The 224,878-nt window shown below is 41.9% G+C and overlaps 6 protein-coding genes, 1 long non-coding RNA gene and 1 other non-coding gene across 29 annotated transcripts; 4 read left to right on the top strand and 4 right to left on the bottom strand.

Moving 5' to 3' along the window:
• Positions 1-20,508: 20,508 nt before the first annotated feature.
• On the top strand, positions 20,509-29,450 carry LOC134420127 (uncharacterized). The gene is made up of 2 exons (XR_010028251.1): positions 20,509-21,054; positions 24,664-29,450. It is a non-coding gene; the product is annotated as an uncharacterized LOC134420127 (long non-coding RNA).
• A 27,071-nt stretch (positions 29,451-56,521) lies between these two features.
• Positions 56,522-57,749, top strand: ANKRD9 (ankyrin repeat domain 9). Its single transcript, XM_063159926.1, has one exon. It carries the CDS (start codon positions 56,561-56,563, stop codon positions 57,434-57,436), a length of 876 nt encoding a protein of 291 aa, XP_063015996.1. The 5' UTR covers positions 56,522-56,560; the 3' UTR covers positions 57,437-57,749.
• A 15,531-nt stretch (positions 57,750-73,280) lies between these two features.
• TECPR2 (tectonin beta-propeller repeat containing 2) lies at positions 73,281-116,479 on the bottom strand. Of its 7 annotated transcripts, none has more exons than XR_010028256.1 (23): positions 116,400-116,479; positions 113,637-113,782; positions 110,258-110,542; positions 110,016-110,144; positions 109,485-109,616; positions 108,415-108,572; positions 107,014-107,326; positions 106,077-106,209; positions 104,339-104,803; positions 102,736-103,733; positions 101,219-101,402; positions 99,251-99,424; positions 96,938-97,118; positions 95,302-95,443; positions 93,850-94,090; positions 93,012-93,101; positions 91,927-92,160; positions 88,260-88,408; positions 76,942-77,083; positions 75,782-75,931; positions 75,308-75,520; positions 73,955-74,003; positions 73,281-73,788 (listed from the first exon to the last, which is right to left on the bottom strand). XR_010028256.1 is itself a non-coding variant. In XM_063159929.1 (21 exons), the coding sequence occupies exons 3-21, from the start codon at positions 110,489-110,491 to the stop codon at positions 75,363-75,365; spliced, it is 4,374 nt and encodes a 1,457-aa protein (XP_063015999.1). In that variant the 5' UTR covers positions 110,492-110,542; positions 113,637-113,782; positions 116,400-116,479; the 3' UTR covers positions 74,997-75,362. The 7 variants fall into 7 exon arrangements, 3 of the variants coding, with proteins under 3 accessions (XP_063015999.1, XP_063015997.1, XP_063015998.1); XR_010028254.1 differs by having other exon boundaries at positions 75,213-75,520; XR_010028253.1 differs by having other exon boundaries at positions 73,281-74,003.
• A 42-nt stretch (positions 116,480-116,521) lies between these two features.
• Positions 116,522-134,875, top strand: CINP (cyclin dependent kinase 2 interacting protein). Of its 4 annotated transcripts, XR_010028257.1 has the most exons (7): positions 116,522-116,565; positions 117,810-117,978; positions 119,176-119,302; positions 120,827-120,956; positions 122,418-122,695; positions 126,415-126,740; positions 134,395-134,875. XR_010028257.1 is itself a non-coding variant. In XM_063159932.1 (5 exons), exons 1-5 carry the CDS (start codon positions 116,559-116,561, stop codon positions 122,618-122,620), a joined length of 636 nt encoding a protein of 211 aa, XP_063016002.1. In that variant the 5' UTR covers positions 116,522-116,558; the 3' UTR covers positions 122,621-123,408. The 4 variants fall into 4 exon arrangements, 1 of the variants encoding a protein (XP_063016002.1); XR_010028258.1 differs by lacking the exon at positions 126,415-126,740; XR_010028259.1 differs by lacking the exons at positions 126,415-126,740; positions 134,395-134,875 and adding an exon at positions 123,358-123,408.
• Positions 125,464-136,258, bottom strand: ZNF839 (zinc finger protein 839). Of its 2 annotated transcripts, none has more exons than XM_063159930.1 (8): positions 135,713-136,258; positions 133,888-134,793; positions 131,923-132,174; positions 131,106-131,198; positions 130,603-130,755; positions 129,346-129,486; positions 128,556-128,694; positions 125,464-126,842 (listed from the first exon to the last, which is right to left on the bottom strand). In XM_063159930.1, exons 1-8 carry the CDS (start codon positions 136,256-136,258, stop codon positions 125,851-125,853), a joined length of 3,222 nt encoding a protein of 1,073 aa, XP_063016000.1. In that variant the 3' UTR covers positions 125,464-125,850. The 2 variants fall into 2 exon arrangements, with proteins under 2 accessions (XP_063016000.1, XP_063016001.1); XM_063159931.1 differs by having other exon boundaries at positions 133,888-134,790; positions 135,713-135,826.
• A 1,080-nt stretch (positions 136,259-137,338) lies between these two features.
• Positions 137,339-137,412, bottom strand: TRNAI-AAU (transfer RNA isoleucine (anticodon AAU)). Its single transcript has one exon. It is a non-coding gene; the product is annotated as a tRNA-Ile (tRNA).
• Positions 137,413-138,884: 1,472 nt separating this feature from the next.
• Positions 138,885-158,724, top strand: MOK (MOK protein kinase). The gene is given in 10 exon segments (XM_063159361.1): positions 138,885-138,997; positions 143,573-143,676; positions 147,023-147,093; positions 149,964-150,022; positions 150,393-150,446; positions 151,321-151,364; positions 151,366-151,470; positions 153,777-153,876; positions 154,311-154,496; positions 157,976-158,724. Coding segments are annotated over 8 exon segments (630 nt in total). The 5' UTR covers positions 138,885-138,997; positions 143,573-143,656; the 3' UTR covers positions 154,488-154,496; positions 157,976-158,724.
• Positions 158,725-161,187: 2,463 nt separating this feature from the next.
• WDR20 (WD repeat domain 20) lies at positions 161,188-207,585 on the bottom strand. Of its 12 annotated transcripts, XR_010028261.1 has the most exons (6): positions 207,285-207,585; positions 179,297-179,479; positions 173,282-174,559; positions 168,255-168,385; positions 166,924-167,007; positions 161,188-163,966 (listed from the first exon to the last, which is right to left on the bottom strand). XR_010028261.1 is itself a non-coding variant. In XM_063159937.1 (5 exons), the coding sequence occupies exons 1-4, from the start codon at positions 207,531-207,533 to the stop codon at positions 168,296-168,298; spliced, it is 1,800 nt and encodes a 599-aa protein (XP_063016007.1). In that variant the 5' UTR covers positions 207,534-207,585; the 3' UTR covers positions 161,188-162,177; positions 168,255-168,295. The 12 variants fall into 12 exon arrangements, 6 of the variants coding, with proteins under 6 accessions (XP_063016007.1, XP_063016006.1, XP_063016004.1 ...); XR_010028260.1 differs by having other exon boundaries at positions 166,924-168,385; XR_010028263.1 differs by having other exon boundaries at positions 161,188-162,177; positions 163,819-168,385.
• Positions 207,586-224,878: the final 17,293 nt, after the last annotated feature.

The following is a 224,878-nucleotide window of genomic DNA, read 5'->3' on the forward strand; positions in this document are numbered from 1 at the left end:
CGAGAAGTCCAGCTGAGAGGCAGCTGCTTACTCCTGAAATCATACCAAAAATGCCCCCATTGGCTTTCTGCCAACACAGCCCCCTTTACTCCACCACTCAGCCAATCTCTTCCCATGACACAGGGGATTTTAGGGAAATGCAGCCAGGGCTGTCCTACAGGGCCTCTGAGCACTGGCATTCCCAGGGGAAAGGGAACTATTAGAATTAATCTGAAACTCCCTTCAGAACTCATAGTTGTCATAGGTCCAAGCAAACTGTTGTAACAGAGTAAAAATGTACAGGTTGGTATGTCCATACATGCATATGAACGTGAAGAAAATCATTATTCATTGCTGTGCTGAAATCTCTGGAAATTCCCTTTGTTGTAAAACCAGCAGAAGGATCAGGCCCAGCTTCTGTGAACACATCCCTAAGGCAGCACAGCTCAACAGGACTCTAGTGCCAGCTTTTGATTGTGCACTTTCTCTTCATTCAGCCTAAATATAATCTGGAAATGTCAAATGCTAGTGATCTCAGAGGAAGGAGAGAAAAATACAGGTTAGTTCCTTACTGGTATTTGTCTAAAGAAAACCCTCAACACATGAAAACCCAGAAAAGAAATTTTTAAAAATCAGTGGAACCTCTGCTTGGTGTCGAGTGAGGCACTAATCATGAACCAAAAGAAACAATTTTATAAAAAGCCATGACCTAGTACCTCTGAAAATCACGTTAAAAAAAAAAAAAAAAAAGCTACATTCCTATCTGCCCCAAGCTTTCCCCTTATTAAGCATGGAACACACCAAATACAGATTCATTTCCCCTGCCCGGCAGCACTGAGCACAGGAGATGGATGGTTTTTCATTGGTACCCTCTTACAGCCACTGCCCCTCTGGGATTCCTCTGATGACACCAGAAATGTTGCACCAAACTCAGATATCAGACCAAATCTTTATTCTGTGGTCTTCTTCTTCTCAGTTACATGGGTGTAAATCAAAGGTTTAAACTGATCCCAACCTGTTCAGTGGCACTGGAAGACTCTGGATTAATATCAAGCAAAGGCATCTGTCTCCTGCTGTTTCTGTGCCTGTGGTATCAATAGTGATTTTGAAAATTATTATTTCTATACAGTCTGTAATGACTTAGAAGGAACAGTTACAGCCTGTTGTGCAAATGTGAATAATACTTGCTTTTTAAAAATGTGGATTTTTCATACGACAAGAACTAATGGCCCTTTCAGAGCAGTTATGGTCTATCTTGTCAATTTGGTTTCTATTCATGCATGCTAAGTGAATTTTTATAGCTAAACTAGGAGTCCTTAAAAAGGGGCCTTATACTGGAAATGCAGATGTGACTTACTGTGAGTTGTGTGAGGAGATCATCCCTGCCCCTGGGGAGCCAGAGCCAGTAATCAGAATTCCCTTTTCCTGTGCACATAACACGACTTGCAGGCACTCTTTCATCTGCACTGAGGCAGGAAGGAGAGGCAGAATTAGCCCCTCATTACAATAATGTTTCTCACACTTTCTCCAGCTACTCTCTGCAGGCATTAGTAAGGGGGGCCTGGCTGCCAGAAATGCTGAAAACCTACATCTCCAGTTAAAAGAAACCAGAGAGCAGGGTGCTCAGTGGCTCTGAAAAATCAGAGCCACAGAGCTTTAAACAAATGCTTTTATGCTCTTAAAAATATAAATATACGGACTCACCTTAACTTTACTCTCTACTGTGAGTGCTTTGTGGAAAGGAAATAGTGTATTTTCCAGACTGATTTCTCTTACAGCTTCACTGTAAACTGTACTGCATCCATACATCAATATATTTACCTGTCTGCTTCACAGCTGGAAAGAAAATGAAGCCATCTCAATCACCTTCACATTCAGCAACAGAGAAACCTGATTTTTTTTTTCCTCACTCAATGCCAATTAAAATGCAAAATGTGGGTAATCTGATCTCCACTAAATATTCCAATCCCCTCCATAGCACAGAGTGGATATACCTCTATCCTCAGTGGCAACCTGAACCTTTTCTAAGACTGGGAAAAGCAAAAGAACAGAGGCTGTACAGTCTTATTACTTATTTATTTAAAATGTTGTAGCCGTGCCTCCCTTCATCTCTTGGCTCCTTACCCAAAACCTGTGTAATGAGCAACATCACAGGGCCTGACTCCAGCAGACACGACACCTCCACTAAAATGAATGCATTTATACTGATTTATGGCAGCCAAGGAGCACATCCAGGCAATACCCACCTCTCCAGAAAAAGGCACACCTCTGGCAATGTCTTCCCAAGGTATTTCTCACAGATCCCATGCCTTGTGGAGTGGGAGCCATCCCCAGCCCTGCTTCCAATCCTGTCTCCACTGCTGCGCCGAGGGCTGAACCACCTTGTCCTGCTGGTGGAGGCTCTCCCCTGGAAAGGCACGGAGCCAAAGCTGGCATGAACTGATCCGATATGTACAAAGGGAAATCTTGACAGCATCTGTGAACAGAGTTTAAGAGAAAGGAACAAAATAATACCACATATGTTAACAGATTGAAATGGTAGCTATGGTGACCACGGACAGACAAAGAACAAACCATTTTGACTGAATTCAGCCAATTCTTTCTGACAACAAACTGCAAGTATAAAGCAAACTTTTAAAAATCCCTAATGAAATCATTATACCAAATCCATTCAGCTCTGTTTGGCTTGTTTGCTTTCTAAATTTCCATTGCAGCTATTACATTAAACCTATTAATCATTGATGTAGTCAAATAATTTCCACGGACTAAAAATGGGAATTTTCTCACCGTAAAAAAAAAAAAAAAAATAAAGGTAAAAAAAATTTAATTGATTGCATTTTCAAGGAAAAAATTGTAAAATGGCAGACATTCATAATTCAGGGCATTTTCTTGTGCATGAGAGAGTGTCTGGGTTTTGTAGAATATGGGCTTGTTTATGAAAGTTGGATTACTTTGCCTATCCTGATATGCATCGTAGCTATGAAAAATGACCGTCCTGTTTATTGTGTATCACAGTGTCAAACCTCTCCGTGTCTCTTTCCCCCAGTGTGCCACGGAGCTGGAGCTCTCCCATTGAGGGCTGGCCAGTTGTGCCTAAGGGAACTGAGCTGAGCACAACGTGGGAGAGCCAGAGCTGAGCTATGGAGGAGCAGAAGAGCTCCCTGCTAAGAGCCAGCAGCAAACAGGCAGGCAGGAGATGGGGAGGGTTACTCCAGAGCCAGCACATCATGAGGCTGCTCCAATGCTGTGCAGCTGCTCTCTTGCTTGCAAACTCCCCCCGGGAGGCTGGCAGGGACCAGAGGAGCCCCCTCAGCGAATGTCAGGGTGGAGGCTCCAGCACATGGCCTGCTGTGGAGCATCCAGGCACACCTCCATGGAGACCCCAGTGCCTGCTTGGTTTCAGTCTGGAGACTGCTCCAGCACCCCTGAAACAGGAGGTGCTGCCCCTCTGCCCTGTCCCTGCCCCCAGCTGCGCTCACTGGGGAAAATCTCAGAGCACAACACAAAATCTTACTTCTAACCTGTGGCAAAGCTGCTGTTATTTCCCTGGCTGAGGGCTTAATATTTAACTGTGTGCTTGGTCCCTTTATGGACTGCACAGTTCCTAACAATATGAATTTGCACTGTAGCTGTGCTTTTGATGTTCCAGGAGCAGTAACTTCAGCTTTCTGCAGTGCACAGACACTCTCAACTCCACTCTCACATTTCCATCTGCACAAGCTCATAGATTTTAAAGAACAAAACAAACCTAAAAAGCAAACTCACACAAAGTGCCCACCATTCTAACGTTGCTCTCTTTTATCTGTGTGCTGACAGAGGCTCTGGCTCAGCCTTCTGCCAATTAAATTAAGCTCCCAGCTATGCCATCGCTGCCTGCGTGACCACGGGCACTTTCCCCAGCTGCCTCTGCAGCAGGACTGGGTTTATGGCCTTTCCTTTCTGCTGAGCCTGGCCCTTCCCTGTGCTCTCCACCCACACTCTTGGCTTTCGCTCCTGCCAGCACCCAGGGCAGGTCCCTGGGGACTGTGCTGGCTCTGTTGAGTCCCCAGAGAGCAGGGCTGAACCAGGGTGAGCACATGTGGGATAGCAGAGCTGAACCAGGGTGAGCACATGAGGGATAGCAGGGATGAGCCAGGGTGAGCACATGTGGGATAGCAGGGATGAGCCAGGGTGAGCACATGTGGGATAGCAGGGCTGAACAGGGTGAGCACATGTGGGATAGCAGAGCTGAACAGGGTGAGCACATGTGGGAGAGCAGGGCTGAACCAGGGTGAGCACATGAGGGAGAGCAGAGCTGAACCAGGGTGAGCACATGTGGGTCAGCAGAGCTGAACCAGGGTGAGCACATGTGGGATGGCAGAGCTGAACCAGGGTGAGCACATGAGGGATAGCAGGGATGAGCCAGGGTGAGCACATGTGGGATAGCAGGGCTGAACCAGGGTGAGCACATGAGGGATAGCAGGGCTGAACAGGGTGAGCACATGTGGGATAGCAGGGCTGAACAGGGTGAGCACATGTGGGAGAGCAGGGCTGAACCAGGGTGAGCACATGTGGGATAGCAGGGATGAGCCAGGGTGAGCACATGTGGGATAGCAGGGATGAGCCAGGGTGAGCACATGTGCTCCTGGGCTTTGTGCAGGGACACAGGGCAATCTGCACAGCCTCACCTGCTCAAGACATTTGCTTTTGCTGCACCTTAAGAGTGACAAGGAGAACATGGAGGGAGGGGAAGAGGGGAAGAAATAATCAGTTTTCTTTCGGTATTGCCGGCAAACAGTAAAGAAACAGTTACTTTAATTTTATGTGCAGTAAACCCTCACTAGATGGCTCCTTACAGCAAGTAAATATATTCCCCACAGAAGGAACGCTGGTGTGGCAGTCTGTGTGAGAGCAGAGACAGCGTGCTGCTGGCTGGCAGAGTGCTTTGCATGGATATAACACGGGGGTGTGGGTGAGCAAGGGAGCGCTCACACGAATTACGAATGACACCACTCTGCCAGTCGTGAACTGTGAGTCACATGGGCACCGGTGTCTCAGGCGCATCAAAAATGCAACTTGCCCTTTTCTGTAGGTTTTTCTGTGAATTTGTTTCACATTCAACTTTCTAATTCAGAACGCAGAACTGGGCTGTGGTCAAGGATACCAGCAGTGGAGATCCTGCAGCAGAAACGGCTGATCCCAGCGGCCGAGGTAACAGATGGTATTAAAGCTGAACCCCCTAATGTCATGTAATCACTCCTAAAAAAAATAAGCAATGCTTGCTTCTGAAATGCCCCCCCATTACCATCACGAGAACATGTTATTTATAATGTGTGTATTGGCAGGATGTTCTGGGCAGAAGAGCAAAAAGAAATGAGCTGTCATCTGCAGTTAACCTCTCATTCATACATCACTGTGTGCATTCAGTGGTTCAAGGTTATGCAAGTTGATTGTGCCCTCATTAACGAGCAGTGTTAATTGGTGTCTATCCTGCTTTGAGATAAACATGTATATTATGTGTTAAAAGTACTGCAGGCTGTGAAGGAGCTGCATGGTACACAAATGTATAGGTCCCTACACAGGGAGCTGCAGGGAGAGGCTGTGAAACGCTAGGACTGATTTAAATCCACCAGCGATTCCAGTCTGCGCAGCCCACGTCCCTGCAAGACAGCCTGGTGCTGGCTCGAGGGCTGAGTGACTTCTGCTGGCAGAACTCTGTCACTGTGTGTGCCCCCAGCTCCCCTCTCTGGCCCTTGCTGCAGCCCTGAGCACGCTGCCTGCAGCCCACTTTTCAAGGTGAATTAGCAGTGATTTTAGCTTCCCTTAAGCCCCCAGGCTGTAACCTCTGGCCATCAGCAGCTCATAGGTGGTTTGACCACCAGTGCACCAGGGCAAACAGACACAGAGGAAGGTGCTGCCCACCTCCACATAAACTGCCCCTGCTCAGGAGTCAGATGCAGCGGAGCCAGGTCAGCTCCTGGTCTCTGTGTCAGCAGCCCTTAGGGCTTTATCTGGCCTCTTTTTTCTCACATTTCCCTCTGCTCATGTGCTGGCATGGTGCAAACTCAAACTGAGCTCATGTACACCTGTCCCGATGAGGGACAAAAACAAGGTTTGGCACTGTGTCAATCTTGCACATCATGAAAAGACCTTTTATTTTTTCCCTGAGAACTGCTGAAAATCAGCACAGATAAACATCCTGGTCCAGGTCATAATCAACACACAACATTGATGAAAATATTACTTAAATTAGAGAATTATGGCAATTACATTAAATAATCGATATTATATTATAGAATATTATAAATGCTCAAAAGAATTGAGTTACATGTCTCATAAGCAAGCACAAGCCATTCCAGGCCAATGCAAGAATTTACCAATAAAGTAATATTTGATCACCTAATTAATGGAGCTGTTATCTGCCCAGAACAAGCAGGGCTTAGAGCTTTTAGGGTGTTAAACACTTTGTCTCAATGCTTAAAAGCAGCAGCACCCACCAGACCTTTCCTTTTCTCAGTAGCAGGCAGTTGTTTACTTCAGGCCTTGAAGGCTGGATTAAGAGTGGAGATTGTTTGCTTTAAATTATACACACAAATTTTATTGCCATTCCTCCTGCCACTAACAAGCTATTTAATAAATGTCAAAGTGGCAGAGCTCACCGACTGCAAAAGTGAGAGGGTCAAATCTGTGAATCCAGAAATAATACTGAGATTTTCCTCTCCTTTCATGAAATGTACTTGCAGCACACAGCATTGAAGTGCTTCCAACTTTCATAGCAACAAGGAGAAGCAGCTCATGAGTCAGCCCAAAGAGGAAATATGTCATTAGCCAGGGAGTTCTCAACATATGCAAAACCATCGACACGTCTGTGGCATCCAGGGAGGAATTTTTATAATATTCCTTGTAGTCAGCATTTTATTGCCAGAGCTGTGGGTGTGGCTAGGTATCTCAGTGGCTGAGGCTGTGATTGCTCCCAAACTCACTGAGCATTTCACTCCACAGCACTCATGCTCTTCCTTTTCAAGGCAGGAAACAGATGAGACATATTTGTTTTTGATAACTGCTGGAAAAACCCAGCTAAGTCCTGCTGGTTGTACCTTGAGTTCCTCTTCATCCTTCACCTCGTGCTCACCACACCAAGGAAGGGGTAGGGCTCTTATCTCAGCTCTCTGCAGTTCCAACCCTTCTGGAACTGAAGGAAAATAAACACAAAGAAAAAAGTAATCAGCTTCCTACATTTCCTTGCCTGTGTAAATTATGCATCACACTCATTATCGGAAAAAGGAATACGCAGATTTGGAAATCAGTCGTGAGTTTCTCCATATTTCTTAAAATTATGCAAGTGTTACAGCTGCATACACAGGGGATTTTCTTTTTTCATGCAGCTTTACACCAAAATAAAGGACTCAGTTGTTCTAGTTGGTGATTAGGCTCAATATTATGCCTCTGGGAATGGGAAGCACAGGGACTCAGAGGAACAGAAAACTTAATGAATTCTTTATTTGAAGAAGAAAAAAATTTTCAAAATGTTTTCCAGAGCTCACAGGAGAGATTCAGAGGCTCCTCCCTCTTCAGGAAAATGCATCTCTTCCAGGTGAAAAAATTACCCTTGTCTGCTCTCAGCTGCCCCTCACCAAAGGTTCCTTGCCCTCAGAGCCCAAGCTGGGCTGTGCAAATTCCCCCACTGGCTGAAATGAAGTCACCGACCCCTTTACTGGATCTTTTCAGTACTGTGCCTCACACTGGCACATCTTCCTGCGGGACTTGAGACTCACAGCAGGATGACTCAGAAACCAATCTTGAGTTGCACAACAAGCTCCAGGAAGACAAGGAATACAATCAGTGGATTTGCATCTACTCACTTTGTAGGGGGCTTGCAAGTGGTCCATGAGCCAGGCTTAGCAGGACAGGCTGATTTGGACAGGCTCCTGCATCCAGGTCTGAGCCAAGAGCATCAGACCTCAAAATGGAAAGCACTGCACCACGGGACAAAGGGACAGCAGCCCTGCCCAGCAGGAGCAAATGGGAAATATCCTTCTCTGGAAACACCTTTGGGTAATGGGGGCTTTCCTGATATTGGCATGGGTTGTTTTTGGATTTTTTTTTCCCCAATTTGAATTTTTTATGTAATGGAATAAATAAAAGCATACCCCAATCTCAGGACTGCTTGCAAAGCAAACTGGGCAGCTGGCAGAGCATCAGTGAGGCAGGGCAGCAAATCCCCACTGTGACCCTGAGGCAGAGCCTCCTGGTGCTGCTGGGTCTGTGACACCTGCCTGGGGACAACACCAGAGAGGCCACAAACCGTGACAGTGAGACACCACTGGAGCTGTGGGCCAGCATCAGCTCCCAGCAGTCCAGCTGAGGAATGTCCTGCATCCAGGGACTGCCACTGCTGCTGCTGGGACACAGCACGGCAGCACTGAGGGGTTCTGTTTGACAGCAGCACCCATGGGCTGAAGGTAACCCTGCCTCCAGCCCTGTCTACAGCAGGAGGTGAAGACACAATGGTAAAAGCTGCCCACTGTCTTATTTTATCCCAGATCAGATGACCCTAAATCAAGGAGCTGTGCCTGATGCTTCTGAGTGCACTCAAGCCTGCACATAAAAGAGGACTGGCAAAATAATCGTGTTGCAAAATGCTGAGAATAGTAGAAGTGGTCACCCAGTGTATCCAGGCTGCTAAGAAAGCTCTTTTGATTAAATCAAACACAGAGCACAAGAAAAATGCTCACATCATACATGATGGTGTCTCCTGGGCTGCCTTATACTGAGATGAAAAAGAAGAAATTACCCATGCAAAACCCACATCATCCATAATCTGCAATGCATTTGGACAGAGGGAGGCCAGCCTTAATTCAAACCATGTGTGTTTGGCTTTAAAACCAGCATCAGCAGGACTCAGCCAGCCTGTGTGCCATCCTGCCTGCCCTGGATTCCCTGCTTCTCTCTCATATTCAGCATTTCTCTCCATGTTCACAGCTGAATCACTCCTGCATCAGCAGCATCACCATGGGCAGTGTTCCTTCTCCAGGGCAGGCAAGTGGCAGGACCCCCAATCCAATCCTGCTCTGCTGAGCCCTCAGCAGCACAGGATCTCTTCTAGGATACTGTCAGATTCCTGCAGGGCCCTGTGCAACTCTTTTTTTTTTTAATCCTAAATTAAAACTTAAGCTTCAAAGGCAGAGATCTAGGGGGGGTCTCTTCATGCAGACACTGTATTTCCTGGAACAGATCCTTTAATTTTGTGGTGAGCTGGAGTTGAAGACATTTGTATTCAAATCCTTATTTAGGCTCTAATGCTCTTTAGTATTGGATATAGGGATTTTAGACTGGAAATGGCACTTTTGACTTTACTATCACCCCAAACAGACAATCACGTTTCAAGCTGCTATTTTTTTTTCCAGCCTTCTTACACTGTTCTCCACACTCTCCCAGAAACTGTAATTATTCTGCCACATCTACTCAACTAATAAAATTTATTCTGTTCTATGTTCTTCCCTAATTTTCTTCACAAGTCTTACACCATCAAATAAAATCAAGGTTTTCATTTGTATAAGGTGGTTATCAGCAGCTCAGCTTTTACTTACAGTTCTTTGAACAGGCTACAGGGATGGTAGATGGGTAGAAATGTAATGCAGTAGCATGTACTGTGGTGTATCCTCCAAGCATCACTTTCTATGGGGTGTCCCACAATACCTTCTCCTTTTTAGGGGGGTTTAGCCCTAGAGATGATAACTGGTTCCAATAGTTTTGCTGGATGTTAAAAATAGTCATGATCTAGTTGGTGTTGATGTCACTCGTGCCAGCTCACCTCAGCGTTTGCAATCCTGCCTGAACACAACAGGATTTGTAATCTCCATGGGTCCCTGCAGAACAGCCCTCACTCAGGGATCTCTCAGGGCTTTGCAAGCTCACATTGTGCTTTGTATGCTGCCTAAAATCCACAGGGATGGAGAGCACTGGGCTACTGCTGAGGCAGGCTAGGTGCAAGACCACATCCCTCTAAAACCACAGTGACTGAAACTCCCTCTGAAGGATTGAAAGCATTTAAAATCTCACCTATGCCCCCAAAAAAATATGAATATTTTGTGAATATAAACAAAATATTTGTTTGAATCTCCCAGTTTATTCCAAGATTTGCTCATTTTTTTGCATTGGTGTCTTTAGGAGCAGCAGCTTTTATAGCTGTCCAGCAAAGGATTCATTCTCAAGTGTCCCTTATATGCAGCTGAGCCTGTGGTGTCCATAGAGAGCCATGCACCTCCTCCACTCTCAAATGTGCAGGTTTTTTCCTCAAATGTTCACACCTAAGCTGGGATGCATGGGTAGAGCCTCCCACCCACCAACTCTTAATTCCCAGGCCTGGGGCCTGGGAGAGTTTTGTTTCATAGGCTGGTATTGCTCCTGCTCTTAAAAAACAAAACAAAACACCAACAAATCCGACATTAAGGATGAGCTTGAAATTTTCTGTACATTCCCTTTACAGAAAACAGAGACTCCAAAAACATTGGGGAAAGGGGGTGGAAATCAAATGTCATTCCCAAAAGGCAACAAGACAACATCCATTTATATAGTCTCACATTCCCTCATCTAAAATCAATAACACCCCCAAATAAATAAAAGAGGCATACCCATTCAGTAGATCTGGGGAATACTGCTAAAAAGGAGTTAGGAATATTATTTCATATCCTCAGCATATGGATGCACATTGCTCTGGGAGCAGCTCTCCATGAGCACTCCAGCTAACAAGCCTGCTGCAGAGCAATCTGAGCAGCAAATTTTGAAAGAAGGCTCGGAAAATATTCCCCAGAAGACAGCTTGGAATAACTAATCATCAAAAAATTCACACTGGCCAGCTAATTTAGGAGCTCTGATCATCCTTTCAGTAGCTGGAAATATAACACTGGATGTGCTTGTCCAGTCAGAGCAGATGTGTGTGACTCAGAGCCGCCCGCTCGGGAAGTGTCGCTCACCCTGCACTCAGAAAAGTCCTGAGTGAGAGCAAGAATGAGTGAGTGTGTGTGTGTGTGTGTGTCAGGGGCTTCCCTCCAGCACATTATTTACTGTGAATTACTTAGGCAGCCCCAGATTTTATTTGATAATTTTTCCCTTGATGTGCTCCACAGAAAGGCAGTGTTAGCATTAACCAAAGCTAATCCACGGCGCTGTTGGGAAGGGGATTATTTTGCCAATGATTGGTTTCTTTAAACATGGACTTGTGATCAAAGCAATATGGTTCTGATTTTTTCCTCTATTTTTTAGCTTTGTAGTGTGGTTCTTCTAAATGGTAAGTTACTGCTATAAGCACGCTGTGAATTTCCAATATAGCAAAGCTTTAATAATTTGCAGCCATAATTGTTCCTGCTTCAGTCTCCAATTCAATTTGGTGTGGAATTCCCATCTCCCAACACAAAGCTTAACTCAATGGTATCTGTGTGAGACAGACTATGAAACTAGTCTGGTATAATGGATTTCATTAAGGGATAGGCAAATTATTTTCATCTGTAATCTATTTTAAATGGAAAAAGGGGCTTTGAATAAATATTTTTCCTTCAAAAGTTATTAATTTCTGTGGGAAAAAAGAGGCACGGTTATTGTTGCTTATTTTTTCCTTTGTTTTCATAAAGGGTTTGAAAATTATTTTCTGGTTGAATTATTTATTTGGTTGAAATAACAAATATTTAAACCAGGGGTGGAAACAACATATTTTTATTTATTGTAGAGTCAAACTCTGCAAGGAGCTTTCACTTCTTTGCCTGCCCATCTGTAACCTCTCCTGATGCTAAAATCCCAGCTCAAGGAGTGACATAATAAGCATCACCCATCTCCAGACCTCAGCAGCTATTTATCTGCCTGTGTGTAGATTTAGTAGCCTCAAATCATTTTTTTAGTCCAGCCTGAAAGTAGAAAAGTGTGAAATTTTAGCACAGATATCTGTTTTTAAGAGGGAGCCTGTGTTGGCACAAGACCATTAACCCTAACCTGAACACACACAGACTAATTCCACAGGTAAGTGGAAAGTCTTATTCAAGCCCTGCACATGGCAGTAAATTACTCCCTTGATGAATAAAAGCCATTACTTAGTATTTAGCATCATAGCAAGAAGCCTCTTCGGCCTGCTCCTAACAGAGATGTTACAGTTAATTTAGTGTAAAATTATCACCTGCTGTACAATAAAACAACAAACTGCAGTCAAATAATCTCTTAATAAATGAAAATGTGTAATAAACTGTGTCAGCACCACAGAGACTTGGCAAGGCTGAATACCCTAAAGGTACCAATCCAAACAAATTCACCATACAATATATGGCCTATGTCATTTCTGGTTCTTATCAGAGATGATTCATCTGGGAATCCCTGGCACTAAGTTTTACCTCTAAAGGCCAGGCAGTTATTACAATGATATAATTTCTGCCACATTAATTAAATATAATGCATGTTAGCCCCTTTATAGGGGTCTATAAATTTGCTGTAAACATATGCTGTAGATGGGCAAATGTAATCTACAAATGTAATAAACGTTCAGTCAGCTTCCTCTCCTTGCAGAGCTGGGAGAGGTCAAATTATCACAGTGCCAGAAAAACCACAGATACCCAGAGGTAAACCTAAGCTTGCTTCTGTCACACATTATGATAAGTATATATGATAAGTGTGTGTGTATGTGTATATATATATATATATATATATACACATATATATGTATATATTCACACACATCTTCATATACAGAGACCTGTGTCTGCCAGAAAGGGAGGCAGCATGAGCACAGGAAGCATGAGCTGGTGGGAGTCATGGTTTGTGGGATCTCAGCACCTCAGGACTGATGTGCAGAGTGGCCGAGACCACCCTTGGGGGTCTCGGAGGTCCTGGAATGTTGCCAGAAGTGTCTGGTGGCTGGACTTTGATCCTACACAGGAGACGACACCTGTGTGAGGATGGGAGGATTTCACTGGGGTAAATGGTGAAGGGATAAGTTAATTAGAGTGAAACACAGGGTTTAAGATTTCTGTACAGGGGGGTCTAAAGAAGTAAGATGGAGGAATTGGGGTGTGTCCTGTCCTTCTTCTTCTTCTTGGCCTCCATCTTCTGTGGCGATGTTGGCACTTTGGGATTGGTTATTACTAAGAGTGCACTGGTTAATAAGGGTAAAAGGTATTGGGGAAAATTGATAAATATTGTATACATAATTTTGAGTATAAAGATAGGTGACCGCCCCGGGGGCTCTCAGTGTGCTCATGGCTGGCTGCTGTGCAGACCTCTGTCGGACGAGAGAAAATCTTTTAGATAAACAACTAATAAACACCGGAGAACGAGAAAAAACCTGAAGCCTCTTCTCGTCCTTTGAAGCGCGGGCTGTCCAAGGCCACCCCGGGCCTTTCCAGGTCATTAAAACAGCTGAGAAACCGACAATGGTTCTGTTAAATTGCCTAAAGTCTGTGTTTGCTGGAGATTCAAATGCTCACTTTACCCAGTAGGAGAAAGAAATAAGAGGGGAGGACAAAGAGGAAAGCCAAGCCAAGGGAACAAAAGCTGGGTAACACTTTTTGCAGTTCGCCAGACCCAGACTTTGAGCAGCATCAACAGACTTTCTGAGGCACCACATGATCCCAGAAGGACTTCTCTGTCTGTAAGGCTTGTGACTGTACAATCTGACTGTACAATTTGACTGTGTGATCTTACTCTGTCAATGAAAGGGACAGACCACTGCCTGCACTTGTGTTCCTGCTGCTGTCACCAGGGCAGCCACTGAGTCCCCCATTCCAAACAAGATCTCCAGCCTCAGCATGTCCCTTTCTCTGTATTTTAAAACTGCTGTTTATATGATTACTGTTGCCACTGGCACTTCAGTTTGATGTGAAATTAAATGCTTGGTCTGGTACTGAACCGTGATTTTCAGGTTTTTATTAAAATTAATAAAGACTGAGTAAAAACAGAAGAAAAGTTTGAAGTTTGAAAGTCTGAAATTTTTAGAAAAACAGGGAACTGTTCAGCTTTTCTTAGCTTTACCTTTCAGCTGCTTCAATGTCATTAAATTTTGCATTTTTTTGTGGAGGAAACCCAGCCACTCCAGTAATGAGTTGTAAAGCTCAGAAAAATAAACAAGAAGAGTTTCACTTAGCTTTTATCTTTTGCCAAATCAGATGTGCCTTTTGCCTGAAGTGCAGTTACATTATGGCAGAGATGCCCATTGAAGGAGGATTTTCTCATAACACCCATGGCCACTGCCATCACTTATGTCCTCAGACAGGGTTCATTCCACTCACCGGGGATCACCTTGCTTTCAGTTTTGCCCTGTCCTGGATTTTGCCTTCCCCCATCAAAGGCAAAGCCCTGCTTGCACAATGGTTCCTTTTGCAGCAAGGGCAAGCAGCATGGGCAGCAGACCAGCTCCCCTGTGCTGCAGGACAGCTGCAGAGGTGGGGGGATCCCCCCAAAGAGGGGACACATGACTCCACCAGAGTGATTCCCCCCACCGTGGCTCTGGAGTCCTGCCCTGGGGGCTGGAATGTGCAGGAGCACACCATGCTCACATCCCTCACCTCACAGCACTTGCTGTGCCTTCCCCATGCAGGAGACAAGCAGAAAGGTGATGCTTTGACTTTTTGGGGTCACTCCTGACTTACACCGCCACCACAGCTGATTTAGAGATTGCCACAGGAGTGGCACTTGCCTTTGGTTCCACAGGATTACTTGGGTGGTGACAAGAGGCAGCATTTGGGTCTGTATTATGGTGTCATCATTTTGATAAAAGATTTTTGCTTAACAGACATTTTCCCCCTCTCTGCTGGGTGCAAACCTCACACAGAACCAAAATCTGTCCAGAAGGGCATTAAAATGCAAAACTATTTCTGCTTCACATAAGGACCCTTTCCATTGGCACCTCTGATAGACCCCAAGGGTAATTCTCATTCCATTTTACAAAACCCCTCATTACAGTAAGGGGAAGAGAGGCAGGGGGACGTTTCAAGTGATGTGGAAGCTGTTAAACATTTTCATCAGGTCTGTCAGAAATTCACATCAAGAATACAAAGTTGCAAAAAAACCCCACACACACACACCAAAGAATTCCTGCAATTGATTTTCCAGGCCAAAAAGAACTGCTCTGCACATGCCCAGCCATCAGCTATGAGCAGAGCCTGCGCTGCCAAGGCAGTTTCTTCAATCATACCCAGGTTCCTGTGCCTGTAGTACTGCTGTACAAACTGGGGAAGAAGAGCTGCTGAGCCCTCTAGACATGATTTCACCCATGTTACTGGAATTATAGAGGGTCAATATTGCAGAAAGAAGGAAACAAATGAGAAACCTGCCTGCTCCCTGGTCTTAGCTGTGCCCAGCAGCAGAGATGGTCCCACCACAGCCATGTCTCCATGGTCGGGGCTGTTCAAGGTGTGTGTTTCTCTCCTGGCTGTGTGCTCTGGGCATGGCAGATGCACACAGGGGCTCAGCATCCTGAGCAATGCACACCAGCATAGTTCAACAGCAGTGGCTCCAAAGGGAGAGTGAAAAATGTTATTGCTCAGTAATTAAAACAGTTCTCACCTGGCACACAGCTGGGACATGGAGCAAGGGAGGCTGCAGCCAAGGTTTAGCTTCCTTGGGGTGCAGCTGTGAAGGGAGAGCATCCCATCACAAAATGGCTTTCTGAGCCCAGTGTTGGGGCTGCAGACCCAGGCACAGCCAGTGGCCACAGCCAGCCCTGCAGCAGAAACCCCCAGGGAAGGCCTGGAAATAGGAGACAGCTCTGTGGACAAGCTCTGCTCAATGTGCACAGCATGGATGTAACCCAATACATCCAACTGCTCACACCTTCCTCCTGTTCCTTTGTTCTTTTATTGGTCACCATGGACCTTGGTCTTTTTCTTGCTCTGGGTTTTCCTCTCAGTGTAACCAAGCACACAGCTATCCTGAAACCCTTTTCTTCTCTTCCTGGAGAAGAGACATATTAAAGCACAGGTTTTCCTCCCTCAGTTCAACTCACCTCTCTACTTTTCACAGATGCTATTTCCCTTAACCTTATACTTCTGCTGAAAAAGTCCCTCAAAATAACTAATCCTCCTGCCTTCCTTCTCTGCCTCCCACCTCTTGTTTCCCCATCCCTGCTCCTCTCCTGTTTCTGGTTTCTTCCCTTTCATCTGGTTTCTCTCCACCAGCTGGTCTCTACATACACACAGCTCTCCCCTCCCTTCCCAGTCTCTCTTCACCCTATTAGCATTTTTTCACTTGTGCTAATTAGGCCCTCGGTTAACATCTTTTCTGCCTCCCTTCCCATGACTTCCTAGCCCCCCTGTCCTGTCATTTTCCCTTCCAGGGCTGCCTTTAATGCCCTCCTGGGATGCAGAGGCTGCTCAGTGCATACAGAGGTCTGTGTGGGCTCTGGAAACCCCTTGCTCAGAAAGTTGCCCAGTCTGCAGCCCTACACTGCTGCTCTGCACAGCTCAGCACCAGCAAGGAGCCACTGTGGTGATGATCACCCCAACCAGGGCTCCCTCCCTTAATTAAGAGAGGTCAGATAATTACCAGCAGGTCAGGCCAGTGCCAGCTCTGAGCACAGCCAGGCTGGGTGCCCTCCTCCCCCAGAGTCCCCAGCTCCACATGAAAACTCCTCCACTGCAGCCCCAAACCACGACCAGCACTGGTCCAGGAAGGGCTGGGCACCTCTCCCTGTCTGGGGAACAGGGGAGCTTTCACCTCAGAGCTGGAGTCCCTGAGACCTGCCCTCCGGGACATGTTACAGCAGCAGCATGACTTATAAACAGAGCCTTGCTCAGCATCCTGGTGGCACATTCCCAAGCCTCCAAATAGCACAGGTCACTGACAAATTGTATGATTCAGATGCCAAGCCCTTGGTATCTGGGATGGTTCTAGTTAAGAATTGGAGAAAGGAAGGCTTGTGGCTTCTGAGGAGTCCAGCCCATTGCTGGGAGAGGTCAGAGGGGTTTTGGTCTGTGTGTGCTTTTGTCAAGGCTGGACTGGGAGAAAGCTGCTTCTCCCAAAAATGCCTTTGAACTGCTTTTCCCAAGGGTGTTTTTCTGAGCATGGGATCCTCAGGCAAAGAGTTCTGCAGCTGCCAGAAAACAAAATGCCTGCAAAGAAAACCAGTCCAGCTCAGTGTATTTTGTTTCACATCACTGTCATTCTTCCTCCTGATCATCACTGTTTGCCAGAGCAACCAAAGCCCTACTACTGGACTAGACCCTGTGCTGAACACGGGAAGATTAACTCTCTGGTACAAGGGGAATAATCTAGACAATCAGCTCCTGATTGGAAATCATTTAGAACAAAAAAAGTAGATTTTTTTAAATGCTGAAAACATCGAGCTGTCAATTATCTGGCAGTAGCAGTGTGGCTCATACACATAATCACCTGAGGACACCGAAAGGGAACACAAACACTGGGTTTTGACCAGCACTGCTTGTGGCACTTTCCAGGCTTGACACTTTCCAGGCTGTCCTAAAGGCTGCAGGGAAGAGCAGGTATCCTCTTACAGGAGTAACTGAGGGTGTTGAGACACAAACACACGGCAAACTCTACCCAAGCATCACCCAAAGCCCACAGAGAACAGCCCTGGCAGAAAGATTTCCCCCAGGTCATCACAGCCCCTCCTCAAACCACAAGGAGCCCACAGGGAGCCAGTGGGACCAAAACCCAGGGAAGGGCTCTGCTGAACACCCATGGGAGCTGGCACAGGAACGCTGCTGTCCCTCCCCAGCCCTGCAGGGCCTTTCCAAGGAGAAGGAGCCACCGCAGCTGCATCTCTGCACTGCAGCTCTCCCCGCTTGGAGGAGCACCCGTTTGGGATGAGTCTGACCCCACATGAACCCTCTCCCTCCTTCCCCTGCCAACTGCGAATGCGTCACTGAGGGATATTGCCAGAGCCAGCCCCGGTGAGAAGTCGAGTGCTTTTTATTGCAAAACGGATGAAAATGAGGCAGTCTGCACACCAAACTGTATCCAAAAGTATTTTGACAGGGAGGAAGTTATTCCCATTTTTTGTATCTAACAGATTTTATTTTATATTAAACTAAAAATTTCAGTTTATTTTGAACTTTCTTTCTCTCTCTCCCCCCCTTGGATTTAGAAGCTGTGTTAGCAAATGCCACAATGCAGCAGCAGTGCCATAAGCTCCCAAACAGCCTCCTTGCTGACCTCAAGCACAGGCAGTGAATGAAGGACTCCTTTAAATTGCTCTCTGTTTTTCCCTTTGCCTCCCACTCTCTACTCCCCAGGACACAGCTTCCCCTGGGTCTGCTGAGCAAACACAATCCATCTCCTCTTCCACAAATACTGAACTCCTCATTCTGACAGGGACAGATCCTCCAGGCTTGGGCTGCACCCCTTCAGCTGCCTCTGGGTTTGTGAGGGCTGAGGATCACACCAGCTCCTCCCCAGGTCAGGCTCAGTGATCTGTGCCCCAGCAAAGCTTTGCCTGGGCTGGGTTACCCAGCACATTGGCAGTCCCCTGGGATCTGCCTGCCCCCCTAAAATATTGCTCCTTTGCAGTATTTGCCAGCTGCAGGGTGGAACAGGCCTTGCTCACTCCAGCCATGGCATCACCCTCACCAGGAGTGAACACCAGCAGCTCCCCACAGTCCAGAACTGGTCCTGGTCAGGTCCAAGCACAGGGGGCCTGGATTCCCCTGAGCACTGCAGCTGGCTGGGAGCTACGTGCCAGGGCCATGCCAGCTGGGGGAAGATGGGTAATTTCCAATGAACCATGAGGCTGGAGCAGCCCTGACAAACTCTATCTGATCCTGCATCAAGCCAGCCCATAGAGTTTACCTGTCAGAATGTTTTAAGCCCCTGTGGATGTGTGTAGTAGGAGTCCTTGTAAAATCTATGTATTGTATAAGTGGCCTTGCCCCAGTCCTAGTTGTTCTAAATGGGCTACAGCTGTGAAGTCCTTAACTGGGCAGCAGCTGTGGCTCATGAAGGCAACTGGGATAAAAGGGGGTGGGCTTTCTGGTCAGGGAGAGCCTTGGAGGAGTTCTGATGAAGCAGTGGGAACAACACTGCTGAGAAGAACTGCTCATAAGGTACAGGATTCTAGAAATAATATAGCAGCTACATGAATACAATAGATGTGCAGCAGGAGCTCCTGCTGTACCATTGCTCTGTAGCAAGGGGGTTGTGACAGCAGTGATCCAGGCTCCAGGAGCAGCTATTCACTGCTCTGGCAAGCCAAGCTCCTGGTGCTGGGGTTAGAAAAATCTGCATCACGGCACAAAGCAAAAAGCAGCAGCATATTTTAACTCTGCTTGTTAATAAACAGTAGCAGCAACCCTGTCCAGCCAAAAAGGGAGAATTCTAAGGCAGCAACAAGCTCCAGATAGGATGAACAGCACATATTCTGGAGATGAGGTGCAAGAGGATGCAGTAGAGACCAGACCAGCAGTGCTTTCCTGCTAACAGCAGTGATTCATCCAAGAGAGCTAACCAAGTAAAGTTTTCCCAGACAAACAGGGCAAAGTTTGTTTCTGTAAGTCATTCTAAAACAGTTGGCTTTTAGTTTTCCATTAAGCACCAGCCATTTCCTTGTCCATTCTTTCCAGGAAAACCTTTAGAAAGGTTGAAGGGGAAGAAGGAGGGATGACAAGAGAAGGCTGTTCAAGAATGCCTGCAAGTTAATAAAAAGACAGCATGGAATGCTCTTCTGTGACAAAATGGGAGCATCTGATTTTCTAAAGATTCCACATCACTTTCTTACTTTATTGATTTTTAAGAGGTTTGGGTATATTCCCATTTGGCCAGATTTCCAGACAGCTGTAGTGTGAGTTTTACACACCCTCTCCCTGAGCCAGGCCTGAACTTACCCCCAGCTCTGCATGGAAATTGCTCTCAGGGAGACACAGGAAAGGCACAGCTTCCCTTCCCATCCCTGCCCTCAGGGCTGGTGAGGGGCTGGCAGCACTTTCAGAGCTCCAAGGGCCAGAGCTGACCTTGGGCAGGCGTCACCCAGAAGGGTTTAAGGGACGGAAGCTCCAAAGCTCAGCTCAGCAATACAAGATCCAGGCATCATAAGACAACCTATCCCAGCCCTGGTGAAAAAAGGACAAACCCTGGCCACCCCACCACCAGTCCTACAGTGGAAGTGAACATTTAAAAGTGCTTGCTTGCAGCACCCTAAATAGAAAAAAATATATATTTGCCCCCATCATAGGCTTTGCTTTGTGAAGGGAAGGAAATGGGTTTTCAGGGGCTTTTTATACCTTTGTGAACTTCCACTACAAAACAAAAGGAGGATACAAGAGCCCTGTTTCCACCATCAGCAATAAAATGTTACACAGCTATGAAGCCGAACCTGAGATTATAAAGTAAAACTCAGTTGAAATTTAGTACTTTTGCCTTAGGTCAAGAAGTTGCATTTTTAGTGGAACCTTAATTACTTCTGTTGAGATCCATAAAATCAGAGGGTTTTGAGAAAGTGGTAAAGAAGACAGGCCTCAGACAGCAGATTTGTGAACAGTGCTAATGCAGCAGAAAAAGTTTTCTAAGCTGTAGAGCAGATGTGAGAAATAGAATAACATAGAAGAATAATAGAATAACAATAAGCCTCTGTGATTTGCCCTTTATAGGTTGCAACAAGTTTATTTAATGTATATCTTTAGAAGGTTAATATGAATGAGTCTCTGGGCTTTGTCTCTCATAAACGAGCCATTGTGTTAAAGAATAAGTCTCTATTGTGTTAACTACAGTTACGTGTGTTTCATACGATTGGATAGAATTATTGTCAATATGTTGTTGCTCTATGTGGGATTGGCTGAAACTTGGACTGAGATGGCTTTATGCTATGCTGTAATGTGACGTTTTCTTGGCATTCCATTTGAATCAGGGAGCTGTTCACATCTGTTCTCTCCATTGTCCTAACAATGTACTGATGTTTGAAATAAACAGCTCACGGCACTGATTTTGGGTGTCCTGTCCCTGTTCGTGGCTGTATATAATGTGCTGATGGCAAAATGGTGCCTATCCTCTGTGAGGAAGATAACTAGACTAGGATAAAAAAGAAAATTGTGGAAAAACCCGGCTGTCGGAGACCCAGGTGTTAATCAGGAGAAATATTTAATCCCCTCATCATTTGCATCTTCTGTGTTTGTAAGTAATTTTTTCTCGGGGCTCCTGGGTTACGGAAATGGGAAGTCATTTATCTAAAACAGAATGGGACATTTTTTACCAGCTTGAGAAAATTTACAGGATAAAGGACGTTCAGATATCTCAAAAACTGAACCTAAAGATTTACTCATTTGGGTGAAAGCGAACACTCAAAATATAAATATACAGTCTGCTTTTACCTTTGATTTTTGGGATCAAATAAGCTGGAAAATCTATAATTTGTTCCCTCTCAAAAAAGATGAGAGTCTAAGTAGACTTATCCCTACCTCCAGGGCTTTGCTGGAGTGTTTCAAACAAACTGACAGTAACCAAGACAGTTCTGAACCACAAAACAAAATATCTAGCTCAGACTCTTTAAATCCAAGTAAAATTGAGCCTGCGTCCCTCTCGGGGAACTTTTCGGGTATGGGTCGGGATGATTCCCTCCCTCCTGATTCGTCCGGTGCCTCTCCCAGAAATGCTGGCTGTGTCCCGTCCTCCGGAAACTGGGAACCAGAGCGGCTTTCAGATTGGGTCGGATCGTCTGTTTCCCCCAAGTCTCTCTGTGTCCCTGTGGCAGAAAATAATCTCTCTAGCACCCCTCCGGGAAATGATTAACTCTTTCCATGCCGGGAAAAGTGTTTGGGATTTTTGTTGTGTTCCGGGAATGTAAGAGTTCGTGAAATTTGTTTGGGGGCGGGTGCAAGCCACGCGGAGGGGGGAGATGTGAATTTGCACAGGTTTTGTGATAAAGGAATTATGTGTTCTGAAATTGTAAAAGCAGTGGCAGCCGAAACTGGTTTAGTCTGCTGTGTCTGGCCGGGGGGCTGCGGGGGTCGCTTCTGTCACTCTTTTCCCTTTTCGGGAAGGCAACCCCTCGGATTCGGTTCAAGTGGGTAGGGTGCGTTGTGATTCGAGGAGTTCTTTTTTGGTAAATTGTTCAAATAAGCCTCTGCCAGGTTTTTCTGTTGTTCGCCAGCCTTTTGATGTATAGGATGAAATAGCAGTGAGTGGGGCTCGTCCACAGGACAGGGCAGGGGGGAGGACAAATGCGGCAGGCAGCAGCCAAGAACTGAGCCAAACTAGGGGGACTCTGCCCGGGCAGAGGCTTGAGGAAAGAGCAGGAGATTTTCGAAGGGTTTCTGGGGAGAAACAAGCTGAGATTTTGAAGAATTCGAAATCTATTTCTTTTGCTGTTGAGAGAAGGGATAGGGTGTTAAATTCTCAGTCTGATATTGGCTGTTCTCCAGCTGAACCTTCGCAGGCAAAGGGACTTTGTGAAACATGCCATTATTCTTTAGAGATTCTCAAAAGTACAAACCCAAGGTTGCTTTCCCAGGGGAGTTCGAATCTTGGCTTTCCTCCAGGGTCCAGAGAACACGCCCTTGGCTCGGCCCCTTTTGGCAGGGCTTCGGAGGGGGCGTGTTGTTTGGCTGAGCCCTCCTCTGTCCCTCATGGCAGGGCTCCAAGGGGGGCGTGTTGTTTGGATGTCTCTGCCAAAAATTCGGGGGCGTGTTCTTCTGTCCGTATTGGCAGAGTTCCCAGGAAACTTTGTTGCTACAGCAACATCCCTGCCAAGAATTCGGACACTGGCAGGGTTCTCGGAACAGCTGCTGTCAGTGAAACTGTCAGCTCCAGTTCTGACTTCCCATTAAGGTTGCCTAATTGGTCTTACCTTAACCAAAAATTAGAAAAAGATTTAGACTCAAAGAAACAACTCCTTGCATTACCTGTAAGATATGGTCATAACGATCGTAACCCACAATACGAAAGACTCACCATGACATAAAGGCATTACGTCAAGCTTTGAAAGAAAGTGGGTTCTCTTCTCCCTGTTTTAACAATGTGCTGAAAAGTACATTTAATTCTTATGATTTAGTCCCTGCTGACTGTCGAAATGTGGCTTCTCTGGTTTTAACCAATTCACAGTACCTACTATGGGAATTACAATGGAAAAAACTTCTTAATAAGTTGGTTGAAAAATATGCAGATACTGATGATGCAGATTTAGATGTTGTTCAATTAGCAGGTGATGCACCTTACCATAGAGCAGAAAATCAAGCAGTAGACTTGCCTTGCTCTGTGTTAGCAGACATTAAAGATGCTGCTAGGAAGGCTTTGTTTTCAGTAGAGCCAGCTAGCACACATGTAAATTCTTATCTGCTGATTAAACAAGGGGAAGCAGAATCCTATGGTTCGTTTTTGGATAGATTAACTCAAGCAGTTGAAAGGCAATATCCAGATGAACAGGCTCGTTCCTATATTGTTCAAAACCTTGCTTTTGTAAATGCTAATGATGAATGAAGAAAAATTATTTTAACTTTGCCTGATCAGCCTCCAGCTGTCACGCAAATGCTAACAGCTTGCAGCAGACTTATGGGTCCACAAAATCTTGCGAATTTACAGGTCAATGCTTTAGGGAAAACATTGGAAGATAATTTGACACAATGAATGCATAAAATTGAAAAGCTTTTAGAAAAACAAGGAAAAAAATGGGAAAATTCTGTTAGCACTGTGCAGTTGGACTCTGACAAAAGGCCTCATTGCTTTGCTTGTTGTAAACCTGGTCGTGTTAAAAAAGGATTGTCTTGTGTAAACATTCCAACCAAAACAACTTTCTATCTGTCCTAAGATATGGTTGTCATGATGTATATGATTTGCTAATATATTTTTGTACAAGTTTTGTCCTCAGTTCACAGAAGTTTCCAAGATCCAAGATTCTACACTACATGGATGATTTGCTCATCGCAGCTTCAACCCAAACAGAGATGCAGCGAACCCGTGCTAGTGTTGGGACTGAAATCCAGAGTGCTGGACTTGGCATTTCTATGACAAAAATCCAAGGCTGCAAAATCAACTCTTCAAAGACGACAAGCTCATTGCTGCATTCTGGACACATCTTTTTTGCAGTTTTAGGACAGAAGATGCAACTTTGTGGTCTCATTTTTCAGTGGGACCCTTCTGAGCTAGATCCTTTGTTGATAATAGAGTGGATTTTTCCTCCCTACAGGTTTCCAAAGACTATTTTCACAGTTTTAGAAATGGTTGCACACATTGTCATTAAGGCCAGAACCAGATTGCTAACTTTAGCAGGCCAAGAATTTTCAGTTATCTGTTTACCATTGAAAAAGATTACCTCCATTGGGCAATGCAAAATTCTGATGATTTACAATATGCATTCTTGGGTTTCCCAGGAATTTGGTCTATTCACTACCCAACTCACAAACTATTGCAGGCAAAATTGAGTTTCAGAGAAAAACCTAAATTAAGTGAAGAACCTTTAAATGCAGTGACCCTCTTCACTGATGGCTCTAGTAAAAGTCACAAATCAGTCGTAACTTGGTTGAATCAAAAAACTACTACTTGGGAGTCCGACATTGAAGTAGTAGAAGGGTGTACTCAAATTGTTGAACTTGCTGCTGTGGTTCGGCATTTCAGCTTTTCCCTCAACCTTTTAATTTATTCACAGATTCTGCTTATGTTGCTAATGTGGTTAAGAGATTAGAAAGGTCAATTTTAAAGAATGTTAGTAATGAAACTATATAATTGGCTTTCATGTCTTTTTACGACTTTGCAATATAGAACTAATCCATATTTTGTTTCTCACATCAGGGCTCATTCTTCACTTCCTGGATGTTTAGTGGAAGGAAACACAAGAGCGGCCAAACTAACAACGGTTATTTCAAACACTTCGCCAAACATTTTGAACAAGCAAAATTCAGTCATGCTTTTTTCCACCAAAACACACAAACACTTCTGTGAATGTTTCAAATCTCTAAAAGTCAAGCTAAAGGTATCATCAATACCTGCCCTGTCAGCTTGTGCAATCTCCTGTTTCTACAGGAGTTGTCAACCCGCGAAGTTTGCAAAGTCTACAGTTTTGGCAAACAGACATCATTAAATACCCTTCCTTTGGTAAATTTAAAAATATTCATGTCTCAGTGGGCACGTTCTCTGGTGCAATTTTTGCTTCTCTTCACACAGATGAAACAGGCAATCATGCCCGTCATAATTTTCTGCAAGCCTTTGCTTAATTGGGTGTACCCCAAGAAGTAAAAACTGACAATGGTCCCGCACATGTATCTCAAAAATTGGCAAGGTTTCTAAATGAAAGGGGTGTTTGTCACATCTTTAGCATTCCTAACTCTCCCACAAGCCAAGGAGATCTTGAAAGGGCACATAAAGCATTAAAACGCATTTTAGATCAACAGAGGAGGAGTTGAGATCACACCACAGATGAGGATGAACAAGGCTTTGCATGTTACTATTTTCTAAACAGTTCGTGTACAGACCCTGATCCACACACCTTTAGGAAATTTTAAAATAACACAAAGGAAAAACTGCAAGAAATTCCTCCTGTTTTCTAAATAAAACCTGAATCTGAACAAATTGAAGGTCCTTTTCAACTAATAACCTGGGTAAAAAGGGCATGCTTCTGTCGTTATAGGTGCTGGAATTAAGTGGGCCCCTACCAAAATGATGAAACAATATTGCAGCCCAGAACGAGCTGAGGAGTCCAGAACTAAGACAGCAAGTACACAGTTTCTTTCTGGGACGAGAAAAGGAATCTTGGGAACTTGAAAAGAAAGGCTTACAAAGACACTGGAAAGGACATACGATCAAAGGAACTGCAATTAAAAATCAAAAAAAAAGCAGAAAATAGGCCGTTTTAGTGACTTCACAAACAAGGCTGTGAGGAAGTCAGCTGCATTGCAGAGCACCAAAACATGGCAAAACTAACCTCACAGATGTTTCAAAAGCAGGGGAAAAAGTCAAGGAGGAAGACACAACTTAGGGGGGAAGATATGAGGGACATAGCACAGATCCTTAAAAAAAAACAAAAAAAGAAAACAAATCTTTCCCAAAGTCAAAGCCATCAAAAGGCACGGCATGCCATCAAGGGCAGGGACATGCACCAAACATTCCTCTATTTGTGCCCATTGAAATCGCAAGATTCCTTTTCCCTTCCCGAAAGGAAATTTCATTTCCTTTCGGGAAGAGAAAAGGAATCTTGTGAATCCCAAAAGAAAGGCTCACAAACACTCTGGAAAGGAGATAGGTTCAAATGAAATGCAATTGAAAAAACCAGAAAATCGAGAATTTTAGTGTCTTCAAAAACTAGGCTGTGAGGACATCAGCTGCATTGCAGAGGACCAAAACATGGCAAAACTGAGCTCACGGATGTTGCAAAAGCAGGGGAAAAAGTCAAGGAGGAAGACACAACTTAGGGGTAAGATATGAGGGACATGGCATGGACACTTCATAAAAAAAAAAAAAAAAAAAGGAAAAATCTTTCCCAAAGTCAAAGCCATCAAAATGCAGGCAGGCCATATGCCATCAAGTGCAGGTACATGCAGCAAAGCTTGCCAAAATTGATCCCCACTGAAGGCCAAACAGAAAAGAAGGACTTACAAACACGTTGGAATGGAGATACCATGAAAGGAACTGCAATTGGAGGAGAAAAATACAAAATTTGGGAAATTCAGTGACTCTAAGAAAATGGGGTGGGATTATATCAGGTGCAGTGCAAAGGACCAAAACATGCCAAAACTAAGCTCACAGATGTTACAAAAGCAGGGGAAAAACTCAAGGAGGAAGACAAAATATGGAGGGGGAGATATGAGGGACATGGCATGGACAATTCATAAAAAAAACCAAAAAAAGAAAAAATCTTTCCCAAAGTCAAAGCCATCAAAAGGCATGGCATGCCATCAAGGGCAGGGACATGCACCAAACATTCCTCTATTGGTGCCCATTGAAATCACAAGGTTTCCTTTCCCTTCCTGAAAGGTAGGCTGAACAAGGCTTTTGATGTTTTTAATTTTCTAAACAGTTCGGTTGCAGAACCTTATCCACCAATCTTTGGGCGGTTTTCAAATAACCCACAGGCAAAACTGAATGAAGATCCTTCTGTTTTAATTAGAATTTCTGAATCTGGACAAATTGAAGGTAGTTTTTGATTTATAACCTGCGGCAAAGTGTATGGTTCTGTCTCTACCGGTGCTGGAATTAAATGGGTCCCTGCCAAAACATCAAACCATATCACATCCCAGTACATGTTGATGAGTCCAGAGCCGAGGAAGCAAGTACGCAGATGTGAGCCGAGCAGAGGGATTCCGGGTCACGCCTGACATTCCTTGTGCCTGACGTTCTTTTTGCATCGGTGGAACCTGCAAACTCTGATTTTGCGTTAATGTTATTTATGAGCGTGTCGATGTATGTTAAATGTTTGTTTAACAGAGCTGAGTTTAGGCAAAAGTTTAGGTTTTCGTTTTTGTGGAGAACAAAATTTAAAAATTGATATATATGTAAGGATTCTGCCAAAACTTAGCTAATGAAAATGATGGAGCAATTGCAAGTTTTATGTTGGTATTGGTGGATTTTAATTGTTTTTTGTCATGCAGATTTGCCTGTGGAACTACCAAAAACAAATGTTTGGGTGACGTTAGCCAAGGCAGCCGGCTCGGATACTATATGTTTGTCTAATTCGAAACCAGAAAAACCTTTTTCAACCTGTCTGGTTGGTGTGCCAGTAAAAGAGTCGCCTTTGGTCAAAAAACAATCCAATGATAAGCCAGGTGAAATTGACAATGGAAACAATCCCTCATTGAATTGGAACGTTTGGTCCAAAAAACTTCCCAGGGCAGCATCTGAACCCCAAGAATTAGAAATCCTTGGCTCTTTAACAATGGATTTTTGCTTTACCTTCATAGCTAGTGCATGGCAAAAAGGTGATCCTCCAAAGTACAATGCTACTCCTCATTATTTTGCATACAGAAATTTGAGTTTTTGGTGTAATTTTTCAAATAGTTGGGATGTACTTTCTGAGGCTGACCAATATCCACGGCAATTGCCGAAGGGGCATTGGTTCATTTGTGGAGACAGAGCTTGGCAAGGCATTCCAGCACACCTTGAAGGTGGCCCTTGTAGCATTGGGATGCTCAGTACAATTGCACCCACTGCTAACGCGGTCATGAAAAATAAACAAAGGAGAACAAGAGCTGTTTCTCATTATGAGGAGAACTGTCAGAGTGATTTCAGGCCTTGGAAAGCGGCAAGAAGGGTTTCAGCAGGTATATTTTTACCCCAATTGGCTTCAGCAGTGGCACTGAAACAATTAGATTGAGTTGGATGCTGGCTGAGCAAACAAGCTAATGCCACATCCTCTGCAATTAGTGATATGTTAACCGACGTTTACAGTGTTAGACATGATACCCTACAAAATAGAGCAGCAATTGATTTTCTTTTACTGGCACAAGGGCATGGTTGTGAAGAATTTGAAGGATTGTGTTGTATGAATTTGTCTGATCATTCAGAATCCATTCACAAAAGCATACAAAAACTGAAAGATTTGACAGCTCAAATTAAAGAAGATGGTGGTTCCTGGCTGGATGATTTGTTTCAAGAATGGAGCTTTGCACCTTGGCTAAGGCAACTTTACAAATAGGTCTTTATGTATTGGGTGTTCTGGTAGTGATATTGATAGTAATGCCCTGCATACTTCAGTGTGTGCGGTGAATGATGAATAAAATGGTCCAAGAAGTTTTTGTCATACAAGAGAGAGAGTTAGGAAGTAGAAGCACAGAGAGTGTTTGAAATCTCATGGAAATGCTAGGCGACGGTGCAGAAATGGAGGAGGGTTTTGAATTAAGACCCTGGAATCGACAAGAGTTTTTCGAACAATGACTTGTAACTATTGTCAGACGTGATTCATATCTCTTTCACTGACTGGGCCTTCACAGAATCAAGTTGCTGTGCTGTAACATAGCAATGCTTAGGATCAGCAAGAATAGGCCTCCAGCAGATAGTAAGCAGAAATTTTATAGTAGGGCCATGAAACGCAAGTAGTAAATGACATGAGTATGGAGGTTTCTTTTTGGGTCAACAGAGAGGGGGAGTTGTTGGGATCCATAAAATTAGAGGGTTTTGAGAAAGTGGTAAAAAAGACAGGCCTCAGACAGCAGATTTGTGAACAGTGCTAATGCAGCAGAAAAAGTTTTCTAAGCTGTAGAGCAGATGTGAGAAATAGAACAATAAGCCTCTGTGATTTGCCCTTTATAGGTTGCAACAAGTTTATTTAATGTATATCTTTAGAAGGTTAATATGAATGAGTCTCTGGGCTTTGTCTCTCATAAACGAGCCATTGTGTTAAAGAATAAGTCTCTATTGTGTTAACTACAGTTACGTGTGTTTCATATGATTGGATAGAATTATTGTCAATATGTTGTTGCTCTATGTGGGATTGGCTGAAACTTGGACTGAGATGGCTTTATGCTATGCTGTAACGTTACATTTCCTTGGCATTCCATTTGAATCAGGGAGCTGTTCACATCTGCTGTCTCCATTGTCCTAACAATGTACTGATACTGATGTTTGAAATAAACAGCTCACGGCACTGATTTTGGGTGTCCTGTCCCTGTTTGTGGCTGTATATAATCTGCCGACGGCAAAAACTTCTTCTAGCTGTAGGTCTTAAATAAGCCTGTCTGTCAAAAGCTCACAGATTGGGTTGAAGTGGAAATTTCTGTGTAACCAAATTTGGAGCAGATGAAATTAAAGAAAAATAAACCACAAAAGAAAAACAAAATGACATGATGTACTGAGCTGGAATTAATTTTGCTTTCTTGACAGCCTTCTGGAAGGGGTCACCAAGTCCCACAGGCCCAAGCCCAAGGTGTTTGGCAGGAGGAGAGGATAGCCACAACAGTGTTAGTGCAGTGCAAACAGCTACCAAAAGCTGAAGAAAGCCTAGAATAACTAAAGTCAAATTTCATTAGGTCACTCCTCAGTACAGCTGCATTTTATCATCTCCCAAGGTCAGTTTTCATGCGTGGGAGTGTCAGAGTCAGCAATTCACATTTTTTATTGACATGCCACCTTGCAGCAGGTTCCATGCTAAATTTAACAGGTACAATTTCCAGCAGGGCAGGCGGCTGCTGTGGTGTTGTCTCCCCCATGGGGAGCCTGTAGTCCTGGCTGTGCCTACTCCAGAAGCCAGCTCAGGGCAGAGCCAGGGCCACCCTAGGCTCAAGAGCTTTTTGGCCACCAAGAGCCATGGTAAGGTCCCACAGCCCCTCCAGCATGGCTCATGCTGCTCCAGAGCCTTCCCTGGGGACAATGACCAGCCCAGCATGGGCAGCCGAAAGCAGGGTGGGCAGAGCAGCAAGAATGCCAAGAGTCACTGTTGGGGCATTAGTCTGCTGACAAAGCACATCCCCCTGAACCTTCTAAGAAGGCTTGGCCTTAAACCCCAAATCCACATTTAGAGTAGGTCTAGACTCCCTCAGGTCATCTTCTTCCTCTCTTTTTCGCTAAAGACAAGGAATGTGTTGTTCAGCCACTGTAGCAGTTGGATCAGCATTTGGCCTGGAGGAGAATGACCCTCTGCAGAGGAAGGGCCACGGGAGCAATCAGCTTGGATCCAACAACCCATATCCAAAGGTGTGTGCACTTCATAGCTACACCTCACAGCTGCTGGCCAGCTGCCACAGCTGCTTGCCAACGCTGACCACACTTCTGGCAAAGCCTGGAGCTTTTCCTCAGTGAAGGAACCCAGCCACCCACCCCTCCCCAGCCAGCTCTCTACCCCACACTCAGTCTGGTCACTGGTCTGCAGCTTTCCCTTGCCTCCACTTCAGTCTGGGCCCACTCCTGCTCGTTCTGTTGTGCCTGATCATGTGTGAGGAAGCACAGATAATCATATAACCACCACATTCAAAAAACAAAAATGAAAAAAAGAAACTCAGGACTCCCAGGAGAAGCCACACTGCATCACACACTGTCTCAAAACAGAGTGATATTATAACAAACCTTACCCGGACCAGGAAAGGAAACTGATCCCCTATTATCTTCAATATATTGAATAAATACAATCTCCCAGACCCTATGAAAACAAAGGGCTCCCTGCACCCACCTCCCCCCACCCCAGGGAGTACAGACAATTTGCGACAGCCTCACCTCCCACCACGCTGGCCTTTGCTCCAAGCACAGAACAATCATCCCTGACATCTCCTCAAGGCGATGTGTCCAGGGCAGGCTCCTCCGCCCGCAGCAGGAACGTGCTCGTACGTGTCATCCCTCCCCCGCCCACGCCTTGGCTTTGCCATCTCAGCAGTGCCCGGCAGTCCCTGGGGCTTTACCCCCTTTTCGGTGGCATTCACTGACTGTCAGGCCCGTCCCGTCTCTGCCCTGGGCTGGCAGCGAACAGGAGATGCTCAGGCCCCAGCACTGGGGTCCCGTTCAGGGGTGACCGAGCCCTCACTCGGCCCCCGGCCGGGCCATCGCACCCCGAGGTGCAGCCGCGCCGCTCCCGGCCCCCACACAGATCACATTGCCCTCTAGTGGAGCTGGAGACACAAAAAGCCTTCAGCAGCGGCTGCGAGGACTGGGGAAATTAACATTAAAAAAAAAAAAAAATCCAGCCGATCAGCCCCCAGCCAGGCTCCTCCCTGGCATGCGGAGGCGCTCTCTGGGTCTCTGGGAACAGCCGGGCCCAGCAGCGGGGCCCACAGCGCGGGGCCGCGGGAGGCCGAAGCCCCCGGCCGTGCAGTGAAAAATACACAGCCAAGTGCTCGCTGCCCTGAAAAGCAGCGAGCCATGGTGCAGCTCCCAGCCATCCCACAGGACAAAGCCAGGACACTCCACAAAGCGTTTGGTTCCCCTCACACTCAGGGCTGGAGTCTCGGCTATCAAAGGCTGCTGCACTTCGGGTGAAAAAGCAGCAGGAGATGTCCCTCTGCCCAGGAGGGATTTTAAGCTGGCAGTTACTGAACTCTAAAGTGCAGGTGCTTTTTGAGAGGGGAATACTCCAACTATTTAGCCGGGGTGGTGGGTTCAAAGCGATGGGAACAAAGCAATGGCTCCAAGCTGCCCCAGCCTCCCAGCCTGCCACGGCATTACTGAGGAGAGAGGGATGGATTATCCCCCTTAGAACAGGATTTCAGAGCATCTTGCAGGACCTGTGAACTATCAGGACAGCAGTTCATCCCTTCCAAAGGAGGGCAGCACAGCGGGGAGGTGGCAAAGAGGCCATGGTTCAGTCCTCGGGCACAGGCACCCACAAAGCCTGCGGGAGGCTGGAGCAGCCCTTTTTCCCAGCAGTGATTTCAGCGTGAATCCTTATCAGCTCCTACAGGACAGAGCCACAAGAGAAGTTTCCCAGGAAGACACAAAAATCCAAGAGGCATCACTAACTGCTATGAAAACTGCCCAACTTCCCAAGGGGTTGGTTTTCCTTGGCAACCTGACTTCAAATCCAGTAAGGGAGGATCAGTGCAAGACCTGGCCTGCTCATTACATCAGCTCCAAGGAACAAGCAAGACTCTTGACTGGGCTCGATAGAAAACCAGCACAAATGAGAGGAGAATTGAACTTTCAAACCACTCCTCCACCTAAAAATAGTTAAAGGTAAAAAAATGGCTATTTTTGGTTTACAGGTCAGCACAGACAGTCCTGCACCTCTACTCCATAGAAGCATTCACCTACCCCAGGATGCCAACAGTCACACCGGGAGCTCGAGGCCACTCTGGGCCAGAATATTGTCCCAGTTATCCTTGGAAAGATGGCCCAACCATACTACTTTGGGCCTCTTGCAGCCCCTCCTCAAGTGCTATCCAGCAACTTGTGTCTAAAGTTTCTGTTGCTCTGTGGTTTGCAGGGTTGGACAGCTGCCACTGCATGACTGCACCGCCGCCGAGTCATCCAGCTGGAGCATTTGCTGAGGAGAAGCTCATCCAGGCTCGGATGCTGCAGGGACTGTGTCACTCTTGGACACTCACAAACCCACTCCCAATAAAGGCATCCTCCACACTCTTCCTGGGGTGATTCTGGGCACCACCAGCCACTAGGCAAGGAAAGGTTTGTGGGTGGGAGCATGTGGATCCTCATGTCTCCCGGCAGCATCACCTGGTTGGGATACAGGTCACACTGCTGCACCCCAGCACGGCATGAAGGCAGGGACCCATATACAAAGCAAAGTCTTCTCCCTCTCTTGATGCACCTCAACCAGGAAGGTTCATACCCTCCCCTTAGCTGACAGCCCTCCATGAAGGAGTTTCACTAACAATCAATGAGAGTCAGGCACATAGCTGCTTTTTGGGTTTCTCTGTCTGTATTCCTTGCATCCATGATTCAGGTATAAAAGCCATGCAGATGAGATCCTGGTGCATTTTCTATTTGAGACCAAGCAAGAAAGAAAAGGAAAAGGAGGTCAGTGCACAAGAGGTTCTTTTCCTCCAAGCCCGGGTCAGTGGGTAACACCCAGTCCCTGGTGAGAGAAGAATCATGGAGGCAAACAGCACTCAGGTTTCCCCTGAAAACTAGGGTCAGATGCTGTGCAAGACACTGGACTGAAATGCACAATGCCCTTTAGCTGGGCAGTGGGATGCAGCTGATCACTCACCTTTGGTGAGGATATACTCTTGGGCTCTACAGGACATTTCACATGCCTCTCACACACAGGCCCATTAGTCAGATCTTTCTCTTCCCCACTCTTTCAGTTTTATTCCTATCCTTTACTCACACATCCACCCAGATCCTCCCATCACCCAGCAAACACCCACCCAGCAATAGCTTGTTTCAGTCACACGATGGTCCCCACTGCTGGGCCAGAACTGCTCTTGCTGAGTGAGGGGGAAAGCAAAGAACCTTCTTCCCCCTCAGGCAAGTCCATCCAGGGGAGGAACAGCACCAACCTCTCCCCATCTGCACCCTTCCTCCCCCAGTCCTTTCTTTCCAACTCCTTCACTTAACTCAGGTCAGAGCTGCTGTGCTCTGCATGCTCCTCCATTGCCCAGGGCCGAACACATTGAAAAATTACTATATTTTACAACATATGCAAATAATAAAGGATAAATAATCCCTGATCTGCTCAGCCATTCTGCTAGAGCCAAATGAGGACAGAACTTACCTTCAAAAGTCCTGAGACACAGCATCTCAAGCGCAAGATTTTTAAAAGTCCTGAATAGACAGAGATGAAATTCAGCAGATTTATGTTTTTTGGGACATTGAATCTAAATTTGGAAGCAGGCAGTTGCCTTCCTGTTAGCCCTTAGCTATCCACTTTCCCAGAAGTAGCTGCCTGTGTTTCCAAGACATTTGGCAACTTCTCTACCTCTCACGTCATAACAACTTCCATTGGTTTTTGTAAAAGGGCTTTAAATAAAAGGAAAACACCATAGAAAGGTAGAGCATCCCCTTTGATATGGGTTTCAGAGGACATGATCGTTTACTCACCTCACAGGCTGAGAAGAACAGAGGTTTTAGTTCTAAGTGCACTTTCAGTGAAAAAAAATGCACTTTCAATGAAAAAGTTTCAAACAATTTTTTTTTCATTATGACTGATGACAAATTCCATATGCATTCAACTGGTGCCAAGTTAGGTCTTCTAAGCCTCTGACAGAGCCTTATTTAATATGATCATTAGTTACAAAATTAGTTCTTTGGGAATACCATCTCCTTGGAGAATCAGACAAGTTGAGAAAATTTCCCTCTGGGGAATCACGGATTTAATAATCAGATTCAATTCTCTTCTAAATTTCTGGTGTGTGTCTCTAATATATTGAGTAGAGAGCTGAAGACATTTAGTCGACTATATCATCAATTTGAAATTCATGTTTTTTCTGGGAATGTGAAGGCTGAGCTGCTAGAAGTAGAAGCATATTCATTTCCAACTTGCCCTGAGCTGGTTCCCCCTTACTGAAGCTCTTTGCACCCAGCATTATTACATGTAAAGCTAATTTTGCCATGCACAGGTGCTTTGCAGCACTGCTCCCCATGTGAGCACAGCTGCTCAGGTGCCAAGGGCTGTGCCCCAAGTCCCACTTCAGAAGTGGCCTCAGATAGATCCTGTTTCCCAGCCAGGATGAAGAAACTCAGTGATGGCCATCCAGCTCAAAGGGCAGAAACCCACATCAGAGGAGTCCCTGATGCAACCTGCACCAGGAGTGAAGAGTGGTAGGAACAGGAAAAGATGTCTATTTACACCTAAAGGCAGGCTGGACATAACAGTGAAGTGTGGAACACACAGCTTCTGGAGGAGGGGAAGCCTCACCCACTGGTGCCAGGGCACTCACTGGTGCTCTGCAGAGGAAGGATTCCAGTCCCCAGGGCTCTTAATCAGGCATTTAATAAAATTGATCTTATTACACTAAGCATATTACTGTTAAGCCTTCAGCTGTTAATGTTCAGTTGCTGTTGGAAGGGTCAGTCCCAGCCACAAATCAGCCTAAAAGCGACACATCTGAAGCAGCAAGATGAGACTTCTGAGAGTAATAATTACTTTGTCCAGGGAGTCTCTGAATCAGCACAGCAACAACTCCTAAAAGCACTGACCAGTCATTGTGAGAGACCTCTGGGACACATCCCCAAGGGCATCTGTCTGCAGAAGTGCCTTCCTCACACTGCCAGCTGCCCACCCTGGGCTCTCCTGCTCCTTAAACCCCAGCTCTGAGCAACTTGGACAGGTCTGTTCTCCCATGTCAGAGAGCATCCCACACTGAACTTGCTAGCATCAGGTTACCAGGGCTTTCCAACCCCTATGCACTGTACAGGCTCTGCAATTCTCCATCCTGCAAAACACACAGAACCTTAATTGGCCTCCAGCCCAGCTCTTACATCCTCCAGAGAAGCCAGAGCCCACCTTCATCTTCCAAGGCAGAGAAAGGTTCCTGGAGGCACTGCTCAGACCCCAGCAGAAAGCTTAACAAAACAAGCTTCCCTCCAGCCCAAATCCCAGGACTGGTGCTGAACATACCAGCAAAGATTGACACCCAAAACCAACATCTCCTCTTTGGGATTGCCAATCCAAACTTTCCAGCTTCTAAGTGCCTTCTATATCCAGCATGAGTTGCTAACAGCAACCACCTGAAGGCCAGTCCTTAGAAGCTGTAGGTTGTTGGGGCTTTTTGACGTCTAAATGAAAGCTTTGACCACCCACCTAGTGAGGAGTTCATCACCCAAGGGGGGTTTTGTGGGTATTTGGGCAGCCATGGTGAACCAAGGGGTCAGGGGCAAGTGAGATGCTCTGGGCTTCAGTCTCTCTGCCCAGCATCAGGTGGAACCAGGCAGAAACCATGCTGGGTATGTATTCACACCATCTACTTTTCTTTGTGTCACAGGGTTTTTTTCAAGAGGTTTTAATATTGGTCAGCTCTTTACATACTATTTGTTTAAAAGGGACCTTATCTTGAATACCTTTTTTGACATTATCAACTGTGATTTCACAAATTATAGAGGCTCAAATTATCTAATGTAAAAATCACCAATGATCTCAAAAGCTATGTATTTGAGAGTGTCTTCCAATTTCTTAATTTTCCTCAGCCTTTCTAGGGCAAAATTATAACCTTGAAGTTGAGAGATGGAATAGAATTTAAGAAAGAAAGAGTCAAACATTAGTTTTCAAATACCAGGAATGAGGACCCACGGCTCTAAAAGGATCCTTGAATATTTGGAACCAGAACCGTATTACAAGAGCCATCTGCTAAAATTATTAATCTCATTGTTTTTACACATGCGGTGGAAATCCATATTTGCAAAGTATTGCATGGGATTTAAGCACCCAAGAGAAACTGAAAAATTCAGCCCTGAAGATTTGGTCTATCAAAAATAAATAACTGAAAACTGCATGTTTGCTGATTCATTCAGTTTGTGATCAGCTCTGTCATTGTCACTTACTTGATTTCCTTCTCTGTCATACCTGTTTCACAATGGACAGAGAAGGCTGCATGGAAGAGTCCCTGGAAGTTGTAATCAGTTATCAGCACACTCAGATCTGTGACTGAAGGTTGAGGAAAATTCAAAGACTTCAAGCAAGAGTTCAGTGTAAGACACAGCTGGCTTGAGCTGCTGGTAGGCAGGAAAAAAGCAGGTAAATCAAGATCTGTGTCACAGGGGGAAAAAACCAGATTGGATTTCACAACACGGCCCACAGGATGCCTCTGTCAGAGGAACACACTGGGAAGTCCTCGTTGCTACCACCTATCCCAAACCCTGCTGGTGGAAACCGGGGGCAAGGAAAGGCAAACCCCACAAACCCCATAGCAAAAGATTCCCAAAAAAGTCCCCCTAATGCTCTCATGCCTTTCTCCCACCACGGGAAGAAGGTGCTCTTGGACTGAGGCAGGTAAGGGAGGCTGTGGCCCCTGAGCCTGCTGCCCTCCCCCAGGAGCTCCCTCCAGCCCCACTGAGGATGGGGCTGTGCATGGACTGCCCACCATGGCAGCTCTCCTGGCCAGCCTTTCCCAGGCCATCTGGGCCAGCAACATCAACAAAAGCAGTTTAAGGCCATGGAGTATGAGTCATGCATCCTGTGACAGCCTTTGCACACAGGACTAAACACTAGGGTACACCATCTCCCAGTGTTTCTGTGTACCAGCAGCCTCCAGACCAGTGCCTCTCAGTTCAGCACAGTGCACACTGTGCCCTGTAGATTGCTCTGGCTCTTTATTGGAGGTTCCTGTCCCTTGAAGCAGAGCCCAGGCATGCAGTAATGTCACTGCTGGCTTGTTTCCTACAGCCTCAGTCCTGCTGGGGAAAACCAGTGCTGGAATGGGAAGCCTGATGTTGGATAGCCCAGGGGCTTTGCAGCCTGGGTTTGAGGCACAGCCTCTGCTTTCTGGGATGCTCTCTGAAACATTATCCACAGCTTGTTAATATGACCTGCTCTGAGCAGCCTGCAGAGCACAAAGATATTCTATTGGAAAGTCCTTGGCTACTCAAAACAAACAAGGAAATAAAATGGGATTAAATATAACAGCTCCAATAAAGGCAGCATTCTGCTGCATTATCCCATTTGGAAAGGCTAAACTAAATCCAGTAGTGAGAAAAATCTTGATTTCACTCCTGATTTAGCATTTTCAAGGCTAACATGGGAGTACACTACACAAACAGGCTGCTACCAAGTTAGTTGACTTCAGGCCCTCCCCAGCTCAATAAGCAGTTGGATCACTATGGCCACATTTTGCTCTGCACTTTTTGCTCTGCACTGCAGTAGGTTTTTGAGTGACTCCCTGTGAGCAGCAAAAAAGCAAAATATCACCCTCCTATTTCTGCATTTTTAGGGCCCAAACTGCTGTTCTTTCCCCTTCTGTGCCCAGGCATGGAGATCTAGAAAAGGACAGTTCACCATCACTGGTAAAGACCATCTCCACACAGGGAAGACATGACCTTCACTTTCCAGTTTCCTTCTCTGCTTTCCTTTTTTCTTTTTTTTTTTTTCTCCTCATCATTTCTTTCTCCAGAAAGTCCCCCCAGCAACAAGACCAAATTAATACTTGTGAGGAGTGTCTCACCAGACTGCAAATGCCTCTGCTCTTTATCCTAAAATAATTCTCATGTGAGTGACTAGAATTGCAAATTGTTTTACCTTAGCCAAATGTGGGACTTTAAATTATTAGGACTTTTAAAAGAGGCCAGAGGGTGCCCAGAAATGCCATTTCCACCTGGAGTGAAGCATGACCTCTGCAGGGCATAGCTGTGTCCTCTGTCACTCCTGAGGTGGGTCTCCTGCCGAGGGCAGGGGGCACAGAGTTAAAGCTCTGGATGAGTCCTTTTCAATGCAGGTGGCTTTCTTTGATCCCAGGAATAGCTGCATTTGTATCAGATAATGGCTCAGGGTGATATCTGAAGCTGGCAGGTTCATGAGGCAGCAGCTCACCCTGGGTGATTTTCATGTTGCCAGAGGATGGAGAGGCAGTGCTGGGCACAGGGACATCGTCCCACCAGCTGTGGATGGTTCAGGGTGGCTCTTGTCTAGCAGAATGAATTTGTCATCACAAGAAAATATCTTCTTGATAGACATTTCACTGTACTTGGTCTTAAACACACCTGTGCACACGTGTTCCCATCAGTGGGGTCACTGATGTCCCTCCTGAGCTGCCACGAGGTTGAACACTTCAATTTAGTCACTCAACAGTGAAAAAAGATGCTACAAAGTGACCTTTTGGGAAGGTGGAAATGCTGATCTCCAATCTGTGGGGAGCCCTGCCAACATACCCATGTATCCCAAAACCAGCAGCTCAGCTAGTCCAGAGCCCAGAGAGACTTTCGGGTTCAGAGAGGGAACCATGTGACAAAGCTCAGAACACAAATCACCCAAGAAACTGTCAGCAGCCAGCATTGAGCATCTCAGCAGTACAGTGTGACAAAATCTCCACTCCAAAATTACTGAATCTGGAGGAAGTCTAAATTCAGAAACAAAACACTTATGCTTGAATCAGCCAGTATTTAGAGTGTGTGTTCATGGGTGGGAGTTTATGTGCTTGCATCCCATGCACACACATTTGTATGCACTCATTAACTACTGGAATATCTAAAAAAAAGTTAAAATCTAAGATGACAAGAAGTAAGAATAGCTTGTATTAGTTACATTTTTCATAGGCAAAGTCGCAGCTGAGGCTGGCACCACAATTTGCTTTTGCTCAGCTCTTTTCCCACGGACAGCATTTTGGGTCAAAACCAACTGGTTTAGTGAAGCTGCAGAGAGCCAGCCCATGCCAGGGGCAAATTCCAGGCCTGGCCTAAAAGAGTGTAATTCACATTCAAATCAGCTGAAGTTATGCTAGCCTGCTGCAGGACTGACCCAGCTCCTGCAGCTTTCCTGCTCAGATTGTTCCCAGCCTGTCACTGTGATGAGCACAGGCTCCCAGGATTTTGGCACAGGAGTGAGGCGAGGACGGCTCAGGACATGCTGATCAATCACAGAGCCTTACATTGGACAGATCTGAAATCAGTCACCAATTTACCAACTTCCAGGCATGTGACAATCAGGAGCATTTGGGGATACATATTTATGTTTCCAGAAGTGAAAACACAGGGAGCTATTAATAGATGAATCTAAAAGCATCCCTGGGACCGTGTGAGGTGTCATCATCTGGCAGCACTTCAGTGTACCCGCTGCTGGGAATGTAATCATGTGGGTTGTCATCTGCACCCACCCGGAGCAGCAGCACAGGCTCAGCCCCTCTGGGGCCAGCTCAGTCTCCACCAAAGCAGCAGAAATGTTTTAACTCCCCTCCAAAGCACTTAGAGAGGGAGTCACTGCTGGAGCCCAGGCACAGATAGGACAGGGATGTATTTTCTTCTTACCAACTCAGCTGTTTCCACCTTCCCTTAGGAGACAGAATCCCATTTCCTCTCTCCTCAGGCAGAGTGAGGAAAGCCTGGAGTCATCCTCTGGTTTCATGACAAAGGTACGCTTGGGAGCAGCACCTGTGAAGGATGTTCCTCAGCTGGGGGCAGTGCTGAAGGAGGATGCAGAACTTAACCTTGCTCTTATTTTCTTGGAATAGGACTTGGCTAGGGTTGGGAAATTGCTGGCCTTGATGCCCAGACCTTGTCTGCATGTGACCCAGCAGACTGGGAAGCACTTCTCATCCCCTGCATCCAGGCCCAGGGGATCAGGTGGGATTTGGCTGCACAGGCCAGGTGTTCAATGCACTGTGCATCAATATCCAGCACGAGGAACAGAAACACAATGTGTGTGTCTATTTGTTTTCATGTCTACTCCTCTGTTTCTCCTGCCATGTGTTCCCCTTGGAACTGCAGGCACATTAGACTGTTTTCCAGCTCTGAGATAGCTCTTATACAAATAGGCAAGGCAGTACAAGGAGATACTGTCCTTTCCCAATAACCTCTCTCTGTCTGTGCTGTTGCCCTGTAGAGGTGGAGGTGATGGCAGAAAGCAGGCTGAGCACCCACTGCTAAAAAGTGACAGCAGGAGAGGAAGGTGGCCTGACCAGCTGATTCCTGGTTAAGTCCTCAGTTCCTAGGTATGGCAGGGTGCTGACCTCCTAGGGAGAAAATATTCTTATTACTTAAAGCCAAAAACATTAAATAAATGAACAGTTTTGCCTCTTTTTTAACCTGTAATTTTTTTGGGAAAAATTTTTCAAATACATTAAAACAGAGGTATTTCACATCTAATCTGTTCTTGTCCTTTAGTGCAGTCATCTGGCACCCCCTTCAATTTCTAGAAGGTCATTCTACTATAAGGCTGTTTCAAATAGCTTAAAATTAGTTACAGCTTTATAAACAATTACATATTTATGTAAGATGAGGGATTTTCCTTAATATACATTTAATGACATACTCAGAATATGAACTAGCTATGGTTTGGGATTTTGTTCATTTTTATGGTGTTTCTACCCATTTATTTTATGGGCTCTGGGGAGTGGAGGCTAAAATTGAGAACTTGTAAGAGGTTATAAAAGAAAAGAACTGACATATTTTTCATGGCAGTTTGAATAGCCAGGTTGAAGAAAAAAAAAAAAAAAACCAGCAATGCCTTTTATTCACATCTTAGGCAATTGCTTTTTCCCAGTGCTGGACTCAGACATGGGGACCTGTATTTTTTCTCATGGGCTTTTTTCCACCACACCTCACCAATGCAACCCAGTGCTCACCAAGGTGAGAGCATCTCCATCTGCAGCCCGAGGAGGGAGGGGCTGTCATTGTCCCCTCCTTAGGGACTGGGCCAGGCAAAGGAGAGGTTGCAAACAGCCAGGGCCCCAAGCAGAAAGCCCCAAGAGTCCAGTCATGGGGGTGCTTGGCACTGTGCCCCTCTCTGTGTGTTTAAAGCATCACTCCTACCAACATCTGTCAAAGCTGCAGGCACCTGGCACTTCTGTAAATCAGATTTTCAGGTCTTCAGCAGGCATTCAGAGAAAAAGAAAACACATTTATGGGCCACCTGCAGTCAAACATCATGGAGGTCCAGACACAGATTTGCACAAACCAGTTCCTTGTGACGGATGGTCTGAGTACCCAGCAAGGCAATAGCTCAAACTCCCTCCGTGTTGTTCATTGCATATCTCACATGCACCACTTCCAGTCCCTGTTTTTACAGAAAATGTCTTGAAAGGAGAGGAAACAGCTGGTGAATAATTCATTGTGTACCCTCCCAGTTGCATTGCAGCCTCTCCTCAACAGGCAGGGTTATCTGTACCACCACGAGCCATTCCCCCAGCGCTTCTGGAAACAAAGGCTCCCTTTCTGCAGCTGTTTATCCAAAGGACACGGAGAGAACTGCAGGAGGAGTTGGGGAAACAGCAGGAGTGTGAGATCCCACCCAGTGTAATCCCTTCTCACGGAGCAGAGGTGGACAAGGAGGGCTTGGGACTCACAGTCACATTCCAGGTGTATCTGCCAGCTCTGGTCCCCTCACCACTAAGTCTTTTCCCAACTTATAAAGACCCATTCTCCCATATCAGAGACTGCTTCTGGACTTGGTAACAAACCAGAAGTTGTGAAGATTGAAGAATTACGAAAATTAAAGAAACAAGCAATGGGACAAAAGAAAACATCTTCAGGTTGTGCCAGGAGGTTTAGATTGGATGTGAGGAAAAATTTCTTCACTGAAATGGTGATCAAGCTGCCCAGGGAAGGTGCTGCACAGAACAGGCTGCCCAGGGAAGTGGTGGAGTCACTGTTCCTGGAGGTATTTAAAATATGTGCAGATGTGGCACCTGGGATGTGGTTTAGTGCTGGGTTAACAGACTCTGGAACTGGGTGGCACAGGGCAGCCCTGGGGAATGAGACAAAAAGTGCACTGACTCCAGGGAATGCATTTTGGGGAAAGTGGCCATTCCCTGGGACAGGGCTACCAACCAGGATAACCACACTGCTCATCTTACGCTGAAGACCCCAGTTATCATCTCACTTCCAGCTCATCCTGAACTGGTGGAAAGTTGCTATTTCACCTCCCAGCCCATAACTCACACATCTATTAGTCACTGACAACCGATTATATTTTCTGCCATCACATGCAGTGCTGTAGATGTTGCCAGAGTCCAGCTTTGGGAATATTTCTCCAATTTGTCTTTAAATGTAATTTTACAAAAAGACTCTAATCAGCTAGCTGCCCCAATTGGCCTGCTGCATGGAGGGAGTCTGGGGAGAGGTTTGCAAGTTGTTTTTTCAGGGTTGCAGTATACCCATCTCCAGGCTCTCACCACCAGCCAACACTGCCCTTTGTGAGCTGCACAGATGCAGTGGGAGGGAGAATGTTGGTTGAAATCCTGACAGACTTTATGCTAATTCACCAAAGAGCATTTTAGACCATACACGGACACTTAATCGAGTGGGAAAGACAGCAGCAAACACGACATTTAATTATGGGAAAGAAAAACGAAGTCTTTTACCCTGCATTTGGCCTTCTCCCAACACACAGAGTTAATTGTTAGGAGGGTATATTAGAAGGCAATGAAGGAGAAGATTGAAAACCCTGATTATACTGAGGTCCTGAAAATGCTGAATTTATTGAATTTCACATGAGAAAACACAGTCTGTGCTACACTGAGGGCTGTGCCAGCAGCCAGCTAAGAGCTCAGGGGGTCTGTGTGTGCATGTAGGAGGGGAACAAAGCACCCCAACTGCTTTATGAGCCTCTGCCAACTGCTGGCCAAGCCCCACTGCATCCCTAAAATGGGGCAGGTCAATATATACTCATGTGGATGCTCTTGGTATAGGTGATGCACAAGGCCAGCACGTTTTTCAGGAGTTGTTTTCCTTTAGAAAAGGATCTAACCAGGTAAAGTTGGAAAGTGCATTTCATCTGTGACCTCTGTGTAGTACATTCAGTTGCATTTGCCTAAATTTGGCTAGAGCCTGAAGCAACAGCAAGCCCAAAAGCTTTGGCAAGCACAGGCACAGATGCCCATGAGACAAGAGTGGTGGGGCTGGATCATGGGAAGGTCCATCAGTCCCTGGTGCACCCAGAAGAGGAGGTATTACCAGAACAGAGAATCAACCAAAATTCTCCTCCAGGAAACCCCATCACCTCCAACAGTTTGATTCTTAGCCCTGTCATTGGGCTGTGGTGTTGCCTCAGTGTCCCTCAGCACATTTCCCTATGAATTTTTTCAGTTGTCCTTGAACCACATAAAGTTTTAGCCCATTTTTTTCTTCATGCCTTATCATGGGTGAGGAGCAAAATTATGTCCCGAGGATATAGTCATTATATCATGACCCATGGCCCAACATATCTCCCTGGGAAACTCCCCAGATCAGGTCCCACAAAGGAAAAGTGTCAATAATTGCCAATTCCATCATGGCATTAACAATCCCATCTGCTTTTGCTGAAGTCAGTAGAATTTTCTCTGGGTTTTAGCAGCGCAAGATGCCTTTTTTTTTTTTTTCCCCTTCCATTTTTTTTAAAACAGGAAAAGTCCTCGTGGATAAATGAGCTCCAGCTGATGGGGCACCTGCAGTAGCTGTCACTGTGCTGCAGGGGGGAACCTTTGGCTGCTGATGCACTCGCGGCTGCCGCAAGTTGGAACAGGCACCGCGAGTCAACTTTGGCCAAAATGCCCGTGGGAAGAGCCCTGGTGATTCGTATCGTGGTCCCGATTTTATTACAGTTTCTGGGGGTTTTTTTCCTAGCTTTAAACAGTTTAGGAAAAAGAGTCGTAAAAATTAAAATAATTTGTAAAAAGACAGAAAGAATCTGACATTTGGCGTAAGATAGCCAAAAATTATTCCTTCAGATCACAGGATTTTTGTGTCTGACCAATGTCACTGGAAATACCCAAAGGGAAAACTTGAACCCCCTCACAGACACAGAGTCAGGCTGTCACTGCAGAGGGGGAAGTCCAGCAGAACATATAAAATTCTGGCTCCTTATGAAGTGCAGCAAACCAGAGGAAACCCCAAAGGCTTATGTAACAGGGACACACCCCTGTCACGGCAGCCAGGTGTGTCCCAGGCCGGGAGGGCCAGCCTGGGGACACACAGCTCCCAGGACGAGGAGCTGAGGCAGGACAGGGCGACACCCAGCATCGATTTGTTGGTGGAGATCTCAGGGGAAACTGCTGAGCCGAGAAAAACAAATTGACAGCAGCTCCATCCTCAGCAGCCAAAGGCACTCCAGTCTGGTTTAGATTTCTCAGGTGCCTGACCCAGCTTGTGCTAAGCTTGAGCACAAGGCAGGCGTGTTTAGCAGGCTGGTGGCAGGCAGGAGGGAGCACTGTGCCTGTGCCAGCCCAAAGCCTGTGGATAGAGCAGGAACACTGGGATCTGGAGCTCTGGCTCAGCCCTGCAGGCTGGCAGCATCCACCCCTCGTGATACAGCTTTTAGGCAAATAATTACGTTTGGATTTTTTGTTTTAATGAGACAAGAATAAGTCTCTCAATTAAAATGTCCACTATGCTATTTAAAATTTGATTTAAACACTTCCCACTGCTTTTTGATTATTTATCCCTCTCTCTGAGATTTTTTTGAAAAACAATTTTCCACTTTAGACAAACATTTTCCTATAAGGTCCTCTTTGAGGAAGGGGCTGGCTGATCATTTGCAAGAGTGTTGATCCCTGGGGCCATTTCCAGCACTGCTGGGTAATGCTCTAGGAGACTTGGCAATAATTCACCTCCAAACTGTGCATTCCCTCAGTCACATTGGATTTTCAGGAACCACGTTAGTGTGGAACTGCACAGCAGGCGCACAATGCCCTGCCTGGGTCAGCAGGAGGAAAGTGTGAGCACACACCTATGGGCAGGTCACAAGAGGAAATGAAGGTTAGAAAAGTGCAGAAATCAGGCAGCAGTTAAACATGGGTGAGCAGCTTCCTCTTTTTTTCAAGGATTGAGGAGAATTGTTTGACTTTAGTTTGCAGCAACAACCACACCTCAGATCTCCATTGCACTGCCAATGCGAATGTCCTCAGAGGAACCCAGGAAGATCTCTGCATATAAAGAAGAAGTCTCAAGACAGATTAAAACAAATCTCAGAACAAAGCCACCTCAACTACAACACTTTAAATGGAAGTCAACTTGATGATTGAAAGTCTGGTCTGCTCCAGAAGCACATTTTCCTGTTTCCTGTATGTTTCAGTTCAGTGGTGGCTGAGCTGCTGGGCAGTAAAACTCACTGGTGAATGAACTACTTTAAAAGCAACAGAACTTTGTCCTCTTGGTGGCTCAATTTCTCTGGTGTCTCCAAAATGTTTGTTTATAAGTGGGAAATGACTAACTGGCCTGTGCAGAAACGAAGGCAGTTGCGGTTCCAGCTTTGGGAAGCTGCCCATGGTGTCAGGCAGATGGAGCTGGGGAATGAGAGCAGGAGGCTGAAGGCAGCAGAGGGAATGCAGCTCCATCCTCACCACTGCAGGTGACTCAAGGAGTTCAGCTTCTGACATCTGCTTCAGCTCCCTGGAGCCCTGAGAGAAAACCTGAATGTCATATCCTACTGCTCTGACCTCGCCTCACCTCTCCACCCACCACCATCCTCACACTTCTGCTAAAATAACCTGCCCTCAAACACACTTAAGTCTTTCAGAGCACAAACCAAGCATCAGAGAACCAGTCCCTTCTTCCCCAGACAGCAAAACACTGGGAGTGGCAGTGCCAAGGAGGCTCCCCTTGCCTTTACATCCCCATGTGCTGTCAACTCTGAAACCTAATGACTGTGCTAACACAGCAGCTTCCTTTGCCTTGCTTCCAGGGACATTGCAGCAGGCTGCCAGCTGCAGGGGACTTGTGCCACCATCCATACTCCTTCCACAAAGCCCCAACCCCTCAGAGGGAGCATCCAGCTCACTGCAAATGTTTACCATGACCCAGCCACTGCTGCATGCCAGACTGAAAGGGCACCTCTGACACAAGACAAACTACAACCCACACAACATGACATTGTCTCACTCACCAAGAACAGCCCAGACACTGGGAACAGCAGATCAGCACCCTCTGGAAGACCATGGATGCCAGCAGTAACTTAAGCAAAGCTGCTTTTATTCTATACAAGCAAGCAAAGACCTTGAACTTTTATCAGGCACTTATCACCAAGACAACCAAGAAAGGTGCTTGAACCCTGGCCAATATGTTTTTCTTTCTGCTTCACAGAATACATGAATTGCAAGAGCAGGCTGTCTCCAGGAGCATTTGTGCCTCAGAGACAGCAGCTAGGTTTCCAGGGTAAACTCAAATGAACTCTTATTTTCTTGTGGGCTTAACCAAAACACAGGTCTAAGGGATCTCAAATGCTGACATCACTTAAAAAACCCCAGCCCCACAGTATTTCCTCTTCCAAGCACAGACCTTACTCCAAGGCTTACCTCCTTTTATCATACTGCTATATTATCCCAGGCCCACTTTCCTCAGTGGTTTAAGCTGAAACACCTGGCTGTAAACTGGGACACAGGTACTTCTTATTGTGCCATCTCCAGTGTGGGGGCAGGATAGGGGGGCTAGAGGTTACCAGCAACAGAGCAGAGATGTGAAGAGGTGAGCCTGAGTAATTTTGTCTGTCTCCTACAAAGCTTCTCAGCATGACTGAAATTCCCACTGGCACTGTTGGGTGCTTCAGCAGGTGATGCTGTGCCCAGCTCTGAGTGAGCTGCTGACCAGCAGCACTCCCAGAGCCACAGAACAGCCCCCATTGGTGACAGACCACGTTGGCAAGTGTGGGGTATGCAGATGGGATGGGTGGCCAGGATGGGCTCTGTCCACAGCGCTGCAAAAAAGTCTGAGGGAGCCCAAGACCTTTGTCCAAGCGTGCTTCACACCTTTCTGCAGTAAAAAACCCTGCATGTGCTCCAGACACTCTGTGCACCACAACAGTGGCTGCTCCACTGTGGGCAACCCTGCAATGGTGAGCCCAGTCAGCCTGTCCTGGTCCCAGTATCCAAGCAAGGCTACAGGAGAGGTCCAGGGAGCAGAGCCAAAGGGGGGGAGAGCGCTGGGGCCCCTGCAGGTGGTGGCAGGGAGCAAGCTGACCTTTGTGTAGTGCTTAGCAGCTGAGTTCACTTGCTTCTCAGCTTCCCTATTTACATGTTTTTGTCATGTATCTCATCTCCCAATTACTTTACATCATCTTTTTACACCTTTTTTTTTTTCCTGTTTTCTGCAGTGGAGGCATCATGAAACACTTGCAGTACTTTGGAAACATCTGTTCTCCCATTTCCCTAAACTGCACGTGGAGGAGTAGAGGAAAATCCTGGCAGAGGAAGGCTGGACCCTAATGCCCCAGCCACTTAATAAGCCATGAGTAGACATACTAATGGACAAATCTGATCAGGCAGTTACAGCAATTTCTATGCAAAAGCAGTGCTTCCAAATGGAGAGTGCATGAAATTATGCTAGTGCTGAATCCATCAGGTAAAAAGCATTGCTACCCTGATTTTAAGCACCTTTATATTCACGAAATTATCTATCACCTCTACATAGGGGATAGCTATTGACTTAGAAAAAGCAAATTCAAAGACCCTACTATGAACTTGCCATGGCTTAACCTCCTGATTGTACTTGGATTTGAAAATTTAATTAGAAAGTAATTACAGAGAAACCGGAAATATTGAGAGGCCTCATCCAGGCCCAGGAGGCTTTCTTGGCAGCAGAGCAGCTGCATGCAGCACTAGAAGATTTCTGACCACTTTTTTACAAAGCAAAAGACAGACTCTTTCTAAACACCACTCTGCAGCAGAAAGGCTTCTGACTGATAATCCAATCTTTCCTCAGAAAAGCAGGACGGGTTTCCCGTTGGGCTGCTGGAGCGCTGCAGGGCTGCAGTCGCTGTTGGAGTTAACTGCTGCACCACAGCTCCCCACTGGAGGAAGCTCACCACAGAGCTGCCCTCTTTCTTCATCCCTGTTTGTTATTTCAACAGACCCAGCAGCAGCCAAGAGCAGAGAGAATGAACAAATGGGAATAAAAATAAGTCCTCTAAGACACGCAGAGCATTAGCCAGTTCTTTTTTTAATCTTTCTGCTTGGCCATATATCTATTGTGTTTTAGAGCTGAAATAGCAGAGGGGTTTCTTACAGCAAAGCCACATCAAATGCAACTCTTGGGTGAGCATTATACTGTAGGTACCAGCCTCTAAACAGAAGTGAGGGGGCTGCTTTGCTTTATCTTAGACAGGAGTTTGTCCTGCAATGAGCCACAAGGTCAGAACAGTTCCATGCTGAACAGCAGGGTCTGAACAGCCACACATGCCACCAAAATTAAATATACACTAATCACAGGTGAACTCAAACCATTTAGGCCCAATGGTTGGATAGGTAATTTCTGTGTCACAGAGCCCTACTCACATGGCAGCTACAAATGCCTTAGGAAAAAAAAAAAAAAGGATGGTTAGGGTAATGCTCCCCATGGCAACCCAAGCATCTACACAGTGAAGCTGCTGCAAAAAGAGGATATCTCTGCTTTGCTCCAAGGAGGCTCCATCCCCCCAAACCTCTTCTAGAGAAGGGGATCTACACAGCCCTGACAAGTACAGCCTGCTCCAGAAACAGGAGCTTGTGAACATACCACTAACACTATGTACCTACACATCCCTCAGCTTTATGCAAAGCCATTTTGGCATTTCCAGCAGCATTGCTTGGAATGAGGGTGCTGCTGCATCAGCAGTCCTGGGCCCTACAGCCTGAACCACAGGTTTCATTCAGGCCAATTACAGAACATTATAAACAGAGGATCCTGCTTGTCTTGGAAGCGGCACACAGCGAGCGAGAGGTTCTGCTGCCACAAATAGCCCAGGAGCTGGTGAGGACAGGCTGACATCCACCAGCCTGAAAAGTGCTGGGGTTAAAATGACACCAACAGGGAGCAAGGAGGTGTCCCCAGCCTGACCATAAACTGGAGTGAATAAGTCTGGGTACCCATCCCCTATGGGGCCAGGCTCTGCTTTAGCAAAACCTTTATCCTCCTTATCTACAGAAAAACTGGGCTTTCACCCTGAACCTTCCTTGAACGTTTGAAGTAGCAAAATTTAATAATCACAGGTATACTTTTACAGACAAACAGATGATTTTGTAAGGGTTTTAAGGCATGGTCATGATATACAATACAAAAGGCAGGCAATTCATTGGTTCTTAGGAAACCAGGGCAACAAATTCACATTGAATTCAATCAGGCGTCTGCTCAGAGCAATTCCCACTGGGGAAGCCATCCTAGTCTCTAATTATAAAACACTGCATCATTTTTCTAACTTTTGAATATTATTGCTTTTTTTTTAGGTGGAGAGAGAAATGCCAAGTGTGATGTCAGCAGGCAGCAGTACCTGGCACAGTTGCTCTTTCCCAGAGCAGAGCACTGAATGCCAAGTGAAGCATGGCTGGATATTGCACAATAAGAGACAAGCTATGCTGTGCATATTTGGGGCAATGGACACAAGGGTATGACCCCCTGTGCCCTTGGGGGTTGCTCTGCCAAGGCCAGGTTGCTATATCATTATGATAAGGGTAATCCTGTTAGGCAAACACATCAAACAAATAGTCACTCCTGATTGCAGACCTTGTCTAGGCAGATCTAAGCCTGGGTTAAAAATGTGCTGAGTGTTCAATCCTCTGGCACAGCACACCAGGGGCTGAGAGAGGAATATGTGGGGTCTTCTGTGCCTCAGGACCCCATGCAAGCACTCTCTGAGGCTCAGGCTAATTCCTGGAAGTATCTAAAAACTGCAACAGAATAAGTTCCCTCTCTTTCCCCTTCACTTCTTGTGTAGAAGAGGACAGATGACTCTTATGTCAGCCTGTTTTGCTTCTATATTTATGTCCTGCCTCAGGCTCACAATGTTCAGCTCAGATGCAATCCAGTCTGGTCATATTAATACATCTGGGAAAATATTTTTAACAACCAACATCAAGCTGAAGGCCAAGATCGTCCACAGGCACCGGGAGCTCTCTGACCCCTCTTGACCGCTTGCTTACGAAACAGAAAGGCTCCCCAAAAGGGGCTCTGTAGACTTTTAAGGGCCAAGCACACTTTTCAGCTTCCCTCTGTAATATGCTGGATGAAATTTAATCTCTGCTGTAACTCTGGGAATTTCCCTAAATTTCCAAAAGGCTGAATGTGGCTCTTTTATTAGGGGTGCCAAAATCAAGGCCTAATGAGACATGGGCTGTGAACCCAGCCAAGGTGAAGAGGACACTGATGACAGCCTGTGAGCATCCCTGAGGGCCTGCAAAACACCTGCAGCAGAAGGAGCTCATCACCTTGCTACCCACCTCACTGTGCCACACCACTTTATCAAGGAACCAGAATAAAAAATAAGTTTCAAAGCCTTAAAAATTGGGTAATCCCACTGGTGGGCAACATCAACAAATCCGTGACACCGGCTGAGACATTTATTCAGCTTCTCATCAGCTGGGACTGATGTCTGACAGCAGTCACCCTTAAATTAAAGAGTGACTTAATTAAACCCTCCTACACAGCCACTGGGGAGATTTCCTTTCCAAAACAAAATGTATCAGAGCTTCACTTGGGCTCTCAAGAATCAAAAATGGTTAAGGTTGGAAGGAACCACTGGAGGTCATCTAGTCCTACCCCCTGCTCAAGCAGAGTCCCTGGGAGCACATTAATCTGGATTGTGTCCAGGCAGCTTTTTAATATCTTCAGGGAAGGAGACTCCTCGAGGTCTCTGGGAACCTACTCCACCAAGAACCATTTTGGATGCAGATTTTGGAATTTGCTCAGCAGCAGCCAGGAAACAAGAATAACATGAAAAGGCTTGCTCACTTTGTTGTTTCCAAAGCAGATTTTTCTTTCATGCCGTGGATCAGGATGGAGCTGACCCTATAACACAGCAGAGAAAGCAGAGCAGCCAAGGTTATGGTTAGCTCTGGCTCAGTGTGAAATGGTGATTCACACAAAGTCAAGCAAGCAGAGATTGAGTGTAATACAAATGAAGACCGAGGAGGAAGAAGATGTGGATGCAAGACAGTGCAATGGTGAGTCATGAGAACAGGGCATGGTTCAAGGCCATGCCTCCTGCCCTGGACAGGGCAATGTTGTCTGATGATTCCAGCAAGGGAGTCAGGAGCATTGCCCCAGCCCAGATCACTGCTGACTCCCTAATCAGCTGTCTTGTTTATCAAATGAAAATAGCTTTGCACTTTCCAGGAAAACTTCTGTATCTTTTTCAAACTGATTTGATATTCTGAAATGAAAGGACAGCACTAGTGAAAATGCTCCCCTAAAAATTGGAGATGGGCAAAGAGACACACAAAAGGCATGTGCATGACCCAGGTGTTACAGACCCAGGTGGATATAGGAGGGAGGTGCTCCCATCTCTGCATCTGATGTGCAACAGCCATCCATGGTGAGCAGCCCTCACTCACCACCATGCAGGAAGATGTGCACTCCTCCTTATCAGGCAGCCCCAGGCAGCTTCCCTTGCTGCCTTCCCATCCCTGATGTTGCAGGCAGCCAAGGGCCCTGAGACGACAGAAACAAAGGACAAGCTCATCGGGGAACCAGCAGCAGCAGAAGAAATGAAACCGAAAGGTTTCTGAGAAAATGTTTGTGTGAGGCTTCCACGAGGTGTCAGCAACAGCTATTCTTCATCAGAGCTGAACAGAGTGCCTGGGGCTGCCATCCACCTCCTCACATGGCATGTCCTCACCAAAGGAGAACAAATCCTGTCTAGTGACTGCCAGCAGCTCTGTCCCGTGTCTCTGCACAGCATGACCAGTCCCTGTCCCCTGTCTAACACAGCAGAGCACAGGGTTCCCCACGCCGAGCCCAGGCCCCAAGGACCAGAACAATATATTTTCATATTATCCCTCAAGATCAGTGATGTACCTGTGGTGAGAGGGGGACACACAGAGTGTCTATTCCACCCCAGCACCCCTACCACAAAACCCCTGACTCTCCTCATTCCTTCCTTCACTCTGAAGATGTGCAGTTTTAGCTAAACAGGACATTAGGCATTTCTCTCTGACTTGTTGATGAAGATCCCAGAGGCTAAAAGTGAAGTGGCAGCTGTGCTGCTCCAGCCCACCAGGGATCTGAAGCTGTTGTCCAAACTCTGCTGACCTTTGGTGCTGAGCCTGCCTTTTTCCAGAGGGGACTGGTAAGTGTTCAGAGTTAAACCCATGCATGAATTCTTTGCAAGGACTGGAGTAAACCCTGTATCCTTCATCTCTGTTCAAGAATGAGGGATGTACTCTTTGCCCATCTTCAATCTCATGCTCAAACCCAGCACTAGACTTTGTTCAGTGTACTCCCTGATAGTGCCTATTTTTATTTTGCTTTTAATTACACAGTCAGGTCCATTATGTCAAAATTATCCTGCCCTCAATTTGATGAAAGCCTTAGGAAGCAAATGACGTCTGCCACAAGAAATGGCAGAGCTTTTCCCTCCGTCCCATTACGTAGTTGGGGTTTCCGTAGTATTAAGAAGGTTTTAGTTGGTCACTGGCTGGAGAAACCAAAGGATCAAGGTCCCAGAGTAGGGTGAAGATGAAAATAGCTCTGAGAGAATACGTCACGTTACTTGGATGTGGCTGCACAGATAGAGTAATCCCTGTCATGTGCCAAGGAACCTGTGATAAGCCCTCTCATAGTCAGATTGGTAATAAGATCAGCTACTTAATTCAAAGTGATTAAAACCAGGCTGGACTGCAAACAAACACATCATGTTCATGGGTCTCTGCAAAAAAATATACATATAGAAAAGTAAATTTTTTCTGGGTTGTCCTGTCACATCACTAGTACTAAGCACTGTACCCTATGAACAATTTTGGGGCCAAATGTAATGCAGTGCAGCCCACAGGCAGGCTGCCTTTCCTACAGGCAGGCTCCCACTTCAAATGTATGTGACAAATACAATTTGCAAAGGGTTACTCACCAGCTGCAAGGCTGAAAGGACTTGGCATGCTCTGGCCTATTTTTAAGCCAGTCCTGGGGCCAAAGAACACTATGGTTGTAACCGTTCCCACCACCTCCATAGGAGAGCTTGGCCTGTGAACAATGCTCCCACTTCTACACCAAAGACATTAATTTCCCATGAAAAAGCCAGTTTGGCTTTGCTACTGTGCTAAAATGCCTTGCCTTTTGGGCTCTGACTTGCCCAGGTATATGTGCAGGATGAGTAGAAAGGGCTGGGCAACCTGACATCACCACACTGGACATCCAAATCAAAGGCAAAGTCCTAGCAACAGCTGGAAAAGGATTTGGGATTCTCATCAGGGCATCCCCCAGAGCAGGACGCACACGGAGATGTGGTGGGTACCACTACCATCAGCAATGGGCAGCAAGGCACGGGCAGACAGAAAGGAAGGGCTGCAGAAGGGTTTTAAACCATTTCTTTCAGTCCTGCATTTTGGTAGAAATTATCAATCCATGGCTGCAGTGACAGGACGTGACTGACAGGTCAGTGCCCTGGTGGCAGCAGGGAGCGGTGGAGCAGCTGCCTTTAATGGGTTTTCAGCTGGAATCGGAAGCAAGCAGTGAAAGAGGATTTTCTGTGCCGTGGCTGACATCCAGGAGCTGCGGTGGATCCGCAGGGATCCTCCGATGACGAATTGTGCTGACAAACGCTGGACGTAATTCTCCCCAGCAAAGCAGATCAGTGGATGTTATCCTTCTTCTATTCTCTTCCCTCAGATGTGGTCAGCAAGAGTTTTTAAGTGTGACAGTGTCCTGCCCAGCTCCCCCACGTACCTGCACCCCCTCACAGATCCCCGGGGTTTGCTGTGAACATTTCTTGGCAGGGAAGAAGTTACAAAGCAAAGCAAGCACAGTTTAGGCTTTGTTTCCCTGGCTGAATGGGCGTTCAGAAGAGGCACAACAAAGGGGATGGCTGTTCCTCGCCAGCTTCTTACTCATCATGGTCATCAGGACAGTTTGGTAGCATGATGTGGTCCCCCTTCCTGCCTCCCCAGTCAGCTTCCCAGAGGGAGCTGCGGGGAAGCAGAGCATTTCAGCCCCTGTCTGGTGACCCCCCTCAGTGTGCACAAGTGTTTCCATTCCAGCAGCAAAGAGCAGCAGTGGGACAACTCCAAGGACACAGAAATCAGAGCTGTGGCCTGTAAACCCATCAGCAAATGGCATTGCCCACCTGCAGATGCCAGAGTCTGATCTTCCTGATTGAGAGGACAATGGCTGCAAGAGGGGGAGACACTGGGGCCAAACACACAGAGGAAGAGGGAAATGGTCTCAGGGGGTCAAGGATGGAGCAGATCCCAGTATTTGCTATCAGTAAGGAGGCCTTATGAGAGAGCAGATCCCAGCAAAGCAGCACTTGCTTTCCCAGTGTGTGACTGTACACGTGCATTTCAGGGCCAAGTGACTGCAGGTGCCCAAGGGGAGCCCCTGGTGCAGGGCTGTGGGCAGTGCTGGACTCACCCCCCACCATGATCATCTCCCTGCTCTTCTGTAGCCTAAAACCTGAAAGGTGTCTGTCAGAGGGAACGGCTGCAGGCAAATGTCACTCTCTGGAGACGTCCCAGAGACACAAGTTTAGCAACAAGCACGTGTGCACACACGTGTGCTGGCCGAAGGGCAGGGCCAGGTCCCCGCCCGAGCCACCCACAGGGGCCAAGAACTGGCACAGGCCAGGCTGGGCCCTGCCAGGGCGGGCACGGGGGTGTGACACCGCCTGCCCCGGCACACGTGTAGCCGGGCACTGCCCGTCTGCAGAGGCCGGGTGTCCCACAGCCGCCGGGCACGGTTCCTCTGTGGCCCAGACACCGTGTGCCCTTGACCCATGAGTGTGTCCCGGATCCCGCAGGCTCAGGATCCCATGGCCCCGGGATTCTGCGCCCTCTGCATCCCTTAGTCCCAGGGCCCCACACCCCAGGACACCATGTACCTGGGCTCCATCCCTTTGGGACCCCAGAGCCCGGCACTGCTGGGACCTCATACCCCCGGGAACCCCGATCCCTACGCCCCTGGGACCCCACACGCCCGTACTTCAGGAACCCCATGTCCCTGTGCTCTCCCGCTCCTGGAAGCCCCGGTTCCTACGCCGGGACCCCGCTGCCCGCGGCCCCCGCCCCGCGGCATTCCCGCCCCGCCCCCGCGGGACTCCGAGCCCTCAGCCAAGTTTCTTGGAACTTTGCCTCCCGTGACGCACGCGCCGGCGCCGGGCCCCGTCCTCCCGGCGCAGCCAATGGGCGGCCGGGGCGCCGGGGCGGCGGCCAATCGGCGTTGGCCGGACAGTTCCCCGGTCCTGACCGACCTTCACCGCCCGGGCGGGGGGGCCATAAAAGGGCCCCGCGGCGGCGCGCGGCGCTCCCGCCTCCCGCCCCTCCACTGCGGCGGACACCGCACGGGCGGCACCGCGGGACCGGCGGGGAGGTGAGCCGGGAGCGGGGGCAGGGAGACAGGCCGTTCCCGTGTACCGAGCCCTGTTCGCCAGGGATATGGGTGTGCTGTGCACTGCCGGGAGGCCGTTCCCTTGTAGCGGGTCTCCGTGCACGGGAAGGAGGGTGTCCAGTGCACCGCGGGGAGGCCGTTTCCCCGTACCGGGTTCCCGTGCGCCAGGGACATGGGCGTCCTGTGCGCTGAGGAGAGGCCATTTCCTTGTACCGGGGACACGGGTGTCCCGTGCAGCGGGAGCGGGGACGGACAGAGGGAGGGAGGGAGGGATGGCGATGCCGTGCTCCGGGTGTCTCCTGCACCAGGGTGTCGCGCCGGCTCGCTGTCCCCTGCACCGGCAGGGAGGCGGGCGGGCCAACCCTGCGAGCCCCGGAAGGAGCGCGGGGAGCCCCGGCCGCCCGGCACTGACCGCCCGTCCGCTCCCGCAGGTCCGGGCCGATGGTGGGAGGCAGCCCCCGGCGGAGCCCGGCCGCACGCCATGCCCTGGAGCGTCCGCTGGGTCGGCGGCTGCGGCGCCCAGTCCCAGAAGCAGTGCAAGAAATCCTCCTTCGCCTTCTACCAGGCGGTGCGGGACCTGCTGCCCGTCTGGTTCCTGGAGGACATGCGGACCATGGAGGTGTTCCACTGGGAGGACGGGGGCAAGGTGAGCGTCTACTCGCCCTCGGAGGCGCTGCTCTACGCGCTGGTGCACGACCACCAGCCCTACGCCCGGCACCTGCTCACTAAGTTCCCCCAGAGCGCCCTGGCCGTGCCCAGCCAGAGCTTCAGCTGCTGCCAGTCGGCCCCGCACCTGGCCATGGCCGTGCGCTACAACCGCGTCCGGGTGCTCTTCCGAATCCTCAAGGCCATCCAGACCTTGCCGCCGGCGGACAGAGCCGCCCACCTGGACCGGCAGGGCTGCAGCCGCGTGGAGGGCGGCAAGACAGCGCTGCACACGGCCTGCGAACTGGTGCGGCCCGAGTGCCTGCTGCTGCTGCTGGGGCACGGCGCGGCGCCCTGCCTGCGGGACAGCGCCGGGAACACCCCCCTGGACACCCTGCTGCAGCAGATCTCCCACACGCCCGCCGCCAACATGCGTGCCAAGCTCCTCTGCCTCGACTGCCTCTTCTTCTTCGTGCCTCAGGACCTCGAGTTTGCAATGAAACAGCAACTGTTGGACAACCGGCGGCAGTGGCAGGAGCTCCTGGGAGAGAGCAGGTTCCAGTGCCTGGTGGGCTTAGCTCCCCCGTCGCTGTTTGTCGGAGCCATGCGTGTCTTGATCAGGACCATTGCACCTGAGCACTTCCCAGAGGCTCTGGATAATCTGCCTCTGCCTCATTTTCTAAAGCCTTTGGACTTGAAACTGGAGAGCTAGAGGGGTGGTACGAGAGCCTCCTGCTCACCTGACAGAAATAGACTTGTGCTAAAAATGTATCATTATACAAAGCTGCTAATGCAGTGGCCAAGTATCTGTTTTACTGAGAACAGTATTTTTTAAAAGAATTGTATCTGGCACTTTAAAATATATTTTATTTAAAGATCCTTGTGGTGAGGTGAGGGCCATGCTGCATTTTATAAAGATGTTCTATGGCATGTACAAATGAGGGTTTGGGGAAGGATATATTTGTAAATACATCCGAATAAACCGGTGGCAGATGTGATCAAAATACAAAACAAGCAACTGAAAACCCTGGAGTGGCATGTGCCTTGGAAAAGGGTGTGCAGGGTGGGGGAGTATCTTTTTGTTAGGATTTCCCTGTTACATAAGCCTTGTCCTGGAACAGGATGACTCCTTTTTTTACAGCTCTCCTAATACATCTTGGCAGAGATGCTGGGTTTTTTTAAAGGCACAGATGAAAACTTCCTCGTCTTGTACACAAGACCAAAGAGAAGCCAGATACTGTTACAACTTCCCTAAACAAGGCTGCCAAGGATGTGCATGTGAACAAAATGTATTTTAAAATATGCATAAATAACAGTTGGCTTCCTTGTAAAGTTGTCTCTTTTCTCCCTGGAGGGCCAAGGTGTTTGTTGTCAGGCAGAGAGAGATGGAGCACACGTGTTGCTGTGGCCAGAAATGTACCTGCCCTGGCCAGGCTGGCTCCTGCAGCCCCTCTGTGTGCTTGCTGCAGGGTGAGGAGGTAGCACAGGGCAGGAGGGGCAGCTGCTGGTCCCAGGGCATGTAAGGAGGTGTGACAATGGCCCAGGATCCTAGACCATGGCTTTTTCTATGGATTCCGGCCACTCCACTGCCACTCCCATCAGTGTGTGATGGCTCAGGTTCAGCTGAGAGCACCATGACAGTCTTGGTGTTCATTCTAGGTGCCAGAGCAGTAGCTTAGATACCCAAACTTTCCCCAGCTATCCCTTCTGAGATGCTTCAAGGTAGAAACCACATCCTCACATCAAAAAGCCCTTTAGGGGTAATGTCCTGCTTCCAACACTTTCTACCAAGCAAAGGGTACAGCTTCAGTTCCTTGCCCTGCAGCCTTTCCTCTTCAGCGAATGCCCTGTGTGACTGGCACTGCCCCTGTGTGCTCTGCAGGGAGCTGTGCTGGCTCCCTCAGCCCTGCAGTGATAGTGATCTCCTAGGACACAGCACTGAGCCTTGGCTCTGTTCTTGGAAGTTGTCATTGAAACTGGAGGGTTTTGTTTCAAGGCTTAAATTCATAGCCAGGGAGCTGTTTGCCACTTGAACTATTTCAGGACTGCTGTTCACTCCAGGGTCATCAAGGAATTGGTGTGCTTAGGAGAGAAGAGCTATGGTCAAGGCACAAATTTCTTTATTCAGTAATTAATTTTGGTTAAGGATCAAAAAAGCCACAGAATTAAGCACTGTAAGCTGTTCATGTTTCAGCAGAACAAAGTGGCATTTAATCTAAAATAATCTCCATACTGCATGCACAATAAAAGATAAGCCATGCTTCTGAAAATGGAGAAGAAACAGAAAGAAGATTGCTATTCTTAGCCTGATAGCACTGAAAATGTTTCCTAGAAGAGAAAATGTTCCTTTTTCCTAAGAAACGAAGCTGATAGCTCAAACCTATTACCATGGGAAATTCAAATCCCTTGCTGGAAAACATGGAAAAATTCTAACTGTTCTCTTCAGCTTCCTTGTTGGTTATAAAAATACAGAAATCGAGAGAACTAATCCTCATCTTCCAAATCTAGCCATTTAAAAAAAAAATCTATTTTGCTACACTATTCATTGGAGTATCTGTTCCCCATTGCTTCTGTAACAATGGTGTGGAAGAAACATCTTTCCAAACAGACAAGTAGTAAAGGAGTCAGGTCCAACTTGCACATGGCAAAGTTTCCAAGGTGAGGTGGGGGAAGAGACGGAGCAGGGGGTGGGACAGAATGTTTATCAGCTCTGCTGACAAAGACATAACGAGATTCAGCAGTAGGGGGGAGTTGGTTGGTTGGTTGAACTGGAAAACACTCCTGCTCCCAAGCTGTGAGGGTAATTACACCCTGGAACAGCACAACAGGCTGGGCAGGATACCCCACACCTTCAGATGAGCCCTTTGACAAAACACCAATGCAAAGGCTGTCCTGTGACCCTCTGGAGCCTTCCCACCACTCTGTAATTAACTTCAACAAACAGAACTGATCCCCTCAGCCTGCTGGGATGGGTGCAGAGCCAGCTGCCTGCTGTGCCCTTCCTGTTATTCTGGGACAGGATCACACTTGGGGCTCAGCCCACGCTGGGGTGGCTCTGCCCAGGGTCCCCACCAGCCCTGGCTGTGTGTGGCTTGGTGAGGTCTGCCATGCTTCATCTGGAGAGGAACTGGGGGCAAAACAACCAGTGAGCACATGGATCATTTCCCCAGCTGGGTCCAGGCTTGTTTTTCAGAGAGAGTCACAGCTTGCAAAAAAGGTTGGGGCTTCTTGGCATAGGAAACAAAAGTCTTTTGTTTGTAGACCAAGCAATAGCATCATCATCTTTCCTTAGACTGACCTGCCAGCACATCTCTGTCTTCTGCCATCTTTAGGGCACAGTGGAGTGCAGACTCCACAGCCCATTCAGTTTTCCATCTCTTGGAGAAGGCTACCAACAAGAATACCAAGAAGTGCCAGCTGCATCATCACTGACAAGCTTAAAAAAGCAAACATGGGCAGTGATTATGTCACTGCAGAAGAGAACTGTGGTGCTAGAGCCAGGAAGCTGCCACAAAGGTGTGAGAAAGAAGATTCACAAAGTCCTAACACCATGGGAGCAGAGAGGTAAGGAGATAAAACTTAAAAGCTTCTGTCTTACCTGCATATGTTACTGTTGTCACACATGGAAATTACTCATCCATAGGAAATGCTTTCCAAAAGCAGGCAAGACAGTAGATAGAACCAGCATTCCTGAAAAGCTTGGTTAGAGTCAGTCCCCTAAAAAACTACCTTCTGCCAGGAGACAGTGATGAAATCTGATAAATATGTCCCATGGGTTGCTCAAGCACTTTCAAACCAAAATATTCAGATACTACCCACCTTGTGGTTTTATTTGCAGTGACAGTGAATGAAGCATTTTCATTCAGAAAGCAAGGGGAGGGAGGAAGTACTGAGTTAGTTTTGACTCTGCAACTGACTCCTCTGTGCAGTTCCCTAAGTTTAGCTTGCCTAGAGTCTGCTGAAGGAGATGAAGTCTACTGTAATTTTGGGTAACTTGTTTAAAAGATGGGTTTGTGCTCTTTAACAGTCTTCTTTCATCCTGGCACAGAGGCAAGGAAAGAGAGAGACTAGAAAGGGGCCAGGGTGCCAGGTTTGTTTCCTAATTTCCTATTTGTCCTATGTCTGGTGTCCAAGCCATATGGGTTTTTGATTTGCAGTATAAGAAATCTACTGACATCAGCAGATCCTTGTGCATTGCATCATCCCATCCAGGCAAACAAGGCACTTGTGCCATGTGCTTAATATTTAAAGAGCACTGTAAATCCTTGCAAACCAAGTTTCATAAGATTTAAGTTAATAACAGGACTTCCATCCCTGCCTGGTGTGAGCACATGTCTGAGGCTACATAAACATTAATTCCCAGGCTGGTTTCAGTGGTCTCTCCTCCTCCACCTGTAATGTGTGAAAAGGAGGTTCTGCTTTTGACTTGCTCAGACCACATAAAATTGTCCTCTATTACCAGGAATCTCCCCTGTGGTGCTGCAAGGCTGCTGCTTGCACTGATTTACTCCTGCCCTTCCCACCACCCAGGAACAGGAGCACGTGGAGCACAAGAGTGGAAGGAGCTGAGCTCCCCCACAAAACCCAACTCAGCAGGAAACACAAATACAGTTTGCAAAAACATCAGAGATCCCTCCCTGCTGCTACAAGAAATGGAACCAAGTTCAGCTGGGGTACCAAGATTGCCCCCACTTGCCCTGATGACCTCTGAATTGACCAGTATCTGTTTGCCCAGTGGTTTAGTTGATAAATGAAAAAAAAAAAAAAATCACATAAATCAACAAAGCTAATTTCAGAAGCCTCAAACAAAGAGACTCTCATCATGTTTAGGAATTACTGCTAAAGCCAGGAGAGCCTGGTTATCTAATGACCCAGGCCAGCAGTTCTTAACATTGAACTTATCACATCTGATTGATTTACAGTATCTGTTATAAATCCAACTTTACTTTATTGATTTTTAAACTATGGTGCATCTAAGGCTCTCTGAAGAACCTGTAGCTAAGTCAAACAAGGGTCCCATCCAGCAAACCTTGATTTCTCATCTCTCCCTAAACCCCAAAACATCCCCTGCCATCAATTCGATAAGAAAAATATTCTTTTCCTAATACAAATGTGAGAGTTGACCAAAATGGATCTGAATCAGCAAAGAGAAAGGCAGAGACAATTCAGAGAAGCAAGGAAGGCAGAGAAGGATTTTGATCTGTCCCACACTTGAGCTTTCTGAGCAAGGTTTTAGCAAGTCTGAGCCAGTAATTCAGGATCCTGTGTGAGCTCCAGACCCTCCAGCCATTGCAAGGTTACATCCCCTGTACTGCCAATCTACTGGGAAGCAGAACAAATCAACACTTCTCCTTCAGGAAAGCAAATGAGGCCTGAAAAGGTCAATTCCCCAGTTCAGGAGCCATGGCAAGACACCTGCATGCCTGGGATGTGAGGGGTGACCATGGACCAGTCTCCCCTTCCCTGTGCTCCCCAGCTGAGGCAAACACTGGGACAGTGCATTCCATGGGCCTCAACAGGGAGATGAACAATTAATGCTGGACAAGTCCTTCCCAGGAAAGGGGAAAGCAGTGGAAAGAGGCCAAGGAGAGAGAGACTTCCAGGCAGAAAGGACCTAGCTCAGCCAGGACAGGGAGCAGCTTCCAGCACCTTCCCTGCACAGTGTTGAGTGCCACAGCTGCCCTGGCCCAGTCTCATGGCTCTGAGGGCACATGGGCTGATGGGCTCTGCTCCCAGCACTGGCCAGGCTGGGGACACAGACCTTGACTCTCTTTGGAAAACTGGGCAGCCCCATCTTCTCTCTCAGCCAGCAAAGCAACTTTGCCCAAAATCGTCCCTCTGCTCCTTTGTTCCAGTCCCAGCGGTAATTACTGTTTTGATGTAAGGGGTGGTTTTTGTCATCATGCTCTTAATATTCAGGCTTTATTTTATAATCATTAGGGGATTTTTCTTTTTAGCCATGCAAGTAAATTGTAATAAACATGTACTACATCACATTCCTATTTTTAATGTGATGTCACTTTCCTGACAATGTTTGAGGCAGCATTTTAGAACAAAGGCTAAAAGGATAAGTAATTTCTAACTCACAGCAAGAGAGAGAATGAAATCCCTTGAGGAGCTCAGTTTCTGAACATGCTTTCCTCAAAACCATCTGCTAGTGCTCTCCTGCTCTCTCCCACTCCTGCAATAGGGACAGCTATTGATGGTTAGTGACTCAAAGTGACAAGGCAGAGGGATGCAGACTCTCACACTGATTTCAGTCCCTTGCTAATGCCATGCCCAGCCAGGGCTGTGGCCAAAGGCAGGCTGGATAAAATTCCCCAGCTGGTAAAGGACAATCTGAACAATGCCTTGTCCACTTTTTCTGTGAGGAGAGGGGCACATCACTTCTGGTAACATCTGCAGGCTCTCCCAGCAGGAGCAGGACTGGGACCTTAAGGGCCCCAGAGCTCAGGAAAACTGCTGGAAGCACTGTAGAGCCAGAGAACCATGGCAGAGCTCTCAGTGCTCTGGGAAAAACACTCTCATGCCACTGGGAAGAACGTGGCACTCCCTTGGGTTTGCCTGCTCGTTCAGATGCCCAAGGTTTGACTCAGCTTTGCTGCTGCCTCATTTTCCCCATCAACATCTGTGGTTAGACCAGAAATGCCCTGGCAGAAAAACACCTTCTGAGACAGCCCTGAGCTAAGAGCTACTGGGACAGCAGAGCAGGTGAGTCACTCACTGAGTCACTCAGCAGGTAGAATATTTTGAAGGATAAAACCAGGTAATTTCCTTCAAAGTGAAATGCCAGCTACCTATCACCCAGGCTGCCTTCACTGTGGAGAACATCAGGTGAGGTGTTGGAGCTCTGTACAACACCCTGGCCAGCGACAAGCAATTCACATCCAGCATCATCCTCCCAACCTTCATGACAGGTCAGCTAGCTACCATCCCATCAGCCAGGGCTGTGGTATCAAGCTCTAGGTGAAAGACTCAAGGTGTAATTCCTCATAATCCTTTGCTCCAGTCACTCTGGTCTGTATGAGACCATAATTCCTCCTGAGAGTCACCACCCCAGACTGGGTGTGCAGAGGGAGGCACTCCACCCTCCACTCTTTCTGTCAGCAACAAACTCCTCCCTCCAGCACAGGCTGTCCCCACACTCCTGTCTGCCACTGAGCCCTCCCAGCACTTCCAGCCCTGCTCTCAGGAAGCACAGGAAGCTCACTACTGTAGGGGCCTGAGTAAATATATGTATTGTAAATATATGAATGGCAGTAAAAGATCTCTGTATTGTATTAGTGACCCTGCCCTGATTCTAGTTATTGTAAATGGGCTGCAGCTGTGATGTCCTTGATTGGGCAGCAGCTGTAGCCCATGGAGGTAACTGAGATAAAAGGGGGCGGGGTGGTCAGGGAGAGCCTTGGAGAGGAGCCCTGACTGAGAAGCAACAACACCACTGCTGTGAAGATCTGCTGTGAGAAAACTGCCCAGAAGGTATGAGACTCTGGAAATATGATACACAACAATATGAATACAACACACTACCAGCATGGCAGTGGGCAAAGAGCATCCAGGCTGTCCTGCACCGTTCAGGACACTGGGTGTGCCCCAGCTCCCCAGTGAGGTCAGGCCCCTGTGGAAGCACAGGGCAGGAGGCACCTGGGGCTTTGGGAACACAGCACTGGGGCCAAGCACCACAACACTGCACCATGAATGCAGTGAGAACCTGAGTCCCTTTGGTCCCACATGGCACCAGCTGTGCTTACACACAGGCTTAGACAAGCCTGTGGTACTGAGCCCCTGCCCACATGATGAACAGCCAGCCCACAGCACATCTCCTTTTGCCAGTTCAGAGAGATATAGGGCAGTTAAATTCCAGCTTCTGAGGTCAAACTTTTCCAGAGTAACATCAGCAAACATCCTTATCAGTAATATCTGCAAATATTCTTATCACCAGAGGTCTCTGGCTAAGTATTGCCTTTAACTCTTTAACTCCTAAAGTCTCCCAGGCCCCCACAACACAAGGCAGACAGCAGCAGACCTTGCCCTGCAGCAGGCAGCTGCAAACAGCATTTTTGCTGGTACCAGCCCAGGGCTGTCAGGCAGGTGTTTCTATTGCACAGCTGAGCCCCATGGGGCTAAAGAAGAACCACAATGCTCTGCTCTAACAGCACCACTCTCACGTGTTCCCATCCTCTTTCCACTTCAGCTGAATGATGGGGGAGGAAAAATGGGGAACAAATTACTCTGCTAGCCCTGACAGTGAGGGAGTAATTTTCCAAGCTAGAGCCAAACAGAAGAGGGAAGAACTGACACAGAGCTTGGCTCTGCCCACCTCCAGCTCAGAAAGAAAAGCTCTGCTGAGCAAATGCTGTGCCTTTCAGAGGGTGCTAAGCAGCACTGAGTGCTCACTCTGGGAGGTAATAAGTCCCAGCTGGTACACTGGATCTGCATCTATTCACCTTTTCAGCATTTGCAGTTCATGCATGGGAAGTGGCACTGTGCTGTACCAAACCAAGGACACAGAGCTGAGAGGGTATTCGGAAGTCTTTTGTTCCAGAATCAAAAGAAGCCTTTCCTGCCTCCTACTTGGGATTTGATGCTTTAGAAACTGGTTGCTCAGATACCAAACAAATCTTGTGTAGATTCCCTATTAAAACAAAAGCATAGAAATTTATGTAACCAAATCCCTGCTTTGGACTGTGACCTTACCAGGCCCTATTCATTAATTAGACTACACTGAAGCTTTACTCAGATCCAAACCTGACACAGGTGCAGCTCACTCCACAGGACACACCCTTGCTCATGGGACACATACCAAACATGCTGCTTCAATCCCATGTTGACCACAGGTGACCTTGACATTAAATACAGTGTGGCAGAAAGAGATGTCCTGCTTCTCTCTGTTAGATGCTGTCTGTGAAGAAAAAAGCAAGTTTGGCTATCCAAGCCAATGAATTTCAGCTCAGCTGGCAGAAGGGCTGCATCCCCTGTGACAGCAAGTCTTGAGCTCTGACCCTGAAGAAAACCCATGTCCTTTGTGATATGAAAACATGAAACTAGCACAGTGCTCCTGGCGTTTCCACCTGCCTTCCCAGCTCCCAAGCCTCTGCAAGAGAGCTCTTTATGGGTTAATGGGAAAACACAGCTCTCCTGGTCTGTGGCTCACTTACCTGCTGCTGTAGGATGCATCATGGTACTCTCAAGCCCACAGCCTCAGTGTAAGCTCAGTGCCTGACATCCTGCTGAACTGGGTAGTGAGGCTCACCTCACTCACCTCACTCTGGTTTGCTCCTTTCTGAGAGGCCTCTGGGAACTGCCTGACCTGTCAGTCTGTCAGCAGCAAACCTTCAATTCCTCTTTCCTGTCTGCCTGCTCTCCTTCTCAATCTGCCTTTAGGTAAAGATAAGTTTACTGCAGATTTACCACAATAAATACATGAGATGTCTGGGTTTGGGGAACATTACCAGGTAATAAATAAAAGGGACAGCTCAGGCCTGCTGAAGTCAAAGACTGACACTACCCATGAGTATCCTCTTGTGGAGGGATCACCTCTGTGGAGAAAGACTATTGGAAACCAGCACCTAGAGCCTAACTAAAATATATTTACTACACAAGTCTAACCATTTGGCTTTTACAAGTCCCCCATATTGTTGTAATGTCAAATCATCAGTGGTCAAAGGAATCTTTCTTATTTTTGTTCATGACATACTGATTCTGAAAATAAAAAGACCAACCCAACCCCCAGATATGTCACATCTCTTACAGGTGATGTCACATGTTATGAGCCTGCTGGTGGCATTGCTTTTTTGCCTCTGCTACAATAAACAGCACTGTTTTCACACAGGCCATCAATAAGCCCTGAATGTTCTCGTGGATAAGAGAAGTGCTGGAGGACTGATGTGCAAAACTGCTGTGTGTTCACAGCACCAAATGACTGTACAGGCCATTCACTGATGAGCTGGACTCAGTGATCCTTGTGGGTCTCTTCCAACTCATATTATTATTCTGTGATTCTGTGAAAATGACATCAAGGAAGATGCACTCATCCTTCACCTTCAGAATTCCTGACTTTCTGCTAACATCATTCAGATCTAGCAAGCAGAACATGAGGGACATAAAAGTACTTTAAGAAGTGAAAACAAGGTGATACCACCTACATAGAAGAATCAAGCAAAGCAACAGAACATTAAAAGGCTCTGACAGACAGATGTTCTTATTCTTTTATCTAATTACAGAGTTTGGTCCCTTTGTCCAATGTTAAATGCTTTATGGAATGGAACTGCAACCATTTCCTGACAACAGCACACCCTAATAAGTCTTATGATAAGGAAATGCTTCCTGACATTAAGCCTGTTTCTTCTTTCCTCATTCATCTTCCACAGGTCAGAATTACTCTCCTCAACATTCCCTGAAATCATCATTTTACTTCCACTTACCCTAGCAACCACAGATTAAGGCAGGTGTTCTTTCACGGCTCTTCCACTCCCATCCCTGCCCCCCTTCCCAAGGAGGAGCATTATCTCTGCTCATACTGGCTTGTCAGAATGTCCCTTCTGAAATCCAGGTGTTTCCAGCTGTTTGCAGTAACCTTGATGTGAACACATCAATATCAGAGGGAAACAAGTCACATTAGCACTGTGCAATGCAATGCAAAAGACTTCCCCCCACACCAGGAACAAAGCTGCAAATATTACCCAGAACTACTACCACAGGCCTCCTGTGACTTGGCTATCTTTTGAAAAGATATGCTCCTATTTCCCAATCAGTGGCATAAAATGGCTTCCAAAGATATTACTTTTCTGTGTGGACTGCAGCAGAGGCATTGGGATAAAGAGAGGGGAAAAAATGGTTCCTTCCCCAAGTGTCATCCGTATTAAAATTTTACGAGTCACTGCCAAAGAAGAAAGACTATCACATTATAGAAAGAAGATCCACTTGTTTTGCAAAATCACTTGCTTGGGATGGCTTCCAAAAACATCTTACTTGGCTGAACATAAGCAGAGTTGCCTCTGGAGATGTTATATGGCAAAGCCTTACAGGCAAAGCCTATTAATAATATTCCTGAAGCCTTTCCAGGGTCCATTGTAGTGAAAGCTTTACCATGAATAAGGACTAAAAACGAAAGACAAACACTCCAGTATTCCCTACTTGCCTGGCTGTGCTTTCACAAAATATTTTTTTTCAAAATAGTAAAAAAAAAGGTTTTGTTTTTTCCCTAGTCAGCGTGGGTTATAACTGTGGCCAGTATTTCCTGGGCTTTACATGAGAACTGAATTCAGATAATCTTAATTGGGAAAACAGCTGAATATAAGTCAAGAGATCAACAATATCAGTGCTAATAAAAATAAACTCACATTTCTTTTATTTTTTGGGGAGAAAGCAATGTTCATATTCCCACTGCAGCAGTGTTTCTGGAGCAGTGATTCTCCAAGATGCTTCATCAGGCACTGCCAAGTGGATGGACCACATTTGTTTACAGAAGCATACAACTTCTGTGGTGCTTTCTATTAAAAACTAGATGGAAAAAATGCAGGAAAATCTACAAGAAAGTTTAAGTGGTGACCCAGGTCAACTTACTCAAGAATTTGGGAATAGCTATTTTAAATCTACTCACTCTGAACAAGCTGTACTTGTAAAACTGAGAGTAACAAAAAGTGAGAATCTTGACTGCAAAATGCAAACAGGGTAAGAATTTGCAAATCATCTGGGTGAGAGGCCTAATTGTTGAGTCCATTAGACACTGAATTTTAAAAGTACCCATCTCAAGGTCAGAGATGGGTGCTTGTGGAAAATTACTGTCACTTAATATCCTAAAATAATCATAGATGGTAAATACAACACAGGCTGCACTGCTCCCCTCAATATTTAACTTTTAAAACTAAAAACTGCATGAAATATGATGAAATTCACCCTGAGAGAGCATGAACAAAGTTGTATTTGTAATAACAACTTATCAGGGATGCAATTTGTGTCTCTTGTGCTGATGTGTTCCACCCTGGCTGACTTGGGAACTCTAGCAGGGAACACTAGACTTAAAGCAAGAATCCTTAGAGACAGACCTAAAAACCCACCCATTTGTCCAGATCTGCAAAAGATTCCTCTTATCCCCCACAGAGGCTGGCAAGACTCACCAGGGAGGGAATCCTGTGAGGGGATGAGCCTGCCCATGCTGCCCAGAACAAATGTGCTGAGGGAGACTCGGAAGTCTGAGCTCTTGGCTGTACAGTTCTGCAGAAACATTGTTATTCTTAAGGTCCCTGAAGCTGACAGCAAGATAGATGCCAACCTGCTTCTAAAAGTGGCTCTGAGAAATCACTGGCTGCATGATTGTGACACTCAGGGATTGAATGAAGCATGGCCTTTTAAGTGGAAGATGAGCTCACCTTGCTTGGTATGCTTTGAAAATTCACCTGGGAAAATATGGCATCTTTCACCCATTTAAGAAAAAACCCCAAACATCTGTTCCCTTCCACCTCAGAAGTCTTCTATTAAAATCAGGTTTAAGAAGTCACTACACTGTAAGCAGCCAGCAATGGTGAAAAACATACTGCAGAGGACTAAGGACAAGGTTAAAGCTGACACAAAACCCAGCTGGTTTAAACTCTGTGTTTTTATTAAAATTGAAGCTAAAGTAGGAGGAGCTGCTTCACTACATCCCTGGACCTCAGCTCCCACCCTACAGCAATTAGAAACGGCAAGATGGGGGGAAGGAAAGAAGGTGCCATACACAACACTGTTTACTTCAAAGGATTGGCTCTATATGGGCATCATGTAGACACATGAAAGGACAGGAGAAAGATCTCCCCACTAAGCAAAGAACAGTATGAAAAGCCATCAGCAGGCCTTAAAAGCAGGGAGATTCAGCTCCCCAGTGCATCCATTCCAAGCAGAGACAAACACAGGTTTCAGATTTTTTTGTAGCTGTTTTAAACATGCCCCATGTTGGCCGTATTTTAAGTAACCAGCTAATGAGACCTGAAGCCCAACAGATCTCCTACACAGGTACCTATGGCATCAATGTTAATATTTAACAAGGGCACCATTATTATTACAGCAATTACAAAGAGAACCAACAGTGCTAAACATGTTATTGCAAAGTGTTACACTGATCATTTACCAGGCTCTCCTAAACTTAAAAGGTCTGACTTTCCCCACAGCACCATGGAACAAAGTGCAGGTCCATTGCTTCACATGTTTTTGTCCCCAATTTGGAGTGCTGGGTGTGGCTCACAGAGGGAACAGACCCTCGACCATCTGTTGAGGCACAAAACGGATTTAGCAAGACAAGCGTGGGAGCTGAGCAAGTAAAATCTCAGTCATTCTAGCAATTACCCTCCTTACTTTGCACTTCCCATGATCAGCTGGCTGGTCTGTTCCCTAGAACAACCAGGGATTGTGGGGTTTCTTGCTGGCAGCTGCAGTTTTTTCCCTGCAGCCCAAGCAAATTCAATCTCTGTGGTACATCCCCCTGCTCTGCAGCGAGGCACACGTGCCAGGAATTCTGCTGGGGGCTTCCCTGGAACTTTCCTCCCAGCCTTATTTTTTTTTTCTGGGAGAGATCTAGTTAGCTTGATCTTTCATCTGACCCAACAGAGCTTAGCTAAATTCATCCAGCCCACATTTAGAGAAAAATACAGCAGCATGGAGTCATCTGTTGAGTATTCTCGTGACTCCTCAGCAAGGAGTCATCTGTTGAGTATTCTCATTTCATGCTTCAAGAGATGTTAACACCTGTGTCACTTCTCCATCCCATACACCAGATACCTCTGCACACCTTTAACAGCAGAGAGCTCTCAGCAAAGGCTCCCACACTGATTAGACAGCAGGTCCACTGAATACAAATAAAGCACTGTCACTTGTGCAAACCCAAGATGGTAAGCACAGGATGGTAATAAAATTCTGTACACATCTTTAGGTACATTTTCCCTGGATATGAGATTCAAAACACAAGTGTTGTAAATGGAAGTCTCCTTCCTTTATCTGCTCTAAGTGTATCTCAGCTGAGGTTATGAGAAAAGTATATTAAAATGGAAAAAACAAGTCACTGGTTTCTTCAGTATCAGAAATAGTGAATAATGTTTGAAAGATTAATTCATAACTGCAGCTCCACTCAGTGAAATTCAGCTGTGTACTATTCAATTCCTCTATCAGAATCACAGGCTATAAAAATCCCTGTATTTAAAAGTAATTTCTGAGGGCCAAAATGGAAAAGGCATTTTCCCCTTAAAATACATTTTTCATATTTTATTATCATTGTTATCATCTTTTACAGAACAAAAATCAAAGCTTTTATATATGTACATATACATATATAAAAAGTCCACCATCCATAAGAACACAAAGATTCTCAAACAGATCTTTACTTTTTCTATGCTTTTTTTCTTCCACTAGCACCAAGAAGGATTTTAACCTTATGGCTAATACAACAATTTGATAGATATATTTAAATAGATTTCAAGTCAGGTAGACTCAAAGACCAAAGGAGCCACCATGGTAATTTCACTCAGCTTTTTGTGTGATACCAGCCACAGAACATTCTAAAACATTTCCTGCACTAAACCCAAATCTCACTTCCCATCTCAATTTCAAGCAATGAGAAATCCATAACTGATAAACCAAGATATTGCTATAGCAGACTAGGGAGATAATTTCATTCATCCAGACATTTTAATCTTTATTGGTAGAGCTCTGGTTGTAGTAATTCACAAAAGATAATGACTGCAACTCAACTTTCGCTTTCCAGTAATTAAAATACAGTCCTATATATTACAAGTTCTCTTCTGTCCTGATGTGAGAGTGGTAAACTACAATAACTCATTATCAAAAATCAGGGTGATCTACCTTGTTTGGCACAGGATCCATCAGTCTTTCCCAGCTTGCCACCATAATACTGTTTCCAACATGTAACCTTGGCTTTCAGGAAGGCTGCAAGAGGAATAACAGCTGGAAATACAGCTGGAAATCTCAATCCAGTCTTACCTTTCTACTCCTGACAGCAGGGATGGGATGTAGACAGGGCCAGTTAGTGTAAAATCTGGACATCTGAGAATTTACACCAAAGTAATGAGGAGAACTCCATACCTTCATAAACAATTTATGCTTCACTAATTGCTAATTGACCAGGATAAGCCATAGGCATACAAGCACTTGAATTTCAAGCCTTTATACTCAGAACAGCATTTATTGAAAAGGTGTATCAAGCTTGTTCCTTGAAATCTACCCAGAACTGGCTGAAACAATAGCAAAAGCTCCCTCAGTATATGGAGTTTCAAGAGAAAAGCAAAAAAATAAATCAATGTCACACAAGTCTGAAACAATCCATAAGTGCTTTTGAAATGCCTGGCAGAACCCATCTATTGAAAAGTAATGCAGGGGAGTTATGGGGTTCTGATGTTCACAGGTGTGTGGGAAGAAGGGGGGATGATCCTGGTCTATTCCATCAGACACTCTTGGAACAGGTAATGGAGGCTGAAGACTTGTGAAACTTTGTACTGCACAAATAAAGTATGTTTAGACAATGACCCAAGTTCATAATTAAATGCTTCTCATTGTAATGTTCCTCATAGTAGCACTGTTTCACATCAACACTTCTACTACCTTACCTAAGGAATTAGAATATTTTCTTTGACACTTGTTAGTGAAAGACTTTCTCTGTACCATTTAACATGATCCTATCGATTTTTATCGCTGTGAGACAAAGAAAACCGTGAGTTTCTCATCTGTCTACAATAGCTGGTTTCACAACAACTCATCACAAACATCTTCCTTAAGCTGTGACATCAGGATTACTCCTGCACAATAGCAAGGAGCCAGTGCTGTAAGGAGAATACCATTTCCCTGCAGGGGTCAGAGAAGCAGCTGAACCAGTTTGTCAAGATAAAAGCCATGATAATTAGCAAGGACACTGCCATCTGAATCTGAACAGGATTCCTGGGGCTGGAAGTGTGTTTAAGAGTCAGAAGCCTCATTAATCACGGTTACATTCTCTTGTGTGAAGTTACCCAGGTCCCCACTCAGCCAGGAAACAGCTCTCTCTTTTGGGAAGCAAAGCCAAGGTGCTCTCTCTTAAACCCCAGCTGCAGTTCCAGTAAAATGCCAGAAACACAGGAAGTCCTCAGATAATGAATAATTCAAGGAAGGGTGCAGTTACAGCACACGTGGTACAATCACCATTTTCTGCTGCACCATTTTCTAGCTGGAACCACAAATGTATATTTTTCACTGACAGCTAAAATATTCCAGATGCAATTTTTGTTCAGCATGCAAGGAAAGAAATTTGTTTCCTTCTATTACAGCAAGACTATCTTAATATGGATGCAACAAGCTTAACATTCAAATGAGAGACATGTTTAATTGTCCTTGCTTAATGATGAACATTTTGCTGGCTTCACACCTCCGTCACAATTTTAAAAAATAGATAAAATAAACTTCACAGTATTCAGGTCCTTACATTGTCATTACCATGTTGTCTGGGGCAACATTAGGGCACAGTCTTTCACAACAGAAAGACTGTCAGACATAGAGAATTCTCTTGTACATCACACAAAAGATGAGTCTTACCACAGTAATTTATTTCTTAAAAATCTAATTTATTGCACTTTGTCTTAAAGCACAAACAAAACCAAAAACCTAAATACAGAAATAAAAGTAAAAAAACCCATCCTAATTTTGTTGAAACTACCCTGAAAAGTAGTCTGTAAGAGCTCTTGACACCAATAGAATATTAACGACCATAGCAAGGAACAGTATTATACAGTAAATAAACAACTAGCAAGCTCAAACCATTACTAAGATGACTTTGAAAAATGTAATACAAAAGTGTCACTATTAAATAATGCCATTGTACTTGAGCATCTGGTGCTTGGAGGGCACAGAGAAGTTGTTCTTTCTCATGTCCTTTCTCCAAAGTGATTGACTCAGGAGTTGCCACAAGATACTTTTAAGCTGAATTTCAGCTTCCTTGGGGTCCTCAAGACACCAAGCTAGGCTTGCATAAAACAGACTGGGTTACTTCACAAGCTGATTCCATTACCATCCACTTCCAGACAGGCTAAAAGAATCCCTCTGGGGTGATCTCTGTATAGAGATGAGACAGCAAAGAAGCAAACAATCTGTAAAAGGGAATTAAATCTGTCCTTCCTGTAGGACTGAGATTCAACTGAGAACTGTAAGCCAATGCCACAAGTGCTACTAAAAAAAAAAAACCAAGATAACTTTTCTCTCCCCCAATTCACATTCTCACCTTGCACCATGTTTGTTCCAAGTTTAGTGCAGTACACGCATGAACTATTCTGAAAGAGAACAGAGGTTAAAAAGAAAACACATCCTTCGCCATTTGTGTTATGTTCTGAAAACAGAAACATCCCCACTTTTCAACTCTTGGCCTTTCCTGAAGCTGGCTCTTTTACAGTATTGGTTAGCAGCTGCTTAAAACATTCTGATGATTTATAAGCTTTGAACAAACACAAAATAACTCCTCCGCCTACATACTGAACTCAGGTTCTCTCATCTATAGTTCTATTGCTTAAAAAAGATGAGGTATCTTTCCAAGAAGATTTAGTATAAAGAAAAATAAACTGCAATGATTAACTTAGGTTACTTCCCAGTTCATCACATACTCCTGTTGCAACATCTGTTAAGTATAAGACACTTCAAAATTTAGCTAACATAGCTAAAAATCAGAATATTGTTAAGTATTTTCTCACAATATCACAATTTTAAATGGGATAGGTAGGTAATTCTATCAATTACCATTTTATTCTTAACAAATTTAAGTTTGGCACTCAAAACAATATGAGTCCAAATGTTAAAGCACTGGCTGGAGGCACAAATACAGCACAACAGGAATTATGAAAGCTGCCTTGTACATTCCTGCTTTGTACTACAAACTCAACAAGCAACCTCTTCTTATTCCAAACTGGGACTCACCCCCAAAACTCTTGTCAGCTTCCTGATGGTTATGGAAATGGGCAAAAGTCCCCCTGATATTAGATGTAATCCAAACCTCTACCTCGTGAATGAAGCCAAATTATGAACAAAATTTCTGGAAATGGAAGGTTAGTATAGCCTCACAATTATTTATATGGAAATGGATCAAATTAAATTCATTCTAACAATACTGAGTAATCATTATATTCTCAGATCTTACTAAGAAATACTTCACCATATTTTCTTCCATGCTGCAATGAAAAATAATTCTAAATATATGTACAAGAGTCAAGGAGTAATCCCATCAGTATGGTATGGAGTTCCAAATACAAGAAGAAATTGAGAAATGCTTGATGTTTCCACTGTAGAGAAATATTTAATGCAACATAATTCCTTCTCAAAATCAGTACATTAGTTGCATGCTGTTGTGAAGTATTCACTTTCATTGCTAGTAAGGTTAACTGAAAAGTTATATTTCCAAAGGAGCTTTTACAGTAGTATGGTATAACAACTGCAGTATGCCACACCTAAAGAGTCTCCCAAAAGATTATGTAACAAACATTAGAACTCACAGCTTGGGGCTATTTAACAGGTCAGTTTTCCAATACAAAAGTGCTAATATCACAGGTCCAATGAGTGGCTTTTAGATCCAATATTCTGTACATACATTACAGAAATTCTGTCCTCCTGTTTTTTTCACTGCTTCACAAGCTTGACAGACTTCATATCACTTCCCATTCATCTTCCAGATCATCAGGGTGAAGCAGAACAGAAGTGTCATTATTTTTCTGCAAACTATGGGAATGGCTAAAGGTCTTAGTCAGGCGCTGGAGCAGAGATCCAGAAGTACTGACCGCCCACAGTTCATCTAGAGGGGTCACTGCAAAGCACAAATTATCCATCTTTTAATTACAGTAGTAGCTTCCAATTCTAAAGACTGAATAAATAATATTTGGATCTGTTTTCACAATTATAGCCCGAGAAGGTTTTTACTAATGTGATAAAAACGCCCTTGGTGAAACACAGTGCGTGTGGCTCTCCCTGCACATGGCCAGCTTGAGCACCATCAGGTAGAGCTCAAAGCCGACTCAAAGCAGACATCCCAACGTTTTGGACACACTGCCATGCAGAACCAACTTGCCTGTTAAACGTGAGACATTCCCAGGAATCTTTTTCCAGTAGTCTCCTGCGGGGTTCTTGTCGGTGACGCCGTAGCGGCGAGCGACGTCTCCGTTGGGGCAGCGCGCCCACACCGTCCTGGCACTCAGAGCCAGCTGGCAGGCCTGCAAACCTGCAGGGATTGCACATGAGCAGGGAAGAACCAGGCTGTCCTGCACTCCAAATACACTTGCAGGAAGTACTCTAAGAGCAGACTATAATACTTTTTATATGTTCTTACTATCAAGACTATAATAGTTTTTATATACTCTTACATGAAGCATCGATGAACAAAAAAAGGTTTTTAACTGCAGACTTGGCACTTCCTGCATCTATTGGCCATAAGGGTTATCCCAACATGGAAATAATTTGTTGTGTGGCCAGAGTCACAAGCAACATCCAATTAGAGGACCTTCATAACATGCTTTTGGAGCCCCCACTGCATGTGACTACCACATGGGGAACAAGCCAACAATTACAATCTTAATTTGTCTAAAAATGGTTAATATTACAGACATTGTGGACTCTTGCCCTCTCTTCACAAGAGTACTCTGCAACTAAGTGCCATGAGTTAATGCAGTGACAAGTCTTTAAAAAGCAGATAGTGTCAATGCACAGTTATTCAGAAGGAAACAAAATTTAGTTTTATTTAAAGGCAAGGCAAAAGTGTAATCCACAACATTTCCAAACCTAATCCACAACATATCCAGCACACAGGATTAGTAGAAAGATGTGAGAAATAGTGTAAGGTTTTTGTTACCCACATCTAGGTAAGAAACCTCATGTGATATCACAATTAAATATAAAACCCCCCCAGCACAACAGTCTCCCTACTGCTTAGGAATTCTGCTTTAGTTTTAATTGAAAGGGAACTGTACCACTTACTAATTGAGTGGCAGCAGCCTGAAATAACACATCATAAATTCATTTAAAAAATCGTATTTCTCCCAGTTAACTACTCAGTGTTTTTAAGTAAAACCAAGGTCCTCTTCAAAAAATAACCCTTATCAATCACTTGATTGAAAAAAAAAATAAGCATTACTATCTAATTTAAAAAGCAACAAGAAAAAAAGAAAACCTGAATGAAACAAAACCACTGAGAAAATGGCAGAAGCAACAAGGAACTGATGCATTAATTTTTACCTGGTACATGTTCCCAGTCAGTGCCTACAGGCATTTCATCTGTAATTCCAACTCGTACATGGACATTCCATTTGCTATCAATTGCCCACAACATCTGATCATTTGGACTTGAATGAATGCTGACCAAGTTGATTCCTACTGGCTATAAAAATTAAGCATAGTATTTAAACTTTGCACTACTGTATCTTTGTACTATTGTAGCATTTGTTTTTCACAGAAGTACACAAGAGCAGTAAAATATTTACCAGATACTAAAAACAGGGGGACATGTATCTGATATTTTATGTGTTATTGTACACAATTATCCATTTTCCAAGAACTTTAGCCCTTTGTAAGTGCAAAAGGAACATGAATGAATGTATCATTACTCATAGTGATATTAATATTTAAAGTTCAGTATTCAAGTCTAATAGTGTTAGTATTTACTTAACCACTGCTATTCCAATCAAATACAGTTTGAACTACAAGCTGGAAAAAGGAGCTCTTCCAATGAAATGCACAAAATGCAGTATGTTCCTCTTGCCTGACAGAAAGTTTTCCTAACATTAATAAACCTGCACTTTATTTCTAAGCATATTCTAAAGCAGTACATTTCTACAGTCTGAATGTCTCCTCTTTGCAATTAAATGATGATCTGCCTTCTTTCCTGTACTCCATTCCACAGGAATACCCCCATGGAACTCGCTGCAGAGCGCTGCAGTACTGGAGCACCTCACCTGCAGGAGAGGATCCACACCACTACCCACTGGCAATCACAAGTGAAACACACTTCCCATTCTGCTCCCAGGCATGTCCTCACTCCACCTGCTTCTACAGAGATTTGCCTTAACTACTGTTCAAAATCAGTGGCACTGATGTAACATCATGACTTTGTAGCAAAACCTACCATCCAATCAGGTTGGATGATTGCAAATATCCTGCAAAACATGGACTTTGAATAAAACATGGTTATTAAAGAAAAAAAAAGTTTTTCTCCACACCAGCCTAGTAAAGGCACTGCAGAAGACAGTATGATGTCTGAAGTACATCATCTCCTCACAAAGCAGCACTGCATTCTCTGCTTTAGCCTCATGGGCGTAAGCTGAAATTCCAGAGTACTAAATAGAAGAGCAAGTAGCTGTCTGTATGTATAAACCAAGGGATACAGAAGCATGATCTGCATGTATACACAAGCACACAGCCCAGTCCCAGATGGGCTTTCTGTGTACATAACAGTTACCTGCTTTGGTTCTGCTTTTAAAACTTTGGTGCTGACTTGGGCCTGACCAAGCTACAGCCAAGTCTGACTTGCATCACCAAATCAATCCTGTCTATTCAGGTTTCAAGGCCCCTGACAGACAATCTTCTCATGTTTTTCCTCTCATTAGGTATTTGCCCTTTGTTGGAAGCCTGAGGCTGGTAGAGCCTTGATCAAGTGTTTACTTGTGGTCACAGTAAATTCACAAGTGGCTGCAGTTTGAACACTTAAAAGTAAAGCCACTAATTGTCTTGAAAAGCACTGACTTCATAGAACACCACCTGCTTAACAACTTTCAGATTGGTATTAAGCTACTGTCTCGAACAAAAATCTCAATCAACAACAAAAAAAACAAACAAACAAAAAAAAAAACACCCCAAAAAAACCCACCAAACCAAAAAGAAAACAAACCAAAAAAAAACCAACCCAACAAAACCCCCCCAACCCCACAACAATAAACCACACCAAAAAAACTCCAAATATCCAAAATTAACCCATCAAATGCCCAAACCACATTAAAAACAAAACACCCCAAAACCCCACACGATTCTCCCATTTGGACTTCTGCCCCTTTGCTGGAAGTGATCCTTACTCCTGAGCCAGTTTCCATTTCTCCCCTCCATTTTCCATTTGCTTCTTTCTGCAGCCCCCTTGGCTCTCACTCCCCCTGTCCCTGCCACGGGCAGTGCCTCCCTCCAGGGCAGCTCCCTGCTCCATCACATCCCTCCCCACACTCCTGCTCCTGCAGTCCCAAGTTTTCACACAAGGGAGCTGGGCAGTTATCAGCTTGTGCAGGCTGGAGTACTGCATGAACAGGAGACCTTTGCCTTTCACCTTTCTCTTTCCATTTCATTTTTTAAAATCCACTTATCTCCTTCTTACCACATTCTTCTAAATAGCCGCCTCTTTCCCAGATTTAGGACTTTCTGTCACCTTTCCCCCACGGCCTTCACACCACAGACTGGCAGTGTGTCTGTCTGTGCTCTGCAATACACTTCATGTTCCAGCCAGGGTCTGTCCCAGGGTCTGTGCCTGACACCTTGGTGGAATTTTGTTGCTGAGCTGTTGAGGTTTGTGCACCTTGCTCCCCACTCTCATGTGGCAGGATCCCAAGCCTCTCTTCTACTGTCATTTGTCTAGAAGAGAATCCTCTGAGAAAGAGCTGGAGCAGGATTTCCATCCAAAAACACTTACTGTTTAAACCTGCTACCTAAGCCTCTGCATTATTACAGATTTAGAGGTAGTGGAAACTAAGAAAAGCAGAGGAAACACCCAAAAGGAGAGCCACAAAAGGAGCTGTATGAATCCCAGCTAAATTGCTCCTGACACCACTGCAGGCTCCAGTGTAATCAAAGCAATTACTTCTGCTCTATTCTGCACCACCAACACATCTAAGGCACAAATGCCAATCATCAAATTCAAAATGTGTTTAAAAGCTTGGCCAAATAGTCCTCTCATTCTTTGCTTTTCTAAGTGAGCTCACTTCATCGTTCAGCTTCCCTCCCTCTCTGGGTTCCACTTCCAGCTGCTCTTCCTTCTTCAGGCTGCTCAGCTCTTTCTGAAAACCTCACATCAATAAAACAATCTTCTGACTACTGCTGCAAAGGATCCAGGCAATTCCTCTACCCTCAGCTTCCTGCTGTGGAACAGCCAGGAAAGGACTCAACTGACAGGACACAGAGTGACATCATTATATACAGCAGCTTTTGGCACAAACCAGGAAATTTCTTTGGAAACAAATACAGGCAATTCTTAGAGCCTGTTGCAAAGGTTTGACTTCTGGATTATTTTTTACGCATCTACAACAAGAAGCCACTCTCATGGCCACCACAGTAAGGTGGATAAAATGAATTTTAAATTTTCTTGACATAATGAACTATTTTCTTAGAACAATCTTGCTGTTATTATCTCAGATATATCCAATTTTCACTAAGTTTTAATTACCATAAGTATGCTTTAAGTATTTTATAAGTTATATAACAAGAAAATCTCTACAGCTGCAGCTAAAGGTTAAATAGAGTTCTCTCACAGCACTAAAGAGAGATATCTCTGCAAATTCATAAATCTGCTGATAACATTTTAGAGACTGATAACCATGAAAATTGATAAATTATTTCAGCGTAGCCTTTACTTAGCTGGTTTAACTTCCAACAGCATTCATGAGATTTATATACCTTGACTGTGAAACATGTCCTATTTGCAATTTACTGGAGAATCTGGAATTTTAAAGAACCTGGCAGCAGTCTCTCAGCCTTCCTGCTCTGATACACCAAACTCTGTTTATACACTTATCCACAATATGATCAGCACTGTGAGAGATCAACCTGTGATGGATTATTCAAGGATCCAGCACTGTTTGATAAAAAAATGCAGAACATTGTTTTTCTATTACTTGGGGTGCCAAACATTTCTAAACTCTAAAAATCTCACAAGTCTGTTTTAGCCAGTCAGATCTGAATGCAGATTCCCCATCCTGCAAACACCCCAGTCACTCCCTGTCTTTTGATATGAAGAATTTCCACCAGGAAAATGGACTGCAACACTATCAACTATGTACTTTTCAACATAAAAGCAATATACTGAGAGCTATGGATATATCTGTTCTCCAACACAAATAAAAACAAAGAAAACCAGCTTGCTCCATGTCTGTTGTGAAAACAGGGTTGATAAAATGAACTAAACTTGAAGGAATCACATAACTGGCAAATGGTTAAATGATATCAGGAAATAATGTCTATGCTAAACATATTTAAGTTACCAAGTTGTCCATTAGCTTTATAATTCTGTGCAAGTTACTTCCTCTCTTTTGCAAACCACAGAGAAGTAAATTTCAGTGTAAGAATTTAACTTATTGGTAATAGTATCAAACAAAATCCAAAGTAAAAACTAACACATTTCTCCATCCAGTCTCCCCTACATACTATTCAAAAGTTCTCTTATTGGTCACAGCTGAACCCAAATGGTTAAAGTTCCCTGTCAAGGAAGAAAGGACAAGCACACGCACACGAAAAAGGCACCAGAACATTTTCCACGTCACTTTTCAGGAGCACAGAGTCCATGTACCAGCAAACCTCCATTATCTCTGTTCTGCTGCAAATATGCAGGATAAGGAAGACTAAACAGTACATTATCAGTCTGGCCAAGCCCAATCCTTTTTGTAACAGGTTGGTGGCTCCATTCAGCACCAATGTTTCTCCTCTCCTTCCAAAGACAAAGCAGAAACACCTTCAGCTGGTCCAGGCCAGGCTGTCTCAGAAGGTCACATCAGGGATACTTCTCACACTCTTGAGTATTATGAGTGCATCAGACTAATCTATTCTCATGACTAACAGCATTCAGACCCTCCTAATGAGGATAACAAACAAAGAATGCAACTTAGAGAGACTCTCTCCCAATAAAGGCTTATTTACACATTATTTTCTGAGGTCCATTTGAATGAAGGTTATAAAGCTCTTTCAGCATTAGCTTGCTAAATTAAGTGCTGGTTTTTTCTCTGCAGAGAAATTCAAGGCATTACACAGGAGCAGGGAAGATGAATCTATGTTTGGCCTTCCTTGATGCCACATGTTCTTCAGGAAAGCTGGCATTAAATTGCCAGAAAGCCATAACTATTTATTGTCTGTAAAACTGGAGCATTACTTTCCTCAGAAGCCTCAGAACAGCAATAGGACCCTTTGCCCCACTTTCTGCCCTCACTGGATAAAAGGAAAAGGCCTTAGCTGGGTATTTCCAACAAAGCAGGTATCTACTGTGCTGCCTATGACTAGCACAATCTGGAAGATAAAGCAAAGCCAAGGAGGAAATCCCTTGACCTCTCCCCTTCTGTTAGCTCTAAATTTTTTATTCCAACATTTTTCCTTGCAGAAACATGAAAAAGGCAACACATGGTATCAATTCATAGAAAAGATCAAACCAAACCCATGCAACTACTCAAAATGTTCTCAACAGAACCATAAAATACTTTAAAAATACTTAATACAACTGTTCCTTAGAAGCAATTAAATAAATAAATAATTTAAATTTCATGTAACCACTTTAGAGACCATACAAACTCCAGGCCTACTCAGGTTTGCCCAACTGTATTCTGGTCACACTGTTTTGTAACTAAGATTATAAACTGCAATGTAGGAGATAAGCCCTCTGTAATTACCCCTACAGGTATTTTTAATAACATATTGAAGAAGTGAACTGTTAGGAAAATAAGAATTAATTATTTACAGAAATGTGGGTTAAGTAAACACTAAGTGCAAATTCCCAGGAAACAGAACATAATTTAACACTAGGTAATAAAAACCTTGTATAAGCAAACCTGAGTAACCAAGGTTTTATTTTCTTATAAATACACTTTTAATGAGCATCAGTGAAACACCCTCTGATGCAGCCTATGCCTATGAAGTGTCCCTCTTTAGTTTTTGAAACTTAAATACCTTATCAAGGACAGAAAGCATTTTTGGGGGATTACAGGGAAGGGCCTTCAAGCTCCTAATTCAAGGTCAAAGGGTCTGATGTCCAGCAGATACCCCAGGGTGTCTCCTTACTCTGTGCTACCACAGCTCATACCTGCTAAATCATGATGATCATCCTCTACCCATGAATTTTTACACCATGGTGCTTTTATTTTTGAATAGAATAACTCTGAAAAATGGCCAAAACTTAATGATAGTTGCGGTTAGTTTATTTGCCCAACTGAATGTTAAATATAATTCTTCATCTCTCTGAAGAATAATTAAATATCTAATTCTGTGTTAACTAACAAAAATATGGGAATATTGGAAGAGTTTGCAGGTATGGGGAAGTTCCAAATAATAAACAAATTGAAGTATGAAAACTGAAGGTTCTCTCAACTGAAGGTTCTTCTCTCAATTGATGTTTTAAATGTAAGTCAGTCTTGTCAAAAAGCAAATGCACCACCTGGAGATCACATTTTAGAAGGACACAGGAGGACTGCCCACTGAATTTTCTGGCTGTACTGATTGTTGGGCACTTTCTGTGACCTGAAGCTTCTGGTGCTGATAACAATTGTTATCTCCCAGGCCAGGCCACGCGCCGCTTTTCTGAACACAGTGATAGCTGGGCCCTAAAACAACATCAGAGGGCTAAAACTCCAAAGCAGCAAACTACACTGAAATACAGAGACTGCAGTTTTCTTAACTAGCAACAAGGAGGGAGATAATAAGCACTACACTCAGCAATGGAATCAGCATGAGGCAACTCCAGAACAAATGCTGAAATTGTATTTTTTTCAGCCTCTAAAAGCACCTTTTATGTAACTTACAATTACTTAAGATAGGCATGCCTGTGAAGAATAGCACAGACTTAAACATTATGGCATTCTAAATCAGCTAAACAAAAGGCACAGCTGCAGAAGCTTTGATCTCCTGTACTTATTTGCAACCCACCTTGAGACAGCTGCTCTTACTACTGCCAAACAACTTTTCTCTACATCATCTTGAAAAGTGCAGTCCTCCAGGAAAATCATCTCCCTATTAATGTCTTCAGAGGCCTCACATGAGTGCAGATATACAGAACAACAGACTACAGTTAGTCTGGTCTAGAGAGAACCAGGCCTAATGACTGTATTACTTCTCCAACCTATGCAGACTTTGGTTAATTAAAGATACTTCCTCTGAATCTTATCTTAGCACTCCAAAGCAGAACTCATGGTAACTCAGAAGATGTCTGTGCAATGGCTGAGAAACACAAACTGGTCTGTGCTAGTGAAAACTACTGCACCTGGAAAAAACAAGCATGTGAATACTGCATTGGAAAGAACAGAGACTTCCATGACAAGGATGGTTCAGAAGTAGATGATGATTCTGAAGTAAAAACTATAAAGCATTTTCAACAGAAAAATTTCCTTCCCCTCAAAATATTCAGTTCTTGAAGATCATTTCAAACAAACCCTTCCTGCATTTCAGCTTAATGGCAAAATCTGATCTTGAGGACTGCTCACCACTTCCTCCTCTAAGTACCACTTAATGCAGAACTGGCCTTAATAACAACAGAAATCTCACTCAGAAATGCAAAAGCAAGGCAGATGCAGAACAAAGTCCCCAGATCCAAAATAAGTGTTCTGTAAGGTAAGCAGAATTTTATCTAAATAAAGGAAACAAAAGAAAGATGATGACAACCATTTCTAACAAGTCAACACTCATCTGTAAGGCACAACCAACTCTTTACCTTTTCTAGACATATGTTCAGTGTGAGGTATTGAAAAGAACTTAAATCTATCATGTAGTGATTTTTCAGAATTACAGATAATTTGCCTAGATTTAAATGGCATTTTTACACTACCATTTCCTTCATAGTTTTAATAATTTTTGAATGACTGTGAAAGCATGAAAAGCCTTAATTTATTTTTTGAAGTCTCTGTGCAAGAAAAAAAGAGCTCCTCCTACCTACATCAATAAGAATTTCTACTACCTATAAGAATTTCTCTTGCCTATGACATCAAGTTTAAAGTACAGTGACACAATTACCAGGCTGTTTATGGGAAGAGCAGTAGATCAAAAGCTTCTCTAACTTGAAGCACACAAAATGCAGGTGACACTTTTATGGCAAACTAAGTCAAGCAGTGCTCGTCTGCTGAGAACTACATGATCATCTAAAGCTTTATCCAGCAACCAAATGTTTCCCTAAACAAATCTCTTGTACTTTGTAGCTCAGACAAGCTATGAGAATATTTAAACAGACCTCTGGATTTAATAGTATCACTTTTCCAATTCTATTCTCTATGAAATGTGGTTACAAATTAACAAAGAGCAGCAATTAAAGAAGTGACAATAAAATGTCTCAATCTATTTTTAGAGTAAGACTGATTATTTACAATGACTAGATGATCAGTCACTCATTACAAATATTTGTTCTGTTTCCTTTAATTTGGTCAGATAAAGTTGTTTATCTGATAGATGCCTTGATGTAAATCTGAGGTTTTAAGGGCAGTTTTTAAACTGTGGGAAGCAAGAGATTCTCAAGATCAGATTTTGTCTCCACATCTTTTTCAGAAGGTACCAGAAATCAAAGCTGAAATGTTCAAAGAATTATTTTCAAAGAGTTCAACTTGGTGGGACCTTTGAAAGCAATTTAAAGACTTTCACCTTTTGATCAAGCTCTACCCTTTAATAATCTAAATTAGTCTTACAGTCTGTACTAATTTTCTATTTTATTTTTAGTTATTTTTCCTTTAGATATTGGAAAGGCATTAAATCATAATAAAGCTACAAACAAATAAAAAGATACTCTATATTATTTATATTTCCTGCCTTTTTTTAAATTAAATTTTTATGTATGTAAAAATATAGGTGTATTTTGAGACATGTTGCAACAGATGATAGTTTTGTCCTCCATGTTAACAACAGAGTGGAAAAACATTTTCTATTTCCTGGTCTAAATTTCATCAAAGCATTTTGATTTGTTTTGTCAATGTCCTTGAAACAGCTTTCAAAAAGCAGCTTAACTACATAATTATTTTACTTCTAAGACTGCAGAACCAAATTGATGAATCACAGAAACCAGCTATATATAAACTACTACTGCTCAAGATACTCTAATGATGTTATCAACCACTTCTGAAGTACTGGATAAAATAAAAAAGAAGCAGGGCAGAGAACAAATAATGTTTTCTTCATCTCAAGAGATGCTTCAGTAAGGAGGTACAGAGAGAAGAGGTACAAATGAGAATGGGTTTAGCCTTGATTTAAGAAAAAAAAACAGCATCACAAAGTCAAAGACTGAAATTATATTCAGTCATTTTAGCATGAGCAAAATCTCATCAAAACTGCAGTTTCTGAATACCTTTGTGAAGTTCTGCAAAGATGAATACTGTGCAACTGCAGCACTGCTTTAAGGAGAAGTGACACCATAAAAGCAGAATCTGCAGCTGCTCCCAAGCTGCTCCTGAGTCATGAGATCTGGGACAGCCAAGTCATATTGGCTCTGACATTTACTAGGGAATGAAATATCCATAGCTGGTTTTAAATTACGTTATTTGAGAGTGTTCCTGTACTTGAAGCAAGTGAAAAGCAGTTTTGATTTCCTTCTTCAAACAGAAAATGGCTGAATCATTCACAAATACTTCTTACAGTATTCCTGTTGTTCTGAACATAAGAGCAAAGCAGCATGAACTGTGTCAAAGTCAATTAAGAGGCAGAACAGTAAGGTGTTCCTAATAAGCAAATATTGTTCACTTAATAGTTCACTCTTCAGACATCATGATGTATTTGGAAATACTTTTAAAGTTCACATATTTTCTCATTTTGCATTAAGCCTCTGCAAAAGCATGAATGGCTGCTCATTTAATTACTTGTTTTAACATGCTGGAATTGTCTCAAAACAAGTACGTAACCCATGAGCGTTCATCATCTCTGCAAGCAATGTCTGAATTCTTGCCTCTTTATATTGACCCATTAAATCTGCCATGTCAGGAGTTGGCAAGATAAGAGGAAAGGGAATGACACTGCTCTGGGTATCAGAAGGTTATAATTTTTGGAAGGCAACATCATCCAGCTTTGTTGATAAGATTATGGGAAATAATCTGATTTTCAACCTTGTCCACTTTCTACTTAAGGAAGTCACTGCCAAATCCTGAGCCACAGCAAATCCCAATTCTTGTAAACACCTTTGTATTGAGTAATTTAATCTACTTCAGTGGAGAAGCAGAGAACCACTTAGTACAGAGAAAATAGTATCAGCACAGAGAAACAGCTTTTTGGGCTATTCTCCTGGATAGACCTTTGGTAAGAAGATAGTACACAAGTTTAATTCTCTGTCTCTTGGCAAAGTCAGTTTAAATGGAATGTTTCTTCCTCTATTTTTTTAAGAATACTGCCTTTGTGGGAGACATCATCACTGACACCTTCAGTCTCATCTTGTTCCTGCCCTACTCCCTTGCTAGCAGGGACAAGGTGTTACATCAGAAAGATCCACTTGCAGCACACCAAGAATCAGCTCTGGAACCAAGTCCTTTCTGCAACTGATACTGGCACCTATTTATCAGTCTGCCTTGCTATCCTGCAAAACAAGGTACCATTTCTCCAGAACCACATTACAAAATGTAGAGAATTAGTCATCTAACCAATGCTGTGCTAATTGATGGGATGCATATCTGCAGTTTTCATTTCCCTGTTCCCCTGCCCTTCTTTGCTGTTACACCCAGAGATACACATGAGCCAACAACTGGCTGATGAGAGATAAGCAGAACTAAAAGCAAATGATGTAAAAACCAAATAAATGATTGCAACTCCACTGCCACAGATTTACTTCTATTTCTTAATGTGTACTTTTGAAAGTATCACACATTTCAAAATCTTTAAGAGAAATGCTGCAACATCACAGAATGTCCATCAAGTATGCAAACACATCCAGTATTACTGGGCTAGACCAGCAGACAGTTCAGTTCAAGCAATTTTGTGCCAAGGAGTAAAGAATGAAATCAGTAGTCAGAGGTCAGCGCCATTACAGCAGTCCCAACCCACAAGAGAAATTACTCCCATTTCACAGATTAACTTGCAAAGTATTAGAGCAGCAATGAAAGCAAGCACTGTGGTTAAAGAGGGATTTAAAAAGAAAACAACCAACAACCAAACAACAAACAGACACTGGAGAAACAGATTTTGTCAGTTTTCTGTATTTTTCAAATGTGCTTCCAGGTGACTTTAGGTGGCTTCTTTCAGCGCTGACCCTCCCAGCTGGCAGGTAGAAAGGATATAAACTTTTCCCATTCTAGTAACAAGGGAAAAGAGCTGCAATTGTACTGCATGCTTACAAAGCACTGCATGACCAGCAAAGTCATGAATTCAGGCCCAGCACCCTAACAAGCATCCCAGACTCACAAGGGTGAGGATAAAGGAAGAGGGAGGCAGGCATTCAGCCCCATGCCACTTGAGCAGAGCCTTCCCACACCCACTGCTCTGTGCTGTTTGTCCATCCAGCCCTGCTTAGCACACAGAGGGTTCTCAGCACAGCTCAATTCTATACTATAAAACCTGGCTCTGCTGTTTCCCATGAATTCTAAAATGACTGTTTTATTGTTTAGCATAGAGCTAAACCACTGGGTTACAAAGAATTGCAATCAACATTTTACCTGTATGGGTGGCTCAATCATTATCCAGGCAGGAAGCATCAAACTTGGGTTAAGAGGTTGAGTTCCCACACGGAAATAAATGCCACCATTGGTGTCACAGGCCCAAACATGCTGATTTCCACAGGTCAAGCTGATCAGCTTTACACCACCTAATAACAAAGAGATTATCAGCAACCTGGCATTTTCCCTTCAAATTCAGCTAACAATCACAACTTGTATTTAGACTTCATTGTATTAAACAAGCTTTAGTCACATAAAAATGATTAGAAGTTAATACAACTTGTGGGAGAATAAAAAAAATTGCTGGATACAATGAACAAAACCAACAGGTAGTACATATGTGAGAAATTTCTCCTCTAACCTAAATGTTTTAGTCATAGGAGAGTGCAATTTCTAAAGCACATTATAAATACTCTATTCCAATAACCAAATTCAAGCAGGGAACCATTCCATGACAAATGTTATCAGTGCCTAGACAAACTTTCACATGACCTAATGTGAACTCTTCTCTGTAGCTGGCCATGCTTGGAGACTTTTAAAGGTGTCAATCTGATAATACACTCAGCAAAGAACATTCCTAACAGCAGCAGCATTTCAAAAATATGAGAGCATATGGGTTATGCATTTCAGTGTTAACATACCAGTGTCACATCTGTAAATAAAGGAACTCATTTTCAAATGGATTTATATTCACCACTGTACATATTTATTACACCAATCTCAAATGTGCAGCAGTATTTTAACCCTGTCAGCACCATCAAAACAAAGCTGCCAAATAAGTGTGTGTTGGAATTTTGATGTGGTCTGTGTTTGGGTTTAGTCTAAATTCCTGCAAAGACAGTAGAGATGCAAACCTGGTATTTTAGACTAAAAAGAACTGCTAGTTAACTGTCTACTGAAACTCTTACTCTTTCAAAATAACTTTAAAATAGCCACACGACGTAATGTATCTAACATTTGATTTCCTTTTTTCACCCCATGTTGGAGAAAACAAAGCTAAGTCATGGAAAACAAGTTCCAAAGAAAGTGGGACCCAAGCAGTACAGATCCAGTACAGAAGGAATGCTCTGGTCAGACTCCAAACTAAAGGCTCTAAAAATAGGCCTTGCTGGTTGACTGAACATGCCAGTGCTGCTTGGGATATCCCATTCTTGGTAACAGCTCTGTTTTCAGGGATGTGAAATTTGGCAACAAATCCTTGTAAAGTGCATCACACACAGCATTCCTTAAAGAGAGGCTTGGAATTTTATCCCACAGAGTGCAAGTTCAAAGTATTTATTGCTGCAGAATGCAATATTCCCAATTGTAAGGGCTTGCTGGGGAAAAGAACAGAAAACAACAGCACAACAGAGCTTTATCTTTTAATTATCTGTGGTGAACAGATCTCATTAACCAGAATTATTTAATTTTTTGGATCACAGGAATAGAAATCAATCTATCTCACCCAAAAATTTATTTTAACAGACAGCTTCATATAAAAACCAAAATGACAAACAAAAACTCCAACTGCTTGGGATGAGAACATCTATAGTAATTTTCTTATGTAGGCAGAGACTTGACTTTGAGCTGCAAAGCCAAAATCTTACTTAAAACCTTGTTATTCCTTCTAATAAAGTATGCCTCAAAGGCTTTGTCACATGATACCTCAGCTGTCCAAGTGTTCTGATCCAGACAAGCATCAGGCACTCAAAGCTGGAATCACATATCACCTACCCAGCAGAGCTGGTATTATTTACGTCTACAGTACAATTTGATATTCAAAAACACAGCCCTTATGTAAATGTTTTGGGGTTTCTCCCTCCTCCCACCTACCATTTGTATCTTGGGACAAGGTCATGTTAACCACACTCACCAACTGTTTTAGAGCAAGTAGCATGAACCAGCAGCATTGTTTATTGTTCAAACCTAAAGGTCATTCTACTGTGTTTAGAAACCTTGATAGTGATAGTGGAATGCTAATCAAAATAATCTACTGGGTGCTACTCCCAGAACATACTGCAAAAGGCAAGATACTACCAACATCATAAGAATATTTCAACCTAATGCTGGTAAACCCCATCACTTCCATACAGAATTCTGAACTGCACTTTACAGAAAGTTGCTCCCACCCTGCCTGCCCTCTGTAGTCACAGTCCTCATGTTTCTGGAGTAAACTTAAACATACACTTGACACAATAACAATAGCTGTCCCATTGCTTCAGCCCCATTAGAACAAATAAAGGCTTTTCTATTATAGCCATGGATATGCACTTGTCAAGCTGTGATGTACCACATGCAATTAAATGGAGAAAAAATGCCTAAAACATTTTCACATTTCAGTGCTAACCCACAGTGACAGGTACAGAGGAGTGTTTGAGTATTTCCTGACCTCAAATCTCTACTATGCCACCACCATGTGCCAGAGCTGACAGAACAGCTGAATGTAAAGGCTGAATTTCAGAACTGCTGAAGTTCACAGGCCAGGTATTACAGGCAGCTAACACCAATTACACTGATTTCCTATATGAATTCTTCTGAGATTTTCAAACAATGACTAGAAGTTACTTATTTTTTCAGTTAAACAATTACTGTCTAAACTGCTAGAAAGCAGTGGTTCATGAGAAGAGTTTCAAACCACACTAAGGATCATGAGAAGGACAAAGTGGCCAAATTTATCCTGTAGGTCAGTAAAAAAGCATCAGTGTGTAAAGTATGGTGATTTGGAACCAAATAATCAGGTCTGAAAAATAACTGGTGTACAACTGAAAAACAAGTTAATTTTAAAAGACACAGTTTATAATTTTTCCATTAATTATTATAAACTATACACTAAAATTGTACATGAAGCTTAAACTCTGTCAGCTGTCTGCCTTTCCTTAAACCTTAAGTTAAAACTGCTTGTCTGTTATCAGACCAGTCATGAACACTGCCATCAAAAATGGAAATATTGCAAACCAGTCGAATTATTTTTAAAATGGTGAGAGAATGGTGCACAGTCTCAATTTCCTTTCTCTTCACCTGAAAGAGGTGTGCAGATTAGCACAAATATAAGAATGTTCTAACAGTCAGACTATTAAACAAATAAATCTGATGAGAGTACTACTTATGAAGGTGGCAAATAACTTGATTACCCCAGAACCACACTCCAAACTGTGATTACATTTCAATGATCAAATCATGGTCAAGCACCTGAGCAAATGAAAAGAGCAGTTAACCACCATCACATTCTGAGCATTATGCTGAATGTTTACATCACTATAAATCTCAACATGAGTGCTATCAGCTGCATCACTCATGAATGATTCAACTCTTGGAGCATAATTCTTCCTTGGCAGGAGTTAAAAATGTGTTTTACCATAAAATTAAGAAGTTTGTGCCCTAGATCAGGTGACTGTGGCTGCACTGAGGTACAAGAGCCAGCCTAGATAGAGCTGCTGGAGCCCCTGCACCGTGTCAGGCCGAGCCACTTCAGACTGACCAACACAAGATGCACTAAAGTACCTTGCAAACAGCAATCTTTTTGTCTCCAGGAAAGGAGACTAAACAGAACATTCTTTGAAAGTCACATCTGTTCCTGATATTTTACAATCACCTGCCAGTAAATGTTATATTCCACATCAGTAAACTGAGTGATTTGTGGAAAATATGGTGTGCTTAAGAGACAATCTACTCACTAAAAATGTCCTACCTAGTTGGGAGAGATCCAGTTTTGTCCAGTGCATCCCTGTTGGGCAGCTGGAGGAAAGTGTTCTGATAAATATCTGCCCGAGACTATCCAAGGCCCAGATGGCATCCTGGCAGGCAGAGTAGTGCACCATTTCAGCCTCCGGTGGCAGCTGCACCGTAGAAGGACGAAAATGAGGATTCTGATCACTGACACAAAACAGATCCTTGTTGCTCTGGCACAGCCACAGAAAGCTTCCTATGGAAAGGACACTTCTGTTATTAAAATAATTCCTAATCCACTCTGAGAAAGCTTACACATCTACTTTTTCTGAAAAAAAAAAAAATTATCAGTACATTTGAAGGCAAAACTAAAGCTTCTTGGCTATGCTCACAGGGTAAGGCTTTGAAGTACAAATACACATCCTAAGCCCTTATTTAGGCACTTAAATACTCCATTTCTCAAATAAAGGAAGTAGTAAGTGATCTTATTTAAAGAAATGTTTCATTTGAAGGAACAAATAGAGAGAAGACATGTAACAGTGCACTATCACCTCTCTTTATTCTTTTGCTCTTTTATATCCTCAATAATAGCCTTTGAAAAGCAGCATTCTTTTTCAGCTCTAAACCACATTTTTGCCACTAAAGCCAGTGTACTTAGATAATGCAATTGCTAACTGCTGTAACCAGCAGTTCAATTCCCTGACAGGGTCTCACTTTTACCAATAATGGGCAATTTTGCTGCAGTAACTGCTCTGACAGGAGAAGAACTACGTTACTACAGGCATTTCAGCAAAGCATGCTCTGAAACTTCCAACCACAAATTCTGGCAATTCATGCTTTGGCAGTTTAGGAAGTTGCTGCTCCTGAGGACCACCCATTTCCCTGTCGGGTGCCCCTCCATACCAAAGGTCAGAGTGAGTAATACATACTTTTAATCTCCAGAAGTTTTACAGATATACTTCCACCCTACTTCAACTACTTTAGATCCCTGCAAACAGAAAAGACAACCAATACCTGAAGTAGTTCAGGATATTTAATTACTTACACCATCAATTCCACTCTGTTTAAAAATCAGATATTATACATCTGCAGTGTTGATTTACCAACCTTCTTTAGATGAAGCAGGGGAAGCCAACACAAAAATCCATTTTGTGGCAGAAGCAGTACCACGAGGCACAATATTATTCCAATACGTGCCTTGAAAAAAGAATGAGTGGCATTAATAGGAAACACAGTTTTCTGTTAAAGTTTGTTATTTCAAATTTAGAAGAAATTCTATTGCAATCAATTATTAAATATATTTTAGACAAGATTTTCTATGAAAATCTTCCAAGATACTGTAGGGGGAGGGGGAATTCTCCTCCCAACACCTGTGTAAACACACAGAGAAAACTGGGAATGCAGAAGAGGATAAAGAAGAGTATTAATGGTCTTCAACAGGGGACCAATTTGGTGATGAGGTTAAACAATATCCCAGATGCATTGTTAGAGTTTACCTAAACAACGAAATGTAGCAAATAAGTATTGTATTTTGAGAACTGTAGCAAGAAAAATAAAGCAAACCCTCCATTAGCACTATAAAACCATAACATTATGTCTTGCACAGTCACACTGATTATGAGCCAGACTCCATTGTGCAAGACAAAACAGCTTCAGCAGCTTAAGATTGCCTTATCCCAGAGAAGAGACAAATGTAGGTGTTAAAAGCAGTAACTTGTGCACAGTTCACTGGTTGGCAATGACTTTTCCATGAAAAATATTTCCCTTTAAATGAGAAAGTATTTAAGACCAAATGCTAATGAATAATTTAATTTAATTTTTAAACAAGTTAAAGCTGCTCTGATTTGCCATGGGTAATTTCTGTGGTGACAGAGTTGTAGTTAGTTATTTCCTTCTACTTAATACTCTTAACTTAAAAAAACTAAAGAAGCAAAAGCACACCAACCTACTAAGTTCCCCTTTGCTACATGGAATTCATTTTTGCCTGAAGAGATCCAGACTCCACTGCCATTGACTCCAAGGAGGCTGGGCTGACACTGAAGCTGCTGTGACCAAAATGCCATTCTTAGCTTGTCAGCCACCTTCTCCACAGGTGCCTGAGCTGCTGTTGCCACCGTGTGAGTTGCCTGGATTATGGTCTGGAACAGGCTGCACTGGTCAAACACTACATAATCAGTGATGCTTACCTGGGGGAAAAAGAAAAAAAAGTGCTCTTGATAATTAATTAAGCTCTGGGGTGAACTGCACAATCTTTCACCAGAAGATTTCTTAGATTTCAAAGTGTAGGAAGAGAAAAGTAAAAATGGTACGTTTTGAGTGATTCTCTTGCTAATAAGCCAAAATCAGTACTAAACCAGCTTACAACTCTTTTCTATCCAACAATCAATTTAGAAATCTGCATTTTAAGATAGGCCTTTGTTTTAGGACGTGTCCCTCTAAAAACATGCCAAACTAAGAGGTAAATTTTCAATTTCCCAAAGGAAGAGAAATTTGCACAGTGTAGCAATTCAAATCACATGACAAAAACTTGAATGCAATACTCCTTTGCAACTACCTCATGGACATTTTAATTCATAGTGCAGAAGGAGGTCTAAATAAGCAATTGCCCATGTTTTGTCATGGACAACTAGGCTGGCAACACTCTGGGATACTCCTAGAAAGGAATGAAATTTCTAAGAGCACAAAGAGAGCAGCAGTTTGCCAATAACCTCAAAGCCAAGCTACTCATCATGACGCTCACATGCAAAAAGGGATTATACATACACATAGAACAAAATTCTTGTAACTAAGGTAGCATGTTGACAAATTTTCTGTAAGACTGTTTTTGTACTCCCTTCTTCCCCATCCCTGTCTCTGGAGGAAACAAGAAAAGCTGGAGGAACCAGAGTCATGAATCCCAAATGAACACCAGACAATAATTGCAGTAACTGAGATAGTTTCACCCACATGAACTGTGGCTGAAGCAAGCTGCTCCACATGGCTCGAAGAAACCTCAACTGAATGGAAAAATGTGAAACACATTCTTTTGTATGGTGACTTATTATTTATTTTCTCTAGCTAAGGAAAAGGATGGGCACTAAAAGACAAGAGAAAAGGCTGCATTCAGCAGCCAGATTTGATGCTCTGCCTCAACAGCATGTCCTATGACCTGGCAGAGCATTTCTTGTGTTCTTGAAAGCTTCTGCAGTGCTGCTCTGAATGAGCACAGGATGGTTTTCCTTCCCTCTTTACAGAAGACACAGAAAGGAGATTTCAGCCACAGCCACACAGAAGTTTTAACATACTGAATAAAGTGTACTATTAATTGGAATTTTCTTTAGAATCTTGTGAGAAAACAACACAAATAATCAACTCAAGGTAAAAGACTAAACTGAAAGCAAAACAAAAAAATGCCTACTTGCCACCAATGGTTATCATCTCCTTGTGGTTTCTTTGAAACTATACCAGTCCTGAACCAGAGATTGCCATGGATATCCAGAGCCCATAATGTCTGCTGATCACCAAGGGTTATGCACACTGGTTCCAAAGCTTGCATTTCACTGGAAATGCAAACAAGCAAAAATGTTAAAAACCTTAATACAAATTTGTGTTAATGGCATTTTAAGGAAGCTGTTACAATGCTAATAGTTTAACACGATTGAAATTCAGTGGGACCAAGCTAAAAAACACATTTGGCATTAAATTTTCAGTTAATCAGTACTTTATATTTTATTTAAGTAAAAAACATTCAACAACTACAACAAAAATGAGTCCTTCAAAGATCATTCAAGATTTGAAACTTGAATACATAACAGTAAAACTAAACAAGCCCTCTTTTGTTCAATAAATAAGCAATCAAGAGCTGTGTTCTTTAAGGTTTTGATAAGACAGCTTCATAAATTTATCTCCTCAACTTCCTTGACCTATTCTGAGAAAAATACCTGCAGTTCAGGGACTACAAAGAGAAAACTCAACTTAACTATGTGACAGAGATAAATGCTAAATTTAGGACTGAAATTTCCTGCATAAGTAAACGATTTTCAAGCTCAGAAAGTCAACAGGGTGAGGTGATCATATCAGACACTGAAAAGGTAGCAAACAACGCCAGCTCTTTCAGATAACCTTTCTTGATAATTTAAGAACAAATAGCGACTGCCTTCTGCAATTTTAACACAAAGTCCAAGAACATGAAATGTACCTAAGGTGTAGATCAGCAGGTATTTTCATTAAACAAACTCATTAGAGTACGAGCAAATTTCACATTTGAACAAAGACACAGTAGTTTCTCAGACTGTTCAAGAGCCAAATACCAGGCTGGGAGGTAGCAGAAGTCAAGGTTTCACAATAGGATATTCAGTAGATAAAATCTCCTGATAACAAGAACTTGAATTTCTTCCTAAACTTGCACCAGGCTGATGTCACAAGAGACACTAAATTCAACATTCTCAGAGCCAGCAGCAGAGACTCAGTGCTTTTAACTTTATCACAGATGAACTACTGTGGGCATAGAATCACCTACAAAGTTAAATACCAACTACACAAAGTATTTATAAAAATCTGGGGCTAAGGAGTGCAGAAGCTGTGTGGATGACCAAGAAAATACATACATTGAATCTCAGGTAAAAAGAAAAAAAAAAAAAAGAAAAAAAAAACTCTCAAAAAACTGGAGAGCTCCTTAAAACCATTAAGCCACAGATTAAAGAAGGAATATTTAATAGAAAATCACATTGACAGACATCATAAAGATATTTTAAAATTTTTTCTCACTCTTTAAACCTGCTTCTGTTTGTGACAATTCCTTTCATTACATAGCAGCGATGGATGGATGGATGGATGGATGGATGGATGGATGGATGGATGGATGGATGGATGGATGGATGGATGGATGGATGGATGGAAAGAAGTATACACAGACAGACAGCTAAAATAATTATATCCACACACAGTGGTATATAGACACAGGAGCTCAGGCAATACTTTTCCAACCATCAGGGAGCTCCAGCACAATCATTTGTGTCACTCAGGCTACGGGCAGCACTCCCAGCAGCGATTACCTGACAATGTCGCTCTTCCAGTGCTCGCCCTCGGGGCAGAAGCTGCGCACTCCCTCGCGGTAGAGCAGGGCGCGCTGCTCGCTCAGAGCCCACACCACGTTGTTCCTGGACGTGACCTGTGACAGTGGATAAGGGCAGTCAACCTTTACTGCTCGGGCACAAGGACGATCCACACTCAGGCCTAGAAATCAGAAAATGAGGATTGCTTTATAAACTTCGGCTATTTGCAACAAAAAGGAAAGAGAGAAAGCAACTCAATCAAAGAAAATGAGGAAGGCAATCTCCTTGAAATGCTAACATTTGTCATTTGATCACAATTTCCTTGAGTGACCGCTCTTTCTGTAAACTACTAATAATTTCCTCTAAAAAATAAGACACTATACATCCTTCAACACCCTGCACAGTGCATGTCCAGTGCTGTCATTTCTGTTCCTTTTCTCCCTCTAGTGTCAGCACCAGGAATCTCCATTTATAAAACCTCTACTAGAGGTGACAGAAGAGTCAAAGAAAAAGCCAGTAATGGAAGAACTTTTGCCCAAAACATGCCAGGGAGAGAAGCAACCTGATGTGAGTAGTGACAGCAGAGCAATTATAAAAGAGCATGCCACAGTGTGTAGTACTGAAAGGAACAGAGAGGTTCTGGTAGATTTACAGGCAGTTTGCACACATTTCTACAGCTAATCTACAGGAACATGTCTTCTTTACAATTACACTGAAGCTTGATTTACACACACGAAACTACATGTGAAACATCTCAGGAGACACAGCTTTTGTTTCATCTCCTCACACTGCCAAAATCAGTATGAACAGACTCGTGTATAATATATTCTAGACTAACAAGAACACTCATTTCTAAACCTCTGAGCACACACTTTTGTTATAAATGTTACACAAGACAGTGAAGGGGATGAAAAGCTCCTGGAGCAATAATTTTCACTGGCTGCCTCTCATTAGGAAGACTGATATACTGAGAATTTATTTTTTGCATCAAAAGACAAATCTGGAAGCCTAAGAACAGCAGAATGTAAGCTGATGTAATCAAACCAATCTCTCAAAGGGAAGAAAAATATTGATTTAAACCTCCACAGGGCCCTGTATGATTAGCATCCAAAATTTACTCTCCATCACCCCTATCCATGCCTGTTGGCAGTATGCATGTGACCACAGGCAGACCACTTGATTAGTCTGGGACTACTACACTTAACTAAAAAAAAAAAAAAAAAAATTAATACAGTGTCTTTGAAACGGTGATGTGTACTTAAAAAGTTTTCTTAATCATAAAGAATTTTTGCGTTGTGCTACAGTAACTAAACATAAAAGGGAAATTACCAGAGTGCCAAAACTAAAGGAAAGGTAAATAAGAGTTTTGGTAGCCACTCAGACATGGTGCCCTGTCTGTGTATGTCTTATACAGCTTGTCCTTAACCCAGGCCTCCTCTTCATTCACCAGTAATTCCTTCATCATGTTATTGTAATTTTTCCTTAGTAACTCTGTGTAAGCCTCACATGCCCGAGAGTCCTTGGTACTTTTCTCCCTTAATTCTAAAACTAACACTACCATCCTTCATCCAAGCTGCTTGCATTTAGCCTGAATACTGTTTGCATAACACCTTCCAAATACATCCTCTTCTATTCACTGAAGAACTTAAAACTAAGGCCACCACTTCAAAGTTGCCACTACAAAACCCCTTTGTCCAGTTTGTGCCTCACTGACATGCAGGAAGAAGGCAGCTGCAATTCCTGCTCCACAGCCCATTCTGTTCCCCCATGGCTTTGCTTTCTTGTCACACAGAACACATACCACTTGGCTATATTCCCAAAGCACCTCACCATCTTCTGTCTCAGAATACCTTCCTGCCATTATCAGGTGGTAACTCTTACCTTCTAGAGATCTGTGCTTTCCAAAACACAAACCATCTACTTTTCCCTATTCTGCCCACTTAAGGCTGAGTTGTTTCAGTGCACCATACCACTTTCAAAGCAAGGGTACTATTTTGATATTTTCCATAGTCCCCTTCCATCTCATATCCATCCATCCCTCCATCCATCTCATATCTTCCCCATGCCATAAATTCCCCGTACTGTATGTACTCTACTTGGCATACACAAAACAAGTGGCCATGAACTGGCTTTTCCACTCTCCTAATTACACCAAATCTCACATCTGTTTCCAAGTGTTTCTCAAGATAAAAAGGTTTCCTTATGTCCTGGCTGTGGATAAAAGTTTATAGCAAATTGCCATCATCCCACAGACTTGAAATCTAATAATCTCAGCCCACAAAAATTCAAAGAGCCTGCAATTAATTCAGGTACCTGTTTGCAGATACAGATCTCCATTTGTTCTGATAATCCAGGCAGTGTCATCACTTAGAGCTACAAATACAGCCTGGGGTAAAGCCTCATACCAGTGCCTTTTTCCTTTTATAGTTACTTTTCCACAAGCAAAAGCTTTGTTAGTCTTCTGTTCAATTTTCCAGAGAAGAGTCCCTGCAAGAGAAGCAAAGAAAGAACATAATAGCACTCAGCAATTACTGCAGCAGCCACAGGTGATGTGTCCCAGCTACACCTAAACTAACAGGAGGGGAAAAGCAAATCAAAAGCACTAAACAAAAATGCAAGTTCAAAAAGCCCTTACAATTTTTTTTTTAAAGCAAGACCAGACCAGTAACTGACTTCTAATATATAATAATATCTTAAAAAAAGAAAACCAAATGTAGCTCCAAACTTAACTGCTGGCTTTACCAGAAGAGTACACTGTCATAATAATTTCCTTTGAATGATTCCACAAAGTTGCATTTAATTCCATTTTGACATGCTGTGGTTAACCTGCTCCTGGCATTAACACATCCATGGCAAACTGGGGATGCTAGAAACTTCCACAGATTCCATGAAAAGCTGAGTGAATTGAAGGATAAGAAATGCAGAGGAACAACCTTTTTGCCCAGGCAGCCTGAGCCACCATCAACTGCACCCTGAAACTACCACAGTCAAATCTGACACATGCCCAAGCCTTTCACTTTTCTGCAGGGACCCTGCAGGACCACTTTTAAGGGAAAGACACTGAGCTGGATGAGGCCACACTCTCACCTACTACAAGTACTCCCAAATTGTTTTGGCTATAGCTAAGCTCAGCGACAGATCAAACAGAATTTCTTTCTTAAAACAGATAGCAAGTCTTCCCCTACAGACAGAAGGGAAGACTGGCATGTGCTTTTAGAGATGACAGGGAAGAAAAGTAGTGGCAAGGCAGGACACAAGGAAATTAAAATGGCTGAGAAACTTTGTATTTTCACGCCAGTCCTGGAACAATCTGGAATGCCAAAAGTGACGCAAGTTTATAACCAAAACCTGCTTAATTTTAATCCAACATAATCCTCATTCACAACCATCCAGAACAAATGCATATGCAAATGTACTAAAACTTCAAAGTTTTTTTTCTTCAGCATTTAAAAAGAAATCAAATCAACCAACCCACACATACACAAAGCCAGTTCTACACTTACAAGAAAAAGAACTTTAAAATTGTGAATCACAGAATGGTTTGGGTGGGAAGGGATCTTAAAGATCATCTAGTTCCAACCCCTCTGCCAGAGCAGGGACACCTCTCACTTGACCAGATTGCTGAAGGCCTCATCCAGCCTGGCCTTGAACACTTCCAGGGATGGGGCATCCACAGTTTCTCTGGGCAACCTCTTCCTCTGCCTCACCACCCTCACAGTCAAGAACTTCTATAGCTCTGCAACAAAAATCAAGGTTTTGTATAGACAAGGAGCTCTTTCTTCTCTGCCTACCACTAAACTGCTACTTCTGAAGTTCACTTTAACCAGGCAAATAAATGCACGTTGAAAATCTCCCAAAATGCAATGTGAACCTGCTAGAAAGAGCCATTCAAACTAGAACATGGGATGCAGAGGTAGTGAAGATGCAGCCATATAATTGTGACTATTTAAAAAACAAACAAACAAAAAGAAATCCAAACCAACACACTACTTTTACATGAAACAACTAAGTTTCTGGAAGTAATTATTTGGAAAAAAAAACAAACAATAAATTCCTATGTGGAAATAACATATGCACTCAACTATACATGTAATCTCATAAAGATGACAAGTTACATATAATTAAATAATAAGTGATACTAAAAAACATCACCAAAAGCCAACAAAAAAAAAAAAAAAAAAAAAAAAACCACCAAAAAAAAAACCAAAAAAACAAAGAAAGTGCCCAAGTCTATCCAAGTTTTATATTTACAAGACAACAGTGCAGCAGCAGCCAACCTACCTGAGGGGGAAACTGCCACCTGCTGGACCCCATCCTCAAACTTCTGCCAGCGCAGGCCGGCCGCAGGAAGGGCGCTGCAGTACAGGCTGCCCCGGTAGTCCAGGCACCAAATGTATTTTTCTGAGACAACCAGGCTCAGGATGCCATAGCCAGGGCCAGAGTATCCCATCCAGCTCTCTGCAAACTAAAAACTGTAGAGTCAGAACAGTGTCAGGTGTCTTCCAAGTGCATAAGAAAATGAGTATATAAGAAGAGCGGCTCCCATGTTTTGATTTTAAAACATGGGAGTACTAAAGTACTTTAATCAATGAAGAAATTTGCCTTGTGTAAAATAAAACTACATCTGTCACAGCTCTCTAAGGCTGTATGTGCACAGTGAGACTGCTTAAACAACAGATTTAGAAAAAAAATAAACCCCTCCACCCTGTCATCCAGCTCCAAAGAAGGAACACATAGAAATGTACAGTCTGCCTGTAGTTCAGGAAATTATTCATTGTCTAGGAAGTGATGAGCAAAGGGAACAAAGCTGAAGGGCAGAGACAGCTGAATATCCAGCTCTGGTACTCTCTGTATGGTAGAGGAGCCACGTCTTGCACAAATCTGGTTTACAGCCTGCTCTCCTAAATTTTGATTGCCTGCATGAGGTGAACTCAAGAACTGCATACATCACCAGGGGAGGTTTCTGAACGTGACAGAGTGTAAGAATACCATAACCTGAAACAAAATCTTCTGCACTTTGGGCTGCAGTTGTTAGCAGATAGGACACCAACAACTTATAACTCAACCTTTATGAATTACTATTTGGTTGATCTCAATACAAGGCTGTTACAGATCTAAAAGAAACAATTCCCCCACCCTACAAAAACTGCATTTCCTTCTTAAGACTTCTGCTAAAAGTCACAGTGATTCTTTTGCAGATTTTACAATTAACTTTAGTACTTCTTTTCTACAGTATCTATGAGGATTACCCACAAATAACTATGAAAGAAAGAGGGATAACAGAAGAAGGAAACTGTCTACATTTTAAACAGTACTAACTACTGCTGGCTAGGGGGCAAAGACTAATCCTTATTCTGAGTATTTAGAGGTAAAATAATCCTTAGGCAGAAGCCAGCCATGTGAGATCATTAGCATTAATTCTTCATGAAGTCAGCTGAATTTGGGAACAGCATCATGCAGAATTTGGACTGCTGGAGAACCAAACAAGCAGCAGCCTTTGAGTGTGACTGAGTTTTACTGTTCACTCTAATGGATGGGTTTCTAACAGCATTTTTGTTGAGCTGGGAATAATACAGCCAGAACAGATTCTTTGCATTGCAAGCACACATCACCCATTTTGAAGTCAGATACATCACATTTTTTAGGAGTTATAACACATACTGTTGTATTTTACTTGTGTATTGAATCAACTTTAAAAAATTGCTCTTCTAGAGATATAAAGGACAGTAACTGCAGGAATGATTCTTTTTGCTTCTTTTTAAGGTTAAAGGTACTTTAATTAAACCAAAAAGAAATACCTGATCAGATTTTAACAGCACCATTTCATCTAGGCTTATCTTTGCTGCATCCTGTGCACCAGGCACAGCACCAACTTCAGGCATGCTGGTCTCTGAAGATGAATATGGTAATCCATGTCCATAAATATCCTCTTCATCACTTGAGGCAGATTTTTCAGTCCTACATTCATGAGTGTCTGCTACCCTTTCAGCAGTGCTAGTACTACATTTAGCTTTGATTGCACTTTCAAAATTCCACCCAGAAATGGAACAGTTATCTGAATGAACCTTGTCAGAGATGTCACACTGGAGTGCAGAAGGGTCTGACAGAGCACTGTGGATTAGAGAGAGAGGCTGTTGGTCTTCCTCACCAGTTTCATCACTTTCCTTTGGTGTCAGAGATGTCTGGACACCAAGTATACTGTCACATTCCAAAAACATCTGGTCTGTAAGGTCTGCATCTTCAGAAGATTTTTCAGTATCCCGCACCTTCATTTTATCCAAGTCTTCATCTATTTTGCACAATGTAGGAAAATCCTGCTCCTCCTCCTCCTGGCTCAGCTTTCCAGGAGAGCATTCACTGCTTGCAGAAACCACAGCACCACTACATTCACCACCAACACTGCTTGTCAAGTCTTTTGTGAGCATCAGAGGAGATGCAGATGTTAAAGGATCTATAACAGCTGAAGTACCCATGCCACTGTCACTGTTTGGAAGTTTCTGTAAATCAGCCACATCTCCATTTTCTTCATTAATTAGTGCATTTGCTAACTCAGGAGACTGCAGGACACTGAAAGTTTCTGAACCATTATCTTCTTGCAAGATTGTATGGGACTCCATGCTGAACATGCTTTCCTGATCTGGAGATCCAGTACTCAAATGATCAATGCTGCCACTCATTATGCTGGAAGTCATGGAAAAGGAGTCTGCATTCAAGGAATGTGGACTGTCACCAGAAAGCTGACGCTCATAAATGGGTGTGCCTTCCAGAGAGCTGTGGTTTCTCCTTGTCCCACTTTCTGTTATCACACACACACACATGAAAAAGAAGGAGAAAAGTAGTATTAATAAAATCTATTAAATCCCAGCGCCAAGCAAAAAATTAAAATATTTTCAGAACTGGAGGAAGAACAAAGCTAAATCTAAATTTTAACCATACTGATTTTTTTTCAACTTTAACATTAAATGATACATATAAAGCCAAAAAAAGTCTTAATACAGTAAACAAAATAACTGAATACTCACACTACTTCATGAAATAAAGAGGATGGCTAAGAAAGACACTGCCAAATATTCTGAATAGGATGAACACACATTACACAATTCCAACATAAAACTGGACACAGAGTCCACTGTGTGGTCCCATTAACAAATACATTAGAACTCAAAGCATGCTTACATAAAGCAAAACAAAAGAAATAAACTCCAAACAGATCGAAAAAGACTTCATCAATTTATCACTTTTAAAGGAGATTTTCATCTTAAACAGAAATGGCCCACCACAACCCCTCAGCCATTTCAGAGGCACAGCACCACAGTACACAGGAAGCCTGCTCAACACAGACTCTTCCATGAAATGGGCTCTCACAACGTGCAGTGTCAGGCAAAGTTCTGCTCCACCTACCCTGTTTCTTCTTTTTTTTCTTTTTCACCTTAATTGGCTTTACAATCAGTTCTTGGTCAAAATCTTCAGAGCTGATGGTGCTGAAGCGTTGTGAGGAAAGCTGACCTTCCCTCTGAGCTTCTGGAAGTTGCTCTGCACACAGCAGGAAGCTCGAGCCGCTGTCCACGGAGTTGAGAGAGCTGCTCCTGCTCCGGGATTCACTCACCACAGAGCAGCCCCTTCTCCTGCCTTCACTGCTCAAGTCTCCCACTCTTTCAAAGCTTTTCTCTGATAGTGTTGGAGTTTCCAGATCATCTTTCACTGAAGAAGTGGTGCCATTTTTATCACCAGTCACTGAAGGAGAAGTAACCATTTTTCTTTCTGTTTCCACTGAAGGGCTGGATGATACAGATGAAACTACTGATGATGGGGTCAGCAATTTAGGACTTGTATCTGTTAAAGGATTTGACAATTTTGAATTCACATCTGAAATTGTCCAAGAGAAAAATAAAAGTATAAATACTAGTTCAAGTATAAATACTAGCATCATGTGAGTATGGGCATAATTTCAGAGAGTATTGAATGAAAAGAATATTTATGAAAAAAAATTTCTAAGCTAACAACATTTAAAAATAAATACCTGTGCACAAACACACTATAAACTCCCTGCAAATTAATCTATGAGAAAGCACCTCCCCCGAGCCCTGTATCAAACTTCTATTAGCAAAATTCTGAATTTATGTTCCTGTCAAAAGAACAGTACAGGTCTGCAGCTTGGAAGATCCAATTCTATCACACACTGAAGTGCCATCCTATATCTTTAACCTCTTCATTCAAACATTCAGTGGCTTGAAAAAAAATCGAGGAAAATTACCAGATAAATCACTGCAGTGATTAGCAGAAAACACACTTCTAAAGGCTCCTTTCAAACTATACTTGAAAGCTCAAAATAAAATAATAAACAGTCTCTAGAAGTTTGTGAGTAAAGACCTGCCTAAATGACTAAAGCTATTGCCAATATGCAATGACAAGAAAGTTAAGTTCTCCAGCATTGAAAGAGACTCCATAGCACATTTATTAGTATTTTGCTAAAACAAAGCTAAGATGGAGTATTCAAATGCATTAGTAGTCCCTTTTAAAGAGTTCTAGTAACATAAATGTTTAACTCAGATGGCAACAAGTATGAAACAGCCAAATTATTTTGGGAATTTTAGTGAGCATTCTTTGGATTTATTTGCCAATTCTTTCTTTCTTTTTCATTGCTGGGAATGCTGAGATTTCCCCTGGAACGTGGTTGGTGACAGGTGGCACAGAATCAACGCATTCAGCTGTTGAGACTGATCTAAACCATGATCAGGAATCCAGACTGCTTCAGCATCATGGTTCAGAATGAGCTCCCAAATGCACAGATTAGAGATGCCTCGTTAGGCTAATGCTGATCCACTCTCCAAAAAGGCAAGCATATTTAATTTCTTAATGCCCCCATTCTCACTGCAGCCAAAAGAGAAGCTCAGATAAGCAGATAAAGCAGATCTCTAAATATAACCTATCAGAACAGATGAGTAACTCTACAGGACCTGCCAGGTTTTTGTAACAATCTGAAGGGATTTGCCTGAGGTTTGATGTGTTTCAGTTTTGTTGGTCTTGGGTTTTTGTTATTAAAAATGTACAATAGGCACCATGTTCCATGAGGTACACACTAATTTATGCATACTAAACTTACTGATTTCTACATAGTAAGCTTACTAATTATACAAACCTATTGATGACACTCCTTCAGGTCTATTTGAAATTCTTATAATGTCTCTATCTCCCTTTAAGAGAAAAATCTCATTGTTGGTACAGGACACAGACACAATATCACCATATCCTTCCAAGCCACCAATCAAAGCCTGTAAAGAGTCAGCAGAGAAAGAAATAATTGGCATTAGATTAAGAGAGTGTTTGCACAACATGGTACTCTTAACAAAAGCATTCTCTGGATTTTAATCAACATAAATAATAGAGGCTAAAGATTTTTGTCTTATCAAAAAAAAAGAAAACAGAAAAAAGAAACAGAAAAGAACTCTCTAATCATGATGCAGCTACATTTTTATACTATTTTAAATTCCACAGATCCATTCTTTGTCCAACTAAAGGCAACTAAATATAACAACTTAAGCAATATACAATTTGGTGGCAGAAGAGTGCCACAGTATGAATATTTAATATCATTTAGACAAAAATATACTAGCTTGTATCCACATTCATATGCGTTTTTAAGACAATAAAATAGCTAACACTACACTGTATACCAAATAAAAGGTAATACATCTTTTTTTCAGACACCAGCCGTGGTAGAAGAGAAGAATAAATAGTTCCAGGCACATTTTATAGGCCTAAAATATCTTTTTGCACTAATTCCTAGACTGTAGGTTTCTATATGTTTCACTAAGCATCAGAATTAATTATGATGTTAAAACCTTAACTGAAAGCTTTACATATATGCAATTTTCATAAACAACATACTGAGCTATTTGGCGAGTATATCATTGCAATGACAACTTGAGAAGGGACACAATAAATATTCTTTTTTTTTTGTTTTAAATAGGGATTTAAATCACAGCCATAGAATGTATAAGCAAAACAGATTCTCATGGCATAACATGAACAAAAACATGGAAGAAACAAAATATGCAACCACAAGATTTATCTACCTGGTTTACAGTGTCCAGTAAATAGATGCTGTATTCATTCCAGGTCAGCACCCATCCTTCTTGGAAAAAGCATGAGACAAGCCCGAGGTGTTTCTCTGGAGAGTTGTAACTTCCTCTGTCAGGTGGTTCTAAACGAGGATACAGTTCAAAAGTTTTTATTCCTCCAGCAAATACATCTTTCAATATGAATGTGGCCTGAACAGTCCCATGAACATCAGACTTCCACAGACGAAGCCCAGGTCTGGCAGCAAATAGTGTCAAGTCACTCTGTTTACACAGGCCAGGTATAAAACATGCTCCAAATTTGCCAGTGCTAAAATGCAAAAGAATTTATTTTAAAAGCTATATACTCAATTTTGAAACAATTTAAAAACTAAAGGCACAAATTCACAAATTATCAAAAGTCTTTGATTAAAATATCCAGTCAAACATCTGAAGTACAAATTTAGTTACAGTAAGACAAGAGCAGTAATTCCAAATAACAAGTCTCCCCTCAGCTTTGGATGTTAGACACTACATCAACAAAGCAAGTTCAATGACTCCTCCTAATAAGCTTCATAGCCTTAATGCCACTCTGTCCATCTCAAAAAGATCCTACTATGCACTCTTCCCTCCACCAGAATTTACAAAAAACAAGCAAAACACTACAAACTAATGCTGAGGAACTGGCAGCCTTTGCTTGCAAGAAGCACAGAACAGACCCCAGCTGTTAGACCCTTCATTTCACAGAAACACCATTGCTATCATCCAAGAAAACCCTTCCATATAAGATGGACCTTGGTATTCCTCCTACTATTCATAGCCCTGAAAGATACATCATAAACCATCTTTCAAGGGTAAATTTCCTCTCCTTAAGAGAAACAGTCAGTCACGCTGTTCCATGACCGGGTTCCCTCTTCCTTACTTGAGAGGGATTACATAAGAGGAGATGTCAAAGCCACAAAAGAGGTTCCCAGTCTTCAACTCAAATTTAAGTGCTTACTATACATTCTCCCTGTTAACTCACTTCAGTGTATAAGAAAAACAGGGATGATGACTTGGTTTTTGCATTAAATATTACATCACCCATTAGACAGATTTGATTACAATTGCTGCAAGTCACAGCGAACAAAGAGGGATTGCAGAGGAAGTTTGGCAGTGTTTCCAGTTTAAAAAATGAGAAAACATCTTAAATATTTTTGCCTAACAGTGCCTTGAGAACATGATCGTGACATACTTGCAACCACACACTTTCTAAATAGGTATAATTGTCATTGATGTTCGATCCCACACAGCTATGGTAACTAGCTTTTTATGAGCAGACTGCTGTGTTGTATTAATTTTACTGCCTAGATGACTCTGTCTGTAATTCACTTCCAAGAATTAATAGATAAGCCTGCATCAGGATTTTATGAGGGTTACTTTTTTCTGGGCTGTGTTCCAACTTGGTTGACGGATTTCTCTTCTGTGTAAAAAAGCAGAGTCCGCTGTAAAGTGGAGACAAGCAGCACCTTCTGGTTGTAATCCAACTGCACAATCGATGAGGGCTCTTCCAACACAAGGCTGGAGTTGCAAATACCCTGTCAAAGACAAACACACAATTCACAAGAGTCAAACCTTCCTAAAAATGCAAGGTGGTAACTAACAAAAAGCTTTTGAACAAGAAAACCAACAAAAAGCTTTTGAGCTGTTGTTCCATGAAACTCACTTAATGAATATAGACTTAACTTATGTAGGCAAGAGGAGAGTTAGATTGTGTGTGACACACAAATGTAGTTTCTCTTGGAATACTAGCTAATACATTGCTCTTGAAATCAACAGAAACTTTAGGAACTTTAGGACACATTTTTTTCCTTCTTCCCCACAGCCAGCTCATGCCTTGCTGAGACAATCATTACTTTTGGTGGTTTCTGTCAAACCAAATTGAGGGACAGCCACAGATAAATCAGGACAGATGCTGTTTAAACTTTTCTCCCGTTTAAAAATTCAAGTTAGCATTAATTTTGTTGACATTTCAGGTCTGTATTAACTAACAAGATGTGAGAAAAATTCCATTTACTGGTAACATGCCACTCAGCCAGCAGCACCCAAATGTTACTTTCATTGTACACTTTAGACTAAGATGCTGAACAACTCTGGGAGAAATACTTCACCAACAGAGCCACATCAGTCAAAAATACCCCTTCCAAACAAAAGAGAAAGTACTGACTGAAAGCTGAAGAAAGATTTGATAGTTATTTCATGAAAAATGAGAAGGATCACTACTTCTTTTAAAATGCATTACTTTTTTAAAATGATAAGACAGTTCTGAAAGATATCCAATGGTTGCCTTGCTGGGTGTGCACACACTGGGCCAAGTGTAGACATACCAATAAAGCCATCCAACTAAAGACATAACACTGAGCAATTAAGTAACTGCTGAATATTTAAACACACAAGAATCCTTTCAGAAACTACAAATGTGAATTAAGATCCCTATAACAAATGCTTACCTGGTCTAGGTCTAGTGCAGAGTAGACAATCTTTCCTTTGTCATCTCCAGAGAATAATTTCATTCCATTGGGACTCCAAGCTAAAGCTGTAATGCTACTTTTGTGGATGCCAGCAACATCAAATCTGCGAAGCTGTGAAACAATAACAAAGCAGTAGAAGAATGAGCTGAAGAGAAAATGGATGCACAAAGCCTATTCAGTGACTCCTGACTGGTTTAACTGGAGATCAAGTACAAAAGTGCAGGTTCTTCTAAAGTTTATTTAGCACAGAAAACCCCCCTCCACCAAAGAGATCAGCCAAACATGAAAAATCTCTCAGAAACATATTTGATTAAATACAGCTTTTGTAATGCAAAGCATGCTTTAATATTATTGTTTTATAAGCTTAACATATGAAGCCTAAAACTTATTCACAGCTTTTTCATCAGGCAAGGCTGGCTGGGTGTAACTCTTACATAGGATCACAGTAACACTGTACTAGAACTGGCCATCCTAGAGCTCACAGAGATTTAAGCAAATGAAAATATTTACCTGTTTGTTCCTTCCAGGTAATGAAGACACAAGCTGGAAAACTGCAACCCGGCCCGAGGCTGTGCCAACAGCAACCAGATCATCAAAACAACTCAACAGCTTTACAAAAGTTATAGATTCACACCTCCCCTGTTGAAACAAACCATACAAAGAACTCAAAGTTAATGAGACACCAACAGAGAGCTCAATTCAGAGCAATCAGCTTCACTGGAAGAGACAACAGTAAAAGTTAAAGTGTTTACCTCAAAATTATATTTTTTCATCTGGTTTATGTGTCTGCAGTAGAGATAAAGCATTCCAATGCTGCTCCCCACAGCAATGTAGTCTCCATTGGTATCAAGTGCTGTCAGGTAAACCACGATGGAGCGAAAGCCTTTCTGGATCTTTGTAGGAATGGCATTGAGGAGATAATACAAGGGACAAAATTCCTTAAATATAACTGGTGAAGCCACAGATGCCATAGCAAGGATTTGCATCAGCAATTTTAAGGCTGAAATAAATACTTCTACATGACCACATAAGGAAATCTGAAAGACAAAAGCAAAAGATGTGTCATTGACTTGTGTGGAGAGAGTAAAAGGGTAACAGCCACAATCTAGCAAAAAAAGAAGAAAAAAATCTCATATTTTGCTTTGCATAAGAAAAAGCAAGTTAAACTCTTGAAGTGAATGTAACCTATTTTTAGAAAAAACTTTTTTTTTTTTACACCAAAATGTGTATTCCTTAAGTTCAGCTAACATATAAGGGTGTATGGTAACCACTAAATATGGGATAACCACTTTTCCTTGCATCTGTAAATTTGTCAAAGCTGAGTTGGAATGCAGTGTTTCTTTTCATCTGCCTAGTGAAAAAGCCATAAGGACTCTGACACTGAACAATCCATGTGATGTGTTTCTTCATCTTTCTGCAGCCTCTACCCTCAATCCAACCAGTGCCCAAGAGCCTGGGCTATTACAGGGTTGCAAGATCAAAACAACATTCCAGCATTTGTGCTCCACTCCTTAATGCCCCTCAGCCCAAGAAAAAACACAGCTGAGAAGCACTTCAGCTAGAGCTACATCTGCTATACATTCAAACAGCAACCAAAAAATTAGAATAATGTGGGAAGAAAGGGGTGAGTAAAAACTTAAAATCTCCTATTTTGACAGACACAGGAAAATATCCATGTAGCAACTGAATTTAGAAAGATAAGGAGCAAACAGGAAAAAAGTACCATATGTCCAGGTTTCCTTTTATGGATAAGAAAATAATTTCATGCTTGTGAGCAGTACTGTAAATATACTTAGGGAAGAATATCTATGAATAACAACAACAAAGAGTCTGTTTGCCTTCTCCAAGAAAAACAACATAGTCAGAGCTCATCACAGCAACAGCATACTGGCACCTTCAGAAAAAGCTGATCAGGAGGAACGACAAAATATTCAAAAAATTTAATTAAACCAAGCAATTTTTCTCAGCACTACAGCCTTGACAAGAACATTTTGCAGCAGTAGCTGCTGTTTCTCCTCATGGGTGACTTTGAAACATGGAAAAGAAAAGAAGCCTTCACTCCTCGAGTTTTATTTTGCTATGAACAAGTGCAGTTAACAGAATGGTAGAGAGTCTTGCAGTTTTCCAACACAAGAATTTTGAGGAAAGTTTTTGATGGTTGTTTAAGATCTTAACACTGAAGATTTTTTTTAGCTTCAGCACAGTTAGAACTTCCTTAGAGAAATAAAAAAAGGAGATCTGCCAACTGAAGTTAGAAATGCTTCCAAATGCTCACAATTATTCTGTGAACTACTCCCACTGCAATTTGTGATATATCCTATTGTGCCCTGTTTTTAATTCTCCAAGGATGGAAAATGTTTTTTGTTTGGCAGCTCATAAGCAATACATTGCTTGCAGTGTGTACCAACTAAACTAGACCAAAAAAAAAAAAAAAAAAAAAAAAAGCTGTTCTAGTTTAATAGTTTAATATCTCCATTACTGTGAAAGACTCTGGTGCCTCAGCTTTCCAACAATTTCAGTTACTGTGCAAGAGCATTCAGCACATGCACTGTGGGCCCTGCAACACTTGCTGTCAATATAAAATTGCACTAAGGCCACTGGGACTGCTTGCAGGACATTGCCCATGCATGTCATACACAAGACCACAAGAATAAAAACTGGGTTTTGGGCTTATATTTTATCTGCTACAAAAACTGCCAATAGCTACACTAGCACCAACTGTTAAGAAGTTCCTAATTGTGGTAAATTTTACTGCTTGCTAGAGTTTAGAAATTAATTCCACTCTGCTCCAATGTTTACAACCTGTCATGATGTATTTCATGAAATATCAAGACCAGCTGATACACATGTCCAAACGATTTCTGAATGAAGAGTTCCTTTCAGAGATGTTTACAAAGTTATCTGTTAACTTTAGCACATCATGACACTTCCACAATATTTTCACAAACCATTCATTTCCTATCCTGTATTTTAAGTCTCCTACCCTTTCCTTCATCATTTTCTGCTATCTACAGTCAACTAAATATAAAAATAATCCACTGTTAAAGTGTCATTTGCTGCTCTAAATGTGCTGTTTTGCCACTTTAGTAATTTTACTAGTCAATGGTCTTTCTTTTCCCTAATAAAATAAAAAATAAAATCCAGTTTTTGTCCTGAGTCTCACATTTTCTAATCTTCCTCTGTCTAACCTCAACTTCTACCCCTACCCAGCCACTGCCTCATGAACTCCACATATTTTATTTTGGGTTTTAAGTCCTCTTTGTGACTCTTGCAATTTACATCTCTCAGCATCCAAAGCTGCTCCTGTAGCTGGAACCATCTCACACTCCTCAGTAACCAGAGGACTTTCCAAGCCCTCAGAATTCACCCTCTTTCTTATTTCCACCACTTATTCTTCCAGCTCAACTAAACCATTAAAAACAGAGTAACTGATTACCAGCTGTGGAAATGTGGAAATTTTTATTATCTGGAAAAAGACTTGTCCTCATTTCTCCACAATAACCCTTCCTGCTACCTGATGTATATTTTGGAAATTTACATTTAATTTTAAAAAAGAGAAAAAAAAGAAAGCTTGACAGGGGTTTTTCTTACTACACACAAAAAAAATATAGGAGGAATTACTTCTTGTCACATACTAAGTTAAATTTGAAAACTCTGCTGTTAGGTAAGGGCTAAAATAAGATTCAGAAAATTTATATACCATCTCTAATAGCAAAGTAGTCAACAAAAAAAATTAATATTTTGTTCTCTATAATCCATTTACCCTGTACAATCAAAAAAAAAGAAAAATTTATCAATGAACTATGATTTCTTGACATTGCACACAAATTAGTTTCATCTTGAGCTGTTTACACACTAACAAAACACTTCTACTGATTGTGTAAAAACTTAAAAGTGAAAACTCAAAATTTTTATTAAAAGTACTACTAATATTAGGGAATTTTATCTACACTAACCAAATGTATAAGGGACTAAAACATCTCCCATATGGCCTATACATTCAAAACATCTGCACAAATGCCACAATTCTCTGCTTTTGAGCCTGAAGTCTTTAATATCCCTCTAACAACAGCTGTGTATCACATGTAGTCTGTAACAGCTTTAGGATTAATTGTTATCTGTTTTTCCTACCTCATTAATCAAAGGCAAACAGCAGATCTAATCTATTTTCTCAGGCAGATTTTGGAAGTGGATGCATGTGTTCAGTCTGTGTCAGCCCCAGTTACTCTGAAGTACACAACCATACAGGGCAAAGCAGCTGGTGCTAAGCAGCTGTCCTGCAGAGACAAGAGTGGAGAAAAACCACATCAAAAACAATCACCACAGTCCTTCCTTCTCAACTCTCAGACTTCACAGTTTCTTCAATACTGCATTCAGCGTCATGCTTTGAAAAATAGCTTTTTTAATTTTTTTTTTCCCCTGGTCTTAGAAACAGGAATAAGGCTCAATGCTGCCTAACAGAGACAACTAAAGTGAGAGATAATCCTGTGCTTCAGCAGACAGCAGTGCCCAAAGGTTCAGTGCCAGGATATGCCACAGACTGACTGCAGGAAACTGAAGCTGTCACTGCATCTCTCTGAGCCCAAGGGTCCTGTTTGTACAGGACAACAGCCCCATTTAAAAAAAAAAAAAATCTTTGACATTAAAACTTAAATGTAAGTTCTTCAGAGCACAGACAAACTCCCATATGACCGCAGCTGAACACAAGAGTCTCTGTTCTCAGCTAGATCCTGCCTACTAAAGAGAAAAGCAGTTTTCTTTTCTCATACTTCTCCCACACGCAGCCCCAGGGCAGGCTACCCCTCTGTCACATCTCCAGAGCTTTTCACAGCACAGTGCTGCAGAGCAGAGCACACAAACACACACCCTGCCAAAGCACCTCTGCTGCACGTGCCCTGCACACAGGTCAGGGTTACCTGATTAACTCACACTTGGCTTTACACAATTCATTACATGTTGCATTTTCACCTTGTGAGAAACTCACTCTCTGAAATTTTAAAAGTTTAATAAGGGATAAAAGGGACAATATCCAGCACTGGAGTGTTTGGGAATATGCCAAAAACACACAATTAGCTTAACACAGTGTTCTTACATACTGTTACATTACAGGGGATAAATAAATACTCATAAGAGTTTACACATATTCAAACATTCCTGTGAGTTTAGGAACTCTTTTGCTCGGCTTTAACCTTTAACTTGTCTGCATGCCATCTTGTAGATTAAATCAATATATTTTATTTCTTCTTGAGGCTCCATTCTGTTGTTTTGACACTTCCTAATAACTAGAGAGTCAGTAGCAAACTTCTTCTCTTGCTGTCCTGGTTCTTGTCACTGTTATCTTATCATTCAGGTAAGATGGTTCACAAATGTGAGAAACCACCTAGCTATTTCACACCATTATCTGAGCTAGTTACACAAAAAAAAACATTTTAACATTACATAGTTTTTATTTTAATATTATGCAAAGACCTAAGATATATATTGATCACACTATTATTTATATAAGCTATAGGGTACATACATAAACTGACAGGTTATATTATATCAAAAAAGCAGTTAAAAGGAATTACCAATTGTACTATATCAAAATCTTTGTGATCAATAACTTGCAAAAGCAAATATATAAATGCAAAAGCCAATAACTACATTTGTCATTTATAACATGGCTCAAACTAGGTTTGTTTTTCTTCCTCTGTGACATAATAAAAAATAAATAACAAAACAAAGAATCTAGATGAATGATGTGGAAAGGGTAGAAAAGGGGAACCTACAATCACTGCACATCCTTATAGAGATGGGAAAATTCAGCTGATGGTCTTGTGACACCCTATGAAACCTTCACAGAATCCTGGAATGGTTTGGATTAGAAGGGACCCTAAACACCATCCAGCTCCAAGGTCCCTGCCATGGGCAGGGACACCTTCCACCAGCCCAGGCTGCCCTGCGCTCCCTCCAAGCTCGCCATGAACACTTCCAAGGATGGAGCACCACAGCTTCTCTGGGCAACCCGTTTCAGCGCCTCGCTACTGTCACAGTGAAGAATTTATTCCTAGTACCTAACATAAACCTGCTCTTCTTTCACTGTGAAGCCGTTCCCGCTTGTCTTAACCCCCCCCCCCCCCTCAACTTAAACATATTTTATTGAAACACACACATATGTTTCAAACCTCTCCTTCCCACCAGGTGCCTTCCCGCACCTGTGTGGCTGCAGCCTCTGCCAGAGGGGGACAGAGCCCGTGGCTCCCGGCCGGACACCCATGGGGCTGCCTCGCCTCCCCCCCGGCTTTACCTCGGCTTATGCCGGATTTACCGCCCAGACACAGAGCCCCGGCAAGGGGAGGGCGACGCAGCCGCCCCGGGTAACGCAGCCCCTCCGGGTAACGCAGCCCCTCCGGGTAACGCAGCCGCCCCGGGTAAAGCAGCCGCCCCGGGTAGCGCAGCCGCCCCGGGTAGCGCAGCCGCCCCGGGTAGCGCAGCCGCCCCGGGTAGCGCAGCCCCTCCGGGTAACGCAGCCCCTCCGGGTAACGCAGCCCCTCCGGGTAACGCAGCCCCTCCGGGTAACGCAGCCCCTCCGGGTAACGCAGCCGCCCCGGGTAACGCAGCCGCCCCGGGTAACGCAGCCGCCCCGGGTAACGCAGCCGCCCCGGGTAACGCAGCCGCCCCGGGTAACGCAGCCCCTCCGGGTAACGCAGCCGCCCCGGGTAACGCAGCCCCTCCGGGTAACGCAGCCGCCGGAGCCCGCCCCGAGTCTCCTCACCGAGCGCTGCCCGGGAGCGCCGCCCGCAACAGGCGCCCGCAGGCGGCAGGCCCCGCTGGCGGCGCTCGGGGAGGGGAGCGGGACCGGGCCGGCCCTGAGGGGTCCCCCCGGCTCCGCGGGGACGCGGCTGCACTCACCGCTCCGGGGCGCGGGCTGCGGCTCAGGGAGGGCGGCAGGGAGCGGCGGCGCCGGGCCCCGAGGCGGCGGAGCGGCGGCGGCCCCGGTGCCTGCGCCGCTCGGGGGCCGGGCTGGGCGGGGCCGGACGTGAGGAAACTTCCGCGGGCGGAGGGGTCGCCATGGCGGGTGAGTGAGGGGGGAGCTGCAGGGAGCGAACGAACGCGGGAGTAGCAGGGGGCAGCCAGAGGCGGGGTCCCGGAATTTCTCAGCAAACTAACGAGGTTTAAAGGGCCCGTGGTGGTCTGCCCGCCCGCCGGGCTGCTGCTGTCACACCCCGGGGTGCACCGTGTCCAGCACCTCGCTCGTGTGGAACGGGGGACCTCATTTGTTTTACCACGTCTCTGTATAAATATCTAAAGAGTGAGTGAGTGGGTGGGAGGGTGTTAAAAGAATTGAACCGGGCTCTTCTCAGTGGTGCCAGCGAACAGGATAAGAGGTAATAATGGGCAGAAATTGATGCACAGGAACGATAAACATGAGGAAGAACTTCACTGTGCAGTGACCGAGCCCTGGAACAGATGAGCCAGAGAGGTTGTGGAGTCTCCTTCCATGGAGATATCCGAATATCCCTGCAGAACCGTCTGGACACGATCCTGTGCCGTGTGCTCTGGGATGGCCCTGCTTGAGCGGGGAGGTTGGACCGACTGACCCACTGGGGCCACTCACAACCTGACCCATTCTGTGATTTTGTGTGGACTTTTTCGATGTGATGAACTCTTTTCAGGCATCTCTGTGGATAAAAGTTGAAGCCAGCGAACATTCAGGCAGGGCCTTGGCTTTGAGCCCTGCTTTGGCTGCTAGGGCGGGGCGTGATGTGCAAAGGTGGGGCTGCTTTGTGTGATCAGAGGAGGAGCAGAGGGTTCTTACAGCTGTCTGCTCTCCAAGGAGATACCATGAAATGAGGGCTTTGTGCCCAGCAGTAAAGCACCCACCACCTTCAGCAGGACTCAGCCTTTCCCCAGACTCTTGCAGCTCACATGTTGCTGTGAATTAATTCTGACATTCATGGCATGAGCACTGCACACATGCCATTGCTGCCATGATTTCTCTCTGTCGGGCGCTGCATTAGCATCTGACTGTCATTTGATGTCAGAAGACTGCTAGATCTGCCAGCACTACAAAGCCACTGCTGTCTGTGCTGCAACTGCACAGCTCAGGATGTGCTTCACTTGCTTAATAATGTGGTTTTCTTGCAAATAGCAAGAGATGAGGAATTAGATTTCATGACCAAAGACAGTTAGTGTAAATTCCATTTTACTTTAATCAATATTTACCAGTAAAGCAGGAAATCCTTCACACAAATAGCTGCTGGACGCTGATTTGTTTCTGTATGCTTTAAATGGCTTCAATATCTTAATTTTCTCATACAGCAAAAAGTCCTCCTGATAGTACTCCAAGAAGGCCTGTTTTATCTGTCAGTGCAAGAAAAATTAAAGATAATGCAGCAGACTGGCATAATTTAATGATGAAATGGGAGAGACTGAATGATAATGGATTTACTACAGCAAACAAAATAGTCAACATGAGGATCAGTGAGCAGTAAGTATGCTAATGCACACGAATAAAGATAGCATAAAGATTGCTTTTATTGAGAGATTAATGTTCTTTCTTCACTAGAAAGTTCTTTTGGGGGGATGGGAAAAGAACATGTCACAGTGGATAAGCTAGCTCTTAGATCAAACTCTGCAGTTGCAATTCTTTGGTTACATAAACTATTTACATTCAAATAATGTCTCATAGTAATGATATTTGCAAGAAATGGGAAATGTTTATTTTACATAGTCAAATGTAACATATTTTAAATACTTACATAATGTAACAAGTTAAAAATGAGTTCTATAAATCTCAGCCCATGTGAGTTCCTTTATTCTTTTGCATGTTTTACAGTGAGACATAAAAAGCTAAAGTCAAAAGTTGAGAATATTTTAAAGAAGTATCAGTGATTTGTACAGATAAAAAGTTTTAATGGTGACAACTTAAAACCAAGAAGGAATCCACAAAAATACCACACCACAACCACCATTAAAAAAAAAAAAAAAAAAAAAAAAAAACCCAGAAAAACTGAAAAAACTCCACTTTGGTACAGCTTTTATTTTCATGCTGTAATGAGAAACCTTAACTAACAGGGCTGTGAGCAGCTTCTCCAGATCCCTGACAGCTGAAGAGGGTTTGTCTGACAGGGTTCTGACAGGTACAAGCTGAGCAATATTTTGCTGTAATGGTGCCAGATGTTGCTTTTGCTCTTTATCAGCTCTCTCTCCCCAGTCTGAGTTTCCAGCTGGTGTGAGTCTGCCAGACTGGGCAGGTGTCTGCACACTGGCTGCTCTGGGGTCACACATAAATGTCTTGGCTCAAACTTGCACAAAGATGAGTTTGTGGTGAGGCTCCAGATTGTCCTGTGGAGCAGCTGAAGCCTGGGCATACCTTGTTGGTGATGGGAGAACAACCTCCAGCACAGGGGCGAGGTAAAGAGGGAAAAGGTGTTATCTTAACACCTGCAAATGTTTGTTCAAGCACATGTTCTAAGGTAGAGTGGTTCTGTTTTTCTCTGAAGATTATGGTACTAACCCCATTTGCCCACATGGCCAGCTATGCTTTGTGCTATTTTTATGTAGGAATTCTCATGAACAGCCTGTGAGTGAGAGAATTTCTAGGATCAGACCACAAGGATTTTAAATCTGCACTGCTCAAGTAAACCTATGTGTAGTTCTTTATGCTGCCTCATGTTTGTTTTAGATTTCAGGACAACAAACTGGAGATAGCATGTGATAACAGTGCCACAGAACCTGAAAAGCCAACCCCAAAATACAATGAAGAGCTGGACAATTGCTGTGCAGAATTACTTGAGACCTTAAAGCAAATGGTAATACTCATTTTTCAGACTTAGTAAATATGAATCAATTCCAAGCATGCTCAAATAACAAGGAAAGGTCCTGAAGTATTTATTGTAGGCAGAAAATTGGGATTTTCATTCATAGTTCTTTGGCTTCAAATCTAAATGACTAAAATCCAGAGTGCACCATGTATTTGGTTGATGGGTAAATTTCAAAGTTGGTTTTACATCATCTGTCGGCTTATAGTTCTACTCCCCCCTTTATAAAGTGATGTGGAAACAAATCATACCCAGAATGCATTCCAAAGCTGCACCTGTTTTCTGTTTCTCATCCTGGATATTCCCTCTGTTTAGAACAAAAGAAACAGCAAAGCATAAAGCAGTGCTCTACCTGCCATCAAATCCTTGCAGCTGTCTTTGATCAGACATAATGCAGTCATATTTTAGCCTTCCTGCCTTCATTTGCTCTGCAGATCTCCTTCTCTGGAGAGTGGAGTAAGATAATTATGTAACCCAACATTTTTTCTGGATACCTTGCTAGGAATTAATGTCACCTGTCAGTTTGACAGGAAGCAAGCATTTTTTTCTGCCAGATACTGTAATTTAAAATTCCTGTTAAAAATAACTTTTACAGCCTTTTGCCAAAGTGGAGGCCCATTAAAAGAATGGTAGATCTAGGGGTTTTTTTATAGACAGGATACAGACCTGCAGTGTTTAGAAAAAGCAGGAAACTGGCTAGATTTCCCTCAGATTTTTTTCTGTGGGGAAAATGTTTGGGGATTTTTTTTTCCCTTCATGTACTCTTGTATTCAGACTGCAAATGCATTAATAAAGTTTTTACTCTTCCTGAGGAACGGGAGTCAAAGCAGTCAGTGTTAGATTGGATACTAAAGATAGCTACTATGATCTAATTTATTTTTCATTCCTTAGGAGTTTATACAAGCTTACAGGTTCATAGATGTATCTGTGTTTTAGCTGCTTGATGTAAAGATACTGCCTGCAAGCTTCATTTTGGTGTAAATATTCATACCCAAATGCACAAAGTCAGATGAACATGAAGGAAGTGGATGGAATTACCTATTTTTGAAGCAAGCTGTTAGATCACCCTAGATATATTGTCAGTAGTAGCTTGAGCTGCTTTTCTCACCTGCTGCTGATCTTTTGAAGTTAAAGTCATCTTGATATGGTAATGTACAAAAAGATTTTGAGAGGGCTTGTGCTGTTCAGGTGTGATGTTTTTCCCCACTGCTAAATTGCTATAGGAAAACTACAGAGGTGAAAAAGTGAGAGAGCTTTAGTATATTTCTACATGTGGGAAACAAAAGAATGTCCAAAAGAGAGTCATTATCTACAGTGTTCAAAATTTCTGTGTATCTCATATTAAGTCTTTATATAGATTCCAGTTTTGATTCCTGTCTGGAGTTAAAAAATGCAAGTTGGAAATGTCAATATTAAATAGCCTTCATAAATAGTGTGTTTTCAAAAAATGCTTAAGATCATGGTAGCCTAATGTTCCTGAGATATTCATTAATGTTCCATGTTCATCATTTTCAGACAAAAATACAGATGAAAATGGAAAAGCTTACTTCAACTACTAAAGCAATCTGTGACTTGGAAACATTCCACCATGGAGCTGGGAATTGCAAGGCTCCCTTCTTTCATACATGGCCCACATCATACTTCTGTAAGTAAAATATTGATTATCTTAGCTAATTACATTGTGTCATCAGTGTCATCCAATTTATGCATGACTGAAAAATAAGCCCTCTTATCTGGATGTCTTGCCTGAGAGGGAGAGAGTGCTGTCTCCTTTACAACTGACTAATCAATAAACACAGGAATGCATCACTTGGTTTAGGGTTACTGCTGATGACTGCCAAGCATTGTCTGACATGCAACAATTACAGCATAGAACCAAATTTGTCAGCAGCTGGCAGTGTCCAAGCTGCAACAGCCACATCCTCTGCAGGCAGAGATGAATTTGCAGCTTGCTGGTGTTAAGCTGCAGGCTTAACTACTTGACTTGTTTCTTGACATTGAAATTAAACCCTTGAATGCAAGAGCAAGCTATACCTCAGTTAATTCTCAAGCAGCCAAAGAAAAATACCTCTGATCTCAGTGTCAATCAAGACAAGTAAAGAAATGTTACACTCTACTGTTAATATTAATTCTTTTAGCATTCACTTGATGGCAAAAGGTACTGCCTCCTAGCTGGTATTACCCCAGTTTTAAAACTGTCTGAATTCAAGAGAAGCCTGATTGCATGCAAACCAACTGCCTTCTTTGTGAAAATCGTACTTCTGTGAAGCTCTGCCTCTTAATTCACTACCACAGTTTAGCAGGAATCTTAATGTATCAGTTTCTGCCAGCCTCAAAGAATAAGAATGACAAAGACAACTGCTGTCAAAACACCCATTGTGACTGAATCATTTAGTGATGCTGTCTACTCCATGAAAGACTAAATCCTTCTGAAGGCACTGATAGTTCAGGCTAAGGTAGAAGCATAAGATCAGTCTCTCTTTAAAAATACTTTGTGTGATTATTTTTTAGGAATTCAAACAATGAAAGATTACAGATGAATTTTAATCTCCCTACCAGTTTTACTAACATAACTAGTGACAGTTTTTACAATAAATGCTTCAGTTTTGGTCTCTTGGGGTTTTTTTACTGTTGTTTTTCACTATTGGTATTACTTATTGGTGATCATGCATTGCTGAAGTGCTTCACAGCATGTTAGGGCATCCTTAAGATTAGCTAAAATCAAGAACAACTCTAAATGTGAAGCTTGTACTACAGAATAGCATTATCAAATTTTAAAATCAAATTTCAGTTATATGAGGAATAAACTGATTATATTACAGGGGGTCCTGAGAACCAATACCACTGCTTATTCTATAATTAAATGTGGGCTCATGTAAAAATCAGCAGTGTGTAAAATACATCCCAAAGCTGAGGAGATTGTTTAGCATTTTATATTCTAATGTAAAAACATCATTAATGCTGTAATAAAATATGGCTAAATTTGGGGCATAGCTTATGTAAGGTAGGTTTTTTTAATGATCCACGTATTACAAGTATAATTTAGCTTTTAGAGACTTGCTGGAATGTTCTGGTCAATGTGCTTGGGTTTGTCAATCCATTTCAGATGAGGTTTGTCTGAAGCTGTCTGAAATGTACAAGAAGGAGCTACAACTCAAACAAACAATTGTACAAGACATTGCTCATTCTGCTGACCAGGATCTGATGATGGTGTATTTATCCTCGTGGCTGTACCAGCCTTACATTGACAACAGCAGCACGCTGCTGCTCGAAGCCATGCTGCTGGAAACAGGACACAGGCAGTGCTAGAATTCCAGAGCTTACATGGCTGCCTTCTAGGGGTGCTAATATGAAACTGAACTGGCATGTTGCAAGGCTTACCAAGTAAGTTGATTTTTTTGTAAAACTTATTAAAAATATTTTTCTCTATTCATATTCCTTACTTTGTCTCAGCTGATACACCTTTTTCTGTGTTGGACAAGCTAGTTTTGGTTGTTTTTATCTATTTTAAGGGCAACACTGAGGTTACAAGTAGGAGGCTAAGTCCTCTATACTCAGAAAGAGGTAATCACTGCCTGGCAATCTGGGGGATTCAATGCATTTAGAATCTACAGCAAAAGATGTTACTTCCTGCCAAGTCTGGACAGCCTGAAATACCTACATGGTCCCTTTTGCCACAGAAATTCAGCAATTCTTGATCTTCCATGGTTTTGGGGTTTTTTTTTGGTTTTTTTTTTTGCAAGAATTAACAGGGCAAATGTTTTTGCAATTCATTTATAAGTGGAGGAAAGGAAAGCACAAAAAGAATCCAAAAGGATCCACATAGTTTGGTGTGTGATTTTGAAATGCTGCTGCAGACAATAGTACAAATTCTGGTTTGGTTTTGACTCTGGTGTTGTTGAGTACTTCACCCTCAAAGAGTGATCCAAGCTTGAACCAGCACCCAGGGAAGGTTTAGTACAACTCAGCATTTTACAGTCATTATATAATAAGGTCTTGTCTCTTTTAATTAATTTTAACTTTTTTTTTTTTTTTTTTTTTGGTAGGAGATGTTTCATGAAAGCATCTGTGAATAAAACAAAACCTGCTTTAGTCAAGGCTGTATCCCATCTTGTTTGCTCCCTGTCATAGGGCTCAGTGAGTTTTTCCTTGGGTTACTGATACTGATGTCAAGTGGTTTTGGTTTGAAGGTGTCTGTCCTTCTGTACTGATAGGAAAAGCAAGGTCACTTAACTCATTAGCCCCAAGCTGAAACCTCATAAGCTTAGTAAGGGAAATTCATCAGTTTCCTGCAGTAACAGGACAGACAGACATGAATTGATAAGTTTTCTTTAAATGTTGTTCTGTTAACAATGAGGTTGTTTCTGGCAGCTAATGAGAGTTCTATTCTTAACCCACAATTCCAGCATCTAAAAAGAAATTCTGCTGTAGCTCAAGGAGAATAAAGTTAGGAACAGCTTTGTTGGGTTTTGTTATTTTTTCAGTGGAAGTGTTCCACTTAGTTTAACAGCCACCTTAATTCATCTGAGTTGGGCCAGACCTGTGTCACTATGGAAACATCTCAGTACTTCAGAAATATTTTCCAAGGAGAAAAGATTGATTCACATATAGAACTGTTCTTTTAAGATGAGAGTAGGTGTATTATATTTCCCAGCATGTGCAAATTGATAGGGAAGGCAAAATTGAAGCAAATTTTCATTTTCTCCACAGGTGGAAATTGTGGTTTGCTCTCATTTCTTAAGAGGAAAAAAGCTCTTCAGGAAGGGGTTTTCATATTCACAGACCCTCTTGCTTATTGACTGTTGTTGGGCATTGGAAGATTACTGCAAAATCATTGCAGAGATGTTTTGTCATTCTAGCTCTAAGCAGTTGATTGTTATATTTGTAGCTCTCAAATATAATTATTAGACAGTCAGTACAAAAGAGTATCATAAGGAATTGCTCACTGCAATGAAAGACTTTGAAAGACCAGCAGAACTTTGCTTTGTATGTTACCTTCACTTACAAGGTAGGTGTGTATCCTCTGGCAATTACCACCTCCTAAAAAAAGAGGGGAAAAATCCCAAAACAAACAGTAACTCATTAATAACTCATTAATGTATCTTTCACAGCTACTCATAAAAGGCAAGATTTTGGATAATCAAATTCATATTCTACTTAAACAACCACAAAAAAACACCACCAAACAAAAAAGCCTAACCCAACTATGTTTAAAGAGACATAGTAGAACAGTTTATTTAATCTGTAATTTGTCTTCTGTTTAGATTCAATTTTAATGTTTTTCTTTGTGGTAACAATACCATGAAAAAAAAAAAAAAGTCAGTGTTCATATTCAATTTAAGAACAATTCTCCCGTCCTTGGCAGATTTGTCTGATTGTCCCAGTAGTTGCATCTATTCAGCAATGAGGTGACAAACACATTTTAAGGATGTTACCACTTTTCAGTAATGTCTGCTCATTTAATGTTGTTCTTTTTCACCTGCTAAACTTCTTGAAAGAAAAGACAGTGCCCTGGACAAGATGCTGGTAGGAGGTCTCTACAAAATATACTCTGATCCAAGGATCATATTGAAAGTATGACAGAAATTCAAGTAATTTGCCAAGTTTTCTCCCTGCCTAGAGCAACAGTCCCTTTGTATTATGATTAAACAGTAAAAGGTAGTGTGGAGTTACTGCAAAGGTTGAAGTGTAGAACTCATAAAGGATGCATCATCTGAAAGGGGGAAAAAAAAGTGTAATACCACTCTAACAAAAATAGGCCATGACAGACTAAAGCAAAAAAAGAATTTGGTACCTCATTAAGGAAACTTATATCACTACTTATGCATTTTCCCATTTATGTCTATGTAACAGCAATTTTTAAAGGTGTGGCTGAACATTAGACAAGCAACTTAAAACACATTTCCAACTGTTCAGTACAAATCAGATCTTTTGAGGCTATTTTTGTCTCAACTCAGTGAGTGCTTATTTCAGTAAGGATCAGCTAGGCTGTCACATTGTTCCCAGAATGCACAAGTTTGTGGATTATACTTAAACCTGCTCATTTTTCCAGGCAGATTTATGTGCATCAAGTCTAGATGCTAATGAAAATTCAAGATAGCTTTTAAAAAGCACAATAACAGCGTTTTGTAATCTCAGTGGCACAGAAAATGCACATTTTTAATATAGCTTTTATTTTACCCATATACAGCTTGCCAGTACACAGCACATCACTGCTGCACAGCAGTACAACTTACTGCATTTTGAGATGGCTAGAGAGAAAAGGAATTACGTAACAAAAGGGAACAGTGCAAGTTTTAGGGTTGACAAGATTTCCACTTTCCACCCATCCCCAACATATAAAGCAAATAGAACAATGTTAATTCTAGAATTTTTGGTTGCAATGCTGCTAAATTTATATAAACATAAGTTATAAAAAGTACAGGGCATAGAAACAGTTTACAAATAAGTTAAATTTCAATTATCTCAGTATTCACATTAGAAAAATATACATTTTATAATCAGTCTTTTCCAGAAGAAAGCTTATAGGGTTTTCTAATTTATGGCTCCAATTCACTTTGAGAGAGCAAAATATCTTCACTTTGGCCACCTGCTTCCATTGCCAGTAGTGCTTCCACTGTTTCCAAAGGTATCCCTTGGGGTGTGCGGATGTGCATTGTAGTACCATTGGAATCAGTCACAATGACGATGCCTTCTGCCTGAGACAAAACAGCAGTGTCTGGATGAGACAAGAGAAGCCCATCTGAAGTCTGAATAAAAATCTGTTCGTGTCCCTGAGACAAAAAATCATGGCTCTCATCAGAAATCTCAAAAGCTACAGTTTCATCTACAGTAACTGTATTTGCCAGCTCGTGTGCTTCCTCTGTCCCACAAGAATATTCACTGTGGTGATTGAAAGCGTTTTCCTGGTTCCCTTGAGCAGACAGGGAAGCTCCCTGGCCAGGGTTCTGGTGTGACTCAGCCTGAGCACTCTGAGGGTAGTTTATTGGCACAACGTTTGTTGACAAAACCTTCTCAAGTTCCTGTATCTCATCAGTCACATCAGCATTATGGAGCTGCTCAGAATGTTCTTTAATTGCAAAATTCGGGTTTTCTTCTTGCAGCTGATGATATTTTGGACTGTGGCCATTTTCTGCACTCGTCGTTAGGCCAGTGCTCTGCCTGGCCCCTGCCTGCTCCATCAGGGAGCTGTGGAGCTCAGGAGCTGCCGGTGCCCCCGCTGTGCTCCCGCTCACAAAGCGCGCCTGGACCGGCCCGGCCGAGCCTCCTTCTGCCACAGGCAGCACCACTCCGGGGTGCAGCAGGGACCCTTCACCTGCCAGGCCTGCTCCCTGCATCCCTGCAGGCTGGGGATACTCCATCCTCATTTCCACAGTCTGGGAGAAGGTACCTGAATTTGCACCATCGATTCCAACTCCTGAATCAGCAAGTGAGTTATGTTCCTCTGCTGTCTGTAATGTACTTCCAGTTGTACAGCAGGTGATATGCCTGTCTTCTGAAAGCAGGATTTCTCCATTTAATGGATTAAAACCTGAAAAGGGGGAAGAAGTATCATTTTGTTGGGCAATCTAATAAAAAAACCTATATTTCAGGCATGCCAAAAAACCTATATTTCAGCAATAGTTTTGGAGGAAAAGCTAGACTACTTCCCTGCTTTGCTTCCCCCAGATTAGCAAACCTGAAGCACCTTACAGGAGTTTCACAGAACTTCCTCATGAGAAAGTCATTATAAAATATAAATATACAAATATTAAAAATATAAATATAAATTTATAAATATAAAAATATAAATAATATTTTTAAATTCCTTCTTTTTGAATAGTGATAGTTTATCAAGTATTTCTATATTAAGAGACCTTACATTTAGAGGCAGCATTTTTCCATTTTTCTGTTCGTCCTGAAAACAACCTGAGCTCAAAGGCAAACTCAATTTTGTTCCATCTGTCATGCAGTCAGTAATATTAAAAGATAAAGACAGTCTTTTTTATCAGGCACAAACTTGTCAGCTGCTCACCCTCATCACTTCTAGTAAATTGATGGAAGCATTTAAACTTCTGTTTAAATTTCTATTCCTAATCAATCTCATCCTGAACTCGGACATGTCATCAGGTTGCTACATATTAATTAGCTGTGCTAAGAGCCCCAGCAGCACTTTTGTCCTGTACCAGAAAAGGTAAAAACCACAAGGAATGCAGTGTTCTACCAGTTACTTGACCTGGACCTGACCAGGGTGCCAAATCCTGAAAGTAGTTGGACAATAACTACTAAGCTGCAGTAGTATGAGCTGTCAGACTTTATTATTAAAGCTCAAAATGAACAAGTAAGTTGGTTTGGTTTTGGATTTTTTTTGTTATGAAAGATACCACTGCACAAAGAAGGAGACTTAACACTGCAGAGAGGACTATTTTTAACATTTTGCACTGTAGACTAGCAAACACCCTACTAGCAGGTGCAAGCAAAATGTAATTTTAAAAACTCCTAGCCCAGAAGAAAATCATAGTGCAGCAAGAAGTAAGCATGGTCATGCAGAGAGCCTTTCAGAGAAAGAAAATGTAATGGAGGGAAACAAAAATAACCATTGACTGAAAGGCATACAAAGGGCAAAGGCACTTAGAGCAGCACCAAAACAAGGTATTTACAAAGTGGATGGTACTGACAGACATATCTTACTAGAGATTTACTTTCTTTTCACTGTTACCCTGCTAATCTGAAGGGCAGCAGGATGAAACATGACAAAGGAATAAAAAGAAAGGCAACCACCTGAAGACTGTGGTGGCAAATGGTGCCTCAATTCCAGTACAAGATGTATTCCAGTGATTGATACAGGACAGCCTATACCTGCTCTCCCTTTCCCCAAAGTTCCACAAAGCTCTGGTAATTGTGCTGCTGTAGCTGGCTGGGGCCAGAGGAAGGATGTGCATTGTGCATCCTCTGCTCTCCCACAGCTGACACAAAGGTTGTGCACTCAGGGGGACAGGACAGACAGGGAGCACACAGCAGAGAGCACTACTATGCTCATAAACAGTATCAATCACTGATTATCATGCATCCAGCACTGAGCTACTGCTGTCTGCATCATCTGTAACTTTTCCCTCCTCATGAGGCCTTTCCAGTTAAACAGCTGCTTTTGAAGGACCTGGGAAGCAAGTTAAGAGTTGAAACTGGAAGACAAAAACCACAGTAGCTTGAAGAACAAAGATTTGTTCAGCTCCTCCATGAACAGAACTGGGAAATCTGAAGTTACCATCTTTTCCAAACAGTGTACACAAATTCCCACTCCTTTCTTTCACTTCATCTTGACTGGCATAAGCACTGTTCACATTTTCTGTTACATCTTCTAACTTGGTCCTTTTGGCTGGTGGCAGCAGTTCTTCCCCTGAGCTCTGTCAATACAAGAGATGATTAGCTGCAGCCTGTAACAGCTGACAATATTGAAAAAGATAACTGTGGGAACATCATGGCAGTGAACTAATGATCCTCGAAAACAGGATTTACATTAAAGGTCTTCCTAAGAGGTAAGGATTTAAACACAGCCCTCACACTTTGCCAAAACTCCAAGGCAAAACACAGCTCTCTGCTACAATTATAAACAGACTGAAGCTCATCAACTGACTTGTCAAAAAAAAATAACCTGTTTTCATGCCCCTCTCTCCAATTAGCACAGCAATGAGCAGTGTCTGAACCTGCTGTAGGTTAGGTCATGTCCTCTAACACAGGCTGGAATCTGTGGAGCCCCCAGTTATCAGCACCTCAATTAAGTTCTTTTGTCCTCATATCAAAGACCTGTAAGTCTTTGATACTCTGTCCTGAATGCCACCAAGTGTCTTCCCAAAGCCCACACTTACTGTGCTCGTTCGTATGCCCTGCTATGGTAAGACAGCAGAGAGTATTTTCAGTATTTCTGAACACCACAAAAGCTTTACTATAACATGACTCAGATAATATAGCATGATTTTCTAAGGAATAATTATGTATTTTTAAAAGTTTTAATTGGTCTTAGATTCACTGTTAATTTTCACAAAGCTGTTCCATACCTCAGCTGACCGTTTTTGTCCCAGTACATCCACAGGCACTTGCTCACTGACCATTTTAATGACACATTGTGAATAAGGGTCTGCACCTTGCATCTTCTGTTCTCCACTGAGTATTTCTGTGATGCCTAAAGATTCAGCAACCTTCAGAAACAGATATAAGGAATAAAGTAAAAGTTAGCCTCTCAGATCTGAATACATACATGCTGAAATACAGATTAGTTTTCTTAAAACTGAACTAGAACTACATCATGTCTAGCCTGACAATCACCTCAGCTCAATGCAAGTATTTAGACTCCCATGTTTTCTACCAGCCTTCACACTGACACATGAACATCACCTTCATCTGAAGGTGACTGTTAACAGGCAAACTTGAAAGAATTATGGTTATATATAGAATCCAGGGACAGTTACTCAGAGCAGTGTTTAATAAAGATTATTGAGGCACTCCATCATATAAAAAACATTTAAATTTTCTGTTTAGAGTATCTCTGTGTAGTTAAGGATTTTCCCCTCTCCTCGTGTTCCATTCCTGTGCTTAGTCCTTACACAGATGTGCTACCATCCAGCTTCTCAAGGCCAGGTTGTTTTGGGGTTTGGTTTGGTCTTCTTTTTTAAAGAGCATCATTCTATATTCAGAATGCACATGAACACAGAAGAGAGCCAAGAAAGAGGTTTCATCTGTCTTTCTAGATACAGCTCCATAAACAATGGATCTGCAGTCACTGAAATAATAGTTTTCATTTTATAATGTAGTCACTACCTTTAATGTTTGTTAATGTGACTGTGAACTGCATAGATGCATTCAGTTTGCCCCCATTTTGCAATGAAATTACCTCTTTAAATCAAGGTCACTCATTTTAAATATAGACACACCCCCCCCATTCCTGATCAAACATCAGGATGTACTTTGATTAGTGGTTAATGCTAAATAAACCTTGCAGTAACATGCAGCTTCCTACTACTCTAGATATGCAAGGCAGGCATCAGCACTGCTAGAATTGGTTTTTATCTTTCTAGTTGTATCCACTGACATAAACTAGAATTGAAGTTTTATTATGGATTTCTTTTTCTTCTTGCTAAGTTGTTGGACTTTCCACAATAATGCCTATTTTTGCTAATTAAAAATCTTGTTGTTTTCAAATAAATTTACCTGCACGAGAAAATTAATTATCACAGAAAATTAAAAATGCAAGGCATCTCACATAAAACAAGCAAACAAACCAACCAAACATAGTTCCAAACAGAGTGCTTTATTACCTTAGCATCTTTTATTTCAACAGGCTGTTGGCAATTCACAGAATCAGAATTACTGAGGTGATCATAAGCCATTTTCTTTACCATGTTATGCAAATCTTCAAACTCCCTGTACACATCTGGAAAGTAAGCTTTGGCTGGATGTCCTTTTTCCACCTGGGAATAAGAGGGGAATAAAAAGGGCTTGTTTCTCCCTCCCCTATACTTTAAAAAAAGATTAAATTAAGATCTGTCAATTTTGTTCTGTTCAACATTTTAAAATAGAAACGTTTAAGTCAAAAGACTGTGGAATATTCAAAACGCCACTGAACCAGGCAGCAAAAAACAAGGCTTTGAGTTGAGACCTACCAGAGTTTTGCCTGTGGAAGACTGAAGTGATGTGTGGAACATCTACATGCTGCACAACATTGATTTAGGAAATTCAATTATGTCTCTAAAGGAATCTTTTTACGTGTACTAATGGACATATCCCTAAAATAATTTAATATTTTTACATAAAAACTCACCTTCATCAAGAGGAATTCATACACTGTAACAAGCTTTGTAAGACGTGGGAGAGCCAGCTCCATTAAATCTTCATTATCACATTGTTGTATTAGCTGTCAAAAGCCAGAATGAGATTATTAGGAAAAAGCAGCCCACACATTATGCACCCCATTTTCAGAACATAAAATATCACTACTTTTTTTTTGAAAGATATGCTGTATGTTTAGGCAGCTTTAAGAATAGATGTAAACTAACTCCAAAATGGGGTAAGTTACAAAACCTCAGAATAGGTTTTACTATTCATGTACAGCCAAAACTCAGTCCCACAAATGTTGCCAATTCATAGAAAGAACAGCAACCTCAGTAGCTTTAGTGGCCATAAAGGATCTATAACACACAGAAACCAAAGAACAAGTTGTGTTACTTGGATTTTAACCCCCATTCTATCCTCCCCCAAGACCTTTGTGGGTTTGTTTTGCTGGTTTTGGGTTCTTTTCATTTTTATTTCTTTTACTGTGTTGGAGGAGATACTAGTAGTAGCTAGTAACTTTCCTTCCCCAGAAAAAGGGTAGCAAGAATATATCTACATGTCAGAAGTCTCTTTCCAAACCCAGTTCCCATTTTCCTTTTTCCAGTTTTCTGCTGGAAGTATTTTTTTCTTAAAAGACAATGTTTTCTTCTTAGAAGCCATCTAAGGCTTTCATCTTGTCCATACATAAGGATGTAAAAAAAAAAAATTTTTTTATTTATTCATTGAAAATAAACGATAAAAAAAAGGTGTGGGAAATTCAGGTGGGGTAAAAATACTTGCAAAGTAATTGCAGAAGAGAACCATACCTCTTTTAACCTAGCTTTTCTTCTGAATACATTGTGTTCTGCTGACACACTACTAAGTGACTTTGAAGGGGACTGACCAGGTCTGCTAAGCCTTCCAGAACACCTGGACCTTCCACCCATCCTGGGCCGACCGCGTCGCTTTGCTCGTCGGGGTCTTGCAGGTCCTTGTGGGGTTACAGGTCCCCGGCATCCTGAACTGCTTTCATTTGCTTGTTCTGCCAGCAAGTGGCTGCTTTCCTCACACTCTGGTGCCTTAATTAAAAGGAAAAGTCGTTATTCACCATTTTAAACAGTTTTGAGGAAGACCGTTTTAAAATTAAAACAATAAATAGCATATTAAAAAAAATGCATCGCTGGATACAAGCATAACTTGCAAAGAAAGTTGTGGAATAAATTCAACACATGAGCAAGACTGCTACTTCTGCATCACATATATGCCATTATATGCAAAGTTAGCATTTTTGAACCACAAGATGTCATACAAAATAAAAAGATTAAATAAACATAATGAAAGAGGTGGTTTAAGTGGGTTAAATACATTTAATATTTTTGAAGTAAAATATATCCTCTTTAGATAGAGGTTGTAGAAATAAAACTTAATTAGCAGTAAAACATAATTTGGGTTTCATTGTAACTATGTCAAAGCATGAAGACTTTATAAGAAAGGCAAAAACTCTGACACCATGAACAGTGACAAGCCCAGTAATTAAATTCCAAATGTACTGCCCAGTTACTACACTTCAAAATCCTGTCTTCCCTAGGAACACAGCTAGGAAGCAGCTTCTGTTATAAGATCATACAGAAAGTCAAAGTGCCTTTTATATGTTTAAGTTATGATGATCATTTCAGTGTAAAACTCTTTAACTGTTCAAAGCAGTGACTTCTTACTTAAGCATCTTCCCCTTCCAAGATAGAATTTCTAAGAATGTTCCAGCATCTTTCAAGAAATTAGTTTATAATAGTACTGAGTTACATCAGGCTTCTTTGCATAATCTGTGCATTTGCATCCCAGTGTTCAGTAACTCCCTACTATTCTACTGATTAGGAAAGCTCTATAAATGGCAAATTTATGTCAGTTCTATCCAGGGATTAAATTACTAAATTAGTTCTAAATTTGACACAGGATTAGGGGTTGAGCATGGGGATCTTGATTGGCTTCCTGTCTGTATCAAACTACAATAATTCAGATAGCAGACTTCAGTAGTCTGCAATTCTCTTTTTCCAGAGATGATAACTGAGTGCAGAGGATGAGGGAAGGTTTGTTTGCTGTAAATTTTCACTTTCCTGAGAACAACTTCACTATTACAAAGACAAGTAATAAACATGACACCCCTACTTCTAAACAAGTACTTTATCCTAACCAGCAGCTGCATCAGCTGCAAAATGTTGAGAGTGATTTCAATATTAAAAGAGAAACTTTTCTTTGAAGTGACCAGCCTAGAACATCACAGGAAAAAATTTGCAGCTGAGGCAGCTTCTACCCTAGAGGGTGGAATTTCACCAGTGTTTGGTGTGCAGGGTTTCAAAGCCTCACTTTGAAAACCTGCTCTAGGAAAAGCTGCAGTTCACTGTTGTGTTCCAAATAAGAGATTTTTCTGTGATGACATTATTTCAGCAGCAGAAAATGAGAGCAGATGATGTGTTGCTGTCATGCTAAAGGCTGTAACTGAACAACAGTGTTCTTATCCAAATGCAGAGAAGAATGTCATTTATGCAGACAAGGTGAAAACCATATGTCAGAAACACAGTAAGAAATGATCACTCAGTGAAAATTTAGTTGTGTCTGTGCAAGAGTGCTATTGCTGCAGCACTGCAAGAGACAATTTGATTTTTAAAGGACTTCAATGGGAAATTTGCCTAATGTAGTCTATCAGCGGATATTTCTGAGCAGTACAAGACTGTGCAGCTACAGAAGTGCCATTCTACTTTCCACAGAATTGACAGATTTTCTAAGTCACACTTTACCTGTTCTCCAGCCTTTGAATGAACAGTTTCTTCCAGACTGGTAGCCAGTGCTTTTTCATGACTTAAAGTGACAGCAATTGAATCCAAATGTGCTGGACTCATCATTTCCTCTTCCACAACTATACTTCCATTAGGCTTATTTAGAGGTATTTTCTGAGGTGAAGGCTCCAGCTGTCCATGGTCTGGGTTTAGTTTATAATGTCTTGCTAATCCTCCTTTTCCTATGTAAGATTTTTCACAAGTCTGACATTTAAATGTCTTGGGTTTCAGATTATAATTTGAAGAACTGAATAATGCATCCTTTCCCTTCACCTTTCCTTCTTCATCATCTTCTATACTCAGCTCAGAGTAGTCATCAGAATCAGACTGATGACCATCAGCCAAATCCTCCATTTTAATGAATTTATAATCTTTAGCTTTGTATTTGGGGGGGCGTGAAATCCGTCCAGAACGAGTTTTCACCTTCAAGGATTTCTTTAACTTGTCATCCTTTTGCTTTTTTTCAAGGCTTGGTGTACTTGCTGAACTGGCTGCAGCCACGGTAGGTTTTGGAGACCTTGAAGCTGATGCTGTGGCACAAGAAGCCCTCTGTCCATTCACCATCTTGGATGGGGGAATCTTGTCCCCAGACCCTGCCCCGTGAGATGGGAAAGGCCTCTGCATAAGCAGCTGAACCGGAGACTCAGAAGAACTATGCAGGAGTAGCTGCTGCTGCTCAGTTCCTGAAACAGGCTGTATCCTAATTATCTGGGGATTAATAATGCCAACTCCTGGTATGCTGGATTTCCTACCAACTGGCTGACTCAGCGTTATAGTTTTGGACTGGATTGGTGCCAATGATGTCATTGGCCCTTCAGTTTCCTTCATCTGTCCTGGCTGAACTTGGACACAAATGGCTTCCAGCTGCTTTTGTGGAAAAAAAGGAAGAGTTGCAATTACACAAATGTATTTATTTATTAATAAATAAATACAGTATTTATTGAGATAATACACACATTCCCTTAAAGCAAAGCATGAAGAAACCACTGCACATCATTAACTTTCCATCTTAATGCATCAAAGCAGATTCCCTTCCTTCAAGCTATGGGTTTTCCTGCACATTTTCTGCTGTGACTGCGGTTCAACTAAAGCATGTAAAGTTTGCTCTGAGGCCATGTCACAGCTTTGTTTCCTGCTAGCAGGCCTGTCTGGAGTAGCAGAGTCAATGCCATCACTAAGGCACGTTCATAACCTTCAGCAAACCCCACACGGGAAAACTACGGTCTGCTACAAGATACAGGCCAAATACCCAGTCCAGCACATCCTATAATGTGTGTTCAGTTCACAAAAACTTCGTGGTGATGATTCACAGAATCAGATGCTACTGTTTATCTCCCTCACAGTTTCCCTGCCTCATCCAAATTTCTGCTTCAGTTCAATCACTTCACAACCTACACCCCAAAGGTGGGTTGAAAGCCCAGGGACCTGCAAGAGGCATGCAGTAACTTCCTGTGCATCACCACTTAACCACTAGGAAACAGCTCTTCTAAGCTGTTCTTGGCTGCACGTGTTGTCAGACTGAAATACTGACCACAGCAGCTATTAGCTACATTCAAACACGGATTTTCCTAAACCACATTGAAAGCTGTGCCTTTGAGCTGCGGGAGCGGAGTCTACACCCGAGGGCAGGTGTGACTAACGAGAACGACAAAAAAAAAAAAAAAAAAAAAAAAAAAAAAAAAAAAAAAAAAAAAAAAAATTATTAGAAAGAATTAAACCCGCGAGAGCCGTGGCTTTCATCACCAACGGAGCGCCGCAGCCTCCCTCCCCCCAGCCCCGGGGTTACCTTGTGCGGGAGGAGGCGGGCGGCGGCCGCGGCCCTGCCCTGCTGCAGGGCGACCTGCTGGGCCACGCTCTGCAGCTGCCGGGCGGCGTTCTGCATGATGCCGCCCGCGGGGCAGGGCTGCGGCGGGGGCGCCGCCGGCTTCAGCTGCTCCTGGGCCTTGCTCACTTGCTCGATGACCCGCCGGAGCTCCGCGGGGGCCAGCGGCGCGGCGGCGGGACGGGCCGGCGGGGTTGGCCCCGGGCTCTCCAGCAGCCGCTCCAGCAGCCGCCGCTGCTCGCCGGCACTCAGCCCCGCGCCCTCCGCCGCGCTCCCGTCCGCCCGCAGGTACAGCACGGGGCCGCTCGCCGCCGCCCCCACGCCGGCTTCCAGGGCGGCCAAGCTCTGCACCAGCTCCTCCGTCACCGCCAGCAGCTCCGCGCCGCCGCCGCCGCCCTCCTCTCGCCCCGCCGCCCCGCCGGGGGCTGCCCCGCGGGTCCCGGGGGGCTCGTCCTCAGCGGGCGGAGGGGGCGGCAGTGCCCCGGCGCCCCCCGCCCCGGGAGCCGCCATCTTGGCAGGCGCGGGCGGGCGGGCGCCGCATCGGCGGCTGCCCCCGGCGGTGTCGGCAGCGCGGGCGATGCGCGGGGCACCGGCGGCGGGGCCAATGGCGCCCCCGGCAGCGCCCGCCGCGCCCCCCGGGGCGGGGCCGCCCGGCGCCGACGGCGGCTCGCGCGGGCTAAACCGGCGGAGGTGCGCCCGCAGCTCCTGGCCCCGGTGGGGCTGGACACGGGACCCGCGGGCGGAGTTACCGTGAGTTGGGTTTGCCCGCGGTTCGCGCTGAGTCTGTACCGAGTCGCGGTACAAGAGGGACATGGAGCTCCTAGAGCGGGTACAGCGGAGAGCAGTGGGAGATAGCTGACATACCGGAGCGCCTGTGCGTCTGTCTCACGAGGAAAGGATGAGGGGGATAGCGCCTTTCCAGTCTCGAGCAGAGACGGCTCAGAGGTCACCTTGTGTCTGTGTACAAGTATCTAAAGGGCCTTGTGCCAAAAGAATGGATCCACGCTCTTCTCGGAGGTGCCAACCTCTGGCATACGAGACGACTGATGCACAGAAAGTTCCACCTGAACATGCGGAAGAACTGAACTGTGCGGGTTACCGAGCACTGGAACAGGTTGCTCAGAGATCGTGAAGTCTCCCTCAACTGGAGATATCCCAGAACGGTCTGGACGCAATCCTGTGCCGTGTGCTCTAGGACAAGTCTGCTTTAGCAGTGACGTTTGGACGAGTTGCGGTCTCCTCCTAAGTGACCCATTCCGTGAATGTGTGCTCCGTTTCGGGCGGCGGAGCGGGTGCCACGCGGGAAGGACAGCCCACACGGCAGAAAAGAGCCCGAAGGGTCACCCGAGCCCGCTGTAGCCAACCCAGAATTCTGCCGGGGCCGGCCGGGCTCCATCAGGCGCGCAATGAAGCTCGGTCCGTGCCCTGGGCGCTCGACCCCACACAGAGAGACAGCCAGACACACACACACCCCCCAAGTTCCCGGCCGTGCCCTTGTGCAAAGATCACGCCGCGTCTCAGCGCAACCGCGTGAGGTGGGTGGGAATCGCTGGGACGAAAAAAACACGGGAAAGAAAAAGGCAATCCCTGTGGCCCGTACGGGGATCGAACCCGCGACCTTGGCGTTATTAGCACCACGCTCTAACCAACTGAGCTAACCGGCCACTTGGTTAAGCGGCCGCCGCAGGGAGTAATAAAGACAATCCTGTGCCAATGTCCTACCTTTCACTCGAAGTGGCGAAGGCGACGGACTGGGCGAGGAATCTCCTCGTCCCCAGGAGCACCGGACCTGGGCCCGTGCATATGGAAACACACGCTTATCTCCTCAGCAACACCAAAAGCAAATCGGAAAACTTTTCCCTGCCTACAGAGAGATGCAGCGCCTGGTAGGGAACAACCGTAACGCGGAATCGGGGACAACTTCACCTGTGAGTCAATAGACTAATACTTCTTCAAGTTTACTAAGATATGATTACAGTTTCTTTTAATTAAAATATTTGAACATTCTTAAAAAGCATCTACTATTCTGTTCAACACGCTACAAGGATTTTGTTTTGCACGGACAAAAAATTCACTGTTTCCTGGTGTTTTGATTTTTAGTACATATGCTGTACAGAAAAGAACTTTTCTGCCCACCCTTGAAGCCTGCGTTAAAGCACAGGATGTCTGTTTAGCAAGAGGCAAACACCGGGAGGCGGAGACAGGGAGGGGATGACACAGATCTCCAAAATGCAGGTTTTTGGAGACAGCTCGGTGAGAACACAGCCCCTGCTCTCTCCCCGGGCTCTTCTCTGTGCCGGGCTGGCGGTACGGCGGCTCTCCCCATCCCGCAGTGGCGCGCAGGATCCGCCAGGGATCAGGCCATCACCGGGGATGAATCTGAGCCTGCCGGGGCGCTGCTCCGGCCACGGGAGCCTTGGCAGCAGACAGGGCCCGCCGCTGGATTTATGGAGCACGTCTCTTGTCCTAAGGGCTCCCCTCCTTAACCCCTCACCCGCGGGCGGCTCAGCCCCGCCATCCCCGGGGAGTCGGGACGCCAATTGACACCTCGAGGCGAGGTATTTCGAGTTTTATTCTAGTTTGCGCAAAGCAGAGAGCTGGCTGGTATCACACAAAAGTCTAGCCCAGTGATCATCAAAACTTTACACTTGCTATATACCTTTTAACAAACAAAGGCATCAGCATTCCTCGGTTACCAACTATGTAAGTTTTCTATTAATTAGTATTCAAACCACTATTTGGTAGTAACATCTCGTGCTAATTAGTCTGCAGGCGCAGTTCTTTTTTTCCGATTGAGTCTGGGGTCCCTTCTGGGTAGGTGGCCAGTGGGTTGCGACCTCACACTGCCGAAATTACGTTTCCCCCAGTTACTGCTCCATTCTCCTGACTTCAGTCCTGATGGCTCTCGTCCAGACAGCCCATTCACCTTGGGATTTTCTTTCCTTTTCCTAAAAAAAAAAAAAAAAAATTACCCGAGGGTGCGACATGCACAATTCTGCCGCACCTGGGCGCGCACCTGCCGGGCAGGGACGGGGCGCTGGCACGCCGTGCACACTGCGCATGCGCTATCCCCGGCCGTGCCGTGTGCAGCGGGCCGCGGCGCGGGGCCAGCGCGTGCGCGGTTGCCGGGGCGACTGGAACACAACATGGCGGCTTGAGGGGAGCGCCGGCAGCGGGGCCGGGTCGGGCCCGGCCGCTGATCCGCCAGCCCCGGCAGCGGCGGGACGGCGCGGGAGGCACAGTAAGAGGGTACGGGGACAGGCCTCGGGCCCTTTCTGAGGGGTGATGTGGGCCCGGGCCCTCCATGGAGGCTGGCGGGCACGGAGGGGGCCGTGGTCTTAGGGAGCCCCGCGCCGAGGGGGCTGTGGGTGCTTCTGCCGGCCCTGGGAACGCCGAACCCGCGGCCCCTGGGCAGCTCCCGGGGCTCGCATGGCCACCCTGGTCTCTGCGTCCCACTCCTCCGCAGCAGGGAAAAAACGGGTCTGTGTCTGGGCTCCTGCGGGGCATCACCCCGGCCGCCGGTCTGCGAGTGCTTTCTCAGAACTGCTGAGTTCTCCTGGTTCGGCACGCCTTGCTTTCCATCGCTTGGCATCCTTCACGTCTGCCGTGTTGCATCCTTCACATCTGCCGTGTTACATCCTTCACATCTGCCGTGTTGCATCCTTCACATCTGCCGTGTTGCATCCTTCACGTCTGCCGTGTTACATCCTTCACGTCTGCCGTGTTACATCCTTCACATCTGCCGTGTTGCATCCTTCACATCTGCCGTGTTGCATCCTTCACGTCTGCCGTGTCTCTGAGTGCAAGAATTACGTACCATGGCCTTGAGGCTCAACTTCTTCATGTCTGCCTCCTTCATGTCTTTGGTTATTTCTTTCTTCCCACGTGTATCAATGTCATACTTAAACATCATAGCTTTTTCTTCCTCAGTATCTTGGCATCTTTGTAACAAAGCGTCTGCTTTAGATTTTTATAATATCCTCTTTTGACTACTGTAGTGCTGTCTTTTGTGTCATTTTTTTATTGAATTCTTTAATTCTAAATGATTATTAATTTTCCACTCTCTCTAGTTAAAACGATTGGGTGTTGTCTTTGAGCTCCATCACTTGCCCATAATTTATACTTAGATTGTTCCTTATTTCCTGGGCTCTTTAGCCTCTTTTGAATAATTCATGGCCACTTTTTTGGGGTGTTGGATGAGTTCATGTTGCTACAACTTTTTCTTCCCAACCTTTATTTCCCTTTCCACTAAGGATTCTAAGCTTGAACATCTGTGTGTGCTGAAACGGAGGGGAGGGAGGGGAGAGGTTAATTTACATCCATTGTTAGAGACGCATGAGAGAACTCTACCCAGTGATCAGGTCTCTTTTATTCTTCAGACTTCTATGCAAATGTAATTGGAACACTTCCTTTAATTTATCCTCAAAGCTTTCAGTCTTACAATGCTCATAACATTTTTAACCTTTCTTTCAGTCTTCATCTTTGACTACAACAAATTCAGGTAATCCTAACTGGTAGTAAGTTTTGTTTTGTAGCTGTACAAATTTTCATAGCTCAAAGCTGCTCTGACCTGGCTTTTTTTGTTCAGTATGTGTTTGAAGTCTTTTGGTTTGGTGGGTTCTTTTCATCATGATCAGGATGGTGCTGAAGTGGATTTTTAAGAATCTCCAGAAATCTTGGCTTGTGAATGCAAAATTAAAATTTGTTAGTACATCTGAAGTCTAAATTTTATTTCTTCTTATTCTGTATAAATTTCTGTGCTGCTGTTCTTACAATGTGTGATTTTCTTTCAGCTGCTGATTAAACAATAACTTGTCATGGGATCATTATCATTTTGTCTCTGGGAAAAAATCTCTCTTATTTTAGTGTTTTGTTCAGAGTTTACACATTGACTTTATTCATCAAAGAGACATTTCAAATACTGCAATTTTCCTTCCTGATTCCACCCTTTTTTCAGTCAGTTGAAATTATCCAGGCCTTTGCTTCATTCCTTTAACTGGGTGGATCTCATAAGTGCCAGGTGAAAGCCTCAGTTGTTGGTTATGTGTGGGGTATTTATTTTGTCTACAGAGCTCTCTGTTGTGAAGGAATTGCAATAACAAGTGTTACAGGCTTATGTGGAAAAGATCTTCAGTGCTGTAAGGATGTTCTAAAATGTGTGAAGGATTAAGTCCTTGTACTGTATCAGAATTCTGCAATTTCAAATCTAAACAGCTCAACTTGTTTTGAACTCTCCACTCTCATCTGGACTTCTCTTGTATGTGCAAAATACATTTATAGAAGAAAATATATAAACATAACCAAACAGTATAAACATACACCATCTGACTTGTTTAAATACCTGGAGATATTTTCAATAAATTTGTACAAGAATGCTTTCCCTGCACTTCTCTGCCCCAGTACTCTGCTTCATTAACACTATGGCTGGTATGCCATAGATATTAAGATCTCATTTTCAGATCATATGATTTTGAATTATTTTTTTTTTATGCAAGAGAGTCAATTGCTTGCATTTAAGAAAAAAATACAGGAGGGCCATTTATTAGAATAAAAGAGTAAATCAACAAATAACTAACTTTTTTGTGTATATTTTGGGCTCAGGGCTGGCTCTGACATGATAAGAACATGTAACACAGCCAGTGTGTTTGTGACTGGTTGGAGGGCATCAGTTGCTACCAAAAATTGCATTTGCACTGAATTCTGAGAGAGTAGTATTTAAGTAGTCTGAATTTACAATCTCCATCTTACATTTAGCAATTTAGATAGGAGATTAAAACTTGAGGTGGGGATAGAGAACATGGTGATTTTTCCTGACAAGAAGTTCTTTCTTCAGTCTCAGTTGGTGAAGGCTGAGGGTCAGCTCACCTGCAGCACTAACCAAATTACCAAATTACAGCCAAAACAATGAAACTGTCCTGGGGCCTCCTCCCCACGTTGGAGTCTGTTAGAGATTGCCTCCTTTACCCACAATGATTTGCAAATTAATTTTGTGCTTTTAAAATAGCTCGACATGTAAATTGTCTCTATTGAGTGTATGAGCTGATGTGGTTTGTTTTAAATTGCTCTTCTATTTCCAATTTTTCAAATTGAGATGGCCTAATTAGTTAGTTTATGGTGCAGCATGATAGATAATGATCAGAAAACAGAAGCAGCAGATGATAAAAATGAGAAGAGCACCTGACAACTCTCATCTGAGTGCTGCTGCTGTATTGAAGAAAAAGGGGTTGCAAGGGGAAGGTTTCTATAATGAAAATACAAGCATTTGGCTCACAAAGAGAGAGAAACACTTTTTTCTTGTTTGGGTTTGGTATTTTTTTTTTAAGAGAAGCAAGTATGAAAGCTGGAGAGATGAAAAGAGAGTAAGAAACACAAATTGATTGTTAGTTGGAAGACAGCATTAGAGTGTCCCTGCCTAGGTACCTTTTCCCTCTGCAGAATTTCTTGGCAGGCTTTCTCCACTGTAAGGCTGTGTTTATACTTGTAAATTAAACATATCTGGAAATCTTCTTGGACACAAAGAGCAGCTGGCATGAAATAGCCCTCATCTCTGCTCGTAAATTCTCTTATCTTCCAAAACAAGGCAGCAGGGCAGAAACTGCTTGAGCACTGACCTTAGAAGGAGTCCTCCCACAGGCAGGGAAGGTGCCCCACCAAGAGCTGATTGTCACAGGCCATGTCCCTGCCAGGTGCTGTTGTCACAGTAACTCATAACAATTAATAACTAATTCAGCTACACTGAATTTACTGCTATCACAAAGCTTGAGACTCCCAGTTATTCTGACACCCATAAAGGGCTGAATATGATAAAAGAGGTTTTCTGCCCTGCCTCCCTCAAAATGACTGGGTTTGCATCTTTGTTGAATAAAGACCCATGTCAAAAGCAACAGCAGCATAAAGCCAACCAGAACTGGATTTTTCTCAGGTGAAATTACTGAAAAAATTATCAAGGATAGAATCTGTAGGTGCTAAAAATAAAAGGCAATAGGAGGATGAGGTGGGTGAAGGGAACTAGGCACTGGGATTGGTAGGGAACAGTTAATCACAGAGCTGGAGGAGAATAAAGGAGGAAAGAAAAAAGTCAATTCTGATGGAAATTAGAAGACCTGAAAGTTAATATAAATAAAACTTTTTTTTTATAACCCATATCTGCTTCATCCCTTAAAGTTCTGCAGAATTAGAATTGACTGATTTTTCACATCTTTGCATTTGAAGCATTTAATTATCAAAGCCAAACATTACTTTTGGCCCAGAGCAAATCTCAAATCTGAATTTAATATGGGAATAAAGCTTTAAAATCAGAAACTGCTTTGCTTAAAATAAAATATATAAAAAACCCCAAACAAACCAAACAATACCTCCATAAAAAACCCCAACAAATTTCCCATTGTTCCCATGTTGGAACAATGATTCCATGATAAACTTACTTTCCATGATAATTTTGTTTTCAGTACATTGTAAATAAAGGGAGTTTTTTGTTTTGTTTTGGTGAAAGAAGCAAAGAATAAATTCAAATATGAGTTGCTAATATGCTGCAGGATAAAAAAAGGTAGGAAGGGCTGTGTGGAGAGGCATCATGTCTCTAAGCAAGGAAGTGGTAGTTTATTGTCTAAGAATTATTGTCTTCTACTTTCTGGAATATATATTTCTGTAATCTGGGCAGCAAAACTTAATTTGCTATTTTTCATTGCATGTTAACAAAATACCTCTTTTATCTGAAAGTTTTCCATTAGTCAGCATTTAACAAGTAAAGTAAGGATTGATACACAGTCTTCATAATAATTGCAAACATACTGAAACAGTGTATTTTTGTTTTTAAAATACCAGTTGCTAAGATAAGGAGAGGGAACATTTTCTGATGTTCTGGAGAAAGTGAGTCTTTGGGAAGGAAAGTACTGTGCAAGTAAACACATGAAGCAACATTTTGAAAGGTATGCATAATTAATCATGGAAATTGTACAGAAAACCATGTTTAAATTCAGTGAGGGAACACAAAATTAAGACTAAGTGAATCTTTTTAAGTGCACATGAATTAAAAAGGTTTGCATGTGGTACAGAAAGGGAACTCTGCCTTCCTGTTAGGCACTGGGGGTTATTTCCTGGAGTGCTCTAATTGATGTCACCCACTGTGTTAAATGGGGCCTGGCCACTGGGTCAAGGGTGAAAGGATGAGTGAGGAATAAATAGTTGATTTCTGCCTTGCCAAATGCACAAATATACTTGTGCTGGTTTTCTTTTATCTGTAAATAATAATTGCAGGAAATGTGTCAGTCCTCTTCTTGGGGAATACTTTTTTCAGCCTCTTTAAGTGCTGTTGTAATGCAGGTTAAAACCAGTGCATTTATCCTTAGTCAATGTATAGCATTAGTTCTCCTTCATATTTGCATTTATGTTTACATCCATCACTCAGATGTTGTATGGTCCCAAAATAGGTGCATTTATCAGTCAGGGAGATAGAGCAGAGGGCTGTGTGTCAGTAGACATAGACTTGGCATTGTCCTCCAGGTATCCAAGTGCCAACCAGTGCCTCTTGGGTTACTGATTTTATATTCTCAGTTAAATATATCAGTTCCTAATGAAAGCACTGGCAGTGACTCATTTGTACATACAAAGTGAAATGGGACATTTTGCTCTTAGGTGAGATTTCAAAATGTAACTCAGAGCTTCAAAGAATACAAGTTAAGAGAAATATCTTCAAGTAATGTGGCTTCTGATTCTCTGTTATATTGTTAGAGATCTGTTGGTCCATTTATACACTACCCACCATTGACAGAATTGTCCACTTTATGATTAAAACAGTATTTAAACTGTTATTTAATTATATTTAGCGTTTAAACTATCTGCTTAACTGTATCAAGGGCAGATGTATACAACTCAGTGGAAAGGCACTGCAGACTCTGTCATCTTTTCATCTAAAACATCTTTTAGGCCTTTAACCCTTTGATAAATTGACTGACAAATTCTTTTGATGAAGTGAACTCTTTTAACATTATTTTAAACAGAACCTGCCCATACATGGTATTTCTCCTCATTTCAAAGTGGAAAATATTGTTTTGGTGTTTAGCTGTACATCTGACTGGGAAAAGACGTATGTCCTGCTCTGATCCATTCAATAGTGTGCAAAGCTCTTTGTTTCCTGCTTCCTCCCAGAGTTTCTGTAGCATGGGTTTTTTGTTTATTAAAGCCTAGGAGGGCAATGAAATAATATACACAATCATTGAATAGTGTCTATTTTTCATGTAAGAGGTTTCCATCAAAACTTAATCTTAAATGTTACATTTGGCAATGCATCCCACTGAGCAATGTTTGGAATGAATGCTACAGCAGCACAGAGTAAACAGTATCATCCATACTCCTGAGAAACACAAAATTCCTGCTGGGAGCTCCTTGGTGTCCTAACTGGTGTCTGGGGCACAACACATTATTACTTTATTCCTGGGTGAGCCCAGCTGCTCCAAGCTGCAGGAAGGAATAAAGCCATTTACTAATTACTGATCTGCTCAGTAAAGAAACAGGAAGGAAACAATTTATCAGGCCCTGCATTTCAAAGTTCAGTGACAGACTAAAGTTCTGACAGCCTCATGGCTGGGGAAAAATCAGCTATAATCCAGTCCTTGGCTGCAAGACAGTCTTCCTCTTTTCTGTTTAATTCAACTTTAGTATAGCACAAGTGAATAATCTGAGATAAATACAAGCAGTAAGGAAGCCGACTCCACATCCTACTATCTTTATTTTTACATAAAATTGTTCTGTATGCATGGTGCATTGATTTCTTTCTTCTTTATCCCTGTATTTGAACAATATCCAGTAGCTTTTGGGTCTAGAGCAAACCTGTAGATTCTTAACCAGCTTTTTGAGTTTGAAACACATTTCTCAAAATCTGAAGTCTACGTGTCTGCTGTTGTTAAGAAAGTCTGATGTAGCTCTTGTTTTTTGTGTCTCCTTCCCAACAGACCAAAATATTTCAAAGTCAGTATTAAAATGAAAATCTAAATATATGTTAAGCATAGTTAGATTTCATCTCATCATATGTAAGATTTGCTGGTGATTTCAACCCACATCCCATATCCAGTGAGTGCTTTAACTGTTCACCATGGCTCAGTACTCTGGCTGGGCACACTCAGAGCTTATCTCTGGTACTTAAGGATCTTGGCTCGACTTACCAGTTTGAACTAGGGATCAAAGCCAACGATTTGGCAGTATCATTTCACAGGCAGCTTTACAGACATCCCTGTGCAAGCAGCTGAAGTTTGGATCTCAGAGTTAGGCAGTAGCTGAGCTCTGCTTTTGGAAAGAGGTGTCAGTGCTAAAGTTGGGCTCCTTGCCTCATTAAGCACTTCAGTGTCTCTGGGGACGTTCTGTCTCCAGAGTGATCACGTTTTATGACAGCATTTACTCCATTACTGCATGGTACATTTCATCACTGTGCAACAGCAGACATATCCTTCATTATTCAAATCCTTGACACAAAACTTGTTGACTGCTGTGAAACATTTTTCCTTGTCCTTCAGGCTGTGTCACTTCTCTGTTGAAGGCTGTGCAAGCAGCACACTGCCATTGCCAGTCCCGTTTCTGCAGATACAGGATGGCGCTGATCGTGTCGGCAGCCTGGCTTCCTGCAACCCTCAGCCTCAGCTGCTGTGCTGTTAACTGAGGGTGATCCAGCCTGCTCAGCTCCTGCAAGCTGAACTGCAGATTGCACCCTCAACCTTTTCCTGGCTGGCTTAATACAGCACTGCAGGGGAGATGGGCTGTAATGCAATTATCTTACAAGAAAAACTGAAGACATAAAGATGTCTGCCTCTGCAGGGCAGTGAAATGGAAAATAAAGTGTCAGGTGTATTACATCATGATTATACTTGAAATTGCTGTTGTCAGCAAAGTAGTGAGTTCAGATACACATTGCCATGCAATAGAACACTTCTGGAGTTTAAGTAGAAAGTATTTTCACATATAGTGCAGTGGCTTCCCTCTCTTTTCTTCTGAGTTTGTATCAGAATATATTTCTTGATACTGCACAGATATTCCCAGAAAACATGCCTTCAAAAAGCTTCATTGAATAAATCAGTTGACTTCTGCAGTAGGTGCTTTGGATAGCATAATCTGAAACTCTGATACCTCAGATGTAAGTTTAAAAACTTCCATGAGACAGCATCAATTAAAAATGAACATGTCCATTTTAATACTGATTAAACTACTTACTTTTTGTCTACACTGTGGACAAATCAATGTGCAAGTTTTATTTCTAGCTTAAAGTCTCCTTATTTGTTTCTGCAGGGATGAAAGCCCTGGCTCCCTTTCACTGGTATGTGAATTTATGGCCATGACTATTTATGAGCTGATAAAAGGTATGTAGCATATGCTTAAAAAACATAAACTCTCCTTGTGTAGATCACAAAATGGAATTAATTATTTTTCACTTGGTTGTTCACTGTGACAGATTATAGAACTCACAGGGAATCTTGTGCTGTACTGCTTTACCCTTTATTTCTTGCCAGTGGAATATACCCAATTGTTTAAGGCATGGGTAGGTGCAGTCCATAGCCATCCATTCTACAGTCAAACAACCTAGACTGCAAAACACAAAATAATTGCTTTATGGTACAAAAAATAAAATTTAAACAGATTCTTTGTTAGGTCAGGGTGATTGTGAGGTATTCCCATTTATTTCAAAACTATTGAAACAATGAATAAGGAATTTTAGTTTTTGTACTTAGTAAAAAGGTATAACCTTAGTACATTTTCTTTATAAAATTACATTGTTCCCTCCTACTTCCTATATTTAAAAATTCTGGAGCTGTTTGTCAAAGCAGGTCAGAGATCATAAAGCATAAGGAAGAGTTCCTCCAAAAAATTTAGTACAAAAGCTGATTTAAAATCAGTTCTTATATAAACAGAACAGAATTGGATACAGCAAATGAAGGGACTTAGAATTCATGAGTAAAAGAGGATTTTTAAAAATGAATAATTAAGAATTTGTAATGTCTTAACACTTGGGAGTTTAATTTAAATAACTGAACATGCAAGTGTCATTCAGTGTAATACAATAAAGACTTGCTCCTGAACATGACATTGGTGACACTGACTATTCAGATCTCTAACAAAAGGAGTAACTCTGTTTCTGACCTAGATAAGAATGTGAGATTAAAATTGAGTTATTTGCTGATTGCTGAAGTAGATTGCTGTACTAGTTTTAATAAGACATTTTGGGTTTGCTATATTTAGCATGGTATTCAGATGGAAATGAGAATCATCATTTCAGTATGTTCTGATTTTTTTTTTTTTTACTATTTAAAAATACAAGTTCTTTCAAAGTTTCCCAGAAGATGATTGTTTTAACACCACTTAGTTATAGTAAACTCTTTTTCTATGCCATGGTGAATCAGTTCAAAATGAAATCTGTTCAATAGTAATCTGAAATGCTGCAGTTACAGATTATTTGAACATTCACCTGGGCTTACCTGAACTTCTCTAAATTGTTGATTCTTCTTTATGGGTCTGAATTTTGAGTCTGGACTGTGTTTCCCATGATACAGTGCCTTATTTTTAATGTTGTGTAAGGTAGTGGCTCATGGGGTAGAGCTTGTCAAATCATCGAGTATAATGGGAAAGTGAACTGGACTGAGAATGAATTTTTAATTTGACAAGGAGTATGGAGACACTTCTGTAATTAGGAGGAAAGTTCACTGTAATGCTACTAATGTGGAAAGCTGATAGTTTTGTGTTTTTTCCTTAAAAAAACAAGAGATCCATGTTACTTCAATCAAGCCTATTTGTCTTTACACAAAGTCATAATTGTCTTGCTGTTAATTTATAGCAGAAGCATTTAATAACTGAGAAAGAATCTTGCCCTTTATTTAATCAACAGTAGTTTGGTAATGTAAAACAATGAAAAAAGTGGCTGAGAGAGAGGTGTGGAGGATTTCTCAAGAGAAATGATAGAAGCCTCAAGTGCCACTGCCTTAGGATTCACTGTACCATTGCTGCCAAATGAGGTTCCTCCAGTGATAAATCTGGAAGTAGAAGAGCATCTGCTCCAGATTTTTCTAGTGACATGTAATGAAAAAGCAATGGAGCATGACTTCTTTTTATGAAGGCCCAATTCCTTAAATAAGAATAATAATCTAAATTGATTTGAATAGCTGCATTTTCTAATATCTTTTCACTATAAATGACAAAAGTCCTGATGTTGAAAGCACCATTTATCTCTATGGGGACACTAGTACTACAATTCCCCATGTAAATGGTGCTCTGTTCCAAGTGCTTTGTGATCTAATCCTGCTCAGTGGATTATGTGGCTGCCTGGAGGAGCACTGTAATCAGCTGGGAACACAAGTCTGGCTCTGGGGCTCTGGCCTCAATGAGTTACTGTCCTGATAATCCCCCTCCTCCTCCCAGCCAATTACTCATACTACTGTCATCACCAGATCAGTACCTGCTTTGTTTTTCAAAATTGTGATCATTTCTGCCTCCCTTGATGGCATTGCAGTGTTACATAAAGGCATTACAGCAAGATTAAAAGGCCTTTGGAGCCTATAAAAGAAAAAAGCTGAGCAGTTACTGAATGGCTCTGAAAAATAGATAAATTTTATAACTGTAATTATTGCCTTACAGGAAGCTAAACAACATAGGTTAGCCTTGAATTTGCAATTCAGATGTGAATCACAGTCTTTTAACCATGGTGGTAACTTGAGGTGATTGATACAAATCTTTAACCTGAAGGACAATTACTTTGAGTAGAGAGGAAATGAGATATTTAGAAGAACTGCAATGAAATATTGCAGTTCTGCTAGAGCTAGGGGAAATAGATACTGCAAGTAATACATGCAGTAAAAACTGAGGCATCTTACAGAGTATTGAATTGACAATTGTTAGTGCATACTGAAATATAAATTATGTCAGAAGTCAAGTGGAAAATGAATCACAAAGCAAGCCATAGATTACATATAAAAGTAGTATAATTGAAAAAGGTGATATCAGTGCTCTGGAAGCTGAAGTCTATGATATTTGTATTCTATTTGTTCTTCACGAAAAAGGACACACACAACTTGAAATTTTATTCCAGGAAGGAGAAAGCTATTGCCTTAAAAAAAACAAACCAGGAGCAATGTGTAACAGATATGCAAATCTCTAGGTTGTATATAGGTAAAAGTTCTGGTTCAGCCACAGCTTTACAGCAAATGTAGCATACTTTTATTTCAGGGTCTTCTCTAGGCAGAAACAGAATTGTCTGGGGCAGCCCTGACTGCTGCAGGGAGAGAAAAGGCCCTGGCCCAGGTAAATGTCTGTCTGCAGCAGAGCCCTGGGGGGCAGCAGGCAGCCAGAGCTGCTGCCAGCACCCCAAAGGAGCTCTGGTTCCTGCTGAGGAGCCCTCCTGGGGGGGATGGCCCTGGCAATCCTCTGGTAGCCCTGGTGAGAGCAGGAGCACAAAGCCTGGCCTCTCCTTCCTGGACCTGCCCATTCCCCATTCCCATATCTGGAGCTGTTGTCTCACCATGATGGCAAAATTTAATATTTTCTATTATGTTGATAAGTTTGAAAAAAAGTGCTGGTTTCTTTAAGTATTTTTTGTTTTTTACAAATAACTGGAAGCACTGATAATGTTTGTCTTTTTACTGAATTCTTCTCTCTGCTGTGTTTGTATTAGTACAGAAATGGGATATTTCAGAGTGATGGGCAACAAGAAAACATAATAATAAAGGTAATTAAATTTATATGAGGATATTTAACTAAAAGTGATGTATATAAGTATTTTTCTCTTTACCCCGAGAAGGTAATGTTTATTCATGAACAAAAGTACAGTTTTGTAAGAAATATATAGACAGTTACTGTACTCCTGATCTAGGGGAATGAACAAACAATTTTGTTACTGGCTAAAAACTGAAATGACTGAGATGCTTTACACCCTGTATGTGTTCCCTCCAACCTGAAACCTGTTCTTTATCCTCTGTTAATATGTATTTTCATTTCTGTGTTAATCTAGACACAGGAAATAGAGTTCAGTTTTTCAGCTCTTTCTTTCTACATTCAATTCCTCCAGTTAGTGGAAGTTACACAAACAAAAGAGAGCAGAAGACAGTGGCTTTCAGAAGATTTAATTGTAACCCTCTCTCTTGACAGTTCCAGAAAGTTATTTTGCTGATGTTTGAAAAGCAAGGATTTTTAAATTCGGTTTATGAAATTTTATTTTCTGAAGATAAGTTTTTGAGTCATAGAAGTGTAGAGGAGAAGCCAAAGCCACCTATTACATCACTGCTAAACAGAAGAACTTTAATAACTTAAACTAGATGTCCTATTTAGCAGCCTTTCCTTCTGTGATAGTCCCTATGCTCTTAGACCTTTCTTTTCATGATGTACAGAAAGTATTTGAATTACATACTATGGACACAGATACCTTCATGCCTGGACCCTACTCACTGCTTTAATGCAGCTTTACTGCTGTGATACTGCCCCTGGATTTTGGAAAGTTTCTTCTTAAAGTCATCTGTGATTTCTTTTACAATGACTATTTTACAGTCATTGCTTGAATATTTTACTGTTTTTAATCTGTGGAAATACTTTATTTATTTCTGCAGCAGAACAGCCTGAAGTTAAGAGAATTTGGATCTTGTAGGAGTATCCTCCCCATGCTGGTACTGAGCACCTCAATGTTTGCTTACAAAAGGGCTCTGTAGTTACAGAATTGGCATGTGGAGTCCTGGCTGTGTTTTCTATGAAATCACAAGGTACTGTGTTCAGTGGAGGGTTTTGCTTATCATTAATCAAGATAATCAAAGGTAAATAACTCAAATTAGGAGCATGTGGTTTGGATAATGTGATCTTCGTTTCCATGGATTTGTAGAAGAAGCTTCTGTGCTTAGTGTGCAGGGTTCATGAGGCAGTAATCCCATCTGGTCTGGCACTCCCTTCACCCTGTGCCAGGTTAGTAATAAAGCAGTTCAGGAGAACACAGTACAAACAAAAGTGATTTACAAAGGAACATTCTCCCCCAATCACTTAGTATTTAGTAAAAATGTATTTGCTTTATCTCTGTGTAGAGTATGGCTCATTTCTTCTCATGAGCATCACAAACTATCCTCAGTCTTGTTAATGCACTTAATGGTAAAATTTTTCCTACTTTTTTTGGACTTTCTAATACTTTATGCAAAAGCAAGAGGAGATTAGAGAATACACTTCCTCTGATTTACAAATTTGATTTACAGTATAGTGTATCTAAGCCCCTGTGCTCTTAAGATTTTGTGTGCTGGTATATTTTGAAATCAGGTTCTGATGAAGGAAGAGTTCAGGAAAAAACAAAGTCTTTTAAGATTTTTGGTCATAGTGAAACTATTACTTTAAACATTTGTTACTGGTCTTCAAGAAAAAAGCAAAAATACCCACCATGAGTATTTCTCCAATATCTTTGTGCCCTAGCAACAGCAGCAGTTCTTTATTCTCCTCCCACACTGCTGTCTCTGATATGCAACCAGGACTGATAACATTTGCTTTGCTTCTTTCCTCCTCCACATGGCAAGTGCAGCTGCTGCCATCACCATCACATTAAATGACAACCATTATGCTTTGCCTGCTAACTTGTAGAAACATTTCTACTTCTCCAGCCAGAAAACTGTTAAAAGAAAAATCCCAAATGTGGCAGTACTCTTGCAAAGTAAATTGGGACCAAAAGCTTTAAGAATGCCTCGTTTTTTCATTTCAGCTTGAATCAGCTGGGCTTTGTAGCTTAGTAAGAAAATTACATGCTGCAAACTTAAGTTTTCTTAGGGAAAACCCCCAAACTTTAAAGATATTTCCTTGTAGTTTTAGCTTAATGTAAAAAAATCCACTCTTTGCAACCGCTGAACATTTTCAGAGACCTTACAGGTGTGTTCAGAGAGGAAGGAGGGATGTTTGTTGAAATTAATGAATTTGAAGAGATACAGTCTTGCCAAACTGAAGGCAATTATGGACAGGTTTGTTTCTTTTTCAGTGCCTCCTGCAGTTATTGCTGTTGAATGGTTGCATAAGCCTTTATGCTTTACAGCACATTGTGTAAGAACTTTTAGTCTTTTATTCAGCCATGCTGATCTTTCAAATCTTGTTTCCCTTTCTGTTCCCTATAAATCATGATTCCTGGATCACACTTTTCAGTGGCTTGCACAGTTGTTCTTGAATTTGTTACAGTTTTACATTTGACAGCAGCACATTTTTTAGTTCACACAGAAACTCGTCCCAGCTGCATGTCTTGGTGCAGCTGCACAATGTGAATCAGATCTTTTTTCTCCTTCCTCTAAGCTTTATGAGGACACTCAGAGCAGTGTGCAGCCAGCTGTTTGACTGAATTTGCAAACAGTTAAAAAGAAGTTTCTCATGTCTACAAAGGGGCTGAGTGTTTTGCTTTCAAGAGTCATGTGGTGCTACTGAAGTGTTTCTTGAATTATAAGCCCAAAGAAAAAAGCAACAAGTGCAGGCAATGTTACTGGACCCGACTGAAGTCAGATTGCTCTAATGTGATAACAATGTTTCAAGGACTCTGTGCAAGTTTTATATTAACTGAGGATCAAGCTCAGGAATGCAGTTCAATTTACCATGTTTCCAGTATTGCTGCTTGCAAAGAACCTGTGTATTAGGAATGGAGTGTTATAAATACATTTCTATGTGCATACACAGCAAGAGAGACTGCTTGATTCTGCTGTCTTAAAATGAGGAGAATACATTGTCTTCTAGGATCTGCCACTTTACTAGAAGCAAACACAATCCCAGATCCATTGTCCTTCACCACAAAGGATGATCTCTTTACATATTTTTCCCCAAACCAGCAGGAGAGGGCAGCTACAGATTTCTGTTTAATAACCCAAGCTACTCCATCAATGCAAACCAGCAGCTGTGTTGCTCTGCTGCTCACTTTATCCTCCAGTTGTTGATAGGTATTAAGCTGTCCACAAATGAATAATTCTATCATGTAATCTTTCTCACAAAAAAAGGTTTTTTTTTAATCAAAAGTGACAGTTCAACTGTGTCTTGTCTAGTACTAATACCATTTCTTACCTTGCAGTTTCCAGTCTCTTTTTCTTGGATATAATGAGCTGGACCGCATCTCAAAAATCCATGAAGTGATAGGCAGTCCTGGTAACAAAACTCCAAAAGTTCAAGCAGTAAGTATGCCCTCCCATAGCTACTAATCTCACTGTTTCAGTGTCCACAATGGAGCTGTACAGCTGTGTGCAATGTCTGCTCAGGAAACCACCACAAAAACCTAAATCTGTTGTGCTGACACAAGAGCAGTTTCTGCTGTCCCTGCCCAGAGACAGTCACCCATTCCTGAACCTTAAAGGCAGAGCAGAGGAAATCTGAACCTGTCTTCATCTTATCTGGCCTTTTATTTCCATAGTATCTTTAAGGCCAGTGACATAAATTTTTAGGAAAGAAAAGGGTTTTTTTCAAGTACTACCTACTTTTCTCTAGTGAATGATTACCTAAATCAGGTGAATTATTTCTTTTCAGTGAATTGTAATCCTCTCTGAATATGCATGATCAAGCTTGCTTAACACAGGTCAAGAATTTTGAGTTTTGAATCCTCCCTTTAAAGAAAGGAAAAGGAAAGTCTTCTCTTGTGCACAAATTGCCTTTTAAAAGTTTCTGTTTCCTGTGTGCAATGATAAAATATGACCTCAATGAGAGAACTGCTGCCCATCAAACCTTACAGCACCCTGATTTTCAGGAACTCTGGCAAGTGACTTCAAATCACTTCAGTTTTGAAGACTAAAGTCAAAAGGTGAGGGGAGCATTGTGTCCATGTTTTAAGTGGCATGAAATTAAATTTGTTTCCTGTGCCATGTCTTGTCAACCATGAACATAATTCAGTCAATGTAGTTCTTTGCATTGAGTCCAAAGCTTACCTAAAGCACTACTGTCTCTATTCTTTTTGCCCCCACCTTTTTAAGACAGCCAATACATGAGCTTTAACTGTGCACAAAAAATTAAGAGTAGTAGGAGGTCAAGTACCTCAGGATTTGTGGCAAATTTCAAAAGCAAGTCCAAGACAGGTAGTATTAAAGTGGAAGAACTGTCAGCCCATTTAGAGAAAGTAATTTGTAGCACTGAGCTTGTTAGCTAGAAACAAATGTTTTACTTAAGCTGATTACTTGGGTTTATTCTGTCTGCCTAAACACAGATCTTTATTTGGTCTGATGCAGTTCCCCCTCCCCCCAAATCCCTGACATACACGAGTTAGAATTTAGAAGCTCTCATACCTCATAATCCCCTCAGTAGATTCTTGTTAGAGTTGCTGTTACTTAAAGAGTCAGCTCCACCTTTATTTTCAAATATCATCATCCTGTTTTTGATGTCTGCCTTGAGTTAAAAAGTTTTCCAGATGAAGTGTGACAGAGACAGGAATTATGCTTTTGCCTTTTCAGGGCTTCGGTCTACTTTTTGAGCAAATAAAATATTTTTTTAAAAAAACTTAATTATCATGTATACAGATGATATCAGGGAAAATTCTAAATGTGTATATGACATGAAATAATAAATAATTAAATTCTGATAACAAATTCTGGCCAACTAAAACTTTGTTTATACTATATATACCAGCTATGTGAAAAATTCTCTGTGTATTCACTTGCTGTATCAACAAGGTGAGGTGGAAGTTAATACCACACAGAAAACTCAAATACAGGTTTTTCTCAAAAAACCCTCAAAAACTTCCACAAACTAGCAAAGAATAATTATAAATTATTTTCTGCTGTACATTCAGCTTTGAAAGCATGAACTCTCCTTCTACAGGAGAAGCCACTTTTCCCACAAATTTAGTTCTGGGATTCATCAGTGTAGGTATTCTAAGAAGTTCCTTTAGGCAAGATTTCAAGAAATATCATGTAAGGCAAATAATTTTTAAAAAGGAACAAGGTGAAGTTGTAATTGGCTGAGGGTTTTTTAATTTCTGATTATTTGGGGTTTCTTTTCTAATTGTATTCCTTAAGATGTTCTCAGAAAGAAATTGAATCTTGTTTATTTATTTTAAAAGCATTCTCTCAGGAAAGTCTAGGAAAAAAACCAAATCAACAACATCAGTCTCCACTGGGAGAATTACCAAAATTAATTTTTCTGGAGCGGCCAAATCGATTTCCTTTCCTACTCCTACATTGCTTTCAGTTTTCTGGAAACCTAAGGAAGGTGGTGGAACCCCTGTGTTCCAGTCTGTCAGATTTACTGGATCAAATACTGAGGTGTAGACTCTCACTTGCCCACTGAAGCACATTTGAAACTTCTGTTGTTTCTTCAACAGTCTGAGAAACAGAAGGCACTTCAGTCTTCCCTGAAACATTTCCATTTGACTGCTATAGAAGGAATAGAAGTGAGAGAGACCCAGTCATGCTTCTCTTGTTAGAGATCTAACAAGAACAGCAGTGCCTGATTTTGTCTTGCTCTGCCAATTTGCAGGAAAACCCCACAAGGTTTGAGGGCTGGTTTCCTACCATTTTGATATTATGTTCCTGAAGGGGGTCAATATTTAATTGAAGCATTGTTCTGGCAGAGCACAGAGAGTGTTCTGCATTGAACTTCCTCAGTACTTGTTCCTTTTAGAACCTGATGGAGGAGGAGGTTGGTTAAAAATAACATGAAAGGATTCTTTGAGTTCAAGTATTAGGAGTGGAATGTTATCTACAGAATTTAAGTTTTCAAATTGTATTACAAATGACAGCTAACTGCTATATTTTTTTTAGATTTAAGAGTTTGGGGTTTTTTCAGTTAGCTCTGGAAATTATTCCTCTCCTGTACTCACTAACTTCCACCTCAGGTTCTACTGAGAATGTGCAAATTGGGCAATCATATGAGATACCTGATTTTAATGCAGTTTCTGTAACTGCTGAATATTTTTATGTAACTATAATCTAATTCAAAGCTAAACCAACTTTTTGCTGATTCAAAAGCAAGCAAAACTTAGTCACAGTTTGTTCCAAGCCATTGATCTTAACATTAATCAAAAGTCTTAACAGGGACTGATGTTGCAGCCAGTTGCTTAAAAGAGCAGTAAAAGCACATAGCTGAGAATGCTTCAGAAATCTGGCACACAGATCACCAGCAACAATTTAACAGAATATTTCCTATTATTAAATAAAGTGAGAGTTACAAGGCAACATTCTTATCTTACTGGGAAAGAATCTTTATTCCAGATTGATACCATTGATTTTTAAATTCCTGAGATCTAAAAACTTGCATTAAATAATTTCTAATACATAAATTTGGTGATGTGTTAGAGAACATTTTGTTAGAAAATGAAAGTCTGTGCAAGTCATACTTGGCTGGGGGTTAAAAATCTTCTCCCTACCAAGTGTGCATGCAAGACAGGTTTGGAAAATAACCTTTTTGGAGGTTTTAATAGTTATAAAAGTTACTCTGCTCATGACTGGGAAGTGATCATCATTTTTTTTCCATAACCAAACACTGGGCTCTGGTGCTGCTGCTCAAAACCCCAGCCATGAGCAGGAGGCAAAGGGCATTTTGTGTGAGAGGTACTGCTGCAGGGAGCACCATGGAAAATGGGGCACTGGGGAGGAGCACATCACATCCAAGTGTCACTCAGCCAACCCTTAGGCATCAACCTGAGATTTGTGCTCTAGATCCAGACTATTTGTTTTAACCAATTAAGATACACAATGCAGTAAAATACAGGTTAACATAAAGATCTTGTAAGAGTAAAAATTAAGCTTGTTACATTCTCAGCTCTCCTTCTGAGACTCCACAGGGCTGTGCATTTGTGAAAATAATTATTCTTCTCACTCATTTGAGCTCTTCCAGATAGTAGGCTTTTTGCTGTGGTTTGGTTGTTTTTGTAAGAAGAGGCATCTCAACACTTGTAGGGCTCTGTTGTGACTGGATTAGATCCTAATCCTTGTTCAGGTCAACTCTGGACAACTTTAAGCATGCCCAAATTCCACATTGTAGCTTTTCTGTGTGGAAGCTCATGAGACTCAAGTTCTTTATGAATCCTTTTGACATCTACTGCTTAAAAGCACTTGTCTAACTTATGTTTGTCTTCATGTTTAGAAGATGGTATTATTATCACATACTGTACTGAGGATCAATCTGACATTTATAAGGAGATTCTTGAAAATGTAAAAATAGTCATAGGGTAAATGTGGTGCAGACTGTGGGAGTATTTGATATTGATTCAAATTTGACTACCCAAGTTAAATATCCTGCACCACCTGCATCATGTACCATTGCTCAATTTATGTCATTTCTTCATAGCAAACTTTCAGAATCTCAACAGCAAGAACGGAAAAAACATCCCAGCCTTGGCAAGAACTTGTATAGAGAAGACTAAAGCACTTGAACAAGGCTCTGCAGGGAAACCTCTGTTGCTGCTGCTTGCACTAGGTGTGCCAAAGGAAGGGCAGATTTCTCTTACTAGGACTGAACAAATACATGAGTTTTGGTGGAGGAAGTGCTTTACACCAGTAAAGTGAGAAAACTGTAACAAGGGAAAAGAGCAGAACACAAGGGTACAGCTAACTGCTCCTTGTCATGTTATTGAAACTCCTGCTGCATGGATGCTGCTTTCCTCCGGTCCCAAGCAAAAAATGTTCTCCTGAACACTGTATCTCCAAGTAGAGTGACTGGCTGAGGTTTCTTGCTCTGTTACATTTCAGTGAATCATCTCCCCACATCTGTATGCTTTCATGTTAGCAGCTCATACTGATAGAACAGAGAAATTCAACAATAAGGCAATACATTATTTGTCTGAATACTTACCATAGGGACTTTTTATAGACAGACAGATTAGATAGATATGTGAAAAGTATGATGCTACACTTTGAAATTAAGGACTTCAGGTCTGTAGGCAGGCAACACAGTGCAACAGTAACCTCCAAGTTCTTACCTTTGGAACACTGAGCAAAAGGTGCCATGAGCTTATCCAGTGCTTTTTCCAGAGAGGAAGATGGTGAGTTGCTCAGTGCTGATATATTTGGAATTGAGCATAATGAGTAGCATTAAAATTGATGGTCTAAAAATAGGTAACTAACTGGATCCAAGGGAGCTCACTCTCCACTGTTGTTGATTTCTTACAAAAAGAGAGGACAAATCCTACTACCCACATTTGATGGATTGTTCTGACTCAGATCTCCCTTACCTAGCACTATACAGGGGTCAAAGCTCAGATTATCAAAACTATATTCCTGATGGAGATACATTTATTGTATTTGTTGCTTCCCATAATCAGTTTCTGGAAGCCTCAAATCACAGATGCTGAAGTTTAAGTATTTTGACTAAAAAATATAAAATTTGATCAAACTGTGTTTGGACAAGGTACTTTTCTGAATTCAAAAGTGTTATTGCCACTGTTTGCTTCCCTCGTTAATATATCAGGTAGATGATTATTCATTCATCAGGAAAAAGATGAAGTCAGAATTTTTGTAAGTTTTAACCTGGAAAAAAAGGGCTACCAGAAGAACATCTTATGTATTATGACATTCTGTGTATCTGTGGCTGTCCCCAGATTCTCTGGGGAGAATAAGAATGATTCTGGTTGTAATGAGAATGGCAATTTCATGTTCAACACATCATTTTTGCTATAAAATTGCAAATCTGAAGTGAAGAACCATATTGGAATTTTTCTTCTTTTTTTTTTTATACTTTCAGGTGGATCTTACTCAGTTTGGCACATACAGTACTTCAAGGATATTGATTTCCTAACAAGTTCCTTGCTGTTAAACCTCTGGAGACAACTTACACTTCTCTGGCTGTTGGATGAATAGGCAAACTTGAGTTTTCCCACCTGCTTTACAGTTAAAATGCACCCAAACTTTAAACTACAAACTGGCAAGTATAGCTCCTACCCTCATTCTTCCAGCTAAAATTCCATACTGAGATTATCTGTGTTCTGCTCACTTTTAATTATTTTTTTAATGCAGTAGGAGAAATATTTTTATTAAAAGTTGTATCTACAGTAGAGGTTTTAAGTTCCTTCCAGGTAAGTTATTAGTACCCTGTTTCTTAATAAAATAATTTTCTTCCATACGGAATAGAGTGTGGTATGGGCAATTCAAGTTTCTAGATGATTGCTATTGATGATAATTTCTTTCTTCTTTACTATTGATGATAATAGTAAAGAAGAGGCTGAGAAAAGAAAACCCCCCCACATTCCTTGTGTGCTGCTGGACTATGATTTGTGGCAGGGACATTCCCTGCCAACCCAGATGTGAGTAGCTGCTGCTGTTCCCCTGGTGTTGGATATTGCAGTTCTTTCCCTACTGGTTTTGTATTTTTCCAGCTGAAGGAAAAAAGTCTTTTAAACTTACTGCATATTTTTTCAACTGTTTCATTTTGACTCAGTCCATATGAAGCAGTTATCTACAAGAAGTCTATGGGGAGATAATTACACTAGTTTTCAGTGATGAGGTTTATCTGTATTTTAACAGTTAAGCCCACTATGTTAATAAAACAAAACTTCTGAAAAATAATCCTGCTCAGTTTCAGTATTTTCCCCATTCCTTGTACTTTAGAAGAAGACAGATAAGAATTGTAAAGCACAGCTACATCTTGAATAAAGTAGGGAACTGATTCCCAGCTTATAAATGGATCTGGCAGTTCTCTACATGCTGGCTGCATTGCAAGGATGAGACTTAGTTACAAGCTACTGCAGTTGCTTCTCCCCAAACATTCATTCATTTCCTGAAAACAAATTGCTTTTCATGCCAGAAAATGTCTTAAGTTTACTTGTAATTAAAAAAATTCTACCCAGCTTTATTGTTGGAGAGCAGGAAGGGCATTAACTTGTGCCCACAGCTGCAGTATGTGCACCCTCAGGCAAGTTCATGCTTCTGGGCCAGCAGCCTCTGCTCTACTCTGCCCACAGGATTCTGCAAATCCCAGTGGTGAACGTTTCTGCATAAGAAAAAGGGAAGCATATGATGGATACTTCTATTCTCTGTCAGTCTGGGGCTGGGCATGGACTGTTAGTCTTTGCAAGAACTACTGAAAACAAGTTGAGTGGTGTGCTGACTGATTAAAAATGACAAGTGTTTAGACAAGCAACATTAACCTCTGCAAATCCATGGATATGTCTATCCCCATCACACTTATCAGTTTAGGGCCACTGAATTATAAATGAGATGCCTGATGTAAGAGAAATGAGCCTCAGAAATGCTACTCCAATATGTTAGCCCAGTTTCTGATTGACAAGTCAGAAAGTGTGTACAGCCACTGCTGTGGGATCTTCCACTTCTCAACTCCAAATGCACGGGACTACATGGTGACAAAACCCTTACCCCATGAAGTTGTCTGTGGAGTTGCTGCTGTATGATGTATTTAAACTGCAGGATGTGTCTGGAGATAAGCCATTAAGAACAAGAACAGAACAATTGTATTTCACTTTCCTAATTGAAATTCAAGTCCATTAAATATGAAGCAATGTTCTAGGTAAGATATTTTTGAAAGGAATTTGTTCTACAAAGTTTAGGTAGTATTTCTGTACCAAACATTTAATTCAGCAAAGAATTGGTTACATCAAAAGTGATTGGATTTGAACAGAAAGTAAACAAAAATGCATATTCAAGATAGTTTAATATGTATTTTCTGAATTAGAAATATCACTTTCTTAAATGAATGAGAATTTCTAGTGTAATGATCCATTACTCCCATCCCCCATCACTGAATTACATTATTTATACATATAATACAGAGCCGATTGCAGTTGGAAACAACAATATTAAAATAAATGTTTAATAGATACAAAGGATCTTTTCTCCACAACATAGTTTTTCTGGTGTCTGGACACCAATTTTAAAGTAATTCTCTATAAGCATTAAACTATTTAAGTGCAAAACAATTTTGTTTTAAAAAAATCTATGATTGCAGCATCCATCTTCCTGAAAAACATTTTGAAGCCAGAAAGTAATGACTTTCATTTTCCATGAGTGCATTCCAGGCTGTCTTCTAGCCATCTCTGGTTAAAAAAATCAGTGCAAAATAAACAATGGTGAAGTACTAGTTTAACCATTGAACTTACTTGAATTTAAGAAACATATCTTATTTTACACTATATATATATATATATATATATCTTTTATTTATATATTTATAGAGATTAAATTACACTGGACTTGAAAAGTATAAAGAAAACAAAAATGTTACTACTTTTTCCTGCAATACTAAAGGAAGCTTTTTGCTTTTTCTCCAATGCAAACTCTTCCTTGGGTGAGCAGCCTAGCAGGATCAGCTGTAGTGAGAACTCCTTACATTTGTCCTTTGCAAGTCACTATGTGATTCACATAATTCCATGTTTACACTCTGCCACATTATAATTTGTGATGCTCTTTGCCTGAAGAACAGCTCGTGGTTCCACTGTCATTACTTCTTGTCCTGCGTTCAGAGATTTGCTAGCAGTAGTGTGATGGCTATACTACAGTTCCACTTGGAGAATTGGCCTGGTTTTGGGATGACAATAAACCCTGCAAACAAAGCAGTTTACATTAATCCAGCAAGAGAACCTGACATGAATTTTATAAAGTTCTTAACCTCAACCTACAATGAGTACAGTTGATTTTTACCAACACTTGTTTATTACTTCAGACATGAGCACCTTGCCTCCTGCAAAGGCTCTAACCAGCAGCACGGTCTCAGGCAAGCAGCGCACAGAGAGCTCTCAGACAGGAAGAAATGTGTGCGTTATGACACGGAATGGATCTGATCCCAGCATTTGGTTTAATCTACCTTGCACTTAGAGTCATAGTGAACTCTGAAACTTTAATAATCATACACCAAAAAAGTGAACAGCATTTTACTGGGGTGGTGTCAAAAAAATCTATTGCAATATCAATGTTTGACACCTGACCTGATACAGGGAAACACTTCATCTCTTGTATGTGATTGAGTATTACAAGGTTTGAATAGAAAAATAGATTGTCTAACCAAATATTTGTTTTGGTAATTTTAAAACAGAATTAAACACTGACAAGAGTTCAGTAGAGATTCCCTATTACAATTTAAGTTCCCACTCAGAAAACTTGGTACCAGCTCTTCTAACTACCCTGCCATTCAAATCAAGAGACTTGTTTCACACACAGCCCTACGACTGCACGGTGCCCCTCACCACACAGAGGCTGCTGCTCTGGATTAAAGCAACTTCACCTTACAGATCAAACCTCTGGGTACCAATGGACAGATTCCATTTCAGATTTATGCACAGTAACCACTTTTTAATAATTCACACAAAATAACTTTATCAGGCTTATTCAGGAAAAGCTTATTGTCAAAATACAATTTAGCCTTATAAGGTCATTAGTTCTACTGAGTGCCAGCAGGCCAAGGGGCATGCTGGCAGCTGGAAGCACACTGGCAGCTGGAAGCACACCAGCAAATATCCCCATGCAACTCCTCACCTTGTAGGAACGATAAATGCACTTTCAGCAACTCCTCTAAGCAGCTCCCAGCTTATGTTCTTACCTCAAAATTAAGATCCTGGGACTCAGATCCATCAAACTAGACAAGATCAGGCAGCAGTTAGCATACAGACAGAAGACAGAATTATGTCACTTCTTCAGAATCTACAGGAGCTCTTTCAAACTTGGATCCAAGAACTGAGAGGTCATCATGATGGAAGTAAACCCTGACCTCAGAAGAAGTGGAAAGAGGGGAAAGAGGGCAAGACTGACTGGATTCAAGTCATCAAATTTCTGCTCAAACCAAAGCCCTTCTTTTTTAAAAAAAACATCTGATCATTTCAGACATGTCATGAACCTGAGTAGTTCGCAGGATTTCTGGCAGACTGTATTTGCATATGGTCCATATGACATTTATATATAACAAAGCACATGGAACTTAACTTGGTGCCTTCCATAGACCTCACCTGAAATGCCCTGAAAAACATCTTTATTTGTATTTCTTTATGCAGGGGATATCTGACTGAAACACTGTTGAGGCAGACTGAAGTGGGTTGTTCTCTACACTTGACATTCAGGATGTACAAAGATCCTACATATTTCATGAGAACAAAAAGTTTCCTAGTTATTACTTATGGACTAGATGGTGAAAGAAGTAATAGGCAGAACTTTAAAGCAAACAAGCCACTGAAGCACTTCTGAAATTTTTACCAGGGAAGTTTTGTTGGAAAGTGACAAGGTTGAATCAGAATTCACTAGTTCATTACTGAAGCATTCTTCACAAGTCTATTAAATCCAGCAGCAACTGGAAGGTCTTTCTTGTCAGAAGATTACATCCACTAAGCAACTTTGAAGTACCCTGGAAAAAGACGTCCAAAGGTATTATTTTCAGTCTTAATTAAATCAGCAATCCAAACTGTTCATATGCAAATATGTGCTTTATAAGCACACAGGAAGCTCTAGGGATGGCATAATGTCAAGTCTTTTTCAACAGGCTCATAACCACCCTATACAGGAGAAATAAGGCATATTCTAGCATTGGATTTACATTGTAACACAACCAATTATTGGGAAACAAAATGAAGTTATTTTCCTAGGATTCCTCTAGAAACTGGCAGCACATACTGAAATTCAGTGTGGTGCCTTATTCCCTGTGAACTACCAGCCACTCCAGAATGCAAGTTCCAAGACTAGGAACAAGGAGTCAGTCCTGGTTACACCTCATAGGTGGTGAATGCTCCCTGCTTTGAAGAGCAGCAGCTCAGTGCAGATGGCTTTCAGTGAGTACCAGGAATTCCATGTATTTCAGTCCTTGCTCTGAATTAATTCTGCAGCTCTGAGCAGGCAAGCCAGAGGAACACCGAAGTGGAAATAACCTCAAGACCAATATTCTTTGTGCTTCTGCAGATGGAACAAATGTATGCAAGTACTGCCTTAAAACTTGGACTAGGCTATGATGCTGTTCAGAAACTCACTCCCAGGGGAGAGACCAGAAAGTTTGTGAGTTCTTCCAAGTACTTGATTTCAGAAGACATCTTAAATGTTCATACAAGAAAAGCAAAGAGTATGAATTTGGTTTTTAGGCACATAAGTTTCACCAAAGGTGGTGAGTTCTCAGTGGGTCCAGATTAAAACAAAAATTCTGCAGCATTTTGCCATTGGATCAGAGCCTCCAAACAAGGCTATTCACAAGGTTGTGTGCAGTGTAACACAGTACATGGAGGAAAACTACCTAAGAAAAGCAAGTGAGGGCTCAAATAAAGTTACTGTTTTGATACAAAAGTTCTCAGTTAATCTCATCTGTGATACAAAGGGTGTGCGATTGGAACAGTTGCAGTTACATTCTCTGGAAGAACACAATGGGTAAGGTAATGAAAAAATATAAAAAGCTCCTGCCTGTAAAGAAAGAAGAAAGGCATTAGAGTGTAGTGCTTTCTGTGATGGAACCACCCAGTCTATCAGGTGGGAAAAGATGAAACAAAAGCTGCAGCAACTTATTAGAGCAACAGCCAAGTGAGCCTGTTTAACAGCTGTGCCAGGAAACATGGAAGAGCAGAGCCACAGCTGCAGCTCTGCCGTGTGGTGCAGCAGCTTCAGGCTTAAGGACAAACAGATCCCACTGAGCAAGCAGCAGGAACAAATTAAGACACTGCTCAAAGTTTTGTAAATAATTGTAGTGTTTTATTAGCAGTAGTATTTTGTCAGCATATGAGTCTAGCAGGCGTGGGAAATGGAAGAATTATGAGCTCCAAGACAGGAATTTAGTAAAACAATATTCATCCCACCCTCAGAGGTAGCTGCTGTCATCTCAATGGGACAGTCCACAGCTGAGCAATGCAGCTCTCAGAGGATGGGGTCATTTTTCCTAAGTCAGTCACTGCTGTGAGTATTGAACACAGGCTGCTTCAGCTCTAGCTGCTAGGGCTATCCTGTTTATCCATGCATTCTCTGACTTCCTGAAACACACAGAACTTTGCACATCTGGTAGAAATACGCTGGCATGGGTAGGAATGAAAAGCCATAACAAGTACAATCAGGAAGGCCATTTGCACCCGAGGTTGTGGCACTCATCTGCTGGGGTCTGTTCACTGCAGCAGCACAAACACAAACCCTCCTCCCCCTTTATGGGATTGTGAGGAGAGGGGTGGGTATATTTTTAAAAATTCCACATACAATCCAGACAAAAGTCTGGGGCTTTTTTCCAAAGACATGAAACATAATGTTTCACAAGAGAAAATAATTCCATGAAAGATCAGCATGTAATTGCTGTATTAAAAAAAAAAAAAAGGAAGATATTGCAATATTAAATAGGAAAATAGTAAACAGTAGCCACTGAGTTAATATTTTCTTAATTTAAATTAGAAGCTGTTTAATTGGAGCCAAAGGTGCAATCATACACAGTTTCACTAATCTAGATAATAAACAGCAAGTTTGGACATGCAAGCAGGATCCAGAAAGTGCATGTCTCCTTTAGGGAAACAGCTCTGCTGGCACTCAGAACATGCTGGATGTCAAAATCTGCTCATCTTTCTACTTTCTGGTTTGAAATTGAAAGGTAGAAAAAATAAAGGGTACAACATAACAAGCAATCCAATGTAAAAAAAGAAAGTCTCATAGTACACTTCACTAATGCAATTAAACCAATTAAAATATGGCTGAATTAACAAACGCCCATACAAGAATGGTACTGGTTTGTTAAACCATTTCTACTATTGCCAGTATGTAAAATAATGGGAAGTTATTTGAAAAATACTCCAGGAGTAGTTTATTTTTTGGCCAGAATGGTGATATTCTTTGAGTGATTAGGGTTACTACCTAACTAGAGTCACACAGTATTGTGGACTGAAGCTTTGCTTGAGAAAAGAGCCCACGGTCCATTACGGTGTTTGAGCAATAAGACACAAAAACCAAAGTGAGATTTCTCACATTTGTTTAAAATTCTGTAGGTAAATTAGCTGCACTGGTTTTAATACTTGCATGAACAAAATAACCAAGTTCTTTATCCAAAGAATAAGTGTTTAACAGCAAAAGTTTCTGAACTGCATATACTCACTAAATCACATATTAATCTCTAACAGAGCAATAAAATTAATTTAATAAAAATGCTCAGGAAAGCACAGGCTGTTCATTCACATAACATGCTACAGAGAAATATTCTGTATGGGATTTAGGGGATAGAGCAAAGCTGTTGCCTGTCTTTACACAGTTTTTGTGTTCACTAAATGGGCTTTTAAATTTGTATTCCATTTGCCTTTTTTTCTCTGTTCCGATAACATTACACAAAAGTATAAATACATAAACCATTTGACACCAGACCTTATAAAAGACTGTAGCACCTTTAGGGTTTCACTTGCAACTTCTCTTCTGTGTATATAAAGGAGTTTCTCTTAACAGAGGTCACTGTCAACAAAAAAAAATTCAAATTCAAGGCTGGTAGAAAACCATCAGTAACTAAAAATCTGTCCAGTGGCACTACGTGAATGGAAGATATGCAGGTCCAAGAGGAAAAAAAAACTAAGATGCAACTACTTGGGTGCTTGAAAATGCAAAAAGGCTTTTGCCAGCAGAAACCTGACCTGGGCTCAAAAAATAGGACCTTAAGCTACATTCAAGTACTAAGGGCTCACAGGCTTATAAACTGTTGTTTCTCTACTATTCTTGAACTACAAAAGTCAGTAAGGTGTAAAATTTTCAGTTTAGAAAATAATGAAATTGAGATAAACCAGGGAAAACCTCAAGGAAAAGGATATAACTTAAGGCAACCCCATGTGAGTTAGCCATAAAGTGACTGTGGTCTTAGAAGAAAGGAGCCAAATGAGTTTGATAAGGTTGAGCAGCACCTACCTAAAATCCAGCTTCAAAACCCAGAAAATAACATTGTCTTAAAAGTTATCTCCTTGAGAAGCTTGTGCAACATTATTAAAGGCAAGTAAAATGACACCTTCATGTTTCAAGACATATTTTGCCAAATACTTTCTCTGACCACAAAACCTGTGGAAGCTGGGTTTTGTTTCAGGCTCACACTGACTATTGGGAAACTGGTTTGACCTACCAGTTCTTGCATCATTTGATATAAATGGATGTTCCAGAAGCATTCAAGCAGATTTCATTTTTGCTTTCACTAGCCCCTGTTCTTAAATATGCATCAATGTTCTATGTATAGATCATCACAATGGTCAGTCAATACTTTGGAAGTACCACAAAGTTCTCAGGTTTACATAAGATGATTGCCTCAGCTTTAATCTACAGAGTATTTTTGCATAAGAGACAAACGAGTCCTCCCTGTCAGACTGGACCCAAAGTAACGCACTTTTACACTGAAATTCCTCAAAAATGCCTCTGAAACACTTCAGTAAATAGCATTTGTTTGGCTTCTCTTTGTTAACAAAGAATCACTGCTGCAAAGGTGAGACAATGCCTAACCCCTCAAAAGGAAGGGCAACATCTGAAGTCTTCACCTAAATTTGCTCCAAGAAATTTTGCAAAGTTTTAGTCTAGTTTATTTTAGTTCAGATGAGTTTTATCCTAGACTATTTTCTCCTAGACAGAAAATGCTTGAAACACCTGTATGAGCCATATCCTCGAGGCTGTAAATTCAGCAATCATTAGGCAAACACCAAGATCTAAAGCTGGAATAAAGAACATACCCTGCACCAGAGTCCACAGAGGAAAGAGCTCCTGTAGAGTCCTAGAAGGAATGACGACACTCTGCCCCAGCTCCTGCCGGACAGGTGTGCAGAGAGAATCTAGAGACAGCCATGTCTGTGTTCTGCTGAATCTGAGTTTAAACAAGTTTGAAAAGTGGTTTGGTAAGTATTCTGTTTCATGTTACTCTAGTCCTAAAAAAAATAGCTACCTTGAGTCATGACCTTATCAGCAAGCTTTAAACATCAAAACATCTGTATAGTCTTGAGATGAAACATTTTCTCAGAGCAGGTTACAGATGTGATCAACTTCTTACTAAAGCAAGGCAAGTTAACAGTTTCATTGTGGCCATTTGTTCAGCACAGTGTGAGAGCATAAGACCACCTAAGCACTGCAAGATAAATTAAAACTCAAATGTGGAAAGGACTATTGAAAGTTATCTACATTTACAGTTCAATCACACATTTTTATTTAACATCAGTATACAGAGGACAACCCCAGCAAGTTATTTTGTAATGTCAAGTATTTAGTAAAGTTCTTCAGCTGTAACAGTGACAATAGAACAGCTAAAAATAAGCAGTATGAAACAAACATGATCTTCTTAAAATTATAAATATACCAACAATACTTCTTAAAGCTTAATTATTGCAACAGTTAAATTAACAATAGTTCATGTTAGAAAGGCTCTATGAAATTTATTCAAGTTGTCAAGAAATTAGATGGAAGTGTAAAAAGGAAATACATATGAATTTTACTTTTGATTTTCACTAAAGGTAGTCAATACAATTTTGTACAGTATCACCTAACATGTCAATCTTTAACAAACTCCAGTATACAGAATCATAAAATGCAGAAAAAATAGTTTAATCTTTACATGTAAATTGACAGTAAATTAACTGACACAAATTTTATTATTGTAACATAAGCAGGCCAGCAATTTAAATATTAATTTAGTAGTTTTATGTTGTTAAAGGGGCCGACATATACAGTCATTCCAAGTACATACTCAAATTTTAAGAGGTGATAATTCAGAACATGGGTTTTCTAGAAAGTGTTTAGTAAAAGTCATGTTATTTCCTAATCCAGACATCCTCATCATAATGCCTTTACAGGGTTAGGATCTCTCCTGGCTGCACTGGAGCCACTTGTCACACCTCCTCACACACGCACACACACATACCTTGCTATAAATATCACACCAGTGTACTCTAGGTTTAATTCACCCTGATAATGTGGGTATGCCATGTGCAACTTTGCTACTGTGCACATTACAGAAAGCTTCAAATTTTAGCATGGTAACCTGAAGTTGTATAGCTGTGTTTCAGTTTAACTATAATCATCCCTGAAGTTTATACAGATACCGTATCACGTTGAAAGAAATCTATTTGATAGTACTTAAATACCAGCAATTGAACTTCAATTGTAATGATGAAATGCTCCTTTCCACTGAGGAAGAATTAGTATGTATAGCTGCTTGTCTCACTCAAATATAGTACATGAATGTTAAGTACTTTCACTAAAACAGAAGCCATACTAAAACATGATACTGTACTACAATTGTAGTTAACTAGAAAATTCAAGGATGTTATAATTTAAGTCTAAGTTTTCCTGTACAAGAAGTCAAATAAATAAATTCCATGTGCATTTGTTTTACAAAGTGGTAGGATGTTTCTCTTGCTAGGTTATACACTGCCATTTCACCCGGGGGTGCTTCTGGCCAATCTTACCTTGAGCTTTCTGACACAGGGAACTCCCCAACCACTTTCACTCCCAGAAAATGGAGTCACTTACAGACAGTGAACAGTCACTTCTGAAGCCCAACACAGAAATCATGTAAGCAGTTACTCTGACCACTGAGTTCAGAGAAAACTTATTTTGCATATCCAAGTACCACTTTAGGGTTTTGTGGGTTGCTTTTGTTGGGGTTTTTTAATTGCTTCCACAGATCCTGTAATTCAGATTGACGTAGCTATAAAGATAGCACAGTAAAGTTTACTTTTATTCCTTCCAAATTCTGTTTCTATATTTCTAGATTAATCCAACAGTTCTGTAATCCTGTTTAGGTTTCCCATCAGGGCCTGGCAAAGACAGGGGTGAGAGATGACAGCTAATTGTCACCATGTTGAGGAGAAAAGCTCACACTCTTGTTAAGGCAACCTATTTTTCTGACCGCCCTGAACCTTTCACAGAAACCACCTCACAAAAAAAAAAAAAAAAAGAATAAAAAATTGAAACTAATGAACCCTGAACTTCATCCAACTTGTTTCTAATTGAATTTTGCCATTCACTTCACTTCACTGACTGGGAGTTGGCAGAGCAGTTCTGGAAGTGCAATGCAAGAACAGCACATCCCGTGAGGAAGCTCAAGGTAGGATTTTGTACACACTGAAGCAGTAATTTGGAAAGTTTATAAACAAACTGTCAGGACAACGTCAGCACTGCACAGACTATCAACTATCACAGGGATCATGGCTGAACAGATACTTCTGGATTTATTTTCCACTCAGGGCAGCACAAGCCCAACCAGAAAAATAAACAGAATTTGTCATACACTGTCAAATTATCCAGCACATGTTTTGATGGCTGTTGGAAATGAGAGGGAGAGGTAGCACTGCTCAATGGCAATTACATTAGACACTGCAAGCCTCCTTTGCTTTTCCATCCAATTCTTTCTTCAGGCTGGCAGTGGCATCAAATTAATGAAGGCCTTCTGAGGCAATGATGGAAGCAGCAGCAAGATTCAGAGGCTTTTACTCTATAGAGTTGGCAGACAAAAAAGTGACAGAGCTTTAAGATCACTTGGGGAGCCATATGTCAAAGGAAGACTAGAAATAGCAACTTTAAACCCCAGAGTAATGGGACATGCTAGGATACAACAGCTGGTGAAACAGAAATGATGGTATATAACCCAGTAAGAAAGACATCACCATGAGTGTTTTATACTTTGACAATTCTCATTAAATAAAATTAAGTGCTTTCCTATAAACAAAAAGGATGCTCATAACGTCCTTCTGGCACAAGTATTTTCCTAACAAAGCCCTGTAAACATGCCACCAAAATTTAGTTTTTACCAGCAGAGTGAGCTCACTAGAAATGCAAGTGAAATCAAAAAAACAAAATAATTTGTAAATTTCTAAGTAAATACATCCTAAAGAATATGGCATTTACATCAGTGTGCAATATATTAATTTTGAAAGTGATAACTTCAGCATGAAAATTACTTACCTGTAGTTAAAGTTTTCCATATTGGCCAATACATAAATCCTGATTTTTGGTACTGCATACTTTATGTCTGAAATATTTGAAATGTCATATTCCAAATCAAAGTCAATACACAAAAATATTTAAGTTATACTCAGTCTAACAAAACCCACCTCAGCCACTGAAAAATAAATGTGACAGTGTAGTGTTTAATAGTATCCAAAGGAGTTTTAGAAAAAAAGAAAATGTAGCTCACAATAGCAATCTGAGGCACTGCTGTATTTAATAAGATGTGAAGTGCACTGAGTCACAAAAGTATAATTGCTTTAATACTTTCATTTTGAGCAAACATTTTAAATAGTTTAGTGTTTTAAGGGAGTGTTGGCATTTTTTTTTTTAATTAATGCTGGATTTGTAGTTCTCAGGCAAAAAATACTTTTAGGTAACACCCTCCTCCCTTCTCCCATAAAGGGGTTTTCAATTTTAAGTTTTAGATTCAACCTTTAAATATGCATTAAGATGCAGAGCAGACACAGATTTTTACGCACACATATGTTGAGACAAATTTGATAGGATCTCAAAAAAGCCTACATTATACAAACAATTTTAAGAAAAATAATTGAGTGTTACTTGCAAGTTTATAGTAATGAAGATGTGGTATCTAAATATATACAGAACCTCTACTTCAAAAGTCAGATTTATGAACCAAATGGTTAAAATCTAACAAACAACAGATTTTCATTTAAGTTGCTCAACACGGCATTATTCAGGTATTACCAGATCACTTCTCTCACTTCAGGTGATAGTCTACATCCCCTTTCAGAAATTTTCACAAAAATAATGGTCCTTTTTCTCAGATCAACTCTGGAAATGTTTTCATAGCTGTAGTCCTTTGAACTGTTGCTGGCAAGCAGAGCTATTGTAGCACAAAGTACTTTTTAATGTAAGAATCACCACATTTAGCTTCAGTCAAAATTTAGCTATCTATACATTGGACAGAAGAAAAATAAAATATTATAGGTGTTCAAGTGCATCAACAACAAGAGTGAAAACTAGTAATAGACTAATGTAGGTTCAGCTGATGGAACTGGTGCCATCAAAAACGCGAGCTTGTAGTGGTTGAACTGCCTTAACAAACCTGACAGGAACAGAACACTCAAACTACTGAGAGAAAGCTTGCAGGATTTTCCCTAACTTAAATACATAAATCAAAACCTGGCTATAATTAGAGTTCCTTGTTAATACTGATTCACAATTTAAGAGCATAAACTACAGTCAGTACAGGGCTCACAAATCTGTGCATAAAATGGCTGATGTTTTAATAAGAAGTGGTTTCACATTAATGGCAGGCCACCACAGAAAAGAATGGAGGAATAAAACACTTTGGTTTTCACTTTTTCAGAGGCTCACGTTTCTCATTAGACTTAGAAGCAGCAGCTTTTCATAAGCTACTCTCATTGGGAGTGCTTATTTTTTAGAAAACATTAGAAGGATTATGATTATTTTAGTGTTTGACAGGTTTTACTTCAATTTTTACATAAATAGCTTTCACCATATTGTGGTTATGCTTAAGTATAAGAACACTGATCAATAGTTTAGATGCACAGTATTTATTTCTTCTGCTGGAAGGCAACTATATTTAATAATTGTATCCAAGACACTTCAAATCATTCAGAAATATGGCATGCAGTATCCAAAAGTATGGCTCTGAGGATATTTTTTTACATTAAGCATAAAGAAATTTTATATTCAACATTCATTATATTTCAAGAAAACTATCTATTCAGAGTTCTAGCTCTTTGATGCAGCATTAAGGATTAAAACTTACCACTTTACCAGGCCTTGCCCATGTGCAAATAAATCCCTCCTGACAAGCAGTGACTATACAGTCTTCAAGAAAAATTAACACAGTCAGTCTTTCATGTGCTATCTTTTTACAGATAAGAGGCTCTAACAAGGGAACATCTTCCATTCGGGGACAGAGAGGTGTTCCCAAAGTTTTAGCTGGGTCCGTTTTGGTTTTAGTAACTAGGTTCAGTTTGTCACTGCTCTTGCTAGATATATGTCCCATGCTATGGTTTCTCTTGTGATCTTTTTCATGGTGTCTTTCCTTCCGATCGTGTAGCGATAAGGTTGCAAATTTACTAACGCCAGAAGCAATGGCACCATCCATGACACTGCTTTTACTGCCAGCGTTTGAGACTGCAGAGTGTGGAAGGCTGTTTGACCGCGGAAGAGGAGGGGGTACAGAGTTTCCAGGTGTTGTGATACTGTTTCCATTACTTCCTGGGTTAGTTCCACCGCTTCCCGCAGGTGGACTTGTGGCATTCATGACATTTGTATGTGTCCTTGCTCTTGACAGAGGTTGGTGGGGGAAGAGGATATCTTCTGTAAGATCCCACAAACACAGCTGCGTGTCCTGGCCTACCGAACCAAATCTATACGTAACACTTACTGGACGACTGTCTGTAGAGTTCCTTTTGGACAGTCTGGACTGCGTGCTATTTGCTCGATCTCTGCCAAAATGAAGGTCTTGGAAATCCTCATCGCTTCCGCTAAATTCCATGGGGTCGCTCTCTTCTACACTAGTGGTGTACGGATCAAAGGCCACCACGCTGACCCACGACTTGTGTCCGTGGCCTCGCGCTATGACTCGACAGTCCACGAAAGACCAAACTGTCACCAAGTCATCCTCTCCTCCTGTCACTATGTATTTCCCATCGGGGCTCCAACACACACACAGCAGTCCTCCAAAGTAGCTTTTCATTGTACCATGCAATTCCACCGAGTCAAAGTTAAACACGCGAAGAAAACCATCCTGGCTCACGCACGCCAAGAACTTCCCATCAGGGGAAAAGGCAAATTCGTTCAGGGCACCCTCACCTACTGTCCATTTAAGCAGAGGGTTTCTTGTGGATTTACTCTTGCAAGTGTGCACTGCAAAACTCTCTCCTTGTTTAAGTAGCTGGTAGTGCGGGGCTGTGGTACCACAAGTGTGCTCCACGTTATACAAGTACATATTGCCACTGGAATGAGCTACTAGGAAAAGGCTTTCCGAACCTGGTACCCATTTTACACAGGTTACTCGGGACTTGTCTATTAGTCTCTGTGAAAAACAAAGAAGATACACATCAGAAACTCTGAAAATTAAAGTTTCCATGATTAACTGTAAATCTGAGCTTTCTGGGGGACGAGGAGCAATACTTCAATAAAGTGAACTTAACTTTCTAGACAGGAACTATGTTGGTTACTGTATTTGCTAAAACTTATCAGGCAGTAGAGGAGAAATTATTTTCAGACCAAGTACTTTCAAAGGTTATTATTATGGTCCAGTCATGTGCCACAAAGACCATACTTCAGTCGAGCCAATCTGTTATGAATCTAAAGGCAGTGCTCTTTGGTTTACTTTTCCCTGTGTAGGCTGAAGAGCATGAGAAGGAAACAAGAAAACACTGAATAAACTAAAGGGGAAAAAAGGCAGTTACTCATCTGGATTATAAGCAAACAGGTTACAAATCAACAACAGTAAATTTAGGCTCTGATTTTATCTGAAATCACAAATAAAATCCAACCTTTAAAAAAAAATCTACAGCTTTTACTGATTCAGGGAGCAAAGGCTGCATACACAGTGACCCTGTTATCATGTAAGTCAGTAGGTAAATGCATGGGCTGGGTGAATTCACAAGGCATCACCAACTTTTCACCTTGGAATTCCCAACCTCCAATTATTTTTCTTTCAATAGCCAAGGACCTGTCAATACCCTGTTACCATTTGATTAAGCACTTTCCTTTAAAAAATAACGTTTTAATAGTGTTCATCATTGCAAAAGAATGCACACACATTAAACAAACATTCCTGTTCATAATGTCTTCAATGCCCTAAGAAAGTTTGACTCCTCTGACTCCTGTAGCTCTGGTGGACTTCCACAACTTACCATGTTGTCCATGGCACCACTCAGCTGTAACTTGCAGACAAGTAATTCTTTACAAGCACATTCAAGATTTGTATTTGGTATATTGATTGAAAGCAGAAACAAGAGCTGAGCTACACAAAAGGCAAGAATGCAAATATAAAGAGCCTAAGGAACACCAGAACAAGTTGCAAAAGCCCTAAAAAGAAAATAGAAAGAAGAATTCTCCCCCCTCAAACCTTGCTATGCTGTTTATCACACACAAAACCATCAAACTAATGGATAATACATCAACTGTTATCTGTTGTGGAACTGTCACTGGAAAGCAGCACCTGGCCATTTTAGATCACACTTCTGCTGCTCTCAACCTCAGTACAAAACCAGAAAGTCTCTCTCCTGTAATTTCTCATTGTTTAAAACAGCCATGGGACATTTGAGAGATGTAACTAAATATGGCACTGTTCCTTCAAATGGAGTAGCTTTAAAATAATAGAGTCTATGATTCTGTTGTGATATAGTCTGTGATTCTGTTGTGATATTTTAACTAGTTTGTCATATATTCACTGATACATATCATGCATGCCTCAATAATGATGGCATCAGAAACATTAGGGAGAAAGTTACCTGGCACACAGTAGGAGAACGTGGGCAGGGAACACCAGCCCAGCTGGTTTCCTGTAGGCACCAATCTTCTCATTGCCAGTATGGCAACAAAAGCAAAATTTCTTGCTCTCTGCTAAAGCAGCTCAATCTGACATACAAGCTTTATTTGTAAGAGCATCTGCTCAACTTTTATATCAATAATGGCACTTTATGTCTACCACCATGTTGGCCTACATGATCCTAAATACTGCAGAGAAACTCTGCAAACATGATCTTTACTTCAAGGAGGCTGTGAAAAACAGAAGATTATAATTTTCAATGAGAACAGATCAGCTCAGGAAGACAAGATACAGAGGGACTCTAATCTGACATGTACAAGTGACCAGAATGCATCCCCTTCTCAAGATACAAACTCTGAAGTTCTGACTTTCGGGAGTTTTAAAAGCTTTCAGTTGGGTTCACAAAGTTCTGCAGCACAACAAAGCCAGAGCTGCAGTCAGTAGGAGCAGCAGATGCATTACAAGAATGGTCTGAGTGCAGTATCAGCACATCAGTGGGGAATGTGAGATAAAGAGCTTATGTTCAGTCTGATGGAAGAACAGGAAGTGAAGAAGCTTCACTCACCAGGCAGAAACACTTGCCAAGATTATCTTGGTCATATTTTGAAGAACTTGAAGGGACAAAATTACAGACACAGGCCACAAATGACTGAAAAATCTGAGACAGTCAAAGAAATATGCATTAAGGCCTTACACAGCTTTGGCAACAAAGATACAGGATGAGTTTATTAGAAAAAAAATGCAGCTCAAGGCTTTGGTTTAAATTAAAAAAGGATTAAAAAATAAGATGAAAAAGCACGGGCTAATTTGATAATAACCAATCACTGCCTGGAAAACTGAATCTGTGAGGTGTATTTGACTGGTTTGGGCAGTAAGAAAACATCACTGCTTTAATTCTGACACAGCTGGAAGAAATACCACTGTGGCTACAGATGGATTTATGTAGGCACCCACAAGCTGCACAGTATCTATCACTCACCTCAGCTTTTCAAGTCCCTATCATCCTCTATATCAACAGATTTTTTTAAAAATAGTAACAAGTTAAGACTATGCTAGGGCTATTGCATTTTATGTTCAACATAACCTATCATAACAGGTTGATTTATTTCATGTATCATATACATTCTGATTGCTATTCTGATTGCTCTACCACAGCTGATAGGCAAAGCAGAGCTCTGGGCTCCCTGAAGCACCAATTACTCACAGGAGAGGTGGTGAATTCTGTTACCTCCAGCAAGAGTGCTGGATCTGTAGAACAATGTTCACACTAATTCAGACCACCTTATGCCTACAGTTATTCCTAAAGACTGTCTAAACTCAAAATATATTCCAAATCCAATAGGCACCTTCATCTTGAATCAAATGAACTGGTTCAAACATCAGTGCCCATGTTTCTCTGAAAGGGGCTTTAAATACAAGTCAGAACTTACAAACACATCTAGGGCAAACTTCAATACTGTAATCAACAGAATAAAAATATATTTCAGTTTTAGATTTGGTTGTAACTGCAGATAAGGTCAGTGTGGGAAACAAGAATTTGTCATTTATTGTAGCCTACTGTGTGCAGTTTTGGTAGCACTGAGCAAATCCTTACATTAGCTTGGTACAAGAGAGATCACCTCATTTAAATTTCCACCAAACTGTCAAAGGCCACATTTCCATCCCACAGAAATTTTGTCTGACAAAAGCACAGACAAAAAGCAATACTGGCTGCTGGAAGTGGCTGCAGTGCTTCCAGCATGTGGGGAATACCACAGGAGCTATTCAGGCTGCAGCACAGCTCTGCACTGGAGTCACCAGACACCATCAAGGCCTGGAAAGGTGCACTGGGCCTTGATATAAATATTCCAGCAGAAGTTTTTTTCAAAGGAATTCAGCTCAGCTACAGGAGTGGGAACTACTCTGTGATGTGCAACCAGCTGTTTAGAGTATGTCTGCTACCCTTCTTAATACTTACAATATTATTGTACAAGAATAAATAAGACACTTTTGGAGGGGTGGGTGGGGGTGGTAGGACAATGCTAAAATTACAATTCAACTACTTATACAGAGGTTTTTACCAACAGACAAAAGATTGATTAAGAGATTCTCCAGCACTGTTTCCCACTCAACACAAGCAGAGGCAGAGCAGCTGGGACAAGGCCAGGTAGGAAGAAAAACGCCCCTCTTCTGATCTGCATGTTGCTACTTTTAGAAAGCTGAGGAGGAATTAGATCTAATTATAAAACATCCCCAGTGAGAACAATACTTCAATCTTCTTTGCACAAGGAAGGAGGAAGGCAACACATCTGAGGCAGGAAAGGTATACTTTGAAAGCTGAGCAAGGCTAAACTTCATGTGTAAAGTTTGAATCCAGATGTGAAATTTCAAAAAAGAAAAGAAGAACAAAGAAACAAAACCAACCAAGAGACCTGCAAACCTCTCTACAGAACTGAATTAAAACAAAAAAGGAGCAGAAGAACAATCCCCAAAAGAAAGTCACCTCCCCCAAACCACCCAAATTCTCAGAGCTTATCCTCTGCAGAAAATGCTGTCACAAGTCCTCCCAGTTACCAGGTTTCTTTCCTTATTAGCATCTGGACACTTATTCCTGTAAGAATGTCAATGCTACCACATACCCAGAGGCAGTGGTTCTGTAACTTGGCATTAGTGCTCCCCACAGTACTCCTCCTATCTTTCCTTATTGCAGCAACAGAAGAAGCAGATGGAGAGTTTCCTTCTGAACATCACATGGCCAAGACATCATAACCCTCAGCATTTCTGTGCTCTCAGCTTTACAGCCTACTCTTATCCAAGCAGGCCTTTAGGAATATGGGCAGCTTCTGCTGTAATGCCCCAACCATAAAAATGTGTACTTTTAACTTATTTAATATTTTGACTATAAAATATGAGTTAAATAGTGGCTTAAAATTTTCTTCTTCATTGGCAATCAGAAGCCTCAGAAACAACTGAATTCAGAGCACACAGAGTAACATTTACATTTGTAGACCTTATTTCCATCTGTAAACTGTCCTCAATGCTAGTTACAGTACTACCCAAACTAGAAAATGCTAATTTTTAATTCTAAACCCCACAAGATGCCTTTATCTTTTCACAATGAATAACATTTTATGTAAGTACTCCAAGCCAATGGAACAGCTGTAAAACAAAGGCAGTGACTGAACAATAAGCTACACAGGCAAATGGAGCCACATCTACAGAACTTTGAAAATCTAGAAACTACAATATCACAAATACATTGCATGCAACAATATTAAGATTTCTACTTACTTCCTCATTAAATAATTTGCTAGTTTCTTTTTTAATAGGGTCTATAAGTTGGACCTGGCCTGCAGAGAAGCCCACTAGAAGAGACACACTTTCTGCTGTGGCTGTTAAGTGATTGAAGTCGTGGCATGTAGGCTGTGTTCCTTTGTATATCCTTTTGTCTATTGGTTTACTCAAGTCCGCAGCCTGCAAAGAGAGCAAACAGAATTCAGTTTATCACAGTATGTGCACATAACCACAGCTGGCTGAAAACAATGTTCATACCACACTACAATTTATGCAGTCACAAAACCCTACTTTAAAAAGCAGCTCTGCATTTATGAGACATCCAAGATCTTCTCAAAATGTTTCTCCTGCCCTTGCCTAGTGCCAACCACTCGGTAGCACGAAGGCTCCTGTGGGTCCCCAAGACACCAGAAGGCTTCTCCTGCCCCAAGAGCCATCACAGAGACAAGGTATCTTCTACTTTTCTAGCAGCACTTTCCCAGTATTGAGTACAACCAATTTTGCATTCAAAATACCATATTCTCAATCACACAACTCTTGAACTGTAAGTCTATCCTTTAACAACACGCAAACAAATGATATTGTTCTCCATAACCACAAAAATTATCAACCAGCTCCAAAGAGAGCATTTTCTAAGAACAGTGATTCAAGATACTGATCCTGTGATTATAAAATACATTTTACACCACTGAGCTACAAAGTAATTTGCTTCTGAAAACAAAACTCAAATATAGCTCAGACAAAATAAGTGCTAACAAAACTGAGGAATTTCAATATAAACAAATTAAGATCTAGCACTAAGTGTCAGAAGAATCAAAAGGAACAGAAAAGCAATTTAAAATGCTCCCTCACTTGTGTCACCCATGTTTATCCCCATATCACTTCTGAACAGACAACTCAATCTTTCATCATGCAGAGATTAAACCCCACACATTTAATATGCAAGATCATACACCAGGTTCAACCTTGTTTTTTAACCTCCCTATTTACGAGGTTCAGAGTCTGTAATTAGAAAGCTGCAGATACTCAGACAATATTACAGGCCTCAGATGTAGCTGTGATTTGGGGCTCAGATTCTAATTTTGATATATACTTTTGCAGTTATTTAGTCAGAGGAAATCAGGCCAGCAATAAAAGAGAAAGTAAACAAGCTTCACATAAAATAGAATTGCTCCAGAGCATTAAACCTTGGAGGACAAGGACTGAAGAGCAGCACATCTTTGGTATTCACAGAGCTACACAGACAGAAACTAGACCTGTCAGTAGGGAAAAATCCTAACCAGCTACACAGGTGAGCCATTTCCAAGGCAAATTTAACTACAGGATATGCATGACAAGCACTTATACACAACAGTATTAAAGCTGCACTTATGTTTTGCAGCATATATTATAAACCAGTTTAATCAGGTGTACGGTCTCCTAGTTAAAAACTCCAAAATGAGATGATGTATTACAATTTTTAAAGTCAGCAGACTAAAAGGTTATTCCCCAGACTCCAGAGATCCATTTTAAGCTAAAAGAGAATATTACCAATACCTCTTCAAGGAGAAATTAAATAGAATACTAGTTCTACAGGGAGATGGCAGGATAATGTGCATGCCTGCCACAGAGCCTTCACCAGCTCACAGGTTGATGTAAATCTGTGATGTGAAGTTGAAAAATCAAATCCTAAAGGCCTTGCAGTTATGTCTTAGACTGTGCAACATTCCCTTGTCCTGTATCACTGTAAGCAAGTGCTGTCAAGAGAGAGCTCTCAGAATTGGGGCAGCATTTCTATCTGGAAGAGCAAGCTACACAGACACATAGCCATACCTCAAATAAAGCAGAATTAAAGCAAACCTATGAGACTCAAAGTTCTTTCCTCTGGACAGAAGTTGCAGCAGGACTCAATGCTAAGAACAAAGATCCATTCTAAAGTAAAAATTACTTGGCCTGAATCCTACTGAATGAGCAGAGAACCACAGACTGTCCCAGCCAGCAGAGGATACAGGCATTACCACCTTCCTCTGAATCCTCACTGTCCCTTTAAGCAGCAAAGGATCAATAAATAGGTGGCTATGTTCAAACTACACCTTGCTCTTTTGTCTGGGTGAGGTTTTACATCACTAGCTTTTGTTTTTGTTGTCCAACAATTTTGGTGTGACAAGTTCCCCGCTGCATGAAATTGTGTGGTAACAGACCTAGCAACACATGAAATTCTGATAAATTAAATCTCAGCACAGACTTCACTGTGCTTATTCTAGCTGTTCTCTGGGAACCAGATGGCAGTGAGAATCTGTCTGAACTTAAATGAAGTATAAATAAACTAATTCAACCCAGAATTAACCAGGCTTCTGCTGACAGGGATGCCTTGCCTTTTATTTACATGCAGCTACTGCTTCCAGTTACAGCACAGTTGTCTCATGGAGATAAGTCAAATCTACAAGCACTAAAACACTGCTTTGGTCTACATCTCTCTTAACTGAAAGAGAGAAGAATCAATGGGCACAGCAGCTAGGAGACATTTTCTTTATTTCTGCATGAAGGTTGCTATTGGATTTTGCTAAGAACAAGAGAAGTGCTTACTCATAAAATTCAATCATGCATGGGAGTCAGCTTTTCATTAGCTCACCACTAAACCCATTTGCTATTTTGTGAAAGATGTGATTCTCCGAGAAGAGCTTTTACATGAGATCTTGTCCATAAAAAAGTGTCAAATCCTAGGAGCTGACACTCTCTACTGAACAAGGTGATATGAACTGCCCCCCACTTAGGAGTGGTGATGTACTTTGAAAAAACCCAGAAAAACCTTGGGATTAAGTGTTGCCAGGCATGGAGATTAAAAACACAGAGGCAGACACCCTCACCATGGCAGCTGGCAGCAAGCTGTTTGCACACTTCCTGTCCCAATGCTTTTAAAATTTCCTTCTGAAAAACACTCAGCACTATTCCAGCCTGTCCACTCTGAGAAACTCCCTCAGTCGTGGATGATTCAGGATGAGAGCACCACTTGCAATAATCACAGCTGAAAGCCCAATGGGGCAGCTGATGCAAGGCCAGGAATATCAAGAGCATCCTTCCCTGAAGTAAATCCCAGCTCACCAAGGCTCTGGGACTGGCACCTTGGCCAGCTGATACCTGTGCTCTAAGTCTGCTCCTCCAGACAGAGGTGCTGCACCCCTGGGCAAAGAGACAAGGAGGAACAGGTTGGGCAACAACAGGAACCACACACACCTGTGCAAAGCCAGAGAGCAAAACTGCTGCACCTTGGGCATCAACAGCTCCCAAGTCCTGTCTCTGAGGAGATTAAAGCTCTACTTTAAGAGAACCTCACACTTGCTCACAGAAGAAAAATTGAACATTTAGGTTTGCATGATGAGTTCATACTCTAGAAATGAAAACCATGAACCATGTAACTGTTTGAGGGACTCCCTTTTCTTATTTATTAAACTCTCACAGCACACTGTTTTAACAAAACTATTCCCACTCTCTTGGGGAGGGAGGGAGGGAGGGAGGGAAGAAAGAAAAAAAATTCAAAGAGTTTAACAGTAGCCCATTCACCCTGGACTCATGACTTCCAGTAGAAGGGCAGTCAAATGGAACATATTAATCATAGCTTTAACTACATAAACATTCAGAAAAAAATGGCAGCAAAAACCCAACAAAAAACAGTTGCCTTGGTTTGAAGCAAATTTTAAGCATTCAGATTCTAATGTCTGAAATGCCTGATTAGGATGGGCATCAATAACCTTGGTTCTGTAGCTGTGTGAAACTCTAAGGTCAAAGCCAAAGATTAATATCTATCCAAGATTTCTTTTATTGATCCAAGACTTAGAGCTTTCATAATAAGATTGCCTAATCAGTGAATCACATTATTTTAAGTCATTGTTTAATCACACTCCTTGACAGATGTTATTTCTTCCTGTATCTTTTCTTTTCCTAACTTACATTTGCAGCTTTCTGCAAATTTTACTTGAATGAAATGTGTCATACATGCTGCAATTCTTTCCAAGCTGAAAACATTGCCAAGATATTAAATTAATTACTTTATTAATTTATTCCAGGTAATTTCAGTTGTATTCATGAAAAGGCTTCCATTAGACACTTAATAGTATTTAATATTACATTTGCCAGGAGACTGGCTTTCAATGGGTCATAGCTGTGAGACTGACACAGAATAGTGAAGCATTTAATAAAAATTTTACTGCCAAAAAATCCTCTTAAGAAAATCTCTCTTGTCCAGAGAATTAATTGATCTTGAACAGCAGATTACAGATTGCCTATGTATGTACAGCTCTAGTGCACAATAAAAGAGAAGACACACAAGAACCAAGACAATGTACTTTTGAAAACAATTTCCTCAGAATTTCTGGAGCTTGGAATTTGTACCTGACTACCTGTAACTTGCAATCTCTTCCACACCTTGCTGTCCAGGGATTTAATGGTCCCTGATCTAGGGAAAGAGAAAGCTGAGCTTAATATGCTTGTTGTGTTATAATGCTGTACAGGTAACAGAAGAAATCAATTCTTAGAATTATTACTAAGTGAGTTTCTTAGAACTTCACAGATGCTCTTTAAAACTTGGCTGAAAAAAGAGAAAAGGCAACACTTGCTGGAGCTCTCTGCTTTACACAACCTCCTGTGAACAGGACAGAACCCTCCCTGACTTGCTCGCTGCATTAGCAAGGACAGGAAAACTAAACTTGTTCATTCTTCCTCCATGTCTGTGCTGGTCTCCTCCTTCCTGCAGACATGCCAAAGGACAGGGACCACTGAGGAACACAAGCAAGCAGAGCTACCCCAGGCACTTCTGTAGAATTTTCTGGCCAACTCCATCTTTGTTTCTGTACACAAGTTTGTGACAGAAATACCAGCGTCAATACTTCACACTCCACTTTATTAACACAGGAGTGAACTTCCAGATTTTATTGGTTATATATCCCAAATAGAGATCACTTAATATTAGCAACAGAATAATTTTTAGTTACATCACCGTTGTTTCAAGCTGATCTGATCTCACAGCTGACCCTGCTTGGGGCAGGTTAGACTGGAGACTCTCAGAGCTTCCTTCCCACCTGAATAGCCCTGGAATCCTAAGCTTAGGATCAACCAAAGCGGCAGCAACAGGGCCACTCCCAGCTTACTTAACAGGTCTGGTTTGCATCATAAAGGAAATTCAGGAAGCAAAAAAACTCCAGGAACAAGTTGGTTGTCTTTCCCTATAAAGACCACTGATGTAGGGCAAAAGTTCTGCTTCGTTTATATAAAATACACAACAGAAAGTCCAGGCAACACTTCCTGCAAGTACAAAGCCCTAACAAAACACTCCTCAGTGCAGCTGACAGTGCCACAGCCTGTCAGTAGCAAACTGGCTGCTACAAATATAACTGCACCTAAGCTGACAGACTGCTGATTTGGCTTTCTCGACACAAAGTTTCAAGTCTGGCAAGAACTCACATCATCCCTTCAGATGCAGCATCTCTTCAGGTACACAAACCTTTCAGGCACTGTACAGGTCAACACATGTTCACTGCAAAAGCCCCCTCCAAAAACTTAAAATAGTTTAAAAGCTTCTCAGCTTTCACTTAGAAACCAAAGAGAAGGGAAAATAAAAGGGTAAAAATTCTCATTAGGATTCAATAAAAAGCCAGTAGATAATCACCATTTGTAAAGTTGCCCTATTTATAGCCACAATAGGTTTCTTAAATAAATGTGAGCTGCTTTTTCCACACCTGAGTGATGTGCTTAGTTTCAAGGGTTGCATAATAGGTGTTGTGTGTGTACACACAGTAGTTTTAAATGTCTCCTGAGCCTTGCAAAGCCATTAATGCTAAGGAAATTTTAGGTCTCTATATTGCATTCAATGTACCTGCTTTATATTAAAGTCACATTTCTAAGCTTCAATAAAAATATTATTTTTAGTTTTCCATTTCAAATTTGGCTGATCTTCCAACTCCATGAACTGAAGCATCAATAGCTTGCCACTCACAATACCGTTCCTCATAAATGGGTTCCTGTATCTTTGCAGAAGGTTTTTTATAAGTTACAAAGCACTTGATTAAATGCTGAACAGGAACACTTAAGGCATGTGACAGTTTCTAGGATACTCTGTAAGAACAGCTCTGCTAGTAAAACAGGGACACCAAGTAATTTTATTTAACCTAATTTTTTTTTCAAGTGTTCCACACAATTCATCCATAACAAAGTCTTAAAGATCAATTTTGTACAAAGCTGCTTGCAAATTTGGGAAACTACTTGATATTCTTCTCCCTTCTAGATTTAATTCCCACTTGGGGCAATACAAGACATACATGACTTTTGAAAGGAGAAAAACATTACTTAACAAGATTTAAGCATTTATTCATACAGCAGACAACTGTGACCACCTACATTTAGAGAAAAGCTCTAGACCAGATAACTGGACATAAATCCATATTTAGGCAGAGATCAGTGCAGTTTTCTGAAGGATCCAATAAAATAATCATATTCTGTTTCCAGAAGAATTACTCTAAGCACTCAAACAGAGCAAAGAGCATGCACTGGTTTGAAATAAATCTGTGTCATATTAACTGAACCCATGGTTATATAATTGACAAGATCAAGAAAGTAGATGTGAACACCATAAAGAACACACATAAAGGACTGTTTGATTTACAGCTTATCATAACAATGTTAACTCCATTTTAGTAGGGCCATAAACCAAAACATTTCTGTGGTTACAGTATAGATCAGCACATTCTTCTGAAAGTTGTCTAAGGTGAAAGCACCAGACTAACAATAACCCTAGAAAAAGTAGATATTTTTATTTCCAAGAAGTGTCCAAAACCTCACAACAGCAGACTCAAAAAAAATTGTTTGCAAGACCCCATTCACTTCACAGGTATATACAGCATCAACTTACTCTTCATTTATAAGACTGAGCAAAGGGCACTAAAACAGTACAAGAACACCAACACATTTGAATTACTGCAGGCCAGGGAGGCTAAGGGAAGTTGGAACAAGGTTTTGAACCCCTCCGCACAAAAATCCTTCTGTCTTCTGAGCACAGAATGCTGTTGCTGCCTCCACCTGTCATAACCCAAGAGAGGTCTGAAGTCCCTGAAACTGTTCCTTCAGAAACTTAAAGCACCTTCAGGTGTTACTCACTTGGTTCAGTTTTCACCCATGCTGCCACTGCTGCTTCAGAGTGGAAGACCAGAACACACAGCTTGTGCCAGTGCAGCTCAGACCCAAACTGTTCTAAGGAACTGCCCATGACAGCTCTCCAGAGCACATCCTGCCCAGTCCTGACAAGGTCTGAGAGCTTGGCATCTCCAAGAGAGACCCAACAGCCTGCCCACTCCACAGAGCTGACCAGAAGCACTGCAAGCAACTCCAGCACCTTCAGCTGCACTACACTCAAACCACTAAAGCTTCAGGCAAGTGACAGGACACTGGAACTTTTCAAAAGGTGTTTGTTTCTCCATATTTAACTGTGGGATCTCAGCACCTCAGGATGGAGGTGCAGAGTGGCCGAGATCACCCTTGGGGGGCTCGGGAGTCCTGGAATGTTGCCAGAAGTGTCTGGTGGCTGGACTTTGATCCTACACAAGAGAGGACACCTGTATGAAGATAAGAAGATTTCACTAAGTGAATAGTGAAAGGATAAGTTAATTAGAGTGTAAAACACAGAGTTTAAGATTTCTGTACAAGGGGGTCTAAAGAAGTAAGATGGAAGAACTGGGGTGTGTCCTGTTCTTCTTCTTCTTAGCCTCCATCTTCTGTGGTGATGTTAGCACTTTAGGATTGGTTATTACTAGAAGTGCACTGGTTAATAAGAGTAGAAAGTATTAAAGAAAAATTATAAATATTGTATACGTAACTTCAAGTATAAAGATAGGTGACCGCCCCGGGGGCTCGCAGTGTGCTCATGGCTGGCTGCTGTGCAGACCTCTGTTGGGCTGAAAGAAAATCTTTTAGATAAACAATTAATAAACACCAAGACTGAGAAAAGATCAGAAGTCTCTCCTCGTCCTTTGAAGCGCCGGACTGTCCAAGGCCACCCCGGGCCTTTCCAGGCCACCTAAACAGCCGAGAAACCGACATTTAACAAAGTCAATTTTTATTACACTTGCAGAAGAAAGCCTGCTCCCTTTGCTCACCAAAAGCACTTGAATTACACACTTTGCACAACTCTGCTTTACTATGACACAAAAAGAATATATGAGCTTTAACTTCTCTCGAGCCTCTAAACAATCCCTCAGGGACCCATGCTGAAGAAGAGCTAACAAAAGGGATTCCACAGTTCTTTTTGCAAAGTTCCCTTCATCATAGGTGCCAGTCAATGACATGATCAACTCAGATAAAAATTGAGACTATGACTCCAGTGCTCTGCATTTGGTCACACTAAATCTGTAAACAGGCTAATTAAACAACTCTGAGTAAAGTCACTGTATCACACATTCCCAACAGACATGAACTGAATTAGATGTTCTATTTTGGTTTAAGCAATTACTTGCTTTTTTTTTTTTTTTGTTAGGAAGAAGGGAGAAGAAGCTCTGATATCAGCATTATTGTCTCTTCCCAGTGCCTGGTCTGCAGAACTTTGGCTCTACTGTAACTCAGCCTGCTGGATAAAAACCTCTCCAGCAGAGCCCTGATTCAGAATCACGGATGTTGTGCATGTGATGCAGACACCTTCCTCCTCTTCTCCCCCTACTCAGCTCTTTTTAAGAACATATGTAAGAAAGAGATCTCACTGTGCAGTTTTAAGTTCAAAATAATGATCTCTGGGGGTATTTATAAACCATGGGTGACAGGTCACATTTTTACACTGGTTTCCCCCTCACTGGCTTAACAATTAAGACACCAGTGTAAGTCATAGCACAAACATACTTGATAATTATGGACTCCAAACTGGACTTTTTTGCCAGGACTTTTTACTCCAGTACCATTTCTTCAACAGATATATGTTGAGCAGATATATATGAGCAGATATATGTTCCAGAAGTTAACTCATGAAGTCAGATGTATTAATGGATTATTGTCTATCCTAGATTTCTTTCATGAAGTAATTTATAATGTAAATATGGAAGGTCAATAACACTTACAGGATTTTTTTTTTGCATTAACAACTGTATGGAATTGAAAAAATTGCCAGATTTTAACTCTAACTTCCTGTTCATTATTCACTTATATTACTGAAGCAAGGTACCCTGATGAGTTAATATGTGGAAAAAAGTGTAATTTCTGAATGTTGTTCCACTCTGATTTCACTGAACACCACCTTGTTGCCAAGAAGAGACAATGATGTCTAATATTCCTCATATACACAGCACTTATATTGATTACTAGAGTAAGCTAGTCCTGTCTTCAGTATTCACATAAAAGTTTTCAGATGCCACAATTTTCAGCACTTCTCTGAATATCTCTGTAATAACACATTTTTATAGACCTATAAGAAAAGATGGACCTACTGATTTATACAATGCTGTATGATTTATTTCAATATTCTTCTTCATTCCATTTCTTAAATAAATAAATATTTGTTAGAACTCAAATACTAATCAGTTAAGGCAATCACCAATATCAGTCCACTCTTCTTGTGTACTAGCTCCAAACTGACTCAAGTATTTTCCTCCACTGTATGCCACCAAGAGATTAGTGGGGACACATATTGCTGCTCACTCAAATATCCAAACTGCATCTCCCAAGTTTCTTACAGCTGCCTCTTGCAAGTGACTCAGTCAAACCAGTCCATCTTCAACTTCTGCTGCTCTTCCCCTTTCACTTCTTTTCCTGAAGTTAGACATACCACATAACTATAAATTACCTTATGTTAAACTTAGTGGGATGAAGCATTTTATTTACTGTGACTAATCAGTGGCACAATTCTTCTCTTCCTGTGCCTTCTAAATTCTTACTTTCCTTTGAGTTAAGCCCTAGTATAATCTTCCAGATGTTTTCACGTTCCACTTTTGTTTTAATTAAAAAGTGCTCGGTAAGTCCTTTTTAAAGAGGTCAGGAAAAAGCAGACTAACCTGTAACTCAATATAACAGTTACTGTTCACAACCAGAACTCCTGAACACCATTTCATAAACTGTTTGTTCCATCACCTCCAACATTTCACATTCCAGTAACACTACTTCCCAGTTAGAACAACAGTGAGCCTTCCTTCCCCAGAGACCAAGTGTTACAAAGACAGAGGCAAATTCATCATAGTTTCTCAGTAATAACCTAAACTGCTTTCCCTGAGCCTCCAACTGCCTACCATAATCTCCAATCCATGTTATGCAATGCATAAAGTGATGAGGTAGAGTCACATGTTAGGGTAGGTGCTCCTGATCACAGTGCCCAACGCCAGCTCTAACCTGGATCTTCAGGAAATCTTTAAAAGTAGTGTCTCCCTCAAGCCACAGATTGGCTTTCCCTTTGGGGGATGAGACTTTGGAAAGGATACATGGAAATATACATACTAGTTTACATTCAGAAAGAGAGAAATAACTGCATGATTTGCATGTGACCACACCTATGGAAAACTGTACAGCAAGTCACATGCAAAAGGATCAGATTTGCCACAACATCCTGACAGGACTACAATACCAAATACTGTGTTCACAGTAAGCTGATTACACAGGGAACCTATCAAACTGAAAATCACCCCATTAAAATACTCACATAAAGACCTTGGTTATAGGTAGCAAGCCTTAAGACAAACAACTGTGGGAAAGTGAATAAAATATGGCAAGATCTTTAACATACACAAGTAATTAAAGGATATATATGCAATCAGGAACACAGACAAAAATGAAATACACAGAGATCATACATATGTACACAGCATACACATGTGATCTAACATACATAAAATCATTAACACAAACAAATTTTAGAGAGACAAGACTGAATCATCTGAGAAACAAGGCACTGCACACTGAAAATATGTCAACCTTGATTACAGTACTTCAGTAATTCAATTCCTCTGTCTCCAAGAGGCTACTCTATTCACTCAATGCCCTTACAGTTAGAGGGCAAGCCAACAAAGAATCTCACTCTTCCCTGCTTGTGAATATTGCTTCCTTTGTGCAAAACTCTGGACTGGCAATTAAGATCTGCTTAATAAAATAGGATTTTAAAACTGTATTCCTTGGGAACCAGACTCTAATAAATCATAAACAAGTATATTTGCTCTCCAAAGTGATTATTTCGGTTTACAAGTTTTCTTTTGCGTATCTTTGTTTCCAAACTTTGGCCTGGATTTCCTACTGTGTTTGCCATGGTAACCAAGCAGCCTGAGCCTCCACTTGAAATTCCATTTAACTGTTTAGCATTGCATATTGATCAAGATACATTAACATCCTTAAGCACTCCAAAGAGTGAAGCAGCCACTCTCACACTGGAGAACCACCTTGTATCACAAACCTCAAAGCATTTTTGCTGCTGTTTAAAATGGCAGGGTAGTAATGAAACTTCCTTGCAAAGATGTATGCAAAAAGCTACCAGATAAAGAGAATGCACACAGAGGGCAGGAAAGGAGTACACTCAGTTTATAGGGAGCTACATTAGAACAGCAGTCTCTATCTGACTCTACCTTCTCCCCTCTGAAAGAAGAGTTTGCATTCATGTCCAAAAGGAGAGTTTGCTCCAGGAGAACATTTGAATGAGAAGGACTGTTTTCTGCATTCAAGCTTGTTCCCCTGGTGGAAACCTGCTCTGTTCCAGTGCAAGAGGGGCCAGGTAACTGGCTAACCTGAAGTTCCAGGATCAACACTAAACACTAAGAGGGCAAAGCCAAAGCACAGCTGCTTGCTTCTTTTAGTTTCCATTTTGAAGAAAGATCTTTCTTCAAACATTTCTCTCAAACACAGGATCATGAGAAAACATCTGTTTTAAGCACAAGAATCTTTTCCAATTCCTACAAAACCTGCCAAATACCTCAGCATAGTAAAATTTTATTTAAAAGTAAGTAAACAGATAAGGAAAACCTGAGAAAACAGGCTTACTGCTCATACTGTCACTACACCATATGATTTTTTAATAAAATAAAAAAAAAAGCTGGCTGGTCACCAGTTAAAATCTCATCCTTTACTCTGCTCCTGGTTTAGGACAGGAGGAAATAATTCTGACCTTCATGCCTGTTGTATAAATGGAGACTCATAATATAGAAAATCACCTCCAAAAAACACACAAAATACAAAATCCCCTCCTAAAGCTTCCCCACAAAACTACTGAGATACTCTAGCATCCATTTAGTTAGCATTAAAAATCTCCTGCTCTTTCCATGCTATCTGCCAAGTGAGCTGTACATCCATTTTTTCACTGAGCATTACTGCCTCCAGCTCCTCAGCCTCTCACAGTCCTTTCCTCTCCTCATCTGAAAGGCAGTAAGGTGGCCTCACTGGCTACCACACAGAGTTGGATTTGTATCACTAAAAATAAATTGCCTTCATTCACTCTGCTCATCTGGCTCAGCCCTAAGAAGCTTCTGGGGGAAACATTCTGCCTCTTGTTAAAACCTATTCTGGACTTCCCTTAGGGTCACAGCATTTTCATCCTGCAGCTCAACTATTAGTAATTGCTTACAGCAGGGCTAGTCAAAAAGTAGGATAATTCCAAATTAATAGTAGATTTTGCATGATTGGGATTTGTGGAAGATCTGGTAATGTTTCATACATCCAGGGAAGGTTTTTATTTATTCTCTCCCTTCTTTCCTCTCTTCTTATAGTGTGACAAAAACTGCATTTAGTGACTTATTATTTTGCTCAGAAAATTAAAATCACACACCTCTTTCTCCAGTTTTACATTAGACACCATCCTCTTTTAGTAGCAGGAGTTAAAAATCACCTTCAACACAAGTAACCAGAATTTCTTGCAATATTAAAGCCATCTTCTCAAAGCCTAGTACAATGGCACTAAAGACCTTCTTTATTTCTATTGTAAACTTCATTTGATACATCTCTGAATTGCATTTATGTCCTTCAGCCTTCAACAGCTGTATCACAAGCTGCCTCAGCTTGTAATCAACACTACACTCTGTGTATCATCTTCTCAAAGTTTTATTGCTGAAGCAAAAATTCCCTATGGATTTCTTCAATAAATTTTCTCTTCACCTATGGCTGTGGTATCAGCTTGTATCTCCTTATAAAGTAACTCTGATTATGAACAGTGATGCATCCCAAAGTCATTATGAGCACCATGTACTTGCTCTTGCTTCTCTGTATCAGTCACCAATTCTATTATTTCCAAAATCACTCCAAGAAGACCTCAAGAAGGTCTCTTCCCGATGGTTATCTCAGATATAAAGACCTTAGCTTTTAATTCTCTCAACATTTTGTAACAGAATTTCCAAGTTCTAAAATTCCCTCAATTTTAATATATGGAACTGAATTTCCACTTCATTCAAAGACATGAACTTAGTAAGTTACAACTCTCCTTTTATACCAAAGTGTTACACTACAAAGGCTGAGTGCCTGAACTTCAAATAAAGCTGGCTATATATACACCTTATACATTAATGTTTCCCACCACAGGGAGACAACATTTTACTTTCAGCAAAACAAAAAAGAATCCCTAACACAGAAGTCTACAATGTAAGAATTTCAAAGCTAAAACTGAAAGGGGATTTGTTGTTGTTGTTGTTTTTGTTGTTGTGGTGGGGTATGTGTTGAATTGAACTCCTGCATGTTTTTCTCTATCTGAATACAATCCAGGATAAGCCTTGCAAAAATACCTGCCAGTCACTCAGCAAAGGCAGTCAGAAGGTTTTTAGCAGAAATTTTCACTGTTAGGAATAGAGTGAATTAAAATGCAAGTGATTTCAGAATAGCACAGAGCATTCCAAATATTCACAGGCACTAAATAAAGTTTGTGCTGGAATACTACTTATGGACTGTCACAAGCTTTGTGAAGAACACATCACCTTCTGTAAAGGCTGGAAGGCACTGAAACACATTTTAGTCTCCTCACTTTTGAGGAACTGAGAAAGTGAAGTGTACTGTAACAATTATTTCTTTCCTTAACTACACTTCATAATTAAGTTCTGCAAGTCTCCCTTAATATTTATGCTTAGTTAACTATAATTCTAGTCCTCTTAGTACCTTAAAAGAGAGTCATAGCTCTAAAGTAAAAAAGTAATAGTTACCTTTCTGATCTCCTTCTTGCTCCTTATTCTCCAGTGGATCCCTTTACTTCCTCCTACAGTCTAGTCACACTGTTGCCTACACTTATAATCAGTCTTTCTCACCTTTTTTAACACTGAGTGAGGCATAATTCAGATGAGCTTAACAGAGATAAGAATACATGTACTAGATGTACAAAACAAATTAAAATATGGGAAATAGGTATGTAAATATCAGATGGATTCCAAGTAAAACCACACATTCTGGCAGCTGTTCTCATTTGGTTCACACACTCAGTTGCAGTATTTATTAAACACTTAGTAAGTTACTTTCACTGGGAAATTGTTTAAATTGGCTCAGCTCTGCAAGCAAAACTGGTTAAAAAATCATACCTGTTAAAGGCAACATTTATTTAAATTAGAGCTGGCAGACTGCTTTTAGATGGCTCCCAAAACATGGAACAAACTGGAAACATTGCATGACTTAATGGCATCATCATCTCTGAGCTGATCACCTCCTCCCCGTGCACACACACAAAAGTTACCTGACCTGTTGGACCAGTGCTCCAGTCAGTCACTCATTCAGAGCCAGTACTTTCACTTTATCTCTGAATCCTACTTTTGTAAAACAATGGTATGGTTTTGTTACAATCCTGGAAAAATGCACTTGTGTAACACAACAGCAAACATTGAGGCTGACTGACAAAAGCAAAAACTGCTTTTGTTTTTTCTTCCACGAGATCAGACATCTGAAGTGTATTTAAAATACTTAACACAAAACTAAGAGTCCTGTTAAAAAACAAGACTGCTGTAGCTTCATCACTTAAGTTGTTAAAGTTTCATCTCCTCTAACTTTAAAACGATCAAAATATAGTAACACTTAAAAGTTGGCTTTATCAGTGTGTTCTACGGCAAAAAACCCAAAACACCTGCAGTCCCTTGACAAAACCCTAATGTTTTCCAATTTTAAGAGTGAAGATTAAAGTAGAATATTCCTCTCTTTAAAGGTATTCAGAAGCATTGAAACAAAAAAAACAAATACAGAGACTTTAAACACACAAATAACAAATTTTTAAAACCCCACATCTGGCTGATTCAGGGAATGAGCATTACAACTTATCTAAATTTATTTACTTTAAATTTGTAAGCTATTATATGATCACCATTATTATTAAATTAGACCAGGTTTAGTTTCGTGTAGACTGTCAAGAGGCAGAAGTGAAATAAGAATTCATACTGCATAGCAATATATTCTGTATAACTCCATTCATTATACCAGTGACATACAGGCAAATAGCTGCAGGTTGAGTGTCCACCAGTCTACCACACTGCTATCTATCTCAGAAAGTTTCTTCCATTTTTTTCCAGCTCATAAGAGGAAAATTTATTTCTTTATGAAGGAAAAAAAAATTAAAAAGCAAGAGCAGCAAAAGCTGAGGATTATCTGTTGCTATAATAAAACAATGTTTTAGTCCAACAGTGTAAACTCAGTGCTTGGAAGAAAAAAGTATCTGGTAAGGAAAGCAGTCTGAATAATTGTACCCTGCATTGCCCTGTTGCTATAGAAACTTATTTCACTGTAGCAGTTAATTGCTAATCAATTTATAATTTTTCATTACAAAGCTCAATAGAAGTCAAATGGGACACTGTCACATCTGTCCAGCAAGTCTGAATCATGTCTCTTCTGGCTACTGTTGGATTTTGCAAGTCCTACAGGAATGCTGGACATTTTTGATACAAAGTTTTTATCAATAATTCCATCATGTTGCAGCATGTTAAGAAAATATTCCTAGAACAAAGCCCTAATTACTTTAGTACTAAAAATAAGATGGAGCTGGCTCTTATCCTAAGAGCACCAGAACAGCCCCACAGAAGTTATGTGAATAAAATACTGCACAAATGTTTAAACTGTTCTCCAAAACCAGGATGAGGCCCAGTGGATTATGCTTTTTGTGGTCATATACAGTAACAGACAGATGAAATAACATATTTGCTCTAACTATTGTCCTGCAGCTGTTAATTTGCAATGCATCTTCCTTCTGGGGCTGAAGACATTTCATTACAATCCAGCCCAGTAAGATGAAAAGTGTTGCAAAACAAACACAGCTACTAGCAAACAAGTATCAAATCCAAATCCCTAAAACAAATATAGTGAACTCTGATTTCCCACAACCCCATGTGTACAAGTTCTAGGATATCACCCAGTCTGAAAAGCAGAATCCTCCTTCAGAATTTTTAGAACAAAAGGCAATACGTTCCAAATTCAGGCAGCGCTTTCTCAATAAAAATATTTCTTTTAAAGTAAGCAAAGTATTAAGATATTTTAAGTAATAATAAGTGTTGGCAGTTTCACTGGTATAGATATCATGTGAAAAAACCCACAACCTTTTGCCTGCCATTAATAATCTTCTTTAAAAATTGCCATCAAAGGGCTAAAAGTATTCCACATACCAAATGGTCACACAACAGTGTCTCTTTTCCTCAGGGTGATTTCTGTGTCAAGTGTGGGAGGGAGTGATCAGACTGTCTATTGTCACCGTGCTGCCCACCGAGTGCCCACACGCAGCCGCTCTGCTGAAGGTCCTCCCAGGAGACTCTGAGGACACCCAGCACAGCCCAGCTACTGAATCATCCCACCCACTGATATGGGCAGACTGATAGCAGGCACACCAGGGATCTCTGCTGTCAAAAATAATCACACCTTGAACCACCACTGATGTTCACACGCTGTCCGAATCTAAACTCTCCTTTGTATCAATCTGCACTGCAAGTGCCACAGCTGCAAGATACCTACTAACCAGGGGAGACAGAAATGAAGAAAAGGCTCCCACATGAGTGAAGAGAAAGCACAGCAAAAGCTGCTCCTAGGCTCCTAAGACTGGGCTTCTCCAGGCCCTGATCCCACCAGCATTCCCCTCTGACTCCCTCTTATGTACACACAATGCTTCCATCAGTCTAGGACTGACAAACACAATACACACATTAACCAGATCAACGCCAGCCCAACATGTTTTTGCAGAAGGTGTGAGGTGAGTTGACCCTGGCTGGATGCCAACACCCACCAAAATGTCCTATCAGTCCCCTCCCCAACTGGACAGAGGAGAAAACAATATAGTGAAAAGTTCACGAGCTAAGGACTGGAAAAGATCACTCACCTATTATTGTCATGGGCAAAACAGACTTGACCTGGGGAAATTAACTGCATTTATTACTAAGAAAATCAGAGCAGGATAATGAGAAGTAAAATAAACCTTAAAACTACCTTCTCCCCACTCCTCCCCTCTTCCTAGCTCCGCCTCCTCCCCAGGAGCACAGGGACACAGGGAATGGGGGCTGCAGCCAGTTCACCACAGGGTGTGTCCCTCCCATAGGACAGAGTTCTCCAGGAACCCTTCCTGTCTGAGTCCCTCAGGCACTGCCTGCTCCAGCAGAGTCCCAAGTCCTACCTGCTCCACATGGGCTCCTCCCTCCATGGGTCCACAGTCCCTGCCAGGAACCTGCTGCAGCCTGGGCCTCCTGCAGCTTCACAGCCCTGCTCTGATGTGGGTCTGCTAGGGGTTCAGGGGATCCCTGCATCCCTGAGGGCCTCCATGGGCTGCACGAGCACAGCCTGTCCCACCATGGTTCTCACAGGGGAATCAGCTCTGACACCTGGAGCACCTCCTGCCCTCCCTCTGCAGTGACCTTGGTGTCTGCAGAGCAGATCCTCTCACATGTTCTCGCCCTGCTCCTCTCTGGCTGCAGATACATCTGCACAATAACTTTTCTCTCCTTAAATATATTATCACAGAGGTGTCCCTACCATTCCTGATGGGCTCAGCCCTGGCCAGCAGCAGGGCCATCCTGGGCTTCTCACAGCAGCTTCCAACAGAAGCCCCCCAGAGCCTGGCCAAGCCAGGACAAGGGAACAGAGACCTCAGAGGGCAGCACACAGAGCACTGAGCATCTGCCACTGGACTGCTGCAGGAGCTCACTGGTAACCAGTACTCTGTCACTAAAAATGAGAGGTGTGGATCACCCTGAGCATCACTAAAGGCATCTTAACCTGGGCATTTGTTTGAGTTCTTTAGAACAGTTGTTTGCCCCATCTTTCTGATTTAGAAGTGCTAACATGTGCCCACGCTTAACTATCCCAGTTCCATCTAGAGAATTTACAGAGGCAGCATTTTGGCTAAAACACAAAACTACACTTGAACAGTCACTTCACTGGCACAGAAGCTGTTCTGCCAACGCTCTTAGGTCAGAAACATCACCTGGAACAGCATCTCAAAACTCTGAAGGTGTCAGCAAACAGCTCATGACACAGACAGAAGTTATTCTGTACAAGGGACCACAGTTCAGTGCTGAAGGCAGGAGAGGCCACCCCTGTGTTAAACTGATGTGAATGGAACTGGACAGCTGCCTTCAGAGGGGAGGGAGCACCAGCTCACACTGAAGTCACAGCAAGGCATTTCCTGAAGTCACCTGCTGAGATATCCAGCTCGTGCTATTAAACAGCAATAACCCTCTAGTCAATACAAGCATCTCACTTTTACAAGCTGCATCCTGTATTTCTGAAATTCTTCTTTGGGAAAAAACCTCCTGGATCAATATATCCCACTGATCAGGTACATTTAAAAAAATATTATTTAGTTATTTATGGACAGTAAATAATAATACAAACTGACTCAAAATGACAATGCAAAATGGGCTGCAAAACAGGTAAGAAATACAGCATTTGGCAGTGGATGATATCAAATTTCAAAAGTGGTATTGCCTAATCATGCAGCTATTCCTGCCCTCATAAATTGCTATTTTAAAGACAGACCCTCTTGACACCTTAAGTGCAAACAGGTAGGTAGCTATTGAAGGTCTCTGGCCCACTCTTACTAAAAATGTTGAAGAAAAGCAACCTTTAGAAATACTTTCATTTAAAAATGAAGTCTGAAAATGAAATCAAGCTGTTTGCTATTCTGTAGGAAAGGCAAAAATTTGAAGAAAAATGCACACTAAGCCTTCACCTATGGCTTCACAATACAGTATTAAGCTGATGGTAAGAAATAGTATTTTCCATTCAAACCACCAAAATATGCAAATCCAAACATCTAGACTATAATTTAAATCTTAATAATGTGATGTAAAAAACAAATAATTGCAAAATTATTTTTCTGTATTACTGACAGTTACCAATAGAAAACCAGAAAAATCAAGACAACAAAAGTAAGTCTTTACAATTGGTGCCAAAATTTCATTTCAATGATAACTTCAAGCATGAATCACATGCTCTGATACCCACCTCAAATATCAAGAAAACCTGCACATAACCTTTCTAGAAGTCTTAAAAGAACCATACCAAAAAACCTTTAGAAATAAGCTGCCACAGTTAAAATAGGATGAGACTACAACTTTTAGAATTCTGTATTTGTTATGGTTACATTTGTAAGTCAGGAAAAGGAGCCATTTATGTTACTGAGACTCACAGTTGTCCCTGTCACTGCAGCCCTGGGCAGGCCAAAGTGTCCTTAAGGCATTGTTCAAATTATTTCTTTCACCACACTTGTGGGTTTTAACACACAGTTCAATGTATCTTGGTATCCATTCTCTCTCCTGTTGTCACTGCTCCCCCTTTCTTTAGCTGAAATGGAGAATTAAAACCATAAACTTGAATCCTCTCCAACTTTCACATCATATCATTTCCCTGAAAAAAAAAAATATCTAAAACTTCTGCTAAATATTTTTTTAATTACTAGGAAACTGGGGATAATGACATTTGTTCACAACATACAATGTTTTCTCCCTACACCAGCATGCTCCTAAGCTGTATTTCTTGCTCAGACTAGTACTTTGTCTGACACAGCACAACCTCTAGTAGTACAAAAATTACACACTATTAAACCAACATCTTCTTAATCCAGTCACCTTCCAATCCCACATAGAGTTAAAAAGTAGTAATAAGAAATTATAAATATTTTTTTTACCGTTACAGCCACACATAAACATTATTATTAACTCATGAAATTAAAGAACAAATATATCTGGTAAACCAAAACTGAAATCAATTTGCAGAAAGCATCTATCAGAGATCTATCATTCCATTATGAACAGCTGGACTGAACAGTGCACAAGGAATCCCAATGCAAGTTCCAGCACTGCCCCTGGGAAGGTTTCAATTGCAGCAGCTGCTGGTCCTGCCCACAAGGAGCAGGGGGCTGCAGCCAGGGCACCCCCAGCTGCTCACAGGAGCCAAACAGGCAACAGCAGCTGCTCCCAGTTAGAAGGGCAAGAATGGGTGGGAGGTGGATGCTAAAAAATGAGCTGTCTATTCACTTGGGCCTGCAAGTGGAGTCAGTAAGGAAGAAAAAATACTCTGCTTCCCAGGACACAACCAAATATTAATACTTATATAGCACATTTAATGTTACTGTTTCTTTTCCTTATGCCTTCTAAGAGGACAGATAATTGAAATATTAGGCATTATTTTGCATTAAATGGCACTACTTTCAAATAATAATTTGTCCAAGTGCGTCAACTCATAGTCATGACAACTGGATAGGAAGTGGCCTTTTGGTACACATCCTTCACAAGAAAGTAATTCAGATGGGTCCCTTTAGCCAGAAAGCTGCAATAATACTTCAAACTAGGGCATTAAATTTGATTCTAGAATGTCAAACAAGACAATTATGGCTGGCAATCCTCTCAGAGGTGGGCCTAGGCAGCCTTTAATTAGAGTTTGAGGCACCTTCAATGTACATTTGAACTATTAACAGTTAACTATTTAAGTGTTTTGCAGACTCACAGATGTATAATGCAAACTCCTTGTAATTTAAGCACATAGCACAACACTTTTATAAATATTCTGACAAAGCTGCCCCATAAAACTTTCCACAGGCACAGAAGCATTTGTTACAAATGACCCCTCTTTGCATCTGTGAAGCATTATGACTAAAATTTTGTCAATTTGCAAAGAATAAGTGCCACAATTATTGGCTTTATGCTAAATTAATTTCCCCAACTGAATTCAACTAAGTGCAGTATTACCACAAATGCACTTCAATACAAAACAAAAACCTCCAAAATTGTAACTGCTGTGGCAAAAAAACCCCAACCAAAGACACACAGAGAAACTCCCTGCCTATAAAATACTGCATGCCAAGGGGGGCTGTGGGCAGCCCAGGCCAGCACTCACAGCCCAATGAACCCTTCCCTCAGAGAGCAATCCTTCAGCCAGCACAGGGCAAGAGCCCACTCACGTCAAACACTGATATGGGCTCCAAGCACAGACTAGGACAAGAAAAAGCACTACAGACTAATATCACTTCCTACATAAAAATCATCTTGCAAGCTCTGTCAACCATAGATATTTCATCTTCCTCCAGAGCAAGAAACATTTAACAGTGTAACTTGTCATTTTAAAGCAGATTTTTAGGCTTTTTATCTCACTCTAGCCAGTCCTAGTTGCTCTGTAGAAGCCTCATAACAAAATTAAACAATGAAAGCTACCTACACATCTGTAATCTGCATTAACTCTTCACCATTTCCTTCAGCAGTGTTGTTGGAAAAAAAGGCATTACTAAAAATTGTACCCTTCAGGAAAGATTACAGGAGTGCTTTGTAACATGTCTATCAGTCCCTAGCACAGCTAGAATTAGGAACAGTACCTATCTACATCACAGAACTCAAAGGGGTAAATAGATCCACCCATTGAACACCTGAAATAAATTTCCAAGAGCTCTCAAATACCTTCACAACCACAGATCAAGAGGTAAAGAATTGCTGATCTAGCCACAATACCTCCACGAGACTGCCCAGTCCCAATATAACAGCCACTATCCAACACAAAGACAAGGAAAAAACTCAGCAGGAAATAAAGGGATTTCTTGAAAAAAGAAATCTACAACACCCTTTTAAGAGGGACAGAACAGAGTCACATCCAACACACCTGAGAAATGTGAAACATCAGCAGGAAATCCAACAGATGGATTTTAAGTTCTATGAGAGATTTTCATTAATAGATGAGAGTACAAATCAAATTTGTGAGTAACATCAAGACTGGAAGGATTTGTTGCATTATGCAGCACAGAACTGGAAATAAAACCACTCTAATAATCTTAATAGAACAAAATCCAATGAAAATGCTACATGGCATTTATAAACATCCACAAAAACCAAGGCATGGATAAAAATGGAGAAAAGCAGCAATATGATAAGAAACAATCCAAGTGAGTCATCACTATAAGGAGGATTCAAAAATGTCAACACTATTCAATATGTTAGCAAGAATATTAGAAGACAGACACAGCCAGCAACAATTCTCCCTTGCTCTGTACTGAAGTCACAGTGCAAGCACTGGGTCTAGGTCTAGTTTTAGTACCACTAATAAAAGACAACAGAAGCCAATACAGGAGAACAATTAAACATTTGGAACTCTGAGAAGAATGGTTTAAAGAGCAGGATTTATTTACCTTAGCAAAACTGAGTGGACAAATTAACAAGTTTTTAAATATGCAAAAGCAAAGGCCATAGTCAACTGTCCTCAATGTCCACACTAAATAACTGCATTCAGCCTGGTTTCCTTTCTCTTTTCTCCCTGAAGGAGAAGCTCAGTCAGATATTGGAGGAAGAAGGAAGAGAACACCAAAAATCGTTATTGAAGGAAACTGTGGAATTCTCATTACTGCAAGTGCAAGAACCAGTCACTAAGATGTGGATACACTTCCCTCTGCTACAGACCCAGTGTATCTTGCAATATCCTTACAAACATCAGCACTTTTATAGCTCATAGATGCTTTTATCATCTGCATGGTTTTCAGAGGCCTGACACAGCTTAGTGATCAGTATAAGCATACAGTAATATAAATTCACATTCCCACCACATCTTGAGAAAATGTGATGGTTTTCTCCACACATCCCAGCTTCCAACCTAGAACTGCCTGACACTGCTCTTCTCAGAGCAATATATTAAGCACAGTGACAAATGTCACCTATTACCATTCTGTCACTGCAACAAGTACCCAGGTGAACAGTCTGGAGAATGAAAGTCACCAGCAAGGATAACACCCCTCAACTGCACAACAAATCAAGCCAGACACAAAAAAAGTAATTTTGAGCACTGCAAAGGAAAGAATCCTATACATCAGTCTTTTTACTGATAAGCAGGCACTACCAGTATGCCAACTGTCAATAAAAGAAGTGGAGATATGAGATGATTTTCATCCTAGTACAAATATAATTTCCAAGACACTTGCTCAAGTAAAGCTTAAAAAGACAGTCAACAAATTCTGCCCTCCGTGGCTCCAGCAACCTGTGCTCATCACCTGTGTATGTTTCTAATCCAGCACTGCTGCAATACACTGTAATATTCCAAAGTTATTAACAGACTGCTGCTTTAGGCAGCTGCAAGAAAAAAGTCAAACTAAAGACAAAACCTCTTCTTGCAAAGAGGTGATTTCAAAATTGAAACAACCAACGTTAAGAAAGTCTGCCACACATTACCAAAGAGTATATAGCCAGAATTTAACTACAATGCAAAATGTTTTCCTGTAATAAGCTAAACTATGCATTCAAATTTCATAACCTCTCAATATATTACGTAAAAATGAAGCCTGTGCACCGTGCAACACTATTGCTAATGTGTGCCTGCACTGCAATGACAGCTGCAGATGAACCTGCCCAGAAACTTTTACAACATACAGAGAGTAACACATCACCACACACGACTTCTACAAGGAAAATGCAGAAGCTTTCTCTTAGGAAGGGAAAAGGACTTGATAGTTAATGTCAGCTTTCAGCAGGCTGGAAAGCTTTGCCTTGTCAGTCACTCCTAAGGCAAGGAAGATGATATAGCACTCTCTTTTTCCAGTCTAATGAATCAACTAATAAATCATTTTGCAAACCCAGCCACAAACCATATTTAAGTCCTTCAAGACTGTCTTATAAACAAAAATCAAGTAACAGCCCTCACTCCTGGTTAGGGGCTGTAGGAAAAAGCAACCCACCAAGAGCATCAGAGCATCATAATTTGAATAATTTTTGAATTGTTACATTATAATCTCACACCATGAAGAGGGAAATGCCTAAAATAACAGGAAAAGCTTCTGTTAACACCTCTAAGTCTCTTAATGAAGTCAACAATCCCTCAGAAACAGATCATTCCAGAAGTGACTTAAGGCTGAAGCAGAGGCTTTACCTCCAAGGCAGTGGATCCCAGCAGACAGTGCAGCCACTGAAGGGGGCTGAGCCCCTCCAGCCTTGCCTTGCTGCCACTGTACTCATCAACCCCAAGGTGACACCGTTCAAGTCCCCAAACCGAGAGGAAATCTGCCCAGAACAACTGCAAGTACTTTTTGCTGCTGGTTTAGCCAGCTGAACTGGCTGGACCAGGGGCTGAGCACTGCCAGAGACAGGGGATGGAGCACACTGCCAGCAGGATCCCACACTGCCAGCAGGATCCCACACTGCCAGCAGGATCCCACACTGCCAGCAGGATCCCACACTGCCAGCAGGATCCCACACTGCCAGTCCATCCCTTACAGCTCTCACACACCAGGGGAGCTCATGGGAATTTGCCCCTTCTGGTTAATGAGAGACCACTGCACACATCTCACCTGAAAGCCAAAGTGAAGGAGGACTGAAAGGGAAAGTCCAGTGACACTCAGTGTAGTTAAGAACAATTACACACTTATCTAAGTAAACCAACCACAGCTCCTTCTGTCACAGTTTAACTTCTTACTAAACTACAGCTCCGTGTGTTTTTTTTTTTTTAGTGGATCCAAATCAGAACACAGGAGCTTTCTGGAAGTCTGCATTGCTTTATAAACACAAAGACAGCTGCAACGCTTCGTTATTTTTAAAAAATCAGGGATTTTTTAATAATGTTTTTAAATTTTTAATAAAATAATAAAAACTCAGCTTCCTTCTTAAAGAGGTATAGAATGAAGCTGGAAAAAAACTTTTTGCTTTGAAAAGTCTCTAGAGACAGTTTCAAATGCTGTCCAAAACTTTTGTCTCTCTACCAAACGCTGAGGATTGTCCATTTGTACTCCAATCTCAGCACCACTGTCCTGGATGCCAGATCTAGCTTCTCCACCAGGTGCCTTGGAAGGATCAAGGTTACCTGGAAACATTTTTCTTTATGTAAGTTAAATCTCCTAAGACAACACACACATCAGCAGTTCATGTAAAAAGGTGACTTACAAACCAGATATAGCAGACACAAAGCATTTAGGATTTAAAGGAAACTAAAGGAAGAAAGATTAGCATTATTGATGTCAAGAAATATCTTCCAAGTGGTATCTTTGCCTCAACATTAGGTTATTTATTCTTAAGTGGCATTCATGGCTTAAGTGTTGCTCTTCCTTAATGTGTACTGATCTGCAAAGGATTACTGGTGCAAGAATTATCTCAGTACCTAACAGACATGGTCACTTAAAATACAGTCCTGGTGGTTCTTTCACTCATTTTAGGAAAAATATAGCATTTTCCCATCAAGAAAAGAAGTCTTAAAAAAAAGTGAAAAAAAAGAAAAAATAAAAAGACAAAATCACAGTGCCCTGATGTATTTACACAGCACATCTTCATTAAATTCAACTCAATACTCCAATATGACTTAGCCAGAATGAAAATCATAATCTTCAAGTAATCAGGGAAAATTTTTAAGGGATATATAAATAATTATGAACTAACAGCTAAAACTGAAGTTATCAGCACCTGTATTATGCCAAGGAGCACAAGTAGGTTGGTCTTAGATCAAATCCCTCTCCCCATCCTGCTCCCAGGAACAGGAAGGGACACAGAATGTGACAGTCTGCCCGGTTTAAGGCAGAATTCCATCCTGTCCATTCAGGTAACAACAGCTCTCTCCCCTTTATGACAGCTACAAGACAGAACTTTTGATTCTGAAAAGTTCACATGATCAGTTGACAGGCTGGCAGCCTGTTCCTGTTTCACTTCTGTACACAGACAAAACAGTTACTTCCAACTGAAGTTCCAAAGTAAATTATAAAACAGCAAGTACTGCAGATTTAAGCCAGACCATCTTCCCATTTAATTTAAAGTTTTCCTTAGACTGAGTCAATCTATTGCAGCTCTTTCTTTAGGTTCACTTAACTGAAGTATTATACATATAGAATATGCAGTATTATCTTACATAGTTAATACTGTAAAAGGTCATGGAGATTAATTCTGTCCTAACAATGTGTATGTTTTACTCTGTTTAGAGAAAAAAGTGTTTCACATTCACACTGTCACAGGTATAAATGCCTCCTGAGTTCACAAACTCAAATTTCTCAGCTACTGCATATCATACCAGTAGCTTTTAACATCTAAAACAATATCCAAACACCAGCTCAAGAAGTCTTTTGTAATTTGATATAATTATTCCACTCCTTACTGTCAACGAAGTTCCAGCCTTTAGATTTTTATTTCTCAGAAGTGTGGCAAGAGATGACTAAGAGAACTTGCAAGAATCACATGTGCCATTACTAAACTCCATAAAGGCCTGCTCTGTGAGCTGAGGGAGAGAACTCTGCATGGAAAAAACAAACATAGCAAGACCCAAACACAGCAACGATTTAGGATATAGATTTTCAGAGATACTGCTCCTCAGGATACCTTGTAAAGACAGCAAGTGGTTGTGAGCAGGGAATACTGCCTGATACCAAATACTCCTTGTATGCCTAAAAAAGCCATTGTCCAAGCACTATTTGAAACATACCTAGATTATTAAAATTCATTAAGGAGTGAAACTAAATACACACAGACACACTTTCACATATAATTATAGAAGACATATCAAATCTGTTAGGTCACAGTCAACAAACAAGCACGTAGACTTTAAACTCCTGCTGTGCCGACATTTTACAGAAAGCAGGAGTGCTGGGGGCACTACCCAGGACACAGCAGCTCCAGGCATAATCCCCTGCTCATCCACGAGCCTCCTGCACAGCGAGTCTCGAGCTCCCTGTGCCCCCATCCCGTGCTGAACGCTGGGCTAAGAGCAGGAAGATTTCAAGGTACTCACACGATGGCACGCTGAGACGCGAGCATGTAAAATAACAAACGCCCACTATGTGAAACAAAACAGAAAGCTGACATTCATTATATCTGTGTTTACATCCATGAGGACTGACATGTGTTCACCTAGCACGGCAAATTCCCGATTGTTCTCTGAATCCCATAAAATCAAGGGGTTGTTCAGAAATATGGTGACCTGAGAGATCAAAAGCATGCACTGTCCTGCATCCAATAATGACAAGCAAGGAGTCTCTCTCTCAAGTACATCAATCTTTCTTCCCTGCAAAAGCAACTTTCTCTCTGTCAATTATCTGATATTTAAGACTCATCTCACTGCACCGCTCCCATTTAGAAACAATTCTAAAACCAACCCACACTTCTAAGTCATAACAAAGGCCTAAAGCTGCACGGAATGCTTCAGCCATGCAACCAAAGCTCGGAAGATCCTGGAAGCAGGGATTTGACACCACCATAATCACAACAGGCATTAGCGTGTCCAGCAAATTCTGACCTGAAGCAGCAGGTGAAGGAGGCCGAGGGAGGGAAAGCCAACCAGCCCTCGTTCCGCACCAGGAGGGCCCAAGCGATCCCTGCACAGGGCCCACACACACAGACAGAGCTCCCGCCGGTGACACCGTACCTGGAGCAGCCCCGAGCACCGGCCCGGCGCCGATGCCCTCACACCGCCCTCGCCCCAGGCCCGCTGTCCCCCTCGCCAGGCGCTCCCCGGTTAACCGGGAGCTCGGCGGGAGCCGAGGAGCCGCCGGCCCCGCGGCCGGGGGAGGGGGCACGGCGAGGGAGGGGCGGCCCGGCCCCGCTCCCCCGCCCCCGGCGCGGCCCCGGGGCTCCCGCACCCCGGCGGGCGGGCGGCGCGGAGCCCCCAGAGTCCCCGCCCCATCCCGGCGGGGGAGCCCCGGTACCTTGCGGACCCCCTTGTAGATGTAGAAGTAGAGCTCCCGGCCCACATTGAAGCAGAGCCGGTCCCCGTTGCCGCTCTGGTCGTTGACGTTGACGAAGGAGACGCGGACGGGGTTGGAGCCCTGCGAGTTGAAGGGCACGCGGTTAGGCCGGCTGTACTCCGAGTGGCTCAGCAGCTTGTACAGCCCCTCCCGGGTGGTGAACTGGGTCTTAATCTCGTTCATCTCCTTCCCACCTCCCTCCGCCGCCATCTTGGAAAGGAGCGCTCATCCTGCCCCAGTGCCCGGATGTGCCGACACTGCGCAGCCGCCGGCGCGCGCGCGGCCCCTGCGCGCGGGGGCGACACGAGGGGGCGGGGCCGGCGGGGCCTGTTTACCGCGCGACTGCGCGCGCGCCGGGCCCGCGCGCCCGGGGGGCGGGGAAGGGGGCGTGGGGCGGGGCTGGGGCGGGGCCCGGGGCGGGGCCCGGGGCGGGAGGCGCGGCGTTCCTGAGGGGCCCGGCCGGGGACACCGCGGGGACGCCGCGCTTGCCATCGCGGCCCCGGAGAGCAGCACTGCCGCCGGAGCGCTCCTGGGTGTCTGCACTGAGCGGGACTCCACTCCCTCTCTGGGCAGCCTGTCCCAGTGCACGGTCACTGCACAGTAAAGAAGTTCCTCCTCATGTTCGTGTGCAAGTTCTGTACATCAGTTTCTGCCCGTGGCACAGCGAGGAGGGTCTGGCTCCATCCTCTGACACCCCTGCTTTAGATATTTATACACATTGGTGAGGTCTCCTCCCAGTCAGCTTTTCACAAGGCGGGACAGGCCCAGCTCCTCCGCCTTTCCTCGCAGGAGAGATGCTCCAGTCCTTCAATCATTTTTGTAGCTCTCCACTGGAGCCAGCCCAGGAGCTCCACATCTCCCTTGTGCTGCAGAGCCCAGAACCGGACCCAGCGCTGCAGGTGTGGCCTCAGCAGGGTCACCCAGCATGGTGGCTCCAGGGGCAGCTACTCTGGAGATGGGAGAGAGGGGGAGCAGGGGCCTTGTGCACCCACAGGGCCCTGCTGCCCTGGGATGTGGGCATCAGTGCCAGCACAGCGTGGGGTGGGGTGATCCCCGCTGCTGGAAGTGCCTCAGTCAGGAGGTGTCCATGTGCAGCGCTGGTTTTGGGGCAATGGCTCCCAGGTGAGAGCCCCCACTCGCCGCACCACAGCCCTGGCCATCTCCACTGGCTTGTTTGCCCACAGGGGAATTGCCAGTGCCTGGAGCCTGGTGAGATTCCTGCTGTGGCAGTCTGTCAGTGTAGGGACAGCAAATCCAGGTGTGCAGCTGTGCTTTGACTTCATGCCAAGCTCAGGTGCCCTGATGGAGATGGTGCCTCCAGCCCTGCACCAGTCTCCAACCTGCTGCAGGCAGAGCCAGGCCTGGGAGTTGGCCTGAGGTGTGAACCTGAAAAACTGGTTATCAAATCACTCACCCCATTGTTGTGATCATCCTGCAGCCATGCAGCCAGCTGTGTTGCATGGGGAACCAGATCAATATCAGATGGAGGTGGCACAGGGCTGGGAAGGATTGCATTCACTGGGCAGGGAGGCAGGACTGTTTCTTCTGACAGCAGTTTCAGCTTTAAGAGTTTGTCTGATTACAGCCTCATGACTGACTCAAACCGATCTAAGACTGATCTCCAGCTGGAAAAAAATATTTTGGCCTCTCCTCTACAGGTATTTCCATTTCTTGCCTTGCATCAGTTCTAGTAATCATACAACCAAAGGGTGAGTCAGATCCACCTGAAAATTAACACACACACAGAAATTATGAGTTCTCAGGAAAGCAAAGTGTTGATCAGCAGCCAGGTTGATTCAACTCACCACAGAACTGCTGGAGCCAAAATAAGGAAGGAGTTGGGAATGTGGGACTAGGGGAAGATAAGCAGCACAGAATTAGAACATCTTCAGTTAACAATAAAAAAACACACTTTCAAAACACAGTTTCCTGCTGTAGCTGTGTGGCTCTAATGTGACTGCTACCAAAGGCATTGTCCTGCTCTATTCTTTCTGGACTATGATTGTCTGCTGCTACTCCTTCCTGTAGCAGCCACAGTGCTCTCCTGACCTCATGAGGAGCCATTTCTGAAAGGTAAATGGATGGACAATTCAACAACACCTTGCACATGTGAAATGAATATGGTTAAACAAAAAACACTGACTCCTTAAGGGAATGGGCAGCAGGACCTTCCTGCTTTCCATTACATCAGCTCAGCTGAAGGAGTCCCCTCAGCCTTCCAGACTGCAGGGAGTTAAAGGGATTTAGTTTCAAGTCAATTTAGTTCAAAGAGATTTTGTTTGTAGCTGAATACTGTCTTGCTGCTGACCATCAAAATATTAGTCAAAAATAGCTGAGAGACCCAAAACAGCCAAGGATCTCCAGAACAGAGTATGTATCTGAGTGAATACTGAACAAGTACAGATGATTAGACTTCTAAAAGGCCAAGTATTGAAGACTTGCTTGAAATTCTTAAGATAAAGCCAATCAATAATGACCAATGGATCTTGTCAGCTTATCAGTCAGTCCTGCCAGATGGTATTGATGACCTCCTAAAAGCACATAAAGCAGGTAAGCAGCCCTGCGTTTTTTTAATCATGTTAAGAGCGATTGTTTCATAAAGAAATTTCATTAATGGACTTGCAGAGAGAAAGAGTATTTTCTTTCACCAAAGAATCACCAAAGAAGACCAGGAACAGCAAGGATCTCTAAATAGTAATATTCAAAACAGATAAGGATGTAACAACAACAACAAAATTAAAAAAAAAATAGTGTTGCTCCAAGCAGGCATACTCAGTATGTCTTATTCATTACCCACTGACAAGACAGGATGGATCACTCTGAAGAAGAAAGCAGGCAACCTTGGTAGAGGGCCTGTGTGGAATGCAAATCACACTGAAGCCACAGCAGGCCATCTGTCACTGATGGAATGAGTGTGATCCAAAGAATAAACAAAGTTAACAAGTACCTGGTTATCAGCAGTACATGATGGTGCAGAAAGTCAAAGAATTGATGTAGTGTTTAACATTTACAAGAAACATCAATAAAAGCTGCTGAGAGATTCCACGGAGAATCCAAGACAAATATTCATTTGAAAAACACAGCTGCAAGTCACAAGAACACTATTGTACAACCCCATCAACAATGCTCATCAAATACTAGGAGAAAAAGAGATTACAGAGATAAGTCTTATGGAAAAAATTCCCTGTACCACTTGAAAATTCTTCTGTTTCAAGCTAACCAAGGATGATAATTCTGAAACGATCCCATGAGGACACCCCAAATGAGTTGTTTTGTATGCACCACACAACCAATAAACTGCAGTCAGTTCACAATCACTGCTGTATTGTGCCTTTACCTTTTGCAAATTATTTTGCCAAATTGGAAAACAGACATGAGCAAAATTCACTAACAGTAATAAAATAGTGTGGTCCTTTGAGATTGTTTTTTCCAGGGCATAAATTGGTCCTGAAACTTTTCGGAATGTAATATTAATAGTGCTTTTACTGGACATGAAGAACCTGCAAGAACAGTTATGAACAAAACTTTCCTGTGTTTGAGTTTGAATGCTGTCTGTTGCTTCCCTAAAAGTGCAGCAACTGGTATTAGCTTTTAGCAGCTTTCCTGAGACAAAAAAAAAAAAAAAAAAAAAAAAGAGGAGGGTGACTACTCCCATTCTGCATCAGGCAAACTGTCTATTCCAGCAAGCACTGCCTGCAGTTTATACTGCAGAAATCAGGAGACCATCTCTGCACTGTCTGTCAGCTATAGCAGGTCTGTCAAGTCTTTCTGGGACTTCTGATGCCCAAAACAATTTAGGCATTTAATGTGACTGGATTAAGAGTCAAGAGAGTCAAAAGCTCTGCAATGTGTCAAATTTTAACAACTTTTGAATGTGTTTGAGCTACTAACAGGTACAGAGACATGTAAGGAACACATCTGAACTAGGCAAAAGTTTGTGCTGGTGGGAGGATGGCAAGAAAGTTCCATTTAATATGGGGAGAAGAAAAAGGAAATGTATTTTCAAGTACTTACATGGTCTTTAAAGTACATTTAACTTGCTTTCATCATGAGAAGTTATTGTTTCTGGCATAGTTTCATAGCTGCTTATTTGCATTAGGAATCTCTTCTTAACCACTGCATACATTTAACATTAAATATGTGAGGTAATGCATTATGTATTGCAAAGTGAAAGGGTGTTACAAGGAAATTTCTGCTCTCCTAGAACACATTTCATGTTGTTTATACTTGTATCCTTCCACAGAGGAGCAAGAGCATGTGAAACATTTTGTTTTCATAGTGTGCGGGTTAATTACTGAGAAACAAATGGGTACTCTTAAAAACAGGCATTTGGATTGAAGGAAGCAAGGTAAAATGAGTGTGCTTTGTAGCTGGGATAGGATGATGGGTGAACTCTGTTGTTGTCTTTGGAAAACTTCATTCTGCTGTTTGCAATCAGGTCTCTGTGAGTTGTCTCCTGAAAAGAGTACCTTGCCTCCACAGCCAGGAGTGCTGTTCTTGTCAACAACAGTTATTATCTTGGGACTGTAGTTGTGCTGGAAATTATGTTCTCTGAAGATAAGACTGAGATATTGAATTTAATTTAAATTCTACGGAAAGCCAGAGAGATTGGTTTGATATACCTACAAATAATTTGTGTTTCCAAGCTGTGCTGCAGCATTATGTACTTCTCAAAACTCCCTAAATAGGGAAGACATATTGTCCATATAAAGAGTACTGCTGTAATCAGCTGAGGAACGACAACCTGTGAATAAATAAGGTCTGATTGTTGGTGAGCAGCAGCAGCTCAGTTTCTCACAAAACTGGAATTTCTAGACAGTGTTGCAGTGTGAGAATGCAGTGCCATTGAGACAGCCAAGGACACTCCTAAAGTGCAGTCTGCAATAGACACTTGAATGTTTGTAATTCAAGAAACAATAGATTCAGCAAATACGTGCTTCAAAATTATTTTCTCTTTCATCAGAACTGGCTGTTTCACTCAGCTGGTTTTCATTGGGAAGCTTGTGGTTATTGAGTTACAATAATGCATGGTTGGTTATTGATGAGTCTTGCTGGTCAGCCAAGCAACCTGCAACAGTGAGTTAACAGTCATCCATGCAAGAAAAGTGGCTGCCAATGTGTGATTTAGGAGTCCCTAAGCAAAACAAGAAATAAGGAAAGCTGAGAAAGGTGTCCTTGGAAAGGACTGACTTTAACAGTCAAGGAAAGGGAAGCATTACCAGCATAAAAAAAAAAAAAAAAAAAAAAAAAAAAAAAAAAAAGTATCTTCGTTTAAAGGTGACCAGATTCAGGAGCCTCTGAACATTTCGCTCATAAGAAAGATATGTGCATGTATATCTTAAGTTTATGTCAGGTTCTTCAGTCTCCCCCAGGTCACCTACCTAGCTGATGGTGAGATCTTTCTCTGTTGCTTTGGTGAATTACACAAAGAGGAACTGAAAACTTGTGAGCACATTCTTCATTCCTTTATCACCATTCTCACATCTCAGAGGTTGCAGAGAGCTTCAGAAAAAGCATGGCTATCTGCTTTCTGTCCAGTCAGAGGAGGAGATTATCTATCAGTGTCACAAGCATAATTTCATTTCCATGGCTGGAATCACTGTCTCAAAATTGTTTTAGATGAAGCATTGAAGCTTTAGATAAATGATCGTCTAATGGGCATTTTTATGAGTTTTTCCATAAGCTCACTGAAGCATGGGAGCTCTGCATACTGCACAGCACTGGCTGTTCATTCAGTGCTGGTTGAATCATTGCACATTTAAAGAAAGGAGAGTTTATTTCCCTGAATTATGTGCTGGCTCCATTCTGGTCATCATTATGTGCTGGCTTCATTCATGGTCATATGGTCACTGATTTTCATTTGCAAGTCTAGAAGGGCACAAGTTAAATTCACATGGCTTTTCCACCCATCTGGTGTCCAGAACTTACTCATATATAGGAAGATTATGTACAACCTTTTAGATAAAATTTACCAGTACAGTATTTTCCAAGAAAGTGAGGATAGCTTTTTTATGATTGGGGTTTTGTCATCTACAAGATGACAAAACTGAGGAGAAAGGGTATTTATTTATTATTATTACATATGTACTCTTACATCATTACCATAGGTACCTTATAATTTCATCATACACAAAATTTAATTAATCATAAAAAATTATCACCACTCAGGCTTTCAGCAGCCTAAGTGTCTGTCTAAATGGAAGTCTGACTTTCCCCATGCCTAATGAGACTTGTTCACATTTAATCTCTCTCCTCACTTTCTCTCACTGCATACATAAAGCACGGGATGGTATTACTAAAGAAAGGTGTGATTTAGAAGATTACCTATGTAGAGTAGGCTCTTGGGTCCCTGCTTTTCTAGTTTATCTGAAACCATCATCATTATGCAGCTCATACAATATTGTTCTTATATAACAAGCACTTCTCAGTAATCATGTAATCAAGTATGCACATTCCTGTGACATTCCTTGTCTTTAGCCTCCATCTTTCTAAGGCCAGGTGCTAGGTATAACAAGATTTATGTCATTTTCTAATAGCTGCTTTGTTGGTTGAGTTAAATCCCATCTGAAGTCTGTTTTTTCACTGTCATTTTTCTTTTCATGAGTAGGTATAACAAGCTAAAATCAAATGTAGGGTAGATGTGTATTAAATCTTCATGTATTTTCCTTGTTTTCAGTAGTAAAATGATGGAATTCCTTCTTATAGGCATGGTAAAATACAGAGAGCACCAGTCTGACATCTTTCACAGGCAATTTCTTTCCATTTTCAAATACTAACTTCTTGATTCAGTGATGTGACACAGATGAGGACATTTGATATATGCACTGGCATACAGATATTTCCTTTTTTTTTTTTTAATCAGTTAACTAAAACTCTACAGTGATGTCTAAATATGTTGAATCTCTACAGGAAGATAAATCTGGGGAGTGGATCTATGTGACAGGATCAGTCTCTGCATCTGTGTTGCAAAGAAGAAGGGAAAGCTGTGCACATTTATAAACAAACTGATTTTTACAACTTTCACTTATTTAAACATAGATAAAAGTATAATAACTAGGAATTGATCTTAACATAAACCTTCAACTTTTATATATGTGGTTTTATAGTTGTTTAGAGTTTTTTAAAAGTTAAAAATAAGCAAGCCTGATACAACCAAAAGATTTCCTAAGACAGCTATTGGTTTGTGGGGTGGGAGAGAATGGTTGAATAGTTAAACATAAGATTAATGGAAAATTAATTTAACAAAGTATCTATTAAAAATAGTGGACTCATTGAAGGGGTTAACTTAAAAAAAAGAAACCAAACTACTTTTATAAGGTTAAAACTCCTGTGCTATATACACAAATATATATTGCTCTCTCTATATATTTGTTCAATATGACTCCTATAGAGAATATTTATATTTGCTGTATTAGCCCCATCTGGTGAGTTCTGACAGCATTGCAAACTGGACAGCCCTGATGCTGCACTCCTGTCCCAGCTCTTAGGTGGGTGGCAGGGCTTGGACAGAGACCCCTGCATTGCTCCCTTTGCCCACTGCACAGGGCACAAACACCAGCAGGAATCCTCATTAGCATGGCACTACCATGGCACTACCATGGCTCATGAGCTTCTCTTCTGCTTTCATGGATTCCTCTCCCCAGTCAGGCTGTTACTCTGTTTGTTTGCATTCAGAAACACGCACAGCCCATCAGTGCACCTGAGTCAGCCCCATTCCCAGGAAATCTGCCATTTCTGATCCTTGGTGCTGCTCCAGCCAAGGCCACGTGTGCCAGGGCTGAGCCCACTGCTCCTACAGAGACTTTACCTTTCAGGTTTTCTGGGAGGGCTGTGGTCCACTTTCTGTGGATGCAAAGGGATGTCACCCAGCAATTAGTTCATTTCAGAGCAGCTGCTAGTGGACACAGTAATGGGCAACCTGCTCCAGGTGGCCCTGCTTGAGCAGAGAAAGATGAGGTTCCTCCCAACCTCAAACATTCCATCATCCTGAAAGTTTACCCTTAACATTATAATTTATTTTTGTGCAATATCAATATGAATCGACACTGTTTTGAGTAAGAAGCATTTTACTTACCTTCTGTAAAAATAAATTTTTATGAAATTCTTTTGAAGTGCAGGATCATGATGTTAGTTTCTAAACAAGCAATGAGGAGGCTGCTTGCCTCTAGTAAAGCAGCCTTTGATATTTGGTAGGTCAGAATAAGACACTCTCCATGGCTGCCTGGACTTGCTCCATGCCCAAGGAGTCTTGTTCAGTTTCTCTCTACTCTCCTTCTGCTGCATGTCTAAACCAAGAGATGGGATGATTTTTAATGCTTTTTTTTTTTTTTAATTTTATTTTTTGGTGGCTTGAAGGTTACCTACACTAATTCTGAAGAAAGATGAGTGATGACAATGATTCTTTTACTGCCAGACTTAGCTGATGAAGATTAGTTACTCTTCTAATGTAAGCTGAAATGTGGCTACAGGCTGTTTCTTTCCATCACTTCCCTCTGGAAAATTCAAACATAATCTCATCATAGTATTTCTAGTCAGTTTAAATTATAATTGATTCTGTTTCTTCTGTCTACTTTCCTTCCCACAGCTGTGACAGGAGAGAATTGGGGCAAAATAAAAACAGCTAGTAGCCAGACACAAGGGCCTTGTGGCCTTTTTTCATCAGAGGTGAATAAAGGGGGTTGTTTAAGAAGAACTTAAATAGAAACAGGAAATAATAGCCTATCTTAAGGAGCAAATCTACACCTTTAGGTGGTTTCAGATTTGGTTTCTGTTAAATGATCAAGAGAAGGGACATTGTAACATATCCCTTCAACAAAATGGGTTTCTTTTCAGTGTTATTCTGACTTGAAGGGACTATAAACAAATCTGTGTTAGTCTCATCATTATATCAACTCAGCCAGTATGTCCCATTCCCTAGAGAATTTTTAAGCTTATTGTTAAAATTAAAGAGTTACCTCAGAATATTTCTGTTGAGGCAGTGTTTCTGTTAAAGGAGAGTGAAAATCTTGTGTTTGTTATTCTGTCAAAACTGCAAAATTTTATCTCTGGGATGTCCTAGAATGTACAAGCGAAATTAATTAGTGAAAATAAATCAAATCCTGTGATGACTTTTCTTACTTTATAATACAATCTAACATAACAATATTAAAAAGCCTATGGATTTCCTCTTGATTAAACAATTATTCATTCTATGTTATCTTAAGTAAGTAATCAGCGAAAAATCTAAAATGTATATTGGATTATTAATGATACATCTGAATAATTAAATTTCTCTGCCCTATGCTCTCAAGACAAATTATTTATATTTTTTCAGTTTAAGAACATATGTGCCACTGTCAAGTGTATGTGTGGGTGTACAAGCAGTGAAGTTTCAACTCTGTGTATCCTTAATAACACTGAGTCTGTGCAAACTGAGGATGAAGAGGACTCTTGCCTTCCAGGCAGAAATAACTGCTCACCAACACTTTCCATTCCATCAAGAAAAACTTTCTGAGGGAGGCAGTTAGCAAATCACTGGTTGCAAGTAATCTGGCTATTAATGTGACTCAGCCAGTAAAACACAGCCTGGATTCTTAACTGTAACCCTGAGAATGCTCAAGCCTTCTGTTGTGATCCCTGGACAGGATGAGACCTGAGGCTGTGAGTGACCCTCACAAGCTGCATTGTGGGAATGATGGGCCTGACAAGCACCACTGCACTCTGACCATCCTGGATGCAGGCACAGGATCCCATGAAAACTGTGAGGTCCAGCAGAGGAGTTCCTATAGAAACGTGGCTTGTGCTGGTGTCAGTTTGGGGTCAGCTTCTTCTCTGCCTCCCTGGCTGCCAGTGTGACCGTGGTCACAAAGCAAAGACAGGCAGCAGGACAGTCACCTCCATTCCAGGTTCTTGCTGTCATTGATAATGGTAAACGTTCATCAGCAGAATTCATTGCTCCCTGTCTCGTGGCTGGTGAGAGTGAAGTGAGCATAGTGCAGAACAGAGTGGGAGCACAGGTGCACAGGCTGATGGCAGAGGATCTCTACCTTCAGCAGCAAATTTGCCTGGCTGGGTAATAAGCATTGACTGAACTTTGCGCAGCAGAGAATGAATGTGCATCACACAACACAGCACTGCTGTGTTTCATTTTTAGTGTGTGTAACATTTAAAGAGAAAGGTCAAACTTAATGAATTTCTGCTCTATAGACTTCTTCTTGCAGTTCATATGTTGTATTGCTGTGCTTCAAAAGGGCTTTGAAAGCTGGGGGAAATACACATTGAAATGGTATAATTGCTTTAGTTGTTCCATTTGTTGGAGCACAGAACAGGTATAGAACACCAGCTCAGCATTATCAGGTAATCAGTGATGATTAAGAATTTATTACTCTTAATTTCAGAAAAAGGTTGCTATTTGTCCATTTGTGCTGTCACTAAAACACATGTATTTCCTTCATGGGGAACCACATGACTGTAAAACAAAGATTATCCTATATCTGAAGGAAGACCAAAGAGAATACTTAGGAAAAAGGCAAATCAAAGAAATTGTGAAGAAGCATTCTCAATTCATCAGCTATCCAATTACAGTCTTTGTAAGTGCCTTGTTTGAGATGCTAATTGTACATGCTTTGAAACACTAGCTGCATACCTAATGTCCTTGCATCATTCCCAGATGCTGCTAGTACAACATTAACTGAGATGGCTCTGTACTGCCAGAATTAACATTTGCAGGAGGGACTCTTTATTGTGTGATAATTTCTTGGTTTGCTTTCCTAATGAGCTCTGAAAGAGTACTGCCAATGTAGGACAGAGTTATACCATATATCAGCCTAGATGCTGAGCTTCTCATCCACCAACCCAGAGGAAATCTTATAAAGATACCATTTATCTTAGTGAATTTAGTAAGACACAGTTCATGCTTTTGTTAAAATCTGGACTACTTGGCAATGAAAATATGCACTTCTAGCTGAAGTTCATAATTATTCAGGTGAAGCAATAAACTCTGATTATGCACTCTATATTGATATTTACTAAAGCTGTGCTTTTAGGGCCAAAAAAATCTCCTGATGTATTTAGATATGCTTCTGAAAGAGATCTGGTTGGCAGTGACTAACTAGCAATTCTGGATTTTAAGCCAGACTTATTACGACTCTAGTTCCAAAAGTGAGAACAGATGAGCAGAAGGCAATTTAGAAAGGTACTTTCTGAAAGTACTTTGAATGCCAGGTGCATCAGGATTATTTAATGAATTAATTCTACAAAACTGCAAAGCAGAGTTGGAAAGACATCTCATATGACCTGTAATTGTTTATTCATACAAAGCCAAGGACAGGCAGGGAAGTTCATCAAGATGGAAATAACATGCAAATTAAATAATGTATTAGGAATGTGACTTGCAGAGGTTTCTAGAAAAAGAATGCCCTCCTGTAATTTTCTGTCTTGAGCTACAAAGAAGGAGGCCAAGCCATCATGGTTATTCTTAGTATAAATTCAGAACTGTATTTTTGTTAGATGAACAGTTCTGTAGAAACTTGAACAGTTCTGTAGAACCACAACCAAGAGAGAGATTTCACTTTGAACAAATGGTCTGAGGAAACAATTTTAGGTAAGTCATCAGAAAGAGCAGCTATGCCCTAAAGAAGAAAAGCTGAAAAATCCCTTCTTTTACTGTCCCAATCCTTTGATGCCTCTTCCTGCAACTTAGCTTTGTAGATCTACTGTGAAGACAGCCAAAACAAGAAACACAAAATGCATTCTGTCATAATTTAAAAAATAGTTTTGCTTTATAATAAAGAACTTGACTGGTTAGAGTGAACTTGCTGATTTTATTTTAAACACTAGACATTTTAAAAGTAACTTGAATTTGACAAAATAAAAGTACTTCCACTCTTTCAGATATATCTAATCCAAATAAAGCAGAAATGAAGAAATCCTGGGCTGTCAGCATCTGAAACAGTTTTAAATTTGTCAATCACAAGAGTCATTGCAACTCCCACAGTGCTGAAAGACCCATTCTGGAGGGGTTTTCTTCCTTATTTTGTTTTGTCAGTGATGTGGGGGGAATAGGCAGAGGTATTTCATGGCAAGTGTTAACCAGCACCCCTCTGGTTAGGAAATAACCTGGTGACTTGGAGTAGCTGTGGTGTGTCCTACTTTCCCAGAGCAGAGCAGCTGCATTATACTGACCTGCATATTAACTGGCTAAGAATACCCTGGGCTCAGCTGACTGCAAAGCAGGATTTCAGCATAAAGAGCCAAGTTACATCACAAGATTTGCCTCAGTATGGCAGCAAGCATCTCCTTGAAAGAGATGAAACCCGATTTTTCCCTCTCATTCACTATGCCTGGTTCCTGTAGCCCACAGATAAATTTGTAATGATTAATCAAGCACTTACACAGCTCTTGACAAAATTTCTCAAAGTACCTACTCACAGTCAGCTTTAATCAGAATATCTTACTGCTACTATTCTTTTTTTTTCCAGCATTCTTTTGTGGAGAGGAAGCTGGGATTCACAGTTCTCCTGTTTTTTCACAAGAAATAAATCTTTTGATCTGTCTGACACAGCAAGAAAATAACATTAAACTGTGCCTAAGCAGAGTGTTCATCACAGACAGCTATTAAGCCTTAATCTGTGATTATCTGAAAGCACTCCATAATTTTAGTATCTTGTTTTTTATCCCATCAATATCTTGGTAATAAAATGGAAGTGCTCTCTGAAATATGAAAAAAGGTTCTATCTAGAATATATGGACAAATTTAATTAATTTCTCACCTTTTTTTTTTTTTACAAGTATAGAGTGTCAAATTAAGGAGCATATCCTGTTTGAAATACTAGAAGAAAATCAACCTCATTCACATCTATTTTAAATGCTCACAATCTCCTGTCCTGAAAAATGTGGATCCTGAACTTGTAGATTTTAAAAGTTTCTATGACCTCTAAAACCTTTATTGAAACATGTTTCATGATGAAATTTGAAACCTCTAGGTGTGTAGCAGACTCACAGTATAGCACACAGCATATACTGAATTATGAATAGCTGACTTCAAATATTTTTTCACAGATATTGCAGCACAGCACAATTACAGAGGTGATAATAATGAAATTTTTTCCAAGTTTTCCTTGAGCTTCAGAAGGAAAAAAGACAGCAAGTTTGTACACAGCTCTCTGGACTGTGGGGTGTTCTGCCTGGACACCTCTTTGGCCTTGGCCAAGGCTTCTTTATGTCTTTTTCACAGAATTCCTTTCAAACTGGTCACATATTGGCTGTGTGATACCAGAGCGACTTCTGAGCTGTAATTCACACTCAATAAATAACTAAAAATCTGCCATGCAAATTCTTTCTAGACTTGGGTTTATCAAATTAGCACAAATTTAAGCAGATGTTCACCAAGATTCTTCAATTCTTTCCATTTCTGTGCCCTCTTTAAAGTAGAATGATTGAGGTTATTGCATACTCAGTATCCTCAATAAAAATGTGTAATTGATTTTTTTTAACCTAGCTCACCCTGATTCCAGCTATCACTGCTTAGTAAACCTACTTTCTCAGTCCTTTACACAACTAAAATGCCATTCACAACTAAATCTGAAAGTGTAATCTCCATACCAGACTGCTCTCTCTTTCCCTGATTTCTAAGGTAAAGCTATCTACGAAGGATTTTTTCTCTTTGTTTCTAGGAAATGTGCTTATAAAGAAGTAGATGCTTTGGAAGTGTTCCTGAACTATGAAGGCCTTTCCAACAATTTTTCTTCTTCCTTTTGCTGAAGTCAGCAGAGCAATTTGATCCCAAAGATATCTTCTTTATAGAAAATCTACCTAATGCCAAAATACATGATCTTTCTGATCTGCTTAAAATCCAGGACTAGAACTTGCCTTTTGTGCCTCTGTTTAAAATGAATTGAAAATTTATTTCCTACTATCACTTTTCTTTCGTGTCATAATCACCTAACTCAACTTTGAAAAGTTGTCTGTTGTCAGTAATTTGCAAAAGCAATACTATTGCATCAAGAATGTTAGTGAATACAGAACATCCTTTGTGACATAATTCCCTACAATATCCAACATTTAGAAGGTGGCTTGAAGGTGAGTTTTGTCTAAAAATCTACCAGGCACACATAATAAGTAAATAATAATAAAATATGCAGCAGTGCTCAGCTGTTATAGGTACTAAACCCTCAACCCTTACTGTTATACTGAATTCAACTCCTACAACTTGAGTAAGTACAGGGAAAAAAGTGTCAGGTTTATTTCCAGGCTCACTGATACTGGGGCTCTATTAAGTTATTTTTTTTAACCATGTAACTTTACTATCACTACTTTTTTTAACATCTTCATGGGAAGTCTAGGGTTTTGTTTGTCTAGGGACTTTTTAGTCAAACCTTCTGCTGTCCGGAAGGGCTTTTTCTCCAAGCTTCTTGTCCTTCTGAATTAGGATCTCTTGAAACTTCTGGCTATGAATAGAACAAAGCTCCTAACTATGGATAATAAAAGTTACAGCTGCCATCATACCTCTTGTTCTCCCTCCAAAGTTAACAGCTTTATGTAACTGTTCCTGATTTAAGGGAGCTCTGATGGGCAGGACATTCTCCTGTCACTCTCCAAGCCATGTAACTGTGTCCTGGTTTTTTGGTCCCATCCTACATGGAGATCACACACATTTCCACAAAAGGCACCACAGTCGTCTTAAAATGCTCATAAAACAAAGAGCAGAACCAGAGAAGAACTTTTAACTTGGTGGAAGACAAAGTCTCTTGTATAGCTCAGTTGGCATAGGTATGATGCTTGATTTGTACATATAACTTCAGCTAAGAAGTACAAAAGTATGCATTTACTCTGGGAAAGTATAAAACATTATATAAGATCTAAAATTATAAAGAAAATATGTTTTGTTCCAGTCATAAGGGAATACTAAGATGAAGAAAAATTGAAAATATCAAATTTGAGTTGTTATAAGGTTAACCTATTAATTTTGTAACAAACACCACATAAAGTAATTTATGATAAGCCTGAACAATTACTCTGGGACCTTATTAATGTCCCATGAATCCAGGCCTTTCCATGCTCATTCTCTCAGCTTTCCTATGCAGCTGAGCTTTACATAAAGAAACATATGATATATGTTATATTATGTATATATGAATTATAATTGGCATTTGTTAGTAGTGGAATTGTTGCCTTTAGCTATAACAAATACATTCTTGTTCAACAGTAAGTCCCTTTAGAATTCCTTCTGAGAGAAATGGCTGACAGTTTTCACAGTCCCTGACACATATTTCAAGAACCATAAACTTTTAGGAAAAAAGAACGTGTACACACAGCCCATGGTCCATGCAATTATTGCTGCCACCTGCAGTTCTTCAGTACAATTACATTGTATGAGATCGATTTTGTTCTTTGCTTCTTAAGTAGCTTCTTCACCAGAAAAATATTTCTTCTAAGTGACTATTGATCCTATTTCTAGAATGACTCACCTTTTTTTGTGACCTACAGATCTTATGATCACTTTAGCTTCCAGCAAGCAATGAGAAAGCACAAAAGAACACAGCCTGGGAAACAGTTTTAAGAAAACATGAAGCTTTGCTCAGACAGATATCCATTCCCAGCTTTACATTTCATTATGATAACACAGATTTTACATGCATAATTCCATGTGTTAAAGCAAACTAGACATATATTACCACATCTTTATACTTACATCATTCTTCTGAAATGTACTGTTAAGCAGTTTCAGTTAGTGCTGTTTTGCTTTCCTCCAGTAAACCCTGAAGCACTGAGATAACATGGCAAAACTGTCTCAGAACTCAAACAAAATTAATTTTAAAGCAATGCTATAAAAGCATTAAGGCTACAACACCAAACACTCAGAAGTCAAGTTAAATGCTGGAATTCAAATTCTTTATGCAAACATTTTTTAATTTCTTTGTGGCTTATAAAAAACAAAAAAAATTCCAGCAACACAGAAGAGGCCTTTGATTGAATTAAGAATAAACCCAGTTTTTCCTGTGTGCTATTTCAACACCTTGAACATTAAATACCTTCCTTTCAGCTTTTGCTTTGTTCCTTTTAAATAACTTTCACATAGCAAGGAGTTCTATGAAACTGTGTAATTAAAGATTCTAAAGATCCTATTAAAGAGGATGCAAATGTATACAGAGACCAAATGTGGAACTAATCCTCAGGAAAGCAGGAAATGCACAGTGGAGACTTTCTGGTAAGGAGTGTCCTGTTGGTGAGCTGGGTCAGCTGTCCCAGCTGAGTCCCCTCACAGCTCCTTGTGCCCCCCCAGCCTCCTTGCTGGGGGTCAGTGTGAGGAGCAGAAAAGGCCTTGATGATGTCCAAACACTGCTCAGCAATAACAAAAACATCTCTGGGTTATCAACACTGTTTGCAGCACAAATTCAAAATATAACTCCATGCTGGCTGCTGTGAAGAAAATTACCTCTACCCGATGAAAACCAGCACAATCTCTTGGTTGAAAAATTGATCTCACTCAGAATTTCCTCCAAAATTAACTCTGACACAAACCAAGTTAGGAACCTTTTTTTTTTTCCATGCCTAAAAGTGAAGCAATAAAAAACTGGGACCAGTTAAAATAGAGTAACCATAGGAACAAAATGTCTATATTTGCTAGCCCTCACTGCATAACAGAATAAAAAGACTACAGGTTATTCACAAGTCATGAAGAAAATATGTGTTTTACACAGTCACAGAGGAACTGGGATTAAGCAGAGCTGGGAAAACTTCGATGGTTTGGTATGAGATTACATTCTCCCAGTGCACTTGTCAAACAACTTTGACAAAAGAAATCAGCCTGCTTTTGAAAGCTGAATAACACAACCACAAAAGAGAAAACAGAATGATGTGACTGGAGATTAGACAGTAAAAAGGCATGTGATCCTGCAGACACATGCAAAACCTTCCATAGGTTTTCCCATGCTTGAAATGACATATATCCCTAAGTCTGAATCACTGGGCCCACATTAATCGAGAGATTAGAAAGGAAAACACTTTCTTAAAGCTTGAATATTATTATAAAAGTGGCACCCTTAAAATTCTAGACACCTCAAAATGAGAGCACACAAGCAAATTTAGCAGGATATTGCTGGATAAAATGCTTGGACATATATTGCAATACTTCAGCCATTTTCTGAAGTACAGAAGTTACTTTGGTGCAAACACATGTTAGAAACCATTTCCCTCCATGGAATCTGAATGTAAGAGGGTTTCAGCCTAAAAGGCACATCCTATAGTATTTATACTATACCATGACTGTTTTTTAATCTAAGAAAACCATGAAAGTTACATCATTATGCCTGAGTGTAACTGCCACACTTTATTAGTGCAGCGGTAAAGAGCCACTAGGCTGCTTTATGGAAGCAGACAAGCAAAGCAGCTGTCAGATCACTGAAATCACAGTCACCGTGCAAAGAAAGGAACCTGTCGTACTCAAGAAAGCATTTTGGTGCACAGGCACTTGGTACAGGCACATGTGTCTGAGAGAAAGGAAGAGAAATGCATTGAGAAGCACCCCAAAATCCAACTTGAAGACAGTACAGAAAACAACCAGCCAAAGTAAGCAC

Source organism: Melospiza melodia, chromosome 6, assembly GCF_035770615.1.
Source record: "Melospiza melodia melodia isolate bMelMel2 chromosome 6, bMelMel2.pri, whole genome shotgun sequence".
In the NCBI taxonomy this organism is placed as follows: Eukaryota; Metazoa; Chordata; class Aves; order Passeriformes; family Passerellidae; genus Melospiza; species Melospiza melodia.

What these genes read in the sequence shown, in the direction of transcription:
- TECPR2 (XM_063159927.1), bottom strand. Translation starts at nt 110,491, where the DNA reads ATGCAAATCCTTGCTATGGCATCTGTGGCTTCACCAGTTATATTTAAG. An exon ending in AGATCTGTATCTGCAAACAG is followed by an intron (nt 97,119 to 99,250) that starts GTACCTGAATTA and finishes TCTGATTTCTAG; the next exon opens with GCCTGAGTGTGGATCGTCCT. An exon ending in TGACTGGGAACATGTACCAG is followed by an intron (nt 75,932 to 76,941) that starts GTAAAAATTAAT and finishes CAATCCCTGCAG; the next exon opens with GTTTGCAGGCCTGCCAGCTG.
- ZNF839 (XM_063159930.1), bottom strand. Translation starts at nt 136,258, where the DNA reads ATGGCGGCTCCCGGGGCGGGGGGCGCCGGGGCACTGCCGCCCCCTCCG. An exon ending in CCCGCCTCCTCCCGCACAAG is followed by an intron (nt 134,794 to 135,712) that starts GTAACCCCGGGG and finishes TTTCCACAAAAG; the next exon opens with CAGCTGGAAGCCATTTGTGT. An exon ending in ATGAATTCCTCTTGATGAAG is followed by an intron (nt 130,756 to 131,105) that starts GTGAGTTTTTAT and finishes TCTTATTCCCAG; the next exon opens with GTGGAAAAAGGACATCCAGC.
- CINP (XM_063159932.1), top strand. An exon ending in AACATGAGGATCAGTGAGCA is followed by an intron (nt 117,979 to 119,175) that starts GTAAGTATGCTA and finishes TGTTTGTTTTAG; the next exon opens with ATTTCAGGACAACAAACTGG. An exon ending in ATGGCCCACATCATACTTCT is followed by an intron (nt 120,957 to 122,417) that starts GTAAGTAAAATA and finishes AATCCATTTCAG; the next exon opens with ATGAGGTTTGTCTGAAGCTG.
- WDR20 (XM_063159937.1), bottom strand. Translation starts at nt 207,533, where the DNA reads ATGGCGGCGGAGGGAGGTGGGAAGGAGATGAACGAGATTAAGACCCAG. An exon ending in TCTACAAGGGGGTCCGCAAG is followed by an intron (nt 179,480 to 207,284) that starts GTACCGGGGCTC and finishes CTCTCTTTGCAG; the next exon opens with GCTGCGGACTTGAGTAAACC. An exon ending in GCAAATTATTTAATGAGGAA is followed by an intron (nt 174,560 to 179,296) that starts GTAAGTAGAAAT and finishes TGTTTTTCACAG; the next exon opens with AGACTAATAGACAAGTCCCG.
- ANKRD9 (XM_063159926.1), top strand. Translation starts at nt 56,561, where the DNA reads ATGCCCTGGAGCGTCCGCTGGGTCGGCGGCTGCGGCGCCCAGTCCCAG.